This window comes from Mus musculus, chromosome 19 (assembly GCF_000001635.26).
Source record: "Mus musculus strain C57BL/6J chromosome 19, GRCm38.p6 C57BL/6J".
NCBI lineage: Eukaryota > Metazoa > Chordata > Mammalia > Rodentia > Muridae > Mus > Mus musculus.
Window position 1 is genome coordinate 34,568,959 of NC_000085.6, and position 288,358 is coordinate 34,857,316.

General features: G+C 41.8%; 8 protein-coding genes, 2 non-coding genes and 3 pseudogenes across 28 annotated transcripts in view; 7 read left to right on the forward strand and 6 right to left on the reverse strand.

The window, feature by feature from the left end:
• Window positions 1-7,576, forward strand: part of Ifit2 (interferon-induced protein with tetratricopeptide repeats 2) — a 25,985-nt gene extending 18,409 nt beyond the window's left edge. For all 3 annotated transcript variants that reach the window (XM_006526705.3, NM_008332.3, NM_001355262.1), the window contains 2 exons: window positions 1,261-1,412; window positions 4,109-7,576. In XM_006526705.3, the coding sequence (XP_006526768.1) occupies window positions 1,408-1,412; window positions 4,109-5,516 (1,413 nt within the window). In that variant the 5' untranslated portion in view covers window positions 1,261-1,407 and the 3' untranslated portion in view covers window positions 5,517-7,576. The remainder of the gene's footprint in view (window positions 1-1,260; window positions 1,413-4,108) is intronic.
• Window positions 7,577-14,160: 6,584 nt separating this feature from the next.
• On the forward strand, window positions 14,161-20,024 carry Ifit3 (interferon-induced protein with tetratricopeptide repeats 3). Of its 5 annotated transcripts, none has more exons than XM_030250757.1 (3): window positions 14,184-14,409; window positions 17,316-17,422; window positions 18,103-19,777. In XM_030250757.1, the coding sequence occupies exons 2-3, from the start codon at window positions 17,325-17,327 to the stop codon at window positions 19,307-19,309; spliced, it is 1,305 nt and encodes a 434-aa protein (XP_030106617.1). In that variant the 5' UTR covers window positions 14,184-14,409; window positions 17,316-17,324; the 3' UTR covers window positions 19,310-19,777. The 5 variants fall into 5 exon arrangements, with proteins under 5 accessions (XP_011245455.1, XP_030106617.1, XP_011245454.1 ...); XM_011247152.3 differs by lacking the exon at window positions 14,184-14,409 and adding an exon at window positions 14,449-14,865; XM_011247151.2 differs by lacking the exon at window positions 14,184-14,409 and adding an exon at window positions 14,449-14,646.
• Window positions 20,025-23,929: 3,905 nt separating this feature from the next.
• Ifit1bl1 (interferon induced protein with tetratricpeptide repeats 1B like 1) lies at window positions 23,930-94,023 on the reverse strand. 4 transcript variants are annotated; one of them, XM_030251031.1, is made up of 3 exons: window positions 32,932-33,109; window positions 30,310-30,400; window positions 23,933-26,065 (listed from the first exon to the last, which is right to left on the reverse strand). In XM_030251031.1, the coding sequence occupies exons 2-3, from the start codon at window positions 30,339-30,341 to the stop codon at window positions 24,685-24,687; spliced, it is 1,413 nt and encodes a 470-aa protein (XP_030106891.1). In that variant the 5' UTR covers window positions 30,342-30,400; window positions 32,932-33,109; the 3' UTR covers window positions 23,933-24,684. The 4 variants fall into 4 exon arrangements, with proteins under 4 accessions (NP_001095075.1, NP_001103987.1, XP_030106891.1 ...); NM_001101605.1 differs by lacking the exon at window positions 30,310-30,400 and having other exon boundaries at window positions 23,930-26,065; window positions 32,932-33,010; NM_001110517.1 differs by lacking the exon at window positions 32,932-33,109 and having other exon boundaries at window positions 23,930-26,065; window positions 30,310-30,469.
• On the forward strand, window positions 38,572-44,445 carry Ifit3b (interferon-induced protein with tetratricopeptide repeats 3B). 2 transcript variants are annotated; one of them, XM_006527264.4, is made up of 2 exons: window positions 38,572-38,805; window positions 42,473-44,445. In XM_006527264.4, exons 1-2 carry the CDS (start codon window positions 38,726-38,728, stop codon window positions 43,677-43,679), a joined length of 1,287 nt encoding a protein of 428 aa, XP_006527327.1. In that variant the 5' UTR covers window positions 38,572-38,725; the 3' UTR covers window positions 43,680-44,445. The 2 variants fall into 2 exon arrangements, with proteins under 2 accessions (XP_006527327.1, NP_001005858.2); NM_001005858.3 differs by lacking the exon at window positions 38,572-38,805 and adding an exon at window positions 38,999-39,040 and having other exon boundaries at window positions 42,473-44,443.
• Ifit1bl2 (interferon induced protein with tetratricopeptide repeats 1B like 2) lies at window positions 48,088-71,869 on the reverse strand. 3 transcript variants are annotated; one of them, NM_053217.3, is made up of 3 exons: window positions 71,644-71,785; window positions 60,770-60,860; window positions 48,091-51,224 (listed from the first exon to the last, which is right to left on the reverse strand). In NM_053217.3, the coding sequence occupies exons 2-3, from the start codon at window positions 60,799-60,801 to the stop codon at window positions 49,856-49,858; spliced, it is 1,401 nt and encodes a 466-aa protein (NP_444447.1). In that variant the 5' UTR covers window positions 60,802-60,860; window positions 71,644-71,785; the 3' UTR covers window positions 48,091-49,855. The 3 variants fall into 3 exon arrangements, with proteins under 3 accessions (XP_030106559.1, NP_444447.1, NP_001349059.1); XM_030250699.1 differs by lacking the exon at window positions 60,770-60,860 and having other exon boundaries at window positions 48,088-51,224; window positions 71,644-71,869; NM_001362130.1 differs by lacking the exon at window positions 71,644-71,785 and having other exon boundaries at window positions 60,770-60,853.
• On the forward strand, window positions 54,672-55,846 carry Cnn2-ps (calponin2, pseudogene; annotated as a pseudogene).
• On the forward strand, window positions 71,931-81,051 carry Ifit1 (interferon-induced protein with tetratricopeptide repeats 1). Its single transcript, NM_008331.3, has 2 exons — window positions 71,931-72,029; window positions 78,513-81,051. Exons 1-2 carry the CDS (start codon window positions 72,025-72,027, stop codon window positions 79,897-79,899), a joined length of 1,392 nt encoding a protein of 463 aa, NP_032357.2. The 5' UTR covers window positions 71,931-72,024; the 3' UTR covers window positions 79,900-81,051.
• A 5,419-nt stretch (window positions 94,024-99,442) lies between the features above and the next one.
• Slc16a12 (solute carrier family 16 (monocarboxylic acid transporters), member 12) lies at window positions 99,443-178,535 on the reverse strand. Of its 4 annotated transcripts, XM_006527078.4 has the most exons (8): window positions 178,108-178,535; window positions 140,014-140,072; window positions 121,686-121,933; window positions 111,330-111,433; window positions 108,326-108,469; window positions 105,849-106,428; window positions 103,478-103,737; window positions 99,443-101,935 (listed from the first exon to the last, which is right to left on the reverse strand). In XM_006527078.4, the coding sequence occupies exons 3-8, from the start codon at window positions 121,793-121,795 to the stop codon at window positions 101,673-101,675; spliced, it is 1,461 nt and encodes a 486-aa protein (XP_006527141.1). In that variant the 5' UTR covers window positions 121,796-121,933; window positions 140,014-140,072; window positions 178,108-178,535; the 3' UTR covers window positions 99,443-101,672. The 4 variants fall into 4 exon arrangements, with proteins under 4 accessions (XP_006527141.1, NP_766426.1, XP_011245548.1 ...); NM_172838.4 differs by lacking the exon at window positions 140,014-140,072 and having other exon boundaries at window positions 178,108-178,370; XM_011247246.2 differs by lacking the exons at window positions 140,014-140,072; window positions 178,108-178,535 and adding an exon at window positions 147,812-147,893.
• Window positions 114,402-114,723, reverse strand: Gm46654 (predicted gene, 46654; annotated as a pseudogene).
• Gm18425 (predicted gene, 18425) lies at window positions 141,104-142,006 on the forward strand (annotated as a pseudogene).
• A 48,684-nt stretch (window positions 178,536-227,219) lies between the features above and the next one.
• Gm22082 lies at window positions 227,220-227,380 on the forward strand. The gene has a single exon (XR_003952988.1). It is a non-coding gene; the product is annotated as a U1 spliceosomal RNA (small nuclear RNA).
• A 10,596-nt stretch (window positions 227,381-237,976) lies between these two features.
• Window positions 237,977-288,358, reverse strand: part of Pank1 (pantothenate kinase 1) — a 76,489-nt gene continuing 26,107 nt past the window's right edge. For 2 of the 4 annotated variants that reach the window (NM_001114339.2, NM_023792.2), the window contains exons 2-7: window positions 271,799-272,151; window positions 258,162-258,415; window positions 252,755-252,931; window positions 252,142-252,265; window positions 244,734-244,859; window positions 237,977-243,429 (exon numbers count right to left, since the gene is read on the reverse strand). In NM_001114339.2, the coding sequence (NP_001107811.1) occupies window positions 243,370-243,429; window positions 244,734-244,859; window positions 252,142-252,265; window positions 252,755-252,931; window positions 258,162-258,415; window positions 271,799-272,151 (1,094 nt within the window). In that variant the 3' untranslated portion in view covers window positions 237,977-243,369. The remainder of the gene's footprint in view (window positions 243,430-244,733; window positions 244,860-252,141; window positions 252,266-252,754; window positions 252,932-258,161; window positions 258,416-271,798; window positions 272,152-288,358) is intronic. The other 2 variants (XM_006527427.4, XM_030251126.1) reach the window with 1 other exon arrangement.
• On the reverse strand, window positions 251,729-251,815 carry Mir107 (microRNA 107). The gene has a single exon (NR_029783.1). It is a non-coding gene; the product is annotated as a microRNA 107 (primary transcript).

Sequence of the window (288,358 nt, forward strand, 5' to 3'; positions counted from 1 at the left end):
TATAGTCCCACAAGGTCCATCAGTAGAGAGGCCAGGGAACCAGTGGCAGTTCAGGCCAAGTAGCTCGATGCCTGAGAACAGGAAGGATCAATGGTGGCATCCCATTCCAGGGCTGAGGCCTGGAAAGCCCCAGAAGAGTTCCTGGTCGGAGTTAGTGTTCAAAGGTTGAAGAACGGGAATTCATGGGTGAGGGCAGCATTCCAAATGCTCAAGTGGTCAAGTAGGGTTGGTCATAGGCACTCAAGCTAGCTCCCCCTTCTGCCATGTTTCAGTTTCATCTTATTGGACAGTACTGCTTACATTGAGATTAGGCCTTCTCCGTTTTATTTGCCTTCACATTTCCCAGGGGTTCTGGAAACATTTCCCCAGACACAGGTAGTGTGTTTTACTAAGCCAAGCAGACTGCCAAGATTAACCAACACAAGCATAAATAAGGAAAAGGCAAGGGCTACAATGACAGCTGCTGCACATCTGGACATGCACGTGGTGACTAATAAGCTGCCCCACATGTGAATCCCAAGGGAGCCAGGAATATCTAGAACGCCTTAAGGGTTCAGGGTTATTTGCCTCAGAACTGTTAGTAATTATGACAGGTCATGAAGGATCAGAGAATTTCGGGCTCAGGAAAAAGCAAACATCCACAGTTTGCCCCTTTGGTCTGTGATTAATGATTCTCCTTACTAATTATATTGGTTACTAAGTTAAAGCATAATTCTAGAGCATCTCATCCAGGACTCACTTCATCCTCCTCCCATCACCATGATCAGGCAGGCAGCAGTGTTGTTCTCAGTTCAAAGCAGGAAACACTAAAGCTGGGGCAGAGTGTAATCTCCCCTGGAAAGCAGCATAGAAAGGCAGATAGATAAACACCAAAGCTCTGGCTTGGAGCTCTGAGTCCATTCTTTCAACATCTGCATTGGGAGTCATGCACTGTGCACTTAACCTTGAAGGAAAGGAGTTCCAGTTGAGCGGATAAAACAGACACAAACCCCTGCACTGGGAAACAAACTCTCCCTTCCCTGGATCCCGAATGGATCCCGAGGATAGAGGATGAGCTATGTTGGTCATGATGCAGTAGAATTCAGGGTGTGTGTGTGTGTGTGTGTGTGTGTGTGTGTGTGTGTAGAGGTTCCCTTCTTCACATAGCAGATCAAAGACATCAGCCTGACCCTGAAAGGCTTGGCTCTTTTTTACCCTTTTGTCCATAAAAAGTGACATCAGTGTTACTTTCTGGTTTCAATTTCTCTTCTTTGGGGTCAGGTGCTGCACAGAAGCAGGAAAAGGAACCAGCTGCTCCTATATATAGGTCTGGAGCACTTCATTAGAAGGCAGAGGAAGAGGTTGCCTGGAGAGTGGCTGCAGCCCTGCTTTGAGCGCTTTGACACAGCAGACAGTTACACAGCAGTCATGAGGTAAGTCCTTACTTTTTCTGGTGATTGTGGGAATTGTAGTCAGCCTTGATGACAGATGCAAATCCTAAACAGCCACAGTCCCAAGAGAGACCAGTCCTCTGTGTTTGTGTATTACCTTTTTATACCTCTGTCTCTATAGCTGTAAATAAGTCAGAAAGCTGCTCTGTTGTTTCCTCCAGAATGCCCAGATCTGCTGCTCACCTGGCCACTGAGAGCTGAAGTCAGAAAGAGTTATCTGATCTAGGAGCTTCTTGTAAAGATGTGTCAGGGGGAAATGCTCTTGGCAATTCTCTCTCTCTCTCTCTCTCTCTCTCTCTCTCTCTCTCTCTCTCTCTCTCAGCAAGATTAAATTGAGAGTATCTAATAAGAGTATAATTTAAAAGAAGTATTTTGTTTTCAGATTTCTTTATGTTAAAGTTGTATTTAGACTACTAACTCTGCTAATCTGATTTTTATTTGTAATTGCCGAATTAATCTCAGAATTGCAATAGTGTTGCTAACTAAACAGAGCACAGGAAAAAAAACTAGCTCATATAATGTGGTGAGGAGATATCTGGAGGGTCTGTGCCAAAGTGTTCCCTGAGAAGTTATGTCATACATCAGATCTGGTATGAAGGGAGTTTATTTGACAGAAGGGAGGGGAGAACCTGGAGAAGGTGTAGAGGCAGACAGACAGAAGCAGAGCCATGAGGGCAGAGAAGGGGGACAGAGAACAAAGAAAGGAAGAGAGGGAAAGAGGAAGGGAGAGAGAGGAAAGACACACACACACACACACACACAGAGAGAGAGAGAGAGAGAGAGAGAGAGAAGGAACATGTGGGAACAGAGAGTGATAGAGTGGCAGAAGCAATCCTTTTATACTCAGCTCACACACCTGGAGCATCTGGTGGCAGCAGATGATAGCAGAAGCCATTGCTAGGTCCCTGGAGAGCCTAGTGGAATTAATTGCCTGTAATGGAATAACTGCCTCTCAGGTCTGTTTTCTGTGTAGTAACCCTAACTCTGGCCCAACCCCAAGCATTGATGGCTGCAAGGCGTAACATAAAAATTTAAATACAGGGGTTGATATAGTCAATACTGTTCAAATGTAATCCCTGTCACTTGGCATAGCTTTCCGGTAATGAGTCTTACAAGTCAGAAACTGTTATACTAGAATCCACAGCTGACCCTACACAGCAGAGAAAGGATATGCGAGACTCCACGGGGTTCCAGAGGCTTCTTTGCTGGCTTAGCTTGTTTTCTGCTTATTTGTTTATCTAGTTAAGGATAAGACTGAAGGGAATCTTACAGGATGGAAAAATCTTTAAGAGTCACATGGTAACGAAAAAAAAAAGTTCTCCCCCTAAAGAAAAAGAGGTAGATGCCTAGAAGCCCCCCCCTCTAGCCATACTTCCTATCCCAGGTATAAAATATAAACCTAAGAGAGAGGAATACAATTAAAAGGGAAATTAAAAGAAAAATGTAAAAGTATTAGTTCATTACCTATGTGAGAAATCATCAGTGTAAGAAGTACAAACAAAGGAGGGTATGGAGACTACAGTGCATCCAGAAATAAAAGTTAGTGGCTTTGCTAACATATGTAATACAATTAATAGGTGGAATATTCCAAAGATGATAAAATGAGCAAAATAAAAAAAATCAAGGATGATCAAAAATAAGACACAAGCAGTTAAAATGAGCAGATACCCAAAAGTACTTTAATCTTATTACAGTGATATTTACTCATCCATGATTTCTTTGCAAAAAACATTTTTTTCTCACAAAAGCAGGGAAATGGCATCAGTCTAGATGTTCAACAACTGATGAATGAGTTATAAATGTGTGGTACATACAATGGAATTTTACCTCTCCCAGGGATGAGCTATCTAATTGGTTACTCAACAAAATGTTCAGCCCTAAAAACAAATGCACACAGAAGGTGAAGTTCACAGATTATATTAATAGGTTTGTGTGTATACAAACGTTACTCAAAGAAAAAGTGGCTATTAATTTGAGGGCGAGGAAGAATAGGAGGAGTTGGAGGGGGAGACAAATGAGGAGCTGGAGGGGAAAGAGGAAAGAGACTCAATTATATTTTAATTAAAATGCATTTTTAAATTTAAAAAACTGAAATTACGCAATTTGCAGTAAAATGGATGGACCTAGAAAAATATATTAAGTAAGAAAATCTAGACTCAGAAAAACAAACATTAACATGTTCACTGTCAAACGTAAATCTTAGCTCTACATATATGTATTTGTGCAAATGTGTGTAAGATGTCATGAAAGTAGAAATGGGATCAGGAGAAGACAGAAAAGAGGCATTAAGAGAGAGGGGGAGAGGAGGGGACTAGAGCACGTGTAACATAAAGTGAAAGTGGGAATACTGGATGTGCGAGGTTCAAGGGAGCCCAAAGCAAAGAGAAGAGCTAACTCACAGAAGCAGTCTTGCAAGGAAACCCAATCTCCACCTACGGCTGACTCTCCACCTTCTGCCAATCCTACTGCCTATAATGAGCAAACCCTCGCTTCCCCATGCAGTAATTCAGACATGCCAAACAGTGAAAGAAAGGGAAGGAGACCATGTTCTTTGGTCAGGGTTAGATTAACATCATTTAGAGGGAGAAGAAGATCCCCTGTGATCTCACTCTTTGCCAGGTGAACAGGTCATGTGTCCCCAGATTGACTGTCTTTCTTTCTGTCTGTCTGTCTCACAGTACAACGAGTAAGGAGTCACTGGAGAGCAATCTGCGACAGCTAAAATGCCATTTCACCTGGAACCTGATAGCAGAAGATGAGTCCTTGGATGAGTTTGAGGACAGGGTGTTTAACAAGGATGAGTTTCAGAACAGTGAGTTTAAAGCCACCATGTGCAACATACTGGCCTATGTAAAGCACTGCAGAGGTCTAAATGAGGCAGCACTGCAATGCTTAGGGGAAGCTGAGGGCTTCATCCAGCAACAGCATCCTGACCAAGTAGAAATCAGAAGTCTGGTCACCTGGGGAAACTATGCTTGGGTCTACTATCACATGGGCCAGTTCTCAAAGGCTCAGGCTTATCTGGATAAAGTGAAACAGGTCTGCAAGAAGTTTTCCAGCCCCTACAGGATTGAGAATCCTGCTCTTGACTGTGAGGAGGGGTGGGCCCGATTAAAGTGTACCAAGAACCAAAACGAGAGAGTGAAGGTGTGTTTCCAGAAGGCTCTGGAAAAGGACCCGAAGAACCCAGAATTCACCTCTGGATGGGCCATTGCGAACTACCGTCTGGATGACTGGCCAGCAAGGAATTACTGCATTGACTCTCTGGAGCAAGCCATTCAACTGTCTCCTGACAACACTTATGTTAAAGTCCTCTTGGCACTGAAGCTTGACGCGGTACATAAAAACCAAGCAATGGCGCTGGTTGAAGAAGCCTTAAAGAAAGACCCAAGTGCAATAGATACACTCCTCAGGGCAGCCAGGTTTTATTGCAAGGTATATGACACAGACAGAGCTATACAGTTGCTTAGAAAGGCTTTGGAAAAGCTGCCAAACAACGCCTATGTGCATTACTATATGGGGTGCTGTTATAGGTCAAAAGTCCATCATATGTTGAACAGAAGGGAAATGGTATTTAGTGGGGATAGGAAGAAGTTAGAGGAACTAATACAACTGGCAGTGAATCACTTACGGAAAGCAGAGGAAATCAAGGAGATGCTTGAATATTCCTGTAGCTTCCTTGCTGATCTTTATATCATAGCAAAAAAGTATGACGAAGCCGATTACTACTTCCAGAAAGAATTGAGCAAGGACCTCCCTCCTGGCCCTAAACAGTTACTCCACCTTCGGTATGGCAACTTTCAGTTTTTTCAAATGAAGCGTCAAGACAAGGCTATCTACCATTATATGGAGGGTGTGAAAATAAAGAAGAAAACAATCCCCCAAAAAAAGATGAGAGAGAAACTTCAAAGAATTGCCCTAAGGCGGCTTCATGAAGATGAGTCTGATTCTGAGGCCTTGCATATCTTGGCATTTCTTCAGGAGAATGGAGGAGGTCAGCAAGCTGATAAAGACTCTGAGAGGGGAGTGGACTCTGCAAACCAGGTACCTTCAGCATCTTTGGATGAAGCAGGTGCTGAATACTAGTGATGTGGTACCCGGCCTACTGCTGGAAGGAAAAAGAAAGCCCTCACCAAGCTGCCATTCAAAATACTTAACCACTTCCTGGATCAAGAATGGGCTATCATACTGACTATAGTATTTGTCAGGAGTTTGGGGAACTCTGCTATCAGATTCTAGCACCTGAGTTTCTGGATCGTGGGATGGTCTGGGAGAGGGACCAGATGAGGTGATAGATACAGGATCTTGGCAAACAGCCTAGAGCTCTTTCAATTTTTTTTTGGAAAAATAGTTTCCACAGTAGTAAATTCTTTAATCACACCCACCCCTCAGTGGAGGCTTGTCTTGGGCTTGTTTCAGTATTTGTATAAAGCAGCCAAATTCCTCACATGGGTGAATGTTCCATCCTTGAATTATTTTAGATATTGCACAGCATTTTCTTCATAGATAATAGTGTCCATCAAAAAGCTGAGGAGTCAGAGACTGTGGCTCAGGACTGTAATCCTAGCACTTGGAATCTGAGACAGGAGGATTACAGTGAACTTGAGGTCAGCCTGAGCATGACCTGGAAGGGATGGTGGGAGGTGAGAATTATATGTATAAATATTAATGATTATGTACATTACCTTGTTAGTTTGGGTGAGTATATGTCTATATAACCACTATCACATATATCTAAAAATACAGAAGGGAGAGGTTTTGCTTTATTGAATAACTTTAAGACTTACCAAATAATGTTCAATATTAATTGAGCTCAAAATATAAATTGAATAGTGAGTCCCAGGTCTGGAAGGGATGGTGGGAGGTGAGAATTAAATGTGTAAATATTAATGATTATGTACATTACCTTGTTAGTTTGGGTGAGTATATGTCTATATAACCACTACTATCACATATATATAAAAACACAGAAGGGAGAGGTTTTGCTTTATTGAATAACTTTAAGACTTACCAAATAATGTTCAATATTAATTGAGCTCAAAATAGAAATTGAATAGTGAGTCCCAGGTCTAAAAACAAACAACAAAAGTTGTGGGACCAAGTCATTCCTCCAATTACCAGCCAGTTCTCAATCTATGGTGTCCCACACACATGAGTTCAACTGTTCCATTAGCTCAGGTGGCAGCAGGATTCGAAAAACTGAGGACAGGGTGAGTCAGAAGGGTCACATCTGTGCAAAGCAGTAGACTCAGGCAGCCACACCAGACTTCCAGGAGTCGCATGGGAAGATGTCTCCCTACTCTGCCCTCCTAGAACTATATAGTTGTAGGAAAAGAAGGGAGATTCTGTCTACCACCATGACAATTCATATAAACATTTATTTCAAGAGTATGGAAACACCAGTGGGGATGAAGGGATTGCTGATTTATACGCGATGATTATAAACTCATGAGGAAAAAGTTTATAGTCACTGTTAGGAAGATTTCTCTGTCAAATAAATAATTTATTCAGAAATGCTATAAAGAAATGCCAGGAAGACAGCTGCCTAGAAGGATAACTTGGATTGATGCTTGGGTCAAGGGACTTTGAAAATGTCATGGGTACTGGAGTTGAGTTGTTTTATTCCATGTGAAATGTGTCACACCAAGGGATATAAATAATTTTTATAACTCTGAAAAAAAATACAGAAACACCACAAACTTGATAATTGCCATTTCCTAGGTAGATCTGGAAGGGCCTAAATGTTAAGGTTGGTGTGAATTGACAGAGTCAAGTGGCCCAGTATGAGACGGTCAGCCACACTCTGGGATAAAAAAATGTTTCTCTACTGGGTTCAGCTTGTCTCTATGTATATATGAACATTTTATTCAGCAATTAAAACATCCATGATTCATAGATTGTTAAAACTAAACATTCTAACAGCTGTATCAGTGCTTCATAATATTTTAAAAATGAAAATATTCTCTATGCATTAAGTCCATCGATATTCACCATTTGAATTTCTGGAAAAATAATAAACTTTGTTTATAAGTAACACATAATGTAACATTAAGCTATGCTCTGGTTCCCCTGAACTTTACTGTACCTTCGTATTTTTAGACTCAAGTACTGATAATAAAGAGTGCATTAACTGTTTGTTCTTTTTATATTAGATGTCTGATATCATGCCTCTGGTGCCCAGGGACACATTCTGTCTTGACTTTGGTCCTAGTTTGCTTTCCTGTTGCTCTGATGAAACACAGACCAATGCAACTTATGAAGTATCGGGTTTATTTTGTTTATTGGTTACAGTCCATTGTTGAGGGAAACCAAGGCAGGAATTCAAGGCAGGAACCAATCTGAGACTACGGAAGGATTTAAGGGCATAGTTTGACCACATCTTTCAGAGAATGGCATTTCTCTCCCTAAGAATAGATGAGGATGTAACAAATTTATGAAAGGAACATGGAAACATCTCCAGGTGACCTTTTTTTCAAAAAGGGAATCCAGAGTACCAGCAAAGGGACACAGAAATGACTTCGGTCTTCCTTAATTTCTAGAGAATAATTAGGTCAAATGATGGTCCCAGATGTTTTTCTGAAGTAAAACAGCATAGTTGTGCTTTTTATAACCTTGAACATGCTGGCCTGTGAATAAGGCCTCCGGTCTAAGTGATTAAATGCAAACCTGTATCTCTGTTATCGAAGGAGCTGGACCAATATAAATGAGCCAGTGTGTGCAGTTGGCACTGTGTGCTCTCCTGCTGTGAGTCCCTTGGTCTCCCATTTCACTCCTTTAGCATCAATCAGGAGACCTGATTTGGTCACATCTCTCTTGTATTCTCCAAATATGGTAAGTTCCCAGACTGCTCCTTTATGTGCTAACAAGCAACCCTGTCGAAATCATGTGACCTTAGCTGCTTCTCTTGATCCAAACACTTCACATCAACACTGTGTGACCACAAAACTGCTTCTGTATGCCTCTCAAGTCCCTGCCTTGGGTTGGCATTCCATGAGTACCAGTCCCAGCCAGTTATTCTCAGGAGTGTTTGTGTGAGTAAAGAAGAGAGGAGAATTTCTCTCATCTCCAGCTTGCTTTCAAATAGGAACTTTTCTCAGTAAAAAGTCCTCCAGTGTCTGCCATCTTTCTCCATCAAGCTCAGAGCTAGTCCCTGAACAGCAGGCTGAGTCATGATTGCTGTCATATCCCTCCTGCACCCCACCCATCCCCCTGTCAGGTTTTCCCTTACTGTAACAAATACCTGAGAGAAATTGTGAGAAGAGGGAGGGTTTATTTGGCTGATGGTCTCAGAAGTTAGAACCATGATTTGCTGGTGCTGTATTCTCTGGGATTGTGGCAGCATTGCAGCACACTGAGGGCAGTAGTCAGGTCATGGAAGCCAGGAAGACAAGAATGAGGTAACAAATGGCTTGAGACAAACATTATCTCCAAGTGGAATTCAGTGACCTACTTCATTCCCAGTTACCATCATTTTCCAGTGAAGCCATTAAATTAAGAACTTATCAGCAGACTGAACTCTCAGAACCTCCCCCCCATACCTAATTACCTCTGATGATTAAATTCACCAGCTTTGGTTCCAGCCTTCCATGTAGGAGCCTTTGGGGAACATACCATATAAAAAACAGACCACTCCATGCCTGTAGACTCATACTATATTCACCCAGTGAGAGAAGAGGCCTTGGAAGTGTTATAGTCCTAACAAGACTTTTTTCAGCATCCCTCTAATATGCACCATTCGCCCCAGCCACCTACCTGGGAATGATGGTTCCAACTAAAGACTACATTGTCTTGGCTCTCCTTTCCAAAACACTGCCCCCTTTTCCTATTTCAAGGAAGGGCCATGGACTTAACAAATAAGCAAATTTCCTTATGATCTAGAGTGTGGCTGCCTAGTTGAAGGGAATTGCACATTTGCAGGGGAGACTACAGAGGAAATCTGACTGAGATCCTTAGATAAACCTAAGTAAAACAGGTAGCAGGCTCTCTCAGCTGTCCACAGCATCTCCCTTAAGCTACCTAGTGCAAGGACTTAAAATTGGAGATTAGAATAGGATTTATGAAAGGTTTGTGAAAACAGATGCCAAATAGTTCTCTCCCTTTCTTCTTCAGGAAGCTGTGGGCCAATTTAGCAAAGGACAATATGGAACAAGTGAATGAATCATGGCCAACCCAAAGCCTCTATGATGCCCTCCTCTATAATTTAATAATAATAAAAAAGAGCATACCTGAGCTTGCATCATTTCTGAATTGGATTAATCTTTTTTTTTTTAGAATTTTTTTATTAGGTATTTTCCTCATTTACATTTCCAATGATATCCCAAAAGTCTCCCATAACCTCCCCCCAACTCCCCTACCCACCCACTCCCACTTCTTGGCACTGGCATTTGGGGCATATAAACTTTGCACTACCAATGGGCCTCTCATTCCACTGATGGCCGACTAGGCCATCTTCTGCTCCATATGAAGCTAGAGACACGAGCTCCGGGGGGTACTGGTTAGTTCATATTGTTGTTCCACCTATAGGGTTGCAGATCCCTTTAGCTCCTTGGGTACTTTCTCTAGCTCCTCCATTGGGGGCCCTGTGATCCATCCAATAGCTGACTGTGAGCATCCACTTATGTGTTTGCTAGGCCCCGGCATGGTATCACAAGAGACAGCTATATCAGGGTCCTTTCAGCAAAATCTTGCTAGTGTGTGCAATGGTGTCAGCATTTGGAGACTGATTATGGGATAGATCTCCAGATATGGCAGTCTCTAGATGGTCCATCCTTTTGTCTCAGCTCCAAAATTTGTCTCTCTAACTCCTTCCATAGGTATTTTGTTCCCAATTCTAAGAAGGTGCAAAGTGTCCACACTTCGGTCTTTGTTCTTCTTGAGTTTCATGCGTTTAGCAAATTGTATCTTGTATCTTGGGTATTCTAAGTTTCTGGGCTAATATCCACTTATCAGTGAGTACATGTCATGTGAGTTCTTTTGTGATTGGGTTACCTCACTCAGGATGATGCCCTCCAGGTCCATCCATTTGCCTAGAAATTTCATAAATTTATTCTTTTTAATAGCTGAGTAATACTCCATTGAGTAAATGTACCACATTTTCTGTTGGATGAATCTTTTTTTTTTAACAGAAATTATGTTCCACCCTGAGGCTGGAAATTTCTGAGATCCTTGCAGTGCAGGACTGGCTGCATAATGCTCTCAACTATTTGCACTGATGATAATCTAATCAACAGCCCTTAGAAAGCCTCTCTGCTTCCCTTTCCAGTAGTCTCTGTCTTTAAGTTTAGTAGGCTGAAGGGATGATTCCAAAGTTAGGAGAGTTTCCCGTTCTTCTAGTTCAGTTCCTAGCACACATAGCAGGTGGCTCACAACTATTGCTAGTCCAGTTCCAGGGACTTCAATGGCCTTCCTGGTCTCTGGAAATATCCGTACACTTGTGGACAGATAGACAGACAGACAGACACACACACACACACAGAGACACTATAAAAAGACATATTAAAATAAATCTTTTATAGAAATAGTAATTTGTACTCAGTTATAAAGATGTGGTAGTATTCCAGTTTGTGTGTGTGTGTGTATGTTTGTGTGTGTGCCGTGTTTTCCATCATGCATGTGCTTGTCTTTTCCATTGTGTGTGTGTGTGTACTTCTGTCTGTCTGCTTGAGTATCCATTTGTGTATGAGCACATGTCTATGTGCTTGTACATATGTATTACATTCACACAGTATTTTCTTTATACATTCATACATTGATGGACATTTAATTTGGTGCTGTAATCTGACTATTTTGAATAATGTTACAGTGAACATGAGAGCACAGATAGCTAACTCTTCATCATGGCTCTTTAAATTCCTTTGGCTAAGATGACGTCCCACATGCTATAGCTTTGGGTCTGTTATCGTAAAGAGTATCTAGAGGAAATTTGGTTCCTGACTTCATGCTGTTACCTTGTGCCAATGGGGCAGCCAGCAAAGAAACTCTTTTCCTTCGTTAATACTTAGCTCAGAAAACAGTACCAAGGGGTGGAGGATACATGACATGACCTTCAGATGCTTGATTTTGAGCAAGATAAATCTTTGCTAAACCTTGCTACTGCATGTATCTAAATAAGACAGGCAATTTGCTGCCTTCTTCAACTGAGCACAACTATTTCTGAAGCAAGGCCGGGTGTTTGTAGTGGTGTTTATAGCTTCATGTTCAAGACATGCACCTGAGGACTGGAGAGATGGCTCAGTGGTTAGGAGCACTGGCTGCTCTTCCAGAGGTCCGGAGTTCAATTCCCAGCAACCACATAGTAGCTCACAACCATCTATAATGCGAACTGATGCCCTTTTCTGGTGTGTCTGAAGATAGCTACAGTGTACTCATATACATAAAAGTATTAAATAATTATTTTAAAAAGAGAGATGCACTTCTTTATCAAAATTGAAAACATTGTGGAAGTGCCAAACTATGACTATGTATCCTGTGACTCATCTTCTCTTAAACATATGGAAGTGTATAATGGGAAATTACAAACATGTCCAGCTAAAAGAAGATAGAGAAGATCCCAACCTGAGATAATATTCTCAAAAGAGTAGAGTTCTCACATATACCTTTGCTTTTAAATGTTTCTATTCTTTTGAAGTGAACGATTCACTTTTACATATTTTTTAAAAGGAGAGATTTTAACATTACTACAATAAGTTTAATTTATTCCAATAATGGGGGAATTATTAATGATGACTAATAATAATAATTGCTACTAATACAGGACAGAATAAAATGTGATCTTGAGGCAAGAACTAGAATAAAACAAGAACCAAGAATATGCAGAGCTCATCTTACTATGGTAGAAAATATCTGTTATGTTAGATTCTAGGTAGGGCTAGAGAGATGTCTAATTAGTCAAGACGACCTGGGTCTAGATTCCACCACCCAAGCTGAGCAGCTCGATCACCTGTAATTCCAGCTTAAGGGTTGAGAGATTATGCCCTCTTTTGTCCTCTCTGCAGAAGTACACACACACACACCCATGGGCAAGCATGCATGCACACACACACACACAAACATGGAGGGGAAAGCATGCATGCACACACACATATGTGTACACACACAAAGCAGAGAGTGAAAGAAACAGAAAAAGGAAAAGAGAGAGAAAATCAATTGATCTGTCAGTCAATCAATCAACTAACCACCAAGTCAAACACAATCTCCTATATTCTTCAAAAGGAAACAATTGGGTCAGTGTGCCCTTTTTCTGGCTTAACCACTTCTGATGATCAGATCTTTTCTGAACTACTAAAGCAACATCTCTAATATCAAGACACACGGCACAGAGGTCCAGCACACAGTTTTCTATTTATTATTATTATTATTATTATTATTATTTAATACATATTTTCCTCAATTACATTTTCAATGCTATCCCAAAAGTCCCCCATACCCTCTCCCCCCACTCCCCTGCCCACCCATTCCCATTTTTTTGGCCCTGGCATTCCCCTGTACTGGGGCATATAAAGTTTGCCTGTCCAGTGGGCCTCTCTTTCCAGTGATGGCCGACTAGGCCATCTTTTGATACATATGCAGCTAGAGTCAAGAGCTCCAGAGTACTGGTTAGTTCATAATGTTGCACCTACAGAGTTGCAGATCTCTTTAGCTCCTTGGATACTTTCTCTAGCTCCTCCTTTCGGGGCCCTGTGATCCATCCAATAGTTGACTGTGAGCATCCACTTCTGTGTTTGCTAGGCCCTGGCCTAGTCTCACAAGAGACAGCTATATCACGGTCCTTGCAACAAACGCTTGCTAGTGTATGCAATGGTGTCATCGTTTGGAGGCTGATTATGGGATGGATCCCTGGATATGGCAGTCTCTAGATGGTCCATCCTTTTGTCTCAGCTCCAAACGTTGTCTCTCTAACTCCTTCCATGGGTGTTTTATTTCCAATTCTAAGAAGGGGCAAAGTGTCCACACTTTGGTCTTCGTTCTTCTTCAGTTTCATGTGTGTTGCAAATTGTATCTTATATCTCAGGTATACTAAGTTTCTGGGCTAATATCCACTTATCAGTGAGTACATATTTCTATCCATTAGAGCAAAGAAGCAGAAGGATGCAGGCCCATCCTCCTTGGGCTTGTACATTAGCATTCCAAGTCCCACTAGACCAAAATCAGGCATTGTGCTCTGAACCACTGAAGGAAATGAGACCAATGAAAATTGTATCCTTTCTGTGGCTTTGCTACCTGAGGCTTCCAAAGTTTAGGCTTAAGGCAAACACAGTGGGTCTAGCAGGTATGTGCTTACCTCTTATGCCATTAACAATCTCAAGTTGCTAAGTGAAAGAAGGACCCAGAATTCCACAGCTGACTAGGTTCATGCCATGCTTAGCAAATGAGCAGTGAAAGCCACGCTTTAAGGAAATCATGAAGCTAAGCACCCAATCCATACCTAAGGATTGGTCCTCCATACCTCCTTCTACTCATGCATGACTTCATAACTCAAAGCAGAAGTCTTTCACTTAGTCACATATTTGTTCTCCCACCCAGGAAGCAGTGATGCACATGTTACCAATTCTATTCAGGGACTGGGTGTAAAGTAAATGATCACCACAGACCTCTAGGTGTGAAACAGCACAGCGAATCCCCCTGGTGTTTTGCTACTTGAATTCAATGTAGAATAAAATGAAAACATTGGTTTGATTAGACTCTGGCAAAACTCCAGAGCTAGTCACATGGACGTAGTCATTAAAAGCTGGATTGAAACCTGTGTACCACAAGGGAACTCAGAGAGGGAACTCACTATCACTTCTTTCAAAATATTTTAGAATAGTTTCTTTCGTGTGGCCCCAGAAACCTCTGCAGAGTGCACTAGAGACTGTGGAAAACACTCTTTTCCTCCCAGAGGGACTGTCAGGCTGGAGGAAATGCCTCGCCACCCTCTGACACCAGAGGCAGAGTCCAGAGCTTATCCAATGCTGTGGCCAGGACATAGAAGGTCTCAGTGGTAAGTTTCACTTTCCTCTTCTGGTTGATTTTAAGTCTGTTTCAGTTTCTACTTTCCTCTTCCCTTTCACAAACACTGAGTCCTTAGAAGCAGCAGAGCACCAGCTGATTCACCCCCCCCCCCACTGCCCCCTTATATAATCCTCTGAGTCTCCACTTAGAGTGGACTGAGATTTCTGAACTGCTCAGCCCACACCCAGCTTTTCCCAGCAGCACAGAAACAGATCACCATCATGAGGTCAGTGCAATCTCTGCTTCTCCAATTAAATGATAAACTGAGCTGATCACTGCACAGCAGAGTCTTAAGTTGTCTGCTTGCTTGTAGATTGAAATCACTTGCATGAGCATGGCTTTTTTTTATTGGACCTTTTTCATTATTTCTCTGTGTAAATGTGCAAGACACTGCAGTTTCTAAAACTGCTCACTGGATGCCCCTGGAGAATATTGATAGACACGGGTAGGTCCACTGAAGCACAAAGTTTGACTCAAAGCTAGCACTAGAGGAGTCACTCTTTCTGGGATTTTTTGGTGTTTTATTAAAAGTGATCAAGACAATAGAAAGTTGTGTGTGTGTGTGTGTGTGTGTGTGTGTGTGTGTGTGTGTGTGTGTGTCTATCTGTCTGTCTGTCTGTCTGTCTGTGTTTCCATGTGTGTGAGTTTGTTGTGTTTTTCTGTATGTGTGTCTGTATGTGTGTCTGTATGTGTGTGTCTCATTGTTTATGTGTATCTGTGTGTGTGTTTGCATGTGTGTTGCTATGTGTTTGTATGCGATGTATGTATGTGTCTCTATGTTTGTGTGTCTGTGTGTGTGCTTTTTCAAAGGAACCAATCCTTCGCCAGCAGCTAGTGTAAGAGTTGGAAACAGTACTGCAAGCTCAGTTCATGTTTGTGAAAACTATGACCACTTCATGATTGAGGTTTTAAGAAATAGTTCTCACAGATGAGCAGGGGTTTTATTTAAATTGGGTTTTTTTTTTTAATTTCTCATATGCCACAAAATCTCAAAGGTTAAAGTTTTTTTTCTAGTATCTAAGGCTGCAGGACAAGCAAAAACACATTTCCCCTTAAATTCAAACTCTGTTTAATTTGTAGCTATGAAAGCAGAACAATGGTTACCTAGAGATGGTAAGGGTAGAATATGAAGATACACACAGGAATCTCAGGGATGTCATACATAACCTATAAGGAGTGTGGGTGGGCACATGGGCATAAACAATTGCTGAGACCCAGTGTACACAAATCATTAAAATAAGTGCATTGTATTGTAAGTAAAGAGTAATCATAGTATTTCTGATGTTTTTAAAGAGATTTATTTATTTTGTATATATGCATACACTTTGGGTGTCTGCAGACAAACCAGAAGAGAGCATCAGATCCCATTACAGATGGTTGTGAGCCACCATGTGGTTGCTGGGAATTGAACTCAGGACCTCTGGAAGAGCAACAAGTGCTCTTAACTGTTGAGCCATATCTCCAGACAGTGAATTTTTTGTTAACTGAAACAATACCTGCCATTAGAGGAGACTCAGAGAGAACTAAGAGGAAGGGCTAATGTTTCTGACAAATATTTATCATGGAAGGATACAAGCCTTGTTGGCTGAGGGAAGGCTGATGTTATTAGCTACTGTGGAAGCTAAGAAAAAAGACAGTCTTCCCTACCCTCAACTCCACGGGTAACAAGGGTTAGCAAGGTTCAGGTTGGAATCACAGGGGATGACAATCATGCACCTCCAACTACATCAGCTTGCTCCTTCCCATAGAATGGGCCTCTGAGAAGATCAGTATTAGTTCTGAGTGTGGTTGACCAGAAAACTGACATGTGTAGAACATTAATGGCAAGCTGAACAAGAGACTTTGATGTGTTTTCTGTTTGGCTGAATATAGAGCTACCAATCAAAGCAGGTTCTAGCTGGACCCTCTAGATTATGCTGGCCAGGTGTCTATATCACTGCATTCTGTGATACCAGAGGTAGCTTGAGCTGTTCTTCCCCAGGAATGTTAGATATTGAAGAATGGGGTAAATAAAGGACCTGGGAAGGCACCTGGCCCCTTCTGGATAAGAACCTCCTGTAAAGTCTCATGAAAAGCTCTTGTTCTAGGTACAGCTTTGCCTGTTTTGGTCTTTTAGTGTCTAGACAGTAAATGTTCCTATGTCTAAATTTCCCATAACCCAGGTTAACCAAATTGTGCATTATGTCTGTCTCTCTGTGTTAGTTACATTGCTTAGGATGCTATTATAAGAGACCCGATGAAAGCAACTTAAGGAAGAAAATGTTAATTTATGTCAGCTTAGATGTTTGGGGGGACGATCACGCAGTGAATGCATGGTGGTAACAGCACATGCTGCTCTCACTGTGGTTAGTGAGGAAGCAGAGGCAGGAAAATACCGGCGCCCAGCTTGCTTTATTTTATTTATTTTTTTTAATTTAATCGTGGACCCTGGCTCAGGGTGATATGCCACCCACACTTTGGAAGACTTGTACTGTAAAGTTAAATGTTTTTGACAAACTTCCTAGACATACCCAAAGGTGTGTTTCTATGGTAATTATACATCCCATCAGATTGAGAGTGGAAATTAGCTGACACAGCATCTTTCTCCTTTATACTCAATCTGTGTAAGGGCAGAGGCAGGGAAGAGCTGAAGTCAGTCAAGGCCTTGAAGATGCATGGATCACTCCTCTTTCTCAACAGTCTGTCTCAGGAGAGCAGACACCTAGAAGACAACACCTAGAGTTCTAGCTCAGCTAAACAAATAATTTGTGGGTTGCTGTTTTGTAGTTATCTTCATGTCCTTCTGATTCCTCTTCAAGAGTGCTCAAGGATAATTCTGTAATCTAAAGCTCCACCTAGTGATTATGTCTCAGAAAACATGAAATTCCTTCCTTTCTTTTCTCTTTTCTGAGTCAGAGGCTCCTCATGTCACCTTGGCTGGCCTCAAATGTACACAGATCAGCTGACTTCTGCGCCACTCCACTCCTGAGTGCTGGGCTTGGGAACGTCCATGACCATGCTAAGTATTGAAATCTGTTTTATCAGAGGTGGGAAGCACAGTATCAGGGTCCTCTTCTTTCTGAGGTGCACCTGCCACCTTGTAAATTAGAACAGGGATAAAGAATGACAACCTCTGAAATTATACTATGTTTCTGTCCTGAATCATAAGCAGCTTTTGCAGATGATTAAAGTGCAAAATTGCAGGGAATTCAAGATTCTTGAATCAATAAATCTAAGGCAAGGCTAAGAAGGGTCATGGGTATAGAACCGGTTGAAAAGGACCACAGATTTGTTATATACATGCTGAAAAGGGAGTAATACTTACTTGTGGATGAAGTAGTCCCCAGCAAGGCTTCCATTCCTTCAGTGTAGGAAAAACCTCCTGCACTGGCTGTGTGAATCTGTTCATGGGAACTACCACAAATGTATGTCAGGTGGAAGAGAGGAAAGGGTGCAGACTTAAAGTGGAATGTTTAATTGGAGTTTCAGGTCTGAGAAATTGGCCATTAGAAAGGAGAGGCAGAAAATAAACATCTCCAAGAGTACATGGCTCACATTGTCATGACTCCGACACCCAAAAAAAGGTGGTTAATTTTTCAATGTCCTGAGGCTCCATCCAGTTACCATGCAAAATTAAACATCACAAGTTACACAAGATTTGTGGGTGCTCATCACAGTGACCATGTTTTTTTTTCCGCCACAGTGAGGTCAACCGGGAATCTCTGGAAGCGATCCTTCCACAGCTGAAGTGCCATTTCACCTGGAATTTATTCAGGGAAGGAAGTATGTCCAGTCATATGGAAGACAGGGTGTGCAACCAGGTCGAACATTTAAACTCTGAGGAGAAGGCAACAATGTATGACTTATTGGCCTACATAAAGCACCTAGATGGCGAAAGCAAGGCCGCCCTGGAGTGCTTAGGGCAAGCTGAAGATTTAAGGAAGTCAGAGCACAATGATCAATCAGAAATTCGTCGACTGGTCACCTGGGGAAACTACGCCTGGATCTACTATCACATGGGCCGTCTCTCAGAAGCTCAGGCTTACGTTGACAAGGTGAGACAAGTTTGCCAAAAGTTTGCGAATCCTTACAGCATGGAATGCCCAGAACTTGAATGTGAGGAAGGATGGACACGCCTAAAGTGTGGAAGAAATGAACGAGCAAAAATGTGCTTTGAAAAGGCTCTAGAAGAGAAGCCAAAGGACCCAGAGTGCTCCTCTGGGATGGCCATCGCCATGTTCCGCCTAGAAGAAAAACCTGAGAAGCAGTTCTCCGTGGATGCTCTGAAGCAGGCCATGGAGTTGAATCCTCAGAACCAGTACCTGAAAGTTCTCCTGGCCCTGAAACTGCTGAGGATGGGAGAAGAAGCTGAAGGGGAGCGATTGATTAAAGATGCTTTGGGGAAAGCTCCTAATCAAACGGATGTCCTCCAAAAGGCAGCTCAGTTTTACAAGAAAAAGGGTAACCTAGACAGAGCTATTGAGTTACTTGGAAAAGCACTGCGATCCACAGTGAACAACAGTCCTCTCTACTCTTTGGTCATGTGCCGTTACAGGGAAATACTGGAGCAGCTACAGAATAAAGGAGATGCTGACAGCAGTGAGAGAAGACAGAGGATGGCAGAACTGAGACGATTAACGATGGAGTTCATGCAGAAGACTCTTCAGAGGAGGCGAAGTCCTTTGAACTCCTACTCAGATCTCATCGATTTCCCGGAAGTAGAGAGATGCTATCAGATGGTCATCAGTAAGGAGAGCCCCGATGTTGAGGAAGAAGACCTCTATGAGCGCTATTGCAACCTCCAGGAGTACCACAGGAAGTCTGAAGACCTCGCAGCCCTGGAGTGTTTGTTGCAATTTCCCAGAAATGAAAGGTCAATCGAGAAGGAAGAGGTTAAAGAGCAAACATAGCAAGCAGATCTTAACCTCCAGTAGCAAATTGTGGTGGATTCTTGGCAGTTGCAGGGATAAAGGAGTGGCTGAATGGTTTTGGGGTTTGGGAGGCAACGCACTTTGGGGCACAGGCAGGCTTTTCCTGGCACCATGAACCTGAGGACAACCGGAAGTGTGTCAGAGTGCAGACAGACAGTCTCTCAGCTCTGTACTGTGAGACAGATGTGCTGTGGAGTGCTGCTTATGGGGAGAATGTGCTGAAAAAAGCATGAGCCTTCCTGCCAAGGATTGCTGACAAACTGCTCTTGATTGTTTCTTTAAGGAACTGCTTTCTCTCCCTGACTCCTCTGCTCATCCTAGCCATACAATTTTCCAGTCAGCAAACCTCATTACTAATCATGTAGGGAATGGAGCTTAAAGCAGACAGAGCACCTTTTGATCACATTTTTTTTCTCTGCAATAAATGACAACTCCCAACAAAATTCACTCTTGTTTCTTCATTCCATTTCACTGTAGTTGCTTAAGCCTGAAGGATTAACCTTTGCCTAAGGCTAGAATATTCTTTGCACATCATTTTTGTATTCTACTGTGGTTTTAGGGCTGTGTGTGTGTGAGTGTGTGTGTGTGTGTGTGTGTGTGTGTGTGTGTGTGTGTTTGTGTATCCCTAAGAATGATTCTAAAGTTAACATATATGCCAAATAGAAATTGTAGAATAAATGTAAAAGTTTCAATCAAAATACAGTCTTTTGTGTGGTGGTAAGAGACAGCAAAATAATACAGTCTTATTAAGTCTCAGTGTTTCTTCTTTTATCATTTGGGGAACCTTATAAGACCTCTCTACCCCTTTCTGAAGAAACAATGGCAGTTTTGCTAGGAGAGGCCAAGAAATCAGGTGGGGAAACATGGTGGGGAATCCTAGTGGTACATGATGGGAAGTGCAGGAGGATGGACATGATCAATATTTGTTATACACATGGATGAAAATTTCCCAGTCTTTTCAAGGTCCTTCCTCTGCTAAGATGATTGGAAATTGTGAATGCTCATCAGAGTATCAAAACACAGGTGTTTTAGCATCTATGTCTGCACTGAGCTAACCAAGTATAACCCATGTATATAGGAACTTCCATTCTTCTTGCAGTCCACACAATCCAGTTGAGACCTGTGTACAGTTAGGAGCTAAGTGTTTGGCCACACCTCTGGGGGCCCAGAGATACCTGAGCAAACACCCTCCCATCCTTGTGTGAGGACACAGGTGGTCAGCACCTGCTTCTGAGAGTTTCCCTTTGCTCATCCTTCAGAAGGGTCTCTGACACTCTTCATATGTTCAATTGCACACAGTATTGTTGCTGTTGTTGCTTTCAGACAGAGTTGCCCTGTCAGCCAAGATAGGCATGGAATTCACGGTGGAGGCCAAGCTTGCCTCAAAGAGTTCTCTTGCTTTAGCATCCCTCCTTCTGGGATTTCACGTGTTTGGAGCCAAGCTCAGCTTTGAAGTCACTGTTTGATCCATTCATAAGAATAATTCATAGCAACAAGTTATACTCAGCAAAGGAATAACATAGAAATGGGATTAGCTGTTGAATAAATTTCTTCCCCTTGGATGGGTGATTAAATTCTGGACAAAATAACTCAAATAAGTCCTGAAATGATTGCCTAGTCAGTTTAGTACATGGAAACCTATTAAGGGGTGTACATGTGGGGGGAGGGCCCTGACAATACATGGATCTGCCTCTCCTGATTTAGAACTGTGCAAAAGCTCCACACACCATGGATCCTCTGATAAACACAAAATATACTTATCAAAACCTGAAAACTTGAAGGGAGCTTGACATTGACTGAATGCTCTAAGTAACGAATAACCAGGGATTGTAACAAACTTCTGTTGCAGTAAGGTAAGCAGCAGGCCAGCTTACATGGCATTCTAGGTTTTAGGCCAGACTGAACAATACAAGAGTGTATCTTAAAAAATTACTCATGGGGTATGGGTTGGGGAATGGAATATGGAGTGTAAAAAATAAAATATTTTTAAAATGATGATGAAAAATAAATATACATAATACAAACCTTTTTATTTGAAAACATTAGTTGCAGAAGCATGAGAAGGAAGCATGGAGGATGAAGACAATAACGTTGGGATTTAGTGAGAGAGTGGCTTCTGAGAGCTCTTCCTATGGAAAAAAATAAGTACTGAAGGTGATTCACGTTCATAGATTGAAGCAGCCATTCCACAGCTTATACATGCATCAGACCATCATGCTCCAGCATGGTCCATGGAGTTTATATTAAAGTCAGTCATATTTATATTTAAATGTAATAATGTAATGAAAGGCTATGTAAGGAAAAATAGCACAAGAAATAACTGCACCCTGTAGCCTCCCTTGTCACACACCCCCCATCTGTCATCATCTATTGAATAATTCTAATAAAAAGCTGCATGTTTATGGCACCTGTCCCTCAGAAACACAACACATCATCATTCTCATGTAACATAAGACAGGCGTGGGGAAATTTAAAAACATATGCATAACCACGGGAACAACATAAGCCATAGGTGTGTGCATGAAAAGAATGGTGCCATCTCAAAGGGAAGCGCTAGTACTTACTAACCTCTTCTCATTGTACAATACTAGTTTAGAAGGTGGTAGATAGCACATCTGAGAGTATACGTCTCCAAGCACTTCTATCTATAGATTCTTTCTCATTACGAAATTCTGGTCGATGAAGAAGACACAATTGCCACATCTCAACAACACAGATAACCAGAGGGAGATAAGGGCAAACTGTTTTAGTTATAGCAAACTATCCCAAATCTGTAACATAGAAAATACTCATTTTGTTTGCTTAGAAATGAATTGAAAAGATAGTTGAGTTGAGGTTGATCTTTTGTTTTACCAGTTCTTTTGGGAAGGTTTTTGTAAGGTCTCCCTTGCTCTAATTCTCTCTCCCCCCTTCCTCCCATTCCTCCCATTCCTCCCATTCCTCCCATTCCTCCCAGTCCTGCCTTCTGTTACTACCTTCCCTCTGTTCCTGTTTATCCCTCTGTCTATCATCTTTCTTTATACTATCTAGGTATCTATGTTTCTATGTATCTATGTATCTAAGCAGGCATGCATCTATCTACCTATCTATGTATCTATCTATGTATCTATGTTTCTATCTATGTATTTATCTATGTATGTATATATGTATGTATGTATGTATGCATGTATGTATGTATGTATGTATCTATCTATCTATCTATCTATATATCTATATCTATGCTGTATCTCATACACACATGCACAGTGTGAGTAATGATACCTATATGTGTATGTTTTGGGGCTCACTATTTGATATTGCAAAGCCAATTCCTGCACTCTTCCTGGGAAGATTATTGCTCCCATTCTCCCCATCCTTTAGTTGCCCATTGTTCTTTGCCTAAGGTTGAGGACTTCTGGACTTTTCCACTTCCATTTTGCATTTCCATCTGTGTTTTCCTTGTTCAGTCGTGTATGGGCAGTTACATTGGAGAGACTTTAGGGACATGGTGCTTCTGAGCTTTACAGTAGACACAACCTCACACCGAACTTCCTACTCATTTTGCCTTTAATTATTTTTCAACTTTCCCTTCTGCAACGATTCCCAATCCTCAGGTGAGGGAACTGTGACATAGATGTATATGTTGGGACTAGGCTCCATACCTCTGCACTTTTTTGACTGGTTGTAGTTTTCTACAATGGGCTTTTTCTGTTACAAAGAGAATTTTCTTGATGAGCAGTAAGAACTAGACTCATTTATGGATATAAAAATGGATGTTTGAAAGGAGGTAAGGATTAAACTGGTTTAGTAATGTGGTCGTTGTAAGATCTCTTCTAAAATCTATGACTTTACTAGTCCTAATAGTTGAACAGGGTTACATTACCCTTGTTGAAGAAGCCTTTAGAACCATTTGGCAACTTTTGGTTATCACCAAGGTCTGCTTGCTACTATTGTATCCTTAGGGTTATCCTAGTCCCATACTGGGTGTTGTTGCAGTTTATAAGCAGCACAGCTGGGTAGCACTACTCCTGTTTCCCTTTTGGGGAAGCTTGAACAGCACCTTGGTATACTGTAAAAGCTACTTCTCAGGTAGGAGGCTTTCAGGTCAGATCCAACTTAGGTCTCCTGGCTTCCTAAATCTAAAGTGTATGGTGTCTGCAAGAATAGGAATTCACATTCCCACCATCAGGGGACAACCAAGAGTAGGATCCAAAATGTTTTGGGAGTCATATAAATAACCCTGACTTACAACTCAAAAGAGTCTTCTCCTGTCTGGCACTGGATTTTTTTGTAAGTGTATGGTTCTTTGTGGGGAACATTATCAAGCCAAATGGAAATTTTTCCTTTAAATTCTGTATGTGCACACTGACTTACAGGTATTAAAGCATTTCACATAGACAGTAACAAGTATGACTTCTTAGGAGAATTTCAGACATCCTTCTGATAGTCTAACCTCCTCTCGCTTTCCCCCTGTATTGCTTAAGTTTCAGTAGTGTGTATATTCCCAGAGCTTCCTTGCTTTGTCCCTCCTAACCCTATGCAGTTTGATTTTGCTGTGCTCTGGTTCCATCCAATCATAGAATACAGATCTTAATGTTCCAAAAAAATACAGTCACAAGTCTGTGATATTAGCAGATTTTATTGAATATGATTGGGTTAGGAAAGCAACAAGGTGATATTACACAACACTTCATAGTCTGAACATTCTCCAGTAGAAATTTTGTCATTTTTTGTTGTTTTTGTTGTTGTTGGCACATTCCACAGAGGTTACTGCTTTATTCTATCTTCCTGAAGCATTAAATCTTTCTTAGTAATGAATAAAGGCCAATATATGTAGACCACAGAAATCCACCACAATTATCTAAAATCAAACACTTTTATACAAAAAGATGCTTTGATTATTGGCTTGGGGGTCATTGACCAGCAGGTTCTGGCTGCAGTAAAGCCTATGAAAATGGGCCTATGGACTGAAACACTGTAAAGATATCTTGCATTTCTCTCCCTTTTAATGCTCACCATTGCTCATTTATTTTGCTGTCAGATGTTGTTGAAGTTTGGAAGATCCCATGAAAAATGAGCCTTAATGTGTCAAGTGTCCTTTGATCGGGGTTCTTGAAGACTGATGGTATAGGAGATGCAATTAAAGGCACACTCATAAGGAAAATGTCCAGCATGTGTGACAGGAGAATGGACACTCCTGTCACACACTCATAGGCCCTCAACCATAAATTATGGCTGTAGAAAAGCAAGCAATAGAAAAGGCATCATCTGTATCTTGCTTCATGGGGGTTTATATAGTTAAGGCAACAGCTGGAAAAGACTAGTAGATTAGAAAGTCATGCTCACGCTTAACAAGCCACTCAAGAAGCTCTTCCTCAAAACTCAGGGTTCACTGCTCCTGTGAGCCTCAGGGCCCTCTCATAGCATGACATGGCTTCACTTGTGTTCCCTTTCAGTTTGTAGACAAACCCAAGTAGGCCCAAGTTTTCCAGGACATGATCTTCCTTGCGTCTTTTAGCCAGTTTCTCCAAAGCCTTGAGAGGTTTATCCCTGTAGTGAGAAGTTACCTCTATTTTTAGGCCTTTTAAGTAATGTGTGATGGCTGCCTCTTCTGATTTCTTATAGTATTGTTGGAAGTTGCCATACCGGAAGTGAATCTCTTGCTGAATATGATCTTCCAAGTTACTCATGTTCAACAATTTCTGAAAATTGTCCTCTGCTTCTTTTAGTTGATTTTTCTCAATGTACATTTCAGCCAGAGTAACATATGCCATCACATATGTGGGTTTCAGTTCTAAAGTCCGTTTAAAATGACATATAGCCAAATGGATGGATTGGTCTGCTCTTTTTCTATCTTCCCCTCTTGGTTGCATGTTTGAAGCTTTCTTTATTTGAATCAGTCGTTTCTTATGGCAAAGGCCAATCTGGAAATGCAAGAAGGTGGAGCAAGGTTGTTTCTGCAAGGCTCTGCCAAGGAACTCAAGAGCTTCTTTCACCAATCCTTTCCTTCGGTAAAATTTGGCTACATATCCAAAGACATAGGGCTGCGAGGATATCCTGGGCAGAGTTTCTTCAATGTGTTTTTCTGCTTCTTCTAGTTTGTGTAAATCCTGAAGCTTTAGGGCAAGGAGAACTTTAAGGTATGGATCTTCTGGTTTTACGCTGACAGCCTTCTGTAAATGTTGGAGCGAAGTGCCATCAATGTGATCCAGGCGATAGGCTACGACTGCATAGCCAGCATTGTACTCAGGGTTTTCTGGCTCCACTTTCAGAGCCTTTGCAAAGCAGGCCATGGCTCCTTTATAATTTTGTATGCCACACTTCAACAAGGCCCAGCCTTCCTCACAGTCCATCTCAGCACACTCCAGCCTGTATTGGAAGGGACTTGAAAATTCCTTGCACACCTTCTCCACCTTGTCCAGGTAGACCTGGGCTTCTGCCAAGCTGCCCCTGTGGTAATGCAGCCAGGCACAGTTGCCCCAGGTCACCAGCCTTCTCTTGCTCAACTGCTCGCTCTGGATCAAGGCTTCAGCTTCTTTCAAGCTCTGCAGGGCTTCCTCCTGCTGGCCTTTCAGGTGCCTCACGTAGGCCAGGAGGTTGTGCATCCCGATGCTGTAGCTGGCATCAAAGAACTCAGTCTCTGAGATTCTTACTTCCAAATCAGGCATGTCAACCTTTTCTATAACCAACTTCCATGTGAAATGGCATCTCAGCTCAACCAGGCTGTCATAGATGAGACAACTATGAGATTTTGCACTGTAAAAAAAAACAACAGTTATTGATACCATTTACAAATTCTGTGTACTGGGGACAAACCACATTTAAGTCACCAAACAACCTGCTAACACCAAACAACCGGTATATTAATCCTTTATAGGGAATTAATTTTACACATTCATTGGAAAAATTAGAAACACCTTACTTAATGGTGCTACCATTTCATTAAGAAAATCGTAAGGCTAATTAAAATAATAACTTCAGTAATATTAATCGAGTTTAATCCATGTTGGTGAGCATTAAGCTATCTTGACAAAAACATTAAAGTCATTTAGAACAGTGGGGTTTTTTTTTTTTTTGGTTTTTTTTGTTTGTTTGTTTTTGTTTGTTTTTTGTTTGTTTGTTTGTTTGTTTGTTTGTTTGTTTTTTTGTAGAGAATATGTTCCTTAAGCCTGGACAGCAGGCAAGTCTATGAGGTATTTTCCTAGCTGCTGATTGATGACGGAAGTCCCATCCTATTATGGTTGGTGCCATGCTTGGGTATATGAACCTGAATTCTAATAGTAGAAAGGCTGAGCAAGCCTGAAGGAGCATTCCAGTAAACCACACATCTCCATGGTCTCTGATTCAGATCAGGTCTCTGGGTCCCAGTTTGACTTCCTATTGTGCCTTCACCTTGTGATGGACCTCACCTGAGAAAGGAACTCATTCCTCTGCTCCCCAAGTTGCTTTTGGTCCTAGTCTTCATCACAGTGATAGAAACACTAACAAAGGTATCAACGATCCCTAAGAATCAGGAAAGATTAACCAAGACTGACCCTTAAGTCTATAAAGGCCAGAGGACAAGGAGGCATGCTGAAAATGCTGTCTGCTACATCTCAGCAGGCTACTGCTCCCTTGTCATCTCACCACTATGCTTGCACAGAAAGGAGTTGGATGGCTGGGCAAGTTTTCATAAGGCCGCACTGCTGGATGACTTTGCCAAATGCCTATGCGTGTAATAGATGAGGGGTTGACACCTCCTTCCTCCAACTAGTGCCTGGAAGTACAGGACCATAGAGGAAAGCTGACACAGTATAAGGTCAAATGTAACTCCTGTTATGATTATTGAATGATTTGAGTACAGGCGACTTGTTAGCTTAATGAAGTATGGGTAAACCTAACCTCAACAATCACAGCAATTATTTCCTACCATCTATCTGAAAGCATAGTACTGAGGGATCTCTGTGACTGAGAGTTCCTCTTCCTATGTTTCTTCTGTGATATTCTTTTTTAAAAACACTATGGACAAAAACCAATATTCTTTTGATAGTTGAAAAAGGGTGTCTCTACAAACTAAAGCTGGTTATCACTGAGCAAATTTTTTGACCGGAAGGATTCTTCTCACCACATCCCAGGATGATAAGAACAGGCACTTCCCAGAGAACATGTCCACATAGATTCATGGTACTCTAGAGCTATGAAAATATTTGGGGATGAATCTTTCAAGCTTTCAAAGTATGTGAACCAGGCTCAGGTAGGTGAGCACTGGCACAGCTAGTATGAGACCAAATCTTGAGTGTCCAGACTCCATTTTAGAGGCCCTGACCAAAGGTTGAACTCAAGTTAACTAACAGGCCAGGACCCAGCACCAGTTTACACACTAAGCCCCAACAACACCTGTGTCTAATACGAGTCTCCCAGTGAAGCTCCTACAAAACCTGTGTCTAGCAACAATATCTAGGTTATATCCCAACATATCTGTAAGTCCAGGTTATAAGCCTGGCCCTGATAATTTACTCCCAAACAAACCAACCATATGAAAAAAAAGGAAAGTTCAGTTTATGGTTTCACTCCAAACACCAGTACATTATGTTAAAGGGCATAATTACCCCCAACCAGATCTCTATCAGACTAGATACCCTCTTCTTGCCTCTGTAAATGGTAACCTAAAACAAGTCTCAGGGTTCTACCTTCCTGCTCTCTCAAGGTTGGCATGGAGCCCAAACTCAAACTTGAAGACACCCTAATGTGATTGCATCATAACTGGCTCCTCAGAGGTCTTTTTGAGGATCCCAAACATTTCTTGGTACAACACTAGTGCACTAATGGCAAATAGACTCCCTTTCAAATGATCTACACATGGCACTTTGCTCAGAGAGAGCATAGCAGGTTTCTGCTCTCCTTGAGGCTGCAGAACTTGAACAACCTCACAGGCTCTGCTGTCACCTGATAGGAAAAACTGCTCTTCTTTCTTACCTTGATGATATCACTTGCTTTCCTCTTGGTTTGGGCCCTGAAGGAGACTATAGAGCAGAATGTCATCCCAGGTGTGCATTCTCTCCACAATAGGACTGCTGAGGGGCCCAAGTCCTCTGTCATCAGGGAGCACTCTGAGCTGAGTGGTACAAGGTCTGAATGAGTGCCTGGGCACCTAATCCCCCTCAGCATGTGCTAGATAGGCCTTGTTCCAATTGTCAGACTGGATTCTTGCCCTCTGCTCTTTTGATCAGTAAAAGTGCATGAAGGAAGAGCTCACTCCCCCTTACTCCTGTACCCCTGGGGACCTGGATATGATTCTGTGGGTCACATATTATCTGAGGTTAAAAATATTTTCTTTTCTTTGCAGTCACCAGTATGCTCCTTCTTCTTACGCTAGGTGAAGGCATGTGTGGGAGGAGGGAGGCTGGTGACAGGGACCTTTTACTCTGAGTTTTTCCTCCTGAACCAACTGCAATACCAGGTAGGCTCAGAAAAGTTGCTAGAATTCCTTTAAGTGTATTTTCTGTAGTTTACTACACCTAACCAAACTAGGAAAGAAAAGGGTGTATGTTTTTTAGAATCCTAGCTTCACAGTCCTAAGATTCTAATTTGCAGGCTCAGTGTCTAACATTTGAAATGTAGCACTGGAAATCTCTTGTTATCCCAATTGCTGAGCATACTCCAGAGCTTCTGAGTGACCAGATCTGGGGTTCGAACCTGAGAAGGAGCGTTGCCAGTAGGTACCCAATTGATACTGACACATGAGTTTCATCAGAGCATTGCCGATTTTGTGAAAAGTAAGTTTTGCAGAGAGGATATTTTCATAATTTTACCATAAACATAGAAGACTGATCAGGGTGACTAGAGAGATGGCTCAGTAGCTAACACCATTTACTGCTCCCCCTGAGGACCCTGGTTTAGTTTCAAAAACTACATCAGGTGGATAATACCTACCTCTAACTCAGGTTCAGGGAATTTGATGCCTTTTGGCCTTTATTGAATCTGTGGGCATGTGATACACACACATGCAATCAAAAGTCACACAGAGAAGATAAAACTATATAAGATAAATTCTATAGAAAACTCTGCACTATCAATGAAAACAAACAGAAACAATACAAAAAAGATCATCTTAAAACTGGCTTCTTCTTTATTCCAGCAAGATTCAATCGATTTATCAATTCACACCCTTCCTCCTCCCCTCTCCCCACTGCTCTGAAATCAACCTTCTCTTCTCTTCCACTTGGCAGCCTCTAACCTTTTACTTGGAAAACTGCCACTGTGGTTGGAAATTGTACAGAGTGGTTGGTGCCTCCCTTGGAGAGAAAAGCACATACTTATTTAGTCCCATAAGAGCAATGTTGCCTTTCCTGTGCAAGCTGATGAAGGCAGGAAGCTTCCCTGTGCATGTATCCTCATCTTCCTCCCTGGACCACTTTCAGCCTTGCCTTAAGAGCAATGTGTCCTTTCCTGTGCTAGCTGATGGAGTCAAGCAGCTCCCCTATGCACGTATCCTCATCTTACCCCCTGGATCGCTTTCATCCATGCTTGATTTCCCACTCGGGGAAAAGCTGAGGCCATAGACTTATTCATCTAGATCTCTTTGGTTTCTTTTTTTTTTTTAACTTTCTTTTTGCATCAGTCACTTGGTTATACCACCTCAGCAATTCATGCAGGGAAAGGGAAAATCTTGATGCTCTTTATGAGCATCCAGCAAGCTACCTCTTGCATTTATGGTAGTTGGGTTGTCCTCCAACTCTAGAGAAACTCCTTGGGACATATAGGGCTCAGGACCCTCCCAGACTTAAAGAATCTCCCTTCCCCTCCTCCCACAAGGCCTAAGGTTATTATGCTATGCAGTTGTTTGCATCTTACCCAAAACCTTCCCCACTCAGCAGACTGTGAAAACCTACCAACATCAGAACCATGAACAGGATGACTCCATAGGAGGAAATATGCCTGGGAACAGGTTAGTTAAGGCTCTAAGTTTAGAGTGTTAACATATACAGAAATAAGGTGAGAAATGAAGAGAAAGCCTTTACCTCATGTTGCTGGGACTCAGAAGTTGCTCCATAGCACTTTAATCCAGGCCAAGAGATGCTTCCAAACTCAATCAAAAGTGTTCTAGGGATTCTAGGATAAGCAAGGTATTTATATAGAGAAGGTTTGCTACACCCTCAGTTCCTAACTGAAACTGGCAATGTTCCAACTTACAGAAAATGAAACCTACAGAGTGCTGTTTGCTCTTTTATAAGGAGGAAGTATGGTAGGTTGGCCTGGTGCTTGTTTGTATGTTGATGTAAATTCTGTTTCCTTAAGAGTGATTCCCCTTATCTCTTTGTACTAAGGTCAAATCTAAGTGGATCAAGGAACTTCACATAAAACCAGAGACACTGAAACTTATAGAGGAGAAAGTGGGGAAAAGCCTTGAAGATATGGGCACAGGGGAAAAATTCCTGAACAGAACAGCAATGGCTTGTGCTGTAAGATCGAGAATTGACAAATGGGACCTAATGAAACTCCAAAGTTTCTGCAAGGCAAAAGACCCCGCAATAAGACAAAAAGACCACCAACAGATTGGGAAAGGATCTTTACCTATCCTAAATCAGATAGGGAACTAATATCCAACATATATAAAGAACTCAAGAAGGTGGACTTCAGAAAATCAAATAACCCCATTAAAAACTGGGGCTCAGAACTGAACAAAGAATTCTCACCTGAGGAATACCGAATGGCAGAGAAGCACCTGAAAAAATGTTCAACATCCTTAATCATCAGGGAAATGCAAATCAAAACAACCCTGAGATTCCACCTCACACCAGTCAGAATGGCTAAGATCAAAAATTCAGGTGACAGCAGATGCTGGCATGGATGTGGAGAAAGAGGAACACTCCTCCATTGTTGGTGGGATTGCAAGCTTGAACAATCACTCTGGAAATCAGTCTGGCGGTTCCTCAGAAAATTGGACATAGTACTACTGGAGGTCCCGCAATACCTCTCCTGGGCATATATCCAGAAGATATTCCAACTGGTAAGAAGGACACATGCTCCTCTATGTTCATAGCAGCCTTATTTATAATAGCCAGAAGCTGGAAAGAACCCAGATGCCCCTCAACAGAGGAATGGATACAGAAAGTGTGGTACATCTACACAATGGAGTACTACTCAGCTATTAAAAAGAATGAATTTATGAAATTCCTAGCCAAATGGATGGACCTGGAGGGCATCATCCTGAGTGAGGTAACACATTCACAAAGGAACTCACACAATATGTACTCACTGATAAGTGGATATTAGCCCAAAACCTAGGATACCCAAGATATAAGATACAATTTCCTAAACACATGAAACTCAAGAAAAATGAAGACTGAAGTGTGGACACTATGCCCCTCCTTAGAAGTGGGAACAAAACACCCTTGGAAGGAGTTACAAAGACAAAGTTTGGAGCTGAGATGAAAGGATGGTCCATGTAGAGACTGCCATATCCAGGGATCCACCCCATAATCAGCATCCAAACGCTGACACCATTGTATACACTAGCAAGATTTTATCGAAAGGACCCAGATGTAGCTGTCTCTTGTGAGACTATGCCGGGGCCTAGCAAACACAGAAGTGGATGCTCACAGTCAGCTAATGGATGGATCACAGGGCTCCCAATGGAGGAGCTAGAGAAAGTACCCAAGGAGCTAAAGGGATCTGCAACCCTATAGGCGGAACAACATTATGAACTAACCAGTACCCCGGAGCTCTTGACTCTAGCTGCATATGTATCAAAAGATGGCCTAGTCGGCCATCACTGGAAAGAGAGGCCCATTGGACACGCAAACTTTATATGCCCCAGTACAGGGGAACGCCAGAGCCAAAAAGGGGGAGTGGGTGGGTAGGGGAGTGGGGGTGGGTGGGTATGGGGGACTTTTGGTATAGCATTGGAAATGTAAATGAGCTAAATACCTAATAAAAAATTAAAAAAAAAAAAGAGCAAAGTTGCCTTTCCTGTGCAAGCTGATGAAGGCAGGAAGCTTCCCTGTGCATGTATCCTCTTCTTCCTCCCTGGACCACTTTCAGCCTTGCCTTAAGAACAATGTGTCCTTTCCTGTGCTAGCTGATGGAGGCAAGCAGCTCCCCTATGTACATATCCTCATCTTACCCCCCTGGATCGCTTTCATCCATGCTTGATTTCCCACTCGGGGAAAAGCTGAGGCCATAGAATTATTCATCTAGATCTCTTTGGTTTCTTTTTTTTTTAACTTTCTTTTTGCATCAGTCACTTGGTTACACCACCTCAGCAATTCATGCAGGGAAAGGGAAAATCTTGATGCTCTTTATGAGCATCCAGCAAGCTACCTCTTGCATTTATGGTAGTTGGGTTGTCCTCCAACTCTAGAGAAACTCCTTGGGACATATAGGGCTCAGGACCCTCCCAGACTTAAAGAATCTCCCTTCCCTTCCTCCCACAAGGCCTAAGGTTATTATGCTATGCAGTTGTTTGCATCTTACCCAAAACCTTCCCCACTCAGCAGACTGTGAAAACCTACCAACATCAGAACCATGAACAGGATGACTCCATAGGAGGAAATATGCCTGGGAACAGGTTAGTTAAGGCTCTATGTTTAGAATGTCAACATATACAGAAATAAGGTGAGAAATGAAGAGAAAGCCTTTACCTCACGTTGCTGGGACTCAGAAGTTGCTCCATAGCACTTTAATCCAGGCCAAGAGATGCTTCCAAACTCAATCAAAAGTGTTCTAGGGATTCTAGGATAAGCAAGGTATTTATATAGGGAAGGTTTGCTACACCCTCAGTTCCTAACTGAAACTGGCAATGTTCCAACCTACAGAAAATGAAACCTACAGAGTGCTGTTTGCTCTTTTATAAGGAGGAAGTGTGGTAGGTTGGTCTGGTGCTTGTTTGTATGTTGCTGTTAATTCTGTTTCCTTAAGAGTGATTCCCCTCCCTAAGCACCCAGGAGCTGTCTGTCCATCATGTACTCTGGTGATATGAAACTTCTTCCCATTTTAACTAGGCAAAAATGGCTGGAGCTTGTGGGTAGGCAGAGAAGGGGAAAGAAGGGACTGGAGGTTCAAGAGTGGGGTGCAGGAAGAGAGATGGCAGGAGAGCAGGAGGGGAAGGAGAGAGGACAGAGGAAAAGGAGGATGAGCCATGATGAGCCAGAACCACACGTCCAGGAGAAACACAATTGGAAAGATGTCTTATAGTTGGGGAATAACCTAGAATAATGTTTGATCTGCCAAATCTAGACATATAGATATAATTATAATTAATGTATTGAGAGTTTTTATATGGCTTTATGGTTTGAAATCCCAGCAACAAAGACATGCTTGCCTTAGGAACCTAATGAGATTGTTGTGGGAAGCAATGTTAGTGCTGGGCTCCATGTAGTGTTTGTGTCAGGGAATTCCTGAGGTTTTATACCCATTGTTGAAGCAAGAAGACCAGAGGCAGGGATATATATATTCATAGAACATGCCATATTATTTTTTAAGATCACATATAGCAGTAAGGTCAAAGTTTATGTATAACAGAAGGCTTGAGAGAGAATTTATGGCAGAATGAGCTTGCAGGTGATTGGTTTTTTTCATTTTGTATTTGGTATGTTGGTTTCAAAACAACAAAGGTCCCATTTGTCGATTCTCGATCTTACAGCATAAGCCATTGCTGTTCTCTTCAGGAATTTCCCCCCTGTACCCATCCATATCTTCGAGGCTTTTCCCTACTTTCTCCTCTATATGTTTCAGTGTCTCTGGTTTTATGTGGAGTTCCTTAATCCACTTAGATTTGACCTTAGTACAAGTAGATAGGAATGGATCAATTCGCATTCTTCTACATGATAACCACCACTTGTGCCAGCACCATTTGTTGAAAATGCTGTCTTTTTTCCACTGGATGGTTTTAGCTCCCTTGTCAAAGATCAAGTGACCATAGGTGTGTGGGTTCATCTCTGGGTCTTCAATTCTATTCCATTGGTCTACTTGTCTGTCACTATACCAGTACCATGCAGTTTTTATCACAATTGCTCTGTAGTACAGCTTTAGGTCAGGCATGGTGATTCCACCAGAGGTTCTTTTATCTTGAGAAGAGTTTTTGCTATCCTAGGTTTTTTTGTTATTCCAGATGAATCTGCAGATTGCCCTTACTAATTTGTTGAAGAATTGAGTTGGAATTTTGATGGGGATTGCATTGAATCTGTAGATTACTTTTGGCAAGATAGCCATTTTTACTATATTGATCCTGCCAATCCATGAGCATGGGAGATCTTTCCATCTTCTGAGATCTTCTTTAATTTCTTTCTTCAGAGACTTGAAGTTCTTATCATACAGATCTTTCACTTCCTTAGTTAGAGTCACGCCAAGGTATTTTCTTTTATTTGTGACTATTGAGAAGGGTGTTGTTTCCCTAATTTCTTTCTCAGCCTGTTTATTCTTTGTGTAGTGAAAGGCCATTGACTTGTCTGAGTTAATTTTATATCCAGCTACTTCACTGAAGCTGTTTATCGAGTTTAGGAGTTCTCTGGTGGAATTTTTAGGGTCACTTATGTATACAATTATATCATCTGCAAAAGGTGATATAGAGCTTCTGCAAGGCAAAAAACACCGTCAATAAGACAAAAAGGCCACCAAGAGATTGGGAAAGGATCTTTACCAATCCTAAATCAGATACAGGACTAATATCTAATATATATATATATAAAGAATTCAAGAAGATGGACTCCAGAAAATCAAATAACCCCATTAAAAATGGGGCTCAGATCTGAACAAAGAATTCTCACCTGAGGAATACCGAATGGCTGAGAAGCATCAGAAAAAATGTTCAACAACCTTAATCATCAGGGAAATGCAAATCAAAACAATCCTGAGATTCCACCTCACAAAAGTCATAATGGCTAAGATCAAAAATTAACCTGATAGCAGATGCTGGCAAGGATGTGGAGAAAGAGGAACACTCCTCCATTGTTGGTGGGATTGCAAGCTTGGACAATCACTCTGGAAATCAGTTGGGCGGTTCCTCAGAAAATTGGACATAGTACTACTAGAGGTCCCGCAATACCTCTCCTGGGCATATATCCAGAAGATATTCCAACTGGTAAGAAGGACACATGCTCCTCTATGTTCATAGCAGCCTTATTTATAATAGCCAGAAGCTGGAAAGAACCCAGATGCCCCTCAACAGAGGAATGGATACAGAAAGTGTGGTACATCTACACAATGGAGTACTACTCAGCGATTAAAAAGAATGAATTTATGAAATTCCTAGGCAACTGGTTGGACCTGGAGGGCATCATCCTGAGTGAGGTAACCCAATCAAAAAGGAACTCACACAATATGTACTCACTGATAAGTGGATATTAGCCCAGAAACTTAGGATACCCAAGATATAAGATATAATTTGCTAAACGCATGAAACTCAAGAAGAATGAAGACCAAAGTGTGGACACGTTGCCCCTTCTTAGAATTGGGAACAAAACACCCATGGAAGGAGCTACAGAGACAAAATTTGGAGCTGAGACGAAAGGATGGACCATATAGAGACTGCCTTATCCAGGGTCCATCCCATAATCAGCTTCCAAATGCTGACACCATTGCATGCACTAGCAAGATTTTGCTGAAAGGACCCTGATATAGTTGTCTCTTGTGAGACTACCACGGGGCCTAGCAAACACAGAAGTGGATGCTCACAGTCAGCTATTGGATGGATCACAGGGCTCCCAATGGAGGAGCTAGAGAAAGTACCCAAGGAGCTAAAGGGATCTGCAACCCTATAGGTGGAACAACAATATGAAATAACCAGTAACCCCCCACCCCCCATCCCCTGCCCTAGCTCTTGACTCTAGCTGCATATGAATCAGAAAATGGCCTAGTGGGCCATGAGGGGAAAGAGAGGCACATTTGTCATGCAAACTTTATATGCTTCAGTAAGGGGGAATGACAGGGCCAAGAAGTGGGAGTGGGTGGGTGAGGGAGTAGGTGGGGGAACATATGGGGGACTTTTGGGATAGCATTGGAAATGTAAATGAAATAAATACCCAATTAAAAAAACAACAACAACAAAGGTCACATCATGTATATCCTTTTGTGGATTTCCTACTTTTGTCTCCTTAGACTACAATCCTGAGCTTATAGTCGTCCAAACAACTTTATTTGAATTGGCCATTAGAACATGTGCTTAGTTATCAGACCATGATGGGCAAAAAGAGACTAGAGGACTAAGGGAAGTGTGGAAGCTCGCATCTAATTCTGTATCTATGCAGCACTTTTGACTTGTCCTCCGTTTTTAAGCTGTTCCCTTGGATTGCCCATACATGGTCACAACAATCCCACAGAATGCCCATCCAACCAATCTCATTGTTTAATCAACATTTCTGAGACCCAGGCTTGTGTAATCCTCCAACAGAAGAGCAGAGGAAGCAAAAAGTTTGAAAAGGTGTGGCTCTGAGGCTTCCTTGTGAGCTGAGCCATGTTCTTAGTTTCTTTATCTTGTTTTGTAGACATCCGCATAGCCAGATGAGCTGGCAATGAGAGCAGTCTGCAGCTGTGCATTTCCACATACATTAATTGCCTTCCCTTCAATCTATGGTAAAACCGTGCATTCAGAGGTATCTTTGACAGAGAGAGGCCTTTAACTAGATTGTTTCCCATAAGTAGGAATGGGTCTTGAACCTGAGGTTTAGTCACCTGAAGACATCTTTTCCTGAGGACTTTCAATCTTCTCCCCAACTCACACATAATGAAGGACATGTATGTGTTTTGCTCTCGTTTTCTTTATATACCCAGGATTGCACTGAGCAACACCAAAAGGGCACCTGGAGACATAATTATCCAGGGTCTTTGATGAACTTTGCTGTAGATTTGCTAAGTGAATCTTGGCCTCTTTGGTTGATATTTGTAAACCAGATTTACTTACAGGTCAGCCAGGGCAGTGTCAGGACTTTCCTTGTGAGTTTATGGTGAGATTCCTGTATAGATGCTAAAGTTCTGTTCTGAGATTTAATCCAAGGCAATGTAGATATTTCCATTTTCAGGCTCAAGTTAAACACCCTAGACACAGCCAAGCACAGTGTCTAGAATGGTACTTCAGTGCTGATACTCAGTACCCTACATGCAGAGTGGGATGAGAAAAAAAAAACCTATGAAAGGAAGGTCTTTCTCTCTCCCAGGTGCCTTCTTCCAATCTGTATTTAAAGTGTCTGTCTAACAAGCCAAAATAAGCTTTATATGCAAATATCTAGTCAAAAACTCTGACCCATCATTGATTCTGCTCCACTGAATAGTATGCCCTATTTTCTCCTCTGTGAAAAATTACACACACACACACACACACACACACACACACACACACACGCAGAGGCATGCATGCACACACATGTACATTTGTATACACACAAAGCAGAGCAAAAGAAACAGAGAGGCAGAAAGCAAGAAAATCAATTGATGTATCAGTCAATCAGTCAACCATAGCCCCCTATATTCTTCAAAGAGGGAACAACCTTGTGAGTGTGCCATTTGCCTGATTTAACAACTTCTGTTACTTAGAGATTTTCTGCAGTGCTAAAGCAACATCTCTTATATCAAGGCACAATGCCTAAGTGTCCAGCCCACCGTTTCCTATCCATCAGAGCAAAGAAGCAGAAGGATGCAGGCCCATCCTCCTTGGGCTTGTACATTAGCATTCCAAGTCCCACTAGACCAAAATCAGGCATTGTGCTCTGAACCACTAAAGAAAATGAGATCAATGAAAGTTGTATCCTTTCTGTGGCTTTGCTACCTGAGGCTTCCAAAGTTTAGGCTTAAGGCAAACACAGTGGGTCTAGCAGGTATGTGCTTACCTCTTATGCCATTAACAATCTCAAGTTGCTAAGTGAAAGAAGGACCCAGAATTCCACAGCTGACTAGGTTATCATGCTTAGCAAATGAGCAGTGAAAGCCACGCTTTAAAGAAATCATGAAGCTAAGCACCCAATCCATACCTAAGGATTGGTCCTCCATACCTCCTTCTACTCATGCATGACTTCATAACTCAAAGCAGAAGTCTTTCACTTAGTCACATATTTGTTCTCCCACCCAGGAAGCAGTGATGCACATGTTACCAATTCTATTCAGGGACTGGGTGTAAAGTAAATGATCACCACAGACCTCTAGGTGTGAAACAGCACAGCGAATCCCCCTGGTGTTTTGCTACTTGAATTCAGTGTAGCATAAAATGAAAACATTGGTTTGATTAGACTCTGGCAAAACTCCAGAGCTAGTCACATGGACATAGTCATTAAAGCTGGATTGAAACCTGTGTACCACAAGGGAACTCAGAGAAGGAAACACACTATCACTTCTTTCAAAATATTTTAGAATAGTTTCTTTCGTGTGGCCCCAGAAACCTCTGCAGAGTGCACTAGAGACTGTGGAAAACACTCTTTTCCTCCCAGAGGGACTGTCAGGCTGGAGGAAATGCCTCTCGACCCTCTGACACCAGAGGCAGAGTCCAGAGCTTATCCAATGCTGTGGCCAGGACATAGAAGGTCTCAGTGGTAAGTTTCACTTTCCTCTTCTGGTTGATTTTAAGTCTGTTTCAGTTTCTACTTTCCTCTTCCCTTTCACAAACACTGAGTCCTTAGAAGCAGCAGAGCACCAGCTGATTCATCCCCCCCCCCCCCCCGACTGCCCTCTTATATAATCCTCTGAGTCTCCACTTAGAGTGGACTGAGATTTCTCAGCCCACACCCAGCTTTTCCCAGCAGCACAGAAACAGATCACCATCATGAGGTCAGTGCAATCTCTGCTTCTCCAATTAAATGATAAACTGAGCTGATCACTGCACAGCAGAGTCTTAAGTTGTCTGCTTGCTTGTAGATTGAAATCACTTGCATGAGCATGGCTTTTTTTTTATTGGACCTTTTTCATTATTTCTCTGTGTAAATGTGCAAGACACTGCAGTTTCTAAAACTGCTCACTGGATGCCCCTGGAGAATATTGATAGACACGGGTAGGTCCACTGAAGCACAAAGTTTGACTCAAAGCTAGCACTAGAGGAGTCACTCTTTCTGGGATTTGTTGGTGTTTTATTAAAAGTGATCAAGACAATAGAAAGTTGTGTGTGTGTGTGTGTGTGTGTGTGTGTCTATCTGTCTGTCTGTCTGTCTGTCTGTTTGTCTGTCTGTGTTTCCATGTGTGTGAGTTTGTTGTGTTTTTCTGTATGTGTGTCTGTATGTGTGTGTCTCATTGTTTATGTGTATCTGTGTGTGTGTCTGCATGTGTGTTGCTGTGTGTTTGTATGCGATGTGTGTATGTGTCTCTGTGTTTGTGTGTCTGTGTGTGTGCTTTTTCAAAAGAACCAATCCTTCGCCAGTAGCTAGTGTAAGAGTTGGAAACAGTAGTGCAAGCTCACTTCATGTTTGTGAAAACTATGACCACTTCATGATTGAGGTTTTAAGAAATAGTTCTCACAGATGAGCAGGGCTTTTATTTAAATTGGGTTTTTTTTTAATTTTTCATATGCCACAAAATCTCAAAGGTTAAAGTTTTTTTTCTAGTATCTAAGGCTGCAGGACAAGCAAAAACACATTTCCCCTCAAATACAAACTCTGCTTAATTTGTAGCTATGAAAGCAGAACAATGGTTACCTAGAGATGGTAAGGGTAGAATATGAAGATACACACAGGAATTTCAGGGATGTCAGACATAACCTATAAGGAGTGTGGGTGGGCACATGGGCATAAACAATTGCTGAGACCCAGTGTACACAAATCATTAAAATAAGTGCATTGTATTGTAAGTAAAGAGTAATCATAGTATTTCTGATGTTTTTAAAGAGATTTATTTATTTTGTATATATGCATACACTTTGGGTGTCTGCAGACAAACCAGAAGAGAGCATCAGATCCCATTACAGATGGTTGTGAGCCACCATGTGGTTGCTGGGAATTGAACTCAGGACCTCTGGAAGAGCAACAAGTGCTCTTAACTGTTGAGCCATATCTCCAGAGAGTGAATTGTTTTTAACTGCAACTATAACTGCCATTAGAGGAGACTCAGAGAGAACTAAGAGGAAGGGCTAATGTTTCTGACAAATACATATCATGTAAGGATACAAGCCTTGTTGGCTGAGGGAAGGCTGATGTTATTAGCTACTGTGGAAGCTAAGAAAAAAGACAGTCTTCCCTACCCTCAACTCCACGGGTAACAAGGGTTAGCAAGGTTCAGGTTGGAAACACAGGGGATGACAATCATGCACCTCCAACTACATTAGCTTACTCCTTCCCATAGAATGGGCCTCTGAGAAGATCAGTATTAGTTCTGAGTGTGGTTGACCAGAAAACTGACATGTGTAGAACATTAATGGCAAGCCTGAACAAGAGACTTTGATGTGTTTTCTGTTTGGCTGAATATAGAGCTACCAATCAAAGCAGGTTCTAGCTGGACCCTCTAGATTTTGCTGGCCAAGGGTCTATACCACTGCATTCTGTGATACCAGAGGTAGCTTGAGCTGTTCTTCCCCAGGAATGTTAGATATTGAAGAATGGGGTAAATAAAGGACCTGGGAAGGCACCTGGCCCCTTCTGGATAAGAACCTCCTGTAAAGTCTCATGAAAAGCTCTTGTTCTAGGTACAGCTTTGCCTGTTTTGGTCTTTTAGTGTCTAGACAGTAAATGTTCCTATGTCTAAATTTCTTATAACCCAGGTTAACCAAATTGTGCATTATGTCTGTCTCTCTGTGTTAGTTACATTGCTTAGGATGCTATTATAAGAGACCCGATGAAAGCAACTTAAGGAAGAAAATGTTAATTTATGTCAGCTTAGAGTTTGAGGTGACAATTAGGCAGTGAATGCATGGTGGTAACAGCACATGCTGCTCTCACTGTGGTTAGTGAGGAAGCAGAGGCAGGTAGATACTGGTGCCCAGCTTGCTTTATTTATTTATTTTTTTAATTTAATCGTGGATCCTGGCTCAGGTGATTTGCCACCCACACTTTGGAAGACTTGTACTGTAAAGTTAAATGTTTTTGACAAACTTCCTAGACATACCCAAAGGTGTGTTTCTATGGTAATTATACATCCCATCAGCTTGAAAGTGGAAATTAGCTGACACAGCATCTTTCTCCTTTATACTCAAATCTGTGTAAGGGCAGAGGCAGGGAAGAGCTGAAGTCAGTCAAGGCCTTGAAGATGCATGGGTCACTCCTCGTTCACAACAGTCTGCCTCAGGAGATCAGACACCTAGAACACAACACCTAGAGTTCTAGCTCAGCTAAACAAATAATTCGTGGGTTGCTGTTTTGTAGTTATCTTCATGTCCTTCTGATTCCTCTTCAAGAGTGCTCAAGGATAATTCTGTAATCTAAAGCTCCACCTAATTTTTATGTCTCAGAGAACATGAAATTCCTTCCTTTCTTTTCTCTTTTCTGAATCAGAGGCTCCTCATGTCACCTTGGCTGGCTTCAAATGCACACAGATCAGCTGACTTCTGCGCCACTCCACTCCTGAAAGCTGGGCTTGGGAATGTCCATGACCATGCTCAGTATTGAAATCTGTTTTATCAGAGGTGGGAAGCACAGTATCAGGGTCCTCTTCTTTCTGAGGTGCACCTGCCACCTTGTAAATTAGAACAGGGATAAAGAATGACAGCCTCTGAAATTATACTATGTTTCTGTCCTGAGTCATAAGCAGCTTTTGCAGATGATTAAGGTGCAAAATTGCAGGGAATTCAAGATTCTTGAATCAATAAATCTAAGGCAAGGCTAAGAAGGGTCATGGGTGTAGAACTGGTTGAAAAGGACCACAGATTTGTTATATACATGCTGAAAAGGGAATAATACTTACTTGTGGATGAAGTAGTCCCCAGCAAGGCTCCCATTCCTTCAGTGTAGGAAAAACCTCCTGCACTGGCTGTGTGAATCTGTTCATGGGAACTACCACAAATGTATGTCAGGTGGAAGAGAGGAAAGGGTGCAGACTTAAAGTGGAATGTTTAATTGGAGTTTCAGGTCTGAGAAATTGGCAATTAGAAAGGAGAGGCAGAAAATAAACATCTCCAAGAGTACATGGCTCACATTGTCATGAGTCCGACACCCAAAAGAAGGCAGCTAATTTTTCAATATCCTGAGGCTCCATCCAGTTACCATGCAAAATTAAACATCACAAGTTACACAAGATTTGTGGGTGCTCATCACAGTGACCATGTCTTTTTTTCCGCCACAGTGAGGTCAACCGGGAATCTCTGGAAGCAATCCTTCCACAGCTGAAGTGCCATTTCACCTGGAATTTATTCAGGGAAGGAAGTATGTCCAGTCATATGGAAGACAGGGTGTGCAACCAGCTCGAACATTTAAACTCTGAGGAGAAGGCAACAATGTATGACTTATTGGCCTACATAAAGCACCTAGATGGCGAAAGCAAGGCCGCCCTGGAGTGCTTAGGGCAAGCTGAAGATTTAAGGAAGTCAGAGCACAAAGATCAAGCAGAAATTCGCCGACTGGTCACGTGGGGAAACTACGCCTGGATCTACTATCACATGGGCCGTCTCTCAGAAGCTCAGGCTTACGTTGACAAGGTGAGACAAGTTTGCCAAAAGTTTGCGAATCCTTACAGCATGGAATGCCCAGAACTTGAATGTGAGGAAGGATGGACACGCCTAAAGTGTGGAAGAAATGAACGAGCAAAAATGTGCTTTGAAAAGGCTCTAGAAGAGAAGCCCAAGGACCCAGAGTGCTCCTCTGGGATGGCCATCGCCATGTTCCGCCTAGAAGAAAAACCTGAGAAGCAGTTCTCCGTGGATGCTCTGAAGCAGGCCATGGAGTTGAATCCTCAGAACCAGTACGTGAAAGTTCTCCTGGCCCTGAAACTGCTGAGGATGGGAGAAGAAGCTGAAGGGGAGCGATTGATTAAAGATGCTTTGGGGAAAGCTCCTAATCAAACGGATGTCCTCCAAAAGGCAGCTCAGTTTTACAAGAAAAAGGGTAACCTAGACAGAGCTATTGAGTTACTTGGAAAAGCACTGCGATCCACAGTGAACAACAGTCCCCTCTACTCTTTGGTCATGTGCCGTTACAGGGAAATACTGGAGCAGCTACAGAATAAAGGAGATGCTGACAGCAGTGAGAGAAGACAGAGGATGGCAGAACTGAGACGATTAACGATGGAGTTCATGCAGAAGACTCTTCAGAGGAGGCGAAGTCCTTTGAACTCCTACTCAGATCTCATCGATTTCCCGGAAGTAGAGAGATGCTATCAGATGGTCATCAGTAAGGAGAGCCCCGATGTTGAGGAAGAAGACCTCTATGAGCGCTATTGCAACCTCCAGGAGTACCACAGGAAGTCTGAAGACCTCGCAGCCCTGGAGTGTTTGTTGCAGTTTCCCAGAAATGAAAGGTCAATCGAGAAGGAAGAGGTTAAACAGCAAACATAGGAAGCAGATCTTAAACTCCAGTATGAAATTTTGGTGGATTCTTGGCAGTTGCAGGGATAAATGAGTGGCTGAATGGGTTAGGGGTTTGGGAGGCAACACACTTTGGGGCACAGGCAGGCTTTTCCTGGCACCATGAACCTGAGGACAACCGGAAGTGTGTCAGAGTGCAGACAGACAGTCTCTCAGCTCTGTACTGTGAGACAGATGTGCTGTGCAGTGCTGCTTATGGGGACAATGGGCTGGAAAAGCATGAGCCTTCCTGCCAAGGATTGCTGACAAGCTGCTCTTGATTGTGTCTTTAAGGAACTGCTTTCTCTCCCTGACTCCTCTGGTCATCCTAGCCATATAATTTTCCAGTCAGCAAACCTCATTACTAATCATGTAGGGAATGGGGCTTAAAGCTCACAGACCACCTTTTGATCACATTTTTTCTCTACAATAAATGACAACTGCCAACAAAATTCATTCTAGTTTCTTAATTCCATTTCACTGTAGTTGCTTAACCCTGAAGGATTAACCTTTGCCCAAGGCTAGAATATTCTTTGCACATCATTTTTGTATTCTACTGTGGTTTTAGGGCTGTGTGTGTGTGAGTGTGTGTGTGTGTGTGTGTGTGTGTGTGTGTGTGTGTGTGTGTATCACTAACAATTATTCTAGAGTTTACATATATGCCAAATGGAAATTGTAGAATAAATGTAAAAGTTTCAATTAAAATAGAGTCCTGTGTGTGGTGGTAAGAGACAGCAAAATAAAACAGTCATATTAAGTCTCAGTGTTTCTTCCTTTATCATTTGGGGCCCCTCATGAGACCTCTCAACCCCTTTCTGAAGAAACAATGACAGTTTTCTAGAATAAGAGAGGCCAAGAAATCAGGTGGGGAAACATGGTGGGGAATCCTAGTGGTACATGATGGGAAGTGCAGGAGGATGGACATGATCAATATTTGTTATACACATGGATGAGAATTTCCCAGTCTTTTCAAGGTCCTTCCTCTGCTAAGATGACTGGAAATTGTGAATGCTCATCAGAGTATCATAGCACAGGTGTTTTAGCATCTACGTCTGCACTGAGCTAACCAAGTATAACCCATGTATATAGGAACTTCCATTCTTCTTGCAGTCCACACAATCCAGTTGAGACCTGTATACAGTTAGGAGCTGAGTGTTTGGCCACACTTCTGGGGGTCCAGAAATACCTGAGCAAACACCCTCCCATCCGTGTGTGAGGACACAGGTGGTCAGCACCTGCTTCTGAGAGTTTCCCTTTGCTCAGCCTTCAAAAGGGTCTCTGACACTCTTCATATGTTCAGTTGCACACAGTATTGTTGCTGTTGCTTTCAGACAGAGTTGCCCTGTCAGCCAAGATAGGCATGGAATTCACGGTGAAGGCCAAGCTTGCCTCAAAGAGTTCTCTTGCTTTAGCATCCCTCCTTCTGGGATTTCACGTGTTTGGAGCCAAGCTCAGCTTTGAAGTCACTGTTTGATCCATTCATAAGCATAATTTATAGCAACAAGTTATACACAGCAAAGGAATAACATAGAAATGGGATTAGCTGTTGAATAAATTTCTTCCCCTTGGATGGGTGATTAAATTCTGGACAAAATGACTCAAATAAGTCCTGAAATGATTGCCTAGTCAGTTTAGTACATGGAAACCTATTAAGGGGTGTACGTGTGGGGGGAGGGCCCTGACAATACATGGATCTGCCTCTCCTGATTTAGAACTGTGCAAAAGCTCCACACACCATGGATCCTCTGATAAACACAAAATATACTTATCAAAACCTGGAAACTTGAAGGGAGCTTGACATTGACTGAATGCTCTAAGTAACGAATAACCAGGGATTGTAACAAACTTCTGTTGCAGTAAGGTAAGCAGCAGGCCAGCTTACATGGCATTCTAGGTTTTAGGCCAGACTGAACAATACAGCAAGACCGTATCTTAAAAAAAAATTACTCCTGGGGTATGGGATGGGGAATGGAATATGGAGTGTAAAAAAATAAAATAGTTTAAAAATTAATGATAAAAAATAAATATACATAATACAAACCATTTATTTGAAAAAATTAGTTGCAGAAGCATGAGAAGGAAGCATGGAGGATGAAGACAATAACGTTGGGATTTAGTGAGAGAGTGGCTTCTGAGAGCTCTTCCTATGGAAAAAATAAGTCCTGAAAGTGATTCACGTTCATAGATTGCAGCAGCCATTCCACAGCTTATACATGCATCAGACCATCATGATCCAGCATGGTCCATGGAATTTATATTAAAGTCAGTCATATTTATATTTAAATGTAATAATGTAATGAAAGGCTATGTAAGGAACAATAGCACAAGAAATAACGGCACCCTGTAGCCTTCCTTGTCACACACCCCCATCTGTCATCATCTATTGAATAATTCTAATAAAAAGCTCCATGATTGTGGCACCTGTCCCTCAAAAACACAACACAACACATCATCATTCTCATGTAACATAAGACAGGCGTGGGGAAATTTAAAAACATATGCATAACCATGGGAACAACATAAGCCATAGATGTGTGCATGAAAAGAACGGTGCCATCTCAAAGGGAAGCGCTAGTACTTACTAACCTCTTCTCATTGTACAATACTAGTTTAGAAGGTGGTAGATAGCACATCTGAGAGTATACGTCTCCAAGCACTTGTATCTATACATTCTTTCTCATTACAAAATTCTGGTCGATGAAGAAGACACAACAATTGCCACATCTCAACAACACAGATAACCAGAGGGAGATAAGGGCAAACTGCTTTAGTTATAGCAAACTATCCCAAATCTGTAACATAGAAAATACTCATTTTGTTTGCTTAGAAATGAATTGAAAAGATAGCTGAGTTGAGGTTGATCGATTCTTTTACCAGTTCTTTTGGGATGGTTTTTGTAAGGTCTCCCTCGCTCTAATTCTCTGTCTCCCCTTCCTCCCAGTCCCTCCTTCTGTTCCTACCTTCCCTCTGTTCCTGTTTATCCCTCTATCTATCATCTATCTTTATACTGTCTATGTATCTATGTTTCTATGTATCTATGTATCTATGCATGCATGCATTTGTCTACCTATTGATGTATGTATCGATGTATCTATGCATCTATATATGTATCTATGTATCTATGTATGTATCTATGTATGTATCTATCTATCTATCTATCTATCTATCTATGCTGTATCTCACACACACATGCACAGTATGAGTAATGATACCTATATGTGTATGTTTTGGGGCTGACTATTTGATATTGCAAAGCCAATTCCTGCAATCTTCCTGGGAAGATTATTGCTCCCATTCTCCCCATCCTTTAGTTGCCCATTGTTCTTTGCCTAAGGTTGAGGACTTCTGGACTTTTCCACTTCCATTTTGCATTTCCATCTGTGTTTTCCTTGTTCAGTCATGTATGGGCAGTTACATTGGAGAGACTTTAGAGACATGGTGCTTCTGAGCTTTACAGGAGACACAACCTCACACCGAACTTCCTACTCATTTTGCCTTTAATTATTTTTCAACTTTCCCTTCTGCAATGATTCCTAATCCTCAGGTGCGGGAACTGTGACATAGATGTATATGTTGGGACTAGGCTCCATACCTCTGCACTTTTTTGACTGGTTGTAGTTTTCTACAATGGGCTTTTTCTGTTACAAAGAGAATTTTCTAATGATCATTAAGAACTACACTCTTTATGGATATAAGGATGGATGTCTGAAAGCAGTTAGGGATTAAACTGGCTTAGTAATGTAGTCATTGTAAGATCTCTTCTAAAATCTATGACTTCACTAGTCCTAATAGATGAACAGGGTTACATTACCCCTGTTGAAGAAGCCTTTAGAACCATTTGACAAATGTTGATTCCCACCAAGGTCTGCTTGCTACTATTGTATCCTTAGGGTTATCCTAGTCCCATACTGGGTGTTGTTGCAGTTTATAAGCAGCACAGCTGGGTAGCACTACTCCTGTTTCCCTTTTGGGGAAGCTTGAACACCAAGCACCTTGGTATACTGTAAAAGCTACTTCTCAGGCAGGAGGCTTTCAGGTCAGATCCAACTTAGGTCTCCTGGCTTCCTAAATCTAAAGTGTATGGTGTCTTCAAGAATAGGAATTCACATTCCCACCATCAGGGGACAACCAAGAGTAGGATCCAAAATGTTTTGGGAGTCATATAAATAACCCTGACTTACAACTCAAAAGAGTCTTCTCCTGTCTGGCACAGGATTTTTTTGTAAGTGTATGGTTCTTTGTGGGGAACATTATCAAGCCAAATGGAAATTTTTCCTTTAAATTCTGTATGTGCACACTTGTTGCAGACCCTTTGGGCCCCTTTGTCTGCGTGGAACGGGTCTCTATTCACGGGTGGGCAAAGCGTTGGATGAGTGACAAACAGACGTACACAGGAGAGTTTGTGTTAGATCTGAATGTATTTTTTAAATCAAGCATTAGACTTTTTATGTAGAAGACAATAAGGAAGTTGGGTGACATATTTGCAAGGTACAAATGAGGTAACTGGAATCTTACGTAAAACAGAGAAATGCAAACACAAAAGGTCTAACGAAAATTACCTGGGATAAAATTTATTGATAACAACTGGGATAAACAAGGGCTCTATCTAAGATTCACTAATCTTAGAAGCCAGGGTCAAGGGCTATGCTCCTTTGCCATAGTTCCTATTTTACTCTATTATATAGTTTACCTTCCCCTTAGGCCATTGTAAATACGTGTGTATGGGTGTAACTTCGCTATAGTTCTAAGTATCTATTCTGGTTTCTCCTTTGGTCTGAAACTTCCTTCTTCCTAGTGATAGTAAATTCCTGTGTAAGGGAGTGACCTAGCTTTTATTAAAAGTGATAGTATAGTACAAAAGGCTATTCTGATTAGTAACATTCCTACTAAATTTTAAGCCCATGATCTTCCTCAAGGACGTTCTAAGACTGTTGGAACACTGACAAAAGGCTTTAGCTATGTCAAAATTTAATCTTAAAAGGCACTTATAATAGGAAAATACTAAAAGAAAGCATGTAGATCCATACACTAGACTAACTCAAGAATGAAAAATTAATGTATGGGTTAAAGGAAACGCCAGACTCCAGGAAGAGAGCTTCCTTGAAGCTCTTTGCCTCATGAGTGACTTTTAAGCCTCTCGGCTTAAGCTGACTCAACCAGAGCGCATGACACACACTGACTTACAGGTATTAAAGAATTTTACATAGAGAGTAACTAATACAACTTCTTAGGAGTCTTTCAGACACCCTTCTCATAGTCTAACCTCCTCTCTCTTTCCCCCTGTATTCTTTAAGGTTCAGTAGTGTGTATATTCCCAGAGCTTCCTTGCTTTGTCCCTCCTAACCCTATGCAGTTTGATTTTGCTGTGCTCTGGTTCCATCCAATCATAGAATACAGATCTTAATGTTCCAAAAAAAAAAATACACTCACAAGTCTGTGATATTAGCAGATTTTATCGAATATAATAGGGTTAGGAAAGCAACAAGGTGATATTACACAACACTTCATAGTCTGAACACTGTCCGGTAGCAATTTTGTCATTTTTTTGTTGGCACATCCCACAGAAGTTACTGCTTTATTCTATCTTCCTGAAGCATTAAATCTTTCTTAGTGGTGAATAAAGACCAATATATGTAGACCACAGAAATCCACCACAATTATCTGAAATCAACCACTTGTATACAAAAAGATGCATTGATTATTAGGGTGGAGGTCATTGACCAGCAGGTTCTGGCTGCAGTAAAGCCTATGAAAATGGGCCTATGGACTGAAACACTGTAAAGATATCTTGAATTCCTCTCCCTTTTAATGCTCACCATTGCTCATTTATTTTGCTGTCAGAAGTTGCTGAAGTTTGGAAGATCCCATGAAAAATGAGCCTTAATGTGTCAAGTGTCCTTTGATCAGGGTACTGGAAGACTGATGTTATAGGAGATGCAATCCAAAGGCACACTCATAAGGAAAATGTCCAGCATGTGTGGCAGGAGAATGGACACGCTTGTCACACACTCATAGGCCCTCAACAATAAATTAGGGCTGTAGAAAAGCAAGCAATAGAAAAGGCATCATATGTATCTTGCTTCATGGGGTTCTATATAGTTAAGGCAACAGCTGGAAAAGACTAGTAGAATAGGAAGTCATGCTCACGCTTAACAAGAAGCTCTACCTCAAAACTCAGGGTTCACTGCTCCTGTGAGCCTCAGGGCCTTCTCATAACATGACATGGCTTCACTTGTGTCCCCTCTCAGTCTGCAGACGAGCCCAAGGAGGCTCAAGCTTTCCAGGACATGATCCTCCTTGCGTCCTTCAGCCAGTTCCTCCAAAGCCTTGAGAAGTTTATCCCTGTAGTGAGAAGTTACCTCTATTTTCAGGCCTTTTAAGTAATGTGTGATGGCTGCCTCTTCTGATTTCTTATAGTATTGTTGGAAGTTGCCATACCGGAAATGAATTTCTTGCTGCATATAATCTCCCAAGTTACTCATGCTCAACACTTCCTGAAAATTGTCCTCTGCCTCTTTTTGTTGATGATTTTTTGCGTACACCTCAGCCAAATCAATATATGCTCTGTCATATGTGGGTTTCAGCTCTAAAGTCTTTTTAAAATGACATATAGCCAAATGGCATGATTGGTCTGCTCTTTTTCTATTCTCCCTGCTTGTAGCTTTTTTCATTTGAAAAAATTGTGTTTTATGGCAAAGGCCAATCTGGAAATGCAAGTAAGGAGAGGAAGGTTTTGTCTCCAAGGCTTTTTTAAGGAACCCGAGAGCTTCCTCCACACAACCTTTCCTTCGGTAAAATTTGGCTACATATCCAAAGATATTGTTCTGGGAGGATATTGTGAGCGTAGCTTCTTTAATGTGTTTTTCTGCTTCATCTGTTTTTCTTAAATCCTGCAGCTTTAGGGCAAGGAGAACTTTAAGGTATGGATCTTCTGGTTTTACACTGACAGCCTTCTTTAAGGGTTGTAGAGAATTACCATCATAGTAATCCAGGTGATAGGCTACATCTGCATAGCCAGCGTTGTACTCAGGGTTTTCTGGCTCCACTTTCAGAGCCCTTTCAAAGCAGGCCATGGCTCGTGTATAATTTTGTGAGCCACACTTCCGCAAGGCCCAGCCTTCCTCACAGTCCATCTCAGCACACTCCAGCCTGTAGCGGAAGGGACTTGAAAATTCCTTGCACACCTTCTCCACCTTGTCCAGGTAGACCTGGGCTTCTGCCAAGCTGCCCCTGTGGTAATGCAGCCAGGCACAGTTGCCCCAGGTCGCCAGGCTTCTCTTGCTCAGCTGCTCGCTCTGGATCAAGGCTTCAGCTTCTTTCAAGCTCTGCAGGGCTTCGTCCTGCTGGCCTTTCAGGTGCCTCACGTAGGCCAGGAGGTTGTGCATCCCGATGCTGTAGATGGGATCACGGAACTCAGTCTCTGAGATTTTGATTTCTAAGTCATGGATGTGCTTATCTTTTATGTCCAGCTCCCAGGTAAAGTGGCATCTCAGCTCATCCAGGCTGTCATGTATATGACTTTTATGAGATTCTTCACTGTAAAAACAGACACCAGTTATTGATACCTTTTACACATTCTGTGTACTAGGAATCAACCAGTGTTCTAAGTCACCATATACCCTCACTCCCAATATCCCTGTGACTATTCATTCCCTCATAGGGAATTAATTTGAAGTAGCAATTTGAAAAATCAACCCTCTTAGTGCTACCATTTGGTTACAAAAATCTAAAGGCCAATTAAAATAATAATTTCATTAATATCAATAGAGTTTTAGCCATGTTGGTTAGCTTTCAGGTATTTTTTGATCCTTTTTTTTTTTTTTTTTTTTTTTTGGTTTTTGTGAGACAGGTTTTCTCTGTATAGCCCTGGTTGTCCTGGAACTCACTTTGTAGACCAGGCTGCCCTGTAACTCAGAAATCTGCCTGCCTCTGCCTCCCGAGTGCTGGGATTAAAGGCGTGTGCCACCATGCCCGGCTGATCTTAACTATTTTTTAACTGGATATTTTATTTATTTACAGTTCCAATGTTACCCCCTTTCCCAGTTTTCCCTCTGAAACCTCCCTATGGAATGCCCCCTTACCCTGCTTCACTGAGGGTACTCCTTCTCCCACTCACCCTCTTCCACCTCACCCCCCTACCTTTCCTCCACACTGTAACATCAAGCCCTGACACAAAAATTATTCACTTAAAGTCTTCACTGAGAGAACATGTTCATTAAGCCTGGACAGCAGGCAAGCCTATGAAGCATTTTCCTTGTTGTTGATTGATATGGGAAGTTCCATCCTATTATGGTTGTTCATCAATGCGGGAAGTGCCATCCTATTATGGTTGGTGATATGTCTGGGTGGATGTTCCTGAATTCTAATAGCTGAAAGGCTGAGCAAGCTGGAAGGAGCATTCCAGTAAACCACACATCTCCATGGTCTCTGATTCAGATCTGGCCTCTGGGTTCCCACTTTGACTTCCTACTGTGCCTTCCCCTTGTGATGGACTACACATGAGAACGGAACTAATCTCTGCTCCCCAATTTCCTTTTGGTCATAGTCTTCATCACAGTGAGAGAAACACTAACAAAGGCATCGATGATACCTACGAGTCAGCAAATATTGACCAAGCGTGACCTCAAAGTTTATAAATGCCAGAGGACCAGGAGGCCTGCCTGAAAGGGTATCTGTTAGATCTTAGAAGGCTACTGCACCTGTGCATTCTCATATGCTTGCGCAAACAGGACATGCATGGATTAGAAAGTTTTCATAAGGCCCCAGTCTTAGATGACTTGACCAACCAAGATTCAATCAACATATCAAATCCCACCCTGCCTCCTCTCCTTGCCCCACTGCTCTGAAATCAACCTTCTCTTCTCTTCCCCTTGGCAGTCTCTGCTCAGGCTCAGGTCTCTGTCCTTCCATGGGCGGTGGGAAACTACCACTGTGGTAAGGAATTGTATAGAGTGGTTGGTGCCTCCTTTGGAGAGAAAAGCGCCTTCCTCGTTAGTCCCTTAAGAGCAATGCTGCCTTTCCTGTACAGGGTCACGCAGGCAGGAAGCTCCCCTATGCCCCCCCCCCAAACTCTGGACCGCTTTCAGCCATGCCTTAAGAATAATGCTGTCTTTGCCGTGCAGGGTCATGCTGAGGCAGGAAGCTCCCCTAGGCACGTATCCTCATCTTACCCCCGGACCGCTTTCATCCATGCTTGATTTCTTACTCATGGGAAAGCTGAAGCCATGGTCTTATTTATCTAGATCTCTTTCATTTTTTTTAACTTTTTTTTTTTTTTTTTTTGCTTCAGTGACTTGGTTGCATCACTCAGACCCTAGTCCAAGGTAAGGGTGTCAGGAGCCATCATAGGGCAAGCTAATAGCTAGCAAGTGATCTTCCTGAAATGGCTTTGCTTTAGATTAGTATCTGTGATGAAGCTCCAATAGGCAAGTGCCACTATTGTAGAGGAATCTCCTTTCATTGTCTGATTGTCTGAGAAAGATGACAAATACCTAATCACTTGGGGAAAATGAGGAGATGGGGTTTCCTGGCAAGACAGGAGGAAAAGGGGACGAGGAGGTGTTGCAGGGACAGCAAACAGGAGGACAGAGGGAGAGTTGTTGGAAGGAAGGTGGAGCACAAGTGCATGGCCTGGAGAAGCTGCAAGTAGTGATTTCATAGCTGGGGGAGAAAGTTGTGTAGAGGTATATCTGCCCAATATAGGCGTGCAGCTTATAAGTATACAACTGAGTTGCGTTTTCTTTGCATGGGCTTATTGGAATTAGAGATTCACAGCAACAAACTTGTGTTTTCCTTTAATGGGCTTATTGTGGTTGGAGATTTACCACAACAAAATGGATGGCTCCCCAACCTATTGATTAGAGCTCAACTAACCTGAGATTAAAAAAAAAAAATCACTGTCAATCCTCTCATTCCTAATACAAGGCTAGGGTATCGATCTAAGCTGCAGCCGTGTGTGGACTAAAAGCTCACTGGGTCTGAAGGGCCTACAGAGAACTGCAGAGAGGCTAACCACAGGTAGACAGCTTCAACCAGGGGCAGCACCCCAGCCTGGAGCTGAACTTGAGCAGACACAGTGAACTGACCGGGCATCTACACCTGAGAGAGCCTTTCCGTGTTTGCTTCCCTGAATCTCCCCTGTCTACTGTGACCAAGACAGCCAGTCTCTGAATCGAACAGCAGAGTGAGCCAAAAGTACAAAAGGCTCCAGATCAGGTAATAAGCATCATACATTGGAACTTAAAGATGAGAAACACAATAAATATCTTTTGGTCTTTAAGGGATGATATTCTGAATGGTTTGACTGGCATGGAGTTAAAGGAGATAGACATCTTGTCATTTACTGGTACTGCAATATTTATTCTCTTGATCTACTATATCTTCTCAAAAGACAGGGCCCTAGATAAAGAAAATTGCTTGCCTTAGAAAAGAGATTACAGGTAACACTAAAACTAAAGGTTAAGGATTTTATAGGTCAAGATAAGCAAGAGAAAGAGGAAAATATAGGTTAGAGACAGTACCTGGAAAAGACGCTAGAAAAAAGGATTCAATGATTCACAGATCAGACTGAACAAACAGCAAGGAGATAGAGATAAAATTTGGAAGCAAAGTCTAGAGGATAATTTACTAAAGCTTGAAAATCAAAATGAGGCAGGTGCTGCACTATCAGAACTACAACATAAAGAGAAGCTAAGGATCTGGAAGCAGGGCTTAGAACAGAAGATACAGGAAATTATAGAGCAACATGAAAAACAGAAAGAAAAATTTAAGACTAGGCGATGTGGCCTAGAGGAAACACTAGAGCTGAAGACACAGGAAATTATAGATCAGAACAAAAGACAGAAAGGTGAAAATGAAGGTGGGGGGCAGGAGCTGAAAAAGATACTAGAACAAAGGATACAACAGCTCACAGATCAGACTGAGCAGCAGAGAGAAAATAATGAGGAAAATAACCTTTTAAAATTAATCAATCAAAATAAAATGGACCCTCTGCTGGTCCCTCTGGTCCTATTGTCCCACGCCGGGGTCCTGCGCCATGAGCTCCACTCAGTTCAAAAAAGGCCCATCCTACAGGCTCTCGGCCAAGGTCAAGAACCGATTCCTGTCCAAATATGACCCCCAGAAGGAAACCGAACTCTGAAACTGGATAGAGGGACTCATTGGCCTCTCTATTGGCCCTGACTTCCAGAAGGGTCTGAAAGATGAGGTTATCTTATGCACACTCATGAACAAGCTGCAGCCTGGCTCTGTCCCCAAAATCAACTTCTCTATGCAGAGCTAGCACCAGCTGGAAAACCTCTCGAACTTCATCAAGGCCATGGTCAGCTACAGCATGAACCCCGTGGACCTCTTTGAAGCCAGTGACCTGTTTGAGAGCGGAAATATGGCACAGGTTCATGTGTCTCTGCTTGCCCTGGTGGGAAAGGCCAAGACCAAGACCAAGGGGCTGCTGAGTGGTGTGAACATCATGGTCAAATATTCAGAGAAACAGTAGAGAAACTTTGACGATGCCACCATGAAGGCCGACCAATGCGTCATCGGGCTGCAGATGGGCACCAACAAATGTGCCAGTTAGTCTGGCATGACAGTCTATGGTACCAGGAGACATCTCTATGACCCCAAGAACCGCATCCTGCCTCTCATGGACCACTGAACCATCAGCCTCCAGATGGGCACCAATAAGTGTGCCAGCCAGGTGGGCATGACCGCTCCAGGGACCTGGAGATACATCTATGACACCAAGCTGGACACCGACAAGTGCGACAACTCTTCCATGCCCCTGCAAATGGACTACATGCTGGGCGCCAACCAGAGCGGCCAGATCTTCGGACTGGGGCAGCAGGTATACAACCCCAAGTATTGCCCACAGGGCTCTGCAGCTGACGGGGCTCCTGACGGGGATGAGGGCCAAGGCGAGGTCCCTGAGTACCTGGCCATTGCCAGGAGGAAGCCAGTTACTGAGCATCCAGGGGTGCAAGCACCCGCATTGCATCAGCAGCCCTGTGTAGGTTTTGGGGTTTTCACTGTGTTTTGTGTTTTGAAACTGGTCATCTGTTTGTATCTCTCTCTGGCCTAAGATTCACAGCAATCCTCCTGCCTCAGTTTCCCGAGGGCTGGGATGACAGGTCTGTGCTATCTATGCTCACCCACCATGTCTCGCTTCCTGGCCCAGGAATGACCCACCAAGCAGGGAACATGGCTGTCCTTGGTGGTATAGTGAGGCTGTGCATTTCCCAGTGGGCTGGTCCCAAAGAGCTTCCGGTTTCTTCATCTCTTTCACATCAGTCTGTGGTTTGTGAACCCGTGGAAATTGCAGGAAGTGTCAATGAAAGAAAACAAGAGGTTTTGTGTGTGTGGTGGGGTGTACCCCAGAAGTATTGTGTTCACTGGGCTTTAAAATACTGCAGGCATTCTGAGGGACTAAATTTGCTTTCCCAAGATTCTCAGATTTCACCCTCCTGTGCCCAGTGGGGAAACTGAGGCAAGCCAGATGTGACCCCAACACCTGTTGCCCTCCATCGCTCCTCTGGTTCTTAAAAGTCTCAGTTCCCCCTGCGTCCCTGCACCGGCCTGATTAGCCTTGGAATGTGCCCCATATGATCCACAGGGCCCCATGCGCTCCCAGATAATGTGAAATTCCCTGTGTGGACCAACAAAACAAAACAAAACAATAAAAACCTCTGTCTCTAAGAAAAATCAAATAAAATGGATAGCAGGGTAGCAGGATATCAGAGTTGCAATATAAAGAAAAATTAAAATGTGGAGGCAGAACCTTGATCAGAGAGTACAGGAACTCAGGGAACAGGAGGAGCGTCGAAAGGAGAAATATGAAGCATGGACACTGACCTTAAGGGAAGAATTTAAAATCCAAATTAAGGGAAATGCTTAGGTAAAAACAGAAGATAAAATTAGAGAAAGCCAACCAAAGGTTATTAGAAAACAACTTTAATGTATCTGGTTAGTACCCAGATGACTGTCCACAGGGTCATCAGAAATTGGAATGGCAACCCGTGGATGAACTGAGGAAATTTAAGGAAAGTGTCACTAATTTTGGAATACATTTGCCATTTGGAAAACAAATCCTGCCTTCTTGGGCTATTAAAAATAGACAATCCCCCGAGATTGGAAGTATATGGCAAAAGCAATACTAGAACCTGTGTCACATTTACAATGCTTCTCATGGTGGGGGAGAGAAGAGGGGGGATATAGTAATATCTTAAGAATTAGAGAAATAGAAAAATAGGAATCGGTTATCAAATTTACTCTTACACAAAACATTCCATAGCTATATCATACACTGGTAGAAATCTTTATAATTGTTACAAAGTTAAAGTTATAATTTCCGACATTGGTACAGAATTCATTTTTGATTTATTGTGATACAGATAGAAGGTTTTCACTGATATAATTTTCTTCTATTGATACAAAGAGTTAAAAATACAACGCTTAGACCCAGTCCTTCTATAACTACTATTACAAACTGTTTTTAAATGTTTGTGCAATACGAGTTAAGGGCCAGATTACAAATTCAAGGATCTGAGTTAATTTAAAGGATATTTTCAAGATATTCAATTAGAGAGGGCTGAGAGCAGTGACGACTTAACAGTTCAGATATGCTTTGTGTAGATAGATAGTTCTCAAAAATGTCAGAGATCCATAGAATGCGACAATTAATGTTATTTGACCACTTGACGCTGAGACATATCTGCTCCTGACCGCATCCCCTTTCTTCAGTTCAAAGAAGATCCTGCCCATTTCTTCTACAGACTTACACTTTCCAGAGAAGACACAAGATACAGGACAGTTGACAGTTTAGTTCTGCTGAGACAGAATAAGCTAGTCCTTCATAATTCCTATTTCACAAGGTCTTTCAGTTGATCCTGGGACAGAAGGCTACAGATTGCTGCTCCAATGTGTTTTGGGCAGAGGGACTATCCAGGGGATCAGCTGTCTCTATACATTGGTTAAGTTTTGGAAGCTATGTTTTGTGCTCCTTATACTTTCAGATAATATTTAATTCATTCTTGGATTTCTGACAGGGTTGAAGATTGGGTGTAGTCTCATAGCCAACCAGAGTCTTTGAGCATTGAACAAGATGACACAGATTGGTTTTCAGATAGTATACAATCTGAAACCAAGACATAATTCAGGTGTAGAATTAAGCCTTTTAAAATTAGATGGATGGTAGAGTGTTGTCTAACTGACAAATTGTTGGACGGGATGTCATTTATACATCATACTGTGTGATTTACTTCTCATACTTGTTTTCCAATTATATGGGAGAAGAGTTTTGTTTTGTTTTTTATTGGACAGAATAGGTGAGATGTAGAGAATTTTCCCTTAGTGGTCTGATTATCTAAGAAATATGACAAATAGCCATTGAGGAAGCAGGTTTTCCCAGCAAAATAGCAAGAGAAGGGAAGGAGGAGGAGGAGGAGGAGGAGGTAGTGGAGGAGGAGGAGGAGTTGCTGCAGATTGCAAACAGGAGGACAGAGGAAGAGTTGTTGGAAGGAAGATGGAACAGAAGCACATAGCCTGGAGAAACTGCAAATAGTAGGAATTTCCTAGCTGGGGAAGAACGTATTATACAGGCATGTCTGCTCATATAGGCATGCAGTTTATAAATATGCAACGCAGTTGTATTTTCCTTGCATGGGCTTCTTGAGGTTGGAGATTTGCCACAACACAGGAGAAATCATTTTAGGAAAGATTCCTGCTATTAATATGTTTTTCCTGTTATTGTCAAACATATCTGTCAATCACTAGGTATTAACCCATCCTTTTGAGAAGATCTCTGTAGCTCTATGAAGATGTATTGTTTTCTAGTGATGCTATATAGACAAATAGATGACTTCTTAATTCTTAATGATGATCCTGTAAGAATTCCTAAAATTATATCAGTGTTTATTAATCTCTTTTACCTTTTCTTATAGTCAAAAGTACAATGAAAACTCTGTCAGTCTTCCACGTGTCACCAGTTAATTGCTTCTTAGATAGTAACCAGACTTTCTACTACTCAGAGCACATTCCAAGAGGCTATAAAACAGTTAACCAAAGGTCATGAATAGGGAACTATTGATGTGTTATAGGTACTAGGGCAGATAAAATATTAACTGGGTTTATCTATACAAAGCTCCACTAGTAAATTAGTTATATTTTTTAATTCTCAGCGAACTGGTGGAGCTGTGATATATGATGAATGTTTAGGCAGACAAATACTCATAATGGTTATGCATGTAAACATGCACTGTTGTAAACTTTTTACTCTATTTATGATTTCAATTTGTGTAAACTTGTGATGGGCTTTCTACCTTGTGATCTTGTATTCTGAAAGATGTAAAAGTGCCAAGGACAAAAAGAAAAGTCTGAACTGAGCTAAGGAAAACCTTTTAGACAGATCTGAACAGAAACTTTTAGAACAGAACTAAGGATAATTTTGTTTAGCCAGGACACAAGAGTACTTTTTAGACAGAACTGAATTCAAGAACTTAGAAGTAAAGACATACATTGAAGCCAGGAAGTGGTGGCACACACCTTTAATCCCAGCACTCGGGAGGCAGAGGCAGGTGGATTTCTGAGTACGAGGTCAGCCTGGTCTACAGAGTGAGTTCCAGGACAGCCAGGGCTACACAGAGAACACTGTCTCTAGAAACAAAAACAAAAACAAAAACAAAAACAAAAACAAACAAACAAAAGAAGGGCACACATTGAGAGAAAAGGCATTGAGAGTAAGAGCATTATTGTGATATCAGAGCAGGAGGGGAGAGCTAGATTAGAAGAAGAATGCAGAGTGGAATAACTTAGAAATTATAGGCAACATAAAAAACTAAGAGAACGATGTACAGAATGCAGAGGGAAAGAGGAAAAAAGAAGAAGCTGCAGAGAGAGCAGAAGGACCAGACAGGCTTGTCCTTACCATGGGACAGAACAGTTCTTTTCTTAATAACAAGGCAGGCTCAGTCTTATAAAAGAAACAAAGCTTTCTACTAACAAACTTGGGTTTAATAGATTTAGCATTAAATGGATAGAAGCCTTTTCTAAGATTGGAGCTCATTTTTCATCCAGAGTGAGTGAGTTTTTTTCTGCACTGGTGCTTAGTGTTTTGCTACACATGCATATGCAAGTATGGATGTGGGTAAGTATGTAACTGTGAAAATGTATACATGTGTATGTGTTCAAGTATGTAATTATGAGAATGCATGCAAGCTGTGCCTGAGTGGAAATATATAAACACGAATGTATGAATCTGTATATGAATTTATGTGGGTTTATGAATATTTGCTTATGTAAAAGTTTTTCCTTCTGTGAGTATTATTCTCTTCTCCTGATTCAATAAAAGCTTATTCCTCCAATCTTCCCCTAGCCCAACAAGCAAGAGGCACCTGGACAAAAGGGAAAAGGCTCTAGCAATTAATCCTTTACTTAATCTCCTGCTGTTTTAGGATGAGGTGCTAAGTGCCAGAGACTACAAATTCTGTCCTCTCAGGAACATAGAAGGCAGGTCAGCTACAGTAGCAAAGTTATTTAGACTTAGATAAGTAAACTATTATTATACAGCAACCCTAAATATCTTCTAAGACACAGTCTTACCTCCATATCTCCTAAGGCAAAAAAAAAAAAAAGTCTTACCCTTTACCAACACTCTTTCACCTCTGCTTTGCTGCCTCAAGAAAAAACAAGAAAGAAGACCCAACCATGGCTGGCCCCCAGCAAAGTAGGTAGGTCTCCATGTGTTTTGTGAGTATCCAGCAAGGTGGCCTTTGCATTAATGGTGGTTGGGTTGTCCATTAAGGTTCTAGAGAAGCTGTTGTGAGATCTAAGCTTCAGGACCCTTTTAGATCTACTGAATCTAAGTTCCCCTGCCCCCTCGCAAGGCCTATGGCTATTATGATATCCCAGCTGTTTGCCTTTTACCCGAAACCTTCCCCACTGAGCAGACTGTGCAAACCTACCAACATCAGAACCATGAACAGGATGACTCCATAGGAGGAAATATGCCCGGGAACAGGTTAGTTAAGGCTCTAAGTTTAGAGTGTTAACATATACAGAAATAAGGTGAGAAATAAAGAGAAAGCCTTTACCTCATGTTGCTGGGACTCAGAAGTTGCTCCATAGCACTTTAATTCAGGCCAAGAGATGCTTCCAAACTCAATCAAAGGTGTTCTAGGGATTCTAGGATAAGCAAGGTATTTATATATGGAAGGATTACCAGTTTGCCACACCCTCAGTTCCTAAGTGAAGCTGGCAAGGACTGCAGCTAAGTCATATGACTTGCACCTGACTTCCTCATATAAGCCACAAACATCTTGAGAGCTACGCAGGTGTACCAGTATACCGGTGAATCCATTTTGGTGGAGATATGCCCCTGCTGCCCTGATTAGCTGAAGCTGTGTACCTGGTGAGGTGATGTGGCCTGCTGTGAGTGGATGAGGGCTGAGAGTATATAAGAGTGAGAGGCCCGGGTTAGAGGGAGGATTATTATTCGAGAGAGGATTATTATTCTTGGGAGATATAAACAAGGGAGATATAGAGAAAGAAGAAACAGGACTGAATAAACGTGTGCAGAAGGATCCTGTAACAGCATCATTCTTCCTGGCCAGTTGGGCTCGCGCAAGACCTATTATATAGCAGCGTTAAAGTCTCTAATGTAATTGGCAGAACCCTCATGAATGGTTTCATCCATTTGTGAATTAATGGATTATGAGTTATGAAAGGGATTGGTTACTTATCAGGAAAATGAGTCTATTATAAAAGTCGAGTTGACTGTCTCTCATAAGCCCTCTCACCATGTCATGACTCCAACACTTTGCTCCCTGACCTTCCCTCCTTAGCACCCTCATAGCACACTGGGAAAGGTGGCTCACAGTTGTGACTGCATCAGCTCACTCTAAGTAGGAGAGACCCCAGTAACTAAAAGGACTTTCCTAGTTTGAGACATTTTAAAAGCTAACCTTTATGTCAATTTCTCTGTGTCTGTCCTGAAAATGTGTATAAAATGTAACTCATCAAATTAACTGGAATATTTTAACTGATCCAAATATTTATCTTTTTCCTCCCACCTATTCTACAATCTACTGAATATGTTTTCTATATTAAGCAAAATTATTCAGTATATATGGTTTAAGATAAGGTAATTTTTCATGTTCAAGCACACAGTTAAATTAGAAAATAAAACTATTTTAAACAAAAAAAAGAGGTGAAAAGAAACAGATTCATACAGCTTGCTGGCTCAGCAACCTAGCTGTGTGAGTGGACTCAAGAGTTCAGTAAGAGACTTTAGGGTAGAGGGTCAGCAAAATGGATTAGTGAAGTAAAGAGGCTTGCCAACCATGTCTGGCTACCTTAGTTCAAACCTGGGAACCCATATAAAGGCAAAAGGGAAGACACTACACAACGCTGTCCTCCCATAGTCTAAAATGCACTGTAGTACAACACACACAATTTGCACACAACATACACAGACAGACTCACAGACACACACACACACACACACAGATACACACAGAGACATACACGCACACATATATACATACACACAATAATGATGACAGTGATGAAGGGCAAGAAATTTTTAAGGATCTCACCTGACACTGATCACTGTCCTCCACACACATACATATACACCCCACTGTTAGGGAAAATTCTGGAAGATGTGTAATTTGCAGGGTTGTATATGAGAATTATTTTCTGTCTGTATTTGTTCTGTAAAACTAAAAAATTGTTCTTGAAAACAAAGCATATTGGAATTCAAAGCCATTGCAACAGGGAGAAAGGTCAGCGAAGCAAGAAGGAGGAACACTGACTGTTACCTACAGTTACGACTTTGCTGTTGTAACCATGAGGCTCAAAAGGGCTTCAGGTTAGTCACCAAAGGGCTATTCCTTCATTTGGATGAAAGCACAGAGCTGAGAAGTAGGCAGAGTAAGTGCTGTGTCAAGCCTTCCTTTGGCCAACTTTGGGAGGAATTGTTTGAAAGTCTTAGTGTTTGCTTCACCCTAAGGTCAATTAGTGTTTCAGGATTTTTGTGGGAGAAGAGAACTCTGGTCATGTGAAGTGTACAAACACTGCACTCTGTCTGAGTAGCTGGACAAACAGCACTGTGGACTGAATGGTAATTAAGAAGCTCAAAGTGGCTTTGTCATTGTACAGCCAGGGGGGCAAGTAAGGCCTAAGAGGGGAAGGGCATTAGTGTAGCTGAGGTATTGGAACAAAATACCTTTCTTTGTCAGAACATGGGTTAACTCCTTATCTTGCCTTTAGTAAACAGCACTACAACCAACAGTAGAGTGAAGACAGTTCTTTGAAGGCTAGCTTACTTTGGAGAAAGAACTATTTTTTGAAACATATTTGAAAGATATCTCAAAACAAAATAGAGAAGAGAAGTGTGTGTACTTTTAAAATACAATGTATATTAATCCTGGCTGGGCTTTATATTCCCTAGTGAAATAATGCATATTATCGTATTCCTTATTGTGAAAATAAATCCCCAAGCCTTTGTGCTAACTGTGCCTGAGGAGTCTACCATGATGCTCTGAACACTCAGAATGTCAGCTGAGATAAACTCCTTGTCCCTTAAGCTGCTTTTGACAGGCATTTTAGCAGAGTAGTGAGAAAAAGAGCAACCACAGTGTGATATGTTGGCTCAGAAGCATATGTATCAAAAGATGGCCTAGTCAGCCATCACTGGAAAGAGAGGCCCATTGGACACGCAAACTTTATATGCCCCAGTACGGGGGAACGCCAGGGCCAAAAAGGGGGAGTGGGTGGGTAGGGGAGTGGGGGTGGGTGGCTATGGGGGACTTTTGGTATAGCATTGGAAATGTAAATGAGCTAAATACCTAATAAAAAATGGAAAAAAAAAGAAAGAAAGATATAAGACTCAATGTATTTGCTGTTCAGAAGCTCCTTGCTGCTAGGCACACAGAGTGCACAGACCATAAATATCTCAGCTCTTTGGAGTCCATGGGACCCTCATGTAGATAAACCTTTAATGGAACTGTTGTCTCAGGCACCAAAATTTCTGCCTTCATCATGTCAATAGTCATAGACACAGGTAGTGCATTAAGTCAATGTGCTCATTAAAAAAAAAAAATCACCTAAAATTTCCTTTAAGGGCCATCAACATGCAGTATGTTTAGTTATTTCCCATACGCACACAAATTATAATACAGATTCCTCCTAAGTGTATTGAAATAGAAACAAACAAACAAAAACCTAAGTTTTCTAAGAACCTTAGCCTTCTGAGTTTGTACATCATGGTAGCCAATCCCCAAGTTCATTCAAGTTCTCGTGTGGGTGATAAATGATCTCATACCAGCTGGTACTGCAGATCAACCCAAGGCGAATCCAAGTGAGTGTCACACCTCAAACACGAGAGATAGGGATAGCCCAAAATTTAAACACACAAGATGACACACTAGGCTCTACTGAAAATCAAAGTGGGCATTCTCCAAAAATAGGTGAGGTTCCTAGTCAGACAACTAAGTGACAGACACTCCATCTCTGGTTCAACCAAGCCTTCATGCTGAGGAGTGGTTTGTACACAGTCTTTACAATTTGGCATGTAGGGTCTGAAACATAGCAAGGTCTTAACTTAAAGAGTTCATTGGAAACTGTCCAAATGATAAAGCCAAACAACTAAGAGGATTTTTCACAGAAAAGAATGGTTTAAAACCCAAAATTACTGTCTCTATACCAATAGGCACTCAAAGGCAACTGATACCTGAGAGTTAGGCAATCAGAATAACATGCCAACCAGCTAGACACATCCCTACATTGTACCCACAGGCATCAGTTAGCCAGGCATTGGTCTAATGGCTGTGTCCAAACTGTTATCAGGTACCTGTGTCTATGAAGTCCACTGCCTCCTTTAATGAAGAGATACTAAGCAGAAACCGGAAAGGGAAGATGGGTTTATTTATTTACAGTTTGGTCAGGTCAGGAAGAGAAAGACTTCTACTTTCCTTGTCCCTCCCCAGCAGCAGAGTTATAATTTTACATTAAAGAGGAAACAGAAGCCTGGAAACAGATTGTGTAAATCAAACTGTGAAACAGCTTGACACAACTGCAGGAAATCTCTCCATGTGAGGCAACTTCTTCCTCTGGTGCTCCGGTACCAAAGCTTTTTAGTCTTTCACTTCTTCCACCAAAGAATTTTTGCACCCTTTGTTTTAGGGTTCTGGTTTCAGTAGTCTAGTAAACAAAGTGGAGACATCATGGTCTTTCCTCTCTGGCCAGGGCATCACTACAGAATAAAAAAGCAGACGATGTAAAGTACTGGTTCTGACATCCAGTTAAACGTCCAACTTGACTTTTATGGTAAGGATTGCAGTTAGTGTGTTTGGGATAGAGAGGTGATACAGTGCTTAAGAGCCCTTACTGCTTATGCAGAGGACCTGGCTCAGTTTCCAGTACCTATATGGTAGCTCACAACCATCTGTAACTCTGGCTTCAGAGGAATCCCTCTTCTTGTCCCCCTAGTCTCCTCCATGCACGTGGTACACATAAACTCATGCAGGCACACACATGTGCTCGTAAAAATAAAAGATTAAATAAATAATATTTAAAGTCAGCATGTTTATCAGAGATTTGTACTGGCACTCTCAATTGACAATGGACTGGATTTGTGAATTACTTTCTGAAAAAGTAAAATAGGGATGGCTAGACTTAAGGAAGGGAACAAATGGGGCCATCTCTAGCCAGTTGCTTTCCGGGCACTGTGTGGGATATATGAATGTCCATGTCAGTATCCTTTGAGTTGAAAAGCATAAGCAGTGTTGAACAACACCCCAGTAGATAGTGACTGTTTTAGTTAGGGTTTCTATTGCTGTGAAGAGACATCATGACTACAGCAACTCTTGTAAAGGAAAACACCTAACTGGAGCTGGCTTATTGTTTCAGAGGTTTACACCAACTAAGCCTAGCTTGGGCATCTGAGGCTTGAGCCCTTAGTGACACACTTCCTCCAACAAGGCTGTACATCTTAATAGTGCAATTCCCTATGGGCCTATGGGAGCCATTTTTTTTTTCCTGAGACAAGGTTTCTCTGTATAGCCCTGGCTGTCCTGGAACTCATTCTGTAGACCAGCCTGGCCTTGAACTCAGAAATCCACCTGCCTCTGCCTCCCAAATGCTGGGATTAAAGGCGTGTGCTCCCACTGCCCGGCAATGGGAGCCATTTTTATTCAAATCCCCACAGGGACTTATAGAAGCCAAAGGAAGCAAATTCTATGTGATATAGTGGGAAGAATCTATACTGCTTATAACTTACTTCCAAGTGTTGGTCTTCTGTTATATCACTTTTCCTGGGGAAATAGAAAGATGTGTTTATTTGCCACACATGGAAGACACTGACAACAGAGAAATTCCATATGAGCACAGTGTGATGAATCAATAGACTTATCTTATGGGAGATACAGGAACGTGAGGGTCCTAGACAGCTGCCGTATCAAATAAGACCCACCGATTGCTCAAAGAGAGGCAGATTTAAAGTAAGAGATAAACCAATTTGAATAAAGTCTTATTAAATCCAATCCTTTCATCAAACTTAAATTATTATTAGTGCTTTATGTGAGGTATGTGGCTGGAACATAGCCCCCTTGTTCTATTACATTATCACCAGCTTTATGTTTTCCAACTCCTTCACTGCCTAAGCTTGCCTGTCCTGGAACTTTCTCCGTAGACTGACTTTGAACTCAGAGATCTGCATGTCTGTCTCCTAAGCAATGGAACTAAAAGTGTGGTCCATCAAGCCTGGATTTAAGTTTTTCTTCACCTAGAACTTGCTCTGTTCTAGGCTGGCCTTGAACTCAAAGATCTGCTTGTCTTTGCCTCCTGGAATTAAAGGCTTGTACTACCATGTGTGGACCTAAACTTAGCTTGGTGGGTTCTTGTCCCAAGGTCACTAATTCCTTAATTCAATTTAATATCCTTGAACACAGGATTCAACTCCATTTCACTTCTTGGTGCCCCTTTAATACTTAAACCATATATTTTCTATTTTTCCTTTCTCAGCTTGTTATGCTTGTACACAATGCTCTTCAAGAGACTTAACCTGGAAACAAAGTATAAGATGGGCGTTTCTGAGACTTCTTTTGTTAAGGCAATTAATCTAGGTCTCTTCACCTTAACCTCAGGCAGACTCTTCAAACAAAGGTAAAAAGTAGCTTCATTTGTCACCAAAATACCATAAACTGTCTCTAGGCCACATATTGAAATTCTCCATAGAAACCTCTAGGGCCAGGTCTTCACAATTCAAATTACCCTCAGTAACAAAGTCTTCCATATTCCTATTAGCATAGCCCATTAAGCCCCCACTTAAAGCATTCCTCTGCTTTCCAAATCAAAAGTCCCCAAATCCACATTCTTCTAAACAAAAGCATGGTCAGGCTTATCATAGCAATATCCCCACTCCTGGTACCAACTTCTGTGAGCAGACCTCATGACCAAGACAAGTCTTAAAAAGAAAAACATTTGATTAGAACTAGCTTACAGGTTCAGAGGTTCAATCCATTATCATCAAGATAGGAACATGGAAGGATCTAGGTAGGCATCCTACAGGCAGAGTTGACAGTTGTATATCTTCATCCAAAGACTTCTAGGAGAATACTGGATTCCAGGCAGCTAGAATGAGGGTCTTAAAGCCCACACCCACAGTGACACACCTACATACACCATACACCCATCGGAATGGCTAAAATCAAAAACTCAATTGACAGCTAATGCTGACTAGGATGTGGAGCAAGGTAAACATTCCCCCATTACTGGTGGGAGTGTGAACTTGTACAACCATTTTGGAAATAATTTTGGCAGTTTCTCAGATAATTAGGAGTGAATCTACATCAAGACCCAGCTCTATCACTTTGGGCATATAACCTAAAGGCATTCCAAAATACCACAAGGACACTTGCTCAACTATGCTCATAGCAGCTTTATTTGTAATAGCCCCAAACTGGAAACAACCTAGATGCCCCTCAGCTGAAGAATGGATACTGAAAATGCAGGGCATTTACACAATGCACAGTACACTCAGCTATTTAAAAAAAAAATCATGCAATTTGCAGGCAAATAGATGGAAATTAAAAATATCATCCTGAGTGAGGTAGCCCAGACCCAGAAACACATGAATGGTATGAACTCACTTGTAAGTGGATATTAGCCATAAAGTACAACATGCTACTATCCACAGACCCAAGGAAGCTAAGTACAAGGAGAGCCCAAGGAAGGATGCTTTAATCTCACTCAGAAGGGAAAATAAAATAGACATTGGAGGTGGATAGAGGAAAGGAGCTGGCTGGGAGAGGGCATGGGGAGGGGAACCGAGCTGAGGATGAGGTGTGGGGAGGGAGAGCTAGAGGGCTGGAGTAGAGAAGGAAAATCTGTGGTGGTGGGGCATCTCTAGGAAGAGCCTGAGACTTGGGATAGGGAAGGACCAGAAGCCTATGGGAGTGACCCCAGCTGAGGTTCCTAGCAGCAGGGGATATAGAGGCTGATGCTGCCACCTCCTGGAGTAAGGAGGAACTTCCAGTAGAAAGAGGGAGACGCTAAAAATCCACAAATCCTTCAACCAAAAATGTGTACAGCTTCCATGTGTAATCTTTCGTTGTTGGCTTAGTCCCTGGGAGCTCTGGGGGCTGGGAGGGTGTGTGTCTGGTTGGTTGATATTGTTGTTCTTTCTATGAGGTTGCAAACCCCTTCAGCTCCTTCACTCCTTCCCTAACTCCTCTACTGGGGTCCCCAGTGCTCTGTCTGATGGCTGGCTGTAAGCATCCACATCTGTATTGATAAGGCTCTGGCAGAGCCTCTCAGGAGACAATTATATCAGGCTCCTGTCAGCAAGCACTTCTTGGCATCAACAATAGAGTCTGGGTTTGGTAGCTGCATATAGGATGGATCCCCAGGTGGGGCAGTCTCTGGATGTCCTTTCCTTCAGTCTCTACTCCATTCCTTGTCCCTGTATTTCCTTTAGACAGGAGCAATTCTGGGTTAATATTTTTGAGATGGGTGAGTGGCCCCATCCCTCAACTGGGGGTTGTGCCTACCCTCAGAATATGGTCTCTACAGGTTCTCTCTCCTCTTTGTTGGGTATTTCAGCTAATGTCATCCCCAATGGAGCCTGGGAGTCTCTTGCTTTCCTGGCATCTGGGACATGCTGGTAGCTATCCCCAGTCCCCCATCCTCCATTGCTATATGCCTCTGTTCAATTTTCTGACTCTCTGTACATTTCCCCCATCTCTTCCCACACCTGATCTCCCTGCTTTTCCCCCTCCATGGAGGGACCCATGACTCCAGTTGCATATGTAGCAGAGGATGGCCTTATCTGGAATCATTGAGAGGGAAGGCCCTGTTCCTGTGAAAGTTAGATACCCCAGCGTAGGAGAATGCCAGTGCGGTGAGGGGAAACCAGAAAGGGGGATAACATTTGAAATGTAAATAAATAAAATAACCAATAAAAATTTTTAAACAAGTATTAGCTAAACCAGGGGAAAAAATGTGTCCTGCCTACAAGATGTGCAGGAATAGAGATGGAGCAGAGATGAAGGGAAGAGCCAACCAATGTCTGGGCCAATTTAAGACCCATCCTATGGAAGAGAGCCAATCCCTGACACTATTAATGATACTCTGTTATGTTTTCACACAGGAACCTAGCAGAACTGTCTCCTGAGAGGCTTCATCCAGCAGCTGAGAGAAACTGATGCAGAGAACACAGCCAAACATCAGGTGGATTTTGGGGAGTCCTGTGGAAGAGTGAGGGAAGGATTGAGCAAGCTGGAGGGATCAAGGTTATCACAAGAAGACCAAAAGGAAAGAAGAAGGAGGAGGAGGAGGTGAAGGAGGAGAAGGAGGAGGAGGAGGAGGAGGAGGAGGAGGAGGAGGAGGAGGAGGAGGAGGAGGAGGAGGAGAAGGAGAAGGAGAAGGAGAAGGAGAAGGAGAAGGAGAAGGAGAAGGAGAAGGAGAAGGAGAAGGAGAAGGAGAAGGAGAAGGAGAAGGAGAAGGAGAAGGAGAAGGAGAAGGAGAAGGAGAAGGAGAAGGAGAAGGAGAAGGAGAAGGAGAAGGAGAAGGAGAAGGAGAAGGAGAAGGAAGAAGAAGAAGAAGAAGAAGAAGAAGAAGAAGAAGAAGAAGAAGAAGAAGAAGAAGAAGAAGAAGAAGAAGACGGTCAACTAACCTGGGTCCATGGGAGCTCACAGAGACAGAACCACCAACCAATGAGCATGCAGGGGCTGGACCTAGGCCCCATACACATTTGTAGCAGATGTGCCACATGATCTTCATGTGGGTCCCCTAAAAGTTGGAGCGAGGGCTGTCTCTACCTTTGTTACTCCCTTTCAGTCTCTTTTTGCTAGCTGGGCTGCCTTGTCTGGCCTCTGTGGGAGAGGAAGCTCTGAGTCCTGCTGCAACTTGATGGGCTGGGGGTGGGGGTGGGTGGTAGTACCCATGGGACATAGGGGCCTTCCCTTGTCAGAGGAGACAGGGAAGAAGGAATAGCCATGGAGGGTGTGATGGTGGAACTGGGCAGCAGTCAGAATGTAAAACAAACAAACAAGCAAACAAACAAACAAAAAGAAAGAAAAAATGAAAAACAAAAGAGAAAAAGGCAATTTTGAGTTAAGAGCCTTATTAACACAATCCTTTCAACCCTGTCCATTTTTAAGTGTTTTAATATTATATTTCAGTGAAGTGTGTAGCCGGTATGTGTATGGGTGAGTGTGTATGTGTGTAACTGTGTTTTTGTTAGTGTGTCTGTGGGGGTGGTGTTATGACATTCGTGTGAAGTCATGTTAGAACACTCTAGATTTAGTTCTTCTCTGCCAGCACGGAGTCAGGGGACTGAACCCAGGAGTCAGGCTTGATAGCAAACACTTTAACTCTCTAACATATACCTAGTTATCTGACTGACACATAACTCTAGGTTCTCTAAAATTAAACTTTACTGGAGAAAGTGACCAGAGGGCCAACTCCTGTCTTGGTGTCAGCTGATGGGGGGGGGGGGTTAGGGCTGTACCTACCTGGTCAAAGATAACTCTCAGGAGAGGCTAGCACTATATCAAGGAGATGGGATTAGATGTTTAACTTCTTTCAATATTTTTAATATATGGAGGTGAGAAGGATGAGCTGAATTTGAGGACCTAGACATCAAAGGTCAGGATAAGGAACTAGACAGCAATAAAGGCTGAGATTACAGGTTAACCAAGACAACAGACTAAAGTATTTGACCTCAACCTGAAACAGTGTGAGCCCCACTGTCTGTAGTTCCCTAGATTGCTATTAGCCCTTAAAATGGTATTTATTTTACGTGTATGAACACACTGTAGTTGTCTTCAGACACACCAGAAGAGGGCATTTAATCCTATTACAGATACTTGTGAGCCACCATGTGGTTGCTGGGAACTGAACTCAAGACCTCTAGAAGAGCAGTGAGTGCTCTTAACCACTGACCCATCTAGTAGCCTTGCTATTAGTGGGATAGCATCAAGGCTCTGAATAACCATCACCCTTTAGGGATTCCATGTTTGGTTCTTGTTAACATGACTATGATTGGTGGAAAGAACCCTTTAGAGTCACCTCAGGAGAAGTTAACACAAAGCATGGCTCTACAGCTCTCTGGGCAATGGGAAACTGTCCTGGTTTATAAAGACTGTATTCCTAAGGCTTCGGATAGGCTGGGAAGCTATGGACCAGTCAATGCAGGTGAATAATGACATCTGTGGAAGATGCTAAGGATAGACACACAACAAACCAGCTAGTATCTTCTTCCACTTCCACAATGCATGAGAACTCACTCTTCCAGTCCCAAACTTTCCCTTTGCCATCCTAAGACCCCCTAGTGCCACATGGGAAAGTCTCACTTCCAAGGAGGAACTGCAGACCTTCAGTTGCTTGGAAGAAAGAACAACACTGCTTCTGAAGATGCCAGTCTGCTTTCCATTTTATCTGTATCACCTCCATCAGCCCCTACCTAACAGATAAGAGTCTCTGGGTGGCAGGGATGTCTCACTCTCTCTCTCTGGACAGCAGTCTGGATCCGACATGTCTGTATCCGTTTCAGAGCCTTCTCCTCATCGATTTCAGTGGAGAATGCAGTAGGGCAAACCCCACAGTGCCCCACAGTGCGTCTCCCTGGATAAACTGCAGGCTTCAGTTTCACTTTCCAGTCTCAGTTTCAGTTTCTCACTGCTGACTGAAAAGAGCACACCCCCTAGCTCACCCAGCCCTTTAAAAAAAACCTGAGCTTCCAGTTGGTGTGACAGTCTGCAAGAGAGCAGAGAGTCAAGGCAGGTTTCTGAGGAGTTCTGCTCTGCTGAAAACCCAGAGAACAGCTACCACCTTTACAGCAACCATGGGGTAAGGATTTCCCTGTTCTCCACTCTGAGGGAACCCAGGACACAGACGTTTGCTAGTGGCTGTTTCTGAGTGTGCCTCTAGCTTCTCTTTCTACTGCTGATGGGGAACAAGGATGCTAATTGTCCTGAGGGTCCAGGGAGTTTGCTTAATGCCCCCACTAAGCTGTGTGCCTGGTGCTGGATGTGTGACTGGAAGCTTGTTTTGATTTTTAAGGCTGTCTCACAGCATGTAGTAGGACGTACCTGGGAGAGAATTTAGTGCATGCTCGGCTCACAAACAAAGATGATTACCAAACAGGCCCTCTGGAATGGAATAAAGGACCACCAGTGCCCACTTGGTGCTCCAAAAGTGAGCAGCAGGTTAGAGTATGCTCCTTCTGATCTTCTGAGGACATAGTCCTTAGAATGTTCCAGCATGTCCTCAGAATCTTCCAGCCTATCCCTCAATGGACCTCTTGAAATGCTGTTCAAGCTTTCTGTTCCAGGCGCATTCATTCCCATCCCTGGCTGGCTAAACAAATAGCCAGGGCAACACCTCTCTCTCTCTCTCTCTCTCTCCCTCCCTCCCTCTCTCCCTCCCTCCCTCCCCGCGCCCCCCCCCCCCCCAGGATTAAGAAACAAAAATGTGTCAATTCTATTCTCTCTGACAAGAGGTATTAAAACCTTTTGGCCAAGAAACTAAATATATATGAATAAATATATATGAATATATGTTATATAAAGCCATGTCAGGAAGTTTGATAAGGTAGAGCAAGTAGAGACCCAGAGACTCGGTGGGCACACAACTGAGGCTTAGGGTATGGTGGGTAAAAGTTCTATACCTGAGTCAAGGGCCCCACACATCACCAGGAAGATAATGTGATTGATACAGTACCACCAACCAGTGGTTCCAGATTTAATAGATGGTGCATGGGGCACTACATCACACCCTGAGCCTGAGTATGGAGATATGGAACATCTGTGTTTTGCAACTGTTCAGAGGAATAGAGCATATAACTAACAAGAAAAAAGGCTCTCCTGCCTACCTCTGAGACCTAGGGAATCAGGTCACCTCTGATCCCTTGAGCCTGTGGGCCCCCTACTCCTATTGCCCTTCTGAAGTCAATTGGTCCAGAAGGTAAGAAGAAGTTTGGTAAGGTAGAGCAGATGCTATGCATAGGTGCATGTACCTCCACCTCAAGACAGAGAGCCCAGAAGGATCCTTGTGAGCCTCCCAGTCAAGGCAGACCTTCCTGGGCTACTGCTGTCCAGTTTTCAGAGTCCTCTGAGCTGTCCTGACAAAATCTTTATTTCCCATAAGGTGCAGGTACAATCTCTAATTCCAACTGTGGGATGCTGTAGCCAGGGAAAGCAAAGTAAAGCCAGATTGAATCTGATGCCCCTGGGTCAGGATTAATCTATTCCTACAGAAGCTTGTCCAGCATCTTAAAGTGCTCTGGAAAAGAAGGAGTAACTATGAATTTGGTTATGAGAGAGAGAGTGAGAGAGAGAGAGACAGACACAGACACAGACACAGACACAGAAATAGGGAAAGACAGATGATGGGGTCTCTGAGAATGCTGTGGCCAACAGAGCAATGGTCTCTATGAAGTAAGAAGGAAATCTGGTTGAATATAATTTAGCCAATGTCGGTTCAAACTTCTAGAATCTAACCTGGCACTGTTTGTTGTAAATATATTTCAGCACAATAAAATATAGCAAAATGTTTCCTGGTGTAATACAATCCTCTGTGTACACGGAGGTATCATGAGGTATAATTACACTGAAACTCAATTCAAAGTACATGTGACTTCTCTCAAGAGGATTAATTCCAGAGATAGGCTTCATACGTTAGCTGAAGGGCCCAGGGAAAAATCTGGTATGGTGTAAGTCATACAGATAGTACGGAGGTCATTTGGACTATTACCATTTCCATCCCTGGTTGTGTGAGCTTGGGGGAGCCTCGGACCATACAAATAAAGCAAAGGTTACCTATGCTATTAGCCATCTCTGGTCCTGCTGTATGAGGTTAATGTGTTCTGGCTCTACAGAGAACACAAAATACAAGGTTATTAGTGTTTATCTGTTTATCTGTTTATAGGAGGCAAGGACCTATGTGCTCCCAACTGACAGTCAGAGAGAGAAGATAAAACAGAGAGGGAGGGACACACACACACACACACAGAAAGAGAGAGAGAGAGACAGACAGACAGACAGACAGATATACATAGACAGATAGACATAGACAGAGAGAGAAAGATCAGAAACTTCTTACCCTTTTGTCTCTATCTAGCTTGGCTTATCAAACGTTTATATAGATAGAGTCCAGAGTCCAGGAATAACTGTCAAACTTTTCCAGGGGCACTGTTGAAATACCCACATATTTTTGTCCAGCATCAGTGAATTGGACCAGACACAAATGATGAGAAAAGAAACATTTCCTTAGAAAAGAAAAAGTATTCTGGAAATGGGAATGGACTAGTAAATTGAGGGACACAAGCCCAAGGAGCACTGGGCCACAGGCTCAGCTGACCAAGCCAGCTCATTCAGTCAACAGGGTCTGGAGGGAGGGAATGAATATTGAAGAAAGAAAAAACAATTAGACACACTATAACTTGACTCCAGCCAGTTCTAAAGCTGATGTGTGTTTATTTTTCTCCAGTCTGCTTTCTTACCATTCTAGAGACATGCAAAGAATATGGTCAGTCCTAAGGCATAAACAAAGTAGTCAAGGAACAAACAAAGCATAAACAGAGTAGATAAGGAACAAACAAAGCATAGACAAAGGTCCCATGATTACCTTATTCAGGGTCTTAACAAGACCCATCAATATACAAAGAACACTTTCCTCAGCTGTATCCATCTTGAGCCTATTTCCTTGTTCTAGCCCAATGTCAAATTCCTAGAAAGTGGCACCAAGAGCTCTCCACACTCAGGAACCCTTCGATGCCAAGAATAATGCTCCCTGTCTCTTCTCCAGGTTGGCACATCAAGGACATTTTGGGCATCTTCCTTCCATTACTTGAAGCCTAGGGAAGGAAGGACTGATAGTGTTTTTCTGCAAACTTCCAGAATTCATGGCCACTGATGCTCTTTCTGTGGTCCCCAATCTCCCAACACACTCCATAAGCTCTGAAATACCATGTCAAGGGGTCAGGGGAGCCTCACAACTGCTTCCCTTGAAGATTTAAAATGGTGCTGGGCCGATGACTCTGTGAGTAAAGGGCTCACCAAACAACCATAAGGGCCAGGGTTGAATCCTAGTGCTACTACTGAGAGGAGGGAGAAAGCACTTGGCTTTCAACCTCAAATGAACAAGGTGAAGACCAGTGCCTAATGTTGTGCTGTCCTCTGACCTCTGTATGCATGCCTTGGCATAAGTACCTCATACACACACACACACACACACACACACACACACACACACACACACACACACACAAACACACATGTACATATACATAAATTTCTAATTATAACCTGTTAAGTCCTTATAATATTAATTGTGCATATGCTATCAGGAATCACCATTTGGTGTTGGACAACCTATGGGTGGTCTCTTTCCTCAACCTTTGGTGTTGGACAACCGATGGCTGGTCTCTTTCCTGGGGGAGTCTTCCTCTCCAGTCTTTGCTTGGCTGCTCGTTGTTCTCTTTGTATAGTTAAGTCTGGTGTCAATCTTTTTCCGCTCACATTTGGGCATGCTTATTGGTGAGGTTTTCAAAAGAGTTGGACTTTCCAGGAGAAATGGCATTCAGAACTATTCCAAAGATGATAAGATTCCCAAAATGGAAGGAACCTTTCTCTATGTATCACCTTAATAAGATATGTACTTATTTCTCTAACCCATAAGTCCTCATCTCAAAGTAGTTACCTGCAGACTTTCAGTCCCCACTTTAGCTGAGAACGTGTTATCTTCTCATTTTCCTTTTTCCACCTCCCTTTGTCAGGTACCGGGTAGAATGCCTTGACACATGGTTAAATCTTGTTTTCTGAAAAATATTTCTTACCTTTAATGAGACTGAACCTTTGCCAGGACTGAAACCAAGATGATAAACTGCCTTGAGAGCATGTCAGGCTCTATACACAGTTAGACATGTCACTGGAACACACACAACAAACACAACAGACCACAACTATAGGAAAAGACCTAGGGAGAAAAGTGGGAACTCAATTTGTGGCTCAATCTTGCTCTAAACGGTTCCCTTAGTGTGACAGCAAGACACTGACACTCTGGGCAGCCTCTTCTCTTAGGACCTGGTTGTAGCTGCTTGCAGGATTATCTCTAACTCAGTAAGCTCTTTCAACCCTGACCTCTTAGACAGATGCAAAGATTTAAAGCTTGCTTGCCATGTTTTGTTGGGAGCTTATTCTCCATCTTAAACTGTGACTAAACTCTCTTAATGTTTCCTAAAACATCCCCAAAAGAAACTGCTTTCATCAGATTTACACCTTAGAAATTATGTCACTAAGTCACTTGGCTATACTAATGTTCAAACTGGGTCCCCTTCCAAATCAACCACAAGAATAGTAATTGTACATAGAGAAAGGTAAAAATGTATAAACATAGATTAAAGTTTGCTGAAGACACAAGGGCAGGGCACCTGCTACAGGACTGGGAGGCTTGCCTATAAGGAGGAAACAAATCTAAGGTTCTCAATTCATGGTACTGACAGGACAGACTGTGGGAGGATGTAGCAAGAAAGTGACCCTCTGCAAGTCAGGAAGAAATGCTTCCTAGATGAAGCTTTACATAGATAAGCAAGCAATTTGATCTGAGATTTACAACTTGTTGAGTTATGATAAAACAAGGCTCTGTTGTGTAAGCCACTGAGTTCAGAGTCACTTTGCTATGGCAGCCAAGGCAGAAGGGCTCAGCCATACATGTTGGTTTTTGACTCTTGCGACACATATGTCCTTTTTCTCTTTAAGGGCTATTCATGCTAGCACTATAAAGTGTTGATTGTTTTAGGTTTATTATGAGTCCAATTCTATGTTTTCAAAATCATGTTTGTTGTTGGAGTGCCTTGGAGACTTTTTAGAATTTTGGTCAGTCACACCAAGCTTTCTTTGAGTCAATGATGCTGCATTCTGGTCTTGCAGTATTCAAAACTGATATCCATAGACCACAGCAAGTAGTTTTCATAAAGAAGACTCCCTGTGGGGTTGTAAGTGGGAGCTTGACTGAAAAAAAAGAAAAAGACAAGCTTCCTACAATAGAATTAGGATGAGGATATAGGGGCTATCAATGGTCCCAAGCTTTTAGTTTATAACATATACTGGGTGAATGAACGGGGGATGCCGGAGCTACTCAGTCCAACTGGCAGACTCAGGAGGTGTCTGGATGGCTGTCATTTTCTATTGGTATGCCCTTAAGTACTCCAAGCTCCTGTCTTCTTTATGGGAAATACTTAACAGGTTGTCACACCTCTCTGTTACTATTCTTGCCATCTGACCAGATCAAAACCAATGACAACTGGTTTATATAGCATTATGGCATACATGGCCTCTGGCAGAGACAACCACCAACAAAACCAAGAGTCTTTTGTCTTTAAACCCTACACATGATTCAAAGCTGCTTGCTTTTGGGTACCTACCCAAAACATGAGTCACTAAATTCTATCTCTTGTCCTCAACACTAATAGAGAAATAGAAAACTCTTATAGGGTTTTATAATATATTCCACGTATTGTATATTCATAGACTCACTAGTCGCCCCAAAGGCCAGGGTTGGAAAATACTAAAGTTATTCCCATTTCACAGAAAGGTACAATGTGACCCTGAGGTGTGCAGTGATACACTCCTGGGAGGCTCTGGAACTGTACTATAAGGAGACAAAGAAAGGCTTTCAGTTTGTATAGATATCTTTAAAATTCAGGGAATCCTTCAAACCATAGAAGAGGGGAACTAAGGCTTGTCACTCTCTAGAAGGTCCCCACCTAAATCACCCAAAAATAAATGGACCAAGAAAAGTCATGTCCCTAATGTCAGAAGGAAGAGTGCAGGTCCACTTAATCTGAGACAGCCTACTTCTTGAGACTATCACACCAGCTCCTTGTTTGTGTCTGAGATGAAAGGAAGTGTTCATTGTTTAGCCAATTGATAGGTCCTATTTGTATGTCAACTCAGGTAGCATGCAAGTGGACACATAGTCCTCAAAGACAGTAGGAAAAGAAGAAATCATTTTTAGAGTTTCAAGCCTCAGAGAAGGGGTCTGGCATCTTTGTGTGTGTCTGTCTTCCTGTGGCCAGCTATGTCCAGCCTTGACTGAAATTGTCAGTTTACAATCTAGGATTGTACATATCCATGCATGTGGAAGGAGTCTCTGACAGTTCAAATACGTGGAGTTGAGGTTTTGATGTTCAATAGAAAATTAAGGGACTCTAAAGCAACAGTAAGCATGAGACTTTGGGTAAAAGAGCAAGAATGTTGGAAGACATGTTTGCCTCGGTGTCCATTTCTGGCCATTTCTCAAATAACAAGTCACTCTGCCTCTTTCTCACAGAGAGAATGCTGATGGTGACCAGGTCATGGAGAATCTGCTTCAGCTGAGATGTCACTTCACATGGAAGCTGCTATTTGAAAATAATGACATACCTGATTTGGAAGTGAGAATCTCAGAGCAGGTCCAGTTCCTTGACATCAAGAACCCATTGGGGATGCACAACCTCCTGGCCTACGTGAGGCACCTGAAAGGCCAGCAGGACGAAGCCCTGCAGAGCTTGAAAGAAGCTGAAGCCTTGATCCAGAGCGAGCAGCTGAGCAAGAGAAGCCTGGCGACCTGGGGCAACTGTGCCTGGCTGCATTACCACAGGGGCAGCTTGGCAGAAGCCCAGATCTACCTGGACAAGGTGGAGAAGGTGTGCAAGGAATTTTCAAGTCCCTTCCGCTACAGGCTGGAGTGTGCTGAGATGGACTGTGAGGAAGGCTGGGCCTTGCTGAAGTGTGGAGGAGGAAATTATAAACAAGCCATGGCCTGCTTTGCGAAGGCTCTGAAAGTGGAGCCAGAAAACCCTGAGTACAACACTGGCTATGCAGTCGTAGCCTATCGCCAAGATTTAGATGACAACTTTATTTCTCTAGAACCTTTGAGGAAGGCTGTCCGGTTAAATCCAGAAGATCCATACCTTAAAGTTCTCCTTGCCCTAAAGCTTCAGGATTTAGGAGAACATGTTGAAGCAGAAGCACACATTGAAGAAGCCCTCAGCAGCACATCTTGCCAAAGCTATGTCATTCGCTATGCAGCCAAATATTTCCGTAGGAAACATCGCGTAGACAAAGCTCTTCATCTTCTAAACAGGGCCTTGCAGGCATCACCTTCCTCTGGCTACTTACATTATCAAAAAGGGCTCTGCTACAAGCAACAAATCTCCCAACTGAGGACATCCCGAAACAGGCAGCCCAGAAGGCAGGACAATGTGCAAGAATTGGCACAACAGGCCATTCATGAATTTCAAGAGACTTTGAAACTGAGGCCCACATTTGAGATGGCCTATGTTTGCATGGCTGAAGTGCAGGCAGAAATTCACCAGTATGAAGAAGCAGAGAGAAATTTCCAGAAGGCACTGAACAACAAGACCCTCGTGGCTCACATAGAGCAGGATATTCACCTCCGCTATGGCCGTTTCCTACAGTTTCATAAGCAGTCAGAAGACAAGGCAATCACCCTCTACTTAAAAGGTCTAAAAGTGGAAGAGAAGTCCTTTGCTTGGAGGAAACTACTGACTGCTTTGGAGAAAGTGGCTGAAAGACGTGTTTGTCAGAATGTTCATCTTGTAGAGAGTACCAGCCTTCTTGGGCTAGTCTACAAACTGAAAGGACAAGAGAAAAATGCTCTGTTTTACTATGAGAAGGCACTGAGGCTCACTGGGGAAATGAACCCTGCATTCTGAATGCAGCTCACCTCTGTGACGTTAATATACTCACAACCAAGTGTTCCAATGCTCCTTCCTGATTTCTTTTCCCAGGTCTGTTTTGTTGTTGTTGTTGTTCGTTTTCTTTCTGAAATGCCAAGTAGCAAGGTACATTTTCTCCTGTGACTTCTTTCTGGTCTTTCTGACCCTGTCTAGCAGGCAATTCCATCCCAAGGATACATACTCACTTAAAGATCACAACTGATTCCTGCTGTTTTGGACTCCTGTGAGCTGTAGAATCACACAACCTTTTTCCTTATGTCTGTGCCTTTGGAACAGATATCTTCCACCCTTTGCTAATGTCCTGGACAAAAAAGTCTTTGCCAAAGAAGGTATTTTTTTTTTAATGTCACCGGAAATGCTTATTACCATACAATTTCAGAGCAAAACAAATGAGCAAAGAAGAAAGTTTGAAAGCAAAAGAGGTCACACATTACTGGAAAGATACTAAGAACCAAGAAGACTTTTGGCTTACTAGAGAATTAAAATGAAAACCCTCCTTAGGTAGTAAAGTCTGAAAATTACATAAATAACTTCTTTCAATATTTATATGCTAAAAGTATTCATTGAAAGTGACCAAAATAGTTAAAGCCAAAACCAACAAAAAAAAGAAAGAAAGAAAGAAAGAGAGAAAAGAAAAGAAAAGAAAAGAAAAGAAAAGAAAAGAAAAAAAAGAAAAGAAAAGAAAAGAAAAAAAGAAGAAGAAAGAAAAAAAAAGAAAGCGACCCACAAATAACAAATTTGGTGTAGTCTATTAATGTTGTGCATTATAAAGGATGCACCTCTATGTTTGAGCAGTTTCTTGGTTATCTTTTATCCTCAGCTTGATATATCCTGGGACATCTGAAAAGAGCTGCTTGCACCACACTAGCTTGCAGGCATATTGTGGCACTTTTATCCTGGATTCCTGACTGTTGTCGTATGACACAGTCAACTGTGAGTGCTTCCATCCCTACGCAGGTAGTCTTGGCCTATATATGAAATCTTGCTGTGCATGTGCCAATGAATGAACCAGCAAGCAGAATTACTCCATGATTCCTACCCAGTTTCCTGCCTTGACTTTTCTGCCCTGAGTTTCCTCCCTGATGGATTATGATCTCTAAGTGTAAGTCAAATAAACATATTCCCCTCAAGTTGCTTTTGGACACGGTGTTTACCACAGCACGAGAAGCCAAATTAGAATGCATGAGAGCATGAAACATCAAAACCAATGAATGTAATATTAGCAGGCATGGAGGAAAGGAAGGTTTATGCATATAAAGACTCTCGAGTGGTTTTCTGTGTGTGCAAGCGTACTTTCGTGCATTGCACGAGCATGCTCATGCGCATGCGTGAGTGCACGCATGCATGTGTGGTGTATGTGTGTGAAGATAGGAGTAAATTATCTACTTCTATATGACACAGATTGCATGTTTGATTCATGTCAGCATCTTCTCTGAGGGTTGATATTTATGAATGGTGGAGTATGATGCTAGGGATAGGGCCTATCTGGGTCATTCACACAACACCCGAGAAACCCAACCGATACTGCTTTCAGAAGTACCCATGATAAGCCATAACCAAAACCAAAACCAAAACCAAACCCTGTTTATTAAATACAAGCATAGGAAATAACTAGTTTAATCACAGAAGATTCATGTCACTGCTGACTCCTGCTGAGTCTCTGGATGAAATGCTAACGTAATTGTGGTCAAGGAAGGGGGAAAGGGTGGGTCATGAAAGCTTTATTAAGAAGCTAAGATCTTTTTTTCTTTCTTTCTTTCTTTGGAAGAAAGAAAAAAAAGGGAGGTTCTACCTTTCTGTTTCAAACATATGGCTGTGGAAGGGACAGTGTGACACGGTCCTGCCCCTAGAGCAGAGCCAGCAGAACATGCATCTCCATGAGTGCTATTCAATGTTGTAGGTGCAAGGCTTGTTTGTATAATAATGTACAGATTTTAATGATTCTCCTTTGAGGAATGCTCTCCCTGTTAAGGTTAAGACTCTATGATAATTAGAAGCAGCCAGATTTCTAGAGGCAAGGCTGGGTCTATGTTCCTCAGCAAAATGGTAAATGCTGTGATCTTCAGGACAGCCCCTAAGACTATGAGAAATAACTCTGAAAACAGGAGTTCAGAAATATATAAACAGGATTTCACAACTACGCAAAATATAAGGATGCGATATGAATTTTATGAGGGGCTTCAGGAACCTAAAAGAACAAAGGGCAACTTCACTAATGAGCTAGCTTCTCAAAAAGATACAAAGGCAGGCAGATATCTGAGCTCAAGGTCAGCCTGGGACAGCATGAATTTTAGTCCAGTCATGGTGGAAGTCCGTGATCTCAAAGCTGTCTTGAGCAGAGGACAGGGTTATCAGCGTGTACCCATAATTGACTTCGAGTCATTCTTCTTATGCTCCCAAACACCCCTTCATCAGGACCCCCTCACCAAGCTGAGGCTCAGCCTTGGCAGGTGATTGTTATCTCTTTTAGATCGCTCCACAGAGTTGAGGCCAGCAGATCTGAGAAAGGCATGAGTGATCAGACATTCTGCATATATAAAAGTGTCTGATGGTTTGTGTAATTTATGCTCTGTATTTCCAGCAGCCACTTTTCCAGGTGAGACTTCTTTTTCATAAGTTGGACCTAGAAGGAGCTTAGGAAGGGAGGGTCTGTATACTGCTTGCTAGCATTAGTGTAGAGTTATCGTGTAAAGCACCGATTTCAGTGAGCATGAATCGTTAAGGACCAGCAACAAATATAAGGAGGAACTTCTGAGAGCTGGGGTCTTAATAGTACAAAGGTTTATTTATACTTTCAGTCAAGTATAAATTTAAAAAATATATTTAGGGTCTTAGCTGGGCAATGGTGGTACACACCTTTAATCTCACCACTTAGGAGGCAGAGGCAGTTGGATCTCTGTGAGTTTGAGAACCCTCTGGCCTACAAAGCAAGTTCCAGGAAAGCCAGGACTACACACACACACATACACACACACACACACACACACACACACACACACACACACACACACACACACAGACTTGTTATGTAGTTCAGGCTAGCCTTGAACGTGCAATCCTACCTCAGCCCCCAGCCTTTCATTAAAAGAAGGTAAATTAAAGCCATGTCTTGCCTGTATTGTATGTGTGTATGTGTACACATGGGTGCACGCATGAATGTGCATGCACACATATGAGCATTCCATTGCATGCATATGGAGGGCAGAAGAAAATTTTCCATTGGCTATTCCCTTCCACTCTTAACAGGACAGGGTCTCTCATTTCTTCTGCTCATTGGTAGATGCCAGGATGAATAGCCTCTGAGCTTTAGACCAAGTCTGCCTTCCCTGACTCCCATCTTGTCATAGGATCACTGGGATTCCAGATTTGTGCCACGGTATGAAGCTTCTTACCAACCCCTAGCATCAAACTTAGGCCCTTGGCTTGAGCAGCAGTGGTTTTCCATCACTGTTCCACCTATGTTGAAGAGCATCTCTTCCCCAACTTCTTAGGAGCCTTGTCAGTCCCTTGGGGTCTCATTTGCTCTTCTTTTTCCCCTGAGAGTATAATAGTTTCTCATTCGTTGTCTAAACTCTTTCCATTCACAGAATTGCTTGGGGGAAACTTTTTTTTTTTTTTAAGATTTATGTTGTATGCGGCCCGCGGCCTACAGGGACCGGGTACACCTGGGAGGCAGGCTGGGGCTGAAAGAGACTTAGACTGCGAGAGAAATTAATGGAGACAAAGACACGATTCTGTTCAAGGTCCACGAGTTTACTAAGAGACCGTGCTTATAAGGGGGAAGGCCCATACCCCCACCCCCACCCCACCCCCACCTCCCCCACCAGTCCACTCGGTGCCTGGAGCCATTCTGCCAGCACTCCATCGCCAGGCTGGTTGCTAATTCAGGAATCTCTCAGGAAGACAGGTTCTGCCTCTCGGCAGGTAGCAGAACAGCAGGGCAGTTGTCACTTCAAAAAGGACCCAACCCAGCCAAGTCAGAAAGCTGCACCGCAGGTGGCCCCACCTCAGTGGCGACAAGGTTTGTACCAGCCTACTTCAGGCTGGGGGAGGCTACAGATTTATTTATTTCATGTATGTGGGTACACTGTCCCTGTCTTCAGACACACCAGAAGAGGGCACCGGATCCCACTACAGATGGTTGTGAGCCACCATGTCATTGCTGGGAACCACAGGAACCTCTGGAAGAGCAGCCAGTGCTCTTAACCACTGAGCCATCTCACCAGCCATTGGGGCAAACTTTTATCTTTTTGGGCTAACTCCCAGGATAAATACTGCACTTACCAGTCTGGACTAGAGAAAAACACAAAAACTGGAGACTATAGAAGAATGTATAGCTCTCCACATATATGAAAATCAAACCATGAAAAAGTAAATGAAATCTAGTTATCTTTCCCTATGAGGAAAGGCAATGCTGGCATGAAGCCTTTGTGCTTCATCCTGTCACTCAGGAGTTTTTCAGGGGATGCACACACACACACACACACACACACACACACACACACACACACACACACACACATACACACACACACACACACACACACACGTGTATTCATTTTATTTTGTGTATATGAGTGCTTACATACACACAGGTTTTGTTTTATAAAATTTCAAAGGCACTTATTCTTAAGTTAGTTCTTCCTTTCCCACAGGGACTATCGAATATCCTGAAAGAGCCTGCTTATCTTCTTGTCTTGAGGATGGGTTAAACAATCATTTGGTTTCCCTGGGAGGGATTTGGGCAACTATGGCACCCCCCTCCTCCCCCACAAAAAAGGTATATTTTAAAGTGATATCTCTTGGTTGACATTCCAAAACCCAATGCAAGATCTATCTGATCTCGAGATCCCCACAAAATTCCTGGAGGAAATTTAAATGAGCTGGATCAAAACTGTAGGAGCCCCAAGGTCTCCCTAGTCCTTTTCCAAGCCTTCTTCTTTCCTCAACATTTAGAGAACAGGTCTTTTATTGAGAGTTTCCCATCGTTTGGGGAGTGTGAAGGCAATCTACATGGTAACTTTCCCTGGGGTGACATAAACTCAAACCAAATAAGTCACAATCAGCAAACCAAAGAAATCATTCGACTCCAGCCTACATAGAGAGCTGTTGAGGTTACTGGGGTGACTAATCCAAGAGTATGGGTGGCTCAAAGGCACAACCTAAGACTGGATAACTAACAAAAGCTACTTCTGTGGGGCTGCAGGCATCATTCACCATCAGCACTCCTAGGGAGCTTATAGACCTTTGCAGAGAGGCCTCTGTAATCTCCAACCACTCCTGAGCCTTGTTAAGTTCTGTTGGCTTCTGACTCATATGAACACTCCTTTCTCTGGGAGGGACTGATTCAATTCAGAGGGAAACTATGAAACATGTCTGTTCTTCTAAAGGCCACCATCTTCCTTACAGAGCACTGATTGTTTTTTTTTTGTTTTGTTTTGTTTTGTTTTGTTTTTTTTTACCTGTCCATGCTTACCTTTTCTCAGAATCTTCTTCCTTTCCCTCCAGATGCCAAGACAGAGCCAGTGGCATCTGACTTCTGGCTTTAGGGATTGTTCTTTGTTGGGAAACCCCATGTATATTGGCAACTATTAGTTATAAGAAGCTCATCCATTTTGAGCTCAGCATAAATTATTCATCACCTCTTTCATTTATCTGGGGTACTTTGCCTTGACAATCATATTTATCGTATTTAAATTATATGCTCTTCTTGGATTTACAGCTGTATGATAATTGAAAACTTGGTAAGCTTTCCTCTCCACATTCAAGAGTCTCAAGAGGTATACTGTATGACCTCTCTTACTTTGTGAAGATTTTTGGATGGAGCACAGATTCTGTTTGGGGATGTCAATTCTCAGTCCTGCCAGAATGAAATAAATGGTAGTAATGATTTAGTAGAGCCTTCTTGTCTGCTTTAGCTGGGCTCCAATTTGTGTCCTCATCTCCCTCCTTTCCAGACTTTCTAAGGGAAAATATGGAAGAGGTCTTGCTTGGCCACTGAACCATCCCAGAATTCAATACAGTGTTGCCAGTCCCCCAAAAATAGCATAAAAGAATACACTTAAGGAAATTCTTTAGTCATTTTCTTCTTGAATAAAAGTTACCCCAAGGCATATTGTGGCCAAGTCACAGTGCAATAAAATAACATCTATGTATTGGTCATAGGTCCTTAATTATAGTCAGACTATCTTCCTAGAATTAGTCCTTGTTTTAGTGAGGGTTTCTATTGCTGTGAAGAGACACCATGACCAAGGTTTTTTGGATGACCCATAAATATTGTGTTTACTGGCTATGAAAAAGTGTAACCTTGTGGGTTTTTTTTTTATTTGTTTGTTTTAGTTTTGGTTTTGATTTTTCGATACAGTATAGCCTGTGTAGCCCTGGCTGTCCTGGAACTCACTCTGTAGACCGGGCAGATTGGCCTCGAACTCGGAATTCCATCTGCCTCTGCCTCTGCCTCCCATGCACTGGGATTAAAGGCGTGTACATTAAGTACATTGTGGTTCACCTTGGACACACCAGAGGAGGGCACGGGGATCCTATTACAGATGGTTGTGAGCCACCAGATGTTTGCTGGGAATTGAACTAAAGACCTCCGGAAGACTACACCGCAGAGCCAAGGGTATGTAAATGTTTATCACTTGCTCACCTGCCTTTAAAAGCAAGGCAAGCTGCTGTGGGGAAGGTCAAGTAGTTGAGTAATGAGTATGGCTTTTATATAATAAAGAACTGGCAGACAAAGCTGGGCCGGAAGACAGGCAGGAAGACTAGGTGGAGAAAGAATTATTGGAGACTGAAGGAGAAAAGGGAACAAGGCAGGGAGGTGTGGCAGTGAGAACCATGGGAAGAAACGCAATAGCAGAGAAGCTGGGTTAAGTTAGAAGCTAGTGAGAGACTGCCCCAGCAAAAAGGCCAACAGCTTTAAAATATGTAGATGCCTCTTGGTCTTTAGGATTATGAAACCTCAAGTAGGGCCCCCAAAGCCCCACAATACACAACAACTCTTATAAAGAAAAACATTTGGGGGTTAAGATTTCAGAGGTTTAGTCCATTATCCTCATGACAGGAAATGTAGTAGTATTCAGGCAGGCAGACATGGTGTTAGACAAGGAGCTGAGATTTCTACATCTTAATTGGCAAGCAGCAGGAGACTGCCTTACTAGGCCTAGCTTGAGCATATGAGACCATAAAGTAGGTCTCCACAGGGACACACTTCCTCCAAGACCACAGCTCCTAATAGTGCTACTCCCATTGGACCTATGGGAGCCATTTTTATTCTAACCACTACAGTCTCAGAAGACCCCCCACCCCAATTAACAAAAGAACGCATTCCTCAACTTGACAAGTTGAAAAAGAATCACAAGCACATATTAGTTACTTTTGTGTTTTGATAATAAAACCCCTAACAGAAGCAACTTGAGAGAGGGGGAATTTATTTTGGCTCAGAGGGTAGAGTTTATCCTGATGCGGCTAGTATGATGGAGCTGAAGTGGTGGCAAAGAGAAGCAGGGCAATCAGAGTCCATGCCCAGTGATCCCTACAATAAACAGACCGCACAATTTCCCAAAACAGCACCACCAACTGGGATCTGGGTGTTCAAATACATGATCTAGCATTTCACATTCAAACCATAATACAGGCTAGCATACTCAAGGAAAGGAAGACAGCCATGGAAATAAGAGATTAGAAAAAGGCTAAGTTCAGCTAGGTCATGCTAGCTGTCTTTAACAGATAAGAGAGTAGCAGCCAGCTCCCACCAGCTCCAGCTCTTGTTAGATCTGTGTGTAGCAGATAAGAATGAAGTACTATGTAATGGTGTAATGCTAGAGAGTGACCACCGGTTGGAGTTAATGAAAACAGAGGTTCACAGCAATCAGGCAGAGCCCCTGATGTTGCGACAGTGAACCAGAGGTCAACTGACTGCTGCCCTGGCTGCACTGAGATTAGAGGATCCAAAGGAAGGGACTCTGTCCACAGAGTGGGGAAAGCTTAGCTAGAGAGCTAGAGTGCACTCTTGGAGGCAGCACATTTTTCAATGTTAGAAACTGGTAGCTAACTGACTACCACAAAAAGAAACACCTGCCTTCTCCAATGCCATTTCTTAATCCACCACTGAGAGGGTGAGATCTGGTCCCATAATTTAGAGCTAGAGTGAACCCTGGAAGGGAGAATTTGTGAATTTCCTGCTAATTATCACTGTGTAATGAATCTGTAAAAAGCAAACAGACAGAGTTGGGGTGGGGGTGGGGCAGCTAATCCTTTGGGAACAGACCAGGCAAGAGTCAGATAAAAATCCTATGAGAATCAGGTCTCAGAGGTGGCTTATGTAAGATTTCTCTAAGGCAGGAAATCTTTCTCTCCTCTATGAAAATGGTGTGAATCTTGGGCTCACCTAGCTGCCCCTGAATACCTTACCTCTGAGGATGCAAAGCCACTTTTAGAGGGAGGCTTGCCTTAATTCATGTGGCAATTGTATGACCATTGGAAAAAAAAATAAAAGCACACATTTTTAGTCTTGGGACTGGATGGCCCTAGCTTCTGCTTTGGCTCGGTTGCATAGCTACTGAAGAACAGGTGGCCACTACTCCTTATTTACTGGGTAATCCGGAGTTTGGAATCCACCTGCCAAAATTCATCATGAGCATGACGAAGGTACTCAGATCACTGGTAAAGATGCAAGAAAGTCGGTATTAATCTGGCCAAATTAACTCCTTCGTTCCCCTCTGTATGTTCTCATTAGAGCTGTAATTCAATACGGTGGGTGAGCTTCCCAAATTTTCCCTTGGTTACACTGGGTTTGGCCCCCAAACATTGTAGTAAATGTTTTGGTTTTGTTTTCTTCTTCTTTCTTCTTCTTCTTCTTCTTCTTCTTCTTCTTCTTCTTCTTCTTCTTCTTCTTCTTCTTCTTCTTCTTCTTCTTCTTCTTCTTTTTTTTTACAGTGGGGTGATGGGGAAAAGTAAGACTCGGTTCCTCTGGCTTTTCACAGAACACACAGAAATGTTATTACTTTGTTTACTTAAATATCTTTTACTTTTGGAAATTATTATATAATTACATTGTTCCTCCCTGTGATGGTTTGTATATGTTTGGCCCAGGGAGTGGTACTATGAAGAGGTGTGGACCTGTTGGAGTGGGTGTGTCACTGTGGGCTTTAAGACCCTTCTTCTAACCACATGGGAGCCAGTCTTCTCCTAGCAGCCTTTGGATACAGATGTAGAACTCTCAGCATCTCCTGCACCATGACTGCCTAGAAACTGCCACGCTTTGCCTTGATGATAATGAACTGAACCTCTGAACCTATAAGCCAGTTCCAATAAAATGTAGTCCTTATAAGAGTTGCCTTGGTCATGGTGTTTGTAGTAAAACCCTAAGACACTCCCCTTTCCTTCCCTCCTTTCAAAATGTCACATGAACTGCCACTTTGATCTTTTTACACATTCATGGCCTCTCCTTTTATTGTTGTTAGACACATTTATGCATATGTTTGTGTGCATATATGCAAGCGTGCACACACACACACACACCACTCATATTCCTAAACACAAAAATACAACCTGCTCAGTCCGCATAATGTTCCTTGTATGTATCTGTTTTCAGGGCTGATCATTTGTTATTCACAATAGCCAGTGAATGGAAAACAAACCAAATGCCCTTCAGCTAATCAATGACTAATGAACTGTAGTATATCCACTCCATGGAATGCTATGCAGATGTAAAAAGAAATGTAATCATAAAATGTCTGGATATTTGAAAAAAATCATAATAAAGAGTCAGACTATTAAGTACTCACATCCCCCAACCTATAGTACATGTAAGTACTTTGATAAACATACATATATAGTTTAAATAAAGTTTTACTCTTTGGGCTGACGATACTCCCTCCAAGAGCCAAAGAATATGTAACCAAAACCCCAACACCAGGTGTGAGAGACCCTTTTAAAGTTGTTGGTCTAGGTTGTCCAAGAGACTTCCAGAAGATTATATGGTATTGCTATTGCCTTTGTTTGTATCGCCGAGGTGGAAGGTAAGTCCCTGTAGCTGAGGACACCATGCAGTTCAGACACAGAGTCCACAGGACCCAGAACTGGAACTTACCTGAAGCTTCCTTCCTGAGGAGCAACTTTTATAGCATGGACCACACAGACAAAACAAGCGACAAATACACAATCCAGTGGGCAGGATAGAAAGGATATGGACAGAATAGCTAAGCTTAGCCATGTTTCATCTTTAATTTAACAAAACCCACATCTTACACTGTTCTACTTCTAATACATGTAGAGGAAATGTCTTGTATCTGTATTGGCACCTATCAATAGTAACACTGGTGGCCTATAGCTTAGGTAGGAATAGGAGAGGGAACATCCTGTAGGCAGAAAGGATTCTGGGATAACACTTCGGGGAGATAACGTTGTGTGTAACTTTTGCTACCCAGCCTAAGCTCCAGGAATGTGCCATGCTACCAGCTTTCCTTGAATCAACGGATAAAAGACTCACACACAGTTGGTCAATTTCAACTTGCCCTTTGACACAATTATTGGCCACTACTATCTCCTGCCTGGAAAAGTGTGTCCTTATCGGTATTCTTTGTTCCACACTTCCCACCTGCCCTAAACTTTAGTTGCTCAGTTACATCTAGTCCCTGCTCAACTCCCCTGTCCACCCTCCTGTAGAAGTAGCCTGTGTGGTCACTGGTTTCAAGATCTCACATGGATGGTCAACTTTTCTCCATCAGAAGCATGGTGAACTCTCCTATCCTTGTGTCTCCTTGCTTACCTCCAAGAACCGGGAAGACCCGCCTATCCCTTCTGCTCAGCAATTGGCCCATGGCTTCTTTACTGAAAGATTAAGAACCAATCGGGGAACAGGACCTTAGCATCAGAACCATACCTACAGAGTGATACTTGGTGCCTGAGCACAAGTAGGCAGCCACATGATAGAATGTAGGTTAGAATAAATAGGTTATTTAAAGATATAAGCTACTCGAAAAGAGCCTGGCTATACAGTCAAGTTAATTGTAAATATACTTTGAGTGTATCGGGAGCATGGGGCTTAAGAGGAAGAACCAGGACTACCTTGTACATACATATGTATAATGAAGTGGGAATTTTCAGAAAAAAGCTGGAAATATTTTCCAAACTCGCCATTCATTAACCTACCTGAGAAACAATTACCACAACATGATATTTCTTCTATGACCAATATTTAGAATTCAAGTTTCTTTCAAAGAAATCTGAAGTAGATCCACCCAGGCATCATTTACAAACATTAAAAAAAAAAGCTAAAAAAACCAAAAATACTTTATTTAACAGGAATAAATGTAGTGGTTGTTCAGAGACATTGTCTTTGAAGAAACAGGAGCGATGCATTAGACCTGGAAGGCCTCAGTCTCCTTGGGTTTGTCTACAGTCTTGAAGTCTTATGGCAAGGCTGAAGGCTGATGACTGACTCTGGGAAAGTAAGCAGCCTGGCCCCCCACTCCTAAAATACCAGCTACCTTCACATTTTATCTGCATCTAGGTTTACATATTCTCATAATCTGCTCTATTTTCTGCTTTTAGAAACACAGCACATAATCCACTACAATGCTTTAACTTTTCAACAGTTACTCAGTATTAACTGTATTCTAAAAACAGTGAATAGGAAATATGAGTCTTAGTGACTATGTGTGGAGAGGTGGAGTGGAAAAGACAGTACCTCTGAGTGAACGCCATCCAGGAGAAAAAGCTTTGAGTAGATGTGTCAAAACATTGGCCTGACATATATTAGCATTTTAAATGATTCATTTGATCAACCGACAATTTAGTGCTAGACATCTAAAACGCAAGTCAAAGAGGTAGATTTGTTTTGTTTTGTTTTGTTTTGTTTTGTTTTGTTTTGTTTTTGTTAAATCTCACATGGCTTAGAATTCAGTGAAAGTAACAGACAAACAGGTATATTACCCAGGGTCTGCTTTCTCTGTAACATGGCTGACGTTTAATTCGCTGTCAAATTGTTCTCACAAGTTTCTCATTTTACCGTGTATTATCTGAAGCATTATTTAAGGCACTTGGGGATAGCAATCTGATTCAGTCAAGGATCATGGACAGATGCAAAATTCCTGAAAGAAAATGCCACCGATGCAAAAGGACTCTCTGGAGCACTCTGTGTGACTCGGAGGGGCTTGGGGACCTCCAGGAAGCAAAGGCTTTTACTGTCTTGTTGCTAACCTCACACCACCACTCTGCCCTGCCCAGGCCAACAGTGGAAGAGATTTCTGTCCTTTCTCCCCAGACATCAGGAATGGTATGGTGTGGTGCACTCTGGACATTTGCAGAGAAAAGCAAGAAGCCAGCCCTGGGGCAGAATATACTCTTGCATTGACAACATGAATGTCCTCCCATTCAGGACCATCTGCTGACAGAGCAGACATTTCTCATCAGATTGGCCAGTGAATTTCAGGGACAAGTTACTGCCATGTACATAATTAGCAGAATTCCATCTGTGCCTTTAACTATATTAACACCTAAATCAGGCCAATCTACAGCTCCTACCATGGATACACACATCTCCTAAACATCTTACGATTCAGCGAGAGCTCAAATCGCATTGGAAATTAGCAATATCCACCTGAGAGTCTGCTCCAACCTGGATTGTCTAGTAGATCAGTCTATTCTGCTACTATATAACACACGTGAGCATGGTAACATTTAAAAAAAATATGTCTTCAGTTCGTGGTCTGGGATGTAAAATCCGAAAACATCACAGCGTGGACAACTGGCTTATGGTAGACGGGAAGCCAGAGAACAGGTATGGTCTGCCTCAACCTCTCACTACACCTCACCTTTAAAAGGTCCCACCACCTTTTAACATCACCACTGTAGGGGCCAGGCTTTAATAGGGTGTTCTTCACACTCTATCCAAAGCGTAGCACCCAGCAGTTGCCCGTGGACACAGCTACATATGTATCTTGTCCTCTTTCAGACTGAAAGTGGTAATAACCTTCCACCAGGCAGTCCCCTACTGAAGGGACTATTTCTTCCTTGGCATACCTCAAATTCTTTACGTGTTTTGGAATCTTAAAACAAGCCCCATTTACGATTTGATGAATTCAGAAATTTTCTCCCATCTGGACCCTGTCTCATATCTCTTGCTTGTATTGTGCATATTCATATTTTCAATTAGGAAAATAACTGAAGGTATTTACAGTCATGATTCTCAATTGATGCCCTGGAGGGCCTTATCAAGTCCAGTGGATTTTTGGTTGTCGCAATTGTGACGTACTACTGACACCTAGAGGCTATACACAAAGATGCAGCCTAAGTATTCTACGCTATACAAACAGCTTCCCACAATAAGATCCATCAAGTCCACAAGTCAGAAGCGCCAAGGTTCAGAAACTCTGACTTACCTCCATCTCTTGGCAGACAATTGCTGACAGCGAGGGCTCACTCTGAAGCTCTGTTTCTGGAAATCCTACCTGCGTCATTAATTTTGTTTGGCCGTGACTGAGGGGTTCTGGCCAGAACACAACATAACACAAGTGGAGAGCATGCGAGCATGCGCACATGGACCCGCCCTTGACAGGCTGAGTCCTTGCTAAGGAATGTGCTCATGCGCCTTAGTATTGCTGCGCTGTTCGGTTTACTAGCAAGGACTGGAGCCACCGAACTCTGAGTCTCAGGGCAGGGGTACATATGTACATTTATATATGTGCACGCATATGTTACTTGTAAATGTAAATAGAAGGAGGACTATGAGAAAGAGTTCCAAAGAAAGGAACAGGAGAGAGTAATGAGACTGAAGACAAAATATTACATGGTTTCTCTCACAAGTGGAATCTAGCATTAATTATACATATGCACGTGCATCTTTGTGTCTCCTAGTTTGCCTTCTATTGCTGAAATAAACACCATTATCAAATGCTGCTTGGGGAGGAACGAACTCGTTTCATCTAGCTTCCTGGTTCACTATTAATCCCTGGCAGTCAGGGAGGAACTCAAGGCCTGAACCTGGAGGCAGAACCTGATGCAGAGGACATGGAGAAACACTGCTTACTGGCTTGCTCAGTCCACGAGGCTTGCTTATCTTCTTTCTCACACAACCCTGGATCCTTTGCCCAGGGTTGACCACACCCACGGGGGGGGGGGGGGGGGCAGAGCCTTCCCATCCAAGACAATCAGTTGTTGATCCCAAAATTGTTCCATGGACCAATTCAGTGGAGCTTTCTTCTCAATCATAATTCTCTCTTCTCAAATGACTCTAGCTTGTGTTACGTTAACCAAAAAGCTAACGAGACCAGTATGTTGTATTTATATGCAATGTGGGGTGTAAAGTAGGTTGGCTTCCACTGAGGACTCTCCCCAAAGACAATGCCAGCGTGCTTCTTATTAGCAAAAAGGACAACATCACCTAAATCTCTGTGAGGTCCATTTCTCTCTTGTTTCTGTAGGAAACGGATTTATATTTCATTCTGGGACAAAGGCATCATTATTTTGTAGTTACAACTACCAGTGTTTCTATAGATGTGATGTGCTACACACGTTCTCATTATCCACAGGAGATAGAGAGTGGCTAGAGAAGCAAGCTAGGGGTCTGAGAGTGTTCCCTAACCTTTCATGTGAGGACTCCCAGTGCTGTGATTGGTTATGGGGTCATGAATTGGACAATTCCCAGGGGATGGGGCTGGGAACAGCAACTGCTTTGGTTGTAGAGCATCCCCCCCCTCCCCCCTCCCCCCTCCCCCCTCCCCCAACACTGATTCCTATGGAAGTCTGTTCAGAAGATTCTGGATTACAGACTAAGACAGAGAACAAAGCCTCCATACTGAAACAAATGTGAAGCAACTGCACCTTGTTGCTATTTTGATATGACTCTTTTAAAATGCCTTTATGTAACAAATAATGTCTCTGCATGCAACCTCCACAGCAAGTATTGTTAATTGCGTGGAGTACTTTTAAATTTTCTTATTAATATTATTATGAATGTGTATCTTGTGTATGCGTGGTGTGTTTGTGTGTTTGTGCGGTGTGTGTGTGTGTGTGTGTGTGTGTGCTGTCACAGTGTGACAGAGCATGTGAGATAATCAGAACACAGTGTTAGGTAGTCAGTTTTCTCCTTCCAAGATTTGGACATTGGGATTCAGAGATTTACAGTAACCCCCCTTTTTCCCTGCTCCCCCCACACACACCCTTAAAGGAGGCCACCTTCTTTGGAAGTCCGAAGAGTCACTAAGTGGTTAGTAGCCAGGGTACCCCATCTTTTGGCCTTATGAAGAAGGAAGCATGCTCCATCTGATCCCCAGCCAGCATAAGACCCTCACCTAATGTAGAGACCAACATAAGACACCAAAGGGAAGCCTCAATATAGCCATTCCACGGTACACGCATGTTTCAATGCATCGTGTTGAATATAAGTACATGTAATTCATATTAGTCAGGATGGAGAAGGGGAAAGTGAACGCAGGAATCTGGAAGAGGGAGGGAAGGGAGGAAAGGAGTGACAGAAGAAAATGGAAGGCTCTAACATGTGTTTTAGTTAGGGTTACTATCGCTGTGAGGAAGCATCATGGCCAAAATAACTGCAGGGACAAGGGTTTATCTCATTTACAGTTCCATATAAGAGTTCATCACCAACACCAGCGAGGGTAGGAACTCACGGAGGGAGACCAGGAACCTGGAGGCAGGAGCTGATACAGAGGCCATGGAAGTGTGCTGCTTACTGGCTTGCCCCCTGAAGGCTTTGCTCAGCCTGTTTTTTATAGAACTCAGGACCATCAGCATAGGGATGGCCCCACCCACAATGGGAGACCCCCTCAAGTAATAATTAAGAAAAAGCAGTAATTAAGAAAATTTGTTACAGTTGAATACTAGGGAGGCATTTTTCTCAATTGAGATTCCTTCCTCTCTGATGACTCCAGCTTTTGTTAAGCTGACATCCAGCTAGGCAGCACAACATGGAGGAGACTGGATGTGGCTAGGACCATCCACCCCTTAGCATCCCACAGAGGTTTAACTGCAGCCTCTAAACGTGGGCGCTGGAGAAGTGGCTCTGGACTCCAGTCTGATTAAATAAATAGTCACTTAGTTCAAGCACGGCTCCACCTTTCCTCACACGTGTTCCCATTGGTGTAGCACACTGACTCCAGCAATCCAAATCAGCAAGAAATATAAAAACAATAACAACAAAAAAAGGCTAAAATCATTAAAACAAACAAACAAAAAAAACTAAAACCATTCACAAACCTTTTATGTATAAGCCTGCTTTACTGAGACTATCTCAGGAATGGAAAGAACCTACATATTAATATTAGATAATCCTTGTTTTACAGGAAGGTGGGGGAGGGGGAAAGAAATATTAGTAGAAAGAAGGAGAGAAAACAATGAAAAGAAGGAAATGACTTTATTTCTTTCTCCTTCTTTACTGAAAATACTCCTTTACTCACACAACAAATCCTGATTATAGGATTTAAGAACAGGCTTCTAAGAGATAACAACCAAACATGACTAAATAAAATACAATAAGATGAAGCAAAAACTATTATCAATAGTCCCAGTAATGCAAAGATTTCGCTGTAGTAGTTCTGCTAATTTGTTAATCACAGCTGATTCTTCAGCCCCGGGTAACCAAAACCACAGAATCTTCGAAATCAAAACAGCAATTGCCCTAACAAGAGTCTTTAATCATCCCTCTGAAATTTCACAAACCAGGCCTCCATCTTCTGCATGGTTTTCAACATTATCTTCCGAGCTCCTACAGGAACTCCCACAGAGCTCTTAAGAACAAATGGATCTTCTAGCCCAAAGTTCCAAAGTCCTTCCACAGTCCTCCCCAAAACATGATCAGGTTGTCACAGGAATACCCAACTATGCTGCTACCGATTTGTCTTAGTCAGGGTTTCTATTCCTGCACAAAACATCATGACCAAGAAGCAAGTTAGGGAGGAAAGGGTTTATTCGGCTTACACTTCCACTTTGCTGTTCATCACCAAGGAAGTCAGGACTGGAACTCAAGCAGGTCAGGGAGCAGGAGCTGATGCAGAGGCCATGGAGGGATGTTCTTTACTGGCTTGCTTCCCCTGGCTTGCTCAGCTTGCTCTCTTATAGAACCCAGGACTACCAGCCCAGGAATAGCACTAACTACAATGGGCTGGGCCCTCGCCCTTGATCTGGATCTCATGGAGGCATTTCCTCAAGGGAGGATCCTTTCTCTGTGATAACTCCAGTTTGTGTCAAGTTGACACACAAAACCAGCCAGTACACTCTCTCAACATATTAGATCACTTCATAACACTGTAGAGTTCACAATGTTGAAGAAAAGGGGTCAGGAATGGCGTCTTTAGCCTGATAATAGCACTGTAAGACGAAGAAGATAAATGCAGGATAGATAACAAGCAAAAGGTGGAGGACTTGACCAGCAGCCAATAAATCTCAGTGTTCCTGCTAGGCAACCTTTCTCAGTTAAGTTGGCGCGCTGCGATGCCTCACTATGTCCAGCAGGTGGCAGTGCTACATAACATCTTAATGTTAAAATGGTTTTTCTATGCCTTTGAAGCCCCTTAAAGGGAAACTTGTTTGATTCTTTTGTATAGTTAAGAGGTGAATGTTGAAGTAAGCCTTATGCTTAGTTCTGGTCTCTAGACTGTCTACTTCAAGAGGTAGATAATGTACAGGGCCTGAAAATCATATAGGAAGACCAAGGCCATATAGTGGAATTGGGTTTCTGTCCATTTAACATGATGCTGTATATCAGCTTGCTGTATATTGCCTTTATTGTTTGGCTATGTGTCTAATAACCTTTATTTCTCCAAGACTTTTATCACCAAGGGGTGTTGGATTTTTTCGAAGGCTTTTTGCAACATCTAATTAGGTGATTATGTGTTTTGTTTCTTTCAGTTTATTCATACAGTGGATTGCATTGATGGATTTTCATGTTGAACCATCCCTCCATCACTAGGATGAATCCTACTTGATCATGATGGACGATCTTTTTAGTGTGTTCTTGGATTCAGTTTGGGAGTATTTTACTGAGTATTTTTGCATTCATGTTCTTGAGGGAAATTGGTCTGAAACTTTTTTTTTCTTTCTTTCTTGAGTCTTTGGTATTAAAGTGATTATGGCCTAATAAAATGCATTTGGCAATGTTCCTTCTATTTCTATTTTTTTTGGAATAATTTGAGGAGTATTTGTATTATCTCTTCTTTGAAAATCTGGTAGAATTCTGTGACAAAACCATCTGGCCCTTCGCCTTTTTTGGTTGAGACTTTTAATGTCTGCTTCTATTTTCTTAGGGATTGTAGGCCTATTGGGCTGTTTATCTGATCATGATCTATCAAGAAAATTATCTATTTCTTTTAGATTTTACAATTTGTGAAGTACAGGTTTTTGAAGTATGACCTAATGACTCTTTGGATTTCCTCGGTGTCTTTTTAGTTCTGACTTTGTTAATTTGAATATTCTTTCTTTGCCTTTTAGCTTGGTTAAGGGTTTGTTCTATTTGTTGATTTTTTTTCAAAGAACCAACTTTTTGTTTCCTTGATTTTTTTTGTATTGTTTTCTTTGCTTCTATCTTATCAATTTCAGCCCTGAGTTTCATTATTTCCTGCCATCAACTCCTCTTGAATGTGTTTGCTTCTTTTTGTTCTAGAGCTTTCAGACATGTTGTTAAGTCACTAATATAGGATCTTAGTAATTTCTTTATGAAGGCACTTAGTGCTATGAACTTTGCTCTTAGCACTACTTGCATTATGTCCCATAAGTTTCGGTAAGTTGTGCATGCATTTTCATTAAATTCTAGAAACTCTTTAACTCCTTTCTTAATTTCTTCCTTGACCCAGTGGTCACTGATTGGAGATTTGTTCAGTTTCCATGAGTATGTAGGTTTTCTGTTGTTCTGCTTGGTATTGAGGTACAACTTTAATCCATAGAGGTCTGATAAAATACATGGGGTTATGTCAATTTTCTTGTATCTGTTGAAAGTTGCTTTGTGACAGAGTATATGGTCAATTTTGGAGACGTTTCCATGGTCACTGAGAAGAAGCTATACTCAATTGTTTGGGAGTGAAAATGTTATGTAGATATTCGTTAGGCCCATTGAGTCACAATGTCTATAAGTTCTAATATTTCTCAGTTTAGTTTCTGTCTGGACCTGATGACCTGCTCATTGGTGACAGTGGGGTGTTGAAGCCTTCCACTGTCAATGTGTGGTATTTGATTTGTGACTTCAGCTTTCCTATTGTTTCTTTTACAAATGTGGATGTCCTTGCATTCAGGGTAAGGATAATTCAGAATTGAGAGTTCATCTTGATGGATTTTTTTTTCCTTTAATGAGTATGAACTGTCCTTCCTCATCTCTTTTGATTAATTTTGGTTTAAAGTCTATTTTATTAGATATTACAATGACTATACCAACTTAATTTTGGGTCCATTTTCTTGGAAACATCTTTTTCCAGCCCTGTGCTCTGAGCTAATTCCTATCTGGATAGTCCCACTCCCCAACCTGTCCAAATTCCTTGTCTGAAGAAAATAAAACAATTGTTCCAAATACATGTCTATAAATCCATTTTATTTTGCCTTTGAACTAGGAAAATATTAGCCTACACATCTGATTCATTCATAAAATTCTAATTTAAGCAAAAGAAAGAATGGCACATTGAAACGTTAGATATTGTCGTTTTCCTACTTAGTTACAAAGGAGAACTTACAGTTGGGTGAAAAAATATTTAAGGCATAGAATCATTCCTCTACAGGTTTATTCTCCATTCCACAAAATATCCCATTCCCTTAGCTTTGGAACCAACTGTTTAAATACACGGAGATATTGTTTTAGTAACATGTTGTACAGATGACCAAACTGTAAACTCTAAGATCTACAGTGTTTCTTACTGGTTCTTCAAAAATGTTGTCCCAAGATAGTTAGAAGGCAAATTTATTGCATGTATAAAGTCAAAAGATCTAAAATGTTTTTATATAAATTTTAAAACCCTTGATCACTATCCTATTTTTTTCATAAGCACAATAGAGAAATTATATTATAGAATCCCACAAAATTTATAATCAATGCTTTAAAACATACAAATAAGAGTAATTATATTTTTAAAAAATCATTTTTATGATTAAAAAAATGTCTCTTAAGGTAAAGTGCTATTCCAAAACAAGTATTTTATTTTAACTTTGAGTTTTTTAAAGTTGTACCCAAAGTATTTTTAAAATTGCAAATCACTAAGTGAATGGATTCAAAACTAAAGTCCCAGGCTGAGTAAAGACAGAACATTCAAATTTTTCTGTGAAAAGCTACAATGGACTAGTATCAATTTCTCCATCGGATCAAGCCAGAGTCTCGTTATGAAAGCAATATAGTAACCTAAAGATATTCAGTTCAACGAGGATTCAGCCACTTCAGCCATTCCTCAAAACTTGGTCATTTCTCCCAGCACTGTGTCTGGCTAAAGCCACGCTGGGACCTCTTGGTGACAGTAGGTTACATGGCCTTTGAGATCAAAATGTTCCTTGTGACTTGTATTTAACCTCTTGAACAACTAAAAAAAAGTCCTTTAATTATGTAACTTGTCCTTCTTTGCAGATGGAACATGACTGGGGATTCAGGAATCTTCATTGTGTGGATTTGAAAACAGCTGGAGATAAGATGGGGGACCCACTCTTCTTTTTTTTTCTTCTCCTTGTCCTCTCCTCTGATCTAAAAATTCAGAAAGGATTCCAAGTACCAAGAAAGTCTGGCTTTCAAGAAGGAGCAGATGCTTCCAAGCCAATGAGTCAGATTTATAACTATCATCTAGCAAGAGACACAGTGATCTCCGAAGGCCATGTTTAGAACATCTGTATGATAAGAAAACCCCCAAGCCCTCTTTTGGATAATGCTGAATCTAACGACTGCTTTGTAAGGAAGACTCCCACCAGATACCTGCTGACTCAAGAATTCAATTACTGCTCAATGGGAATACTGTCAACATTTTTCTGTTCCTAAAAGGAATGTGTCTACAGTTCAAACTAGAACTTTTTTTTTCTGAAGAAAAAAAAAAAAAGATGAGGATTTCTGGTGTGTTACAATCCCTTCAGAAAAGATGGAGCAGTTATTCCACCATTGAATGAGTTATGTTACATTTAGAGTCAGTATGCGGTAGTGACCGAGGTGCATGTTGGGGGCACAGTCTGAAGAAAAGAGCTTCCTGTTTCAACAAGACAGTTTCAAATCAAATATTATCACCAGCCACCCTCTAAAGTCCATTCCAGCCATGGTGTTTGATGATTCTTGGGTCTCTCAAAGTGATGCCCATTGGAAGAGGCAGGGAACTGATGAGAGAACATCTGTTGTACACTAATCATTATCATTCAAAGAGTCTCAAGAACTTCTTTGCCACTCTAAAAATTGAGGCACTCTGCCCTCAAGCCACCTCTGCATCTCCACTGCCAGCATACTCACTGCTTCCATTCAGAATGAGGTGGTGGGGGTCAATTTTGTTATGACAAAACCCATTCTCAATGGCCTCTGCCTTGGAGTTGCCTTGAAATACAGCTAATCCCATAAACTATGCCCTGACTTTCCCCTGGAGCTAAGTAAGTACAAATCCCAAATGAGAAAACTCCAGGCTACTCCAGATTTCTTCGTTGCTCGTTATTTTCCCCCATATAAATATGTTAGCAAAACAGTATTAATAATTTACTTGGGAGGTGATACTCTGTCAAAATAAAATATTTCCAGACCATGAACAACCTGGTGGCCTGGGGTCCACCAGCCTTGAAGATTCCCAGGGATGTCACGTGAGGTTGCAACCAGACCTGGCTTTAGGCAGGGGTTCCTCATCTTTCTGATCTAACTCCCTTGCTACAGAGTAGGCCACTGATCCATTGGTCCACAGTTGTAGCTTGGGATCTGAGTCTTTGACCGGGAAAGGCACTTGTGTTCTCTTCATCCTCTTGACAATTCTAACGAAGCCAAGCAGGATGGAACTAAATATCATGGCAAATCCACAGAGAAGGAAGGCTGCAGTGTAGCTGCCCGTCGTGTCCACCAGCCATCCTACAGCAAAAGCAAAACCACGGTGCTGAGCTAAAAATTCAATTACCGGATTAGCCACTCTCAAACTTAATCATTTGCCAGGAGAATCTCCCTAGACTACAGCACACCATCAATGATTTGAACAAAAAGCAGATGGCCTAAAGATGTCTTGCAGGAACCGAGAAATATATAAATTAATAATTGTTATTAAGTGAAGGATTTAAGAGAGGCCTCTGTCTTTGCTACTCACACAATAAATATTAGTGATTATTAACTCCATGAAATCTGGTTTAAAAAGATGAAGATTGTATTTCATAGTCTGTAGCTTTAAACATCATTCAAGTGATTGAAGTTGGGATCAGTGATATAGGGGATAAGTGGACATACAAAATGCTAATAGGATTCCCAGAACCCACACACTACTGTAAGCAACCTAATAGACTTTAGTGCAGTGTCCAGTTGTCAACGGAAGACTGATCTCAACCATACCTTATTTGAAAATTTGGACTCTCGGACATTGCTTCTTGGCCTTTTGGTTAAGATCATGCGCACAACATGATGTTGTGTGTTGTTTTAAATGCATATACCGGAGGCCACAATCTATAATTTGTTTTTATTTCTGCTGCTATTGCAGTATATCAATCCCAATATCTATGCCAATCACAAAGATGTGAGGAGCACTGTGTTTTGTGATAGGAAAATATGGGTCACAAGGATCAGAGAGTTGGTGGGTAAAGTTTTACTCTGGTAGGCAATTGGTTTGTAGTTGGCAAGGAGCAGCTATAGATTTTTCCTCAAAATATTTGTATGTGGAGAAAATCCACCAGGAAAGTATACAGCTTCACTTTTCACCCACTTCAAATCCAAAAATCAAAGTGGAGTAGAAAAATTAATTCTCACTTTACAGTTTCCCATGATCCATACCCCCCTGCACATATTCTTGTTATGGTCTGATTTGTATGTGGATTTCTGTAGGGACAAAGTAGTTACTTTGCATTAAGGTAGAATCTTAATTTCCTCTATTGTAAACCTCTAGGTGGTATTCTCTAAAACATGCTATAGTCATTATCTGTTTGCATGAAAACTTGACCATTACCAACATTTGGTATGTACAAATGATAAGCGAAGAACACAGAGAGAGCCCTGCCCTCCACCTGGCTCTCTGTGTCTTTATACCTTCACGTCTCCTTTTAGCCTCACTACCCACTGCTCTGTTTTGGTAGCAGACTTCCTTCTGATGGTGCCCTACTTACTTACAACTGGAGCAAATGTTCTATCCTTTTACTTCTATCTTTAACATAAACTGGAACCAAGACCCTAACTTGGGACTTCCATTTTCCATGCAAGCTACCATCCTTACTTGGTTGGAAAAAGATTATAAAGGCAGAATGTGGGTAGGACCATAGTTCTTTGGTCCCTTTTGCATTCCTACAACCTTTCACCCTTTCCTGACTCACTCGGAAGCTTTTTCTTATTTTTGGTATATGAGCTGTACACAGAAGTGTGGGTTCACTTCCTCTACATCAGTACAGTGACAGTGGCTAGTAGACTTTGAAAACTTACCTGCAATGGGTGGGCTCACCAAGTATGGCACTGCATGAAGGAAGTAGACCACGCCAAGTGCTGAAGACAAAGAGGTGGTCCCTACTATCTCTGCAGTCACGACCGGGATCAAGGTAACGTAGGCTCCATCAAAGTAGCCAAAGGTACAAGAGAAAGGCACAAGAAGGGGGAAGGTTTGAAGCATTGGAAGACACAGATAGCACAGCCCATCTAGTGCCACGGCAAAGAGGTAGCAAACATATCGGTAATTCTTCAGACACCTACAAATGTGAAGAGCCATAATGAGTATGGGATACTCAGATTCCATAAAAGAGATATTTGAACAGAGTCACGCAACTGTAAACACCGCAGCTGTGTGTGCCTTCCTATTTGTGTTATCTTACACTCGCGCGCGCGCACGTACACACACACACACACACACACACACACACACACACACACACACACACGAGCACGCATGTGTGTATGTGAGCATATGCATTAGCTACCATGGAGGCCATATTGGATTCCCTGGAACTAGAGTTACAGGAAGCTATGAGCTTCTCAGTGGGGGTGCTAGGAACTGAACTCCATTCCTCTGCAAAAGTAGCAAGTGTTCTTTACTGCTAGCACATCTTGCCAGCTCCTGTTATCCTCTGATTGTTCTACTGGCATATATACATGAATGTATGTGTGCAGGAAGCATAGTATGGTGTTGCTCTAATATGTACAAGATTGCAGTGTCACTACCTGCGTAACTCTAATGTAAAATCCTTTCATCATAAAACGAGACTAGCCACCTCAATATATGTAAACCTGAGGCCACAATTTTCTAGGCAGCTACCATAGTGAGTGCTTCGAGATAAGGTTGTCACTGGTATCGAGCACATCTCGCATGCTCAACAGCCCAAGCAATCATACATTGCTGAGACTGGATATGAAGACAGTAAAAAGAAGTGTAAGAGTGACGAAGGTCTGTCTGATCTAGGATAAAGTCCTACATCCAGACTCCCGCAGTGGTCTTCCACTCCATTTCCTCTCTGAAACTCCACCTCCATCTATAATATAATAATATAATATAATAATATAATATTTGAAAGACGGTAGAATGCCAGCTCTGCCTATTTGCAAATGCTTCCTCTCATAAGCCTCCAACATCTACTTGACAGATGGAGGCCCTGGAGAATCTCAGCAGTAGGTGATTTTAACAAAGGGTAGAACTGGCACAAGAATTTAGGTCTTGTGCCTAGCCACGCCTCCTTCGACTTACAAGTTGCTTCTCCCTGAGTCAACATTGTGCAGCGGACATCGCCCCACCCTTCCTCCTTCCTTTGTCTTTAATTTAAAAGGTGGGAAGTGCTGGGGCACGGCTGAGTGAGCTTGTCCAGCATATGAGTTGCTGCTTTTATCACCAGCGAGGCACAAAAGAAAACAAGTGGAATCTGTTCTAAATATTATATTAATAATGCTAGAGAATCCCAGTCAGATCCTGATTAATGACTAAAGTGTAACTTGTGAGAAGCCATTAGATGATAGCTCTCTTAGCTCATGACTCAAACATAAGTAATTCCTCACCCAAGGCGCCATCAGAAGTCTCCAATCCAAACAGGTAATTAATTATTTGCTGTAGAGTTCCTATAAATCCAGTCTCTAAGCATACAATATCATGAAAGTATTCTAGTCTCACACTGAAATCTAAGTGTGTGGCTAATGACATTGTGTGTCATTGCACCTGACCCTTCTACCTGAGGGGTGGGGTGAGGTCCTCTTTCTGCTACTAGTTAAACCCTGGGACAATCCAAAATGTGTTAAGACCACAGCAGGCAGAGAGCAGTTGTCGCAGTAGAAGACTAATTTACTTTAGGCTGGAATCAAATTTGTCATTAGGACTTTTAAGTTGTCCTCCTCTGTGAAGTTCAGACAGACATACAACCTAGACTGTCTAGAACAAGAATGGACAAATTAGGAGCACCTCTAGCTTGCTAACCTTTTGTGTGACTTACCTGGTCATTTGGTTGGCTTGTTTCATCATAAATGGTTGTAAACCAAATAAACAAAACAAAACAAAACAAAAAACCTAACCTTGGGTGAAATATAGAAATAGACATTTCAGTATGCATTGATACTCATCAGAACACAGCTGCTCTCATGCTGATGGCAGTCCTATAGAGTTATGACAAATACTATATCTTCTACAAAGCCAAACAATGTTTGCTCTATGTGTCCCCATACATAAAAAGTTTGCTAACATCTGATCTATAGGAATCAGCAAGAAAAGCCTCCTTTAGATACCAACATTCCCCTCCAAATGTAGATGTGTGACAAAGCCAGGGAAAACTCGGCACTTAAAGCCTCCTAGGAAAAGCCAGTTGCGTTTTGCCCCGGAATTTACCTTCTGTCAGTTAGCCAGCCAAATGTGATATTGCCAACAATATCGATTACCCCGAGGATGGACATGAGGAAAGCAGCTTGATGGTGGCTCACTCCGACACTCAAAGCATAAGGCACTAGGTACACAAAGAGAGGGCTGCAGCCGTAGGCCATGAACAGAACAGAGACGGCCAACACGACGAAGTCTGACATCAGTAAAAAACCGTATTCCTGCTGCAAGGAGCAGCAAAGACGGGTCTCTGTACATTCTTTGGTCAAAGGTGAATAGGGAGATGCTTGCTTACAGTCTTCTCGCTGAGATTCACGGTTGTGATTCTTTTCTGGGACTGATCGGTCCTCTTTAAGGGTAATTGGACGCATCAGAGCGCCGCAGACGCAGAGATTCAGAACGAACCCGCCAAGAATGAGCAGTGCTCCTCGCCAGGAAAACTGTTCGATGAGGAGCTGAACGACAGGAGCCAGGATGAAGGTACCAATGCCACTGCCTGACATGGCAATCCCATAAGCCAGGGCTTTCCGTCTGCTGAAATACTTGCCCACCATGGCAATTGCCGGAGAGTAACAAAGTGCAAATCCAAGACCTGGGAAACAGAGAACGCCGTGAATGGTGGTTCACCGTGAGCGGACAAGAGCGGGCAGTGGGAAAAACGGATGACTGAGACTGAAGAGACTCTGATCTTCCAGGAATCCCTTTAAAGCTGTTTGTGTAACCAGCTGAAAAATTAATCTTCCTGCCATTCTTTCGTAATTTTCAAACTACAGAGAGGAGTTCTGTGACTTTTTTCCTTAGGAAGAATACACTAAAAGAAATCTTTTCTCAAAGACATGAAGAACTTGAAAAAAAAAATCACTACTCAAGCTAAGCTGGAATTTCCCAGCAAAATCAGGGACATGCTGAAGAAAGAAACTGACCACTCCCCACTCCTTTCCATACATCCTCTCTGTCTCTCTGTCTCTGTCTCTGTCTCTGTCTCTGTCTCTGTCTCTGTCTCTGTCTCTCTCTCTCTCTCTCTCTCTCTCTGTCTCTGTCTGTCTCTCTCTCCCTCCCTCTCTCCCTCCCTCCCTCTCTCCTTCACTCTCTCTCCCTTTCTCCCTTCCTCTCCCCCTCCCCCTCTCTCCCTCTCTCCTTCTCTCCCTCTTTTTTTCTCTCCCTCTCCCCCTCTCTCCGTCTCTCCATCTCCCCTGCCTACTTTTTGTAGGTTAAACTGGCTGAATACTTGTCTCACCTCTTCCCTGCCTGAGAAGACACATCTTTGATGGTCTATGCTTCCCGGGTTTTATACAGAAATAATATATACAAATCCAGGGAAGTTGCAGGACATTTCATTTAGGAGGGAAATATCATAGACTAGGGAATATTACAGAAGAACATGGAATCTGGAAATATTCCTCAAGTCCTTCAGAAAAATACCAATAGTTTGGAAAGCTTTCAAAAGGTTTTTGGCTTCTACTACCTCAGTTTAACTTAGAAAGCCCAAAGAGCTTCAAGCCTATGTTTCAGAACATGTAGGCTATTTACCTCAATGCATCTAAAGATAGATATAAAATATGTGGCACCTCAATTGATAATTGATAATACAGGAGAAGAGACAGAAGAAGCACTCTCAATACCCATCCACATTTGCAATACAGACGGTCAACAGATCTATGGGTTTCCAGATGCTGGGACTTTCAGTTCTAAAACCAGACCAGTTCCTAGTAGTCTTAGCAGCCAGGCCCTATGAGTTACTAGGGATGCCTGTAACGTCCTTAGCAGACAGATGCAGATGCACAGCCTTACTCTGAGGTTACACACATTGCTGGCCTAACTCATCCTAAATTCATAGCATGTACCCAGACAAGAGTGGGTACCACCTTCCACCCCCATATCTGTGATGAACTTATTGTGCCTTGAGTCCCACCAGCCAACCTCATCCCAACCCTATGCAGTCCTGTTAAGTTTATGGAATGGACACATTCTTCTCTTTCCATAAAATCCGTCATTATTTTCTAAAATGGGGTTTCAATAACTCTGAGAAATAATGTGAAATATAAGAATACCTGAGGCAAGGTACTATATTTTCTAAGTTGAAGTTCCCATTTATTGGATAATAATAAGCATAATAAAGACCAGAAAATTCAGGCCAAACACGGTGTTCAGTGTCTTCCTTAACAAAGAGAGACAGAGAAAGATCAACCACTGTTGAAAATTTGTATTGTGCTGAGTAATTTATCGTTTCTTCTGAGTTCAGAGTCTCAGGCATATGTAATGCCAGAGAGAAAAGTTATGTCTCATGGCATGACAAAATTAATGTGGTAAGGCTTTAGGCTAATGGAATTACATTTCTAAGTCTCTGTAACTACTAAGTTGGTAGCCATAAGCTAAGTCAGCCGCATTATGAGTCTAAAGAAAAGTGTTTTATAAATCTCTGTTGTGTTTATGTCTTGACAATACTTGAACAAAGGTAGGGTCAGACTTGTGGAAGAAAGTGCGCTTACCTGTAAGAACTCCCAGGCTGAGGTAGAGGTGCTTCAAGCTGGTGGCAAATGAGCCCAGGATGAAACCAGTAGATGCCAGCAAGCCACCCAGCATGATCCCCGCTTGACAGGATAACTGGTTACTGACAACACTCCCAAGCGGAGCTTCAAAAACAACAAAGAGATCAATAGAAAGAAAGGCTTTGGGGATACCTTGAAAACACTGTGCTGTTGCACTCAGGGAGAAGAGAGCCAGCAACCTTTGAAAGGTCAGATTCAGCCCTCTAGTTTTATAGCTTTGGAAACGGAGACCCAAAGAAATGTGACCCTTGGTGGTTACACAGGAGCAGGGCAGTGACAGAACTTCCTGAGTGTCCTTAGATTCGTACATTTTTATCTCATTCTCTTACAGCCGCACATCCAGGGCTAGAGTGTGTGTGTGTGTGAGAGGGGGGAGTTTATTTTTATGTGCATGTGTAGTTACCTCCATCCATACCTGTATATCATGTGCATGCCTGGTGCCAGTGGGAATAAGGAAGCTTGTTGGATCCCCTAGAACTGGATTTACAGAGGGTTGTGAGCTGCCATGAAGGAACTGGGAACTGAACCCAAGTGTTTTTAACCACTCTTAACTATTTTCAACTGCTGAGCCATTTCTCTAGACCTAGGGTGTTTTTCACACAGGCACCAGTTATTTATCGAAACTGCATGTCACTTACTCAAGGATGTTAAATACAGTATTGCTTGTACAACATAACAGTAATGATGACAGTTACTTAATGAGCGAGTTTTTATCCTGAAGGAGAAAAATCATGCTATTGCCAGTACATCTGGGGGGTGGGGGCGCGGCGAATCAAAAGAGTGATGTCTCTGAATATCTGTTAAACTTGATCAGTTTTGCAGTGATCAAGTTAAAATTGGAGACTCACACACGATAGACTCAGTTACCCAGCCAGCATCTCTGTTAAAGCCATGGCTGTTAGAATATTTAACTCTGGGAGAAATGGAAGGTGTCAGTCTCTAGAGACTGTTGATTTCTCAAGGGTGCTGCTATTGTGGTTACCAAAAAATAAAAAACATTTGAGTCACCTAAACTAAACTTGGTGAGAAAGTTACAGCAACTCTAACGAGTAACATGGGCTTCTCTGTCCATCCCACGGCAGATTTTCTTCAGGGGGAGTCCCAGCACAATGTGCAGTCTCTTGTTCAAGCTCTAAACTCTCCTAGTCTATAACCTGGTGAGCAGGTGAACGCATGTAAACCGGGATCGCAGGGGTCTTTCTCAGAGTATGGGTTCACAGAGTTTGAGCCTGCCCAGAGCAGACACCATCATTGTTACTATGTTGTTAATGCTCTGTGGAGAGCCTCAAATAACCTCCAGAAGATAACAGCAAGGGAAATGAGTCATGCATATTCTCTGAAGCCTGCTGATACTAACACTGTGGCTAACACAACCCTGAAAAATTCAGTGCTCAATGAAAGGGAAAGAGAGATGGGCTACATGCAGAACCTAAAAGTGTGATTTCGTGAATCCTTATCAGTTGAAAGAGTAAAGTCTTTTCAAAAACTTCACAATCTACCCTAAAATCAAAGAAAGAAACTTCACAGTCACTCTGGTTCCTAAATCTAGACATTTAAGAATAAATGTATTATTTTGCTTGATTAAAATTATTAAAAATAAAGAAAATATAACAAAATTCAACCTATTAAAGACAAGTATATGAGTCAGTACATAGAATAGAGTCAGATGAATGTATCTCGAGTTACTGATTAATATAGTACTTCCTTTTTGACACTGAAACAGGTAAAGATATTAGATTTATTTATTTTGTATTATGTGTATGGCTGTTTTGTCTGTGTCTAGTATATATGTACACCACATGTGAGCCTGCTTCCACAAAGATTGGAAGAAGGCATCGGATCCCCTGGAACTGGTGTTAACACATAGTTGTTAGCTACAGTGTGAGTGCTGGGAATTGAACCTGAGTCCTCTGGAAAGCAGCAAGTCTGAGCTATCTCTCCAGCCCCAGATAAAAGTTTCTCAAGGGAATAAAAGTTTCCAAAGCATCCTAGGATTTTTCTTAGTGAAAGGATTGAGTGGGTCCAGGTTAGAAATTGATTGTTCCAACTGAAGGTGATCTTAGAAATTCACTAGGAGACCAAGTTGGTAATTTTTGTTTCAAAATTTATAAAAAGAAAAGCTTTATCATCCTCTACTACAGATGCAATATTAGGTTGCATGAATTTCTGGGACACCGTCCATGTCCTAGAGAACAGATTTGGGATTTCACAAGTGAAATTATAACCACAGTGAGCCTACTTTGCTCTTGGTTGCAAGTTCCCTTTCTTCCCTGATATTTCTCTTATTCAAGAAAAGGTGACATCTGTGAGTTGAATTTGGAACCCTCTGGTAAAGGAGCAAAAAGAAAGCCAAGACTTGAGCTACGATGTCACTCACTGAAGAAAACCCTGTAGAAATGGCTCCTGCCCTGTCTATAGTCACGCCTCCCTGAGAGCTCCTGATCCCACTGAATCTTGAAAGCTAAGCAACATTGGTTCTGCTTAGTATTTGGGTCAGAGAAATGGCTTACTGTCCTATCCAGTGTATGCTTGTATGGCTGGAGAATGAGAAAGTCGTCAGATTGAAAGACATGGCCTATTATATTCTGCCCAGAGATTTCTGCGCAGATCACCACAAGCTCTAAGACACTCAGCATCCAGATGAGCCCAATGAGTTGTGTCCCACAGTATTGTCCCACAGTATTGTGTCCCACAGTATTGTGTCCCACAGTATTGATGATCTCCTTCATCTGGCATTAGTCAAGGCCATCAGTTCCAAAAGTAAGTCTTGTTAGATTTAGCTGAAGATGAGAATGATCTAGGTTTTCAATCTTCCTAACTTGTAACTAATCCTTCCACTTAAAATATGAATAATTAGCCAGCATCACCTGACCCTGCCAAAAGTCATTGCCATGTTCAGTTCCATCATTTCCATTATATGTCCATCCTGGTCAATAATACTCACCACAGAGCATTGTCATACAGTCTACAATGGAATGGATCCATGCTGTTTGGGAGTAATCCTGAGCAAAGTATGTCTGAAACTCCACAAAAAATATGGAGATACATCTGAAAAATACAATGTGGGGATTTTGTACAAAATATGAATGAATATGGAATTGAATCAGAACCTAAAAGTTTTATTTCAATCAGCTATTGAAGTATCAAAGGATGTCAATTACTGAGCCATGATCCCTAGGAAACCAGAAGTTGACCATTGAGGCCATTCTGAGGAACCAGAAAACAAGTGTTCCATTATCTCTCAGAGAGGCTGCTAAAACCATGGAGCTAGGAAGAACACTGCTCTGGGAAGGTGTTGTAGGAAAACAAGAAAGCATGTTAAGAACATAGTTTATTGCTAATTATTATAACTAATATTTTCTCTATAGCTCTAACCTCGCCAAAGTGATATACAACTTTCAACTTGAAAAATGAATAATATATAAAAAATAAGCCTTAGAAATTTTACTTCTGATATTTGTACAAAGGCAGTAATCTGATGAAGAGGATGAGATGATGACGATGATGATGATCTGAAATGAATATATTCTAGAGAATAATTTATTATGGTCAAACATTGTAACTGACCAGTTTATCATTAAAAGACTTGTCTTGCTGACTTTTCAACTGCTGTAATAAGACACCATGACCAGGGCAACTTATAGAAAAAAATAGTTTTTCATATGAGTATATGCTCAGAGAAAAAAGGACAAATGGTAATGTTAAGTTGAAAATAATTACCTACAGAGTATGTGAGGCAATGGTTTGGCACTGCAGCATTTGGAAGCAGCCTCATACAGAGACATTTAATGACCTCGTTTAGAGCCTGGAACCTTCAGAAGAGTATGACAGCAGAGAAGGAGTACTGCTCTTGTTGCTTGTTGGTAAGAGGTTATATCTTTTTGGATATGTCCAAATCCCAACTCTTCCAGATGCAGCAACCCATAGCCAACTGGGTTTTTTAGTCTTCCACTTCTCTGTAGTTGCTTCCAGATAGGAAGATGAGTGTTGGAGAAATTGGGGAAGGAAGAAAATTCGGTGGGATCAGGGCAGCTGTGTTATGCAGGGCCAACTTTAAGTGAGTACACTTCAAATACTCACACTGAGCCTGCCATTGCAAAGTATGAACCTTGATTAATGCCCAGCTGTTACTGAATTAAAATTGCTAGTAATTCGATCTTTGCAATTCTATTTATAACTGAAGTTCAGTGGAGCACAGAGGCTTCATGTGCACAAAGGATCCACGTGCCCTATATGTACCCGTTGCTACCCCTCTTACATGGAGTGTTGGAGATGTCTCATGTGCACAGAATTCTGGTTGACCTATAGTCCAAGGGAGCTTAGTAGGACTCACAGGTAGCACATGAATGCATGGACCTTAGTAGGACTCACAGCTAGCACATGAATGAATTACACCCATGACAGTGAGCATGTGAGAGTCATGGAAAAGGTCTAACTACCCAAGACAGGCCACGCTTTCTTTCTGGACCCAAACTTGTTCCAAAACAGAAAGAGGCAAAGGTACCTACCCTAAGGCTCACAATCTCCATCGCCTATGGTGAGAGTGTGGCACAGAGGAAGAGGACAAGAGGGTTACTCCTAACTTCTGTGCCTTCTCAGGAAGCCGAAGATGGCTCCGTGGATCGTATGCTTCCTGAGCAAACAAGAGGAGCTGAGTTTGGATCCCCAGAACTTGTGGAAAAATTAAGTGTGGCACAATCTACCTGTAACACCAGTGCTAGGGAGAGGAAACCAGGCAGATCCTAGGGTTCTTTGAATGTGTAATTTTAACACACACACACATACATACACACACACACATACACACACACCCTCAACAGCACAGACAATGCACATAAATTACTCAGACAACTGTCGACTTTAATTTGAATGAAAATACATTAGAACTTCTTAAAAACACGAAGCCAGTTTTAATTCGGAGCAGCAAGAAAAGCAAGAACCCTTCAATGAAAATGTAAGGGCCCCATCTGTTGATCTTGCTTCCTTCCCAAGATACTGATATCAAGGATAGTCACTGACAAATATCTGCAAAAGAAGCCATCAGCAGAGCAAACAAGCAACCCATAAAGTGGGAAAAAATCCTCACCAGCTCTCCATTAGACATGGGGCTAATGCCAAGAGTTTATAAAGAACTACAGAAATAAGTAAAAGAATGTCTGGTGTTAATCAGCAAGTGGATCCAGGAGATGGAAAGTTTACAAATGAAGAAATATAAATGGCCAATAAGTATTTTTAAAAAAATGGTTGATATCCCTAGTCATCAGGAAAGTACAAATTAAAACTGCTTTGCAATGCTACCTCATTTTAGCTAACAATCTGACAAATGTTGGCAAGGGTGTGGAGAAAGAGGAACCCTTGTCCACTGCTGGTGGGAGTGCAAACTAGTAAAATCATTGTGAGAATTAGTAGGGCATTTCCTCAAAAAGTTTAAATAGACTCAGCTACACTATACCAGAGCATACACCTCCCAACCTCCATACCATACCACAGAGTTACTTCCACAACCATGTTTATAGTGCTCTACACATAATGGGGAGGAAATGGAACAGATAAATGAACAGTGGAAATGTGGAACACATACCCTATAGAATTTTTGAATTTGAGGTGACCCAAACTCAGAAGACAAAAGCCTTATGCTTCCTCACATGCAGATCCTAGTCTTTACATATGCATTTATACACACATGTAAGTGTGTGCAGAGTCTAAAAAAACTCAAAAGGAGACCAAGAGAGGGGACAAGTAGGTACCTAGAAAGGATGAAAGGTAAGCAAAAGGACACAGGAATACAACAAGAGGTAGATGCTGGGGCCACCACACAAGAGAAGTTAGGGGTAGCAGAAAGGTGGGGGGAATGGGTTGGGGTAAGAATCACTAAAACAAATCATTCAAAATGCAGTAATGATATCTAGTATCTTGTATGCTAATTTAAACTTATTTTGTATCACTGACAATAAATTTCTTTTCTAACAGATCGTTTTCCTACTGCTTTCATGTTTTCCTTTCAGACAATACAAGTTTCAGAGCTGGATCGCTTGGTCCTTTCTCTTCTTGTCACCTCCCAGTTCAAAATGCTTGCACCTCTTAATGGCCAGGATGCTCTTGGATCTTCTGTTGGGTTCAGCACACTTAAGCCTGAGCACAAACTTCTTTGTGGTTTAGGCCATCTTTTGGGAAATTGGCTTTGTTTGCCCATCGTAGCCACTCTGCTTGCAATAATAGCACCACTACCCTTGGGTATACAGGGAATCTTTGCCCTTCTTATACTGGGTAACTTTGTGAGGCTGATACTTGCCACATGTCTTACAAAGAGTCCTTTGGGTTTTAGGAACATTGGCCATCTTTGCAGTAGAAGTGTCTGCGATGAAAAAAGAGACCCAGAGTCTGTGATGGCCACCTCAATTACCAAACAGCAGAGGGCTAATTTAAATTTTTTAATTAAAAAAACAAACACCAATATAGTAAAAGCAATAACTAAAATCTTGTGAAGTCCCCTTCTTCTGCTGCTTCTTGTCTGGAACTAAAATGTCTTATCATCTTCTCCTAACTACTTAGCCTTCAATCAGAATGAGTTGTGAGTTAACGTACATAGCCTCATTATCAAAATGGTTGAGTTATCCATCACCCAGGATTCTCAGTAGAACAGCATTGACTGTGGGGCTGGGCGAGATTCATCCTGTGTGGCAGGATGCTTAGAAGCATCTCCAGCATCTTCTCCAAATGTCTCCAGACATTGCCAACAAGCCTTGGAAACCAAAATGAGCCTGACTGCCGACAAGTGATCTAGTCATCAAGTTTTCCAACCCCTCTTCAGAGCCTTCAAATCCCTCCATGGGTCTCCATCGCCCTTATTGTTCATAATTGACGGCAACACCTTTCCCCTGAACTGTAGCCCAAAGCTCCTAAGTGATGCTTCTCCATTAGCACTTAGCTGTCTTCAGCGCATTCTGCAAACAGTGCCTTCCTAGAACAGATGCTGGCATTTCAAACATTTTAGCCTGACTTGCAAGTCTTTGGTGTCCATGCTCCTTTCTGCCCACTGTTTGCATACTTCACTTCAGTCACCTCTTTCTACCTCGTTCAACACAGTCCCTGTGTATTATGCACGTCCGTACATTATAGCTTTTTCTGTGATTCTCCTCTAAGTGCTCGTTTTAATCTCAGATAGTTAGCCATTCCACACCTCCAGGAAATCCTCCTTGACTGCTCCCTTATTGCTCAAGACAGGAATGGATGCTTCTCGTACTCGTCCTCTACATGTGGCATGCTCATCTGTGGTCTGGCAACTCCCTTTCCACTTGTTTGTATTGTCCACTAGACGTTGCGCTGTGACAGAGGAAGACATATATGTCTTAGTTCACACTAAATTCCAAACATCTAGTATAGTATCTGTCATGAATTGGGTGCTTATAAAAATTGTTCAACAGAAGAAGACAATGAAGGAAGGTGAAAGAGGAAGGAAGAATGAAAGAAGGATGAAGGAAGAAGGAAGGAGGGAGGGAGGGAGGGAGGGAGGGAGGGAGGGAGGGAAGAAGGAAGGAAGGAAGGAAGGAAGGGAGGGAGGGAGGGAGGGAGGGAGGGAGGGAGGGAGGGAGGGAGGGAGGGAGGGAGGGAGGGAGGGGAGCCCCTTGATAGAGAATCTGACTGGAATGTAAGGAAGTGAAAGGCTCCACTGGAGAGAGAGGAGGAAGATAGGGTGGCAGTGCCACCAGAGGGCACTGCAGAGGCAAGCTGGAGCATCCAAACAGGCTATGAAAACACAGAATGAATCACCACTATCAGTGAAAAAGGTGCAGAAGTGACAGTAAAGAGTAGTTGAGAAAATGGCAAGATATTTTGAAATTATAAACCAGTCTCTTCACCAAATCGCTCTGGGGAACATAATATTACTGTGCTGTCCCTTGTGATTTCTTAAAAATTTTGCTTTGCCTTTTTTTTAAATTAATTAAGTTATTTATTTATTTTACATCCTGATTGCAGTGTCCCCTCCATCCTCTCTTCTCAGTCCCTCTCTCTTATCTCCCATCCATCCCGCCATCCATCTCTCCTCCCCTTCTCCTCAGAGATGAGGACGCCTCCCATGGGTATCAGCCAGCTTTAACATAGCAAATTGTAGCAAAATCAGGCACATCTTCTTCTTTTATTGAAAAGAAGCCCAGTAAGGAAAAAGGGATCTGAAGGCAGGCAATGTAGTCAGACAGCCCCTGCTCCCACTTTAGGAATCCCCTATGAAGACCCAGCTGCAGAACTGTTGCATATGTGCAGAGGGCCTAGGTCAGACTGATGCATGCTCTCTGGTTGGCAGTTGAATCTCTGTGAACCCCTGAGGGCACAGGTTATTTGATTGTTTCTGAAATGAGTTGACTAGTCCTATCAGTAAAACTTTGGATCTGAAAATCATTTCTGGAAAGTTGAGAACCTTAGTCAGAGGTCAAAGTTCAATGACCACATCCACCTTTATGAGCATTTCAACACTCATGAAGTTCAGAAAGATGGTTATGTCACTCAATGGGAAGAGGACCAAGTGACAAATGAAAAATAATTAAGTGAAAAGAAATAATACGGTCATTTTTCACCTCTTTAAAAAAGGAGAGAAATGACCATAGAGCTTTCCCGTTGAGGAAGGTTTGTGTTGTAAGATTTAAAATCCAGGGATATCTGAAATAAATTGAATTGTAATAGGAGCACACATGCATCCGGATGCTTGCAATAACAAGAGTCAGGAAAGCAAAGCTCTTATTCCAGATTCATACCCACGGAAACAGTGAGTGAGGAAGCTTGCTGATCTCTCAGGGTTCCAATTTCTTCATCTAGAGAGCAAGCATTTTTATAAGCATGACTCACAAAGATCAGAATGATGCATCTCATGTTGTCTCTTCAGCCTTTGGGGTCTGATAGGACTTGTTCCCCAAAATATAGAAACAGATCACAACCAGTGTCATCACTTATAACCAAACCCCCTTTCTTAAAGATGATCTGACTCAACAGGTCAATGAGCTTTATGACCTGTTAAGCTCAAGCTCACCACTGCTCTGACACTGTCCTAGCTACGCTAAGTTGGATCAAGAACTGACTCACAGCGATGTTGTAGACGACTAGCTAAAATCTCTGTCATATCCCTTGACTAATCCTATAATGTGGTGGGGAATGACTTCACGAAAACTATCTGAAAGCATGCCAACAAGGACAAAGTAAATGCTCGGTAACGTTACAATCACTTCATTTTTATCCTGACTCAAAAGGGTTTGAAAAAATCTCCAAAACTCCAAAGAACTCCAGAAATTTATTTCTACTCAGTTTATTTGAACTCAGGAAATCTAGGCAACACAAAGTCTCAAACCTAGGATATTGTTTTGTTTGAATATTTAAATAAAATTTTTGTTTCTAAAGTAACCATTCAAGTTGTTAATATATGTAGATAATTCATGTAATTGCACTTTAAATATGATCCTTAAGTTAATAATGTATTTTGATAAAGACATCTTAAAGAAAAAAGAAATAATCAATACATAGTAATAAGTAGAAGATATAAATAAATAATAATGACTGCTTTCATTGCCTGTTGAACTTTAAAATTTAAGTTTTTTCAAAGTACAAGGCTAGAGCTGAGATAGAATGTTTAAATGACTTGAGTTATAATTATAGCATTGTTTATAAAAGCAAAAACCAGAAGACGATATAAAATCACATCAATAAAAATGTATCAAATAATTGTAGATAAAAGTATGTGATAGAATTCCTCTTTTTTTTTTTTGTATAGAATAGAGATTATTCAGAGCATGGGGAGGGCAGTTAAGAGGGTAGCAGAGACAGAGAAAGGCAGAGAGAAGGAGAGAATAGAGAAATGGGGACCGGCCATGACCACGTGGAGGAGGGAATTGGGGGTAAGGGGGCAAGAGGCAAGAGAGAGGCAAGAGCATAAGAGCACGTAGTAGAATTCTAAGCAACTATTTTCCAATAAGGTAGAACCTTAGTGGTTGATACATAACAGTCTCAAGAGAAATTATTAAGGGGGGGACAGAACAACATATCAAAAATGATCCTGCTTATGTAAGTAACAAGAATGTACACTTAGGTTAGCTCAAGGTTGAGAAGGCTTTTTGTTTTCCTCTTGAGACTGAACTTAAAAAAAATATCGGTGAGGTTAATTTTAGGCAGTGAAATTGAGTTAGTAAGTAGGGAAGAAAAATATTTTATATATTTTCAACATGTTTGAATTTTACCATCAGAATGCAAGATGTTTTGTGTTAAGGTGCTTGTCCAGTAGATGCTGGTTATCTGTTAGGCAGGTTGCCCTGGTTCGATTCTCTTGCTCTCACATCCAGTCTTCTTGGCTGCTTCTTGATGTGTGACATTTAGATTCCTGGGCTGGCTACATCATCTCACTTTCTTTTCTGCCTTTATTCTGCTTAAGTGTTCTTGTCTTGATCTCCTCTGTTGACTTCAGTCTGGTATTCTGCCTTGACTTGGAGCCATGGTCTTCTTTTCTGGTTTCTGACTGAATGTATGGCAGTTTCGGCATGGTGAAGAAGGGCAGGTACTGGTGCAGGCTGAGACATCTTCCTCCTTCATTTTTGCCAGGCCAAATTATTTCCATCCCTTAAGACTTTACTTCAAGGACTTCTCTAGAAAGCCAACCCTGAATCTCCAGGCCTGAATTTGTCTTGCTGCCGATCATATTTTAATTCCATACTGACCAAAGTTAATATAGCATTTTGATGATCTACATCATGAGCTGAAAAGGCCACCCATAAAAGGGTGACTTCTTTTATTTGACAGGGTGCTGAGTCCCTTGACTATCACCAAAGGTCACCCAACTTAATAGAACTCAAGTCAATACAGGTATTTTTATTTGTATCTCAGTCAATTGTGCATGAGTCTACCATAAGATTGCCAATCAATCTACTTCTTTAGAAGCCTCTAGTACAGAGAGAGTCATATCTTCAATGAATGGAAGATAATCATCAATGGAACAGATTTTAAATGAATTGAAATAGAAACTAAAAAGTACAACCTACAGAAGATAAAAGGTTTTTAGCCTTTAGTGGTAGCCAATGGATTCAACATCCTATCAAATAAGGGAAGATATCCATTTACTGATGGTCTTCCAAACTCCTGATACATGTCATCACACACACACACACACACACACACACACACACACACACACACACACTCATACTCTAAACACTTCTTGTAGTTCCAGAAAGTTCACTGAATGCATACAAACAGTCACTCGTGTGGACTTGTTGGTACAGGAATTGGTGTGCTATCTCCTATGGCTGAGTATCAATAGAACAGAGAAGGTAGAGTTTAGAGAGATGTATGCTCTTGGCACCATGACTTATTGTTATTGTCATGACAGCTCCTTGGATAGGAGTAGCCCACCTGTAGACAATGCTTCCCATAACCAACACATTTAAAAAGTCTGTGCCTAATACTATAGCTTCTCTTGATGATACTGAAGATAAGCCACAAGTGTGAATGGGGATCAAAGTGTAGTATATGCGTGAGAATAGGATAAGAACTTATTTAGTTATATTCTAGAGAAAGCAATAGTGAATTCCCTCTCTCTCTCTCTCTCTCTCTCTCTCTCTCTCTGTGTGTGTGTGTGTGTGTGTGTGTGTGTGTTTGTGTGTGTACTTTAAATGTCTATAGATTATGAGTGTGAGCATTGTAGTAAAAAAAAAAAAAGCAAAATTAAGTCTCTCTTCATCTCTGTCCTGGTAGCCATAGATATAAGTCTCTTAGCCCCTCCATGAAGCAGGGATTAGCAAGCCCATTTCATCTAAATCACAAAGCTCAGTTGAGTGACTGAGAGAAGTATCTTAGTATTGCAACCAGGAGCACTACGGACAACCTTGTGAGAATACAAGTTCTTCATGAAAACTGAACTACTCAGAACACTACAGCATAATCTCTCCTTATAATGCAATTAAACTACTTCCAGAGCATTCCTCTAATGGTACAGAAAGACATTTCTATTTATAAGAAGCCACACACACACAAAAATGATCTTTCAAACTCTACAGTCTCTTCAGACTCAGAATAGACACATAATCAACAAACCTTAATGGTGGCAAATATAAAACACCCTGCACTGTATCTGTTGGTAGGCAAATGATACTTTCTTTAGCTACGATGTCATCAAATAAATTATCATCACAAATACTTTCGTGTACTGTATAGAATGCATTGCCAGAGAAGAAAGACCCTGTTTCATTGGAACAAAAGTGAGGGCAGAACAGTCACATGCAAATCACAAGCATTAACTCATATAGACACGAAGAGAACTAGATGGACATTCAGTATATTGAGTACTGTGTCTCTGGAGGAAAATTAAATGAGCAAGGAAGGTTAAAGGAGTCACTGTTTTGCTTTCCTTCGACCTAAAACCCAGCTGCTGTCACCTCAGCCACCAAAGGGTAGCACAAGAATTTGGATTCTAGATTTGATGGTTCCCATATTTAACACTTAACAAGCAAAAGAGTTTTCAAGGACTTTTTTGAAGTTCTACTGTTCCCTCCTGAGAGAATATAAATTTTAAAGCTGTACAAATTTGACTTCCACTGTGATATCTTCACAAACTTGTTATAAACTTCATACTTCAGTCTTGGGGATATTTTTCTTATTCCCCTGCTGCAAGCTTGAGGATCTTTTGTACACTGTAATCTCTTGCCATAGTGTTTTTTTTTTTATATTTGTGGCTTATAAATCATAAATTCAATTGTTTCTACTATAAAATATTAATGATTAATACTTATACTAATTAAAATTTCTCATTAATATATCATATATAAGAAAATTAGTCATATGAAGATCATCTTATATATCTCTAGAGCTAACTCAGCTTATGCTACCTTTATCTTCTTGGATTTGCATTTAACAATTCTTTAAAATACTTAGAAAACGGATTTCTTTATAAAAAAAACTATTATAGGAAAATAATTTTTAAGTAAAAATATTGGGACAATTCTCATGTTATTTCATATAGGATGATTTTATGCTTCATATTTAAAATAGGTGCAATGTAGAGAATAGGAAGAAATATCACACACTTCCACATTTTGTAGAGCCACTCATGAAGACATATGTCTGGATTAGATTTTTTTTTCTCACATAATGCAAAGCTCCTAAGTGTCCTAATATATATCCCTAATGTATTAGGGAAGAGAGCAACATCCAGGACTCTGTAACATTGTGGTATCACACCTTGCAAAGGAAAAGATACATGAGCAGCCAAACACACACAGGGAAGGATATGAGCACATCCTTAGCATATCAAGAAGAAAGACCCACTTACCTGGTGACTGCCCGGGTGCAGATGGTAACAAGGAAGCAGCCGGCCACTATCATCCAGCCCCAGCCTCCATCTGGAGGGGATGCCAAGCTGACTCTAGTTATCTTCGTCATGGTTTCAATTCTGGTTTTCTTCTCTTTCCAAGTTACTGCAGCAGTAAGTTGTGATCTTGAGTGTTCGCTACCCAGTAACTTCCTGTTGATAGTCAAAGTTGGTGCAGGATGCTACCTGGCATAGGGGTTACTGCCCATCTAAAAGAAAAACAAAAAATATGTTTTATTTTATTGTCATGTTATTCTCTTGATAAGAAATTATTACTCTCCTATTAATATGATTTTTTATAACTATGAATACCAGGTCATAGTAAAGACCATTAGTTATCTCTTTTTTTTGTTTTTTTTTTAAATAAATCTAAAAATGTTTACTCACAATCCCTGAGAAGTTACCACTTACTCCTTTAGAAATTTCATAAAGAACAAGAAGCCAAGAAAACTGTAATAGTAGCTTATGCCAAACCAAAAGTAAACATCAGGTATAATATAAACCTTAAAAACCTTTAGCAATGTGTATGAATATCTTTAAATTATTTTCACAACACACCTACAATTCAGATTTTCAGACATATAAATGATAGCACAGCCTAATATGTGTTTATATGTCCATTTATTATATTTACTTCTATTAGATTAAAAAAAAACGAGAGAACGACAGATGTCATTGCATAGCTGTTCAAATATTGAAAGGGCCACACAATTTTTTGGGTACAGAAAGAACCTTGCTGTTTCTACCTGAACCTTCTTGTGCTATTGAGAGCATGCACCATCTCTGTTGAAGAAACGGAAAAGCAGTAAGGGAGAGAGATTCCAGTACGTGCTTGCCTAGGTGATTCTTAGTCCTCAGTCAGACCAAGGAATGAAGCTAGGCAGCGTTTCACAGCCTTGGTTTTTTTATATGGATTCAGACACGGGGCAAAGATCGCAGTCATAAATATTCTGCCATATCAATTCTGTCTCCACAAAACACCTGTACTACAAGGCAAAGAAAGGAGCAATACAACCAACCAGACCTTTCCTATCAGAAATAAGTATTATCTTCTAACGTTTTCTTAAATCATTCACAGAATATGTTCTATATAAAAATTTTCAAAGACAATTCATTGGAAAGACATAATTTAAAAACTGAAAGTGACACCTTACAATCACACTTTAAAGCCAATATAGTGGTGAAAAAGGAATAAAAAATTAATATATATCTTTAAATATAAATTTTAATGATTGCCAACCTGAAGTGTTCAAATTCTGAATGCTTCTTCAATTCTTTATTCAAATTAAGTGGACATTGTATTAGGCTATATGTCTATGATAGGTGTGGAAGGAACCCACACATCAGCATGCTTTAGGGTCATTTCAAATCAATTGCTGGTTATTAGATGGAATGAAATAAATCAAAGTAAATGATGATGGAAAAGGCAACAGCCATCCAAATGAATCCAATCATCCCTCCTCGTGCTCCCTTTACGTCTGATGAGAATTACAAGAGTTTAGAATTTCATTTCTTTTTAATTGTGTGTGTGTGTGTGTGTGTGTTCAGTGTATAGAAGTGTATATACAGGTGCATGTGTGTGTGTGGAGGCCAAAGGAACCTTGCCATTCTCAGCTAGACTGGCTGACTAATGAGCTCCCAGACCCTGCCTCTTGATTTGTGTCTTTTCCCATTCTCCAGAGTTCTACAGATCCATGTTTACGTGAGTGCTGGAGATCCAGTCTCAAGCCCTTAATAAATCGTCTCCCCAGCTCCTCTCTTTCATTTTTTTCTCTTTCATTTTTTTCTCTTTTATTTTTTAAAGTAACAGAACTTCTCAGTGACCAGCCACTTTGCCTGTCTTTCCTTGAAAATAGGGATGGCAGGCGTTCAATACAGGTAGAAAGTGAATGAGCACAGGTAAGATGGTCACTTCAAAGGCTGAGAGTCTTCCAGGACTGCCCTCATTCCCTGCTCAATACTGGAACAAGGTATGCGACGAGGCAGCTTCAGCTACTTGAGCTAAACTCACTCTTGTTGACACCAGAGACCCATGGCAGAATTTTGGGTTCTGGAACAATTGTGAGTGCTCAGCCTTTCCAGCTCTGGACATTCGTAATCCACACAGGTGATAACTATGTATTCATTAGACTTGGGTTTCTATATTTGGAATTGTATTCAACAGGTTAGAGCAAATCCTAATTACTATAGTGACAGAGTAGCTGGACTTTCTGTAGCATTTATAATGCTTTTTTTTTCTTTCCCTGTTCTTTTCTTTCCCTGCTCTTCTCTTTTCTTTCCCTGCTCTTCTCTTCTCTTCTCTTCTCTTTTCTTTTCTTTTCTTTTCTTTTCTTTTCTTTTCTTTTCTTTTCTTTCCCTTTCTCTCTCTCTCTTTCTTTCTCTTCCTTCCTTCCTTCCTTTGTTTCGTGTGTGTGTGTGTGTGTGTGTGTGTGTGTGTGTGTGCGTGTGTGTGCGTGTGTGTGTATTGAGCATCAAACCCAGGGTATGCTATGCAAGTGCCTTACTGAAGAGCTACAAACATCTCCAGTCCCCACAGGCTTTAATTTCTTAAGTGTATAGTAGTTGAGTATTATCACCTACTGCCCTATCTAGCCATACCCTCTCGTTATAGGGAAGTGAAATGCTACAGAGATTCTGGTCTCATCAGAAGATACCAGACACCAACCCAAATGGCAGAGAAAGAAAGCATAGAGACAGACTGGTATGTGCTTTCAGGTGAGTGGGCATGGAGGCAGATGGTACCCGACTCAGTTCCTTACAGAGGCAGATGATACCTGTCCCAACTCTGTTCCTTTCCTTCACTGGGCATTTCCCTAGTCCCTAGTCTTATGCACCAGCTCTGTCGTAACCTTTAGTAATCTCTTTCCCAGTTTATTTTCTTTCATTTTCATAAATATATATATATATATATATACATACATGTATATATACATATGTGTGTATGTATATATACATATATGCACTGGCTAGTTTTGTGTCAACTTGACACAGGCTGGAGTTATCACAGAGAAAGGAGCTTCAGTTGAGGAAATGCCTCCATGAGATCCAGCTGTAAGGCATTTTCTCAATTAGTGATCAAGGGGGGAGGTCCCCTTGTGGGTGGTGCCATCTTTGGGCTGGTAGTCTTGGTTCTATAAGAGAGCAGGCTGAGCAAGCCAGGAGGAGCAAGTAAGTAAAGAAATACCCTCCGTGGCCTCTGCATCAGCTCCTGTTTCCTGACCTGCTTGAGTTCCAGTCCTGACTTCCTTGGTGATGAACAGCAGTATGGAAGTGTAAGCTGAATAAACCCTTTCCTCCCCAACTGCTTCTTGGTCATGATGTTTTGTCCAGGAATAGAAACCCTGACTAAGACAATATATATATTATATAATATATACAATATACAATATAGAAAGTCTAGAAGTCATTAGAGTTTACAACGATGTATTTCAGAATTTTTTAACCTATAGACTGTAGGACAGGCATAAACCTATCACAAAACTTTATGTTTAAAACATTGTGAGCTTTTTCCTTGTGAATGTTTTCCTTTTCCCCTTTCCTTTTGAAAAGAAAAAAATATATAAAAGATATTTACAACAGACATCGACAGAAAACTGTTTGAAAATCTATATTCAGTAAGTTGGAAAAATCAAAGAGAAATGAGTACATTTCTAGGCACAGGTGATCTACCAATATTAAACCAAAGAATATGAACAACTTAGACAGATATTTTATGAACAACCATAGGAGTATTACAAAAGCACAGGTGTAGATGAATTCACAGGTGCAGATGAATTTACAGGTGTATTCTGTCTGATCTCTATAGTACTCGCCATGCCCATAAATCATTTCATAAAATAGAAAGGAAAGAGATGCCACCAAACACATTTTATTAGTTTGATATCAAGACCATATAAGGTCAGAACAGAAAGGAAATTATATGCTCATATCTCTGATACATATGAATGAAAACATTCTCAATAAAATACTTGCAAACTGAGTTCAACCACATTTGAAAAGTCATTCATCACTTTTGAAAAGTCTTACATACCAAGATGGCTTCTTCCTAGAGAATTAATGTAAGACTCAACACACAAAAATCAATAAATAGCATACAGACTTAGAGACAGAAATCACATGGTGAGATGGCCTTTGACAAAGTTTAACATCCCTTTATGATGAAATACCGGAAGAAGGAATTTACTTTAACCTAATAAAGGATATAAAATACAAACCTATAGCCAACATTATATACATGAGGTGGTGCAGGAATTCAAAGGATTCCACTTACAATCAGAAGACAAGGTCTACTTTTGCCACTTTTATTTAATAATTTTAATTGTTTGATATCTTTCCTAGAGCAATGAGACAAAAGGAAGGGAATAAAAAGGATATAAACAGGAAATAAAGAAGTCGAAGCACCCAGATTTGCAGGAGATAGGATTCTATATGTGAGGTCCAAAAGACCTCTTTAGAAAATTTAGAGCAGATAAACACTTTCAGAAAAATAATGGCAGGCAAAAAAAATTATCACATGAAAATCAGTAGCTAAAAGAAAAGAAGGACAGTCGCCTTTGTATACACTGATAGCAAACGCACTGCTAAAAAATCAGGGAGATAATCCTACTTACAATTGCCTCAAAAAGTATCTTGAAATAAACCTAAACAAAGGACATAACAATCTCTACAATTACAAACCATAAAACACTGAAGAAGGAAATCAAAGATACTGGGAGACTGAAGGATGTCTCGTGCTCATTAATGAAAGAAACAGTTCAGGGAACATGGCCAAACTACCAAAAGCAATTTTTAAGTTCAATCCAATCCCTTTCAAAATTTCAATGACATTCTTCACAAAACTAGGAGAGGACAAACCACAGAATTCATATGGGAGCATAGAAAGGCCCTAACAGTGAAAGCAATCATAAGCAAAAAGAATAACGTTAGAGGCATCACAGCATCTGATTTCCTGCTATACCACAGGGCCACAACAACATAAATAGCTACTAGGAAAACGAAAACAAAACACACAAACAAAGAAACAAACAAAAAAACAAAACCAGGCATGTATATCAATGGAGTATAAAAGAGCACTCAGAATTAAATGCATGCAGCTATAGCCACCTAATGTTTGATACAAGTATAAAAAAGTACATGGACAAAGAGCTCCTGGCCAGGCTGAACTGGGAAAGCTGGACTCTCACGTTCAGAAATATGAATGTAGGTCCCAAGCCCTCACCTTGCAAAACTAAAAGAAAATAATTCAAAATAGATCAAAGATCTTAATGCAAGATCTGAAGCTCTGAAATGAATAGCGGGATCCAGGAAGATCAGCTTGAGACAAAAGCATAGCAAAGTCTTTCTGCAAAGGACTCCAAGAATGCAGGGAGTAAAACCGGGAGCTGAAAAATGGGGTTCTAGAAGGTTAAAAAGCTTCTTACAGCACAGGAAATAATAAGTAAAGAGACAGCTCACAAAACAGCAGAAAGTCCTTGCTAGTTATACAGTGTACAGGGGACTGATAGTAACATTATACAAGAACTTTTAAAAACCTACCTCCTATCCAAAGAATCCAATCAATATATAGGCTAATGAAGTAAACAAGTAGCCTTTAAAAGATGAAGTATTCAACTTTCTTAATCACATCAGAAAAATGCAATTTTAAACTATATCAAGATTCTCCTCTTGCCCCAGTCAGAATGGGCACCATTACGTAAACATCAATAAATCTTGCTGAAGATGTAGAGGAAATTAAGCCATATATACTGTTGATGGGAATGCAAATTACTCCAGCCACTCTGAGAATCAGCATGGAGAGTCCTCAAAAACTAAAGCGGAAACTACTGTATACCTTCCAGCTGCACCACTCTTGGGACAATGCCAACACACTCTAAGTCAACAAACTGGAGAAACTTGCTCATGAACCTTTACTGTACACTGTTTGCAATTGCCAAGTAATGGAGCCAGCCCAGGTATTCATCGGAAGACGAATGGATAAAATAAAAATGCTACAAAAGGCAGATACTGCTTGTTTTGTCTTATATGTGAATCCAAGACTTTACAGATGAATAAAAATCACTTATGCATATATGTCATGAAAGCAGAAGTTGGACTGTCTAGGGGCCGGAAGGGGCCTAGCAGTAGGGAAGAGGAAGAAAACAGGTGAGTGCATGATATACTTGAATTAAATTGTCTTTATAAAACTTATCGTGGAACTTGTGGCTCTAGCTGCATATGTAGCAGAGGACGGCCTAGTCGGTCATCAGTGGGAGGAGAGGCCCTTGGTCCTGTGAAGGCTCCATGCCCCAGTATAGGGGAATGCCAGGACCAGGAATGGGAGTGGGTGGGTTGAGGAGCAGGGGGAGGGGGTAGGGGATAGGGGATTTTCAGAGGGGAAATTAGGAAAGGGGATAACATTCATAATGTAAATAAAGAAAATATCTAAAAAATAAAAAATATGGCAAGTGATTAATGCAATATGAATTCAATTAAATATACATTCCTGAGGGTTTTTTTTTAATGTTGTAGTTTTGACCTTTTCTTTTCTTTTTCTTCTTTATTCTCTTCTTTTCCATATATCGGGTATATTGCCCTTTAAATTATGGTAATAATACCAGGAATAAATATTTTCAAAAATTGAAAGAAAAAATGTTAAAGGTTTACAACACTAAAAAGTTTAAGGCATCCCATGTTACTGACTGACACAAAAAGCAGGTTAAGGACGGACATAGAAAAATAATTCGGCTCAGGATGAGATTAGGTTGATCATATGTCCTGTTATGTTCTGATTCTCACTATTACTATTTATTATTTATTATATGTGGAAATTCCCCAACTGTGGCTTTCATTCAAAGCCAAGCTAGATAAAAGTTAATTTGAACTGTTATCTGGACTACTAAAGAAACTTGGAAGAAGGCTGACCATCCTGCAACCCATCCTGTATCTTCTTCAGAGCAAATGTTTTCTTTCCCTATGAAAACTCACTCTGGACGATGTCCAAGGTCATAGCTTTCAGTTCCTGAGTCTGAGCTATGACCCTGATCAATCAGTCTTGGCGTATGCTTTCAATAAACCAGCCCTGTTTAACTGAGAAAAAAAAGTATCATTATGAAACATTAATATGTGATAATAAATACCATTCACTTTTTAAAAAATCTGCTCATAAAGAACACTAACAAAATACAAAAGTGTATAAATCTATGGCTGGACAGATATTTCAGCCATTGGCTTCACAACTTTAATGGTTCAGCTCCCAGCACCAACATCAAAGCCTATCTCATCCTCTTTCCTTCCCTTATTTACACTGGCCCAATGGCACACCATCTTAACTAAAAGAAAATGACATCTTTAGAAACACAAGCACAACTGTATAAATCTGAATAAACTTTGCAACACTCCTCATCATGTTGTAGTGACATGATAAATGGAGGTCTACTGTCAGTCAAAGTTAACCTGAATGGCCACAATGCAAGCACTGGCCTCATCAGGACTCCAAGGAAGGCTGAGAGCATTCAGTGGCAACATAGTTCCTCACGGTTTCTCCAAGAAAGCACAATCCTTGGGAAAGAACACCATTCTCTCCTTTTCTCAATGCAGAAGCTCCCCCTCAGAGAGAGTCCCTCGATGATGTTGCATTTGAACATGAATGACAATGTATGTCTCTAGCAGACTTCAGATAATACAGCTGGACACCTGACCTGGGGGATTTCAAATTTACCATGGACATTTGTCAACATGATGTCCACACAATGCTAAAACATGACAAAGGATGAGAAGAGGGGACCCTAGAAGGTTAGAATTATAATTATACTTGCTCACAAATCAATACATTCGAGTTTCTCTCAAAAGGTTTTTTTTTTTTTTTAAATAGATGTATCTTCACAAAGAAATGTGCAGGTTCAGCATGGCAAAGCTAGCTTCCTGGAGACTTTCCCATCACATTAACTTGTAAATGATTAACCCACCTGATATTTGCCAGAACAACACCCGGGAAATCTTTTACCGAGTCACCAGTATGTAAAAAACTATAAACAAAGAGAGCACTACCATCATGCAACTCTTTGGTTTACTAGTACTCCTCTAATTTATTGTACTTTTACATCAATTGCTAAAACATAATTGTATTCTGCATCCTATTCTTGCTTCAGAATTGGTTTTTCTCTATCAGAAATTCTGTATTTGAATGTCCTTCTAAAATTACCCTTTTAGTACAAATTAGAATATAGTTCCAATTCTCTTCATTCTCTTGGCACTCTAAAGAATTTAATTATTTGCAAAGGGTTGCTAACATTCAATATCTTTGCTATAAAGCACTACACTGTGGGGATGGGCTGTATCTCTTTCCTGCTACCCTCAGTGTTAAGTGACCTCTTTTATCTATAGGTATGCACAAATTCATGCATCAGCAGGCAGCTGAATGGAAACACGGTCCTGGAGTCTCCTGTTTTGGAAGCTCTGAATGGTCACTTTCCATTGCTTTCCTTCTGCAACATCCCCAATTTCCAGTGTCTTACCTGTTAGCAATTTGCTTCCTCTATAATATAGTTTGCAGCCATAATAGAGGTAAGAGGTTATCATGGAAAACTGATGAGTGAATCAAGATGGCTGTAATGACTGTGTCCAAGAGGCCCTATTCAGGGGTATGACCCTGTCTGAACCACTTCTTTTCCTAACTTATATATATAAAAGGCACAAAACTACTTAAGACATAGTCTCTACTTCAAATAGCCAGTTGTGGCAAGTCAGCTTTTTGTCTCTGTGGAAAATGAGAAAAACAATTTAAACGAGGGAAAGTAGACGATGGTTGGTGTTTTTAGTTCATGGTTGGCTAGTTTCATTGCTGCTGAGTCTGTGAGGCAGAACAATATGGCTCAAAGGGTGTGCTAGAGCAAAATTGCTCATCTCATGCTGCTTAGGAAAGGAGGGAGGAGAGAGAGAGAGACAGAGACAGAGACAGAGACAGAGAGACAGAGACAAAGACAGAGACAGAAAGGGAGAGGGAAAGACTGGCAGAGACACACAGAGATGAGTGATTGAAAGACAGAGACAAAAATACAGAGAAAGAGAGTGTGTACACACTGCCCAGTGGTGTGCTTCCTCCTAGAAGGTTCTATTGCTAAGAACTTACTCCGCTATGAACACATCAATAAATTAAACTACTGGTAAGGTTAACATGCTCATGAACCAATCACTCTCAAAAGCGCTACTGGCTGGGGACCAAGCCCTAAACCTATAAGCCTCTTAGATGATACTTCATATCCAAATGAGAACACTGCACCAAGAACCTCCTTAGTATGTTTTTAAGTCTCCTGGTAGAATGAGCACTGTTTGTAAACTCTAATTGGCTTCATTCCTTCTCTTTTTCAGCATTTATAAAGTAGCCCATAGTTTTGGAGTAACTCATGATAAACTGCCCTTTCTTTTTCAAAAAAAGTTGCACTCAATGGCCCCTTTCCATCATTTGGGCTAAGCCAAGAAGTACATAGATATTGAGAAACGAGAAGGTAAGTTCTGTTTAGAATAATTATATCTTCAGACAATGAAGCATGGACCATGTTATGGGGAAATTGTTACCCCAGGGAATTAAAGGACTTAGACTTACAACGTGAAGAATGGCAAATTTCCCACGTTTCTGAGTAGCACAGATTTCCCATTCTCCTCCTGTGTCTTGACCAGAGGCAGGCATGTAGTGAGGTGAAGAGAGAATTGCTGATTAACTTAGACATTCTTAACTAACAGTGTGTAACTGTGGGAACACACAGCTTTACTGGGTAACCTGTGTTGGGTTCAAAAAGAAAGAAACAAAGATGGCACCTACACATTGTCCCTCAAATCTATGACCTGGATGTTCTCCTGTATTCTCAATGGAGATGTAGATGATAAATAGGCAAGACAAGCTAAAGCCATGGAAAAGGGAAAAGTAACTTTGCGGCAAGTTCACTGAGGCAAATGATAATGAAGCCTGATAATGAAGGACTTTCATAAGAAAGACAGGGAATGTATTCATGTTCTAGCCACACAGAGTACAAACCATAGATTATCCAAGCAGCAGACTCCAATACCTAGACATTAGAAGATGAATCATTTTATGATTAGGGTCAAGAAACTCAAAGGATGTTAGGTGACCAAGACAACTCTGGCCTGGTTTACAAGAACTCAGAAAACAACTAGAACCTAACAAACATTGTCTTCATCATCACTGTGACAGTAATATATGTGTGCCTCCTAAACCAGATACCACTAAGCGGATAAACCCAGGAGAGGTGAAAAGCGGCCCTTACAAGGAACCATGGCTGGATAATACACAAAAAAGATGCTCATGTGCACAGAAACCAAACAAACTCTTAAAAACTTAAAAACTTATAAAACTGAGATGTGATTTACATATAACAAAACACACTTTTAAAAGATTTATTTAATTATTGATTTGTGTGTGTGTGTGTGTGTGTGTGTGTGTGTGTGTGCAGTGTTTATGAAGGCCAGAAGAGGATGTCAGATGCCCTGGAACTGGAGTTACAGGTAGAACCAAGCTGCCATCTGGCTACCAGGAACTGAGCTCTGGTCTTCTGGAAGAGCAGCCAGTGCTCTTAACTGCTGAGCCATCTCTCCGGCTACCAAAACACACTCATTTTAAAGACTACATTTTAATGTGTTTGACCACAATCAGGACACAGAACATTTCCACCACTAGCTAATGTTCCCATTGTTTGCCTGCAGTAACATGTCTGTCCCATCATACCTCCAGGCACTTCTCTGAGCATGAGGTTACCACTGATCTGTGCCTGCCAGGATAGGCTACCATCTGAGATTTGTATACAAGTAGGGACTTTTCCAGTCCAGGGGCTTACACTTGGATCTCATCCACGCTAAGCACAGGCTCTGCTGCTGAGTTCCATCTAGAACCCTCTGACAGTATTTTGAGCTTCACTCCATTTGTTTTGTTCATAGCTGACGCCATTTTGTTACTCACTGGTAGGAGGTAGTATGGACCCATTACAGTTTGTTATTCCTGTGCCTATGATGGACATTAGTGTTGACTCCAGTTTTAGACCATAATAAATACAACAGAGGACAACTGTGAACAAGTGTTTTGTAGACATGTGTTTTTATTTTCTGGGGTAGATGTATAGGAAATTGCTGAGTTTTGCATAACTAATACCTTAACTTCAGAAGTAACTGCCAAACCACTTGAGGTGGTTGTATGATATTTTTAACAACATACTGCATTTCTAGCACCTTCGGTCTTAAAAATACTTGGTGTTGAGATATGCTTATTTAAGCTATTCTAGTATGTAGCTAATGATCTCATTTTAGTACTGATTTGTACTTCCTTGGTGACTAACGCTGTAGCTACTTTTCACATTATAAGTAACTATTCAGATATCTTCTTGAACGAGGCACCTATTAAGACACTAAGATTTTATTTTAATGAGAAATAAGAATTCCTTATCCTAGATATGAATTAATGTATTACAAAATTTTCTCATACTTTCTGGCTTGTTCATCTCTTATGGCTACACTTTGATATTAATTTCAGTTAATTGGGTCCTTTATTATTACTTTTATATGTATTTCTATTTTTATATCAATGATAATTAATACAAATTAAAAATTGAAGTTCTTGGAGTGGAGAAAGGGCCGAGGGGTTAAGAACACTGGCTGCTCTTTCAGAGGACCTGGGTTTTACTTCCAACACTTACATGATGGCTCACAACCATCTTAGCCCCAGTTCTAGAGGAGTCTACCCTCATCTGGCCATGGACACACCAGGCACACACATGATGTACATAAAGATAAAATGCTCATAAACATATAATAGTTAATAATTTTAAAATATTTATTTAAAAGTTGGAGTTAAAATACTACTTTATAAATATTGAAGAATAAAAAATGCTTAGGAATGAATTACCATGTTTATACATATTACTTAAAAGACTAAAAACTATAGTCAGTGCCAAGAAAAATTTAAGAAGGCCTGAGAGACAGAGAACTAGAAAAACCAGATTTCTTGATTACAAGACTTGGAGAATATCATCACTTCCCAAAATGACTAATATAATTCCAATGAATTTCCAACTGAAATGTCAATAGTCTCTTTTTAAAACAGAGAATGACAAGTGGATTCTAAAATTTGCTTTGTTTTTTCTTTTTTTTTCTTTTTTTTTTTTTTTTTTTTTTTTTTTTTTTTTTTTTTTGGTTTTTCGAGACAGGGTTTTTCTGTAGCCCTGGCTGTCCTGGAACTCACGCTGTAGACCAGGCTGACCTTGAACTCAGAAATCCGCCTGCCTCTGCCTCCCGAGTGCTGGGATTAAAGGCGTGCGCCACCACACCCGGCTTAAAATTTGTAAGAAAATATGAAAAATCTATAAAAGTCAAATTAATTGTTAAGAAAAAGAACACGGTGTTTTTGGGTTTGGGTCATGCTGGGTCCTGTTTACATATCCAGTCTGTTAGTTTATTTCTTTTTATTGGGGGATTGAGTTCATTGATGTTAAGATATATTAAGGACCAATGATTTTTGCTTCCTGTTATTTTTGTTGTTAGAGGTGGAATTTTGTGAGGCGGGAGTGGGTGGGGAGTGGAGATGGGTAGGATGTTTGTGGAGGGGAAACCGGGAAGGGGGATAACATTTGAAATGTAAATAAATAAAATAACCAATAAAAAAGAAAAAGAAAGCAGAGAGAGAGAGAGAGAGAGAGAGAGAGAACGAACACGGGCTGGAGTTGGCTCTGTGTTTAACAGTGGTTGCTGCTACTGCAGAGGCACCTGGATTCAGTTCCTAGCACCCATATGGCTCAAAATGGTTTGTAACTCCAATACCAGAGAACCTGGTACCCTCTTCTGGCATCTGCTGACATCAGGCATGCATGTGGTGCTCAGACACGCATGCAGGCTAAACACAAATATACATAAAATAAAAGTAAATATTTTCTAAAAGGAATGAACAACAGTGACAACGTACCAACTGATTTTTAAAACCTACTCTAAACCAAAGTTGACAATATCATGTAATGCTGGTGATCAGAGAGCAGAATATACTAATGCAGTGGGAAAAAATAAAGCCAGGGCCTTACATACGTTACCCTATATGCATAAATTAACTCTGAGTGGATAGTAAATAAGCACATTGATGTAAAATCTACAAAATGACTAGAGGAAAATGGGAAATGGTCTTTAAAATCTGGGGATGCCATTTTTATTATCTCTTTTTTTAATTTATTTTTTTACACTCCATATTCCATTCCCTGCCCCCCCACCCACCCACCCTCCGACTGCTCCACATCCCACACCTCCTCCCCACCCCACCCCATCTCCAAGGGTGCTCCCATTCCTCCACCCCATCTGACCTCTAAAGTCTCTGGGGCCTCCAGTCTCTTGAGGGTTAGGTGCATCATCTAGGAACGAACACAGACCCGCAAGTCCTCTACTGTATGTGTGTTGGTGGCCTCGTATCAGCTGGTGTATGCTGTCTGTTTGGTGGTTCAGTGTTTGAAAGATCTCAGGGGTCCAGACTAATTGAGACTGCTGGTCCTCCTACAGGATTGCCCTTCTCCATAGCTTCTTTCAGCTTTCCCTAATTCAATAACAGGGGTCAGCTGCTTCTCTCCATTGGTTGGGTGCAAATATCTGCATCTGACTCTTCCAGCTGCTTGTTGGGTCTTTCAGAGGGAAGTCATGATAGGCTTGTTTTTTGAGCACTCCATAGCCTCAGTAAAGGACACAAGCAACAAAATGTCTCATTCTTACCTCCACTTAAAGCTCAGGCTTGTGGAGTTTAGATTTATAATAGAAACAAAGAAACTGAAAGGTTTCATAGAGAACTCTGTTGCTGCTGTTTTGGCAGTAGGAAGGCATTCTTGAGGGGGGCAGTATATCATTTGTAGAGCTTAGGGCATTCCATTTGAAACTCTTCTTTCTAGACAGGCCTGTTTCAGCAGAAGCAAGACAAAATATAGACACCACTTTTCCTTTTGGCTTTGTGTCCTGGCATCTGGAACAGTAAAACAACCGCTGATTGCAGGCCCCTTGTGAATAGTCACCGAGAGACATCTTGCCTCTTGGTCACATTTTGCACTCATTTTTTAAACAACAAGTAAACATTTGGTTTTGTCTCAACCAAGATCCAAGGCTCATTCAACACTGTGGCCTTTGACAAGGGAACCCCAAGGGACTGTGCACATTAGGGACTATGAGAGGGCAAATTTCCAAATATGCTAGGAGAGGATTTCAAAAGTTTGTGGCAGAGTCTTTTACATCAGTGTACCCCAGTGTCCCAGTTGGTGGATTTATAGATGCTTATCCATGGGGGAAACTCAAATCCAAGAATAAAGATGGGAGAAATTAAAAAATAGAAAGAGCCCCACCAAAAATCTCTGCTCAATTCGCATGGGCTAATGCTAGGTTCAGATTGTTATTACCCATTTTAGAGTCCTTGGTGTGGTGTGCCGTCAGCTGAACATGGAGTCATTGTTTTTGTTGTTAATGACCTTCTTCATGTGTCATGGCAGAAAACAAAACAAAAACATTATTCTTGGGTAAAGAAAGACTAATGGTTTGCTCTTCCTTTCTGCTTCTCTCTCATTAGGCCTCAGAGAGATCCTAGTAACAAACAAATGACTACTGGCTTCCACCAGAAGACCTTGGATGTCTGTCAGGAACTGTTGGGCACTAAATTGCAACACTGACCTTTGCTAAAGAAGCTGCCACAGTTTCTACATTGTGTCTGGTAGTTTGAAGCTAGGGATACTTTTTATGAAGCCCAGGATCAAGGCCAGAATGGTTCACATGGTATTTGACCCTAGGAAGGAGCAGCTACAATGGCACCACTTGGTGCTTCTGCCAATACAGAGACACAAACACTTCCATGCCCTTTGCGGTCCTGATGCACACAGCCCTGAGAAGTCTTCTTCTGGGTGCTATAGACAGATGTGGATACTGTGATGGAAATGGCTGAGATGGAGATAGATATTCCATACAACCAAGCATAGGCAGATTGCCCGGCATAAGGCTGGTGCTTCATATCTATACAGTCCAACAAATAATATTTTCTTTAACTTGATGTTATCTTGGACACTCTCTAACCACAGTTTATACTCTTACAGACTACAGCATTATTAAGTCAGATCAACCACATCAAAAGGATCCTGGCTCCAGAGGAGAACCTGGGGTTTGAGATATCTTGCACCAAGTCTTTTTTTTTTTTTTTTTTTTTGGTCACTAGGAAGGCTATTATTGAAGAACAGGACAACCTGTCTATAGCGCACTGCCTTACTCTGTAATCATGGCTCACCATTGTATTGTTGAGACACAAGGAACAGAGAGTCAAATAGTTCAGCTAGCTAGAATTTAACCCTTTGCATCGTGGAAGATTGTGAGAACTTTTGCTTGAATGTGTGCCTAAGTTAGAAGCTGGAAACAACTAGTAGTCAATAAACACTGGACTCCCCCAACCCTCTAACCCAACCATTTTCTCAAAGCCCATGGGCAGGTGGTACAGGGAGCTTGAGAAACTGGGTAGGAACTCATCCATCCTTTCTCTGTACCTTGTAGCCTCTGTAGTCAACTTTTCTGGAACCTAAGTCATGAAGCCCTAAGTGACTACAGCTCACTGAAAACACAAGGGCAAGTCCGGGCTCTGAGAGAACAGTGGGGCAAGCCTAGAAATGGGAATTCATGCCAGGCATCTCCTCTCTTCCCTTTCACAGAGTGGCTGAAAAGGAGTGTGGGCCCTGGGAGGGTTCACCTGCAGAGCCTGGCGTGCAGCCCGATGTCTGCCCCACATTCCACAGGCCATCAAATTCCACAGGCCCTCGGAGATGTTTATTTTTGTGTTCTGTAGACTCTGTTCACTGCTTGAGACACAGCGGGTCACACAAAGGACAAGGTGTAGCCGAGACTGAAAGTGGAGTGCTGTAATTCCTATCCTTTTATTCTTCCTGCACCCTAGGACCCAGAACCTACATTTCTTTGTTGAAATGAGAAACTTACAAGTAATTTTTAAAAACGTTTTTTGAGGTTTTTCTTAGTTATCTTTCTTCCCTGTCCTCATAAGATCAGCTGACTCTACCTCCTGGTTTTAAATCCCCCACTGTTACAACAAACACCTCAAAACTAGGTCCCAACTTTGTTGCATGTGAGTAGGAGCCATATATTCAAAAATGTACCCTAATCAAGCTGGAAATAGTCATTATTATTAACATTTATTATCTGATGGAATGTACAAAGACATTGGGTAAAATGAACTTCATATTTTCAAAAAATTCTATTTCATGGCTCACTGAGGCATTTCTACACATTTGAAAATCAAGGTGATGTGTAGTATGTTTCACCAACTGGTAACCCTGCCCATATGTGCAGATGTGCAGTCCCTGGACTTCTCTAGTTGTCTCTCAGGCCTGAGGCTCCCAGAGCAGAAACCACTCTTTACAGAGGACAGTACTGGCACCTGGGAGATCATGGTTTCCTACCAGTAAGCAAGATGTAAGATCCAACAGGAACTAGAAAGTAGGAGGAAAGTTTTCAACAAAAAGCACACAAACTACGGGCAGTGTTATCCAATAAGGGGGATAGTAAAAAAAAAAAAAAAACAGCATCTATCATCATGTGATGCCTGAGAAGGCACAGGGAGAGAGCAGCTACCTTGGTGTGTTGCTTGCTGTAGAAGGTCTTGGGGAGTAGGAAGCAACTACTCTATATGATACAACAGTGAACCAGTGAAGGAAATGTATGCGCACACCGTCTCAGGCTCCTCCTGCCTTCAGAATGCCAGGGTGGGGTTTGGTGAAGCCAGATGATGCTGTCCATGCTGACAGCTTCCAGAGCAGGGAGCAGGGAGCAAGGAAGGCATAGGATGGGGAGGGAACTGGAAGAAACCAATGGAAATGGATGCAAGGTAGCATTGCCCAGAGGCTGGCTTGTCTTGGGTGTACTCAGGCTCTGGACAAGCCTAGAGCTGGTGCTCAACCTCACACTCACTGAGTGGGATGTTTCAGTGTTTCAAATACAAAACTTACTTGTGAAACTGGCCCCCCTTTCTCCTTCTCCGTAAGACATAGGCACTCCCGGAGTTTCAGCCAGCTGTCACCTTCAAATGCATGATGCAAAACCATAACCTCTGCTTCTCATCTTCCTGCCAAGTTGCAGGTTTTATTATTAACCAGTAAGGTGCCTTAAATGCACATGTCTAGAAAAAGCACTAGCTCATCCTTTCTAGAGATACTTTAAATTTTAAAATTAATTTGGTTCTTCCATAGTTTTATACATATGTATTCTAATTCATCTTTCCCTACATCCTCTCTCATCCCCACCATCCCCATCATCCCCCTCCTCCTTGTTAGTCCCTTTCCCAGATTTATGATTCCTAAAACAAAAAAGAATCTTGTGTTCCTCTAAACAAATTCTCCTTGCTGAAAAATTCTAAGGATTCCTAACCCCAGTCATAAAACTGTTCAGTGAGGCCTCTAAAGTCATATCATGTGTGTGTGCATATATATATATATATATATATATATATATATATATATATATATATATATATAAACATATATGTGTATTTGTAAATTGTGTATACACACACACATGTCATCACACTTACTTATTCTTTGTGAAAGTGTATGTGTGTAGATGCACACATTCCACAGTGCGAGTGTGGAGGTCAGAGATTGTTTTACAGGAGGGAATTCTTCCTTCACCACCTAGAGCCCAGGGATTGAACTCAGGTCTGCAGCCTTGGTGACCTTTAACCTCTGTTAAACCCCTGAGCCAACTCATTTTCCACCACATGGAGCACTGCCCTGGCATGAGGTTAGCTATGTGTAACTCAGGGACTAGTTATAAATCCATCACGAGACTTCCCAAAACTCTCCTGCCACATACCTTCTGATGTAAAGTTCCCCTTTAAAGGGTTTGATCTCCAGTTATAAGTTATAATCCATGGAAAGGCACATGATGAAAAATATTCATATATTAACAGTGACTGATTTCTGTCCCTATAGTGTCCGTAGAGGCAGTCTAATCTTTACTTAGTCATTTTCCAATTTAGAAGAGATGCTGACACGCAGAGTCATTAAATAGGTGCTCAAAATGTGTTTAACTAGAAGCAGAGGGTGTAGCTCAGTAGTAGAGTACTTGACCAGTGTGCATAGTACACTGGGCTTGATACCCATCCACTGTCTCACACACACATGCACACACACACATCTTAAATAAGTTATTATATCAAATAGTAGCATGTTAAGAAAACTATTGGTAAATAGGTATCTTAACTTGGAAGTATTTGTTAGAAATATAACTGAAAGTATATTTTTCTTACAGTATCAAAAGGAAAAATTGTCAGTAGATCCAACATCTTCACCCACTGTTGATTTTTACCTATCGAGATAATACAAAAGGGTCAAATATTAGGGGAAGAAACAAGAAGACTAGAAAGCCGGTAGTAATATATCCCTCCGACATTGAAGTGATTTTCACTTCATTACTGCAGTATAGCTGCCTCTCTTATGTGAACTGCACATGAAAATTCTTTACAGAAAAATGATATCAAATTCATAAACTTATGCTTCTTTTCTTTTGATGATTTTTCCTAAGTGTTAGCAAGACAACATGTCCAACCATCAACTAGAATAAATCCTTACAAATTACAGTTCTGAGGACCCTAACAGCACTCCAAAAAGCACATAGTGGACACAACTCAGAAAAAGATCCCAGAATGTATATATCATAAACATACATGTATAAATAAATAAGTGGGCAAAAGACAGAAAGACAGGGCAGTCATCTGAGTGAGAAATTTACAATTATGAATTTAAGTCATTTTCTGACTCTTGGAACATATTACTCTCTTTTTTAGCTATGTGCTTTGTATTTTTTATGCAGCATCCGTTCACACGTGCTTTTCTGTTTTTCACCTTTGATGTTTGCCGTCTTAACGTGTTTACCACATTCACGTCAGCCTTTCTTGGTCAAACATACCAAGACTTGAATGGTAGAAGTGTTTGCTATGATTTAGTATGAGACTGTCACATGCAGATTAGAGGACTCTGTACTTTTTATCTTCCCAACAAGCCGAAAACCAAGAATCTCCTTGTGGAGCCAGACGTAATGGAACTTACCTTGAACCTATCACTCTAAAGCTGAGGAACTGTGAGTTCATTCTAACCTTTTAGTTTCTTAGTGAGGCTTTGTCTCAACAACAACAACAAAAAAACCAGACTGATTCGTTCAAAACCACCTCATGAGCACAGGACCTCTCTGCTCTTTCGCCTCCAGTCCACACCTGCCACCCAGCTTGCCCTGGATGGTGTTTTGGGTACTTTGTCAGCAGCAACTTCAACATTTGCATGGTTAGCTTTTCTGTGACAATGCTCCCTTAACCCAGTTTTCCCTCTGCCATTGTGGAACCAGGACATGATGGTGGGCACGGGCCAGGAGGACTCATATACGGGCAATGAGGCCTAGAACAAGAGAGGCACCCTGACCCTCAGATGCCCCATGGACCCCAGCTTGCCACCAACTGGAAGGACCAGGAGAAGATCTGACACCATAGTTAAAATGCCTATGAAGAGCCGAGACATTCACCATCCAACCAAAAAGCCTTTGGTGAAAAGATGGCCCAGATCATATTTGAGACCTTCGGCACCCCAACCATATACATAAATCAAAGCAGCGCTCTCCCTGTCACCTCTGTCTACCATTGGCATCACTATGTACTCCAGCAACAGGGTAACCGACACTGCCCATCAAAAAGGGCTTCCCTCTGCCCCACTCTGTCATCTTGCATCCAGACCTGGTTGGCAGGGACCTGACAAACTACTTCCTAAAATACTGACCCAACGTGGCTACATTTTCACTACCATGGCTGAGTGAAGATTGAGCATGGGATCAAGAGGCTTACTAAGTCACCCTGGATTTTGAGCAGGAAACCATCTGGCTCTACAACCTCTCCCAGAGTAGAGCTACAAGTCGCAGGACCACCAGGTCATCACCATGGCAATGAGCAATCTGCTATCCCAGGTATTCTTTCAGCCTTTCTTTCCAGGTTTATAATCCTACATCACTCACAAACTACCTTCAATTCCATCATGAAATGTGACGTCACATCCCCAAGTATCTCGATGCCAAAGCAATGTTGTTAGACCGCACTGCCATTTCCCCAGGCTTTTCTACCAGCACTCAAAGGAGTCCACTGCCCTAGCTCCCAGCACAATGAAAATCAAGGCCATGACTCTTCTTGGGAGCAGGTTCTCAATATGGATGGCGACTCCAACCTGATCCTGTTGGCCATCTTACAGCAAACATGGATCAATATCCTGAAGGTATCACACGCGCGCGGTCCCTCTGCCCTGCACCACAAACGCTTCCAGCTAATCTGTGGGGGAGCTGCTTTACAAATTTTCTTGACAGTGCCTAATACAGAGAAAAAAATGAGACACTGCCATGGTATTTACTAGTATCTTAATATTTGTGGGTTGTTGTTTTTGATTCGATGACTTTGACACGGGGCTGAAGACTGTAGCAGTGAAGGGATCACATTTGGTTAGAGCAAGCATCCTCAAAGTTCTGCAATGTGTCTGAGGGCTTGGATTGAACTTCTTGAAAATAGCTATTCCAAGGAACCATGATATAGAGACAGGGCTACTGGAAGTTCCTGGCTGTCCCAAAAGCTGCCCACTGGGTGGCAACCTAGTCTATACCCATGCAGAGGAGGTGAATATATTGCTTTTGTGTCAATTTTGTACCCAAGAGTTCTACTTCTTTTCCTTAATTCTTAATGGCCCTTTCTGTGTGCCCAACTTGAGATGTCTGAAGGCTTTTAGTCTTCCTGAGAGTAGATTGAAGAGTCAAGGAAGCCAGAGCTTTTCCTGCACATTGACGTGAGACCAGCTCAATAAAAAGTGCATGCCTTACAAAAATTAAAACCTTAAAATAAACTAGTATTACAGCTCATAAATGTAATCTTACTACTCAGGGTGAAGACAGGAGGATTGCTGTGAGTTTAAGCCAAGCCTCAGTCAAAGAATGAGCGACAAAATAGTCCATACCAGAAAGAAAGACTCTGTCTGAAACAACAGCCATATAAATAAAAAGGGTCAGTGATAGTTGGCTCAGTGGGTAAAGACATTTGTTACACACATCTGACCACTTGAGTTTAATTCCTGCTAACCCAAATGACCTAGCCTCACAAGTTGTCTTTTGACTCCATATGCATGATATGGTACACATGAGCTTCCCTCCTTCTACACACACACACACACACACACACACACACACACACAGAGAGAGAGAGAGAGAGAGAGAGAGACAGACAGACAGACAGACAGACAGACAGAGACACAGAGACAAAGACAGAGACAAAGAGAGGACAGACTAATAAATACAAGTTTAGAATTCAAAAAATCAGCTTTTGATTTGCTATAACCCATTTGGCAGGAATACGTGTGTGCATAGGTAGGGGTGTGTGTGTGTGTGTGGTGTATGAATAAAATAGAAGGCTTATCTCAGCCTGGCTTTTCACTAGAATCTTTCAAACTGTTTTCCTCTCCCAGGGTGATGCAATATTTGATAAGTAAATAACACAGAGGACAGGTCCACTTGAGGACAGCTGCCCCTCACAGATAGAGAAGGCTGTGTTTCCCTAGCACTCTAGGCTCCCAGGAGGAAATCACTTTGGTTTATTTGATGAACTTTGTCAGAAAATGTGGAGAAATGGGCTCACTGGGGGCTAGGAGATAAGAACAAGTTAATGTTCACAAGATGGAAATCAGTAAGGCTTGAATTATGCCCGAGAGCTCTCCGACTTGTTTTTATCTTTATACAATGGAGCAGTCCTCCTGTCTTTCCCAAGTGCCTCAGCAGGCTTCGAATCTTTAAGCAACATAATCTGAGGAGAGTGAACATTTCGATTTCAAATAACCATCTGTATGACTGAAGAATACAGATCAGGCTCTAGCCACTTGTTTCCTCAGTCCTCACTCTGCATCCAGAAAAGGTCCTCAAGTTATGCAAATTTAGTTTACTGGGTCTCGTACCTCAAGATTGACACCAACTAAAACAGCTCAACAAAGGCTGGTGAATGGCTGCCTTCGATTCTGCCCATCTCATCCTCCTTTCTCCCAGGAGCGTTCCTCTGAGGAGTGCCCAGTAACTTTTCCTCTGGATTCCATGCTAACAGGCTTGGTTTTATGGGTTTCAACCCCAACTAATGTATGATCAACTTGTCACAATAGAGAACATCACAGGCAAACCTATAACCATGTATGAAAAGCCCTAGTTAAGAGTCTAACAGCAACGAACACAAGTCAAAAAGAAAAAAGGAAAAAGGAGGACCCAGAAACCTCAACAGCTTGTACCCACTCTTTCTAGAAGGAAACACATCGGTGCATTTTCTTGGCCTGAATGCCAAGCTGGGCTGCAGGTGTGACCGGGTCTACAATTAATCCACTAAGTCTGCTTAAAAAAAAAAAAAAAAAAAAATATATATATATATATACTGTAAGGCTGAGACAAATGAAATTTATTTTCTTACAATTCCGGAGCACAGAGGTCCATGACTAAAGTTCCAGAAAACTCGGCTTCTCGCTCTGGTTTAGAGATGGTGCCTTCTTGTTTACCTGGCCTTCCTTGGAGCATACGCATGAGCCGAAGGAACAACTTGAGTCCCCCCAGTATCTCTTCTTACAAAGTGCAATGACTGGACATAGATTTTCCTTTGACACTCATGCTGAAATGTTATCCCCATTATGAGCTATTAAAACATGGGGCCAGTTGAGATCTTTGAAAGCAATTAGGACTCTGCCTTCAGGAATGGATCCAGCCAGTAATGCCATTAATGGCTTAATATGGAGGTGAGTTACTTTGGGAGTGTGTTTACTCTAGAGCCGGTTTAGTTAGGTCTTCTCACACTTTCTGTTTATCACTACGTGGCACCCTATAGTGCATCGACAAACAAGAAGGCCATCATTAGATTGTAGCTCCTCCATCTTGGACCAGAACCATAAGCCAAAATAAACCTTATTTCTTTAAAATTTACTGTGCTGGTAAGTTTTAATTGCCAACTTGACACAACCAAAAGTCACCTGGGAAAGCAGTCTTGCTTAGGAATTATCTAGATTAAATTGGCCTATGGACAAGTTAATGGAGGGTTGTTTTGAGCTTTAATTGGCGTAGGAAGACCCAGCTCATAGTGGGCAGCACCATCCCCTAGGCTAGAATCAAGACCCAGCTCATAGTGGGCAACGCTATTCCTTTGATAGTGGTGTAAAAGAGGAGAAAGCTAGCAAGAGCAAGCTTACTCTCTCTTTGCTCTTAACTGTGGATATAATATGACTAGCTGTCTGAATTTCTGCTTTGACTTTGACAAAATGATGACCTTGGAACTATAAATCCAAAAAACCCTTTCCTGCCTCTATGTTGCTTTTTGTCAGAGTATTTTTCACAGCGATACAAATGAAGCTAGGACACTTACCATGTCTTAGACATTGTGTTTTTGACAAGAGAAACAAACTGACACATACGGAAACTAATTCGATTAGACCCAGAGCCACCCTTAAGACCTCATTTAGCTGTAATGACTTCCTCACAGGCACCATCTGCAGACACAGTCGTGTTGAGGCTTAGGGCTTTAGCGTGTGGGTTTTGGGAGACTCAGACATGCAGCCTGTGACAAATTCCTTCAGCTCATTCATGGAGAAGTTTGCAGAGTCCCTGCTGACTGTAGCTTAGAGGCATAAGGCCTTCGTGGCCACATGCATGCTGCAGAATGGCTTAGGATCATGATGAATTTTGAGGTCAGCTTGCCCTAAACACAGGAAGCCCCGGCTTAATGAAGTGAGTAAATCACTGGACTGCTGATGGGGATGTAATAAATCATAGCAATTCTCAAAAGCAGAAGGGCATAGTAGTCATTAGTGCTTAAATGGCACTCGCCACCCACCCTGTCCTGTTTCATACACATTGTGTTTCTGTACACATCAGCTCATTTAGTTCTCACTTCAATTAGTTGTGACATTGTGGCTGAGAGCACAGTTCTCAGACATCCAAATCCATGCATTTAGTCTCAACCGTGTGTGTGGGGGGGGGGGGGGGGCAATATGAGAGACCTAAAATATTGAGAAATTACATCTCCTTTCCAGTGGAACATTCTTACACTTTACTGTAGAATGGTTTGTTACCCTGTCACAGGGCATTGCTCTGTGTCACAAACCCTGTTCCATAAGCAATAATACGCCAGTCCTAAGGAACCCCAGATGTTAAACTCACCAGTTTGAGAACTGTGTATAGAAGTTAACTAATACATATAAAATCATGCTATGGCACAGGTAAGGGATACACATATCTCAACTCCTGGTATTATTGATTTTATTATTACTGTCTTTTTGAAAGGAGAAAATTTGGGAAAAAGAGACTCTAACTCGTTTGTTTAAACCACTGGCTGGAAAGCGGCACAGGAAAGAACTCCAACGCCTCAACACCTGCTTTGCTGTCTCCACAAGTAATAAAGGATGCATTTAAATAAAACATAGTCTAAGAAGGTTTTTAAAATTGATTTCAGGGCCTGGCATGATGGTGCACACCTTTAATCCCAGTATCCAGAAGGCAGAGAGCTTCATGAAATGGAGGATAGCCTGCTCTACATAAACAATTTCTAGGCAAGCCAGGGCTACAGTGAGACCCTGTTTCGAAGAAAGAAAAACAAAAATTATAATAAAATATTTTTAGATTTTTTTCCACATCAATTGGAAACATTATGTGTCTTAATGGAAAACAAGCTGAACTTTGAGGGAAATTTAAATTGATCCCTGCCCCCCAAAAGCAGATGTGCCAATGTGTTTTGCTTCATGCTGGGCACCTCCAAACTCTGTTCATCTGATCAGGAGTATGTCTCATTCCAAAGAACTGAATTAGGCTGGAGCTGAAAGATGCTGGCAGCCACATTTTGATGGAAAAAGAACAAATATCACTCTCTCACACTATCTCTCTGTCTCTCTCTGTCTCTCTCTCTCTCTCTCTCTCACACACACACACACACACACAAACACACACACACACACACAAACACACACACACACAAACACACACACCAGTAATTCTCAAGCAGGGGTAATTTGATTCTCAGAGAATATTTGGCAAAATGTAGGGACAGACTTTGTTGTCATAATTGGGATATGAATCAGAGACAGAAACCGCAACAAGTGCAGTATGCTTTTATACATGTTTATGTAGACATATTATACCTATTGTATGGTGTACAGAGGCCTAAGTAGACATTTCAAATACCAGTTAGGACATAATCTTGGTATCTAGTAGACAAAAGGCAAGAATGCTGACAAACATCCTACAATATACAGGATATTTCTGGAAAGACAGGTCAAAAGAACTCCATGACCCCAAGTGTCAATAGGAACATGGTTATGAAACTGAACTAGACCCAGAACATGAACTCATGCAACATCAAAGAGAGGGAGGGATGGGGAAATTCCTAATGTTGGCTCCAGTGCCTCCCTGGGCCCTGATTTTATCTGTTCACTATGTCTCCTGGCTCTTCCTGCCCCAGGTTCTCCAGAATACTTTAAGCTCCTTGTTCTTCATGTATGTGAGCCATTCCACAAAACTTCCCTTCTTCATAACGCCAGTTAGAGTTGATGTTACCTACATCCAAACATGCTTGAGACAGGCTACGGGGAGATGAGCTCAGAAGGCAGGAAGACCAATTAGCACAGATGCAGTCAGAAGCAACAGCAGATGTAAATACACGGATTAGGAAGGAAAGTGGGGAGATATAGGGATAAAGATGGAGAACATCAAACTGAGGGGAAAAAAGCATCAGGGTAAGCAGCCCTATTAATCACAGTATATTTGTAAGCAGGACAAAAGAAAAAGAGAAGCCTAAACAGACCACAGATGAACACCAGGAAGGTCAAAATAAACTTGAAAGATGTACCATGACATGCATGTGGGTGATTATATTAAGCCTAATTCATCCTTTAACTAATTAAAAGGTAAATAAAGAAAATGCATTATAGACTTGCCTACTGGACAACCTGATAGGAAAAAAAAAAAAAGAGGAGCCTTGAATTAATTGCTATCTTCTGGTTTAGCATGGTGGCACATACCTTTAATCTCAGCACTCAGGAAGCAGGATAATTTTCCTGATTAGTGATTTTCGTGGAAGGGCCCAGACCACTGTGAGTGTTACCACTCTTAGGCAGGTAGCTCTAGGTTTTTAAAAAGCAGCCTAGGCAAGCCACGTAGATCCAGCCAGTGAGCAACCTTCCTGGACAGGTTCTGCAGCTTCCGTTCCTACTTTCAGCTTCCTGCCTCGAGTTCCTGCCATGACTTCTGCCATAATGAACTATAAGTTGTAAGATGAAAAACAAAATAAAACAAACAAAAACCTTTCCTCCCTATGTTGCCTTTGGTCATAGTGTGTTTAACACAACCATAAAAAAGCTAAGACACTCTCTTCTCACTGTTTCCTAGGCCTAAACAAGTTCATTTTTTAAATCCCCTTTTGCTCGGATATTTAAGCAACCAGCTGAGTCAGAAGCCATGCCAAAGGCAGGATGAAGATGAAGATGAAGACACGTTTACAACATAAAGCAGACATATGTAGGGTCCTTCCTGAAGTCATTGTGTCGAGGCAGACTTTAACAGTGTCATGGGTTCCTGCAATGCCAAAGGTTCTCGTACAACCTGAGATTAGCATCCAACTGTAAAACTGTAAGGTTCCAAGCCACAGAGTCCAGCAAAGTAAACCAGACTCAGCTCACTGTCCTGGCTCCATTTCTGTTGAGCAAACTAATTAAATGCACAACACACAATTTTCTTAAAGAACTATAAAACAGTAACGTTTAGCATTGAGTTTTTGATTAGCTAATGTGAAAGGCTACTGGGATTAGTAAATAGAAGTGCTTTGAGTTAAGCAATTAAACCCATCAGTCCAGCAACACAAAGGACATGAAACCAATTATTAATAAAGAGGTTATTTATCTCAGCTACACTATTGATAGGAATATTAATTGGTTCATTTTTTTTTTGAAGATCGTGGTAGTATTTAAAAGCAAATAACTTCAAACCCAGTGCCTTCACATTTGGGAATTTGTCATAGAGTAACCCTCTTCACAAATAACTGTGATGTCTGCGTGCAAGAGTTCATCAGCATAACCTGGAAGTGAAAAACACTTGACTAAATTGCCATTGCCATTACCAGAGAATCAGTGCTTTAGCTGTGATGTGTCCAGAAGAGTGAACACACCCGAGTCTGCTTCCTCCTAATGTGCTACTGACAATAATGCTCCAAAGAGGACTAAGCCACAGGATAAAGAGATCAGGAGGTAAGGTGATGACAAGTAAGAGATGCCCAAAAAAATGCTGGATGCTGGGGAGTGAGTGAACAGATGGGACATGTCCTAGCAAAACAGAGACCAGAGGTCTTAACACATTCATTGTAACCCTCACCCCAAATGCTTTTTAAGCTTTGAATTTGCTAGTACCTGAGGCTGGCTTTGAACTCCCAATCCTCCTGCTTCTACTCCTGAGTGTTGGAATTTCCAGGTATTTTCTATCACAGATGGACCCATTTTTTGAATTCCTCTTTGAACAAACACTCAAATAATAGCAGATAGGCCACAATGAGTTATAGAAGTGATCAATCTGTAGGACCTACCAAAAAAGATCAGTAATGTAAGACCAGAGACTCTAAAGTATACTGAGAATAGGACTGGCCAAAAATAAAATTAGTGGGAAGTCCTTCAAAGTCCCAGCCCCGTCCCTTAATAATTAGCTTTCTTTATTTGGAAGAAAGCTGGTTCTGAGTGCATTTATTCTGTAGACATACCACAGAGTTTCTTTGGAAGGAGCAGACAGCTGGGTCGTCTGGGAAAAGTGAAACACTACATCAAAGCAAACGGGTTATCATGCTGGTCAAGTTCCCTACCCCTAAAGCCTGCCACATGTGACTCCAGCCAGGGATCTAGCTTCCAAACAAATATCCAAATATGTTTGGTGACACTGGCCAAGCTAAGGGAACAAATCCTGACATTTGGAAGCTGTGAGCAAGTGGTCAGAGTGTGGAAGACTGCTTACTCAACAACAAAATTTGCCAACTGCCTTGCTTTCAAATAGGTCTGTCAGTGACTCATTCTGAGATGAACAGACAGCCACAGAACATCAAATAATTAAGAGTTTACTTATTAACATTATTAAGAATTAAATTAATCATTAATATAAAACCAGAGGGAAGAATCATTAAAGACATGGCCTCAGAGAAACAAGGATACTTCTGAGCATGAAAGGGCAGGCAAGCATATGAAAGAAAAAAACTATAGCACCCTACATTAATAAGTCCAGCAAGCAGGTGGAATGGTGGCTTCAGGGTTAAAGGCATGTGTTGCTCTTTCAGATGATCTGGGTTCGGTTCCCAGCTTTTACACTGTGGCTCCCAACCATTCATAGTTCCAGTTCTAAGTGTTTCAGCATGCTCTTCTGGCCTCCATGGGCACTGGGCACGCATGTGCTGAGTCAGAAGTCATATCAGAAGCAGGATGAAGAGACATGCGGGCATTCAGGTGGCTTAGCAGGGAAGATCACATACCACACAAGCCTGAATACCTGAGTTTAACTCTGTCAACCCACGTCAGCAAGAGAGAATCGGCTACCTGCTCACTGTCATCTATAGGATGGAACACAGGGCTCCCAATGGAGGAGCTAGAGAAAGTACCCAAGAAGCTGAAGGGGTCTGCAACCCTATAGGTAGAACAACAATATGAACTAATCAGTACCCCCAGAGCTTGTGTCTCTAGCTGCTTATGTAGCACAAGATGGCCTAGTCGGCCATCATTGGGAAGAGAGGCCCCTTGATCTTGCAAACTTTATATGCCTCAGTACAGGTGAATGCCAGGGCCAAGAAGTGGGAGTGAGTGGGTAGGGGATCAGGGAGGGGGGTATAGGGAATTTTTGGGATAACATTCAAAATGTAAATGAAGAAAATATCTAATAAAAAAGAATCAGCTACTTAATGTCGTCCTCTGTCCTTTACATGCATGTCCTGGTACGCACATGCCCACACACGTGTACACACATACAGACATGCAAATGAACATGCACATGAATATGCACAAATCACATACATAATGATAATAAAATAAAAATTTTTAAAGAAGGAAAAAACATTTGAAAGCTACCAAGAGAACCTTTTGAACTTAAAATATAATAAAATTGCAGAGCTTAATAGAATTAGAAAACAAGATTAATAAAATACTGCACAAAATGCGCAGGGGCACAAAGATATATGTGACATTTGAAAGAGTAAAAAAAATTATAAATTAATTCAGGAAACTCAATGTCCAAGTAACAGTAGTCACAGAAACAGGAAGAAAATAAACAATACAATAAATACAATTAAAACCCTATCCTACTCCTCCTGTCTATTAAAATTAATATAAAGGCCCACAGCCCCCATCTCATGCCAACCAAAGTCTAATGAATTTGTAAGTCAGCTTCAGCACAAGCATAATGCAGCAATGTTCCTTATCCATGGTTTCCCTTTAACAATCTCAGTTACCTGCATCAACCATGCCCCTAAAACTTAACATCAAATCCCAGAAATAAACACTGTATATAAGCCTGAAGTTGCCATCTCTAAAGAGCATGGGAAAAGTACACACTGTTCTTCTCTGCCCCACCTAGAATGACTCATTCCCCTACATGTGACCTACCTGTGATAGTGTGGAAAGACCATCCATATCCCTATAGCTTTTAATTATTCTATATTGTTAGAAATCTTCTGTTTTATTAATTTGGTGTGCATTGTTAACCTCTTATTTGCCTGATTTATAAATTCAACTTCATTGGGTGTCTATGTATGGAGAAAGGCATAAAATACAGAGTTCAGCACTATTTATAGTTTTAGGTATCCACTAGGAGGTTTGAAAATCATCACATGGGGCTGTGGGAGCAGGGGAATTGCTCCATCTCTGGTGGTTAAATGGAATGAGAAGAATTCTAAAACAGAAATAAAAAAGCTCCAACAGTAAAGGAGACAGCTGCTACATTTGACTGCATTGAAGTTAATTACTATGTTCACCAGAGAACATGCTTTTCGGAAACAAGGTCTCATACATATATCCCAGGCTGCCCTTAAACTTGCTATGTAGCTAAGGATCACTTGAATTTTATAATCTTCCTCTCTCTACCTTTCAAGTGTCTTTGTTAAAGCGAGCACCACGACAATCAGTACTGGGGATCAATCCCAAGGCTTTGTAGAAGCTAGACAAGGACTTTACCAACTGGGCTACATCCCTAGCTCTTGAAGGATGTCAGGAACATAGGAAAGTGAAGACAGAGAGTGGGAGGATGCATCTGCAATGCATGGAACAAGCAAAGAACTTCTGCCATGTAGATAGCAGGAATACACACTGAGAGCACAAGGTCTGGTCCAGAAATACAAACCAAAGGAAACCAAGGGATCATACAGGAGGATTGACTACATGAAGACAGCTTCATAAGAAGACCTCATTTGTAATCACAGAAAACAAGTTGGAAATACGAGAGAGACAGGCACTATGGTGTATACACAGCATTAGGAGGCTAAGGAAAGATGATTAGGAAATTCAACTCAGCCTGAGTGCTTTAGCCAGGCTCTGAAATAAACAATACAATCTAATGCAAGTCAACACAGCACAACACAACACAACACAACACAATGAAGTTTATTCCATAATGTAAATATAGTGTGTTTGGACTAACTGCTGGAGTTAATAGTCTATCATTATGGTTCATGAAATCATAACAAATTTGTCACACTAATGTACAGTGTTTATAACAGAAGAAAGTGTGGTCAAGCAGAAGGCGTCTATGGGAACTCTGCATCTTCTAACTGGTCAACGGTAGGATGATGTTGTGTTGAGATTATGTGACCGTGAGTGCTCATCTACATCCCCTACTCCAAGGCTCAGAGAATATTGAGGAAGAGAAGATAGAAAGAATGAAGCAGAGAATGTGAAGGAGTGCTTTGAAATGCTGTCTTCTTACATGTCCAGGCTATTGCACTTATTGAAGGTGCGATTTTCCTTGAAAGTTGGTGAGGAATAAAGATTCTTTGGGGCTGTGCTTACTGGTAAGTTGCCCATGCTACAGTGAATGTGTGCCCATACACACGGGCAGCATTAATTGGACTTAATGGTTTGTTTAAAAGACGGAGAAGGAAGAGAAAGAGGCGGCCATGGTGGTAGGCAGCATAAAGCTGGGAGAGATGTTTTAGAAAGTATCCAGGGGCAGTTTGAGGGGGGGGTGGAATAGGGGTGGCTATGAATATATTTCATTGTGTACATGAGTCAAAGTCTCAAAGAATAAAAATATTGACTATAAATAATTAACAATAGCATCCTTAGAATGATAAAGTCTATTAATTACATTCACATGCTCAGAACAAGACATCTCCTTCCCCAGTCACACCAGACTGACAAACGGTGATTCCGAAAAGTAGCAACAGTAAATGTTGAGAATGATGTGAAGGCAGGACTTTCATATGCCAAAGTTTCATATGAAGCTTTGTGAAATAAAGACAGGCTTTCCACACAATCTCTGCCATGCCACGAGAGATAAATATTCACATCGGCCAAAACACAGGTGTGAGAGATGTAGAGAGACCCTTGAAACTTCTAGTGCCATTAAATACCTGGCATTCAAACAAGGGCCATTGGATACATGGGGAAGCAGACACACAAGTCGGTAGCTAACCCAAGGTCACATGGATGTTAGACTCCATGGTGACTAGGCACACTGTCTCTACCAATACCACTGACGTTGGGATTTGCACAGAGCAGCGTTTTCTTCAATTCTGCATGGAGAAACTGTGACTTACAATCAGTGTCCTAACAACATTCCTAGAATAGGTTTGGGGGCAAAAACATAAAGATAGGGAGAAAACAGCACTGAATTTGGACAGCACATCACTGCTTACAGCTTTAGTGACTTCCTCCTTGCCCTGAGAAGAGCACTTAGTCTCTTTACAGTGTGTGTGCCTTGAATGACCTGACCTACTTCAGAGCTTCAAGCATCGCCTGTCACTGTCCCCCACCTACACTACACAGCTTTCCAGACATTCTGTTCTCAGAATGTGCCAACCTCATTTGTGCCTCAGGCTCTCACAGTCACTCTTCCTCAGTCTGTAGTACTTTCTCCCTGTCTTCACAGAGCCAGTCACCTCGTGCCAGGCAGCTCTCTCTTCATGTGTCTCTTTTGGGGCCACCGAGATGACTCAGTGGGCACAGAAGATTGCTGAACAAACTTGATGACCCGCGTTTGATCCTCAATACCAAAGGAAAGCTGGAAACAGAGGAGAGCCGCCACAAAACTGTCCTCTGACAACATTCAAGCTGTGGCATTCACATCACGCATGCAAACACATCATTTCCTCCAAGGGAATAGTGTAACACTTCCTTCATATAGGACAAATCCTATTGAGTTATGTAATAAATGTATCAGAAGACTTATTTTTGTGTGTGTAACTAGCTTCTATATCTTTGCATTGTTTTCATTTATTTTAAAAATGTTCCATTAAACTAAAGAGCCTTCAACAAGCATCATCATGTACAAACAGCTTTGTTTGATTTTGGAAAAGTGAAAAAAAAAAGAGAAGCAATTCCCTTTGACAAAAGAGAGAACTCCTAGGTTAATGTCATCTAATCCACAGTGGATATACCAATCCCACTCCAAACTATAAAAGGCCTTTGTAACCCTTGCCCCTGCCCCCACTGGCCTGTAAGATAATTTCTTCAAGACTTTTTGCATCTTACGTGTACTTGAAGGAGATGAAGCATGAAATGACTGCACATTGTAGGGCGAAGGAAACAGGAAAGGTCTAGTAAGAACGTGTCTATGTGCATTCCTACATCTACATAGAGACCAGACTACTTGTCATTGGTAATGACTTAAAGCCAACCTAGGGGCCACGTAGGTCAAGAAACAGTGCTCCTCCACATATGAAGCTATAAAGCCACACATTTTGAAAAGATCCTTAAGTCAAAGGACTGGAGGTGTAGTTCAGTGGCAAAATCCTATCCTAGCATACAAAAGAAGAGACAAAGACAGGAAGGAAGAGAAAGAAAAGGGAGGTGGGGGTTGGGGGTGGATGGAGAGCAAATAATATCACAAAACCTCTACTATACCTAACCTATGAACCACTATGGCTTAACCTAGCCTACCTCATATTCAGAATGTTCAGCCTACAGCTGGGCAAAATAATCTAGCAATAGAGCTTACTTCATAATCAAGTGTTCAACGTCTCCTATGTACACGCATAGGTATTGTGTGTGCCAGTAACACAGGAACCCAGAACACTGTGGAGTATGGATTAATCTCCCTCAAGATCATGCAGCTGACTGAGAGCTGCATCTCACTACCACTTTTTAGCGTAAGAGTGTCCTTACTGAGTATCGCTAGCCTAAAACAAGATTGAAATTCACAATCTGAACTATGGCTTGTACCAAATATATATCACTTTGATGATATTTCAAAGTTTGAAACTAGTCATAAGTTGTCTTAGTTTATTTTCTGTTGTCGTGTTAAAATGCTCTGACAAAAACCAACACAAGGGAGAAAGGGCTTCACTTCAGCTCACAGTTCTAAGTTACAGTCCGTTCCGCTGGAGAATTCAAAGCACCAGGATCTTAAAGGAGATGGCCACATTGTGTCCGCAGTGATGAATGCAGGCCAGGGCTCAGCTCACTTCCTCCAGGCTTATACAGTTCAGGGTCTCCTGCTTAGGGAATGGTACTGCCTACAGTGGTGGGTCTTCCCAGTCTAATTAGCATAATCAAGACAGTCTCCCACTGATGATCTGAGAGGCCCATCTCCCAGGTGATTTTAGATTTTGCAAGTTGACAATCATCACTAATCATCACTTAAGTCAAACATCTTCATAAATTGAGGACCCTCTGTAACTGATGAGCAAAACTCCACAGTAAGAGTGGCAGGGATGCTGCCAATGGAGTTTGCACTGTGGCCACCACATCTGGATCCCTAAGACCTGTGCTAGCCAGGACTACTGTAAAGGGAAAGAACAGAATGCCTGGGAAGATTTGTGGAGCTGGATAACCCACTGTGTCTGAAAGCAGGAAGCACAAAGGAGGAAGGAGACAGAGAGCCAAGCCCTGCAGGCATCAGCCGCTTCTGCATGGAAAGTCTGAGAAATCTGAACCCAGGGAGGAAATGCTGAGGAGAAAGAAGCAGAGACATTGTTGCTTAGGTGTAAAATGATGAAAACGATAGAGATGAACTTGCCTCGCCCATTCCGATACTGAGCTGATCTTTTATAGCAACTCCTTCCCTGCAAGCAGTCATCAGCTCTCGATTCCTCCCTTATCTGAACAAAGGCAACAATGGCACCACGTCACATGGTTCCCCACAGCCTGGATGCAGTGAGCATCATACTCTTGGTTCTCAAACAGAGTTAAGCCAGAGTTATATCTCAGCCACAGTAACAAAAGCAAACACTCATTTCAGAAAATGACGCTGAAGATCGATCAAAATGGTAAATCTCATAAAGTCAATTTACTGGTTATAAAATGGCCCTTGACTAGACACTAGTCCCATCAAACTCCCTAGCAGACAAATACAAAACAAAACTTTCTAATCCACCTGCTTAGCCTGCACGTCATCTATCCCAATGGCTACCAGAAAACCCGAATTCTATTGTCAATGTGATGACAATCTTTACTTTTTAAGAGGTAGTAATTAGCTCCATGAAAATATTTTTTGTGCCTTTTCCCCTTCAATTCACTATATCATGGCTGCTGTTTAAGCTGAGACAAGCATTTGCTGTGGGCTTTAAAACTTACTGGAAAATTACAGAGCACACAGTTTTACAGAACAGGAAGCACGCTTCCCTTCCTCTTGCGGTCAACTAAGGTGACCTGACAAACCGTGGTAAGAGAACAAACGGGAAAGGAGAGGTCTTCGTGCTAAAGATAGAGAAAGCAGTGGAGATGTACAAGGCAGTAAAGAGGCAAGTGTGTCAAGCTGATCTGCATGTCAGTGGTCTAATCTACTGCCAGGGACCTCTGTTCAGCTTTACTGATCAGAGAAGTCCCCCAAAACAGGAGCACCTGAGGCTAGCCTTGAGCAGCATAAATAATAAAATGCAGGTTGGGCCTCATGAAACTGGTCCTGTTAGAGTGAAGGGGAGCAACCGTCAGCTTTGGAAAGGAAGCACTAGACTCCCAATTCAGAACACTTTCCGTGGCCATGTTATAGGCATGTTATATGTCTAAGGCAAGACTAGGAGAAAATACAGTAAAAAGATGACAATAACAACAATAAACTGGTAAATTTTAAACAATAAACTGGTCATTATTTGTAGGAAATATGTGAGAAATCTTACTTATTTACTTATCTTTATACACGTGTGTTTAAATATAACTTTTAAAGGGTAAAATTGTAACTCCAAGTGCATTACAATGGTTATTGTAAGAGCAAAAGAAAATGATGGTAAGGATGTAGAGGAATTGTAACTCTGGTATCTTTCTGATAAGGTTGTAAAATGGTGTGGTCTCTGTGAAAAACACTGTGGTACATCCTCAAGATGTTATAAAGAGAATTTCCATAGAATCCAGCAATTTCCCTCCAATAATTAGATGCAGGCCCTCAAACCATCATGTGTACACCCATGTTCACCATATCACTATTCCTAATTGGCCCAGAGTGAAAGCCACCCAACCCAAATGTGTATTGACAGGTGACTGGGTGGACAGAATGTGTTCTCTGCACACCATGTGACCAGCTTTAAAGGGAAGGAAATGCTGACAGAGGCTGCAAAACAAGTGAAGCTTAGAGGGTGGGGCTAAGGAAAAAGGGCTGCATGGTTCCAAGGGGGTGATGTGTCTGCAACAGTTAAAGTCATACATACAGGAAGTAAAACAGAGGTTGCCAGAAGTTGGAGGGAGAGAGAGAAGGGAATGGGGCCAGTGTATGGAGTTTCAGTTTGAAAACATAAAAAGGCTCTAGAGATGGATACTGATAAGGAATACATAACAACAGTATGAATCTGTTCTTGACATAATAAGAAAACTATACTCGGTCCCTGCCCTGGTTTCCTGGCATGCAACTCTTAAAACACTTGACATTTTAAGAAAACAAAGATCTTGGAAACCATAAGTTCTTGCATGTTAATGAGGTGACTGTTGGTTGGAGACTCCTGGGGGTGGGGGGAAGCTCTAAATGGAACTGGCTGCCAGAAGAATTAGCTATGTGATTGGAGGGTTGCTATATACTTAGACACTCCACCCTTAACCCTGGAAAGAGAGAGGGTCTGAAGAGTGTCTTAATGAGCAGAGACTAATGATTTAATCGACCATGCCTAAGTAATCATGCCTCTATAAAACTGTAGAAAGACACCATCTGGGGAGAAGGAGACCCAAAAGTCCATCCACACACATCAGTTGAGTGTGCAACTCCATATCTCCCCGGGACATGCCTGCTCATCCTGAGCTCCTGACTGTACCCTACCCTATCTTTTCAATTAGATGATGGTCTATATTCTTGAATGTATCCTTTGGGGTAAACTCTTCACATAGTCAAGCAAAGCATTGTCCTACACCCGTGAACTGTTTTAGCACACAAGCAAAGGCAAGAACTTTTGGACACTCTGACTTGCAGCCAGACTGCTCAAAGCATAGATGCAAAGCTGAGCTCAAAGGGAGGCCACACATCCCTCCTGTAGCAGTTTCTCTGAGTTCAAAATTTTCATCTTTGAGGGAACTGAAGATACCAGATGTTACAAAGGAAGTGAAACAAAAGGATGTTCTCATGGGAGGTAAAGTTTTCCATTCTGCTGGGAAGCTTGTTAAGCTCTGGAAGTTAAACAACTCAAAAGCTTTAGGAAGTCCATGAAACTGACCAGAATCACTAGACTCCTTCTTCTGGTATGTAAACTGTATATAAACTGTAAAGACAGATGCCAGATTCTTTCAGATAAACTAAGATGCTAGAAGAGACAGGTGAAGTCACCTGAAAGAAACAGAAGATCAGCCAAGCCGCCTCGGGATTGGGGGGACAGAGACCAACAGAGCTGCCTAGAAGATGCTCAGACCAACTGGACCACCTGGAAAGGATGCTTCACCTGTTGAACTACCTGCAGGCTGTGCAGTTTGGTGCAGGTTTCGGGCTTTTATGAGCTGGAGTGGGCTTTTGGTGAAGTAACTGTCTGAGTCACTTCTGCTCCTGATAGTAATTCTTCATCTATTCTCCTGTAAGTAACATACACCCAAAATAAACGGGTTCACCACGGTGGACTCTGATGGTATCTGTACTTTGGTTTGTGTTGTTTTCCTCTCTGGGGTGAGTAGACTTTTATTCACATTTCCCTAGGAATAGCATTGGACATGTATAAATCTGTGAGGCTGAGAACTTGTTCTGTGGGCACCTTACTATGTCAAGGTAGAGTTAAAAGTTATTGTAGGATCTGAGTAGGCAGGTACAGGAACTTCTTAGAGTTCAGAAAAGGCCACTCACCAAAATCAGCCCCTGGCTATGGATCAGAAGTATGAACTTCTATCATTGTCTTTCCCTTAAAAGTTACTCAGTCTGTGGTACTGTGTTACAAGCCACAGGGGAATAAACTAGCATAAACAGGTCAATATGAATAAGTTATGATAAATCTGTCTTTAAAAGTAGACCATCAGAATACTTTGTAGATAAACTGGACTAGATCACAAGAGGGAGATGGGATCCAGACTTGCCTCTAAAAGGTTCATGTGCTAAGAACTTGGAAGCTGGTGCTACAGTATTGGCAGTTGGTACCATTATAATATGGAGTCTGGTAGAAGATAATTAGGTCACAGGGCACTACCTTCATAAGGGGTCAATTCTCATGTCATGGGAGTTGGTTAAACCCCATAAAACTACATTATATGTATAAAAGGAGAGGTCTGTATAAAATGAAGCCACCCATACACTTGGCCTCTTTAATGATCCCTTTTCTCCTTTCCCTTCTGCTCTGTGTTATATTGCAGCCCGAGGTACCCTATCAGACCGCGGTGTTATAGCACTTCCTTTATAAATCTTCCAGTCCTGGGCACTTTGTTACAGTAACAACAAAACAAACTAAGACATGATATGTACACTTGGAGGCTGGGGCATGACTGCTCACAGAAATCTTAAAGAATGGGGCTGGTTTAACTTCCACTAAAGGACGCCTCAGATTTGTCAGCTTTGCATAGACACTGAGATCAACACTTCTAACAAGTGCCAAGAGAGGCCTCTGTTGGTCCAGGAGCTACACACATTCGGGAGCAGATGTCCCCAGGAGCAGGTGAAGAAAAGGGGAGGTTCAGGTTTCAGTAGCTCATGTTTCTAAGGGAGGTTTGAGAACAAGATGTATGGAAATTGAGAACTTCTAGCCAGAAAGACAAAGAATCATTGAGGGCAAGCATCACAAAGGGCAAGGAAGAAAAAAGGTGACCCCTCAGAAGGACTGCAGCGCTCACTGTCTTCTCAGGCAATCCCAAAACAAGTACCAGAGGTGGTGGCTCAAATGGCAGATCTTCCTCTGCATCATTGTGGGGGCTTGGAGGGAGAATTGTGAACCAGAGACCAGCATAGAGGCTCTGGTAAGGGCTCTCATCCCAGTTTGCTTTCTCTATATGTTCACCTCTCCTCAGTGAATGCAATTGCTCAGTGGAAAGTAATATTTCTCCTCTTCTTCTCATAAGGACATTAATCTTAGTTTGCACTCTCTACTCCACGGCCTTGTCTAAACTGAGTAACTTCCAAAAACACCCCACCCCATTCCAAATACCATCACATTGTGGAGTGGTAAATAGAAGTGCTGGAAGACATTGGTCTGGATCAACCCAGCACAAGACCTAACCAGCCAAAGCCATATGGAATCTCTTGTCCTCAGGTTCTACATTAATAAGCAAAACTAAGTTGTTCGTGTGACTTTTTTAAAAAAAATACTCACACAAGGGAAACCTCTTAGCTTTGACATGTAAAAAAGAAGTAATTCTGAGTCAGGCATGGGGGTGGGCATGCTTGTAGTCCCAACACTTGGGCACAGAAGCAGGAGGAACTTGAGTTTGGACCCAGCCTGGATGACAAAGCAAAATTTTTGTCTGCAGAAAGTCAGGGACTGAACCATGCCTTGGTTCTTGAAGAGCCCGTGAGAGACCCTGGGTTTGATTCTGCACTCAATCAACTCAATAAGCAATCATGTGAAGCTTTCGTGTTTAAACAACCAAATCCCTCTTAGCTCTGGTTTTGCATTCTATAGAAAACCATCCTCGGTGGCTGGTTCATCTGACCACACATTCTGTTTTATTGAATGAGATTCTGTCTGACTCTAGAGTCAGATAAAGAGGAAGCCAGTTAAGATGTCTCACCTAAATCTGTCAATTTGACTTTTGACAGTGGGTAGGACTTAAACACAAGTTCCTGGAGACAGCCTATAATAGTGCCCTCCTATATAGAGCTTTGTGGGGATGTAAAGACATATACTAGGTATTTGGCCCAATAGAAACTTGGCAGCAATTTCAAGGAATTGGGACACATGGATTCCCAAAGGCCATTCCTGTAGCACATATAATTTCCATGCTTCTTATCGCTCTACAGCAGAAAGTCCCCACACTAAGGAGTGAGTCTTTGGTCTGACAAAATGCATGTACTCCAGGTACATATCTAAAAAAGCTCTTGACATAGGAGCCCAAATAACAAATATCTGCACCCTTACTACAGACTTGCTAGAAACATGAAAACCTTCAAGGGTATGGAGGACTGAAGCAGGACTACCAGAGACAGCCAGTCCATATGAGCCACCTCTCTCAGCACTGACTTCCCTCTGCAACCCAGCAGAATTCCCACTCGTTGAAGAAGACAAATAAAGCCGCTTATGCTCTGCGTCTCCATTTTTCTACAAGGAGCTCAGAGAAGTATACTGCTTATAGGCCCACAGCGCTAAGTTTATTGTGATGATTCCACCCATACACTGCTGTAGAAAGCCCTGCCTGGGCACTTTAGACTTAAAGCCTCTTCCGTTTCCATGCTCAGCTTACACAGAACAGAATCACACAGCACAGTATTCTCTTGGCACATTCCCCATGTCCTAGTCATGCTTTGTGGTCCACGCCACTGTGCCCCTTCATGGCAGGTGTGGCCCTGTTCTTTTCTCTTTCTTTTGCCATATCTAACATATTGGGTGTTTAAAAGATAAGCGGTTGTCACATTATAGGCAGTGTGGTCCCAAGTATGATATTTATATTAAAAAAAAAACTATTTAGGGAGCTGTAGTGATAGCTCAGAATGTAAAGTGAGCATGAGGGACCAGCTTGGTCCCTAGAATGCACATTTTAAGCAACAAAAAGTTAGCAGTGGGGAGGTGGAGATAGTTGGATTCCTGGGGCTCACTGGCTGGCCCACTTCATAAATTTCCAGGCCATAAGAGGTCCTGTTTCAAAAAGCAAGACAGAGACCACTGAGGAAAGACAGTTGAGACTGCCCTCTGGCCTCACATACATGTGCACACACAAGTACACACACATGTGTACTTCCCCTTTTCTCACTTACAAACATGTGCTCTCACAGTTACCTAGTAATAGTGGCAAGACCTATGGCTGGTTTTCCATTCTTACAAAGCTTTGCCAGCAACATTTCTTAAGGTAGGGATGTAGGAAGAATTAGCAAAGCACACCAGGCACTGCTGAAGGGATTGTATGGAACATCAAGTCACGCCAATGAAAGTTTTGGCCTCCACCACAGCTCCAAAACAAATATCCCGTATACACACTTGATCAGCAAAAACTTGGAATCTCCCACTTCACGTTTCCCATCAAATTACTCACAAATGGTTTCAGAATATAGCAAGGGACCCAGCGTGAGAGCCAGGGCAATGAATGAAAAGCAGATGTGTCTGTGAGGCAGGCCTCCAGGGAGTCTGCGAGCACAGGCCTAGAGCCCCAGAAGGAGCTCACACTAAGGGAAGGGTGAGTCAAGACACAATTTTAGCTTCTCCCTAGAATCTGAAAGATTAATGGGAAGGAGTTGATATGGGTCATGTTACCTTAAAGTCTGGAACAGACTGAGCCATTAAACCAACCAACCAAACCATAAAAAACCCACAAAACATTTTTTTTATAAATGTGAGGAAGATGAGTGGTAAGTTATATGGTATCAGAACAACTCAAATTTTCTGGAAATATTTTTGATTACAGTAATATAAAAACACCACAAACATGAAAACAGCATAGTCCAACCATGACATTATTAATGTACGGTGTTTTGTTTATCAGTTAAAGTCACTCGTGCACCAAGTGGTCATCTAGACATAAGGAAAACAGGTAAGCCCTTTGACCTGGATCTTCTTATGGAAAGACAATCTTGAGAATATCAACCAATTATAGAGCAGATTTATATCTCAATGGCGCTTAAAGCAATTTGTAACAACAAACATCCGTTCTTCATTTCCTAACTTCATGCCTCACTGATGGCTCCTCTCTGTCACTAAGTCTAATTTACGAGTGACTTCTTTATGAAGTTCAAAAAGAAGAGACACACACACACACACACACACACACACACAAAGAGTAAGGCCACAAGCCCTCAACCCTAGACATACAGGGAGCAAAGGAGCTCTGAGAGCAGAAATCGTGTTCTTCAAAGAAGAGCCACCAGTTGGGTATCCAATACCAAATGGTCAGCCCAGAACAAAATTACAAATACCATTATGTGAGCTGAGAAGGTCACGTTTATATATTTAGGTATATACAGAGAAAGAGAGAAAAGGGGAAGGAGGCAATAACAAATGATGTGACTATAATCTCAAAAATTGAAAAACTAAAAATGAACAGGCAAACATTAATGGATCATAAATTTCTCTTCTACTCCAAAAGCATAAACACAGAAAAAGCTCATATCTGTTCCATGCAAAGAAAAGCATCAAGTATTTTAAAAGCATTCCCACTAATACTCACACGGACACACACACATGCACACACTCATACAATGTACACTCATACACATCCACTATCTACACCACTATATACATATATACATATATTGCTCACATAAAACATACACACAAATACATAGACACACATACATATATATGCACACATACACAAACATCAATACACATGCACACACATGCACACATACAGATATGTACACATGCAGAGAAACACACATACACATGGCTCACTGGCCCAGATCTTATCCTGGATTTCCCAATACATGAAGGAACAGAAGGTAGGCTAAGCCCAGGTTTCTATTACTTGCATCCCCAAACATCCCATCTGACAGATTTTCTGTCCATGTCACACAGGTTGATGTCAGACCCAGCCCACAGTCTGTATCTGTATGCTTGCTCCATAGCCTCTCATGTGGGATTGCTCACAGTTAGCTCAAACCTTACTCTCAGACTTCAGAATCCCTCTTGGACAGAGCAGGAAGGAAGACCATAGTATGTCCAGCTGTACAAATGGAACACAGACTTCTGATTTCCCATCATACGGCTAACTATAGAAGCAGAGGACACCACACTGCGTGACACTGAAGCTTCTGGCCTTTCTCCCATGACCCCTGCTTCCACATGTCATAACAGTCCCACAGCTGGAAACTAGATGGTCTTCAGATGGCTCTCTCTACCCAGAGAACATCATGCTGCACATTTCCAGGAGAAAAAACCAGAAGTATGACAAAGAAAAACGACAGGAGATTCCTTCAGAGTACAGACTCCTCTTAGAACAATGAAGATGTTTGACTAAAGCACTCCAAGTTACTTGTGCAATGTGTTGTTTTTCCAAGTCAATTCTTCTAGGTCTTCTTTAAAGATTAAAGGCCAAGATGTAAGCTACTGGACTGTTGTTCGACAAGAGGCTAGCTAACTGTACATCCTTCCTAATAGCTACACATGACGGAGTTGCAGCATTCTTAGGTCCAGACCAGCCAAGAGTCATTCTTCAGTGACAGAGAGACTCCACTTATTATCCATGCTCTATCTCTGAGGTCACAACCTAGCTGTGTCTTACAAGCTTTCTCTGCAGCCCATCTCAGCTATGCATGAGTAAGTCATACTGTCAACTGATTGTCACAGACAGCAACCCTTCTGGAATCTAGGGATGATAAGAGCATTGAGCATTCCTCTCAGATCTTTTCTTCTCAGCTCTCAAGCTAGGTAATTCTCACTGTATTTGAGTTTCAACTTTCATAAGCCCCTTCCTCACCATTCTTCTCCCCACCCATCCTCCTAGCTGGCCCTGTTCTCTCTTTGTCTCCTTAGAGACTGTATAGACAGTTATGCTCAAGTTTCCTAACACTGCAACCCTTTAATACAGTTTCTCTCCCACTACTGTAAAGTCGTTTTCTTCCCTTCTGGAGCCTAACCTCTTTTGTAGCTGTCCATAGCCTCTCCCTGCCCCTTTGCCCTTTTACCTCTGTGGAACAGTCTTTGCTTCCTGCCTTCACTAAATGCCACTCAAGCTGGTTTTGACTTTACCACCAATTACCTTTCATGTCTGCTGGTTAATTTATGTTCTTCACCAGTTAACATTTGTGTAGTGTTGCACTTGTCTCTCTCATTGAAGCTGCTCTCCTAACTTCCATGACAGTTTCTCTTATTTACCCTTCCTCCCTACAGAGCCATACTTCTTCCTTTCTTGTGCTAAAGTCTCTTCTTCTGACCACTCACGATATGTTGTTGTACTCATTCAACAGAGACATAGCACTTAACCATAAGTCAAGGAACCAAGTCTGTTTTCTATTGCTAGAAGACAGTGATACAGACTAAGAGAGTTATAAAGAAAGGAAGTCTTATTTGGCTCACAGCTTTGGTCCAAGGTCAGAGAGCTACATTTGGTGATGGCTTCCTTGATATCAGAGCAGTAAAGCAGTTAAGAGTTAAGAACATCACATGATAAAGATGAAATATGGTAAGAGACCTAGCCCAACTGGATTGTATAGTAGACCCATCCTAGAGACAACCTATACATCCATTAATTTATGAATTACATGATAGATTAATCACTTCATAAAGGCAGAGTGCTAATACCTCCTAGAGATGCCATGTGGGTCCATTCCTCTGTATCTCATAACAGAAGTGACTTCGCATTGATTTTGGGGACAAGACATATTCAAGCCATTGCATGTACCATGTCAGTTAACAAAGCTGGTTAAGTAGGAACCACCAAAATTCTCTGAAGGGTTACACTATTCATTACATAAACATGGCACACATCTACAAAAATTTCTCTCCAAAGTTCTTCTACAGTGAGTCTATAAATAAGATAGGGTCTCTGCCTCCCAGTCTTGGCTCAGTGGGAAGGGTCAGCATATGGCCAGACTGAGTATTTTTTGAAAGTATAATGGCCAAGACATGGCCTGGGTGCAGTAGGGATGCAGCCTTGTTATTCTCTTCCATTCTCTCTCGGAATTTCCCCAGCTAATCACAACCAGGTGTGTGATTTCAACCGACTGTATTAGTACATGGTGCTCAAAGTTTGCCTTCCGTGCTCAGAATATCAAACTGCCCATTGATGTCTCTACTAAAAGCCCTGCAGAACAGTGAGCATCAAGAATATAAAGAGAAGTGTTACTATCAATCATTAACCTTAGTTCCCCTCTGCCCAGGTTCAATAGACACCTACCTCAGCACCCTAGTGGGCTTCTCTAAAATCCTCATTCAGAGTTATTAGTCTGAAACATGAGCTAATTTTTTTCACTCCACATCTGTTAAGAAATTATCAAAAAAAGTTGGACATGATGGTGCTCACCTTTAATCCCAGGAGCCAGAAAGCAGAGGCAGATGGACCTCTGAAGGTTCAAGGGGAGCCTGGTTTACATAGTGAGTTCCAGGGCAGTAGAAAGAGAAGAGGAGGAGAAAGAGGAGGTGGAGGAGGAAGAGGAGGAGAAAGAGGAAGAGGAAGGGGAGGAGGAGGAAGAAAAGACTCAGATGAAGATGAAGAGGAGAGAAGGAGTAGGAGGAGGTAGAAGAGGAAGAACAGGAGGAGGAAGAGGAGGAAAAGACAAGATAAAGACAAAGAGGAAGAGGAAGAGGAGGTAGAGGAGGAAGAGCAGGAAAAGGAAGAGGAGGAGGACAACCAGGAGGAGGAAGAGAAACAAATAAACCAACAAACTACCAAAGCAAAATTGAAAGATTGTATAATATGCAAGATCCTAACCAGGGTCCTGCCTGTTCCCTAGGACCCTAGCTATGTGCCCTGCATGTGACCCTTCCAGCATCACTTTGAAGAACTATAAGCACTTTCACTCAGTGTGTGCTTTTCCAGCCCAGTGCCTTTGTACCCGCTACCCTGCATGTCTAGAATATTTCCCTCTGACATCTACATATCCTTAATGGTTTGACCCTAAAGGCTATCTGAAGTGCCTTGGGCCCTGAACACCCACACAAGGCTGGTGAGTCATGCAGGTTGCTAAACCTGGTTGTTCCTAAGGTGGAGGCCTGCGGGCTACCCACATAGCAAAGAGCCCAGAGCTTGCTGGGCAGGCAGCGGCCATCTACCTCGTGAGCAGATAAGCTCATTCAGCCACATGAACAGTTGGATCATAATATTTTACAGAGAATTGAATTTTCACCTGAAATACTAGTGGGAACTTCATCTCTAAAAAATTAGAATATAGAGTTCTCTGAATTATATTTTTTTTCTGAACACAGAAAATAGAGATGGCAGCCTAAAGAAGCCAAAAGGAAAGAAAGGAATGCACAACACTTAATTTTCATGCAGTGGTCAGTTCTATTAGGGAGACACTAAGACTACTAAGTAAACCGCTCTGGGTGTCTTATTGATAGAGCATATTCTTTACCTTAGTGGTTAGGCTTTTTCTAAAATATACATCAATTTTTGTTTTATTTCTGTTCTTGAGGCAGGGCTTCACTATGGAGCTCTAGCTGGCCTGGAACTCACTATGTAGACCAGTATGACCTCTGAACTCAGGGAGATCTGTCTGCCTCTGCCTCTGCCTCCTGAGTGCTGGGATTAAAGGTACACACCATTATGTCCAGCTCATTCACCACCAGTTTTTAAGTTAACGTAGTAGTAATGTAGTGGCTGGTGATCCTTGCAACTACAATTTCAAGCAGGCTGTAAACACCAATGTGTCTGGGTCAATGAAACACAACAAATCACAGAGACACAGAGAATGGGGACCTATGCCAGGACCCTGTGGGAACACACCCAGACCCAGCAGAGCCCATCCCATTAGGTGAATTTAGACACAGGGTTAATTGATAAACCATACTACTACTTAACATCATTTTATGTGAAAGCTGAATACAACAATGTCCATTCCTGTGTCTCAATCTACCTTTCTGCATGTCTATGAACATTAAGAAGGGGTCCCAGAGATTTTCCCAGAGATCAGGGTTTTCAAACAAATGTCCTTGCCTTTGATCCCATCATGTTACTGTCCATACACACATTAGCATACATGGTACCATCCAACTTTTTGGCAATTATATACACATATAAATGGGAAAAATGAAAGAATAACGTATGAGTTGAGTGTAGTGACTTATGTGGGTGCAATCCTTGTACTGAGAAAGTGGAAACATGAAGATTGGTGTGTGAGGCTGATCAGGGCTACACAGAGTTCTAGGGCATCTTGGGCTATGCTGTAAGACCTTGTCACTGACCTTTAACTAAAATATAAAGTGAGCTCCGTTGACCAAACTTTTGCATTAAGTTAACATGATGTCAGAGAAGGGTACCCAGTTTAGCTTAGCTAGTACCCAGAATCTTATATTTGAACCATCTTATTTCTATCTATAATACTCTCTCATAAAATATTTATCTTAGACAGAACCTCTATACTTATCAGTCAGAATTTATACTTATTGCCCTGAATATCCAACTAACGACTGGTGCCTCTCCCCACAGATCGCAATTTACAGTCACTAATACTAGAGTCTCCCTGACACTTTTCAACACCGGTGCACATTAGTTTCTAGAAGCAGAGCCAATCAGAATCCAAACCAAACTGGACAGATACGCACAAAATACCTGAAATGTAGAAACATGGCCCAGTTACTACAAACTTGTTTTAGCTGATAAATTGCTTGTTCAAGAAACACCTTCCTAGGAAGCCGAGTCATGAAAATTTGGACATCACACCTTCACAGGCTGTAAGGGGACACAAGAACCAGCCTAAGGCTTGAAGCCAGGCTCCTACCCAGGCCCTAGGTATCCTTCAAGATGTCAGAAATCTGTAAAAGGCTGTTAAATCACCAGACAAGATCCATGAAGATACTACTTTTTACATTGTATTTATTCGCTGTGGATGTGTGGGGACATGTGGAAGTCAGAAGACAACCTTTAGGAGTTAACTCTCTGAATCCCCCATGTGGATCAAATGCAGAGCAGAGGTCAGGCCTGTGGCAGCGAGCACCTTCACTGGCTGAGTCATCTTACTAGTCTTAAGATGTGCATTACCTTTCCATTAAAAGAAACAAAGAAACAAAAAACAGCTATTCTTGGTTGTATGGTTCTTTTGTTCTGCCTTTGCTGTTATTCTTTGTTTCCTTTGGTATTAGGATCAAAAGCTGGGCCTCAACACTAGCTGGGCAAGCCCTCTGCCCTTGAACACATCCCCAGCCCGGTAGTTAGTTCTAAGTAATTCCATTAGCAAGTTTTTGATTGTTGTTTGTTTGTTGTTCATTTTCCAGGTTCTGTGGTAATCACCTCGCCACATTTTCTCCAAGATGGAAAGCCTAAGGACAAGTACAACCTAAAATCAACAGATCGTGCTAATCACATAGCACAGTATTTAAACTTCTTTCCTATAAGAGCACAGTATATCTTTTGCATATAAAGCCTATATTTTGAAAACCTATTTTGATGCAATCAAATAAAAGAGAAGGTATGCAGAGATAAGTTTGACCGATCAGGTTTACAACTCAGTCCATGTAAAGACATATAAGGCAAAAGCCAGACATAGTGGCAGATACCCGTTATCCTGGCACTAAGAAAATTGAGGCTGGAGTCACAAGTTAAAGCCTAGCCTGGGCTATACAATGACTTGGCAGGCATCCTTAACTCATGTAAAACCCTGTAAAAGAGAAAAAAGGAAGGGAGGGAAGGAAAGTAGGAAAAAAAACTTTAAAGGTATTTCGGAGGAAGCAATTGTTACAGAGACAAAGGTCAGGGTATTAGTCTCAGAATTATGCCTGTAATGAAAAACAATTACCAAAGCCATGTAAAGGAAGGCTGGCCAATGAATTAGTTGGTAAACTATGATTATGCAGTTTGGCTAGTGCAATGGCAAATGAGAATTGTATCCCCCCTCCCCCCAAAGTCCATGGATCTTCAGAGTGACAATATTAAGAGGGGGCAGAACCACTCCAAGATGGAAGGAGATAGGTCATTGGGAGCTCTTGGAAACAATTGGTGCTCGTCTTGTCAGATGAGTTAGTTCTGAAAAAGTAGTCTAGTCCTCTCCTGCAACCATTCTCTAGCATCCTGTCAGTATTTCTATGTGCCTTCTCCTTCTCACATGCAATCCAACCGTGGTACCTTACACCATGATGTGATGCCGACCAAATAATGTTTACCGATCTTGGACTTTTAGGCTCCAAAACTTTCGTCTGAATAAGCTATTTTTTCTTTACAAAGTATCCAGTCTCTGTCATTTTGTAGCAATGGAAAATTTGAGGTTCAGATCTTATATAAAAAGTAGCTTAGTGAATGCCACAGAAGAGGAAACTCCATCCCACCACTGAGCAAGGCTTCCCACATACTGAAAAGACACTGTATAACAAAAAGAAATTTTTTTACGTAAAAGAAAAATTTTTACTTAATTTTTTATCAGACATGTTTTAAAATACCCCCAAAAAGACATGTTTAGAAAATATCTTAACAACTGTTTGTTTCAATAATTTTTTTCTGAGGTAGAATAAAATTTTTACATATATAGATCAGTGATCCATATATGGTTACATGGGAGTATTATAAACTCCTGATACTCTTACCTTACCTCAGAGCTCTTTAATGGGAAGATTTTGGGTGGGGACATCGATAGTTTTGCCCCTTCTGGTGATTTTAACGTATAGACAGCACTGAGAACCACTGGCATGGAGACTTGAATGGACACATGGACACAAAGGTGTTACACATCAGCCAGAACAAACAACTGACCGTGATATCAGTTAATTACGCCTGTGACTTTGAATTCCCCTATTGTAAGAACTGAATTCTGACCATTAAGACTGGGCATGATCGTTGTCTACCTGAAGTTCTCTTTCTTAAAGCCATTTGGATTGCTGTGAAAGAAAGTTTCTGCGTCTTGGTGGCCTCCTCTGTGTGCCACTATATGACTGTTTTGAGATTCCAGATTTAGAGAGCTGAAATTGCTATTTCGAGAAATGCAGCTGTTTTCAATAGATAAATATGATCTCATTTCCATGGAAAGTATTTCATCGAGTGAAGTAGAGTTGCTAAAACAATACTGTTTTTTCCAGAAATAAGTAGTTGTACTCTCAGTTTGTAATATGGCAGATAATCCAGGAAATGCTAAACTGCACTCAAGAATATATTGAAGATTTACAGTGTATGAAGATTGGGGGTGGTGAGTTTTAAGGGTTGGTGTAGTTCACACATTATGCTGATGTTCTGTGTCCACACTCGAATGAGGGGGTCATCACCTAGGGTTTAGAGAGAAACACACTCCTGGCTTTTATAATGATTTATAAGTCTGAAAACTGGGTTCAGGACTCCCATATAATTTTGAGTGCATATTTCTGTATCCTTGAGAGGCCGATAAACAAGAAGGCTCGTGCAGATGCCAAAACATGAGCTATTCTCGGAATATACAGAGAAAGCTCAGAATCAGACACTACACAATCTCTCCACGGAAGCTACCAGACCACTAGAACTTAGTAGAAAAGCTGATATGATATATTTGCAGCTTCTTATTCAGTTTTTAATATAAGTGAATATAAGTTAATTTGCCAGCCTTTGTATATGGAGTCATGAATGCTGTTCTGTGGGCAGTTGGTTAGACCAAATTCATATTTCTTGGTTCTATTTCTTTAAAAAGTGAAGTGGAACCTTAAAGAAATTGTAAAAAAAATAAGTTTCTGAGTACAAAATCCTACATATTTTTACTCTACTTCTCAATTATTTTATGGCTGACCACTCTATGTCTAAATTGCAGTTCATGTTGACTTGTTTAAACTTTATGATATGTCATTGTATGTGCTCGTTCATGTACGTGCAGGTGCATATGTATGGGGGTGTGGAGGTCAGAAGACAATGTAGGGTGCCATTTCTCAGGTCCCATTGGATATTTTTTTAGACAAGTCTCTCACTGATCTAGAACACACCAAGTATAAAGATTGGCTGGTCAATGAGCCCCAGTGGTCCACCTGTTTATAACTCTCCAGCACTTGGACTGTAGGTGCATACTACCACAGGCAGAGCGATTGACATGAGTTAAGGGGATTTGTGTTGCAACACATATTTGCAAACCAAGTGCTTTCCCAATCAAAATATCTCCCCCACTCTTTTCTTAAATTGGGATAGAATCAACATAGCAGAAACTCCAACTTGATCATCTTCAATTTTCGTTTTCTCATGTCACCAAGAACTGAGCCCAGAGCCTTAGTCATGTCAAGTCATGCCAAGCAAATAGTCTAACACTAAGCTGCATGTCTGATTCCAGCTTAGCCATTTTAAAATGTTCAATCCATTAGCTTTAGTATAATCATAATCTCTGCAAACAGCTTCACCATCAAATTCAGACCCAAGGCATCATCTCAAGGAACCCTGTACCATTTCCAGTCTCTGCCAGTTCACCCTACCTCCATTACCTGGATACTACAAACCAATTTTCAATTCACAAATGTGTTTCTCTGAACATCTGGAATCATACACTGGATGGCCTTTTGTAACTTGCTTCTAGTGTTTTCTAGAATGGTGCACTGATGCTCTGTTAGTTTGTCTGACTTTCTTGGGCAATTCTAATCTCATTTTTGATCAGACCTACAAAGGTCTATGAGTTAGAGGTGTGATCTCTAAAGGACTACTAATAGAAGGTTCCAGAACAATTAACAAGTGGGGTCTTATAGTGTATCTTTAGGTTACTAGAGATGTGTCTTAAGGAGCATTGTGAAACTCTGCCCTTTCTTTGTTTTTGCTTCTATAAAGTGAACCTTTTTCTTTGCCAACTACCATGCACACCCACATTAAGACACTCATCAATAGGTCTACTCCATTTTGGACTACAATCTCCAAAACGTGTAAACCAAAATAAACTTTTCTCTTTATAAGTAAATTTTCTCAGGTAGAACATTATAATAACTTGAAGATGGGTAAGACATGGGCCCATGTAGCAATCAACTTATTCATGGTAATAGTACTTTTCATTTAATACTAACATGAAATTAGTTCAGGGAATGTTTAATTCAACAGCAAACTTATAGCAATATATTATAGCCAAATTATATAGCAAAAAAAATTGTAGCAAATCCAGTTGGCCTACACAGACTAAATAGCACTCTCGGCATGCACCTGAGTGAGAACGACCATAGCATATCAGCTTACAACAATGATACTCCATAGCAATGTCTATGCTTCAAGCAACAACCAGTTTATATCTCCAAATAAAACTGTTAGCCCAATGAGTTGATTTAGTGTTGGTCAATACTTCATTACCTGGGATAGGGAAGCATGCTCAGGGTACAGAAGTGATGTGCTTAAAACACAACCCAACACAGTGCCAATTAGTCTCTATAAGACAGTCTTTATCTGTCTTCATAATGAAGCAAGTCCGTCAGGTGTGGTGGCAAACACCCTTTATTCTAGCAGTTCAGGTGGATCTCTCTGAGTTCAAGGTGAGCTTTTTCTATATAACAAATTCAAGACCAGACCAGGCTACATAGTGAAACCTTATCTCAAGACAAACAAAACAAACAGACAAAAACCAGCAAGTGGTCTTATGCATGTTGCTACTGCCCGGTGATTTCATATGTGTGACTCCCTGCTATGTCAGAAAACACTGACTCGCTGTGGTCATTCACCTCCTTTGGCTCCTACCATCTTTCTGCCCCTGCTTTTGCCTTTTCTGAGACATCCCGCGGGTCTTTGGTGAAGAGGTATAGTATAGATGTCCCATTTGGGGCTGAGTACTGCACAAGATCAAACTAACAAAATTTTGACGTGAAAGGGAGATGTGGGTATGAAGTCCCACCTCCACTTAGGGATCTATTGTGAATTGATAGCTGTCAAGAGAATGGGTTTTCTTTAATGGTGTGTCCCTAGGTAGGTTGACTATCTACCATTCCAGTGAATGGTTGCATACTCAAGACTGTATTGGCAACACAAATTGAACTCCATAGGTTGTGTGTGTGTACAAAGTTGGGTGGGTATGGAATAGGGGGTGAATCTGAGAGAAGTTGAGAGAGGGGTAAATATAATCAAACATCTAATGTATGAAATTGTCAAATTAACTTTTTTTAAGTAGAAGAAAGAAAGTGGGACTAGGGGGTGGTTCAGTCATTGGGTGCTGGTGCAGCAGGTAAGTCTTGGGGTTCAATCTCAGTACAACAAAAGAAAAGGGAAACAAAGCTTTTCCACGCTATTGACCTTTTGTGGAGCCACCCAGTGTGTCCACATTTCTGTTGAAGCCTTCCCCAGCCTTTAACTCCTCACAGCCTACACACAGGCTCCTCCCTTTCCATTCCCAAGTTATCTATCTGTCATGGTAGCCCGGATAAACCTTCAATGTCTTTTCTTCCAGGCCAGGCTGTAACCCACCTCAGCCTTCAGCTGTGTATTCTTTTTACAGCCCCTCCTACCACCAGCAAAATACAGTCTTTACACAAATTATTACTATGCAATCCAATAAATATCTATTAAGTCAACAGATTAGTGTGCTTATGGAATAATAGGTGATCTGCAACATTCTACCTGACTACAACAACTCACTCCTCTGGACCATCTACGATGGAGCAAATTGAAGTGAACAGAGAAAACAGTCAGGCATGGTCACACACACCTTTAATCCCTGCACTTGGGAAGCAATAGGCAAATCTCTGTGAGTTTGAGGCTATCCTGGTCTACATAGTAAGCTCCAGGCTAGCCAGGGCTACATAGTGAGGCCATCTCTAAAAAAAAAAAAGAAAAGAAAAGAAAAGAAAAGAAAAGAAAAAGAAGGAAGAGAAAGAAAGAGAGAAAGAAAGAAAGAAAGAAAGAAAGAAAGAAAGAAAGAAAGAAAGGAAGGAAGGAAGAAAGGAAGAGAGAGGAAGAAAGGAGGGAAGGAAGGAAGGAAGGAACCAACAGTGTAGCAAACACCAAAAGCTGTGACCTTACCTAAGCATTTCATAAAGGCCACTTAAAATAGTGCCCTGTTAGATAATGAGATTTCCTGATAGACTTGATGTAAAAGAAATTAAAACTAGAAACAAGGGCCTGGGGAGAGGGCTCAGTGGGTAAAGTCCTTACAACTAAAACATGAAGCTCCTGAGCTGGGATCCCCAACACCAAGTAAAAGCAGAATGTGACAGTACTTGTCGGTATTCCCAGTGCTAGTCAGTGGAGACAGAAAGATGCCAGGGGCTTGCTGGATAGTCAGTCTAGCCCAGAGGGCGAGCTCCAAATCGTGTAAGAAGAACTGCTTCAAGCAAATCAATCAATCAATCAATCAATCAAACAATCAGTCAATCAATCAATCAGGTAAAGAAGAGAGAAAAAGGCATTCCAGTTCCACCACTCCAGTCCCTGGCCTCCACTCACAAGTGCATGGGCAAGCTCACCTGTACAAACCTAAACCTGCTAAACACACACACACGAAACAGAGAATCTTTTTTCTGCTCAAATCCTCCAACATATTCCACTGTGATTTGATTTTTCTCACTTAAATCTTACCATAGCAATGGGTGAGTTTTTAGATAGTCATGAAAGGTACTCACAAGAAAGTACCTTACAGATTGTAACTTAAAAACAAAAAACAAAACAAAACAAAACAAACAAAAAAACCTAAGGATTAAGTGAAGAATGCAAAAACAACCCAAACACTGCACTGACTTTTTTTTTTATTTTTTGGTGTGGCTTTATATGACCAAAAACCTGTCAAGTTCATTTAGATCATTTCGATAAGTCACTATTAACAACTACAGACATGCCTGAGCTTGCAAACTGTGCTTTTTGAAGAAAATGCAGCTGAGAGAATGTTAAATCTGGAATGTCTGTAATTCAAAGAGAAAAATTACCATGGTGACAGGTTTACCAATAAGGCACATGACGGTGTAGCCCAAGTCAGTTCATGAACATCAAAGCAACTGTGAGAGTTGTTCGTTTCCCATGATTATAAGTTCAGCAAGTTGACCGGATCTGAAGACAGAACATTCACATTTGTTTCCCTGCTTAACGTAAAACTGAAATTCTCTTCCACCTGGCTAACAGAATTCCAGGGAAGTTTTCGATTAATGAACTTCAAGTTGAGCTCTTCAGAGCCAAAGTCCTTCATTTTGTTCACTGACACCTACCCAATTCTCAAAACAGCACTGAGCATACAGTGGGCACTCAATAAATACCTATTACATCGAATTAAGTTGAAGAAGCATGCAATATGCTGCAGTGGTATTAGCTAAATCAGCCTACAGTTTTAAAATCTAAGCCGTGACTTCTGTTCCAGATCACCGAGTTACTCATGACGAACCTCCGGACCACGCTTCTTGCAACAGCTCAGCATTGCAAATCACTCAGATCATGTCTTCATTACTAGCCATTTATCACCAGAAGAAGCACAGAATCTGGACTCCAGAGCCACTAGAGGAACCTTATTCCAACTTATCCTTGCTTTTCCTGGGAGTTTATTTGGGAAGTATCCACATATTCATCTTCATATGGGAAGAATTTTAAACATTGCCTAAACATGAGGCTCCTTCTTCGCTTCCTTCCTGCTTTCTCTCCATGTGTGCCTTCTTTTCTTCCTGTCATCCTTTCTTCCCTCCATTTTTTTTTTTTTTTTTTTGAGATAGAGTCTTCCTATGTAGCCTTCACTAGCCTGACAGTCACTATGTAGCTCAGGCTGATCTTGAACTCCCAAGAGTCCTCTGCCTCCCGTCTCTGATGTGCTGGAATTACAGCCATGTACCATCATCCCAGGTTTAAAGTGTTCTTAACTTTTAACACTTACACAACAAAGGCAGTTTGACTGAATCGACCTCTCATCTAGTTCAGAACTCTCTCAGGTTAAAAGCAGATGAGTAATTACAAGGATGAGAAAATTATATGCTTGGGCCGGTCTAGTCATATGGTGCCGGGGTTGTTGTTAAAATGCATAGAGGCAAAATACCCTAAACACTGACCAGGACGACAGGGAGAAAGCCTGGATTTCAATATTGGTCCCAACTACACTTAAAGATATAAGTTTTAACAAACCTTGCAGACATGGCTCTGAGCTTCCCAAGCTATTCAACTGAAGGGTTTGAATCTAATAGATTCTCTAAAACTCATTTCAATTCTAAGATCCTGTAAGTAATACGTGATTGTGTCCAGTCTCTCAGTATCCAAAGCTCACACTTTCTACAGTCATAAGCCAGGCATCACGGGTGGCTAGCACACCATTAGCTGTAGTTTAGTGTGACTTGGGGGTGGGGGTGGGGGTGGGGGGGAGAAATTACACAGCCAGCAGCTGCAGATTTCAACAGCTAGTGAGCTCAAATACCCGTAGCCACAGGGTCTTCCTGAACTTGGCAAGCCCGAAGATTTTTTTCCTTCTGGGCTAGGTTTAGCAGAGACGCTGGAATGCCCACATAGCTCTCAGCAAAGCTGGGAAGAACAGCGGCCAGACAAAATGCAAGCGAGTGGCCCAGAACACTGAATCACCAGTTTGCACCAAACATACAGGGCTGGCTGCTTTAGGGTAAGGAGCGACTGGAGAAATTAAGTTTAATTCATTCCAAACGGGAAGGCCGGTGTGCTCTAAAGAGATCACCTAAGGATAATAAACGGTTGGTGGGTAGGAGAGGGTTAAAAAGCAAGAACACCGGACAACCCAGGGGGAAAGGCGGTCTGTCTTGCCTGGGAAATGCGCATCTGGAAATCACAGGACACAGATCAAAGCCACTCTCTGCAGCCACCTGCCTGGAAACCCAGCCAGACACTCCAGAACACAGGACAAGTGGGCACGTGCTTCCATTCTAAACCCAACAAGTGGCCAGACTTAGGATCTAGACACAGCTGAGCTCCGGGATAGATGTAGAATGGAGCGCCTGCGTCCTTCCCGAGGTCTAGGTCCAGCTCTGCTGCCCTATCTCGATTCCTAGCCACCTGTTTCTACGGAGTTGGGAAACCTTAAGGACAGAAGCAAAGCTTTCCGCACCGGGACAGCGCCGATTCCGGCGTGCGCTCCGCTGTCCTCTGTCCGGTCTCCGCCCGCCCACATCCCGGGACCCACGGGTGCTCACCTCGCGGGGACAGCTGCAACGCTGGCGACGGCGAGCCCACATGTCCCCTTCGCGGCGGCCCCTTCCCACGGCTCTGGAGTCCGGTCCCGGCTGAGGGGCGGAGGAGCGCACAGGGCGGAGGCGCCGTAGGGGCCGGGGCCCGCAGGCAGCGCCCGCCGGACACTGTCACTAGGGAGATCCCACCGCCCCGCCCCGGAGAAGCAAAGCTCTCAGTCACCGCAGCCCCGAGGGTGACTCTGCCCTGCCGGCGGACGGGCTTTGTCCCCGGATCCGCTCTGCGCTGGGGGCTTGACCACGGGTGAGGGGCGCGGGGAGGAGGGGCGCCTCCAGGTTATGTAATGCTTAGGCCCGCGAGTCGTGAGCCAGCTCACTGGGGACTGCAGGGCTCTCTCTGTAACAGTCTTGTGTAGCTGGGACCTACACTAAAGAAGGCTGGGTGTTCTCAAAAAGATATGTCCCTGCATGGTCAAAGAGTAGAAGCTGTACAAAGTCTCCTGCACGTGCATCTTGCAAGGACCGGGACCCTGGTCAGACCATTACACAGATCAGTCAGTCCTAAAGACTTGAGTTCAACTCGCCCCACAAAGCCCCATGACTTTGGGCAGTCAACTTAACTCTGAGTCTCAGTTTCTCTATAAAATAAAAGAACATTTGCTTCTCTCTCTTGCTGAGAGGAGAAAATGGGTTCATTAACAGGTTCATTAACAGGCTCATTAACAGTGTGTGTGTTTGGGGCTGGGGGGGGGGGGGTAAATGGTGTTTGCCCCGCCCTCCAGGAGGCACTGTGTGCTGCAGGTTCCAGGCTAGCCATCCCCTCAGGTATCCTTTTAGGCAAAAGCAAAGTCTCTGAACTGACGAGGTCAGACTCAAGCTCATAGAAGTTATCGCAATTCAGAATGGTCCTTCAGACGGACGCAAGCTAGGAACTGGTTAGAAATGCCAACCTCTAAATGTCTTCTTTTCAACAAAAGTCCTGGCTGATTATGACGAACGGCAAAGTTAGAAAAGAAATTAAGCTTTCAGGAAAAATTGAGAGGAACGGGAACCCACTGGTCAATAGTAGGCAATATTGTACTTTGGATTTGTTGTTGTTGGGCACGAAGGTTGTGTGTTTGAAGAACATGTGATACCATGTGGTCCTGAAAGATCCTGACAGAATGTAAAAGGACACAGAAGCCCTGGAATTGGCAAGATAGATGTCAGTGTTAGCAGAACTAGCTTCACTGATTTAGAAAAATAGAGGTGCACAATGCTCTGGCCACTCCTTGAACCTGTGTGTCTGCCAATGTTTTGACTGTTCATTGAACCCAAGTGTGTGCCCACTGATGAAGCCCATTGCCAGGTGTTTGTGATATTGCTTGCTGAGAAAGAGTCAGAAAATCTCCCCAGCAACCACAGCCCGGCCAATCCTGAGTTGCTACACCTGCACCAGACTCTTTCCTTGTACCCCTCCCATACCCATTTCTTGAGAATAGACATTGTTTAGATCTGGAAATCCCCTACTCCCCCCCCCCTTCTCCTTTCTCCCCTGAGGGCCTATAAAAACTGGGACCTCTTTCCCCTCGGGGTCCACTCCTCTACCCCTGCGTGGGATATGAGTCGTCCCCAGAGTTCTGGCTTTCCCCAATAAAGCCTCATGTGGTTTGCATCAAGCTTGGTCTATTGTGAGTTCTTGGGTGTCCGCTATTGTCCTGAGGCCTGAGCGAGGGGCTCCTCTCGGAGTCTTTCAGTCCAGGCTTGCCTTCAACTCCCAGTCCTTCCAAGGTCAGTGCCCTGGTGCTGGCATTCTAAAAACAATCGAGTAGAGTGAGGGAGCGAGTGCTCCACCCTAGACTTTTAAACAGATGTTTCTGAAGCTCTGGGTTCCATCCCCAGCACTGCACAAACAAAATTCCTGCCTAGCTAAGGCCCTTCTCATCTTGCAGGCTTCTCTGTAAGTTTGTTTCCCTCTCTGTTGACCTTCCTACACACTAAGTCTAAATCTGAATTTAAGGACTATTTTCACTTAGTATGAAACTAGTTTAGATCTAAGGGATTAGTAAATGTGTGTTTAAAACACACACAAGAAGGAGAATTCATTAGCATTAATCATAAGCTCATAAATGCAGGGTCAGCAGTGAGCCCTGAGCCCTCGGCTATGGAGGTCTTTAGGTCAAAGGCTTGGGAACTCTGTCTTTGAGAAAAATCATTCTGCCAGTTAAATACTGTTCTTAGGGGCAAATCGGTCTTGTCTTCTATTTCAATAATATAGGACAACCAGTTCTTTTGAGAAGTTCTGGGGAATAAGATGAATCTTCAGACTTCCCTCAAAGTCACCACTCACAGGGCTGCTGGGAAAGCCCAGAGCTATAAGAGCAATGTCTCTGTTGTTTTATCCTTGACAGTATTCAGATTTTGTTTGTCTCTGAATGCTCCCTAGCAGGCTTTTTTAACCTTTGGGACTTAGGAATTGGTGATGTGTACATGCCAATAATCGCCACACTTTGGAAGCTACGGCATAGGGATGGCGAATTTGAGTGCAGTCTGGGCTATATAAGAAGAACTTTGACTTTAAAAAAGACAAAACAAGATAACATCAGGGAAAATTAGGTTAATTCCTGGGACGTGCAAGGTGAAAGGAAAGAATAGTTTACTGTTTCAGGTTATTCTCCGACCTCCACAAAGTACACATGAAATAGAAATATGTAGAAATACACGAAATACACGAAAATAATAGGCCAGGTTCTGATGTAGCTCACTTGGTTGGATGCGATTTACCATACACAAAGTCCTGGGTTCAATCCAAGCACCAAATAAGTCAGGTGTGATGGTGCCGCATGCTCACATTCCTTGTGTGTGTGAGACAGAAGCAGGAAACTCAGACATTAAAGGACATCGTCAGCCTACCAGTGGATGCTAGCCTGGACTACACAGTGGATGCTAGCCTGGACTACACAGTGGATGATGCTAGCCTGGACTACACAGAACCTTAGCTCAAACAAACAAACAAACAAACAAACTGGAGTCTTAAGAGTGTCACCGATTTAATAGGCTGTTCTCAAATCAAGTTATTTAGCAGAAAAATCTACAGCATTGTACTGTGCAGGAAGAAGAAGCTTGGACCCAGGTACAGCATCTCTGACTTCACTTAGCTTATTTCTAGACTAGAAGGCAAGGTCTGTTGAAATACACAACGCCATATAGAGGGTGATAAGCGCTCTGAGATAAAGCAGGGTGTGAAGATGGAACACTGACACGGTGATTACTTAGATGATGAACACAAGGTGGGTCTTAAGTAAATGTGATGTTTGACCACAGACTTGAATGATAATGTGAGTGAGCCATGGATATCTGGATTGTGAACGTTGGCAGAAATGGGTAGTGCAAAGCCCCATCATCATAGTGCTGCCTTTGACATCATAATGTTGCATTTTACATAACAAGGCTGTATTGTGACATCACTATGCAATGCTGTGCCATCACAATGCTCCACTATGATATCACACTGCTCTGCTGTAACATAACGATGCTATATTGTGATATTACAAGGCTGTGTGTGCATCATAATGCTCTATTGTGACATCATAGCACTCCATTGTGAGATCACAAGGCTCCACTCTGTCAGAATAGTGTTACATCATGACATCCTGACGCTCCTTTGTGACATCACAGCTCTCTACTTGAGATCACTGTACTCTATTATGAGATCACAGTGACTGTCATGCCATACGTACTATGACACATGATAGTATCCACTGTGACAAGACAGTGCACCCTTGTGACATCATAGTACATTGTTATCAGATTACAATGCTCCACTGTGACAGAGGAGTCTTCCATTATGTTATCACAATGTTCCATTAGGACAGCACAGTGCTCTGTAGAGATTGCAGATCACAATAACTGTCCTGTCATACTGTGACATATGACTGTGTCCCGTGTAAAATGACAGTGCTCCATTGTGACATCATAGTAGTCCATTATGAGATCACATGGCAACTCTCTCTTCAGGTAACACAATGCTATCTTGTAACATAGCTGCTCAATCATGACATTACAGTGTTCCATGGTAACATCACCATGTTTCCCTGTGACATCATGTGCTCTTTTGTTGCTAGCACAGAGATGTCCTTCACTATGACGATGCTGCACATGGACATCGCAGGGTTCCACTGTAATATCTCCATGCTCCTTGGCAATAAAATAAAGTAAAAAGTGTTGAGTAATCGTGAGTTGCTCATAAGTGTAACAGGAACAGGCAGAGCCCATATAGAAAGCCACTTTCAAGGGCTCCCCCTTCAGGCTATTGAAGCTACTATTGCTATGGCTGTAAGCCACATGGAAGGGAAGGTGCACAGAGGGAAGAAATCTTTCTGTTAAGTTGAAGAGTAGGGAGTTGCTGGAAGTGGAGAGGGAAACCCATCTGTGGTGCAGATGAATCCAAGCAGAGAAGGAAGCAGCGCAGTGGGGTGGAGCTTTCTGCAGTGATGGAAATGTTCTACATTCACACTGTTCAACAGCACTCCAAAGTGTGGTCTGCTTACACATATATTTTAAACAAGGGACTAGCTAAATTTGGGTTGGGCTTACTATTTGTTTTTAGTGCTAGTCTGTTTTGTGGGCTACATTCCAAGGGCTCCAGACCAACCTGTGTCTTAGTGTGTCAGCAACAAAACACATCCCTCCCTCATCACAGCAGGCTCTTTAGTCAGTGATGTTTACAGGGGAGTGATTAGGTGAAGCGGTTAGACCAGATTTGGCGCTTTTCTGAGACGGGTCACCTGTTCAAAGGCAGTGCAGAGTGTTAACAGGCCTTGTGAGATTTTAAATGAGACAATACATAAAATGTTCTTAGTGGAATAAGCATGTAAAAATTCTTTACCCATATTACACTTGTGATGGACAAAGATTCTTTGCTGAGCTAATTCTGAACCCTCTCGTTGGTACGGCAAGAATCCCTGTTCCCTCACATCTGGTCTCCCTCCAAATCTAACCAGCTCTTCATCTTCCACCACCGCTCCAAGTAATATCTGGTCACTCTGCCAGTCTTCAACAGGAATCCGGTAAGTTGGTTTATCTAAATTCTCCTTTATCCCTGGTGTTTTCTCTCAATGCTTTTCAATTATCTGACCTCCACCCTATACCCTTGCCTATAAAATCTGCCTTGCCCATAGTATATTGAAATGTATATTGTATCTGTTTCTTCCATTGTGATTCCCTGTCACAGTGGTCCCTCGACCTGTCAGTATTCCTGAAAAAAATTCTTCCTTATGATGAATGATTGGATAATGTTTTCTGTTAACAGGAGACATGGTGCTATCGTCAAGTCAGTATCAGTTAAGCAGTCTGGCACTATTGTGATCAGCTGACCAGAACACTCAACCTCTCTTACTCTTCCTCTCCAGCATGGAGCACTGCCTGTGCTCTTCCAACCTGGAGACTCAGCATACCTGCCAAAAGTCCTACTACTGATATCAGTAAGTAGCAAGTATGTTTATTAATGAAAATTAAACTGCATGTAGCTCAGCACAGTGGTTCTCAACCTGTGGGTCATGACCCTTGGCATCAAAAGACTCCTTCACAGGTGTTGCCTAAGACCATGGGAAAACACAGATATTTACATTACAGTTCATAACAGTAGCAAAATTACTGCTATGAAGGAGCAACAACAATAATATTATGGTTGGGGGGTCACGATAACATGGAGGACTATATTAAAGGGCTGCAGCATTAGGAAGGTTGAGAGGCCCTGGCTTAGTGCAAATAAACTGCAGAGGAGATTCTGAGAAACATGACACCTCCAGTATATCCATTATGGAAAGAGTATTTGTTCCTGTTACTTAGTCAAACAGAATGTGTGGATTCAGCAGAGTCGAAAGAGAACATGGGCCCCAGACAAGGAACACGCACAGTGTCAACATCAGAAAGCCACCATAAGGCTGGCTAGGGGAGGATAACATTGAGGCTTTTGTCTGAGTAGAATTTGAAATGTTATTTTCAAGGCTAATAAATGTGTTAAGGATAGCTATAAGCATCATACATACAATGAAAAAAATATGCCATCAATTACATCGAATTGAAATTGGTAAGAGAAAAGAGTGAAAATTTTTCGTGGACTCTGTGAAATGTGTTTTTGACTACTATCTTGTCAAGAGCCTATTCATCTGGCTCTTAAAATGATATCATGACCCTTGGACCTTTTCCAGATCCCATTTATTGTATTCATTAATTCCATTTCTACTCTTCACTTCTATTCTTATGAGGCTTTTCCTAGAATTCAGCTTCTACTTCCCTGTGCTCCTGTTGTAGCACATCCCAGGCCCCCTCTCATTGCTGTGGCTAAAACCTGCCGTCAGCAGCATGACACTTACAGCCCTGACCTCCCGCTGAACTCCAGTTCTTGTCACCGAACACCCACTAGACGTTTCCACTTTCAGTGTCCCCACTCCATCACGTCAAGTTTTAAAATACTTATCACTGCAGTTGTCTCTTAGTTTCCCAACAGCTCTTGGGTTTTTTCCTTCCATCACTCTGTCTTAGTCTCTGGCACTAATTTTTTTTTTTAACCAGGACTAGAAACTATGGAACCACTTCAATCTACTTATCTTCTTCCTGGAGTCATGATAAAATGGAAAAACAGAAAAACACTAAGCTTGTAATAAATCTGTTTCTGCCACATTTTAGCAGTACAAACTCAAAACATCATAGTCCATATCCTTCAGATTTCTCATATACAAAATGGTATAATCAGTACCACATAAAAGAAGAAGATGAGGAAGTGGAGTAAAAAGAAGAAGAAGGAGAAGGAAAAGAAAGAGAAGAAGAAGGGAAGGAAAGGAAGGAAGGAAGAGAGAGAAAGGAAGGAAAGAAGGAAGGAAGGAAGGAAGGAAGGAAGGAAGGAAGGAAGGAAGAGAAAGAGAGAGAGAAGGAAAGAAAGAAAGGAGAAATAAATTTACCCTCCTCTATTAACTGAGTAAGACTAACTCTTCACACTGTGAATGTTTGGTCCTAATCTATAAAGACATCCTGTGCCTTATAGAATGTTCCTCAGTATCTCCAGCCTTTGACCATTAGATGCCAATAGAAATCCTTCTATTCGTAATGTCAAAAACTGTCTTCAATACTGCCAGACAACCCCATGAGAAGCTATGGTATCTTACTGTCTAGATACTTCACACATTATTTGAGGTGATTAATGGACAGCAGCTGGTACAATCCTTGATCAGGGCCACCATCTGCAGAATATGGATGTCTACTCATCTATGAAGTTCCATCAAGGTAAGGTGTTCTCAAAAAATTATAAGCAGACACCTTGTGAACATCTTTAAAGGAGAAAATTAAATTGTGTTGACCTGAACTACACATTAGTAAATATTTTGTTGGAATTCAAAGAACACTAAAAGAAATTCCTTATAAATTCCTATGACCTGAATGTCAAATGTCCTTCAGTCAGGCTTCCTGGAACACTTGGTCTCCACTGGTGGTGCTAGTGGAGAAAGTTATAAAACAGTTAGGAGGTGCGACTTTGCTGGAAGAAATGGATCAGTACAGATGGGCCTCAACATTTTATAGGTCAGCCCCACTTCCTGTTCACCCTCAGCTGCCAGAGTGTTGACCCAACACTACCACTAGCTTCCTGCTCCTGCCTCCGTTCCTTCCCCTGCCTGCTGCCATGCCTTCCCAGGCATGATGGACTGTGACACCCCAGGAACCGTAAGCTGAAATAAACCCTGTCTTCTTTAAGTTACTTTTGTCAGAGCACTTTCCTCACCACAACAGGAGATGAGATGAAGCCCTCTCTTGATGGTTCTATATCCATGTCTGCTGTCCCTGCACTTCGAGGGTCACTAGAGCTGTTTTCGTTTCTTTGCTTCAGTCTTCTCTCACTGCTTAACTCGTACAACCAACTGGTGTCCAACATCCTTTCTACCACAAACTGTTTCCCCATGTGCCCCATCTCATTCCCTTCCTTCCCTCTCTCTGCCTCGCTAAGCATGACTCTGTCTCTGTCTCTGTCTCTGTCTCTGTCTCTGTCTCTGTCTCTGCCTCTGTCTCTGTCTCTGTCTTTCTTTTGCTTTTGCCTTGAGACAGGATAGCACAATAAAGCTAGCCTTGAACTCATAATCCTCCTGCCCCAGCCTCCTGAGTGCTAGGAGTATAGGCACATGTCATCTCACTGACCCTATTTTCTGTATCCAGATGACCCTCATTTGCTAGGTAGCAAAGTGTCTTCCACTCACCCTTCAAGACCGTGCTCCTGAAATGTCACCCTTTGTCAAAACTTGAGCCTCCCCTCTGAACCCAGAGCCTTCCATACTCCAACACTGTGCCTCCTCCTCAATCTTATCACAACAATCTTGTCCTATGAGATCTCTTTTGTTTCCCCATCTCAGTGTTCTTGAAAATGTCTAGGGGCTGACCTTTCCTCCCCCTTTCTTTGGCCTACAGAGATCTGACAGCATTCTTCACAATGCAGTTAGAATCTCAACTTCTGTTGATACTTCTTTTGAAAGCCATCAGTATGAAAAAAAGGATGGCTAATAGAGAGGAGAACTGATAGACAGATATAAAGTAAATCACATTCAGTAAAATACTAATTTAGAATCTACATACTAACCTATAAATACTCACAGTGTAATATTTTCTTTTTTTTTTGTTTCAAGCTGTCAAAGTAGTCAAATAATAAATAAATAACAAGAATAAACTGAAATTAAAAATAAGCATCTCAATTTTTCCACCAAGCCTCCACCACCCCAAATCTACTATAGTCATTTAGAAACCAAGTGTAGATATCAGACAGATCTGAGTTCAAGGGCCAGGTCCACTGTTTGTCTGTTGGGTGACCTTGGGCAAGGGATATGCCAACTTTGAACTTTGGTTGCTTCATTAATTTATCTTCCTCATAAGACTGTTGTGAAGTTTAACTGGCAAATATAACTGTGAAGTACTTTGCACAGTAACTGAAGCTAGGACTAAATACATTTCATCTAAAATTAAACACAAACATTTTTCCTGTGAACACCGACAGCATATGGTGTTTGATGGGAAACAGTTCCTCTGGCCTATCGACTATTCCTCGCACACCTACAGAGTGTGGTTTGTTTGTTTTATTCTTCACTAGCACAGTATATCCCACTGCAGTTTCCCCTCCCTCTACTCCTCCCAGTTCCTCCCCACATATCTTCCCTCTCCCCCAGATCCACCCCACCCCCTGTTTCCCTTCAAAAAAGAGGAAACCTCCCAGGGAAATGGCCTAACAAATTACAATAAGACCAGGCACAAACCCTCACATCAGGACTAGGAAAAGCACCCCAGTAGGAGAAAAGGGGTCCCAAGAACAGGCAAAAGAGCCAGAGATATGCCCACTCCTACTATTAGGAGTCTCACAAAGCACCAAGCTAACAACTATAGTATATTTGAGAGGACCTAGCACCTTTGTGGCATCTATGAGGTCCTGGGAGCCTTCCTTAGTTGATTTCATAGCCCTCACTCTCCTGGTGTCCTCAATCTCTCTGGCTTCTGCAATTCTTCCTTGCCCTCTTCCTAGATTTCCCCAAGCTACAAGGACAGGGGCCTGATGAAGATCTCCAATTTAGGTTCCTTCTCTGTCTAGTGGTTGGCTGTGGGTAACCGAGTACAGAATTTAATTAATCTCTACAGAGTGAGTTGTGCAACAAGCGAATGCGAGTTATAAATCATTTCTTCTGATGACCTCTGACACTGCTCTGGCAGATCCATTCCACTAGGATTTATGAAGCCACTACTATGCACACTGACAACCCTATGCAGAGCTCTGAAAGGCCTACTCCTAGCCTGATTATTTTTTAGAAATTAGAAGCTTCCAAGCTGCATGCCTCTACATAGTTTCGGTATTCTCTGACAAGGATAAACCCCTTTTGGTGGTAATTCTAGACTGAAAATATGTTTGTCTGTAGCTTTGTCCCCAAATCAAATATGGAAATAATGAAGCCAATTCCCCAAGGTCTGAACCATAGACTTTCAGATCGATTTTTATTGATCTCACTAGATCCACACTTGGGCTTTGTATCAACGCAAGAGTCAATGACATTGGGCTTAGCTTTCCCATTATTGCTCTCAAAATATGCCATTTCGTCTTTTCTCCAAGTATGTGTTTTATTTTAGTATTTTGTTTCTCACACTTTATTTAAATAAAGTTATTTAAATTCCTTAGTGTCAAGAACACCCCTTTAAAGGTAGACTTGTGAAGTATTTATTAATATTAATGTTGAGTGCCTGTGATGTCCCATGCTTTGTGTATATGTTATTTTATTCAATGTTCACAGTAACTGTTTGCTATTGATAAAAAGTAACTCCAAGTAGTTAGAGAAATCATACAAGATTGGGTGGCAGGCAACAGTGCTAGTCTGTGAAATGAGTCTAACTCTGGGGTAGTCAATTGCAAAGACAGCTGAGTTCTCTCTACTGTCTTTGCTTCCATACCCTTTGCAGTGTATGCATACCCTTTGTAGCTCCTCCAAACGAGAGCTGGTACCTATTTCTCTGACCCTTACATACTGGTTAATCTTGTTATTGTGTTAGCAAATAAGGATGAGATATGACAGTGGAGCTGACCTATTAGACTATTAGATGTCACATGGGCGCTAGCTTGAGTCAGACCACTTGTTCATTACAAGGCCCAGACAATGAGTCCAGCCAAGAACAGCATAGCTGTTCTGTAGCAGACAGCAGGTCCATGAGTGAGTCCACCAAGATCTGATCAGATCTACAGACTTGCCCAGCCGACTAACTATTCATGTGCACAATCAGTAACCACCAAAATATAGCTGTGTGTTGTACAACACTATTGATTTATGAAGTGGAAAACATACATCACACAGCTTCAGGCAGTAAATATATCTTAGAACAGTACTAAGAAAAAACTTTGAAAACACATCTATCAGATTTCTTTCATGTTTCCTTTTCCATGTCTTTATTATTCCCATTTATTTATTCAGAGATGTGTCAGGGGACAGATATGGATGTCATAGGACATCTTGCATAAGTCAGTCTCTCTTTTCACTATGTGGGTCCTGAAAACTGAATTCTGGTTGTCAAGACTGGAAGCAAGGGTCTTCACTCACTGAGCCATTTTGCCGGACTTCTTCCATGTGTCAATCATGCTCTTATATTCTTCTCAATTACTCTAGTGTGAAATAAAACATCCTATGAGTGACATATTAGAAGAGAAGGGATTTGTTTGTCTCTAATGAGCCATTTAATGTGTGACTAACTTACAAACAGAACTACAGCATGTGGCACTCCATTTCTACCATTGGGCGAACCCCAAACAAACAAACCAGCTAATATTCTGGAGCGTATAGTCTCTTCAGCACCCACACATAATACAATGGTGTTTTAAGACATGGTTCCTTCCTCAAGGAAATCTCAACAGTTGTGCAAATAAGAGAAGCTAAATGATAATAAAATATTTTTAAAGAAATTGCTTTAAATAAAAAAGGGAATATGATCATTTTGTTTCAGAAGAAAAGCTATTTGATCATTTTGGTACAGCAATGCAACTCTTGATAGGAGAATTCAGAGAAATACCATCAATTGAGAACTAAGTCTGTAAGATGGAGGCTGGCTTGTTGAAATACTGCAATAAAGTGGGAAGAAAGCAATCTTGAAATTGGGGGTGATGATACTTGCAGTGACAAGGTGCATGGTATATTTGGGAGTGAGTAAACAGCTCATTTGATGAGGACAGAAAAAGTCAATAGAACCAAGTGATGGAAATAGATACAGAGTGGACAAGCCAGGAGAGGTGAGCAGGAGTGTGTTGATCATTAACAGCCTGTGAACTGTTTAATATTGAACAAGTGGAGTTTAAGGTAGTTGGGAATTCAGGCAAGTGTCCAGGGGAGAAAGTCCAGGTTTCAGGTATGGTTGAAAAATCTTCAGTGTCTGAGAGGTGAGATGAAGCTAAAGCAGAGGGGAGAGGCTGGCCTTGGGAATGCCAACAATGTCTAGTGGAGGAGATAAGGAAAGTGTACAGCTGACAGCTAAGCAGGATGGAGCCAGCCAGCGCCATGTGAGTTCCATAGTGTGGTGACCTTGCAAAGAAGGAAGAGGCATGTGCCAGCAGAGAGGAAACATGCTCTTTCAAGAGAAGAGTAAATGATAAAGAGCAAGACCTGCTTCCAGCAATGCCAGACACCTTTTCTAAGTCTTTGGATGGTTCCCTCTGGACGACTCACGAAAGAAACAGTGGAGACTGATTGGACCTGTTTGGAAAATGGACACAGCCATCTTTGTCTGGGACTAATTTAGCCTTCCAGATTCTCTGTGGAGATTTTAATGAATTAATTCCCCTTTCTTCATTTCATACATTTAGAAAGTACACATTAAAGGAAACAAAATCTTGGATGCTGTGGATATAGATCAGAAGTGTTGATCACAAACCCCAGGAATCAATGCCCAGCACCACGAGAGTATCCAGTTAAATGAACAATGGCCAAATCTCCTGTTAGCTTCTGTGCCATTAGTACATCTTTTAATAAAGATTTGTTTATTTTTAGTTTTGTTTACTACATGTGAGGTTGGCTGTGTGAGTGTATGTGGGTGCCCACAGAGACCAAGAGAGGATGTTGGATCCCCTGGAACTAGAGCTAACAGACAGTTGTGAGGAACATCCAGAGGTGATTACAAGGAACAGAATTCTAGAAAGACAATGAATGCTCTTAACCACTGAGTCATCTCTCCAAGCCCCTATAAATATCTTAAGTCATCCAAATGATACAGTCAGGGCATTGTATTTTAATAATCATGATGATGATTATTATTATTGACTTTCATTATTTTAAAACAGCAAATTACTGTTCCCTATTATGTTGGATTCCTACCACGGAATATATTATTATACATAATAATGCACAGAATTAATTCTTATGACTTTTAATAATATTATGTAAATAGAATAGCCACTCAGAGTGTTTCTACACACACACACACATTTCTACTGGTGTGTGTGAGTGCGTGCGTGCGTGCGTGCGTGCGTGCGTGCGTTGCGTGCGTGCGTGTGTGTGTGTGTGTGTGTGTGTGTGTGTGTGTATACATATGTGTGTGTGATAACTGTTGTTTATATTTTGGTTTCAGTGAAACATGACTAATGAAGGACAACATGAAAATATGCTCCTTTGTTCTCAGTTCCTTCTGATACCTAACACAGCCATGTTGACCATTCTGGTCCTGTGTGGTCCAATACTCCACTCCAGGATCATTACATCATGAACCTGCATCTTACAAACTTTCCCAGTGATTCACAAGGCACAACACATTCTGAAGCAGTGTCCTAGGTGCTCTGCAGGGAGACATGAACCTTTGGAAGGGAAAGAGTGTTCTAGCAGGCCCAGGTTTCCCCCTTTCCCATCGTCTCTTTAAGAGTCAACCCTGACTTCACACATGAAACCCATCAGCCGGTCAGGCCAATTATCTCATGAAAGTTAACCTCACAATCAGCCTTCCTTTCAGTTAGCTCTCTTGCCCACCTTCAATCCTTGCCGTGTACTCGGCCCCGGCACTGCTGGCCCCTCCTACTGGGTCCACTTGCCTCTGTACTTAGTTTCTGTTATCCTTAGGATGTTCTCAAAACTCCACTTGGATGACCTTGCCTACCTGGGATGACAGCTGAATACTACTCTGGTTCTCAGCACACTGTGACAGTCTGCACAGCCCTGTGCTGATGTGCTAGCAGTTGGCTTTCTATATTCTCTATTCCTCAGATGCCAGGATTCTTGTCTTGCCACATGGCATTTCACTCACCACCAGGTAAGGTGTGCAGGGGACAGGAAGGACTGCTCCACTTGCCTAAGACAGCCTTCATCCTTGCTACCAAAGCCTCATTACAAATGTCTCTTTCCCAGAGGATTATTTAACCCCATTCTTTTATGCTTAGCCCTCTTCTCTCCGTTCTCACACACACATCAGAGCCCCTTTTTATTTCCTTCATAATGTTAATCACAATGGAACTAAAAGAAAGAAACATTTACTTATTTGGTTGGGAGCTACATATGTGTGCCATGTTCTGCGTGTGGCATTCAAAGGACAGCCTTTGGGAGGGTTCTCACCTTCCGTCATGCAGGTTCCAGATATCAAACTTGTCAGCCTCGGCTTGTCCTAGAATTTTTTCCTTTTGTTTACCCTCAGACACACCCAATCTTTTGACATTGTGACAGGAAGTTATCCATCTACAATATTCACACACAATAACAACAATATGGAACCATCAAAAGACATTATCACCCAGTTGGAGAGATGGCTCAGTGTCTAGGGACCAGAGCTGTGTTCTCAGAACCCACTTTGCACAAGTCACAAGCACCTTTGTAGCTCTACCTCCAAGAGATCCAATGCTCTGTTCTGACCTCCGAGGGCTTCTCCACACATAGATTATTCACTCATACAGCCATAGATAGATAGATAGATAGATAGATAGATAGATAGATAGATAGATGGATAGATAGATAGATAGATAGAAGTAAATAAATATATAAATACACATAAATAAAATAATAAAAAATTTTAAAATATTGAAATCACCAAAAAGATCATGACATTTTAAGTAAACTTATGATTTTGTGCTTGGCATCATTCATATCTATCCTGATGTCCATGTCAGCTTCCAGTCACAGGATGGACCTGCAAGTAAGACCTCAAGAAGAACAGGAGTAGTGCCCATTGTGGTCTTCACTGTGTTCCCAGAGCCTAGGATAATGCCCAGCATCCTTACAGACTGAATGATTAAATGAATGAATGAAAGAACCATATATTCTCACGGTGATAATTCCCTGAAATGGGCAAGGTAGAAACTTCCTCTCAATGATAAGTTTATGCACTGTAGCATTAAATGGCACTCCAGGGCTACAGGTAGTGACTGGGGAACTAGCCTAGAGTCCACTGCTCTACTGATCCAGTAGAGATGGATCGCAGTGCTTTTGGAAAGTTTCTATGGTGATCAGAGTTTGCTTTGTCTTCTTTGGAAAAGATATATCAATGCTCTTCTCTATGTGGGAAAATATGACAGCAAGGAAGAAGGGTTTTATGTGGAAGACTGCCAACTGACTATATAAAGCAAATGTTATTAATTATTGTGGTTTTATGAAAACATTGTTCAGTGAATCCATGTAGCCTCATTTTCAAAATATAGACTTATGGCCTTAAATATTCTGGCAATCTATTTTGAAGTTTATAAAGAAACCAAAACATTTCTCCCCCAAGTATAAGAGCTCTTGACTCTAGCTGCATATGTATCAAAAGATGGCCTAGTCGGCCATCACTGGAAAGAGAGGCCCATTGGACTTGCAAACTTTATATGCCCCAGTACAGGGGAATGCCAGGGCCAAAAAGTGGGAGTGGGTGGATAGGGGAGTGGGGGGGTATGGGGGACTTTTGGGATAGCATTGGAAATGTAAATGAGGAAAATACCTAATAAAAATATTTTAAAAAAAGATTGGAGATGAGGACAATCAAAGCACAAGGGAATTCCCTGCTCATCCAGAAGGCAGACAGAGTTGCAAAGGCTAGATAGAGAGCTCTGCTCATGCCCAAACATTGAGTTGTGAGTGCTTCCCAAGGCTTACTCATCAGCCAAGAGACAGCAGCACCAACTGCATGTGTGAGCAAACATCTTCCTTGTGACAGTTCTACCTCTACACTAGAGCCTAAAATGAGTTTTAATTTTTCCCATTGCTTCTTTAAAACATACTGTGGCCTATTGAGCTGCAACTGAATCCAGGACTCCAACTACCCCACTGCTCTGGGTTGCTTTACCCCTATTGTATGATTACTGTAAATTTTTATAAGCCTGATTCTCTCACTCCTGCCAGTCCAGGATGGTCTTGAACTCCTGAATAGTAGAATGATAGATAGGTACCACTCCACTCCACCTGGCTTGTGTTTCTTCTTTCTTGTGACTCTATATTTCATTTTAGGAATCTGTGACAGTTATAAACTAATGATGTTGAGGGAAATTACATCTTCCTCCTCTTCAGAATTATCTGCAAACAGTCTAGAGTAGTGGGGTTGAGTTAGAGCTGGCTACTCTCCAACTGTGGCAGAGAGCATATTGAAGTAGAGAAGGGAGGGGTATCAAATTAGGGAGAGCAGGGGCGGGTGGATGATGAAAACTAGCTTTCAGGACCTTTTCAATTGTTTCTGATAATTCAATTCCATCCAAGTCAAGCCAACCCAACTACACAGTTATCGGAAACTTTCCGAGAGTCAGGAAGTAAGCTGAAAACATGCCAGTGAGCAAGCTGGGCATTAACTCCACTCTAATAAAATCAAAAGCCAGCAAAATGAAGAGGAACCAAGATTAAGCTAGATTAGATGGTAAAGTCTGCATGTGGCTTTCCTACCTCACCATCAGCCTGACATAAGAATTAGCCATGTAGTCAACATAAGTAAAGGAAATTCAAAGAGATGTGGCTTTTTAAAATGTTACCAACTCTTTTACCCATAAAATAACCATCAAATGTATTTTAATAAGCTCTCACATCCGCAGCCTTTCATCTGCTCATTCACATCTACATGTTTATTGAATTTCCTATGTGATATTGCACTGTTTTTTTCTTAATTTAATAGTAGGGTTCATATGCACTCCTTTTATTAGATTTACGAAATAGAATTTTTGGCTTGCCCAGTACTTCTTGCGACGTCATCTGATAGCTGTTCTCCAGTTGACCATCACGTTTGGAGTTGTGAGTGTTTGATAGAACCATCACAGTGCCTGTGTAAGATCCAGCTACTGCGGCACGTCTTTTGCTTTCTAATTAGCTCCTCTAAGATAATTATCACTTTCCACATTGAGTACCACTGTACACACAGCGTTTGTGAAAATGACATCCTTTCAAATAATTGCCCAGTTGCGTGGAAATCCTTGTCCATCTTCAGTTGGTTGCGGTTCACAGTAGTGGTCACCATATTTGTCAGACACATTCCTGCATTTTGCAGATATTGTGTGACTAAGTGGGAAAAAATAGATTTTTATAATAATGTAGAGTAAGGTAATCAAATTTCTTGAGTCTGGGACTAAATGTTAGCAATGATAATTTTGTGGACAGAGGCAGAGGCACAGATCTCTGTGAGTTCTAGAGGCTAGCCAGCTAGGGCTACACAGTGGAAACTTGTCTCAAACAATGATTATTAAAAAAAAATAATCTCATCCACTGATAACTTTGCTACCTTTTATTTTTTTAATCGAGAAAGTGTCCCTAAAACTCCAGATTTCTTTTGAAAGGTAAAAATTCCAGTACTCTGGGTAAACTTGACATTTTTCTCGTTCTCCTTGTACCTCTTCTTCTTTCCCCTCTCTATTCTTTCTTTCTCAATTTTCTTTCTGATATGCTTTTCCAAAGAACACAGGCTGGCCTGGTTCACCAGATCTCTGTCTCAGCCTTGAGAATTTCATACATGCATACAATGTATTTGAGCTTGCACACACACACACACACACACACACACACACACACATTTTTCCCTTCAATCCATGAGGTCCTACTAACCCATCTCCTCCGAGTTCTATGCTTTCCTTTTTAATTATTTATTTGTATTATTTATTCTTATAGCTCCTCTCAGTCCAATTTGTACCCATGCTTGTGGGGCCATCAGCTGTGGCATGGGCACCCTATCAGAGGCTAGGTCTGCAACGAAAAGTGGCTCTTCCTCCCTTAACAGCCATGCTCAGGAGCCTCCTCTCTACCCATGCAGGAATTTTGACCATCTTGGTTTTGTACAGGTCTTAACTTCTCTACTTTCATTCAGTTAAAACTACTTCCTCTCCTCTCCACTTGCCTCCCTTTGCCCCTTCTGCTTCTTTTGTCCCTGTAGGATCTTTTCTCCACCAAGGCAGTACTCACCAACAGTCATATTGTGATTCTATTTTTACTTTTTACACTTACTCAGTCTTCCTTCTGCAAACACTTGGCACTGAAGAGGTAGGTGTTTTTATTTAACTATGACTATATGTCATACTAGGCCTATGTGTTGACAATGATAATTTTACAGACAATATTCTACACTTGAAGGAGTATCAGGTATTGAGACTAGAGCCAAAACAGCTGTCTGGTAGAGGAAAATTATGTCTCAACTCTACTATAGACCGTTCTGTTCTGAATGTTGCTCTTTCCTGGAGTCATGAGGGTGAGTTAAAAAAAAAACCTAAATAATTACTAATCCTAGATATTCAAACATCAGTGCAAAAACACAAGAAACATAAAAAAGCAAAGCAATGTGATTCCTCTAAATATTTTTTAAAAATTCATGGTAAGGGTCTTCAATGAGAGGGAATTAAATGTAATTCCAGAAAATGAATTCAAAAGAATACTTTTTTTGGCTGTTCAAAGAAATCTAAGAAGCTATGTATAAACTCATGAATGAATTCCAAGAGAACACAAATAGCAAAATGAAATAAAAGAACTAAATATAGTATATGAATGTGAAATTCAATGAAGAAAAAGAAATACTAAGAGTACTTTGGAAATTAAAAATTCAATAAGTCAAATGAAAGCTTCACAAAAGTCCTCACTAACAGAATGGATCAAGGGAGAGACAAATTACCAGGCCTTAATTAAAAGTTAAAGGAATTGGACCATTCAGACAATGATAAAGATATATTAACAAGAACAGACCAAAGATTCATTGTCCACGGGACACTGTGAAAAGAACAATGACATAGAAAGATAAGACTTTTGTGATAAAAGCCTAAGAACTAGTATATATCTACTATACCAAGCAAAGCTATCTGTCACAGTTAATACAGAACTGCTTTCTAACATAAAAAAAAATCACAACCCCCAAGCCAGCTTTTCTAGAGATATATGGAAGAGGCTTTCATTCAGAGCAAGATAAACACATCCAGGAAGCTGCAGGAAAGAATAAACTAGTACAGAGTGTGAGTTAAGCAAACAAGGAATAGAAAGAAATTACAAAATGCTGAAAGTTAATATACACCTCTAAATAATTATTATAACTGATAATATCTTCAATTTCCCTCACCAACAGACACAGGTTACTCGATTGCATTTTTAAAATGACCCATTTGTTATCTCCACGAAGTGCAACTGAACACCAAAGACACAGGAAACCTTAAGATTAAAGGATGGAAAAGGTATTCTAGGCAAACAACCTGGGAAAGTGCCTGGTGTCACTGTCCTAATATGGTAGGAAATAGGCTTTAAACCAAAACAGGAGAGATAAAGAAAATCAATTCATAACTTGTTAATGGGAGGATAATGAAGAAGATACTATAATTTTAAACATATGCACCAAATGCAGGTGCATCTGATTTCATAAATCAACATAGTAATGTCTTGTATGGCATGCTGGTGGCCAATACTGCATACTAAAAGAAGAACTCAAAGGATTTCCCCTAAAATTGGGAACAGGACAAGGTGTCCAATTTCTGCCATTTATACAATATAGTGCTTGAAGCATTTGCTAGAGAAATAAAACAAGAGGAAAGAATTAAAAGGAATAAAAACAGAAAGGAAAGTCAGAGAATCTTTTTTGCAGATGATAAGAATCAAATGCATGAGACTCTCAAGACTGACATAAAACTACTAGAGCTGATAAATATTCTCAGCAAAATTGCAGGATACAAAATTAGCACAAAATTAGTAGTTTTTCTTATCTACTAATGACAAAATTACATTAGTTTATATCTTGTAACATATATTGTTACAAAGCTGCATTAATTTATGTATGTGTTAATATACCAATAACAAAAAATACATCAAACAATTACACTAACAGTTGCCTCAAAAATATTTTGGAATAAATCTTACCAAGAAAGTAAAAGACAAAAAAAGAAAAAAGAAAGAAAAAAAGTAAAAGACTTCTATACTGAAGATAAGTAAACAGTGAAGAAAGAAATTGAAGAAGACACAGGATGAGGTAACCCTCCCATGGTCAGGGATTGCTGATCTAATATTATAAACATGGGTTTACTACCAAAAGCAATCTACAGACTCAATGCAGTTCCATCAAAATTCTAATGCTATTCTTTACTGATAGAAGGAAAACTATCTTAAAATTTATATGGATGTAGAAAAGACCCCAGACAAAGACACTGACATGGGCAAAGACGGCTGAATAGGACTTCAGTCACTGAAGCAATAATATCAATGACTGATAAATGGGCCCCATGAAAGTAAAGGGCTTCCACTGGGCTAGGGAGATGGATATACAGATAAAGGCACTTGCCACTGCAAACTTCCCTATGAGTTCCCTCCCTGCAATTCTCATGGCAGAAGGAATAACTGACTCTTACAATCACCCTCTGACAAACACATGTGTAACCACAATGTGTTGTTTTGATACACAACAAAGAAACCCATGTAATTTTTTTGAAAACTGAAAGCTTCTCTACATCAAAGGAAACAGCTAACTGAAGAAAGATACAATCGGATGAAATCAATATTTCAGAGATGCTTACACATCGATGCTGATTGTATTTCTTGAAGCAGGGTTTTATGTATGCCACAAACACTCTCACTCTGTAGACAAAGATGACCCTAAACCCCTGATCCTCCGGTCTCCACCTCCCAAGTCTCCTGTCTCTACCTGACAAGTCCTGGTATTACAGGCATGTGCCTTGTTTTGGGGGTGCTGAGATCATGGCCCAGGATTCCTGAAAGTCAGATGAGCATTTTTCCCATGAGCTACATCCTATCTCACTCCAGTACTTACTGGAGCATTAGTCAGAATTGCTAAGTGATGGGACTAACCTAAGGTGCTCCAAAAAAGAACAACGGGAAAAGAAAGCATGATATGTATACACACTGGATTTTTTATTTTTTATTTTATTTTTTTGCCAGCCATAAAAAACAAAGCTACGGCATTTTCAGGAAAATAGATGCAGCTAGAGATGATTACATTCAGTGAGTTAAAGCTGTTTTTTCTACATTCTGTACTAATACACAGAATTGTGTACATGGGATTTGAGAGCAGAAGCAGAGCTATCTAGAGGAATCAATGGAGTAACATTGGGGCATGAGGAAAGGTAAACAAAGGGAACATGGAAACGTGGAGAGAGTGTGGTCATCATAGGATACATACTTGGATGAAAATGTCCTTATGCAACACAGCACAGTGTACAATATATGTACAGAATGACACTTGGAAAGAAAGGAAGACAAAGAAGAGAAATCGAGCTGCTAAATGGAGCCGGTTGGACATGGTAAATGCTGCTTCATGTGTTCATGGTTAAAACTTCTGTCCTCATCATATATGTGACCTGTAAGTTTTCAGCACTTAACCTTGCACTAAGCGTGGGGTGGGAGTAGGGGCATCAACAAAGCACAGACATCTTGGCTACAAACACGTGCTGGAGAGATAGATAGATAGATAGATAGATAGATAGATAGATAGATAGATAGATAGATAGATAGATAGACAGACATATATATATATTAGCAAGAGATATGGCTCTGTGGCAGAGATCTTTCATGCTTATAACCCTGCCTTCCTTACTCAACAGAGCAAAGAAAAGACAAAATGAAAAATAAATATCAATGGTCCCCTAGACTTTGGGTAGAAGAGGGGATATACAGGTGGAACACAGAGCATTTTTAGTAAAAAGAAGCTTTGTGTCATAGTACAATAATACTTAGATTTTTTTTCATTTGTTAAAGTGCATAGAATGCACAGTAGAAAGGGGCCCCTAAGATAAACCATTGTCTTTGGAGGATAATGATGTGTCTCTATAAGTTCATAGAGAAATGTACCACTCTGATATAGAGTGATCACACTGAGAGACTCTGCTTTCTGATCAAGTCTGCTGTGTACCTCCAATTGCACTGAAAGACCATTCATTATGTCCACGATAAGAAGGCCAAAACCCAGCAGAAGGCATCCCATGAATTCCTGCGCTTGTTTGTACTACTGGTCGTCTTGGGAACATTCATAATAATATCCATAATAATAAAGTTCAGATGAGAACAAGAATCAAAGTGCGGGAGAAAAGCACACAGTAGGATGCTACGTATCTCAGCTGCCTCACTTGACTGCAGACTTCAGAATAGACTGGGAGCCAGTGCCAATCACCTTTGCTGAGGGAAACAGAGGTCAAAGATTGGAGGCCTTTCTTGTTACTACAAAAGCCCACCAAACAAGTAAGGACATGGCAGTCACTGGAATGAAGATAGTAAATATAATCATGGGAATTAAGAAGGGAATTCCATACTCTCTTCACTTCAGATAATCTCAATTGTGTTTAAATATCACAATTCACAATACAAGACCACATACATGGGGAGCATTGTACAAAGGACCCTCTTCCTTTCAAAGCCTCACCCATGAAATCCAACCTTCAAGACTGTCAAAGGTGTGATGTGCACAGTCTTGTCCTGTCCTTGATTGAGAATGACTCTATTTGTGTAATGATAGTAGCTCATGATGAAATATATACATTTGTCATCACTGCTTTGAATTGCACTTGCATTCCCTTATCAGGATCCACTGAGGGGAATCCTAATAATGGCTCCTGTACAGGCAAAAAACCAATGCCCAGGGAGATATAATTTTCTCATTAAAATCAGGTCATGTGGTAGGAAGTAGTCCAATGACATAATACCATTTAGTTTATATATTTTGTGTGTGCTCATGTGCACATACACACATACAAAAGCTTTTTGTTAATTGCCTCATTTTATCCTGCCTGTTCAATTCTCAAAATCACACTGCTTTCTAAAAGAGTGTGTTGCTTGCTGGGGCAAATTTAGGCCACTTGAGCCATTTGTAACCAGCTATGTACAATACTTGTCAAATAATGACTACTTCTTGGGTGACTTTAACTGAGCAACTACATCAGCTTGAAGAAAATGCATGCTTTAAAATAGGCCAGTAGTAATTTCAGAATATAATTTAGACTTTTAAACTCAATACTATGTATTTTAATAGGATGATACCTGTCACTTCTTCGTTTCTTTGGGGTTCACGAAGGAAAAGTAGACAAACAATGACAATTTGTATAACGTCACTTGAAGAAAATGATATCTCCTATGAGTTTATGTATGTACTTCTTTAAAGTTCTTCAAGTGTCAAATTCTGAATCAACACTAAGTGTACAGAGAGGCTATGAACTGTGATCATCAAACAAGACAAATGTTTCTATATCCAAACCTATTTTCAGGGTTGACAAGGCAGTCAGAGATGGTGACTTGAGTTCACCCTCTGGACCCATAAAAATATGGAAGTAAATGGAAGGAGAAAACCAACTTCTTTCATCAAGTCATCCTATGGACTCCATACATGGACCACGGCATACAAACACATGCACCTGCATGCATACACACAATAATTTACTACTACTACTACTACTACTACTACTACTAATAATAATAATAATAATAATAATAATATATTAGTAACAAGTGCTTTTTAAATTTACTTGCAGAGTCAGCAAGATTACTCAGTGGGTTCAGGAACTTGCTGTCAAGTCTGATGAGCTGAATTTAAAATCCAGAACTCATACAGTAGAATGGGAGAGCTGATTCCCATTAGTTGTAATGTGACCTCCACATGTATGCCATATGTAGACAGACAGACAGAGAAAAGGACAGACAGACAGACAGACACACACACACACACACACACACACACACACACAGGTAAATGGATGATAAAAGTAAAGAATTCACAGTCAAGGCCAAGGAAAATTACTATAATCACAAAAATCTACAGAATGAATTTTAGCTATTTTTACCAGTCACACAGCCCGATCTTCTCTCATGCCCCTTCCTCTCCACCTAAATCCTCCTTCCCAACAAGTTTCCTCTGGCCAGCACACCTTATCTTATGTGTGTGTGACCCACTGAGGCTGAATATAGTGGCAGAAGCATGAGGTGTTTACTTGAGAACAGGAACTTCCAGTAGCTGCTCCAAGAAAGGAACCGACTCCCTCTCCTCCAACAATCACTATCCACCATAGTCCCTTAAGGAGGAGCAAGACTGGGTAAGCTCCTCCCATTTCCATGAAATGTTGGCATGCCCAACCTGCGCAGGTCTTATGCAGGTAACCACAGCTGCAGTGAGTTCGTGAGGCCAACCTCCATGCCACGTTTGCCGTGTGCCCTTCTTCCTGCCTCTCTTCCATGATATCCCCCCTAGCCTTCAATGGGTGAGAGAGGTGTCCCATTTAGGGGACAGCACGCCACTATTCCCTGTTCTTGGCACTTCAGTTGAGTCTTTGCATTGATTGTTGGCTGATACAACAAGGAGCTGCTCTGGAGAAGATTGACAGTGACACTCATCTATGGATATGCGCATGAGTATTTAGAAGATAGCTTGGCAAAATGACAGTAGTAGCCCTCCCACTCCACTCCTATCAGGACCTGTGGCTTTTGACCATGTTTTTCATACCAGGCATGAATTCTCTCCAGTGAACTGGGCATCTAATCCAACATGAAAGAAGTTGGTTGTCTCCATAAGATGTAAACCACTATTGCAACAGTGGACACATCTTTGCCTGGCATGATGGTGGTATAGGAAGCAGTGTTCACAGCTTGAATGAGACTGTTGATGGCTGTTCTCTTCCAGCAAGCTGCCTAACACCTTCCAGCACTATGGGAACTATCCAATTGGAGAAACTTGTAGCTTTATTCCGGATAGATTTCTCCATGTCTTGTAACTTAAGTGTATGATGTCTTCAACAACAATAGGGCCTTACTACCAAGTTCTTGTTGGCAACCAAGAGCAATGACAGTGACCTCTATTTGGGGGCCTCCTGACTCACAGGGAGCTACCCTTCATTTGACTCTGTGGTTTCTGTTTATAACCTATGGCTTCTATATTTATAACAGGCAGGATGTCTCCATTCAGACTGTTTTTAAATTATGCTTTTAATAAACTTATAAAATAATGGGTTTCTATATGACTTTTTCACAATGTTTAAGGTTGGTTATCTGTCCTCCATACTCTCCTCCCTCCTTCTCTCCCTCCACAAAATGTTTGCACCCCTGAGATGTCCCTTTCCACATTCATGTCATCTACAAACTGCCCTCTCCAGTGATGGTCTGAGGAAGATGCTCAAAATGTCATTTTTGTTTCAGGTCATAAAATGTAGGGTACGTCTACATATCATATCATTTGTGATATGACTTAATTATGCTGAGTACACTAAGCTAATATACTAATATCAACACGAGTGTGAGTTATTAAATCCCTGGGGAGCAGGGCTTCCCACATCACAGTGTCTTTAGATGCTCATAAAATCCCAGAAAGAAGCTGTTGCCTATGTTCAGCCCTTTGTAGAGACTTAAGAAAGCCTAGTGAGGGATGGAAGAGATGGCACAGTGGTAAGAGCACTTACTGCTCTTACATGAGACCTTAGTTCAGTTCCCAGTACATTTATAGTTCATAACTGTCTGCAACCCAAGTTATAACGTGTCTCCTGGCACCTGTGGGCACCAGGCATGCACACAGTTCATATGGATAGGCAAATATCCATATACATAAAATAAGAATAATACATATTTTTAAGAAAAATAAAAGAAAGAGAGCCCAGTGAGGTTACATTGCCTAAAGTCCTTCTGTCGATGGACAGAGCCAGGTTCTCCAGGCCAAGTCTTATATAGATTTCACTATGGCATGCATTACAAAATACCTAATATACTGTTTATTCCAGGCTTGATAGAAGTTATTCATTGACAGGTTTCCAAAAAAAAATCATAATGCAATAATTCTTTCAATGTGAATGAGAGAAATATTTGAAGTATATCCCTCAAAAGTATTCGCTTTTATAGAAGACACTGTTGCCTTTAGCCCACATTTATAATAACTATATCCACAACGTGTGCTGTGTGCTAGCGTGTCAATGTACCCAGTGACTAATCTTTTAGGTAGGCCTCAATCAGTTTTGCAGTGAAAGCAGTTCTTGAGTCAACAAAACTTTACTTTTGTTTGTGGTGGTTTCACTAAATAGCCTGAGGGAAAACAGAGAATTCCTAGGAAAGTGATGCCATCTAGTGGTGCAACTAGGCAGAGGGCCACATCCCTGCAACATAAAATGCAACTATTCAGCCTTTTAAGGGAGTGAAATACTAGATTCTAGTGAGATATAAACTGTTGCCTTCTCGAAGCACCATAAAGCCACACCTTCGTGCCTTCCCTGTCGTGATGAACTGTATCCCTTAAATCATAAGTCAACATAAATGTCTCCTCCTTTGAAAAGTGAGAAAAAAATAACAGGGAGGTACAAAATACCAAGCAGTGCTTTAAATGTGCAAGAACCTTGAAAACACTGTACTAATGGGAAAAGCTAAATATAAAAGTTATATGGGACATGATTTCACTTAGGAGTGATGTCTGGAATGGGTAAATGCATGGAAACAGATGCGGGTTTGGCAGGGGCTGAGAGTGGAGACTCTCAGGAGTATGATTCTTTTTTCTGATGAAAATGTCCTAAAACTAGATCCTCTACAATGTCCTAGCTACTGTTCAATGTTGTATTCTAGGTGTTAGAAAAACATGAAGGTGTAAAAGCGAGTTTTTGTGCTTAAAAGTTAAGCTTCAGTGGCAAAGATAACAACAGTAGAAGACAGGATGGGATCCTGGCAGTGGGATACAAAGAATAACTTCTCTGGACAACTGGGGCAGGGAATTGGCACTTCTCAGTAGTATCCAGGCAAAGCGTTGTGCAGAAAAACTTCTGGAGAATGAATCATAAGGGAACCAACACTCTGCAGAACCTTAACTTGTTTCAGAAACCCCATATGTCCTTCAGTTCACTCCTTCCTGCCTGTTGGTGCAGTTGGGGAAGCATTGTAGAAGGCTCTCACCTCACTGCCATCATGTTTAAGCCAAGGTCTTAGAAACTGGAAGTCCCAAGGAGTTGGAAAGCTGCCAAAGCTCTTCTTTGGAGTTCTGAGCTTCAAGGGGATTGATGAATCTCATGAGCCATTTTAAGCAATGGTGAACCCTCAACAACTGTGTGGTAGTCAGAGATTCCAAACATCAAGTGATGCAGGGGCTTTGGGTTTGTTATGTACGCCATTGTGGAGGAAGTGGATGCATTTTTGAATTTAAGAGTCACACAAGGTCAGTGGAAGAATAGAGGAATCAAAGAGAGCTACACCAAGAGAAGATTCTCAAAGGCCAAATGTTGCCCTATGCCTGAAAAGATCTTAGTTAGAGGTATTAGAGAAGACACCCAAGAACATCACAGAATGGAGAAACTGAAGTGATTAAAATCATGACTGACAAAGTGGAAAAAAGAATGACTTTTTTTTTGTTCCCTTTGATGACCATAACTCCGTGGGTAAGATTGTCATTCAGAAACACCATACTGTGTTGGCCACAACTATGAATCATACAAAAGCGTCGTGGAAGCAAGAGTTGTCTAGTGTTTCATCCAGCCAAAGAATCCAGATGTTTCCAGAAACTTTGGTGGTGGTCCTGGAGATGGTTTGGGTGGTAATAGCTATTAGTGTTGAGGGAACCTCAGCGTTCATGATGGCTTTGGTGGCAGCCAGGTGGTTGTGTATGTGACAGCAGTGAGGATGGCTAGAATGGATGTGACAGTGATGGTGGTTATAGAGGAGGTGACCTTGGTTACTTGAGAGGAAGCAGAGGCTGTGAAAGTGGTGAGCAAGGTTATGAAAACCAGGATAGTGGCTATGAGAAGAATGGCAGCCATGACAGTAATGGAGGAGGTGGAGAACTTTGACTGAGGTGGTGGAGATGGTGGAAGCTCCAATGATTTTTGGCAATAACAACACTCAGTCTTCAATTTTTGGACCAATGAACAAGGTGGAGGTGGATTGTTAGGGGCAGAAACTCCAGTCCTGATGGTGGGGAAGGACGGTGCTTTGTTAAACCACAAAACCAAGACAGATGTCGTAGTTCCAGCAGCATCAGTAGCTATGGAAATGGCATGAGTTCTAATCATTGCCCGGAACCAAAGCTCAGCAAGAGACAGGGAAGCCACAGGTTACAGATGGTGAACTCAGCCAAGCACAGGTGGCAGGGCCTAGCTTACAAAGAAGACATGTTTTAGACAACATTCATGTAATTGGGGGAAAATCCTGCAGGAATGTATTTGTGACTAATTATACAGCAAGTTATTTTTGCCCCTGTTCTGGTCAAAGGTATAAAGCTTTCTCACAAAGGGTTTTAATGTAGAACTGTTTTCCACCCATGATGTTAATTGCTAAACATATAATCTTATTGTGATGCCAAATACAGGTGTCTTTAAAAAATAAAAAGAGGTTTAAAAGCCCCACAGAGTAGTAATGTGCACCTATGTTGGTCTTTCAGCAGAGATATCCAAGTACCAATAGTCTGCTCCTACCTTGAAGACACATGGCAAATATCTCAAAGAAAATTTCTTGGTACTTGCTCCAATTAACAATGAGAAATAATTTGTGGAGTTCTTCCATACAGTCATCCAAAGAGTATGGGCTGAAAAGAGGGAAAGCAAAGGCAAAGGTTGCAGTAGAGAAAACAGACAATGATTTTGTCCACCAGGGTATCAGAGGCAATATTATTGCTGTGAATCAGGTTGGGAGTTTATACCTTGACACAGTATGGGAAAGATGATGTTCTGTCTCTGGGATTTCCCTCCCCCAGTCCCATAATCCCAGCCTACTCAGGAAGCAACAGTCAATCCCAGTTGAGAGACAGGCTACAAAACACTTAGCAAATATTTCCCTAGATTTTCTCAGTCTTTGAAAACAGGGAACCTCTGAACCTGTCACAGCCCAGCTTCATCTAAGAAACAATGACTAACCACAACATGGCAGGACCCTGAAATGTAAAAAGAAGAGTGTGTAAAAAGGTGTAAATCTGAATAAAGTATGGACCTTATGCAGAATGTATTGATAATGGCTTGATAATTGTGACAAACATGCTAGCCTACCAGAAGATAGTAATGGAGGAAACCTATGTCAGGCATGCGGGATCTTCACCATCTTCACCCTTTATCTAAATTGAAGACTGTTATAAAAATAAATATATTTAATGTATACTAACATAAAGCATAGTTATTTCACCTCATATCTAAGTCTAAGAACATTAAAATAAAAAACGCAAAAAAAAAACCCGCATCTTTTCACATCAACTATCCTCAGTATAGTGACATCATCTTTAAACCCTGTGTGGCAGTCCCTGACACACTTCCATGATACTCCTGAAAGAGAGGGTGACCTGGAAGTCCAAATACTTACTAAAAGTCACACAACATCAGAGCGATTAGCCAAAATGCACTTGTGGGGTAGACTATGTAGTGTCCTAGCAGATGCCACAGACCTGCGTGCCCCATAGTAGGATAGTTATGGTGCCAGTAAGCAGGACTGCCAGGATGCCCAGGGCCATCCATCACACCTCAAACACGGTGTTTTGTCTGCAGGTTGGTTGCCTGACTGCTGCCTGCCTGGGTGGAACATTCTATCCTAGCAGATGCCAGTGTGTACCGGCTTTGACTGTAGAAACTCGGAGCATCTTCCCACTTGCTGAAAAGGTCAAATCCTTCTCTATTGATCCATCCCTGTAGCAGTCATCTTTGAGTCTGCTGCCAACACAGCTGCTCCTGTGCCCTCAGCCAAAACTAGAGTCAAGGACTCATCTGAGGATTCGGATGAGGATATGGGATTCATTCTCTGATTAATCTTCCACAATCAACCACTCAGCCAGCTTTATTTGGGAAACAGAGAAACAAAGGTCTACTTCTCTTTCAAAAAGTAGATGATGGGTGCTGGAGAGGTGGCTCAGTGGCTAAGGATCCAAGATCCCCTGGAGACCCAGTGTCCACTTCTAGACTCCTAAAGCACTTGTGTTCACATGCATAGACATACACACAAGCACATGCATAGACTCATAATTTTTAAAATAATAATAAATCTTAAAAACAAATGAAATAAAAATATTTGTCTACCCAAAATTGATCTTACTTCTTACGACTCTTTTTCAGTATTAGAAATTGAACCCAGGACTTGCACATGCTAAGCCAAACACTACCACTTAGCTAGATCACCATGACTCATTTTATCTTTTGTCTTGAGACAGGGTCTTGAAGTGGAAATTTCCGATTCCTTTGGAGACTCAGATGTGTCATATGATGTTTTTCTGGAAACTGACCTTTGAGAGGATGTTTTGCTGAAGCAGACACACAGGAAAATGTTTTCCTGAGAACAAAAACCAAAAACATGGTGTTTTTCTGGAAGCTGCCTGGAAAAAAAGGCATGGGATGTTTTACTACAGTGGATACACACATACACACACACATATAAACAGACAGTGGACAGCACTATGCCATTGGGTCACCTTGCCTTCTTCACTGATCATTTGTTGTGACTTTGTAGAGAGAAATGCACCAAAGAACTTCTTGTGATATTCCAGTGGCTTTGTTCTGCAGACTGAAGCTCATTGGCAGAGCCTCGCTGTTTCTTCTGGATTGAACTGCTGTTGCTGATTCGTGACAACAAAGATTGGAGTCGCTGCAAAGAACTATTTGGAAACAGTTCCACATTCACCTTTGCCCTATTAACTTTTCCTGTCCACTACCTCTGGTAGGTGGAGGGATAGAAGGGAGCTTTAAATGTTTAACAACTCTTATTAATGTAGATTTTGAAAAATTTAACCCTACAGGGTCTTATCACAGTGCCCAAGCTGGCCTTGATCTCACTGTGTAGCGTAGGCCTGTCTTGAACTTGCAGTCTTCCTGCCTAGACTTCAAGAACAATAGGATCCCAGGATAGCAACAAGTGCAGCTTAAATTCTCAATATTTGCAGCCATCTTCCTTTCATCTTCTAAGCCTTTTTCTTCCTTTCATAGCCTTCTCTTTCATGTCTTGATTACAATTCCACACTTTACTTACATTTCTAATGGATGTGGGTATTTGCAATCAATTTATGGTGTGAAAATCTTGTATTTCCATAAATACTTGTAAACTTAAGTACACAGGGGGAGAAAAAAAAGAAAAAGGAAAAGGAAAAGGAAAAGGAAAAGGAAAAGGAAAAGAAAAAGAAAAAGAAAAAGAAAAAGAAAAGGAATTGGATTAACCCTAGGGTTTACCTCAGGAAGGAAAAAGATGGAGAAAGAGAGACTAGAATAAGCAGAAAGCAGAATCCTCATCTGGCATGTTACTGTGATTACAAGGCAATTGTGTTACTTTCATAACTAAAATTAAGTGAAAATGAGGAAATACTATTTTGGTCATATCATCTTTCTACTCAGAAAAAGAAAACATAATTGACATTCCTCACCTCCCCCCTACCCTGCAGCCAGTAGCTCTCATTGAACCTTTATCAGTGCCAAAATCTTAGGCATGCTAGTCCTTAGCATTCCTTCCTGCCTATTAATTAAGTGGTTTCATGCTGGACCACACATTAGAATCACTTAGTGAGACTGTTAAGTGCTGAACATTCACAATAAATTCATTGGATCTTGGAGCTGGAGGCAAAAAACAAAAGGAAATAAAAAAAAAAACAAAACAAAAAACAAAAGCAAAAAAACCCACACAAACAAACAAACCCAAACAACAACAACACCAAAGCACTGTGTTTTCTTTGCTCATTAACAACTACATCATACACCAAAAGTTTAGATAGACTTGTCACATGACAGAAGGCATCTGAATAGTCTTGGCTTCCTTAGGAAAGTGAATATTCTGGGCTGTGAAAAAGCTACTGAGTGTCAATTAGAAAATGATAATAGGACCGAGGCAGGGATTCCAGTGGTGGGACTGGGTTGTACTGAATTGAGATGTTGGCCAAGGGGGTCCCATGGAAATCCCCAAAGAAACTATGCTGATACAAAGACAAAGGTTCTCTTCCCAAAAACTGACAGGGGTGGGTGGCAGTTTCCAAGGGCAACATCATTTCAACTCACTGAGCATGGAGAAGTTGATCTAATGCCTAGATGGAGCTTTCACCCCATGTTCTAGTGTCTTTGCTATAGGAAAGTACTCTGCAAGCTACCAAAAAAAAATGTGGATACCAACCCAGCCAGAAAACCTTTCATCTGTCCTGCCTGCAAAATATGCTAGGGCAATGATGGTAGAGAACCTGTTGGATTAATCAACCCATGTCTTATTTGACTTAAAGCCCATGCCACAAGAGGGTCTGACACTGCTTGGGTAACAACCAAAGACTAGATAGCCCAGAGACTAGATATTATGAAACCAAAAACCTCAGGAAATCCTGAAGAAGAGAAGGCAGAAAGATTGAGCCATAGGGGATGGAACACCAGAAGAACACAGAGCTCTGAAGCAACTAAGCAAGGTACATTTGAGCTCACACAGACTGAAGAAGCAAGCACAGGGTCTACATGGTCTACACCAGGGCCTCTGTGTATACATTATAGGTATCGGCTTAGTGTTTTTATGGGACTCCCAACTGTGAGAACAAGTGGGGCTCTGACTCTGGTGCCTGCTCTTCAGCCTCTGCTCCTCTTGTTAGGTTGCTGTGTCCAACTTTGATATGAAAGTTCTTTTTGTCTCATTATATTTTATTTTGTCGTGTTTGGTTGCTATCTCTTAGAAGCCTGTTCTTTCTAATGAAAGATATAAATGGAGTGAATCCCGAAGGGAGGGCAGGTGGGGAGGAACAGAGAGGAGTTGGGGGAGGGGAAACTGTAATGGGAATATATTGTATGAGAAAAGAATCTATTTTCAAATTTAAAAAATGAAAAGAGAATTATGATTGGAATTTTTCATGTTTATGTTTTTTTTAATTAGGTATTTTCCTCGTTTACATTTTCAATGCTATCCCAAAGGTTCCCCATACCCACCCCCCCAATCCCCTACCCACCCACTCCCCCTTTTTGGCCCTGGCGTTCCCCTGTACTGGGGCATATAAAGTTTGCAAGTCCAATGGGCCTCTCTTTGCAGTGATGGCCGACTAGGCCATCTTTTGATACATATGCAGCTAAAGACAAGAGCTCCCGGGTACTGGTTAGTTCATATTGTTGTTCCACCTATAGGGTTGCAGTTCCCTTTACCTCCTTGGGTAATTTCTCTAGCTCCTCCATTAGGGGCCGTGTGACCCATCCAATAGCTGACTGTGATCATCCACTTCTGTGTTTGCTAGGCCCCGGCATAGTCTCACAAGAGAGAGCTATATCTGGGTCCTTTCAGCGAAATCTTGCTAGTGTATGCAATGGTGTCAACATTTGGAAGCTGATTATGGGATGGATCCCTGCATATGGCAATCACTAGATGGTCCATCCTTTCGTCACAGCTCCAAATTTTGTCTCTGTAACTCCTTCTATGGGTGTTTTGTTCCCATTTCTAAGAAAGGGTAAAGTGTCCACACTTTGGTCTTCATTCTTCTTTAATTTCATGCGTTTGGCAAGTTGTATCTTATATCTTGGGTATCCTAAGTTTCTGGGCTATTATCCACTTATCAGTGAGTACATATTGTGCGAGTTCCTTTGTGATTGGGTTACTTCACTCAGGATGATACCCTCCAGGTCCATCCATTTGCCTAGGAATTTCATAAGTTCATTTTTTAAATAGCTGAGTAGTATTCCATTGTGTAAATGTACCACATTTTCTGTATCCATTCCTCTGTTGAGGGGCATCTGGGTTCTTTCCAGCTTCTGGCTATTATAAACAAGGCTGCTATGAACATAGTGGAGCATGTGTTCTTCTTACCGGTTGGGACATCTACTGGATATATGCCCAGGAGAGGTATTGCGGGATCCTCCGGTAGTACTATGTCCAATTTTCTGAGGAACCGCCAGACTGATTTCCAGAGTGGTTGTACAAGCTTGCAATCCCACCAACAATGGAGGAGTGTTCCCCTTTCTCCACATCCTCCCCAGCATCTGCTGTCACCTGAGTTTTTGATCTTAGCCATTCTGACTGGAGTGAAGTGGAATCTCAGGGTTGTTTTGATTTGCATTTCCCTGATGATTAAGGATGTTGAACATTTTTTCAGGTGCTTCTCTGCCATTCGGTATTTCTCAGGTGAGAATTCTTTGTTCAGCTCTGAGCCCCATTTTTTAATGGGGTTATTTGATTGAGTCCACCTTCTTGAGTTCTTTATATATATTGGATATTAGTCCCCTATCCAATTTGGGATAGGTAAAGATCCTTTCCCAATCTGTTGGTGGCCTTTTTGTCTTATTGACGGTGTCTTTTGCTTTGCAGAAGCTTTGCAATTTTATGAGGTCCCATTTATCGATTCTTGATCTTACAGCACAAGCCATTGCTGTTCTATTCAGGAATTTTTCCCCTGTACCCATATCTTCGAGGCTTTCCCTATTTTCTCCTCTATAAGTTTCAGTGTCTCTGGTTTTATGTGGAGTTCCTTAATCCACTTAGATTTGACCTTAGTACAAAGAGATAGAAATGGATCAATTCGCATTCTTCTACATGATAACCGCCAGTTGTGCCAGCACCATTTGTTGAAAATGCTGTCTTTTTTCCACTGGATGTTTATGTTTTTAACTTTATTAGTTTCTAGGTCTGGTGTGGGTGCTCACAACCCACATGTGGACATTAGAAGGGAAATTTGGGGAGTTAGTTTTGGCTTTGCACCTTATGTGAGATTGGATCTCTCTCGTGTCTGCCTTTGTGCTGTGTGCAGAGCCAAGCTGTAAGCTTTAAGTCATTCTCCTGTCCTCACATCTCATCCCTCTGTAGGAGCACTGGGATTGTGGGTGCACTGAAATTAGGCTTTTCCCTCTCATAATGTGAGGTCCATGGATCTGAACCCACATTGTTAGGCTTTCTTAGCACTTTCATTTTCCGAGCCATATTCCTGGGCCAGAAAAAAAATGTGATTATTTTTATGATACAGATCTGTGCATAAATAGCATCACATCCTTATAATCCTAGCTCAGGAGGTGAAGGCAGGAGGGCCTAGAGTTCCAGGCTAGCCTGGGCTACACAGTTAGATACTGTCTCAAAAGCAAAGCAAAATAATAATAGCACGGAAAGGAAGGAAGGAAGGAAGGAAGGAAGGAAGGAAGGAAGGAAGGAAGGAAGGAAGGAAGGAAGGAAGGAAGGAAGGAAGGAAGTGGAGTAGAAAAGAGACATTTCCTTTACAAGTTAAGGCTAGTATTCAGATAAACAGAAAACAGGAGCATGAAGACAACTCTGCTGGTCACACCACACACGTTTGTGTTTAAGGGATGTGAAGTGGTTGAAACAGACAGGCTGAAAAAGATTGGCAAAGGGAAAGTATTCTGCTTTCCATGAGTGAACAAAATAGGAAAAAAAAATGACCTTTCCATTCTATTCTGCTTCAAAAAGTCTCCTGCACCAGGCGTACCCATACAACCTCAACTATCCAGAGGCTGAAGCAGGAGCATTGTCATTAGTTTGAAGCCAAACAAAAAGGTTTTCTACTCTTAAAAAAATAAAAATAAAACTTTACACTTAGGTTACATGTTGGTTTTGGAAACAATATGGCTTAAAAACATGCTATTAACCAAATTTCATTTTGTCATCTGATTCAAATATTTCTTGAAGAATATGTAGTTACAGCACTCATACTTTAACCCAGATGACGGGCTATACTGATATTGTATGAATGCTAAAAGTAGTCTTTAAATTGTTATACAAAATTGTTACTTAAAAGCTTGGAGAACTTCAGTGTGATTTCCCTTATTTGATCCTTTTCTTAGGAGCATGCAGTTTTAGATTGCTGACTTAGCAGTATGGGCTCCAAACATGCACACAGCTGGTCTGGAGAGAGAGTAAGCTGCCAAATAACCCTGGGCTGAAGGTCTGAAACATAATAAACATAGCAAAGGCAATATGTAGCAAGGATCAACTTAAATGGAGAGAAACTCAAAGCAGTTCACTAAAATCAGGAATAAGGCAAGGCTGACGATTCAATAAAGTACTTGAAGTCTTAGCTAAAGCAGTAAGATAACTGAAGGAGATCAGCAGAATACAAAACTGATGTTATGATAATATACATAAGTGACCCTAAAAATCTCCCCCCCCCCCCGGGGAGAATTCCCACAGTTGATAAATACTTTCAGCAAAGTAACTGAATGCAAGATTAACTACAATGGCAGACTGAGAAAGAAATCAGGGAAAGAACATCTTTCACAATAGCCTCAAATAACATAAAATATCTTGGGGTGGGGCTGGTGAGATGGCTCAGCAGGTAAGAGCACCCGACTGCTCTTCCAAAGGTCCAGAGTTCAAATCCCAGCAACCACATGGTGGCTCACAACCATCCGTAACGAGATCTAGCACCCTCTTCTGGAGTGTCTGAAGACAGCTACAGTGTACTTACATAGAATAAATAAATAAATCTTTAAAAAAAAAATATCTTGGGGTAACTTTAACCAAGCAAGTGAAAGACCTGTATGATTTAAAAAAAAACCCTAAAAACAAAAAACCTTTGTGTTTTAAAAAAAGTAAGGTAGCAGAAGATAGAAAGATCTTCCATGCTCATGGGTCTGTAGGAATAACATAATAAGAATAATCATCTTACTAAAAACAATCTACAAGTTCAGTGCAATTCCAATCAAATTCCAATGCAATTCTTTACAAATCTTAAAAGAAAAATTCTCAACTTCACTTGGAAAACCAGAAAACCCTGAAGAGTTAAAACAATCTTGACCAATAAAAGAACTACTGGAGGTCTCGCTGTTCCTGCTTTCAAGTTGTACCACAGAGCTGCAGTCATAAAAATCACATGGTATTGGCAGAACAGACTCACTGAATAGAATCAGAGACATGGACATAAATCCACACACATATGGACACCTGATTTTTTATAAAGAAACCAGAAGTCACACTGGGAAAAAAAGACAGTATATTTAACAAATGGTGCTGGTCAAGCTAAATCTCTGCATGTAGAAGAATGCAAATTCACCCATACTTATCTCCCTGCACGAAACTCAAGTCCAAGTGGATCAAAGACCTCAATTTAAAACCAGATACACAGAACCTGATAGAAGAGAAAATGGAGAATAGCCTTGAACTCACTGGCAAAGAATATTTTCTTAAGAGAACACCATGAACCCAGTCAATAAGATCAAAAATAAATGGGACCTCATGAAACTAAAAAACTTCTGTAAGGCAAGGGACTCCATCAATCAGAAGATGCAGCCTATGGAATAGGAAAGGATTTTTACCAACTCCACATCCAATAGAGGACTAATGTCTAAAATATAGGAACTCAAAAAATTAGATATCAAAACCCAAATAATCAAGTTTAAAATGGGGTGTTACCTCTTTCCAGCCTAGCTGGTTTGGAGCTCCATAGAAGAAAATAATTAAAGAAAAGTCATACCAGAGAAGGTCAGTATGGGCTAAGCTGAAACAGCGTTAAACCCGAGCGCTAATTCACTTAGGTTCAGCAGTGAAGCTTAACAGGAGCTGGGAACTGTAACAGGCAGTAGGCCGTGGCTCTCCGAAGCTACATTTTTAGGTGTGAGAAAAGAAAGGGTTTATTAAAAGGAAATTAATAATCAGGCGGATTGCATCATGAGGGAGAAAACTGTCCCAAAAAGCAGAGAGAAATTTCAGGAGCGCCATACTTTGTTCTCTCTGGGCCTTATAGCAGAAGTACTCTGTCCCCTTTTGTGTCTTGTCTAATGTCTGGTGCACCAATCTGTTCTCGTGTTCAATTCATGTATGTTCGTGTCCAGTCAGTATGAATGAATGTTCTATGTTTTATGTTGGATAATAAAGATGGTATAAAAAACTTTATCTACAAAGCCGAGAGCTGCCACGTGCTTCATCCAGGAATCAGATACATGGCAGGAGGGTCCCTGCTGGAAAAACTGTTCATTTTAGGAAAAAAGGGCGAGTCTACAGCCTCTTAGTTTCGGGGTAAAAAAGTTGATAAATGGTTCATGATTAATGTGTTTGACAAATGGTAAAGTGCCTTTTATTCTATGATTGTAGCTACAAAAATTAATATTCTCTGATTGGTCTAAATGAAACTGCTTCATTTGGTTCCTTTTTATTGGTAATGTGCTCTGCATGTTTTCACATTCAGCTCATAAGTTGTTGGTTGAGATTATTAATTGTTACATTGCTACAGATGGTTAGTGTTAAATTTGATAACTCAAGTTTAGAGTCCTTCCAACACATGGCACGAGGCAGGCCAAGAGGCTGGGTCTCTAAAGATATTTCTAGTTTAGATAATAATTAATGTGGTTCCTATCCTAAAAAGTAAAAATTTAAGATAAGATTTAAAGCAATGCCTCTTTATTAAAGTATTAAAGCTTACAGGTATTCATAGGTATTAATTGGTAGCCAAACTTCGTAATATGATGGTAATGCTTCTAATATTGATTTTAAAGATGATAAATTGTTTTAAACTTGGGTTTTGCTTTCCCAAGATTGTAGATATTACCCTAACGCTACAAAAGAAACTTGAAAATTATGGTTAAAACTGCCAGTGTTCCATTGACTGCAGCTTGCAGTTTGATTGCAAATTTAAAATTTTCTACTCGCCCATATATTGTTAATTAAGATTATTACAAGACTAATCATCTTATGAAAGCGCTAATACAGCTCACTTCATACAAAACTGTGACAGAGTTATGTAGCTATGTTTGTCTTTGTGCATAGATTAGACCTCAAACTTCAGTTTGGCTATAACTGGCAAGAAACTGCAATATGGGCAATTTTTTCACAACACTAAAGTTGTGAAGAATGTTTTAACTGTAAGTCATCCTAAAAAAGAAAATCAAAAATTAGAGGCATAAACAGTTAGATTGTTCCTCTAGAATCAGTTCTTATTGCAGGAGGGCCAAGATGCTCAGATTAAAAAATATTTTACGTTTGAGTCAATACAGGGCTCAGGGGAACCCCAGAGAGGCTTGTGGCCTTTCTTTTGTTTTGCAAACAGTGCCTAAAAAAGTTTTTCCCTGTGTTCAGAGAAATTTCTTTTTAACAGTGTTGCAGATCTATTCAGATGTTTAAAATAATGCTTAAATTCAAAGAGTTTTGCTTCTAGTGAACTGATAATCACTAGAAAATTTTGCCTCTAGGTATGGCTAATATAGCTTTACATTATGTAAGAAGTTTTATCATTTCTGCTTCTATACAAGAAGCCAAGAGTTTTAATCTTTCAATGTATATTTTTTTCCTAAGTGAAAAATGTTTTATTAGCTAATGCCCCTCAAGGGAACTTTACTTAAAACCTTAACTAACCCTAGGCAGAGCCACTTCGTCCTTACTGTAAACATTTATCTGGCTCCTATTAAGCCTTTTGAAGTCATTCCTTTGTTTCCTGTCAGGTAACTTCTAGTATTTTGCCTGCTGTGACTTCCTACCCCCTTTTATTATCTGGATTCTTTGGCTGTGGGGCAGAGCCTTGAGATACGCAATTTCCCCTGTTTCAGCACAAATAATCTAGTTGTGTGCTGTAGATGGTGTTTTAAAATACTAACAATCAAACCTTAATTTGTATACTAATAGTCAATGCTATATCTCTGAACTCATAATTGCTTAAGATTGTTCGTCCCTCAGACGCTATTAATTCTCAAATTTGCAATTGCTTATGTGTATACAACTCATAGAAAAAATGCTGTCCTTTGAAGAAGGTGGTTTTTAGACATTTATTAAATTGTCCTAATTGCCTGAACATTTTTAAAACAATGCCAGGATAAATTTATATCTCAGACAGTCCAAAGGCCATCCATATAAATAGGTTAGATATATAACCTCGTTCTTTATATATTCATAACAGTTATGGTTTAAGATAATATTTTAGTATTCTTAAAAATTGTGCATGTATAATTCCTTTTAGTGTCCTCAGTTACTACTTGTTTCAACATAATAGTGTTAATTCTTGAGGACTGTTACTTAATAATTTGCCACAAATAAATGCTCTTATTTCTAGTTAATAAATAAATAAATTATGCACATGTGACTCTTAATAACTTTTCAAGCTTTCTAGTTACAACTACTCCTTAAGAAAAATGATTGAAAGTACAATTAGTCACTGCCCCTTTACAGCCAAATATTTAAAATATTTTGTCAACAAATTATTAATTCAAAAGGTTAGATATTGTAAAATTTTAAAACTTTAACTTCTTAAAAGACAAAAAAGAGAAAAATTGTATCCCCATACATACTATTTAGTGCATTCCGATGCACACTATTTAAATCATACCTTCATTTTCAAAATTTAAAATTTAAGGTCTAAAAATTTAGTAAATGCTTTATAATATCTTAAATGGATCTACTTATTGGCTTATAGATTAATCCTAAACAGCTACCTTAGTAGGAAAGGAAAAAACAGGTTCTCCAGAATGCTGCAAAAGCATATTGGTTAATTCGTGTGACGAGCTGACAGGTAAGTAGACTCAGTGTCCTGATTGAAATGACTAAGAAACTAAATTAGATTCATGTTTTAAATCCATCCTTGCTTGCCATTTTTCCAGTTTAGACTAGCTTCTAGCCTTTTAACTTTATGGCAATAGTACATCAGAGATTGTATATTCTAACTTAGTAAGATTAGTCATTTAATAGAGTCATAATGATTTTCCTCTTTTCTTCAGTGTGACCAGTCATTCTAACTCAATCTTAGACAGGTCTAATATTCAGTCCAATATTAGAGATTCCTATATTCTTAACTACCTAGCAAAGTTAATTCAGAGCACATCCCCCACTTCCAGAGAGTCTCTGGCCTTTTTACTATTCTAAAACCAGCCCAGAGACTGAGCTTGTGCCTTGATAATTTGCAACTAAATAAACTACCTGAACTTCCCCAAAAGAAGCTTTGTGATGTTACTCTTCACTGTCTAAGATTTTTGTCTTTCAAGCAGGTCAATCTACACCTTCAGCTGGACTGCAGTGGACATGCATCCCAGCCCCCTAGAGCATACAGGAGGCAGCTACTATTTTCATTTCAGCACGTTTTGTGACTTTTGGTTGAGATTTAGGTTTACCAAGAAGGCTAGTAAGACAGATATTTCTAATATTAAAAGAGATTGGATTTTATTTTGATAGACGGACTTAGTCCCTTAGCTGGCCTCTGGCTTTTCACCCTTGCTGTTACTGCAAGGTCCCCTTAGTTCCTCAGGCTGTAAGAATAACAGAGATGAAGAAGATGACTTCCAGCTCCTATTTTAGCCACAAATCATGGTGTTACGAATGACATAATTCTTGTCTAGGCCTTGCTAAATCTGAGGTTGACAATTCTCCTTTAGGAGCTACACAATACTCAGAATTGTGCATACTGGTTCATAATCACACAAATACAGTATGGGTACCGCTTGGTACAGAAAACTACTACAGGGGGAGGTCCAGCTTGACCAGTTCTGAGTTCCCTGTGCAATATACCCGGTTTAAATAGAGGTTGGTATCTATTTCCAGCTAAAACCAAAAATATCTAAGGCTCTGCCTCCCCTCCCCAAAAGATACCAGGAGCCACAGGTGTGGGTCGTGACAACACCCACGAGAGGAATCGGGTCAATGTCTACCCAAGCCAAGGTTAAAAGCCCACTCATCTACGGATGAGAAAATCATTTGATCGCCTCAGTTAAGTGTTGCCTTATTAAACTTAATTAATAGGGGGGAGAGAGGTTGGAGAGTGTACTGTTAGAAGGGCAAGCCCTTCACGGCCTCCCACCCTAAAAAAGCCAATTGGCCTTGTACTACGGAGCCAGTCGTTACCCCCTCTTCCCTGTTTCCCGCCTGTCATCCAAAAATGTGGAGGAATATCAACTCAGTGTTATTCTTAATAAAGTGCATTTCAAATTTGTACAGTCAACCTTCACCAGGGTTCCAACGACCTACCTAAAATTCAACTAGGAAGTTACCTATTCAGTACTAATTAACATTATAAAGTCAGAGCCTACTGCTCAGGGCTTTTCTATTAGTTGTTTACTAGGACAGAAAGGGCAGTCTAATCCAGATACGGTTTTCCATGAGAAAAGTTAGGGATTCCCACTGAGACAGGTTTCTTTATTGGACCCTAAAAATTCAGGCAGAATTATAGAGCATAAATTTTTTTTTGCCTCTGTCCAGTTTTGTTTAATATTATTTAAAAGGGGGAAATGTTACCTCCTTCCAGCCTAGCGAGGCTGGCTGTGACGACCATCCGCTGCCACTTGAGCGGAGCCACCTGCTGTGCTACTCTTTTGATGTGCCACTACCTGCAAGAGGCCCAACCTGCCAGAGGCCGAACCAGTTCTCTTCCAAGAATCTTCCAGAGTTAACACTGAACTGCAATCTTTGCGAGTTCCCACTAAAAGGCTGACCTATCTACTTCAAAGGAACTTTGCTTGGCCAGGGACGGGCTTCCTCTTTTCTTTATAAAGCATTTTTGCTGACATTAAAATTGAACCTTGAATTGAAAGCTTGTCTTGGTTCCTTCCTTATCTCGCACAACCCAGCCCTTCTTTTCTTCCAGGTTTCCAAAATGCCTTTCCAGACTAGAGCCCAGGTCTGTGATCTGCTGGCCAGACACAACAATGGGGTATAGATCAAAACAAAAAAAAATTTTCAATAAAGAAAACTTAAATGGCCTAGAAATACTCAAAGAAATGTTCAACATCCTTAGCTATCAGAGAAATGCAAACCAAAACTACTTTAAGATTTCATCTTTCACCTGTCAGAATAGCGAAGACCATTAACACAAGTGACAATTCATATTGGCAAAGATGTGGAAAAGAGGGAACACTCCTCCATTGCTGGTTGAAGTGCAAACTTGTACAACCACTTTGAAAATCAAGATGGCAGTTCCTCAGAAGGTTGGGAGTTGATCTACCTCAAGATCCAGCTATACCACTCTTGGGCATATGCCCAAAGGATGTTTTATCCTACCACAAGGACATTTGCTCAGCCATGTTCATTGTGGTTTTACTCATAATAGGCAGAAACTGGAAACAAGCTAGATGGTCCTCACTAGAAGAATGAATAAAGATTTTCAGTGGCAGGACTACATTGCATTCGATTGTGTTGTTGGCCAAGAAGGTCCCACAGAAATTCCTAAACAACCCAGGTTGTTGTTAAGACAAAGCTTTGTACTCCACAAAACAACAGTGTGACCCCATTTGCTAACAACACCCACACAACTCATTGAACACAGATAAGTTGAGTTGATATATTCATGGTCTCCACACCCCTATGTTCTAGTTTCTCTGGTGTGGGAAGGTACTCTCTGGGCTACTGAAAGTGAAACATGGGCATCATCCCAGCCACAAAACCTTTGACCTACAATCTGTCCTGCCTGCAAAATATGCTAGCACAATGGTGGCACAGAATGTGTAAGAGTTGCCAACCAATGTTTGATTTGACTTAAAGCTCACTCCATGAGAAAGAACCCATACCCGACACTGCTTAGGCAACCAAGAACCAGAGGGGAAAAGACCTCTGATGATATTCTGCTGTACTCATAAATTAATCAGTTCCTTATGCAGTCACCATCAGAGAAGCTGTAGATAGGAACAGATGCAGAGACCCACAGCTAGACATTACCTGAAAGGGAGTCTGAATGGTAGGTCTCCATCAAATTCCTCCTCTCAGAGCTCAAAGAATCCAGAAGAAAAGGAGGCAGAAAGATTGTAAGAGCCAGAGAGGATAGAGGACACCAGGTCAACATGGCTCTCTGAATAAACTAAGCAAAGCACATGTGAATTCACAGAGACTGAAGCAGCAAGCACAGGGCCTATATGGAACAGCACCAGGTCCTCTTCACATATACTACAGTCATCAGTTTAGTATGTTTATGGGACTCCTGACTATGAGGATAAGTAGGTGGGTCTCTGACTCCTGTTCCTACTCTTGGGACCCTTGTCTTCCTGTTAGATTGCAGTCAATAGGATAGTTTTTGCTTCATCTTATTATCTTTTTATTTTGTTGTACATGGTAGTTATCTCTTTAAAGATGTCTCTCTAATGAGAGACAGAAAGGGAGTGGATCTGGAAGGGTGGGAAGGAACTGGAAGGAGTAGAGGGAGGGGAAACTATAATTGTGACATATTATATGCTAGCAGAAGCCATTTTCAATGAAATAAAAAATAACAATAGGGACTGGCGAGATGTCTCAGTGGTTAAGAGCGCCAACTGCTCTTCCGAAGGTCCCGAGTTCAAATCCCAGCAACCACATGGTAGCTCACAACCATCCGTAACAAAATCTGATGCCCTCTTCTGGAGTGTCTGAGGACAGCTACAGTGTACTTACATATAATAAATAAATAAATCTTTAAAAAAATAATAATAAAGACCCTCAAGCCCCCTTCCTTCCTGCTTCCCTTCCCTCCCTCCTTTCTTTCTTCCTTCATTTTCTCTCTCTTTCTTCCTTCATTTTCTCTTTCTCTTTTGGACTATGTGAACCATGATCTCACTCTCGTCCTGTGGCCTAGAACTTTATGTAGATGAGGCTAGGTTGAAAATTTTAGGTTTTTTTTTCCCACTTTTTTATGCCTTTGTTATATGCAGGGGGTGGAGGTGGGCTTTCATTCTGGATAAAGGAAATTACCCTAGGGAAAATACTTAGCAATTAGCTAATAAAAGCTAAGGACAATATGTTTGTTTGATTTTGTTTTGCTTGTTGTTTGGTTTGTTTGTTTACTTATTTATTTATGTATTTATTTATGTTAGTATGTGGGTGTGTATGGGTGTTTTGCCTGCATATATGTCTGTGCACCATGTGTGTGCCTTGTGCCTGAGGAGGTCAGAAGAGGGTGTCCATCTTTCAGAAACTGGAGCTACAAATGGCTGCAGACTGCCATGTGGCACTGGGGATCAGACTGGTGAGGTCCTCTTAACTGTTGAGTCATCTAAACCCCTGATATGTTTATTTTTAAAGTCTTACCCTAGCGTGGTTCAGGTCTTCTCAAGATAACATGGTTTCAGGATTCACCTGCTGTGCTTTGGTGGAGCTTTCTAAAGCTCATCTGGATATGTAAATGAATATGTGACATTCAGTCACCTGGGGATTTTGACATACCAGGGCCTGGAAGTTTAATGCACAACCACCCTCTCTACTATGCATGGGGAACACTACTTAGTTTTTCAAATATGTCATGACTTCTTTTTTTTAATTAGATATTTTCTTCATTTACATTTCAAATGCTATCCCAAAAGTTCCCTATACCCTTCCCCCACCCTGCTCCCCTACCCACTCACTCCCCACTTCTTGGCCCTGGCTTTCCCCTGTTCTGGGACATATAAAGTTTGCTAGAGCAAGGGGCCTCTCTTCCCAATGATGGCCAACTAGGCCATCTTCTGCTACATATGCAGCTAGAGACACGAGCTCTGGGGGTACTGATTAGTTCATATTGTTGTTCCACCTATAGGGTTGCAGATCCCTTTAGCTCCTTGGGTACTTTCTCTAGCTCCTCCATTGGGGGCCCCGTGTTCCATCCTATAGATGACTGTGAGCATCCACTTCTGTATTTGCCAGGCACTGGCAAAGCCTCACAGGAGACAGCTATATCAGGGTCCTTTCAGCAAAATCTTGCTGGCGTATGCAATAGTGTCTGTGTTTGGTGGCTGATTATGGGATGGACCCCTGGGTGGGGCAGTCTCTGGATGATCCATCCTTTCGTCTGAGCTCCAAACTTGGTCTCTGCAACTCCTTCCATGGATATTCATGCTCCACTATGTTCATAGCAGCCCTATTTATAATAGCCAGAAGCTGGAAAGAACACAGATGTCCCTCAACAGAAGAATGGATACAGAAAATGTGGTATATTTACACAATGGAATACTACTCAGCTATTAAAAACAATGAATTTATGAAATTCTTGGGCAAATGGATGTATCTGGAGGATATAATCCTGAGTAAGGTAACCCAATCACAAAAGAAGTCACTTGATATGCACTCACTGGTAAGTGGATATTAGCCCAGAAACTTAGAATACCCAAGATACAACTTCCAAAACACAAGAAAATCAAGAAGGAAGACCAACTCGTGGTACTTCATTCCTCCCTAGAATAGGGAATGTCATGACTTCTTAAGTTAATTCTATGATTCAATTTTGGGGAGAACATAAAGACGTCTTGAGATAACCAGGAGGACTTGGGGGTTGTCAGCTTTGGAAACTAAACACAGAGTCTGGCTCCTAACAGACAATTATAAATACTTGTTGACTTTAGCAGCCCTTTCATGAAATGCAGGTGAACAGACAAGGGGTCCATCCTAACTCCTGTCAAAGACCTTTAGAAACATGTTCTGCAGCTGTTAGAAAGCTGAGGGTTTGTCAAAGATATTTGTTTTCTATTGTTGGAAAGAGTATGGGAACCCCTAGGTGAAAAGGACTGTGTGATTCAAGATGTGCCCTCTGTTTTACCATAACCTCATAAGAAAACACCCCCTCTGCAGTTCAGCATAACAGTCTGTTTGCAAGAAAAGAAATCTTAAAATCACTTTGCAAATTGTCCTTCAAGTTTTTAACGTGCTGGAAGGGCATGTCCATAATGCAGTGTGTTTACTTCTCCCGTCTCTGGAGATGGCAGCTGCAGTAGGGCAGGCTGATCTGGTGTGACCGTCTTCTGTCACTTCTGTACGTGAAGGAAAACGGCTCACCTGAGATGAACTCTGGATCATCTTGAGCAGAGTAAGTGCCCACTAAGCAATCCTTCCCCCCCCCCCTGCAAACTTAACTCAGAACATCGCCTTCCTAGCACCACAGGAGACATTAGAAAAATTAACACAAACCCCAAACCAAAAATCACATCAAAAAGTTATATTCACAAAATCATTTTCAGTAAGATATAGAGAAAACAATTCATCTCTCTTATATTAAGAGGCACTAGTCTCACTAGTCTCCATTCAGTAGATGTGGTTGTTTGGCAATGACATGCTGGAATCAGCTGAATACAGAAACTGAGTTGGGCTAGGATGTGTAGCTAGTAGCTAGCCATCAGTAGAATCTGCTTGCCTACACCTAGATATAACTTGCCACAGAAACAAGGAGTATTTTGTAGATATGGTTAAAGATTTGCGGGGTGAGTTCTAGGGTACTCAGAGACTATTGCAAGCTAAGAGTATAAATTCTACTGCTGAGCTATCCACATAGCACCCTAGATATGGCTTTTAATTTAAAAGAAGAGTTCCAACACAGTGTTTAAGAATCATCTATGGAAGCTTTTAAAGATGCTGTCTGGAGCCCCACTCCTAGAGATTCAGACTCAGTAAGTAGCATTTTGTATAAAATTGTAGGTTTAGCTAAGATGCAAGTGTAAACCACACTTTACTCACAGTTACCAGCCTTCATCCCTTCAATAAAATTTACTTGATATAGAAGGAGTGCTTGCTTTAGATGTGGCATTGGGCTAAGATGTTGGGAACACAAAATTCAATTTTAAAATGAAAAGTAGGGTTGGTGAGAGGGCTCGGTGGATAAGCGCAATGGCTGCCAAGCATGGAAATCTGAGTTTGTTCTCTGGGATGGATGTGGTAGACGAAGCTATCCTCGGAGTTCTGTACATGTGCTGTGATACAAACAAATAAAACCATGCTTAAAACTTAGCAATAACTGTCTTCAGTTTACATCATTCTTAGGGACCATGAATAAAAACAATTTCTGTTTAAACTATTTTTGGAAGATTGTAATGAATTCAGGAGATACAGTTCTCAGAATACAAATTGTATTCCAGACCATTTTAAAAATTAATTAGGGTACCAGAGAGATGTCAGTAGTGAAGAGTATGCACTATTCTTCCAAAGGACCAGAATTTGGTTTCCAGCACCTGTCAGGTTGTTCAAAATTGCCTGTAATTCCAAATCCTAGGGATCTCACACCTCTGGCTTTCATGAGCACCCATACTCACAAGCACACACACACACACACACACACACACACACACACACACACATACACACATTTCAAAATATGTATAATATAAAGTAAAATTTAGTTAAATTTTACTTTATATTGATAAATATAATGAGATTCAAATGATTAAAATACATTGTATAGACCTGGACCAGCAGGTCATTCTTTAGTGACAGAATCCTGATCAGAAGATCAAATGATGATCAGAGATCAGAAGATGAGAAAATAGATAAATCTGAGATCAGGAGGCCCTGGATAAGCTATGTTGTATGCCAAGCAAGCTTACCAAGAAGTATAGTATTTTATGTGTTATTTCTAGCAGCAAAATATGATGAAGTCAGCAAGAACTACCATACAATGTAACTAAGTCAATACGATATATATTACATATGTATGTATGTATGTATTTATACATACATACATACATAAACACATACATACATAGAGTTAAGCATTGTGATCTGCCTCTGTAATTCTAGTACTTGGGGAGGTGGAAGCAGAAGGATCAGAAGTTCACTCTCTTTGTCAGATACATAGCAAGTCTGTGGCCCACCTGGGCTATGGGATACTGTCTTTTCTCCTTCCTCCTCCTCCTCCTCCTCCTCCTCCTCCTTCTCCTCTTCTCCTTCTCTTCTCCTCCTCCTTCTCTTCTCCTCCTCCTCCTCCTCCTCCTTCTCTTCTTCTCTTCTCCTCCTTCTCTTCTCCTCCTCCTCCTCCTCTTTCGCCTCCTCTTTCTTCTAAGTTAATTAATCCTTTAAAGGAACTTTACTTGCTGAAACCAAAAATCACATCACACCCTGTCTCAACCTCCTGAGTATTAGGATGCACTCTGAAGATCTGAACCTGAGTTCTCCTTCGTACATGGTAAGTACTTTCCTTATTGAGCCATCTTCCCAGACCCACCTTCAACTCTTCATAAAGAATTCTGGTGTAGGTCTTTAAAGTGATGCAAGTACTTCTTCCTGGACAAAACAAAACATGCATTAACTTAATCCAACAGCAATTTAGTAGCTTCACTTTGCAGTTGTTTTTTTTTTTTTTTCTTTTTCTTTTCTTTTTTTCCGGTTTTTTTTTTTTTTTTTTTTTTTTTTTTTTTTTTTTTTTGGACAGGGTTTCTCTGTGTAGCCCTGGCTGTCCTGGAACTCACTCTGTAGACCAGGCTGGCCTCGAACTCAGAAATCTGCTTGCCTCTGCCTCCCGAGTGCTGGGATTAAAGGTGTGTGCCACCACGCCCAGCTTGCTGTTGTTTTTTTTTTTTCTTATGTACACCTTGTTAGGTTCTCATCTATCACCACCATTTAGAGTGTCAGAAGTCTGATGAGGGAAAGAAGAGGGGAGATATTAATGTCAGCTACAGTGCAAGAAGAGGAAGGAACTTCATCCAGGATCCTGGCACTGATCCTCAGGGCAAAATGTTAGCCTGGGTATGCCAGACATTTTTATCTGGTAAAAACATCAAGTGTGTCATACTTTGTGGAGGTCACACCTCGATCCTGAAGGTCATTGTCTCTATGAGGCTTATCCACTGCACTTGGGAGGTACTGCCCCTATGATTTACCCAAACATGATGAGCTCAACTACACAATCCCTGATCAATCTCGGAGGACTGCGCTCTCACTCACTCTCCCCTGATAAACAATAAAAAGAAGTTACGGAAGTGACATGTACATGTTGAGATATGGTTTCTGTATGCATACCTCCCTTCTGGAGGATCGAAGAAGATCTCTAGAAATTTTAATTTTTTAAAAATATTTTTTAAAGATTATGTTTACTTATTTTGGATAGCAGGAGCTTGTGTGCCTCAACACCCGTGTGGAGGTCAGAGGAAAACTTAATAGAACTCATCTCTCCCATTCTATCACGTGGCTCCCAGGGATTGATCATCTGTGTGGCAGCAAGCACTTTACCCACTGAACCATGTCATCTTCCCAAAAACCTAACATTCCAGAAGGCTGCTTGAGGTCTCTTGATTACTTATTAACATATATGAATTATGCACAACAATGGGTTTCATTATGACATTTTTCATGGATATATAAAACGTATTTTGATTATATTTACACCTGACTATGCTCTGTTGTCCCCTTCCTACTCTTCTTGTTTCATTTTCTCTTCCAAAGCTCCCTCTTCTCCTTTCATGCCACTTAGGAGGAGGTGGACATGGAGGGGGAGAATTTTACAGACACATGGATAACATCAGTGACCACACCACTGAAGAAAATCTCTCCCTCTTCATCAGTAATCATGAAGAGCCAAATGCTTAAGGTGGCAAGTGGAAGGAACAGTTAAAGGACCCCTCCTCTCTGGCAACAATTCAGCGCATATCATTTCTCAGAGAGCAGTACAGCTTTGTGAGCCCCTGCCCATCCATGACCGACTACTGAAGAGTCTGATTCTGTGAAGATATTTTATGCATCACAGTTGCTATGAGTTCAAAGTTAGATGGCCATAGCCTGTCACGTCTTAAAGACAGCCTTCCACATGATACCTCTCTTTCCTAGGTCTTCTCAATTTTTTTCTATTCCCTCTTCTGCAATATCCCCAGTTCCCTTAGCCTTGGAAGAGGGTGATAGTGTCTGTCCTAAGCATTCAACAGTCACGTATTCTCAGGACTTGGAGCAGTTGTGAATCTCTGCTGTGGCTAGCTCCCACTGGAAAAAGAAGCTACTCTAATCAAAGCTAACAGCGGCACTCGTCCATGGGCATAAATATAAATATTTGAGGCAGTTTGACAAGCACATACTTTCCTAGAGTGGAAGAGACATTGAAGGTCATATCTGATCCAAGCTGGACCACTCCATCCAGTGCTAGGTCAGAACCCATAAGAGTTGAATGCAGAAACCTTCTTCCCTTGCTGACACTCTCCGCAGGGCTTTTCAACTTTTACTTTATTTTTTATGGGGATGGCTGAGGCATTCAGAGCTGAGCATTCAGAGCTGAGCACTTACCAGGTTTCCAGTGTGAAGACAACTCTTGTTAGATTACTCAGATCATATCATGTAAGCTAATGATTTTCTTATTGATGTACATTCATTCTTTTTTTCTTTTATTGGATATTTTCTTTATTTACATTTCAAATGTTTTTCCCTTTCCAGGTCTCCCCTCCAGGACCTCCCATCCCATTCCCACTCCCCCTGCCTCTATGAGGGTACTCCTCCACCCACCTACCCACTTCCCACCCTGTCATTTCCCTACAATGGGGCATCGAACCCCCTAAGGACCAAGGGCTACTCCTCCCACTGATGTCCAACAACACATACACAGTCAGAGCCATGGGTCCCTCTCCATATGTACTCTTTGCTTAGTGGTCCAGTCCCCAGGAGCTCCCGGGGTGGGGAGTGGCTGGTGGGTTGACATTGTTGCTCCCCCATCCCATGGGGCTGCAAACCTCCTCAGCACCTTCAGTACCTTCTCCAACTCCTCCATCGGGGACCCTGCGTTCAGTCCAATGGTTGGCTGCAAACATCTGCCTCAACTTTTATTTACAAAATTTGAACATTAGAAAACTCGGATGAGCATAGTTTCCCTACTCTTACTTGACAGCTCTTCTTTGGCAGAAGCCGTTAGCATGGTTTTGCAACTTACCCCTTGGTGATAAAAATCTGCTTCTCCTAAGTTGAAGTGTGAAACATTTATCATTTTCAATATGTTTAGCAAGACTGGGCCAATCAGCAAATGCTGACACTTATATATATGTAGCGGTTATTTGATGATTAACACTATGGAGGGATTGGGAACAAAACACCCATGGAAGGAATTACAGAGACACAATTTGGAGCTGAGATGAAAGGATGGACCATCTAGAGACTGCAATATCTGGGAATCCATCCCATAATCAGCCTCCAAACGCTGACACCATTGCATACACTAGCAAGATTTTGCTGAAAGGACCCAGATAGAGCTGTCTCTTGTGAGACTATGCCGGGGCCTAGCAAACACAGAAGTGGATGCTCACAGTCAGCTATTGGATGGATCACAGGGTCACCAATGGAGGAGCTAGAGAAAGTAACCAAGGAGCTAAAGGGATCTGCAACTCTATAGGTGGAACAACAATATGAACTACCCCGTACCCCCCGGAGCTCGTGTCTCTAGCTGCATATGTATCAGAAGATGGCCTAGTTGGCCATCAGTGGAAAGAGAGGCCCATTGGTTGTGCAAACTTTATCTGCCTCACTACAGGGGAACGCCAGGGCCAAGAAGTGGGAGTGGGTGGGTGGGGGAGCGGGTAGGGAACTTTTGGGATAGCATTGGAAATGTAAATAAAATAAATACCTAATTAAAAAAACAAAAGAAAAAAAACTATATCATCGAGTTTGCATGGCAACATATTTAGGATTTCTGTGGCATTCCCAAACTATACAAAGTCTGGAACTTTTAACAAGACAGATATTGATTAAGGAGTTTGCTCAGTCCATAAAATGTTTGTCACATAAGCATGAAGACCTGAGTTCGAGTCCCCATCACACACATGAAAAGCTGGATGAGGCACTATGCCACTATAATCCCAGAGCTGGAGGGTGTGTGAGTGTGTGTCTGTGTATGTGTCTGTGTGTGTGTGTGTGTGTGTGTGTGTGTGTGTGTGTGTGTGTGTGTGCAGAAATAGGAAGATCCTTAAGACATTCTGGCTAGCCTTCCTAAACTAATTAGGCAAGTTCCAGCCCAAAAGGAGACCTGTCTCAAAAGGTATGGTAAAGAGCAATTGAGGAAGATGCCTGATGTCTGTCTCACTCCTTACTGACCACCCCGCTCCTGTGCATGCACATCTGTGTACACATGAGCACACATACAAATCTGGGGAGCTGGCTGTGTAACTCGATGGTACAGTTGCTCTTAATATACTCTGTGCCTCATCCAAGCCCTGGGAACATGCATCCCCCTCCCAGTTTCAAATCTTAATGCCATGTTCCCTTTTAAAAAGATTAATTTCAATGTTTATGTAAAGTCATATTATTATGATGTCTCTACTGATGATCACTAAATAACCACAGATAAAATTATCCTTAAAATCATCTGAGCTCAAGCTTGACGATGGATGTGGATCCTCACAGCTGGACTTGGCCAAGACAATCCTCATGTTTATTTCATGAGCACAAAGGACTGTTTGGAGCCAATGTAGTCAAATGTGAAGTTCAAAACACAGGCTAAAGTACACAAAGGACCGCACAATTACTTACACATTCTGGGCAGAGGAAACAGAACTTAGCTGTTGTAGACAACCATCTATTTGCTCTGCTGTTTTCAAAAACTCTCTCTCTCTCTCTCTCTCTCTCTCTCTCTCTCTCTCTCTCTGTGTGTGTGTGTGTGTGTGTGTGTGTGTGTGTGTGTGTGTGTGTGTGTGCAGGCGTGGGGGGCAGGGAGCTGTAGATAGATAATTGACTCACTTCCCCATTTCCTTCTGCCTGTCTAAACATTTCGAACTTAGCTGCTTGCTGTCAGAACTCAAGCAGACGTCAGGAGAATGACTGCTCATTTTAGAATTTAGAATCTAATATAAATAGTAATCGAACCCCAAAGGAGGATGTCTAAGAGTGCTGAACTTAAAATTCATGAGGGTGTTGACTTATCTAATTTCAGCCCATGAACTTACAGAATTTAATACAAAACCACTCCCATCTTATAGTCAAAATAATGTGCTGTTTAAGTAACTATTCAGCTATTACATTTGAAAACATGCCCTTCATCAGGTGTGGTGGTATACACCTTTAATGTCAGCCCAAGGGAGGCAGAGACAGGCACAACTCTAAACTCAAAGCCAGTGAAGAACCAGCCTGCCTCCAACTTAGGCTTAAAAGTCATCTTACAGTAAAGACAAGCTGGGTTTATTCCTATTTATGCATAAACTTATGGTTTTGAAGAATTGGGCTATGCCTGTAACCATAACTACAAATGATTCTGTACTTCACATTTCAGGAATGGCAAGCATGTCTTTGTTTCAAAAAGCTGTAATCATAGGTGGTCATACAACCTTTTAAACAAAAGTAGGGTTGCAAGATGGTTATAAACAACTTTTGAAACAAAGACATGATTGCCATTCCTAGAACAGGCAGTACAGAACCACCTATATAGATGTGTGTGTGTGTGTGTGTGTGTGTGTGTGTGTGTGTGTGTGTACATGCTTTGAGTAAACTAGTTCTAGTATAAATTATACATCTGACTCTTCTCCTGTTTGCTCTTTCTTGCCAGCACAGCTGGAGGAACCTACTTCTTCAGAATTACAGCTTATACGGATGAAATGCCTAGCCTCATGGGACTGAGCAACTACTAGATCCTTGGATTTCCCATTCACAGCTGCCTATTGTTGGGTTAGTTGGGCTGCAGACTCCTCCTTCTGGTCTGGGCCAGTGCCCTGAGCAGACCTAAGTTGTGAACTCCGTAGCAAGTCCCACAATACCCAGAGGAAGATCCACTCCCAGGTGGTCTAACACTCCCAGGATCATAGGATCAGAGATGAGAAGGACACAACACCTGCCCCAACACTGGAAGTAATTGGGACCAGCAGGACCCAGGCACCCAGGAATTCCACCCGACCAGTGGTACAGGTTCCTTCCGGTCTGAGCAGACCTTAGGTGTGAACTCTGCAGCCAGTCTCACAACTCCCAGGAAAAGCTCCACTCCCAGGCACTCTAACAAGCCCAGGATCCCAGGATCCCAGGAGCTTGGTCACACCAGGATCTCAGGGTCCAGGGGCAAACTGACTCCCAGGAGCTCTGACACACCCACGATCTCAGGATCCCAGAATCACAGGATCACAGAGACAGCTGAACTCTGAAGAGTTCTGACACAACCAGGATCACAGGAAGGACAGGCTCCAGTCAGATATACCAAGGGCAGGTAGCACTAGAGATAATCAGATGGCAGGAGGCAAGCATAAGAACATAAGCAACAGAAACCAAGGTTACTTGGCATCATCAGAACCCAATTCTCCTACCATAGCAAGTCCTGGATACACCATCACACCGGAATAGCAAGATTCAGGTCTAAAATCACTTCTCATGATGGTGATAAGAAGGACATAAATAACTCCCTTAAAGAAATACAGGAAAACACAGGTAAACAGCTAGAAGCCCTTAAAGAGGAAACACAAAAATCTCTTAAAGAATTACAGGAAAACACAATCAGTCAGGAGAAGGAAATGAACAAACCATCTAAGATCTAAAAATGGAAATATAAACAATAAAGAAATCACAAAGGGAGACAATCCTAGAGTTAGAAAACCTAGGAAAGCAATCAGGAGTCATAGATGCAAGCATCACCAACAGAATACAAAAGATAGAAGAGAGAAGAACCTCAGGCATAGAAGATACCATAGAAAACATTGACATAACAGTCAAAGAAAATGTAAAAAGCAAAAAGCTCCTAACCCAAAATATCCAGGAAATCCAGGACACAAAACACCAAATGCACTAAACAAAGAAAGAATATTAAAAGCAGTAAGTCAAAAAGATCAAGTAACATAAAGACTTCTCACCAGAGACTATGAAAGCTAGAAGATCAAGGACAGATGTCATACTGACGCTAAGAGAACACAAATGCCAGGCCAGGCTACTACCACAAAACTCTCAATTCCCATAGATGAAGAAATCAAGATATTTCATGACAAAACCAAATGTACACAATATCTTTTCATAAATCCAGCCCTTCAAAGGATAATAGAAGAAAAACCCCAACAAAGAAGGGAAACTACACCCTAAAAAAAAGCAAGAAAGTAATCTATCAACAAACCCAAAAGAAGATAGCACGCAAATATAATTCTACCTCTAACAACAAAGATAACAGGAAGTAACAATCACTTTTCCTTAATATCTCTTAACATCAATAGGCTCAATTCCTCAAAAAAGACATAGACTAACAGACTGGATACGTAAACAGGGCCCAGCAATTTGCTGCATACAGGAAACGCACCTCAGTGACAAAGACAGACACTACCTCAGAATAAAAGGTTGGAAAGCAATTTTCCAAGCAAATGGTCCCAAGAAACAAGCTGGAGTAGCCATTCTAATAGCAAATAAAATCAACTCTCAACCAAAAGTTATCAAAAAAAAAAAAAAAAAAAGATAAGGAAGGACACTTCATATTGGTCAAAGGAAAAATATACCAAGATGAACTCTCAATTCTGAACATCTATGCTCCAAATGCAAAGTCACCCACATTCATAAGAGAAACTTTACTAAAGCTCAAAGCACACATCACACCCCACACAATAATAGTGGGAGACTGCAACACCCCACCATGCCTTTTGCACAAATATTACAGCTTTCAGTTTAGTATTTTTATGGGGACTCCTGAGTGTGTGAATGGGTGGGTCTCTGATTCTTGTATCTTCCCTTGGGGCTCTTTTCCTTCTCTTGGCTTGCCTTGTCCAACTTTGATGTGATGTTTGTTGTTTTATCTTATTTTGTTATGGTTTGTTGTTATCTCTTAGAAGCCTGTTCTTTTCTAGTGAGACACAGAAAGGGAGTGGATCAGGATGGGAGAGGAAGTGGGGAGGAACTGGGAGAGATAGAGGGAGGTGAAACTGTATCAGGGTATAGTATATGAGAAAATAATTTACTTTAATAAAAGTGGGGATGGGGATCACTGATTGATAACTCCAAGATCTGTTTTAGCCAAGCCTGGTTGCAGTATTTGATTTCTCGGACTTCTCCTTCCTTCTTGTTTCTGGGAAGGTCTTGCAATCTTTTAAAAGCTACCCAGGAAGAACTGAGTAATAGAGACAGAGATAAAGATCCTGTAGTGTGAAGAATTATGCCAATTTGGCTAGGACTTGACCTGTGTTTACCTCCACCCTACAAAGTCTCCATGGCTTATTCACTACAGTTACAGAATGTTTTGAATCTCCTGGAAACTAGTTAACCATGAAGAGTAAAGGAGAGCGTGTTCTCCCTTTTAATCCATTTAACCAGGTTAGTATAGCCTCCAAGTACGGTTGTGTAACAAGCCCCAGACCTTAGCACACTGGACAGCATATTCATGCTACCATTCTGATCTTAAAACCCAGAACGTAGGTTCCAGCAACAAAGACCTAATCCATCAAAGATCTAGTCCGTATTCCAGGGAATGTACTAACCTTGCTTTCTGATTTCTGCAGTTCTGCTCCTTGCTAACTGAAGAGTGACAACCAGGATGTGAGTTTTGTGCATGAAGAACAAAGGGCCCATAAGGCTCAGGGCTGCATGATTTTTGAGCGAGTTTCCCATGCAGCCACTGGCCAGCAATACTTTCCTTTTGGCTTTAAGAATGTCCGAGTGGTAGCGTCTGGTGGGCTTACATCACCCCAGTTGCTGACCATGAAGGTCAGCATTTTTAAGTATTACCTTCCAGAGCATCCTCTGGAGATGCAGTCAATTTTTTACTGATGTGGATGTAGGTACCAGTTTGGATTACTTGATCTAACTGACCTGACTCTTTAATACCCTGTGATCTTAATAAATTCCTAATCTTATAAGATCCACCATTAAAGCAAAGCAGAACAAAATAAAACACCTGGAGTAATATTCCTATTGACCTTTTTTTTTACAATCTCTAAGCAAGCATGGCAAACACTCAAGGGGCAAGCCTTTCAAAGATGAGTTCCAGCCCCCTCTCACACACATTGGCTGTGGAATGCTCAGCATGGCCAGTTCTGGGCCCAGCATCCTCCAGCCTCAGTTCATCATGTCCCACTTCTGTGCATAGCTGGATAAAAAGCACAGCACCTTTGGATGAGTTGCTAAGACTCTGGACATGCTAGCAGGTATGGGGAATGTAGAAAGTGGTCCCCCAGACTAATTTCCCCAAATAAATGTGCATCTGTACAACCAGTGTAGATTCCTGAGGTGACTGATGCCCAAATACCCCAGGAGCAGAAGACAAAGCATCAGGAGCTTGCAGGAGCCAAGGTCAAAGTGGGTCAGCCCAGCCTAGGTGCTAGTAAGGTCCCTCAGATGTACTTCCAGGGGTTAGGCAAACACTTCCACTCAGAAGCAAAAGAGTCATCAACTAGCACAACTGTCCACATGGCCAAGAGAAAGTCTAGCCAAGTTTGAGGGACTTTACCACTTGGTCCTGATTCCTCCTGTTTCTAGGGTGTTTTCTGTTTTCGGCAGGAGCAACTGTTGACATACTTCCTTCCTGGCATGGCAGCTACATGGCAGGTAGGTGAAAAGCCGCAGGGAGAGTCTGCCTTTAATGGTCACTAAGTTATGGAAGGTCAACCTAGAAAACTCCTGACTTTCCCCTTTCTATCTCCTATCTCTACTAAAATCCTAACAAAGGCAGGGGTGCTTAGGATTTTTTTAGTCAGAGCTTAGAAATGAAGCCTCCTGGCAGAGTACTCAGTACTCTACTCAGTACTAGTACTTCTAGAAGAGTACTGAGGCCTAGTAACACAGAGGCTGCGTGAGTCTGAGTGGTGACAGTGGCACAGGACAGCTGCACCTCAGCTCTCTTGTCTGGCAAAATCAGCAGGGCCCACACAAACCAGCAAATTGCTGGACATGAGCTGTACATATAGAAGAATACCAGAGACCTGACCTGTGGCTGAGCACCAGACTTCAGCTTAGCCTTACAACATTTTTGGCAAGAAACGGATCTCTTTGCCCCAGGCTCTGATCTCTTGGCTTAGTGCTATTCTTTCCTCTTTAAAAAGTAAACCCATTGAAAAGCCCTTTCCTCCCCATGTATTCTGTTTGGGAAGGAATTCTATGCAGTTTGTTACCAATTGTGGATAACAAATGCTTAGCTATTTTCATCTAGTAAGCTGTGTCAGTCACATCTTTGAGCAATTGCACACTAGATTATTTTTTTTAAAAGAGTTTGAGATAGTAATAAACTAGAATCTAGAATATTGGAGACATTTTGGATGGTGAAGAGAGTGTCACAAAGTTAGTAGAATGGGGATGAGGATGCGTTCAGAAAGTGAGTTTATTATGTGAACAAAATTAAAGAGGGATGCTTTCCTTACACCATGAAAGACAAAGACAAATCTTAAATCAAATAAAGCTGTAAACAAAATGTAGGTAAGTTAGGCCAGTGAGTACCCAAAGATGGGCTCAGTGAGTCTAGACCCAGCATAATGGAAGTCATGTTCTTAGAGTCCTGTGTCCCCCCCACTCCCCCGCCCCAATGAAAACAAATTATGCCTCAGCAACAAGTCTTTGTGTCTCTCTCTTCTTTTCCTCTCCCATCAAAATGGCATGAGAGCAGGGCCTGAAGATTCAAACATGAAGATTAACATTTGAAAGAAACCAGACTGCAGAGATTTGAAGCCCTGCCTCTATTGGGCATGATGTATAAGCTTGGTTGTCAACTGAACTACACCTAGAATCAACTAAAACCCAAACAACTGGGCACATCCAGGAGGGATTTTCTTGACTAGATTATTTGAAGTGGGAAGACCCACTCTAAATGTGAGTCACACCTTCTGCTGGCAACACAACACACACACACATACACACACACACACACACACACACACACACGAGAGAGAGAGAGAGAGAGAGAGAGAGAGAGAGAGAGAGAGAGAGAGAGAGAGAGAGAGAAGGAGAGGAGAGGAGAGGAGAGGAGAGGAGAGGAGAGGAGAGGAGAGGAGAGGAGAGGAGAGGAGAGGAGAGGAGAGGAGAGGAGAGGGGAGAGGAGAGGAGAGGAGAGAGAAGGAAGCTTTTGCTTTTTTGCCTGCTTGTCTTCACACTCAACAAGAGCATCTATCCTGGTGCTTCAGGTTCGGACACAGGCTGAAGACCAGCCGCTCTTTAGGAATACCCTGGGACTCCATTATCAAACTGAAACTGCAGAGACATCCAGTCTCATGATTTGAACAACTATCAGAATCTTGGCGTTTCTGTCAAACAATAGCCACTGTTGGACTTCTCAGAGCCCAGCCTGTAAGCCACTTTAATAAATGACGCATGTGTGTGCACACACACACAATCATAACTGCCCCTTTGCCTTTTCCTGGTAAGGCACTATGTTGAAAATGATTAAATAAAACAAACAAAAACAGCAAGAAAGGAATACTTGGCTCCTTATATGTTTCATATTTAGTGCATCTATTCACTATTAAACTATATGCATATAAAATTGTGTTTTGTTTTGTTTTGTTTGAAAAATACTTAAAACTAAAAAGAAGAAGGATCCTCAGCAACTGGCTGAACAGCTTGGTGAAAACACTGAGTCACTCAGCTAATTCTGGATGGGAAGATTCTTTATTTATCTGAGAAGAACAAGTAAAGAAAGAGTCAAATACTTTTAATGCAAAGTTTATGTTTATTTTTTTTAATATTGCAATTGACGAATCCTTGAAAAGCAGCCTTCCAGGGTTGCCTTGGAAGGGCTCTACATAAATCGTTACACCGGATCGCTGGCAGAGACCTTTCAGAAACTATAGTAACTAGTTCATTATGAGTGTAAGTGTTTGTGGGGTGGTTGAGGAAGAAAAGATCAACATATCATATATAAATCCACAAAGTGCTGAAGTTATACATTGGAAACTCCGAAGTGACTCTGATAGTAAAAGCATAAACAGTGAAGATTCAAGTGAACAATTCAAACCAAACTGTCCCAAGAAAGGATTCATTTAAAAAGGAAACCAAGGAGAGCATGCCATACCCCCCAAAGACCAGACCGTGACTCCATCCTATCTGCACATCCGGACCATCTGACCAAGTGGGTCCCTCTCCTCCCCCATCATTTCAGTTCCTTCCCCTTTTCGGGGCATCAAATGCTCTGAAAGCTTCCTGTGTCTTGGCTTATACACATAATATCTACCTCCCTACTAGAAGGAAAGCCCAAGAAAGCAGGAGTCTGCAGTCTTGTTCTTGGCTGAGGGCACCCTGAGTGTTGCACGGTGCACCCTGAGTCATGAGCTTCTAGTAAAAACTAAAGCATGGGAGAATGAATGAAAGAGCACCTAGTTAGCCCAGTGAACACAGGACGGTATACAAATCTTTCTCAGAATTTGCAGTCATCTGCTGGTCACTGGGAGAAAATTTCTTTCCATACAACAATCTTGCAAGTGATTAAGACTTTAGGGTGAACCCCTGGTGCCAGAACCTTCTTGTTTATTCACTGACCTGGTTCATGGTAGAGTTGTAGCCCTCTCAGTAACTACAGTGAGAACGTGGTCCATCATGCAGATTTTGCTTGAGACTTGCATAATAGGAACAGTGAGCCAGATAATGGGAAGGTGGTGTTTGTCTGTGCAATAACTGGCTTATAGATTTCCCTCCGGAGGACAATTTGCTCCGTTACTTCGAAGGCAGGCTACTTCTAGCTTCCCTTGACTTGAAATGCTTCAATAGCCTCATGCTGACTACAAAGAAGTCTAAAACCTTTAGCATGGGATAAAAGTCCTTTCATAAGCAGATGGCTGCCACTCTCCTTGCACCCAGTTTCTTGTCTGTAAACCAGGCAGGCAGGCTATTTTTCCCTCATTTAGCTTCCTTTAGCTGAGAATCCCTCCCCTCCTGATCCACACTTGGTTAAATTTTCACAAAACCTCTCTCAGCACTATCACTGAGGAGAAACCTCCAGCCCCATTTCTCCCGCCAGTGTAGCCCCCTCTGTTTTCTTCTAAGTCCTACTCTGAGGAGGATGTTGTCTGGGGATGCTCCTGAAACTGAGTTTCCCAACCCTCTGGCAATGTTTTACCCTTTATGACAAAGCCTCTTACAGATCCCCTAAACACCCACTCCTATTTACCTGGAGTGGGAAAAATACCCCCACCCCCCTACCCAGTGGATCAGTATGGTTCCATATGTTTTATTTTTTAAATTTATGTATGTATGTATGTATTTATTTAGGTTTTTCAAGACAGGGCTTCTCTGTATAGCCCTGGCTGTCCTGGAACTCACTTTGTAGACCGAGCTGGCTTCGAACTCAGAAATCCACCTGCCTCTGCCTCCTGAGTGCTGGGATTGATGGTGTGCGCCACCATGCCCGGCAGGTTCCATTTTCAATTAAGTCTCTGTTCAGGCCATTTCCAATGAGAGGTTGTCTTTGATCAACTTCATCAAAGAGTCTCCTCCCTTCTCTTTTTCTATCATATAACTATTCTCCCCAATAAAAGGAACATCACCTTAACCTACTTTTTCCTTGTGGCAGTGATGTAACATGACATTATATATTTATTATGTATTATATAAGGACCTATTTTTTTCCTTCTAGAATGTAACGTTTGTGAGCATGGGACCTCCCTTCGTTTATTGCTGCATTTGGAAAGAATGAATGTCTCTGTCTCATTACACACTTTGCCTTGCAATCTTGCTGTCTACTCTGCTGGGCAGCGGGGTTGTATCCTGTTCACCTTGGTTTCCAATCCCTCCCCAGCTCTTTTAAGTAACCTGGAGTGACTCTGTAATAATCTTCATATGATTGATCTTAACAGAAATTCTCAAGACTACCCATCCTTTATAAAATTCAGAACCATTTTATCATTTACCACCCCCAAAAGACTGCCCTGAAATCATACATGAACAGTTCTGCTACAGAGTATTGGAGGCGTCTCATTGTTATAATAATGCCCAAGCAGCTCTGGCCGCCAAGTCGATCATGATGGCAAACTCTGAGAGTGTGGGATTTTAGAATTGTGGTCACGTTCCATCATGGGGTTCTTTCTGTACCATGTCTCTCTTCACAACTGAGAAAGCGTGGAATGACTTATTTAAGTCATTGATTTAAAGTATCTTAAAAAAAAAACAACAAACACAGATGACACATTTTAATGTATATTAAAACATGAATGTAAAACTATTTGCTGTATTTTACAGGTGAGCAAACTTGAGTTTAAAGAGAATTTTGGCAACTTGTTTTCAGTTAGTCGTTGTCTAAGCTGTATCTGAACCGGAGCTATTTCACAATAGCAAGCCACACTCCTCAGTGTCTGACTCTCCTGATTCACATAGCACAAGGTTTTTATTTGTTTGTTTGTTTTTAATTCTTGTCATATTCCATTGTGATGGTGAATCTAAGGAAAGTCATTTTAAAAGTGTGAAAAATCTTCAGGACACAATGAGGGCATTATAAAAACAAGTTAGCTCTATATAACCAACACTCTGGGTTGATAACTTAATGGAAAATTTATTTCTTCATCTATACCAGTGGTTTTCAAGCTTCCTAATGCTGTGACCCTTTATTACAGCTCCTCATGTTGTGATGACCCCTCCCCCTCATCATGAAATTTGTTGTTGCTACTTCATAGCTGTAATGTTGCGACTATTATAAATCTTAATGTAAATATCTGCTATGTAGGATATCTGATACGCTACCCCAGTGACTTGTCTGACTCCCAAAGGTGTCATTTACTCCCAAAAGGTTCACAATTCATAGACTGAGAACTGTTGATCTATATCAACGGTGTGTGGTGTGTATGTGTGTGTGTGTGTGTGTGTGTGTGTGTGTGTGTGTGTGTGTGTGTGAATAAAAGAGGGAGAGGAAAAGAAAGGGAGGAAGAGACTGAGGAACTGAGATGGGTGGAGGGAGGAAGAAATAAACGGGGTGGGATGGGAGTGGTGTGGGGTGCATATGAAGACTAGCCTGGAACTCCATATAGCCCAGGCTAGCCTTGACCTCACACTGATACTCTTATTTTAGCCTCCTTTGTGCTGGGATTACAAATGTGCACCATCACACCCAGCTCCAGGCTTCTGGATGTTGGTAGGGAGAGACCAAGTGATTTCAGATGATTAATAAACATATAGGCACAGTTACTTGCCCTGGTTTCCTTTGCAGGACCACGACCTTCAGGTCTCAGGTCTGCTGTCCCCTGAAAGACTAAAGAAGGGAGGAGAGACCATTAAAAGGCACTAGGGTAGATAATACAGAGATAATGTCTTTCGAGAACACTGTAGTTGAGTGAATCTTTTAAAGCTAAGTAGAGGTTGACAGTGTATTTGTAACAAGAAAAAAATTGAAACTGGTTCAGAATCACCAAAAATCACAGTGGTATTTTGGCATTAAGCAGTCAATAATAAAAGTGCAATAAAGGACAATTTTTAGAAATCCTTCTGCTGGCCTGCAGCCATAGCTGAAGGCTGTTTGGACCCCCCCACACACACACTTGTGGGGAAGCCTCATGTTACGAGCTATGTAGCAGAAAGGAAAACAGCAGCAGCGACCACAACATCAACATACAGTTACTTTACATGTAAAACAGATAAATATACAGACGAGGTATAAGAAATGAAAATAACATGTACACTAAGAACATCCCAACACAAACCGGCTTTATTTAAACCAGACAAGTGAATTCTTCCATTAGCATCAGCTTCTTCAAGACTCAAGGATATGGAAATGAAGAGCGGGGCTCCACAAGGTAGAGAGGTGAAGACTGACCAAGGAGTAGCCTTTCAAAAAGCCCTTGGAAGGGAACCCTTGATCCAAAAGATCACTAGATCTCCTGTTACGGCGTGTGTACAACATCCTCATTTGAAAGTGACCCATCTATCTTAATGAAAACCTCTCAGGATGAAATGTCCATATATGCGAGCGTATCATAAATTATATTAAAGTTTTAGAAATGAAATAAAGTACCGATCTCAGTTTAAATACTAAAACAGAAATCAGGAAAAAAAGAAAAAGAAAAAGAAACAATCTTCAACATTATTACTTAGGATATCTCGTTACACCCTTCCTAGGTACAAACATATATAAAACAGACCATTATTTCTAACTGATATCTCGACCCAGTACTTTTGCCCTGAGTCTGGGGTGATCAATCAGATCAGCTATGGGAGCCCCTCCAAATTTATACAGGGGTTTGCTGCCCTTCATACGGCATATGCAAATGAGGGCAAGTCATCTCAGACTATTACAGTGTAGTGTAAAGTAAATCCGATGGGACATGACAGTGGTGAGGGGTGTAAGAAGACAAAGATAAAACTGCACACAATGTTCAATGTTCGCCACTTTCATTAACCCCTTCGTTTAAAGTCTTCTCACAGGGTCACATGTTTAGAACTGCAGATATGTGTTTAACTTTGTGTTGAGTTGGTCAGCACCTTGATTGACAGGAGCAATTACAATGAGAAAAGCATACAGACAGAGAAGAGAGAAATCACGAGGAACAAAAACAGAAGGGGGGGATCCTTTTTTCTTTTCTTTTCTTTTTTTTTTGTCCTAAGACATTGCAACAGAAAAGATTTGAGAGAGAGAGAGAGAACAAAGTGTTCACAGTGCAACATACCAGATTCGTAGTTTCATTTGAAACCAACAGCAAATCATGAAACGTCATGAAAAAATATAAGTAAAGGCAAAATCTCCTAGAGTAATTACTAAATGAAGTTAAAATTACCACACTGATCAGTAAACCCCAGAAGAAAAATGGACAGCGCTTTCATTTCAGGCCCCTCTGAATGAACATCATACAAGTTTTCAAAGTTAATGCATGAAATTGGTTAGGTTTGGCCACGCTGCACAATTTCTTGTTTTTTTTTTTTTTAAAAATACAGTATACAGAAAAAATTCTTATATTCCCCATTTTGTATCATAAGCTTGAAAGCTAAGAGCAAAAGGTCTAGGATTTTAGGTTATTTACAAATACAGCAGGTTCATCCACCATAGTGGCTTGGTTTCTGCCCCACGGAGATGTCACCTTCTCTGGCAAGGCCCGTCAGTCCTCTGTCCGCACGAGGGGCTGTTCCTCTACTGTGTATCGGTCATTTTGAACAGTTCCAACAGGGCCCCAACAGCTCCAAAATAACCCTGCAAAAACACGGAGAACTCCTGTAGGGTTGTTCCTGAACCGTAACCAAAGAACTATTGCGTTCATTAGTTCTAGGAAGGCTGCCCTGCACTTTACAGATCTATAACATTAGAAACGGAACTCATGACAGGAGATATGGGTTAGAGGCAAGGCCTGTGTTTAGCACAAGCAAGTCTACACAGTTGATCTCCCTAAACACAAAACAAACACTGATCTCTTGGATAAAAAAAAAAAAAACTCAAGACCAAGTAATCAAATAACTATCACTAGTCTGAATGTATATTTATCTATATTAATATAGAAAAGTGCTTAGGACTGTATCTGGCACTGCCTTCTTATAAAACAAAAGCTCATATTTCTGATAATGAAGGTTTCTAAAACTCAGCTATATTAGGAAATAGCGTCTTAGTCATTGGCTTGCTATATGTAACAAAATACCACACTCTGAGTGGCTTATAAAATAAATAAACACTATGACTTCATCTCATAGCTTTTTGGATGCAGGGCAGTCCAAAGTCAAGGTGTTTGTGAAAGCCAGGCTCCTGGCAGACTCGGTCGTCACCGTGAACTGGCACAGCAGAGAGTGCCTCTTTTATAAAGGCACTCATTCCTTTGTAGAACTCAGCCCTGGTGACCTAGTCTCCTCCCCAAGGTCTCACCTACTGACACTGTCATCTTGGGGATTAGGATTTTAGTGTATGAAGGGATGGCATACAAACATTGAGTCCACTAGCTACCTGGTGCCCAAAGGGCTAGGGAGACACAGCTCCTGTTTTGCCTGCCTCAGCAGTTACCTTAGAGATGGCGTGGATCAGTCAGGACCTTTAAGGCAGTTTCTGAATTCTTATCACATGTTAGAAATTTTTCCAAGCACTTTACATTTAAGTGTAAATCACTGTCAATCACAGGGACAGCTCCTACTGACTTCACACGTGTTGGATAACCACACAGAAGTGCTGCTACTGGGTCATTGAATTCTAACTTTGGGTTTTTCTAAGAAATTTCCCATACTGTTTCCTATAGTCATTTGTTATCATTGTTTATTATTATTGCTGTTGTTGGTATTATTATTTCCAAGTGACATTTTCTTTTCATTTCAGTAACAGTCTTCAAATCTCCACTGTTGGCTAAGAAAACTTCCATTATATACATGACATTTTGGCAGGTGGGGTGGGTAGGGTAATAAATACCAAGTTTAAAAAGCAATTTTCTACTTGATCAATTTTAAAATACAGATCTGACTCTTATGGCAGACAACCCAAAATACATGTAGGACAGTTACGTCCCCGTGAGCTTGACCTACCTCATGTTCCAAAAACAGTGCTTTCAGCTGTCCTTTAGACCAAAAGTCCATGGCATATGCTAGCAACTTCATTGAGACCATATTGATTCTGAGAAAGTTCCCAACAAACACAACTCTGTCAATATTCTGAAGGAAAAAAAAAGTTACAGGGAAACAATTAAGCCATGGCTTTAAAAGAGCATTTAGTAAGGACCCAGTATTCTATATGTGGTTGTATAGGACCACACTCAGTCAATATTTGCATTCTATATGTGGTTGTATAGGACCACACTCAGTCAATATTTGCATTCTATATGTGGTTGTATAGGACCACACTCAGTCAATATTTGCAAATGGAACTATTTCAGCATCTCAGAATCTCTAAAACCAACGTTCAACCAACAGAACATTCCACAGAACAGAAGGCGTAAGTTTTGGTTAACTTGACAAAAGCTCGAATCAGTTGGGAAGAGGGGAACTCAACTGAGAAGATGCCAACATCAGACTGGCCTGAGGCACGTCCGTGGGGCATTTTCATGATTGATATGGGATGGCCCAGCCCACTTCAGGTGGTGTCATGACCTGTTTGAGGCAGAGTACCTCAGTAAGCAGCCTCCCTCTGTGGTCTCTGCTTCAGGTCCTGCCTCCAGTTTCTTACTCTATTTGGGTTCCTCCTTCGGCTTCCCTCAATGCTGGAGTTTTATTAGGAAATATAGGTCAAGTGAACTCTTTCCACCCCAAACTGACACCCCATGATCTTTATCACAGCAACAGAGAGCAAACCAGGACACAGGCAAAGCGGAAATGATAATGAACAAGTTGCTGTGTTTTTGCTTACAATTATCATGCTAGGTTGCATTAGGTGTGATACATATTCAGTTTAACACACACACACAGCCCCCAGACTCCAAGGATAAAATACTATTAGAATCAACTTATAAATGAAATGAAGGGCAGTGGTGTGGTTTGTTCAGCTACTGAGTTTGGGATATAATAAAGAAAAAAATATTCAATCTCTGCCCTCAAGAGCAAGGTAGAATATCCTGCTTGAGCGACAGAAGGGTTAAAATAAGGTAACAAAAATGCACACCACTGATGTAAAATTTCATTCTGTAGCCACACTTATGAACACTCCTCTCACCCTGTGCACTCCGGGCTCCCAAGCCCCCCAGTTCCTGCAGCTCTTCCAATCCTTCCCCTGGGGATGTCTGAAGCTAAAGACTGGCTGGGCTCAGCCCACCTGCCATGCAGATGCTGAATCGTGCCCAGTTGCCATGGTCACCCAGATCAAAGGCAACAGAGCCTCTGATGCTTATTTTCTGCTGTCTACCAGGAGTAATCAAGGTCTAGGAACACCATCTTTTGCATGTCTCAGATCTTAACAATGTGTGTTCGTGAAGACATTAGTCACTGAAAATATTCTGTAGGTAAAGGACTCAGAGGTACTTTCAGTAAATTTCCATTAGAAATAAAGTCTGTAGCTACAAACTGACCAGACTACAGAACATACACGGTTTTTGTTTTTTGTTTTTGTTTTTTTCAAAAAGCATATCAAATAGGAATTTAACTAAATTTAGGGGGCTCAAATTTAGAATTCTCAAAGCCCCGTCTTATATTATCCTACCAGGAAGATGGAGAAGTCAGCATTAAATTTTGACAAGCATTTCATATTGCAAATAAAGGCCAGGTGGGTCAAAATTACAAATGTTTAACAAAGAAGGAAAATGAGAGGTAACAAAGGAGACTATAAGCAAACTCTTACTAAATGTGGCATGGGGCTGGGGCAGTGGCTCAGCAGCTAAGAGTGCATGCTGCTCTAACAAGGCACCACACAGGGTTCCCAGCACACACATAACTGCCAGGAACATAAAGAGTTCCTGGAAGTCAGCAAGAAAGCAGGAGCATCAGTCCGGAAACACAGCTGGTGAACAGTCTCTTCCCAGGCTAGTCACAGGTGACCGGAAGGGGAATTACTGAGACAGTCAGCAAGGGTGCTCAGTGGGAAAGGTGCTTGCTGTTAAACCTGAGGACCTGAGTCTAATGTCTAGATCCGGCACAGATAGCATAAGGAGAATATTGACTCTCACGACTTGTCCACATAGACGATAGTATGTTTGCACCGAGAGAGCAAGAGAGCGAGAGAGAGAGAGAAAGAGAGAGAGAGAAGTAATTTAAAAAGCTCTGAAAGGGGAAAACACTAATAATTATTAAGTATATGAAAATACATAACCTCACTTAAGGTACAGTTTCTTTTCTATTAGATTAAAAAATATAAAAAAGGTTAACAGACATCTTGGAAATTTATTTATTATGGTTAGTGGGAATCTAAATTAGAGTTGCCTTTATGGAAGAAGTTTTGTAATATCATTCAAAAATATAATCAGCACACCCATTGATTCAGAAATTTATCTTTTTAATTTATTTAATTACTTTGTCTGAGGCAAGGACTAGCTATGTAGACCTGGAGGTCACCGTACAGATCAGGCTGGCCTCAAACTCACAGACATCTACCTGTTTCTGCCTTTTGAATTCTGGTGTTAAAAGTATGGGCTCCCATGCCCAGCCATTTATACAAAATTATATGTTATATAAATGTGTGCACATATATTGCAGATTTTTTTTTAAGATTTATTTACTTTATGTATATTAGTACACTATAGCTGTCTTCAGACACATCAGAAGAGGGCATCGGATCCCATTACAGATGGTAGTTTGCCACCATGTGGTTGTTGGGAATTGAACTTGGGGCACTGGAAGAGCACTCAGTGCTCTTAACTGCTGAGCCATCTCTCCAGTCCCCTTACTGTAAGATTTTTAAGAAAGCAAAAGGCTTTCAGACAGAATCAAGTATGAGTCAGAGGTGTGACCATGGGATGGCAACCCCATCCCTCAATTGATGTCCTGTCTCCCTGCTGGAGGTGAGTTCTATAAGTTTCCTCTCCCTACTGTCAGAGGTCCCTCCCTCCCTATGATTCCTGAGGGTCTCTCACTTCCCAGTCCTCTAGTGCATTCTGGGGGGTCCCCCCAACCTATTTCCTGAGGTTGCCTGTTTACATTCTTTCTGATGGCCCTCAGGGCTTCAGTCCTTTTCCCTCATCCAATACCAGATCAGGTTCCCCCTCTACTCCCCCCCCCCCCACTACACCCACCCCATCCCGTCCACTTTCCCTCCCAACTCTCTCCCTCCCTCCCCACTTGTGATTGCTTTCTTCTCTCTCCCAAGTGGGGCTGAGGCATCCTCACTTGGGCACTTCAGCTTGTTGAGCTTTTTGAGTTCTGTGGACTGTATCTTGGGTATTCTGTATGGGGGTTTTTTTCTTTGTCTTTTTCTTTTCTCTTTTTCTTTCTTTCTTTCTTTCTTTCTTGCTTGCTTGCTTGCTTGCTTGCTTGCTTGCTTGCTTGCTTGCTTTTGGCTAATATCCACTTATTAGTAAGTACATACCATGCATGTGGTACAGCAACAGGCCCAAAGTGGGATCCAGCTCAAGGAGAGGTCCCAAGGCCTAACACTGTTACTGAGGCTATGGAATGCTCACAAAAGGGTCTATCATGACTGCCCTCTGAAAGACCCAACAAGCAGCTGAAAGACTCAGATGCAGTTATTCGCACCCAACCAATGGACAGAAGCAGCTGACCCCTGTTGTTGAGTTAGGGAAAGACGAAAGAAGCTGAGGAGAAGGGAGATTCTGTAAGAGGACCAGCAGTCTCAATTGATCTGGACCTCTGAGATCTTTCAAACACTGGACCACCAAACAGACAGCATACACCAGCTGATCTGAGGCCCCTATCACACATACAGTAGAGGACTTCCAGGTCTGTTTTCATTCAGAGATGAAGCACCTACCTAACCCTCAAGAGACTGGAGGTCCCAGGGAGTTTAGAAGTCAGGTGGGGTGGGAGGTGGGGGCATCTATGTGGAGATGGGGTGGGGTGGGGAGGAGGTGTGGGATGTGGAGCAGTCGGAGGGTGGATGGGGAGGGTTGGGGAATAGAATATGGAGTGTAAAAAATGAACTACAAATAAAATTAAATTTAAAAAACAAACAAAAAAGAAAGCAAAAGGCAAAAAGGAAAAGAAAAGAAAAGAAAGGAAAGGAAAGGAAAAGGAAAGGAAAAGGAAAGGAAAGGAAAGGAAAGAAAAGAAAAGAAAAGAAAAGAAAAGAAAAGAAAAGAAAAGAAAAGAAAAGGAAAGGAAAGAAAAGTAACTATCCTAAGTATCATTAGAAAGGTGATCAAAATCTTGCTAGTGTATGCAATGGTGTCAGCGTTTGGAAGTTGATTATGGGATGGATCCCTGGATATGGCAGTCTCTAGATGGTCCATCCAAAAAAAAAAAGAAAAGAAAGAAAAGAAAAGAAAAGAAAAGAAAAGAAAAGAAAAGAAAAGAAAAAAAAGAAAGGTGATCAAAACACCAGCAGCACCTAAAGTGCTAAACAGCTAGTATAAATGCTGAAGTACAAATATCGCAATCTTAAGACACACTGTGTAATAGTGAGAGGCAATATTTTCAGTGGTGCCTATCTGACACACGTGTAGACCAATGATGGTGGATGTAAAATGTCTGATTTTTTTTTAAACTAAAAAGAGGCGTAGAGGAAAGAGAAAAAAAGAAAGGTAGACAGGCATGTGTGTGGTCTTGGAAACTGATCAGAATGAACCGCCAGACGCAGGGGAGTCTTTTAGTCTCTCTCCTTTATGAATGCTTAGAAATTTCCATAATAAAACCCAAGACAAGCAAAGCAGGATGCAGAATAGTATATAGTGGGTAGATTGTACAGTTTTCAATTATTTCTTAGTGGATTCTTCCAGAGGATCTATCTGGGTTTGATTCCCAGTACCCACAAGCTGGTTCACAACTGTGAGCCCAGGGCATCCAACTCCTTTTGTTCTAATCTTTGTGGGTGCTACAGAACACAGAACACAGACTGTGGGACTACACACACACAGCACCCATGTAGCACACAGACTACATGCAGTTGAGACACCCATATACATATGAAAAATTAAAAAAGAGAGAGGGGGGACAATGTTCTGCAGAGCTCGTTGTCTTTGAAAGCACATTATTTCTCCTGTGCCATATAAAACAGAATAAAAACAACCCAAAATCTGAAAACAAGTGGACCTTCTCTAGTGGGGTTCAAGCTGAGATGAGTGTAGAAGTGGACTTAGTTCTTTCTGCTATCTTCGAGTCTCTGAATTATCTGTTCAAAGCTAAATAAAAGGAGCAACACAGGTGGCTGGGAGAGAAATGACATCAACAGCCTTAGGGAGCTGTGAACCTTGAGTGTATGTAACAATATCGACTGTCCAAACAAGAACTGCCCACAGGTGCCATAGTGGAAGTTTCTTGTGGGAGCAACCTAGTGTATTTAGACTGGATTTGAGGTGCACTTCACAGGAGATAAGTCACATCTGAAACTATACACCTGGTCAAAACCTGTGCCTAGGGAGGCCATAGGTCCTAGTTGGGAAGCTATTTTTGCTAGGTGGATAGAATGTGCCTCTCAGATTATCTTCTAAACAGCTGTTTGTGCCCATGACTAGTATTGACGTCAGCTTTAGTCAGAAGAGCTTCTTTTTGTGGATGCTTGTAACTGGTCACTGTGCTGAGAATAAATGACTGTCGAATGTTCTAGCATAAATAAGGTACTCCCTCTAAGACTCATGGAATATAGTGGGAGAAGGAAGGGGGAAATGTAAAAGCCAGAGGAAGAGGGTGAGGGCACTGCTGAAATCCAGGCTGTTGGCACTATTTCATTCATGGCAGCTGTGATACCTTGCACAAGATGGGGCCTAGCATCCTGTCATGGATTTGGGAAGGACTCATCGGTCCTACCTCTTCCTGAGGATTTATACAGTCAATGGCTGATGGAGAACGGACCAACATTGTCTGTATTGCTGTGGCCACTGGTTAAGAGCCCATGCTCTTGGAAATAAACCTTCACCAATGCTTCTGTTGCCTCACCCAAAGGGACTATGGTACCTGTGTTTAATAGACCTGGCTCACTCCAGCCAACTGTGAGGCAGGAGGTGACTCTGGAAAGCAGGGGAAAGGTCACAGTTGCTCAGTGGGGCAAAGATTTGTCACTCTGCAACTGACCTTTGAGAGCCATGAACACAGCCAGCCTACCCACATGTTAGTCTTACAGCTTGTTTGGCTACTTGGAAAAACACTATGCAAAGGTTAATGCTAGAAAAATAAACCCGGATTTCCAGTGCATCTCATGACCAAAGCGGACTTTGAGAAGACATGTCTTGGGAGCCTGATCACCAGCTTCCTAAACCCAGGTGGACTAGGGACTGCCAGTAAGTGCTGACTGCTCTCCAGGTGACAGGAACATACTCTACTCAGGGTTGTGTGTGGGAGGGGTGTTTTTTTGTAACCACAAAGCTCAAATCCAGACCGAGCATGAAAACAGATACACAAACAAACAGAAGTGCTTTGTACCCTAACGCTGCTTGGAAGCGACTCCCCAGATCCCCTGGAGCTGCAGTTAAGGGCAGCCGTGAGCAACCAGACACGGATGCTGGGAAGCCAAGCTCAACTCCTCTGCAGGAGAAGCACAAGCTCTTAACTACCGACCTGTCTCTCTAGCTCTCAAAAAGGCTTTGAAGTACCTTTAAAATCTCATTTTTTGATCTAGGTAGTGACTCGTGTGTGTGTGTGTGTGTGTGTGCGTGTGCGTGTGTGTGTAATATTTACGATACTTATGATTTGAACTATCTTTTGCATGCATGTCATATTTCTATTACAAACTGCATATTGACCTACTGTGCTTCGTATACGTGTCTCCTATTACCTGTTTCACTCGCCAAGCTCTTTTGCTTGTCTTCCTAACATGTCTCAAGGAGAGGACGGTTCTACTTCTCAACCCTTGTTCCTTAGAAAGGGGTTGCACTTTTCCCTTTCCCAAAAGAACTTAGCAATCTTTCAAAACTTGTTAATAAAGCTATGCCTGTCCTCAGTGCTACACTCTCCTTACGCCTGGGGGCTCTGGCTGGCCTTGGCTGTCGCGAGCTCTCTGTGCTTTGATAGCCCTGTACAATGCTGCTTGAACTCCATGCCACAAGGCAACACTGTAAAGAAGCTGAAAGCACAGAGAAAAATATCGAGTATTGCGGGTGGAAGCATTTTCTTGTTCGGTTATCTGTGCATACACCCAGGGCTTGCCTCACATCTCCGTGGTCTACGGCAGTAATGGCAGTTAGAAAGAATGGAAGGTAGACTGGAATTTTAGCCTGCTTCCATGCGGGTATTCATTTAAAAGTAAATCCTAATATCTCCCTCCTCACTCGCTGTACCCTTCTCATGTTCGAGAAGGTGTAACCACCTAATAAAGGGCAAGTTTTCTGAGAATGACAACAGTTCTTATATTGCCAAAGATGATGCAGGGGGGTGGCCCCTGGCCGTCTCAGGGTTTAAGCCTTACCTCATTCAGTGCACACATCCGAGCAATGGAGCCAATGTTGTTGGTGATGGTGACCAATGTGGCCCGGGCGAGGTCTTCTTTGCTGATGGACTCTCTCTTTTCTTTGCTCATCATGTTGCCAAAGCTATGTTGGGAATATCATTGAGAGTGTCAAAGTCATCCCCAGGCAGGACCCAAGCTTCCACCAAGGAACTCTGGGAAGCACTATGAAAAATCCTCCTGAGACTCAAATGAGCGGACTCCACTATCACGGCTCATAAGCAGACAGTATTACACTATGAATAGCTGGCTGCCTCCTTCTTAGCAAGGGACAGAGTAGTATGACTATTAACGGGAGAGAAACTTGTAATGCTTCTAGACTAGAATGGAATGGGAGAAACCATGGCACTTTTCCAGAACCTTCTTTCAAAGTTGCCTTATCTTAAGCACAAGTATCAAGTGGTAAAGGTTTCAGCGCCTCACTAAGGACAGGAATCAAGTCTGAGGTCTGACGTGATAGATATTTGCACCAGGCTGGTAGGCTGACATGTATTTGAAAAAGCTAGATGAATGGTCAGGGCAGAGAACCTGCTTTGTGTGGATTCTCTACAGCTCCTAGCCACTTAGTCTCTACCTTGATGCTACAGCAGATCCTTGAAGGCCAAATCGCTCATAGTCTCCTCCGTAAATGTCCTTCACCAGCTTATCCACATTGGTGCTGTCGCCTTTAGCTGCCATGTCCAGAGCTTCTTCAAAGGTCTCACAACCAGTCAGCAAGCAACATAGGCCTAGGAATGTCCCACCTCCAAGACTGAAGGAACAATAAGGTTGATTTTTAAAATTGTCGCTTTGTGATATGCCCATCCAAGTCCCCAGCTACACCAAGACTATTAATATGGCTTCATAAAAATGCAGAAAGACAAAGGGGCGCTTTGGTGAAGAGCAGCGGGGCACCTGAGTCAGGGGCCAGCGTTATAACCGAACTTAAGGGTGGACTGGATCAGAAAAGAGGGCAGCAGGTATGATTAATCGTCAAGGAAAACATGCCCCTAAATTTGAGAATAAAATTGAAAAAGACTCTCACTGATTTCTGTTGTGAGACCTTCAGCCAGCTACTAGCCTAAGTGTTGTCTGCCAGCCTAAGTTCATTTTGCTCACCTTTGAAAGTGGTCAAATCATGGTTTCTTCTGTTTGGGTAGTCTGATAGCAGCACGTTACCAGTGAAATGGATGATGTCGAACATCACATTCGACTGAATGAAAATTCACAGGGGAAGCTATGGCGTGCTCATACTTCCTGACTACAGAGCCAAGGCCCCGGGATGACAAAGTCGACTCATGGCTCTGCCCCAGCCTCAAACCCAGGTGGCCTTTCCAGACACCCTACTTCTCTAGAGTATTCATCTCAATCTACCTTGGGAATTTTGAGAGAAAACTACTGCCTCCCTAATAAAATAATGTTTTCTACTAGTCTTTGGGAAAGGGTATTGCTTATTTCTAATTACCACCCAACAGTAAAAGAAAAAAAAAGTCACAAAATGGTTTCAAGGCTTGACGAATGTTCTAAAAGCTTTCCATTCTTTCAAAGGCTTTGGTTCCAAAATAGTCCTTGTTGTCAAATTTAGAATTAATTATAGTAGCTGAGAATAAAATTAATTCCATATCAATATCAAAGCTACCCAGTATCATGAAAACCCAATTCAGGGAACTAAACTAAAGTAGGAAAGTCATGGCAGGAAAGAGAGTCTCAATTCTTTGCTGCTGCTAGCAAAGTGTTCTCTCTGATTTACCATGCATGATAAATAGGGAAGAGTCAGCTGCTTCCATCAACTGGTTGGTTCTAAAGCTTCAAAGAGCTACGAGTCCAAGGGCGGGGGTGGGGGGTGGGTAGAGCATTTGGACACCATGTTTTAATTCTAAGGGTGAGTAGTAAGATTAGCAGAAGAAAATGTATGACAAATTATACTGATTATCAATAACTGTTATCAAGAAGACACCAGACTATAGACAGGCACTTAGTTTTAAAAGTTGCATTTAAAATAAAGCTGTGTCAGCCGGGCGGTGGTGGCGCACGCCTTTAATCCCAGCACTTGGGAGGCAGAGACAGGCGGATTTCTGAGTTCGAGGCCAGCCTGGTCTACAAAGTGAGTTCCAGGACAGCCAAGACTATACAGAGAAACCCTGTCTCGAAAAACCAAAAAAAAAAAAAAAAAAAAAAAAAAAGCTGTGTCGTATTCTCAGACTGTGATTCTTAGACAGAAAAAAAAAATTCTTCAACTCTAAAAAGAGTTCTTTTTCAAGGGCCATATGTGTCATTGTGTACAACCAGTAAAATCTACACGTCATGGGTGTGGCATTGTGAGATCCCAAGGAAACCAAGGAAACACACAAAGACAGTCTACCTTCATCTGCATACCAAACCCCACGGTGGTTTTAATGAGATCAGGTGCTGTGTATGTGTGCTGCCTACATTTTTTTGTTTGCTCCCCAAATACATTTTTTAAAAAGTCTGTTGGAATTTTCAGCTTCGACACTTTTTGTCCCTGATAATCTATGTTTGAACAATCGGGCATCCACCAGGACCAAGGCATTCAACCACCGTGTAGGCATCTCAAGACATTGGCTGACTTAGAAAGAAGGTAACGCATTAATGGATGTGTTGGTGTAACTGAGGGTGAGAAGGAGGAAGAGAAAATGGTTCCAGACAAGAAGCTGGCTAGGAAAGCAGGTGTGCATCTGTACAGCGGGGGCTGCAGACAGGTGAGAGGAACGTAACGTCACAGGAGGGCCAGGCTCTCCCAGCACTTGTCCTTACCCTCGACCTTATCTAGTTAAGGCACTTCCTCGCTCACAAGTTTCTTCTGGCAGACATGCAGAAAAAAATCCTCAGTATATCAGAGGCAAAATATATAGATAAGAAAGGGCATTGAATACTATCACTGTCCGTCAGTGAGAAGAAATCTTGTTACTCAGTTTAGAAATTGAATTGGCAATGCCTGTTGAGCAGTGCTCATTGATGGGCATTCGAGTGTATTCCCTTAAAATAGATTCCTGAATGACCAGGAGAGATGCACTGTTCCTTCCACTGAGGTTACACAGTTATTTTCTTCTTTTTAATAGACTATATGCTGTAATGTACTAATTTTCCACTGATTTTCATACTTAGAATTGGACTTGTGTTGGAGAAAAAAATGCTTAATCTAGGAAGCAGTGAAAGTATACAAAATCGACCATTTAAAACATGTTAACAGGAAACGGATTCCATGAAGTAACATGGCTTTTTACAAACACTTACTGGGGAGGTGGCTCCATTGTTAAAGTACTTGACAAACAAGCATGAGGACTTGTGTCCCAATCCCTAGCAGCTATGTAAAGATTTGGGCACGATCATGCATGCACACATGCACACATGTGCCTGCACGCACTCAAGCGCGCGCGTGCGCACACACACATACACACACACACACAAGTACAGGCTATGAATGTTGTACTGTGGAAAACTCAAGATCACTTCTGGCTGCATAGTGAGACACTGCCTCAAAAAACAAAATGAAATCCACCAAAATAACAACAAGAAGCTAGCAAGAAAAAACAACAACATCATACAAGAAAAGGCAGAATTAACAAACAACCTAGGTTGCATCTCTCAGTTTATGAGAAGTAAAACATTTTTAAAGTTCACATCATTTGCTCACATCAGTGGTCCCCAAGGGTCTAGGAAAACAGCTCAGTGGGGGAGAGCTTACTTAACATCAGTGCTCCCAATGTCTGGGGATACAGCTCAGTTGTAGTGAGCTTGCATATTAACACCAGTGGTCTTAGATACTAATTTTTACCACTCTCCCTAACTGTGTACATCTTCTGTTTTCTAACATATCACAAGAGAAACTTCTGGGCCGGAAGTGGTGGCACACACCTGTAATGGTAGCACTTGGGAGGCTGAGACAGGAGGCTCACAAAGGGCAGTCATCAATACCTTCTGCAGGTACTCCTTATGTGTGAAGAAGCCACGCCCCACAATTAGCTCCTTAGCTGCTTCTCAAGGTGATACAGATCCCTGGAGCCTGCACATCTGAGGCTGGATCTGTGATATCATTCATTAGCTATTTTGTATGCATCAACAAAAGGGTGACTATTTCTAACTGTGGAAAATGTGTAGCTTGTTAGTGCCTGGAGGGCAGATTTACCAACTCAATTGCTCCTAGGAGAAGTCTGTAGTTATTATAAAACTTACACTTCGGCCAGGAGAATGCTCTAAGGTCTAGCTGAGTATCCCTAGCCTGACACACCTGATGGTGCTAGTGAGACCATGGCATCAGTGTTTGCTCCTGGCCAAGCAAGTAAGCCACTATATTCTTAATGAAAAGATATATGTTGTGCCAGGAACTGTGGTGGGCATCTTTACTCCCAGGACTCAGGGGGAAGAGGCAGGTGGATGTCTGTGAGTGTGAGGTCAGGCTGGCTTACATGATGAACTCCAAGGCCAGTCAGGGCTGCACAATGATAATGAATAGTAAGTCATGAACAATGATATTAAATTAAATAAATAAAATCACAACTAAAAACCAAAAAGGTGTGTGTGCCTGGTAGCAGTTTCTAAACATATCAGATACTACATTCTGAACCCACACCGGCTTCAAACAGTGTGTGTGTATGCACCAGGGTGTCTCAACTGTAGCAACCCTGGTGTAGGGGGACTTTATATATCTTCTGCTATTGGAGGAGCTACCCTAGGCATTACCAAATTTTATCAGTATCCCTGACTTCAAGCTACTATGTACTGTTGGGTCCCACCTCCAACTGTAACAGTTAGAAATGTCTTAAGACGCTGGCTACCATCACCTTCCCCAGGGATAGAGAGAGACACTAACTGTTCAACCCCAGTTGACAAAAGAAGGAACACTGAAAGGGCGGAGCTTTCCTGCTACAGCTGAAGCATGCTAAAGAGTTCTCAGTGCTGGAAGCCAAACAAACCAACAAACAAATCAAGCAACACCTTTCCTGGCAGAAATGAGAACCCTGGGGTCCAGACAAGTAACGAGCCATGTTCATCTGTCAGCACTGTTGGCACCAACAACGAATGGTCTCAACACCATATGCTAAGGACGCGCTGCATGGCGCCAGTCCTTTTTAGTTCCTCTAAAGACAGGTTTTTGTGGTCTAGCAAGTTGAAGGAATGCTTCATACCAAATCAGCCTAATTTCGTTCACAGTGGACTCTCTTAATGACTTTTGACAACAGGTCCTTCGGCCATGTTGAGCTGCCCATTGACAGGAAGCTCAGCCTGTTTGCCCTACATGGGTCTTTGAGTGCAAGAATAGATAATAAATAAAAACAAATAAAAAGCTATGAAGTATTCTGACCGCCAGGGGTCGCAGGGCTGTATTCTGATACCCTGCATCCCAACACCTCTATGAGCTGCTCTGACTCCTCGCTTACCTAAGAAGAGGAAAAACCATTCCTTGTAAGCCTTCTGTTTGCTGGTTGGAATGATATGCTGTTTCGAGCCATCTTTCCTGCCTTGAGACCACAAAGGTTCCAAGAGAAAGTTTCTGTGAAGCGTCTCTGACCAATCCAAGGTTGGCTGGCAGTCTCTGCCATCCTACCAGCACTCAGTACACCTACCTGCTGGCAAACTAATGTGCGCCACCCTCCCTCACCCTACCTGAGCAGGACACCTCCAGTAGACAAAGATCTTATGCTATTAACCTTAACATGAATCAACTTCTTCTCCTCTGATGTATCATCCAGAGAACTGGTTATTGGCTCATGTCTATACACCCAGCACTCAGGGGGGCAGAGGCAGGATTGTGAGACTTATACACCAAGCTTCAGGATAGCCTTAACTACAAGGGAAGAGCCTGCATCCGAAACCAAACGAAAACAAACATCCAATAAACTGCTCTTTGGTAGTACAGGAGCCCAAAGTAGTTCTTTTTAAAAAATGTATTCGATGATAATAACCTTTTACTATATACTGCTCATCAAGAAATAGGCATGGCTTAAGCATGAAGAGGCTCTCCTGGTTGAGAGCATGTTTACCTGGTCCCCGTCACTCTTTTGTAGTTGTCCTTGGAGTACACTGCCAGGATGCTGACGCCTGAGCCCATGTTAACCAGCAACATAGGGTACGGGTTATCCAAACAGTATGGCTTTTTTTGACACAACTCGGGATTTGTGGGGTTTTCGAAATAGTAACATTCTGGCTTGCCATTGAAGCCAACCGAGTCAACGTAAAGAAGGCCCTGAATCAAACAGTCCAGCTCATCCAGTTTATGCAGCTGCAGGTCCGCAATCTACGAGAGAACAAAAGCCTGTTAGATGCTGTAGTCTAATACGGTGGTGCGAGGAGCCTGGGAGGTGTGTGCTCTCTATAAGATTCACTTTCAAAGACAAGAAATGCACTCAGACCCCAACCCCCCTCCAGCATGAAAGAGTACAGGCCAGCAGTCACAGCCAGAAAAATAGCTGTGCTACACAGACAAGAGCTGCCTGGTTGTCGGGAAAGCACTCATTAGCATGTGAGACTGGTGGCCTGGATGTGGGCCCTTGGTTTAACCCTCAGAATCTGTGAACATGGTCTCATCATGAGTCATCCGAATGGAGCCTAACTCTAATGGCAGGACACACACACAGGAAAGGTCTGAAAGCTAGAGGAAGAAGCCTTTGAAGAAGTAGACAGATATCTTAGTGTTGCGCCCTGATCTCTGGGGTACAAAGAGCCTCGAAAAGGCAACTAGCGTAATCTCCCCACGACCTCTACAGAACTGTGTTGATGCCAAGGCTTTAACTGGGGGCTATCAACCTCAAGAATTTTGATGGAAGAAATCTCTGTAGTCATAAGCTGCCAAACGTGTTGTCACAACAGCTAAGGGCGGTCAGTGCAGTAGAATATTCAGAAGCGAACGAGAATCCTACATATGTGTGACAGAATGTGAGGTCAAAAGGCCTGGGAGTGGAAAAGAGTCCCCTCTGAGTCCACAAAGCCTCTTGCCACACTTGGCTCTGGAGCAGCTGGGCCTGGCTTTGAACTCCAGGTCTAAAACTTACTTAACAGAGGTTATCTGGGGTGAATTATTTGGCTTCTCGGTGTTGCTGTGAAGATTCCATGATAGTCTCTGTATGGCACCCACCACACACAACAGGCTTACTAGCTAAGTGGCCCAGGATTGTCCTTTCAGAGGTCTATGAGGTAAGACATCCTCTTCTTGGGGACAGAAAGAGAGGTTGGTCAAATATATGTGATAAACAAGAAGAAAGGGAGGCTATTTGGAGAGGAGGCAGGTCAGCCAGAGACAAGCAGGAGATGGCACACCATGGAGAGGAAGGTGAATATGAACAGATAACCCCTCCTCCACCACTCTAGATACAGAGAACAAAGGGCTGTTGGCTGGTCTGAGCAGCTAGTAGCCATCCTATCCTTAAAAGTTTAATTCCTAATACTGCTGCCTCAGGTCCAAGTTGGTGATCATTTTCCCTGACAACAAACAAACAAACAAACCAATAAAAAGGACTAGGGCTGTAGTCAGTGTAGAGTACAGCATGCATGAAGCCCTTGGTTCAACTCCCAGTACTGAAAAAATAAATCAATGAAGGAAGTGATGGTTTGATTCACACACACAAACAGACACATAGACGCATAGACACACAGACAGAGAGACAGACAGACAGACACGCACATGTACACGCACACGCGCGCGCACACACACACACACACACGCACACACACACACACACACGCACACGCACACACACATGGAAACAAAATACCAGAAGAATTCCATGAGGCTGGACTAGTGGCATGTCTGCAGTTCCAACACTAATGATGTTGACAGGGGGACATCATTAGTTCAAGACCTGCCTTGCCTATTCAGCTGCTAAAATAATATAAAGAAAAACAAAATCAAAAATACCCCAAAACCAAAAGTTACCATCATCGACAAAACATGTACAAGTAGGTTCTGTTAGCCTTACTCAATGTTCGGAATAAGACATTAGGTGAATTTCTGTAAGTGACACACTAGCAACTAGCAGACATATCCCGGTGATTCTGTTTTCATCTTATTTGCTACTGCTGTTCATGGGGCTTGGGGGAAAAAAATCAACACAAATGCTAGATAGACTTATATACTCTACTTAAAAAAAAAGACATTTTTGTTGTTGTTATTGTTTCAAAAAGTAATAAAGAGCTACATCTTAGGAGATGGCTTGGGCCATAAAGGATTCAAGTTTGGGTTCTCCAGCACTCAAGTTAAAAAGGGTAGGCATTATGGCTTCAGACATGCAATCCTAGCTGTTGGGAGGTAAATTCATGAGGTTCCCTCGAGCTCACTGGTAGGCTAACCTTGCTGAGTCTGTATGCTCCAGACTCAGTAAGAGACCCGGCCTCAAAAACAATAAGGTGACCAATACTAGTGTGGGCATTTATGTGTTACAGACTGTGGGCCCACTTGCCCACACATCCCACACACAGACATGACTATAAGGTGACATATGCATGTAAGGTGACAGCTCCAAGGAAACTTGACTTCCTGTCACTCACCTGGATTTTCCATTTAACAACGCTGACAGAATTCTGTAAGTGCGCTACAGAATCAGAACAGGTCACCGGCCAGGTGACAGAAGGAATATTGATACACAGAAATAAGCATTCAAAGTGGCCCAAAGCTAATGCATCCCATGAATGTTTCCAAATGTTTCATTTTAATCAAGTATTGAAATGTTTCAATGAGATACACACAATTTATATTCTAAGAGGCATCAATGACAATGCTATGGGTAGAGAAGTGTCCAGACGCCTGAAAAACTAGAGGTGACGCCCACAGCAGTGTACATATTATGTCTTCTGATCTTCTTGGTTCCCCAGCCTGAAACCTGCATCTCTGGTCACAGCCTGGCACCTCAGAGGTGCCTTGGTTCTAAAGGCCACTCTTAGTCGCTGCTTAATACTCACTTAGTAAATGAACAGGGAAAGTTATCACCTCAAGGGTCAGCCCCAAGCTTAAAATGGTGATTGCATCAGCCAGTCTTAGAGATATAAATTAATCTGCTTAAATGTTAATCACAGGTTCATCAACAATATTGACAGCCATACCTAGAGCCAACATCATAAATATGGACAGAGACAATGTGTCCAGCTAGATGCCCTGAAACTACCCTGGGAGGAAAAAATTCCCTTGTCAGATAGAAGAAGGAAACACATCCAGCTTTGGTCTGAAACACTGTTTCCACCTTCCGAATACGGCAAAAGCACAAAGTACACACATTTTCAGAAGGATAGATTTTTTTTTTGGAGCCTAAGGTCATGAAAGTCAAAAAAAAAAAAAAATAGTAAACATAAGTCACAGGTCACTTTTGTAGAGACCCTGCGGATAAAGGAGGGATTCCCAGGTTCAAATAGTGAGCCATACTGATAACAGAGATTTCCAAATAGGTAATCTGAAAATCAGGATACTTGTCAGTTTGTCTGTACACCTGGATTTACTTGGAGAAAAGCTTAAAACTGGTCTTTAAGATCCCAGCTACAGAGAAATGCTTGCCTTGGGCTGGAGTCTCCAGTCACAACAAAGATGCCAAAGAGGAGGGTGCCATGGACTGGCTAAAGGTAAAAGATGGCCCAGGACTGTATCGGCAAGATGATCTGCTCAGGTTTGTAATTCACCTTCCACAGGTGCTGCAGTGGGGTGTGTCAATGGATCCAGCACTGCCTCAGGAGCCTATGCCTCAAGACCCAGCAGCTTTTCAAGCTGCTCTGGTTTAGATGTTGGGTGTCTTTGGTTGGTTGGTTGGTTGGTTGGTTGGTTGGTTAGTTGGTTTGCTAGTTGGTTGGTTGATTGGTTGGTTGGTTGGTTGGTTGGTTGGTTGATTAGTTGGTTTTCCTCTAGATTCCATGCTCCGGGAGCATGGTTCCCAGGGTGGTGATGAGAGGGTGGAACTTGCCCCAACTGGCTCTCAATAAGCACATCCAGCCCTGAAGAGTGTCTTCCCTGAAAACTGGAAGCTGACTGAGTTTGTTGAGTCTCTCTTGCCAAGAGAGTCCACTCCACCACCAGGATATCATGATGTTGGACTTTTAAAGTCTGTTATGGTAGCTCACGCTTGTACTCCAGCCCTAGGAAGGCTGAAGCAAGAGATCAGCCGGAACTTCAAAGACAGATCCTATTAAAAAAATTCAAGGTCCCAAACTGCAAATAAACCATTTTTTTCCTTAAAGGGAGAGTGAGAGGGGGAGAGGAGAGAGAGAGAGGGAAAGAGGGACAGAGAGAAAAGGGAGGGAGAGGGGGAGGGAGAAGAGAGGGGACACACACGGGGGGGGGGGGGAGAGAGAGAGAGAATATGTGTCTAGAGTAGGTGACTTGAATTCCCGAGCCTCCTGCCTCAGAAGTGCTGGACCATTATGCCCAACTACACTCTTCTCTATAAAGTTACACTGCCTGAAGCATTTTATTCTAGTAACCAAAAGTTGACTATTAAAACAATCATGCATATAGCTTAATTATAAGGCCACATTCTGAGAAATGTATTGTTAGGGAATTTCATCACGGTGCAAACAGCCCAGAGCGTAGTTACACAAACAAAGTCGGTATAGCATCCCTAGACAATAGTCTTTGGGACCTCTGTCTGCTATGTCTGTTATTGTGAATAAACACGGTTATACAGCACATGGCTGTGTGTGTCCTCATCCTGATCTTGAATGGGCCTTGAATGATGGCAAATTTAATTACCAGAGCCAGCAATCGTGCCATGAAGCTTCCAGGAGTTTGAACACAGCCCAGTAAGCAAGGTGGAGTGCAACAGTAGGCTCTGGGAGCAATAGCGTTTACTGATTTCCATGGTGTAATCCTTTCTGACCAAGGCCAATTGCAAAACCCCAGCCCAGCTTCACTAAATGCAGACACAGAAAGAGATGTGTTCCCGGAGCCTTTAAAGTCAGTAAAAGTGGGTTCTGGCTCCCCATTACTTGCAACTCTCAGCACTTTGGGGCCTGAGTTATTGTGCAAATTCATGGTGGAAAAGAACCACTCCAGCAAGCTGCCCTCTGACTCCCCAGGTACCCTGTTGTACACCCTTAACATATTCCACGTAAATAAAGTAAGTTTATTTTGTATTGTTAATGTGGAATGAACTTTGGCTTGAGATTCGGGCAGAATTTCCAAGCAATTTCTCAAATCTCCCCTAAACACGTTTTTGCCATTTGGAACTACATATTCATGCTAAGCTGTGGTCTCAACATTGACAGTTATACAATCAAAGTATAAATCGTATGTCTGAAAATATTTAAAGATGTGCTATGCCCTGCAGAATCAAACACTCAATCAAGATTTAATCCAGCAGGCAACGCTAAATCAGCACATTCATCTCAGCATCAAATTTGCTTTCATTTTTAGTAAAGGTAAAATTATATGTATATTAAAGAATTGGTTGAAAATAATTGGGGGAGGGGGTGAGTGGAGAGATGGCTCCGTATTTAACAGTATGCACTCCTCTGGTGGAGACCCCAAGTATGGTTCCAGGTATTAACACCCCACGGTTCACAATGGCTTGTAACTCCAGCTCCAAGGGATTGGAAGCCCTCTTTAAACTTCCAAAAGCACTCATTCAAATGCTCATTCCCTCCCCTCCCCCGCCCACACACACACACACACACACACACACAAATATACATAACTAAAAATAAATATTTAAAAATATAATTAATTTCTTACCAGTAAATATTTTATTTGAATGCCTATGCTACACACCTATATACATGGGATTGGATAACAACTTCTTAGGGTGTTGGAGAAATGTATCAGCAGTTAAGAGGACTAGCGGCTAAAGACCCAGGTGTGATTCCCAGCATCCATATGGCAGCTCACAACCATTTGTAACTCCAGTTCCAGGAGATCCAATACCCTCTCCTAGCCTTTGGGGGGGGGGGGGTGTTCTAGCCAGCCTGAGCACGGCTAACCACGGATCCAGCAGGCCTTGCTTTACCCCCAATTCCCTCTGCCTCACTAAAAAACCATTAGATTACATTCCTAAATCTAGTCGCCAAGGTCCATTCCCTTATTTGCCCACTTCCTCCCCCTGAGGCTGACTTCCAAGGTCCAGCTATCAAAGTTTTAAATACAGCAATTGAAAGCTGCCTTTTGGCTACTCTAATTAACATGCCCAATCTTAATTAGACACTTTATCCTAACACAGGGTTTTCCTTGTTATCTTTATACACTTCCACTTGCCTCTGGTCCACAGCTCTCTATCCAGAGGCAGTCCTTTGTCCCTCTGGAGCAAATATCACCCCACTCCCCTACTTCTTCATCCTCTGTCTCCCTTCTTTGTCTCTTATTCCCTGCCCTTTGTCTCTCTGAGCAAACAAATTTTTGTGCTAGGAATTTGGTCTTAGGGTGTCTTGTGCCGATACGGGTCCTTTCATGTTTGGTACACAGACATACATATAGACAAAATATCCACACACATAAATAAATAACTATTAAAATTTAAAAATTTAAACTTCGTAGGGGGAAAAGGCAGTCGTGAGTGGAAAGGTTTAGGAGACCACACACGGTTAACAGTGAAGGCGCTGGTGTGGAGAACGCACTTGAGAACCACGGATGAGGAAAGAGGCGCATGAACTCTGCAGCTGCAGAGTGAAGAGTGCTGTGCCCATCACTGTCCCCACCAAACCCGCCCTACCTAATTGGAAGGGCCGTTTTCAAGAGTCGCATGAGATGGCTGCACTGAAATGCTTTCAAAATTACTCGTGACTAGTAAAATAACTTGTGTCGTGGCTGGGGATACAATTCAGTAGTAAAACACTTGCTTAGCATATGTGGGCCCTGCTGGAAAAAAAAAAAAAAACAAGAACACATATAATCTCAAGTTAAAATACTTTTAGGAGGCTGAGCAGTTGTGATGCCAGCTCTTGGAAGGCAGAAGCAGGGGGATCTCTGTGAGTTTGAGGCCAGCCTGGTCTACAAAGCAAGTTCCAGGGCAGCCAGGGCTGTTACACGGGGAAATCCTGTCTTGAAAAACAAAACAAACAAACAAACAACTTTTGGAAACATTTTCCGTATGATGATTAATTTTTAGAGGGCAAAGCAAAGGCTCCTTATGTGCTAAATACAGGTAAGCAGGCTCTATTTGCAAGAGAATTTCCTTGCGTGTTTTAGGATCATTTGTCAAAGGGGTGGATTAGAGGTTAAGAGCACTGACTGCGGAGTTCACACGTCAGCACCCATGTAATAAACTGGTTATGGCCCTGCTGTTACCCTAGCACCAAGTGGGCAGACACAGGAGGTTCACTGGGGCTCATTTGCTCCAGGTTCAGGAAAAGACCCTGCCTCAAAGGGAAAAGAAGAATGGACAGAGAACACTAGAGACCCTCCTCTGGCCTCTGAGTGCACCCACCCACAGGAGTATACACCACCACAAAGAACAACACACACCTGCTCCCTGGGAAGATTCTATTGACCTGTCCCTAAACTACTTTATATCACTTAACCACAGCAGAGAAATGAGTTGCCAAATATTCTATATATGTATGTGTTTATTTATTATAAATATCATAAATATTTGTAATATCAAATATTAATATATTGAATTTAACATATAGTAAATATATATATATTATAATGAGCAAAATACAAATTCATGTTTTTGTTCATTTTCTTTCCTCTTCGTCTCATTTGTGTTTTTCATTTTGCTTTGTTTTGAGGCAGGGTTTTACTGTGTGGTCTAGAACTACTTATGTTTTTCAAGATGACTTTGAATTTAAGAGACTCTTCCTGCCTCTGCCTCTCTAGGGCTGGGATTGAAGCTCCACCATGACAGACACAAAATATGTAACACATTTTACCTCCAGCATGCTTTTCAAAAGGACACTGGCTCCAAGAGTCAAATCATGATAGAAATGGTTATTTTTATCAAACCAAAAGCAATATGCACATTAACTCTGAGTGACAGGGTGTAATTGGCAGGATTCTCTTTCTTTTCACACGACAGACCTAACGGAGAGGTGAGAGAGATACCTTTCAAGCAAGCTTAATGAATGAGAATGAAAATTCTAATCTCAAAGATAGTTTTTTTTCTTCTTCTTCTGTATCCAATAAAAGAGACCAATTATGAGGTGGACCATCAAACTGGAAAAGAGTGGAGAATGTCATTATTTACAATATCTTACACCTGTAATAGCACAAATCCATTCCCAGGTTAATAATGAGAACCAAGCTATCAAATATGCATAAATGGTCTGCTTAGATGAGAAGTCACATGTTCACAAGATCCAATCTTACCCTTTTCTCTGGATTTTTCCACCCAACCTTTTTTACCTTGTTCCTTTACAAGGTTTTTTTTTTTTTTCCTTTTTGTTTTTCCCTTTGTGTATGAGGGAGGTATATGCATGTTGCATGTGTGTGTTCCTGTGAACGTGTGTGCAGACTAGATAGAGAAGGCCTAGGGTACCTTCTATCACTCACCATCATTTCCTGGCTAGGCTGAGAGTCAGCAGGCCTCAGCAAGCCTCCTGTCTGTGGCACTCCCTCCCCACCCTGGGTAGGGGTTATAAATGCATGTGCAGCCATGCCTGGTTTCCTTACAGAGGTGCCCAGGAGCTGAGTTCCGTGTGTCATGGTTGCACAGTGAGCACTCTGGACTGCTAGGCTCCCAGAAAGTCTTAACATTGAAACCTACATAATGAAATCATCTTTTTCCCTGATTGCATCAGCCAAAGATCACCATCATATCTTATTTATTCAAAGCATAGGTCTTACTTAAAAAAATCAAAAGAATATCTTCTAGTGTCTACTAATGTTAGCCTTGGACTGAACAAAACTCACATGTATCCTGTACAGAAAACAATGTGGACTTCTTTTCCTCTATATTTTCTGTTGTTCCGAATATGTTGCATTATTAATACTCTTGTTACGAGTATTAATACCCTTGTTAAGAAAAGTATGAAATGTGGCAGATAATGAGATACGATAATTGGCAGATAAAATATCTCTACAAAATTAACCATAATCTACACTGTTTCGTGGTGTTATGAATAACCAGATCATGTAGAGAGTCGTGTTTCAATAGTGGAAGTGTTTGTTGGTTTATCAATGCCATTTAGCACCTAACATTAATTTTATTTATCTGTTTGTGTGTGTGTGTGTAATAGTGGGTCTAATAATGTGTGTAGAGATCTAACTACAAGTCACAAGAGTTGGCTCTCTCCTTCCACCATGAGGGTACTGGAGCCTGAACTCAGGCTGTCAGGCTCGTTGGCAATCATCTTCACCCACTGAGCCATCTCACCAGTCCACAGCTCACATTAGCTTAGGTATCTATGTTCCAGCTTTTACTACATTACTAATTTTGAAAACTAATATGCACCAATCGTAAATTTAAGTCAGGACTAGTGATGCATGCTTGCATCCCAGCACCTGAGGGGCAAAGGCAGGAGGGTCAGGAGTTAGGTGACACTGTAAGATCCTGTCTCAAATAAGAATTTTGGTTAGGACCATGATCTTAATATGGTCAATAGAAAATAGTTTAAAAAAAAAAAAGGAAGTGGGGCTGGAGAGATGGTCGAGTGGTTAAAACCACTGGCTGTTTCTCCAGACGATCTGAGTTTGATTCCCAGCACCCTCATAGTGGATCACAACTGTAACTCAAATCCCAGGGAATCTGACCCTCACTTCTGGCCTCTATAGACCCTGGTACTCAGACCTATATGCAGGAAAACACCCATACTCATAAAACAAAACTTTTTAATTAAAACTGAAGAAAGAGACTCTACAAGAAAGAAATAATAAAATTGAAATAGAGCCTACTCGACTGAAAAATATTGCATAGAAGAGTCTATTTAATGATTATCACATCAGTTATAGGCTTTTTGGGTTATTCTAAATCAGAGTAGCAATTAACACTTCCTTAAAAGTTTAGGTGTGCCGGGCGGAGTGGCGCACGCCTTTAATCCCAGCACTCAGGAGGCAGAGGCAGGCAGATTTCTGAGTTCGAGGCCAGCCTTGTCTACAGAGTGAGTTCCAGGACAGCCAGGGCTACTCAGAGAAACCCTGTCTCGAAAAAAAACAAACAAACAAACAAACAAAAAACCCAAACAAAACAACAAAAACAAAAAGTTTAGGTGCATTTACTATATACGATCTAGGATAGAGTTGTTACAACTAATAACTGCCAAAAAGCTTTTATGTAGCCATAATAATGGAGTTCTCAAACTCCAAAAGCAGTGATTCTACAAACAACATGACTTTACACACATATGCTTCAAGGTTGGTCAAACCGTTTAACATGGAGAGGCATACATATCCTTTTTTGCTTTATTCCTGCCCCCACCCCATGTGGGTGTGGGTGTTTGTATGTGTGTATATCAGGGGGCCAGAAGAGGATGTTGGATTTCCTAGATGTGGAGTGACAGGTGGTTGTGTATAGGTGGTTGTGTACTGCCCAGTGCGGGTGCCTGGATCCAAACTCTGGATCTCATGGTTGAGCTGCAAGCATCCTTAATAGATGAGCCATGCCTGGAGCACCTGGAGCAGTGGCTCTCTCCTTCTAATACAGTTTCTCCTTATGTTGTAGTGACCCCCAGCCATAAAATTATTTCTTTGATACTTCATAACTGTAATGTTGCTAATGAATTGTAATGTAGACATCTAATCTGTGACCCACTGAAAGGGGTCGTGTAAGGGTTGAGAACCACTGCTCTAGCGTATATCCTGACCCTTCCTAAATCTTCAACTTTCTAACCTACAACACCCAGGAGTTTGGAGTCTGGATAGCTTCATACCTTAATAGTTACTAATGCATTTGACTAAAGGATTTATTTGACTGAAGTATTTATTACTTCTCCAGTTTTCTATTTCAGTGTTACCTCATCATACAGAGACCCTCCCAACACTTCCTATCCCTCTTACTTTGTCCCTATTTCTCCTTCATGATACAGACACACAGAGGCATAGACAAACACACAGATACACACATACACACACATACTCACACACACTCACACATATACACACAGACACACATACACATAAAGACACATAGACACACAAACACACAGACTCACACAGTAACACATACACACACAGACACATAGACACACAGGCACACAGACACACACACATATATAAAGACACAGACACACAGACACACAGACTCACACAGTAACACACACATACACAGAAACACACATTATACACACAGAGAGACACACACACACAACATACAGACACACAGACACACACACTCACACAATGCATATTCACTTGTATATTTGATCATTGACCACAAGGGTAGTCAAGAGATTTGTTTTGTACATAATACTATTTGGCACATAGAAAGGGCATGATAAATTATTTGTTGAATGGATGAATAGCTGCACACAGAAAGAAGGCAGGAGAGCCTATCCATTCCCACAAACATTAGATACAAGCACATCATTTATTCCAACAGGACGCAGAAAGAAATCTTTCTCAATTTTGTCTTCACATTGGCCAACACCTATCATAGAAATATATTGATAGAAACAGCTTGGCCAAAGAGCTTAGCAAATACTCCAGTCTTGCCCCCTCCTCTGGTCTATTCATTAGGCTCCTCCGAGCACTGCCTGAAGGACTATACGACCTTTCTCCATGCAGAACCTTAAGAAACACACTTGCTCATGGCCAACCCAGATTGAGTAACTCTTTCTCCTAGGCCATGAGTAAACCCTGCGGAGGGATGGAGGTGTGACAGAGGTTGCATAAAGCCGCCAGGTCACCTTGGTTCACTTCAGATCTCCAGTGCACAGACAGGATAGCGTGTACTTGCCGGCTTGAGGAAATTACCGCATTCCCACACAAAGTCAGCTCTCTTCTGAAGTAAAATGGAGTCCAAGCCCAGTTCTTACCCAGCAGGCATTACTATACAAACACATCTAAAAGGCCCGCGAGCCACAGAGCAATAGTGGTATGACCACATCCAGTTCTTTTGTCCTGTATGCCTTCCCTGTCTTCTGCTCTGCAGATGATGAAATTGAGGCCCACAGGAGAAACTCAGCAAAAGCCGCCGAGCAGGTTAATGCAGAAACAGGACTAGAATTCGGGTTCATTCCCATCACCCCCACTATGGACTCAAGTCTACTTCTCACATCTACACTCCTTAACTGTTCCACGTGTCTAAACTGATTGGTTGCTGAGTCTTTCTGTAGGGGAAGGGACCCCATGTGTCAATTTAGTAAACGGTTGTATCAAATTCTATACCTGTGCAGGGGAAGGGTGACACAAAAGAAAATGGCTAAAACCAGGAGCTAATCAATCTCACTCAGAATATTGCTGGAGGACTGCTACCAGCTCCTCTGGGAGCATCCACCGAAGGTTCTGTTTGTACAGTGCACACACCGCAAGCCTGGGCCTGGTTTTATTACCAGCAGCACACCCACTCCATAAAATTACTCACTGAAATCAGCGAAGTGAATGGTGTTCCTTTTGGTGACATGGTTTGCATCTTACTGCTTTATTAAACACCACGGATAATGTGTTCGCTCATTATGCAAAGAGTGACGGATTTCCTACCAAGATTCAGTGACATTTGTCTGGGACAAAACACAGTGCTACAGGCTTTGAAAAACGCATCCTACAAGACATCTCACGGGTGTTCAACTGTGAAAAGAGCGCACAATCCTGAAATCTTCCAACCTTTCCTTCACCCGTGTCCACGCACTTATCCAATTGCCTATACTTTCCAAGATAGACCTACACCTGTACTTCAGTTTTATGTTCACTTTACCCTAGGAGATGAAGCTAGACAGTAGAGAGATCACTATCTTAACTGAGGAGATGGAGAGATTAGAAGACAGACGTTAAGGGATTGCAAAATTGAGAGAAGCTGGGCTGAATGTTATTTCTCCATATTTGACACTAAGCGCCCTGCACTTTAAAATGCTACTCAATAATGAAGGAATTCCCCTATGAATCACAGTGAAGTTGGTTTTGGTTTTGTCTGTTTTGAGACAGAGTGCTAGTCTTGGTCCTTTCGCCTCGGAATCCCAAGCACTAGGATGGAAGGCACGGGCCATCACGACCAACCAAATATTTTATTTTTGCTAAGAGCAACTTGTGAATGAAGTTCACAGAACTGAGTTATGTATGAGAACATACAGGAAAAAGTAACCAATCATTCTTAGTTAGATGTGTAGAAAGCCTTCCTGTGGGCCTCAGTCTACGTACCCATAGAACCAGACGCATGCTTATGTATTAAGTGTCTTGGGAAAACCCAATACTAACTGAGTTAAGTGTCTCTGAAGGTGATATATATCATCTTGTCTCTACATATGACATAGGAGTAACTGTCCAATCCCAGCACCATATAAACACTCACATGGCAACATATGACTGTCACACCAGGTCTTGGAGAGAGAACCGTTAGTTTTGGTTATCTTTCGCTACATACTGAGTTCAGGGCCAGCCTGTGCTACAGAGTGATGATAATAACGGACGTTGAGTACTCAGTAAGAGTAGGGGCATAGTTCCTCACTTAACCTTTCTTGAAACAACACTATGAAAGGGTCATATATTTATTATCATATGGAAGAGGAACCCACGGCACAGACATGCCCAGGTCCCAAGGTTAATGGTCCAGGTCTTAGCATGAGATGAGCACACTATGATCACATGAGAGAGCTGGCTGTTCGAAGATGGGCAAGCCCAACCTACCATTCGGAAGTCCTCCTCAAACTTGAAAGCCCCACCTCCCGTGGCACAGAGGGTGGTGTGGAGGCTGGAGAAGTTCTTCTCGCTGCCCATCTGGATGAACAAGTGCATGGCACAGGTCGGGAAGCGGATGAAGTGCAGGTTCCCTTTGCGCCCACACATGGTCAGGTTTTTCAGTTCCAGATGGACGTCCCGGATCCCAGTTTTGCCGTAGGCAGTGTTAGAAGTTAAATACTTCCGGATGCTCTTCAGGTTCTCCACTTCTTCCTGTTCTTCCTCTGCCGTGATATCCTTCGGTTCAAAGTAAACCAGCTTAACCAGGGTTCCACCGATATCCATACCAAACCACGGGAATGCTGGGGAACAGAAGAGAAAAGGATGAGGCCACAGGATGTGACATACGAAAAGCAGGCATCCCGCACTAAATTCCCTTTCCGTCGAGTACACAGATCTAAAGGAAGGTGCAGAGAGATGGAGGTTCCTACAGTACAGCTGTTCACAGGCACTCAGAATGAAGTGAGCCAGTGCAGGATTCCGCAGAATCCAGCCTCAGTCGTGCTTTTGAGACTCAAGTACCTCACCAGTGCTATTCCAGGGTTTAGAGACATGTGTGGCATAGATCATGCGCTACATGGTACTTTATAGAAACCTTACCCAAAGGGTGGTACACACCTCAGCACACAGGAGCTGAGGCAGAACTCTGAGTTGAAGGCCAGTTTGGGCCACGAGTGAGACTGTCTCAAAGAAAAAGGTGGGGGGGGGGGGGGCGGGGAGAAAAGGGAGGAGAGGAGAGAGAAGAGACAAGACAGACTGATTTGGGAACAAAAAGGCATCTATGAAAATTTTTCTTTTGTTTCAGTACTAATGACTATTATATAAACCCTTGTTAAACTGTGTATATTGAGATCTCGAAAAAAAATTTTTTCTGGTGGCAGATCCACCTGGTTTTCTACCCTGGAGGTGGAGGGAAAAGTGTAGAAGGAAAATATGCATACAACGTCTTTCCTAAACCTTAGTACTGTCTCATTTATGGTCTTAAATCACCCAGGCAACAGCTGGCAAACAGTTATTTCCCAATTAACTCTACAAACACGGGGGTTGGGAGGCATCTTGGTTGGTAAAGTGCTTGTGTAGCATACACAGAGCCCTGGGTTTGCTGCTCCTAGCGTTGCAGAGTAACACAAGTCTGTAATCCCAGGGCTTGCAGAGAGGCTCGGAAGCTCAAGGTTATCTTGGGTCACATAGTGAGTGAAAGGCCATTCGGAGATAGAAACCCCATGAGGAAGGAAGAAAGCAGGGGTGGGGGAAAGGGGGAAAGAGAACAACAAATTCCACTAACAAGAGCAAATTAGCAAAGATGCAAAGATGCTATCATCTTTACAAAAGTTCACAAAGAAAATGTCTCCAGCGCAGTGCACTAACAAGGACTAGGCAGCTTGCTTGTCCTAGCAGGTAGTAAGAAAAATAGGGAAACTGTTTGCCCTTATTAGACGATCTAGCTTCAAGACGACACTTGCTGGCCCCGTGTCTAAAATCCACTCCTGTGTGGTTCATAGAATAGGAGCAGCAGGATGTAATAGGAGAAGCCCAGATTAGGACTCTGAGCCATGGCTTCCTGGAGCAGTAGTCAGAGCAACTCTCTCTTCTGCCTCTGTGGGTCTTAGCTTCCCTGTCTCTGCAGGGAATGAGTGTGTTAGAATAGTCTCCAGCTCTCTCCTGCCTTGAACACCATGAATCCTTTAAGAAACATAAAGCATAGGCCATAGATTTCCCAACTCTAAATGCTGCCAGGAGACTTTCTTGGTGAAATAGTCTGGTGTGCTTGCAGGTGCCAGAGCAAGCCCCGGTGCTGCAGTTGATGCCTGATTCATCAAAGGACAGGAGACATTTGCCAAGGGAACAGGATGGGGAGGGGGTCTTCTGCAGTATTTTGAGGATAAGAGTTTTAGAGAACATGTGTTAAGACAAGTAGCCAGGTGTGCTGGCGAATGTCACCTAGCGCCAAGGAGGTGGAGGCAGGTGATCTCTGTGAGTTCAAAACCAGCCTTGTCTACATAGTGAGTTCCAGGGCACAAAGAGAAAGAAAAAGAAAGAAAGGAAGGAAGGAGGGAGAGAAGGAAGGAAAGAAGGAAGGAAGATCCTGAGCCAGATATGGGGTTCACATCTAGAAATGTCTGTAATCCTAGAACCCTGGGCAGAAAGATTTGCCTGTTTTGAGTTTCAAAAGAGCCTGCGCTACAGAATGAGAGCCTGCCTCAACAAAACAAAACAAAATATTTTACAAATTCAAGGACTACATATAAGCCTGTTTGTTATAGTATCTCTAAAATGGTCTAATTGTGGATTATCTCTGCGAGGAGTTAATTAGACCTGTTTCCATTCCTAGCAACTATGCTCGGTGGCTCACAACTATCTGTAACTCCAGCTTTGGAGGAAGTCGGTGTCTCTGTTGGCTTCCTCAGGCACAGAAGCACACGTGTACACACAGACACACAGACACATAATAATACACATAATTTAAAGTTCATAAAAGTAAATCTTAGCCAGGCGTGGTGGCGCACGCCTTTAATCCCAGCACTCGGGAGGCAGAGGCAGGCGGATTTCTGAGTTTGAGGCCAGCCTGGTCTACAAGAGTAAGTTCCAGGACAGCCAGGGCTACACAGAGAAACCCTGTCTCAAAACAAAAACAAAAAAAGTAAATCTTGATAGAATGATCAAGTTAACACAACTAATTAAAACAAAATAAAAACTGAGGGTAAGCCATTTAACAAAGAAACTAAGAACTCGACTTCCAAACTGGGGACCCTAGACAGCTGTAAATATGATCTCACTGGGATTCCTTTCCTCCATTTTCCATTCACAAGAAAAGCAAAGGATGGGGCAGTGTATGCACAGACGTGGTTCCAAATGTTTATCTCATTTCTATTTTGCTTCTTGCTTTGATGCAGGGTCTTATGTAGCCCAGACTGGCCTCACACTCAGCATGTATCTGAGGGTCCCCTTGAACTTTTCGACCCCCCCCCCCCGCCCCGCTTCTACTTCCCGAATCCTGGGATTACAGGAATGTGCCCCACGCCCAGTTTCTGTGGTCCTGGAGATTGAACTCAGGTCCTCATGCAATCCGAGCAAGCGCTCTACCAACAGAGCTACAGTCTTTTCTACTTGTTTAAAAAAACAGGGAAAGAAAAGAAGAAGGATGAGAGAAACTAACTCCTATTTTATGGATGTGAGCTTACAGAACGTTACACAAGACTCTATCCCCTGAAGTGCCAGGGATGTCAGGATGAGCGGCTGTCTAGACAGAAGGAATGAGAGGACTATATCCTGGCAACTTGCTGTGCATGAAGCAGTTAAAGAGTTCAGCAACAGTGGGAAACCCTGTGTGGCCAGAACAAACTACATAAAACCTAGAGAGCATTACGACTACACGGGTAATCCAGAACCGACCGAGCCAACGGATGCCAGGCTCCAGGAGGAAGAGTCCCCTCATGGTTGGTTAAATCGTGATAAGCACCGGCAACTGAAAATGCCTGACTCTTAAAAGCACAGCACAGATTCCGGAACACTCTGCAAATTAAATAGGAATCTTGTCATTCCTTTGTCAAAGCGTCTGTTGGCAAAGTGTCAAAACAACAGGGGAAAAAAAAAAGTATAGAGTTATGAAAATTCAGCACAATGTTTTATGAGCAGTTTGGGCTAAGATAGAATAAAAATTGAAGGAGTGTATTAATTTAAACAGCAATGGAAATCCGGTCCTGGGGATGGGAGAAAAGGAGCCAGGAAGGGAAGACTGAAGGTCCAGCGCTGGAGCACAGCTCGGGCCTGGAATGAGCTGTCCCTGGGATGATGGGAAGTGGGGGACAGAAGAGGAGGAAGAGGAGGAATTGGTTTTATTTACCTACATCACATCTTTTTTTTTTTTTTGTAAAGAGGATAGGTGGTTGAGAGACAAGGTCTTGCCCTATAGCCAAGGCTAATCTGTAATCTACTACGTAGCCTAGACTGAGCCTCCTGCCTCAGATTCCTTACAGCTGAGTCTGGTCACTGTGCCTCACTTCCATTTCCTACCATCATAAAGGAACACGGCAATGCTCTTCTGCTCACACTGCAAGGTTTTTCCAGGCATGCGTATAAATTGTACTCGTCATCCTGATATCAAGATCTGCTTCAACCCAAGCTTCCCTTACAAGCTACCCTGGCAATGGAGATAGGAGAGAAAAGGAAGGAAGAAGGAAGGACATCCCATGTAGCCGCCAATGCCCCCACCCCACCACCACAGATGGATGGCCAGATATGTAGACAAACTCAACTGTTAACTACTGTGCCTACCAGAACCCGTGTCCATGCTAGACACAGAATGCTAGCATATACCACTTCTTCTTCCTCCCCAAACCAAATGTCATAACCAAAACAAAGCAAGGGGCTGGTCTAACTCAGAGCTAAGAAGCCTGTGTAACTAGTGCAGTGCCCTGGGCTAAACCCCCAGCGAGGTAGGAGGTTGAAAATAAATGCACTGGAGTAATCAACAATAGGAGACCATGTTCAAATTTCACAAGGACACTTCCATAAACAAGTGCTAAGTAAAAATTACAAGAGGCCACTGTTTGGACCTGGCACCTCCCCTACTCCCCAAAATTCCAGGCTGGCAACCTACTTGGAGTCATTCACACGCATCTGAAACTAAGCTATTGGTTTGACCTTCGGAAAAATCTGAATTAGAAAAAGAGTTGGGCCGGGTGGTGGTGGCACACGCCTTTAATCCCAGCACTTTGTAGACCAGGCTGGCCTCGAACTCAGAAATCCACCTGCCTCTGCCTCTCAAGGGCTCGGATTAAAGGCCCACTGCTGAGCTCTCTGGCCTAATTCTTACACAAGCAAGTAACCTAGCTATGAGTTGTTCATACCTACAAGCCTAGCCTTGGACGCTGAGACAGGAAGATTGTTACAAGCTGTGGTCTAGCCTCGCCTATTTATTGAGATCTAGACCAGCTAGGGAATATAAGTGAGATCCTTTTCCTGGGAAAAACAAAACAAAATCAACACGGGAAGAAATGACTTGATGTGAAGGAATGACTTAATGATGTGAAGTTGTCAACTAGATTTCTATTCTGTTTTCCTTTCTCTGCCATGAAGGAAATGACTTTGAAATAATAGGTTTATTTACATTCTATTATATCTGCTTTCAAGGCCCTTTCTGCCTGTAGCAAACACCTTTGGTTGGCCCCCTGGAAAATTGCTAGACTTTAAAATCGAAAACAAAGTCAACTGAGCTCAGCAGCCTTGGGATTTTCGAGAAGGCTCAGTGGGTGAAAGTGCCTGCTACTGAGCCTGAACTAGATCCCTGGAACCCACCCACACAGTGAGAGAGAACCGACCTCAGACCTCCACAGGTGCACTCTGACATGCACACTGCCACCCTGACATGAGATAAATAAATGTATGTCTTAAAAAAAAAATCAATAATCTCAACTGTTGTGATTCTGCCCTTTGACAGCATAAGTAAATAAACCTTTGTTCTTCAAGCGTAATGCCGCTGGGAGGTGAGCGAACAGGCCCCCGAGAGTGAGAGGCAGACCTGGGAGATTGGCACACACCTGGTAGAACAATTATCTGTGACGATTTGTAATGCAGATAAGGAGGACACCTGAAGAAGGAGCTGGCCGACTGAGAGTTTGAAAGTCAAATGTCAGCAGCATGAGCTGGCTCGCTCCAGGTACCACTGACTATATTTTTAAAGTGAAAATAATTGCCTGGTTTAAAAACAAGAAGCAAAGAGGATGTGGTCACTAGCCAATCGCAGCGGGATGCAAAGTCGGGGGGGGGGGGGGGGGAGGGAAGAACACTCCAGAAAGTGTGAGTGGAAGTCTCTGTGGTGGCGCTCGCCTGTCCCAACCCTCAGTAGGAAGTCTGTGAGGTGGCGCAGGCCTGGAGGAGTCCCAACACTCAGCGTGTGGAGATGGAGAATCAGAAACTCATGACTACCCTCAAAACCACAAAAACAAAACAACACTTAAGAAAATAATCAACAGGAAATATGAGCAGGACAGAGAAGGAGAGCCCAGGAGTCACTGCAGCGCAATGTCTCCTCTCTAAGCTAACCACTTTAGGTGGGTGGGCACATTCTTGAGCATGCTCAGTTTCGGGGCATACTTCAAGAAGGAAGAATGGTGGACGCACTTCAAGCCACGTTTACCTCCAGGTCTGGGAGTAACTGTCTAAAGGGTTAAAATGCTTCTGGGCATGCTCACCCGGTGCCACAGTTTTAGCTGAAGAGGGATAGAGTGATTTGAAGGTATACTGTTAATACTAAAGTCGGTCTGTCATGCCTCATGGCTGAGAGTCAGATACACAGAGCAGGGAGAAACCATCCGATGAAAACCAAGTCTGAAAAGGCCTCTTGGTGACAAGGTCCACGAGCACTTAATGCTTCCTAATTCGGTGACCCTTTCAGACAGTTCCTCATGTTGTGGTGACCTCCAACCATAAAATTATTTTCACTGCTACCTCATAACTGTAATTTTGCTACTGTTATGAGTCATAATATCTAATATGAGTCTGATATGCAAAATATATGATTTGCAACCTCTCTAAAAATGTCATTTGACCCCCCACCCCAAAGGGGTACATACCCTCAGGTTGATAACCTCTGAGTTAAGGTGATGTTCTTTTTGTTTTGGGTTGTTTGTTTGTTTGGTTGGTTTGGTTTTGAGTTCAGCCCTTGGATAAGAACTGGGGCTAGGATGGGGGTGGGAGAAGCTTATAATGTCAGCTCCCAGCAAAGTCAGACTGATCCAAAGAAGCAGCCATTGAGTCAAAAGAAGCTTAGAGGAAGCAAAAATCACATGCAAGCAGCAAACTCAAGGCAGGGAGTGTTACCGGGCGGGTGGTGGCGCTCGCCTTTAATCCCAGCACTCAGGAGGCAGAGGCAGGTGGTTTTCTGAGTTCGAAGCCAGCCTGGTCTACAAAGTGAGTCCCAGGACAACCAGCCAGGGCTATACAGAGAAACCCTGTCTCAAAAAATAAATAAATAAATAAAACAATAAAACAAAACAAACAAACAAAAAACAGAAGGAGGAGGAGGAGGAGGAGGAGGAGAAGGAGAAGAAGAAGACAGGGATTTGCTATAGGGATGTGGAAAGGGACTGGAATCTGAGGTACGAAACTGATGAACCATATGAAAAGGTGTACAGCCAAGGAAAGACTGTGCGTGACACCACATAACCAGGAAAGTGGCTCAAGACTATAAGGAACTTGGATTCTCTAAGTCAGAAAGCAACAGATAAAGGTGAAGGGCAAACTCTCCAGCGTTTTGTCCAAGGACAAAATTCTCTACCATGGGGGGCAAGGGGAAAAAATTCCAGAGCCTTGGGCTTGTTTAGCCAGGCCTCTACTCTCAGCCTGACTTAATTTTTGGTTCTAATTTCAGTTGGACATTTTATTCTACAAAACACAGTAAGCAGCCTGGTGGCCAAAGCAAAGAAAGCTGTTATTTATAAAGTCTGAAGAAACCAGAAATAAAACAGCAAAGAGTAGACTGGTGGTTTCAAGACCTGGACAGGGCCAAGGAGACAGAACAACAAAATGGCTAGGTAATAGCTCAACACGAGGTTCTTTCAGGCTGCACCTTGTGCGTAAAGATAAAGCTGTCGTTACCACCAAGGGAATCCCTGATCTGTCGGTTCAACTTGTTCGTCTCATTATTATCTTATTTGGTGTTTCATGTATACTTGTGAGTGCGGGCGTGTGTGTGCTTCGGAGCATATGGAGGTCAGAGGGCAACTTTTAGGACTTGGTTGTCTTCTTCCACGATGGGATCCAGGGATCAAACTTAGGGTCCTCAGGCTTGTGGGGCAGGTGCTTTTTATAAAATCCAATCATTTTACTGGCCCTCAACCTCGCCTGGTTGGAAGACTAGGGTATTATTTTCTGTAATCTAGATTTCATGGTAGATAAGATAAATAGCTTAGTTTCGGGTCAGTGTTGATAACTCTAGTGCGGGTGTTAGTTTCAAATGAGGCTTCATTCAAAACAATAGCTGCCTATAATTGTTATCTAACAGATAGGGCTAAAAAGGGTCGCCGGGCATGGTGGCGCATGCCTTTAATCCCAGCACTCGGGAGGCAGAGGCAGATGGATTTCTGAGTTCGAGGCCATCCTGGTCTACAAAGTGAGTTCCAGGACAGCCAGGGCTACACAGAGAAACCCTGTCTCAAAAAACAAAAAAACAAAAAACAAACAAACAAAAAACAAAAACAAAAACAAAAAGGGTAAACACAGTGCTCAGGAGAGATGAAAAGTTCTCCCTCAGGCCCCAAAGGGACATTCTCCACTTGGGGGCAGATCGCCCAGGAAGATTTTAGAATCCTTTCTGTATTTTAGAGTGGCTCCAATCCACTCCTTTCTAAACAGCACAGCAGTGTTGTGTGTACTGACTTCTCCAATCTTCGTTTTGCTACATTAGTATACAGTGGGAGGAGCAAGTAGAACCAATAGCTTGTCTTTTGTTCAGAAGTTTCTAAATCAATAGGTATAACACCCAAGTTTATTTAGAAATGACTTTATATCACCTAATTTAGAGCCCTGTTTAGGTGTCACCCGGATGCTGTGACTTGCCAGGACACTGTGGGACAGTCTTCCTTTGAAGAAGATTAGGATTTATTTCATCTGTAAGATGAATTATCTGGTCAGCAGAAGGGGCGCGATGTGGCAGTCGCTTGGGCTACTGATTGGATATCTCTGGACTTTTCCTTTTAGGCCCAGTGAGGTTAGATGGCAACTCCTGCCATTTGATAACTGACCTGGGCAGTGTTCCCAATCAGGCTACTGAGTTATGAATGTGCGTTCTTTCCAGGTAAAAGGGCATTCAGATGGTTGGAAACTCTGTAGGGCCCTTTGCCAAAACAACAAGACGTAGGTTGCTCTGTCATCTGAGTCTCAGAATGAAGACAGGCCACAGTGGACTCTTGTCACCCTTCAGTTGACTTGCCTTTTTAAAAAAATGCGTAATTTTAATTGTGTGTGTGAATGTCAGTGGGCGTCTGTGGAGGGCAGGAGCATCAGATCCTTTGAGGCTGATGGGAGTCACCTGAAGTGGGTGCTGAGGAGTGAATTTAGGTCCTCTTCAAGACCAAAATACGCTCTTAACCAGAGTCACCTCTCCAGTCAAATGGCTTTTAAAAATCAAAATAAATTTAACACATTGATTTATTTGCATGTGTGTGGAGGTCAGAAGATAGCTTGTGGAGTCAGTTCTCTCCTTCCACCATGTGCGTCCTGGCTTTCCAATTAAGTCATCCCCCAGCTGCGGCCTGAGTTTTGTTTCTGTTAAGCCATTGAGCTGGTTCTTCATTATCATAGGCCAGGCCTGCTATATTAGTCAGTACTGAATTAGTCTAACGCCATATGAGATAATCTGCTTACAGAGAGAAAAGATTGGCTCACACTCATGGTTCCAGATTAAGAACCAGGTAGCCGCTTTGCTCTGGACCTATGGCAAACCTGTACATCAATGTGTGAGCGTGAAGAACAGGAACGACCGCTCTATCAGCCTGGGAACAAATGTCACAGAGGCAGCAGTGACCAGGGTTTCACAATAGGACATGGACCTAATAACATGAGGTCTTCCACTTGTCCTCCACCGCCGAAGTTCACTGTCTCTCCCCCATGGCTAATGACGTAGACTCTCAGGGGGTATATACGAGAATGCAGGCTTTGTTAAGAATTATTTACAGAGAAACTGGAGAGATGGCTCAGTGGGTAAGAATACTGACTGCTCTTCCAGAGGACCTGGTTTTGATTCTCAGCACCCCAATGGCAGAAACCACCACCTGTTTAACTTTAGTTACAGAAGATTTGATGCTGTCTTCTGACCTCCACTGCCACTGGACACAGTTAGGGTGAACATACAGGCATGCAGGCAAAACATTCATATACATAAAATAAATAAACAAATAATAAGGAATAAAAAAAGAATTATTACATAAAAATGAGAAGTCAAGGAAACTGAGAAACTAAGATAATGAGACAAAGGACTGAGATTAAGGAAACGTTTTCCAAGAGAGGAAGAGACCATTGAATTTCCTTTATTTGGTGTTGTGTGAGCAATGGCAGAAACTGGATAAAGGCAGAGGCAATGAATCTCTGTTGAAACCGGTTAATCTCTGAGCTGTCATGGACTGAACCAATGGAGGACTCCCATATTCTATGTGTGTGTTATCCATATGCTACACATCCAGGTAAGGGTGGTGGCAGTTCACCCCCCAAATCCATCTTAGACCCTGGCTTAGCTATTGGCTTGGCCTATCTGCTAGCTATTAGGCACTTTGCCAGCATTACTGCCTTCTGACCTTGCAGGTGTCTTACTAATTGTTAATTATTTTCTTTTTTCTTTTTTTTTTAAGATTTATTTATTTTATTATATGTAAGTACACTGTAGCTGTCCTCAGATAACTCCAGAAGAGGGCATCAGATGGTTGTGAGCCACCATGTGGTTGCTGGGATTTGAACTCGGGACCTTTGGAAGAGCAGTCAGCGCTCTTAACCACTGAGCCATATCACCAGCCCTGTTAATTATTTTCAACTCTCTGGCTTCTTAGTGGTTGATCTTGACTGACGGTTGAACATCAGTTACTAACTGGTGTTATTTCCTCTGACCTTGAAGGCATCTCAAGTGCTGGCAACTACATAGAGCTCTCTTTGATATCATAACTACCAGGGAATAGATGGCTGCAGTGTTCTTGGTTATCTCTACCTACAGGATTTTTAGTGGTCTCTTTCCTGAAATGGGACAAGCTTGTTAGAAACCATCTTCACGTACAGCTTAGTGTAATATACCGAATTGCATTAGAACCAACATATTAAAAAAATCAAGAATAATTAATAATTAATAGTGCGGTGCATGTGTTTCCCAGAGAAGAAAAATCTTGTAGACACTATCCAGATGACCCACCATAACTGGCCTTCTTCTTGGAGCCTGCTCTTCTCTTGGCTGGTCCATATGGCTAGCTCATACCCAGCTACAAGCTCTCTTATCCATCTTATCAGTCTTCCTTGGTGCCCCACTCTGCTGGGTTTGCCATTAGTTTTCCTTTCAGTTGGAGCCTCGGTTCTCACTGTAGCATGCGTGCCTTTGCAGGTGTTCACCTTTCCTCCTCCCTACAATACCTACAGGTATCTGGCTCCTGATTCGTGAGCTTTACAGCAAAGCCTTTTCGTTCTGTTCAACGCCCCTTTTGTTGCTTCTTTCTTTTCTCTGAGGTCAAATCTGTAGCCCAGGCAACCTCTAAACTGGATCTAGCCAGGGATGGCCGTAAACTCCTGATCCTCTTGCTTCTTTCGAGGGCTGAGATTTCAAGTGTGCACCACCATACTTGGTCTCAAAGTTGTTTCTTAAAGTCTCTTTGAATACTAAGACCATCTGAGATGGTCTGTTTCCTGTGCTGACTTTCAAGGGTACATGGTGACCCCAACAGAACATAAAGGGTCAAGGACAAGAGGAAGAATGCAGACTACACTGGAACTACAAGAAGTTTCCTACTGGCTTCAGTGCTGATTTTAAAGATATAAAGGAGTTTAGCAAGAACAAAAATCTATCTCCTCTTGACTTCATAAGCTAAAGAACTCCAGGAAAATCTGAGGCTTTCTTTAGTTGGCCACAGAGATGTAAATGTCATAGTGAGACAACACTTCCTAACACTCAGTCAGCAGCATAAATTTTTGGTCACTGATAGTGGTCCCCTAAGACAGTCCCAAAATGACAGTACAGCCATCTTCCTTTGTGTAAATTTTATCACCCTTGCACAGCGATGTAATTGCCCAATGACACTTAACACATCAGAATACACCTATGTTTAAGCAGTACTTCCGGATTGTTAATTAGACACCTGTGTGAGCAATTATGGCTCCCTTGGGCAGGTGCCTGCCTCAATGACCTTGGAAAGTAACAATTCTTTCAAAGTTGCAGGAAGTTAGAATCATGCTATGGGCTGTTGAGGTTTTTCGGCAAGTAGAGGCAATTGCTGAACACACAAGAATGGTTAGAGTTCAATCCTGAACAAGACTTGTACAGTAGAGAAAAGAAAAGAAAGAGCCAAGTGAATAATCAAACTGTATGCTGAGGTACAGTACAGTGATCAAGTTCATAGTTACCATGTCTGAGGTCTTAGGTTCAATTACAATACCACTCAAACAAACACAATCTCTTTAATTCTATCTTGTCTCTGAGAGCTAGCCTTCCCTTCATAATGTATAGATTTGGTTGATAGTACATTTTAATTATTTGTTAGTATATAGAGAGAAAACTTTAAGAGACAGAAGGGACCTCAAACTCAATATTCTGTCTAATAAATGAAGGCCACTGAAGCCTGGCATAGTGGTAGGTGCCTGGAATTCCAGCCATACGCAGATAGTGGAACCCAAACACAATGAGTTCCAGACCAGCATGAAGTAACTAATGAGACCTTGTTCAAAAAGTAAATAAAATACAAATAAAGGGATCAAGTAATTCTCCAAGATCAGCAATTAGAACAATAGATATCAGATCCGAGTTCGGTTTCACCCACGTCAGCTATTAGAACAATAGGCACAAGAACCCAGTTCAGTGCCATGAGCCAATCTTCCATTCTGCTAGGACAGTCTGAGTTGAGTTATCTGATGCTTGCAACTAAGGGTCCTGTTGGTGAAAAGTTATATGGAAACGTTTCTTAACTGAGCAACTTGCTGATCTGTATATGGAGGCAAACTGAAGGATTGCTGAAGTTCTGCCTGGTTCTTATATTTCAGCATTCCAGATGCACACACATTAAGTCCTCTAAAGCTATATGTCAACAGCATAAAACCAAGAGTTCAAAAACTCTATCTTTAAACACCTTAAAGTTTAATAAAGGGTTTCTGTAGCACTCTGAAGAGACCTGTAATTATTGCACACAGATGTGTTAAACTTTTCATCCTCTATACAAAGAAACCAAAGTCAGTGTTTCTCTAAAGTTAATGCATGCTGGACTGCCTGAGTTTATATTGTAGTCATGTGGTAATTGCCAATACTGTCAAGGGTACAAGTACTCACACCACAAATGGGCACCTACACTGCAATCTTTTTCATGGGGCCACTCAGAAATCTACACCCAAAAGTCCCAGATTCTCAACCATTGATTCTTCATTCCAACCCTGAGAACATAATTATAAATGTGTCCAGAGAAATTAGCATAAAATTTTCAAACTTTGGCCAAGATGTGCCCCAGCTGTAGAATGCTTGCTTCGTGTGTATAAGGCTTTAGGTTTGATCTCCAGCAATTCAAACAAAAGACAAAAAACAACCAACCAACCAACTAAACAACCAAACCTGAAGCATCAATGTCTAAAAATGCAGGGCTAGATAAACAGCTAGATAAACAAATGACTGTCCATTAGCACAAAGGAACAACACATTCCGGTCTAAATAATTTGGTTTGGAGGCTGGAGATGGCTCAGAAGGTTGAGAGCACTGGCTGCTCTTCAAGAAGACCTGTGCTCTCTTCCCAGCATCCACATGGCAGCTTACACTCTGCAACCAGGGCCTTAGGGAATCCAGTCTCCCCTTCTGACTCCCATGGGCACCAGGCATGCACATGATGCAGAGACATACATGCAAGCAAAGCACTCATACACAAGATAAAAAAAAAATTAAAAAGTTGGACAGAATTTAAGGACATTAAAAGAAACCCTGGCTAGGGTTGAGGAGGGTGATTAAATGGTACATTTTGTACAATTACAGTTTTGTCAACAGATAAAACTGGCCTTGAGCAATTACAAGAAATAATTCTTACTATTATCCATAGGTCACAGAATGGGCTGATCTTTTCTCCTCTGCTGAAGTTTTGACAATTTTCGATTTTTTAGAATCAACACAGCTAAACTTAATAATCCGAGTTATTTTTAAATTCCTGGTTAAAACCTCCGTAATAGTGTAAAAAAACAAGAAATTGCTATAACTTCATTTCAGGCAGCTAGTAGCCAATCACTAGTTTCCCATGGAAAACAGAATGCCTGTATCCCCAATTCAACTCTTTTTTCCTCTGAGCCAAGACCTTACTCACACCTACCACCATAACAGAGCTGCTGTCACATCCGCTGGATACAAGCCATCAAGCATGGCTCAGAGGCCAGGTGAGTGGGGCTTGCCTGTAATCCCAGGCCTTAGTGGGCTTGAACCATGGGACCAAGAGGTCAGAACTTCCTGACCAGTGGATCAGGAAGGAGGACCATGAACGTGGGGCCTGCCTACCACACATACAAAGTCCCTGCCACACAAACACACACACAAAATCAGAATGCGTGGATATTAATTAGTTCCCTTAAATGAGACTTTCCAGGCAGAGAAGCAGATATCCATAATCTCAGCACTTGAAAGCTGAGTTTAGAAGACCACCATGAGTTCATGGCCAGCTTGGGCTACATAGTCCAAGGTTATCCTGGGCTACAGGGTGAGGCTCTCAAAAAAAAAAAAAAAGCAAGACAAAACAAAACAATAAATCTAAAGAAGCCATGAACACACACCTCATCCCTTTCCCACCTCTCTGAGACACAGTCTCACTGTGTACCCCTGGCTGGCTGGGAACTGGCTATGCAGTTCAGGCTAGCCTCAAACTCATAGAAATCAACCTGTATCTGCCACTTGAGTGCCAGGATTAAAGGCATGTGCCAACATACTCGACAAAACCATGAACTTTTAGGTTGAAGGAAGCAGATAGTTAACACACAAACATAATCACAAAATACATCTTCCTTTTACTTTTTCTTTTCTTATCTTTTTCTTTTTTTCTTTTTTTTTTCTTTTTTCTTTTGGTTTTTCGAGACAGGGTTTTTCTGTATAGCCATGGCTGTCCTGGAACTCACTCTGTAGACCAGGCTAGCCTCGAACTCAGAAATCAGCCTGCCTCTGCCTCCCAAGTGCTGGGATTAAAGGCATGCACCACCATGCCCCGCGTGTTTACCCTTTTTAGCCCTATCTGTTAGATAACAACTATAGGCAGCTATTGTTTTGAATGAAGCCTCATTTGAAACTAACACCCACACTAGAGTTATCAACACAAACATAATCACAAAATACAGCTTCTCAATTCTACCAAATCGTAAAGCCAAAAGAAAAATAAAACCAAAAAAGAAACACCTAAGGCATAGACTAAAATACAGATTGCCAGACTAGGAGTAGGTCTCAGTGGAAGGGTATTTGCCCACAACACATGAGGCAAGTTCAATTCCCCCCACACCATAAGACATAAAAACAAAAACAAAGAGTGCAGAATGCCAAGCTATCACCTCAAGATTTGGGTTCCACGGGACTGGAGCAGTGCTCAGGAAAGGTTTTCAACAAGGGGCCCTTCAGTCAAACTCAGAACTGCTACATTAGCTGAGTCCAGATGAACGGTATAAATAGCTGGAGCACATCTTAAGTGAGAAGCTGGCACAGGACCAAGCTGCCCCTTCTGACAACTCTTGAGAATAGAGCCCTGCAGCTGACAGCTGAGGGCAGTGCCACCGCAGTGACCCAGCGGCCACCGAAGTTCCCAGGGACACGTCTGACAGCATCTTAATAAGATTCTTCATGAGCAATTTACTTTATGAGTACTGCGGGTGATTTTCAATTTTTAACTCTAGATTCTGACATTGGAGGCATCATCCCATGCGTGATTAACCACAGGGCTGCAGCTCGGAACGCCTCTGACTTTCCCTTGATGGCTCCCCTCTCTCAGTGAAGACCACTGAGATAAGCATGCATTCCTTCAGAACGAAGCCAGGTCTGGCAACAGTACTCCGTCAAATAGTTAGGAAGTGCAGGTGCCCAGTTCTTTTATTTGCAGCCCATGTGGCTGACCTTAACACAGATAACCACATGAAATCAAAACAGGCTGAAAGGTCAACATCAAAAAAAAGATGAAAAAAGTCTGTTTTGAGGCTCGGGTTTAAAAAGCAAGATGCTCTTGCAGGGGCAAGGGAGACGATGAACCGAAGGCTGCCTTCTGCTAGAGCCTGTAAACAGACTCTCAGCTTAGATTTGGACCAGACAGAAACAAGATGGAGCTGGAGGTGATCCAAAATACCAAACTCAAAAGTTCCAGAAACATTTCTCAGTTGGCCATGCTGGTCTACACGTATAATTCTCATACTGCAAAGGATGGGAATGGAACATCGATGTATGTTCTTTGAGGTTAGCCTTGGCTACCAAGACTCAAACAAAACAAGCACTCAGAAAGAGCAGCTTTTACTCCTGAGGTCCTGGAGACTCTCCATGCCACCCTTATGATAGAAGTCACAGAAGAAAACAGTTCATTCCAGTGGCCTTGTCTTCACCACAGAACCCATGATGTCTGTCAAGCTCCTCATTTTCAAATCCTGTTTTTAAGGAGAGGAAATGGGGTGGGGGGAGAGGACAGACTAAATGCGATTCCTATTCTACATTACCATTCCTAGGCCGTCTGGAGGGGGAACGAAGTTACAGACAGCTGCAGGCACCACTCTTATTTTGCACCAAGAAGCTAATGGTTCTGCCCAAAATAGAAAATGAATATCAACTTTCCTTTAATAATA

Bases quoted from the DNA above. Each gene is read 5' to 3' on its own strand.
- Ifit3 (XM_030250757.1), top strand. From the start codon at position 17,325: ATGTCACCTTGGCTGGCCTCAAATGTACACAGATCAGCTGACTTCTGC. The intron at 17,423-18,102 runs GTATTGAAATCT...TTTCCGCCACAG, and splicing joins AACGTCCATGACCATGCTAA to TGAGGTCAACCGGGAATCTC.
- Slc16a12 (XM_006527078.4), bottom strand. From the start codon at position 121,795: ATGACGAAGATAACTAGAGTCAGCTTGGCATCCCCTCCAGATGGAGGC. The intron at 108,470-111,329 runs GTGAGTATTATT...TTGTTTTTGAAG, and splicing joins CTGTATGACAATGCTCTGTG to CTCCGCTTGGGAGTGTTGTC. The intron at 103,738-105,848 runs GTAAATTCCGGG...TCACATTTGTAG, and splicing joins GGCTGGCTAACTGACAGAAG to GTGTCTGAAGAATTACCGAT.
- Ifit3b (XM_006527264.4), top strand. From the start codon at position 38,726: ATGCCTCTCGACCCTCTGACACCAGAGGCAGAGTCCAGAGCTTATCCA. The intron at 38,806-42,472 runs GTAAGTTTCACT...TTTCCGCCACAG, and splicing joins GGACATAGAAGGTCTCAGTG to TGAGGTCAACCGGGAATCTC.
- Ifit1bl2 (NM_053217.3), bottom strand. From the start codon at position 60,801: ATGGAGCAACTTCTGAGTCCCAGCAACATGAG. The intron at 51,225-60,769 runs GTAAAGGCTTTC...CTGTTTTTACAG, and splicing joins CTGAGTCCCAGCAACATGAG to TGAAGAATCTCATAAAAGTC.
- Ifit1bl1 (NM_001101605.1), bottom strand. From the start codon at position 32,963: ATGGAGCAACTTCTGAGTCCCAGCAACGTGAG. The intron at 26,066-32,931 runs GTAAAGGCTTTC...TTTTTTTTACAG, and splicing joins CTGAGTCCCAGCAACGTGAG to TGCAAAATCTCATAGTTGTC.